Genomic DNA, 261,659 nt, shown 5'->3' on the forward strand with positions numbered 1-261,659 from the left:
TGTCGCTTTGGCATGCTGCTTCTCTCCTCATCAGATGACATCCCTTTTATAAAAAGAATGGTAGCTTGAGAAGTCTGAAGTTGACTGCATTTTTAAAAAAAAAAAGAAAAGGGGCTTTAAGGAGAAAGTGATAAGTAGGATTACAAAATTTCTGATTGCACATAAGGGGAAAATATTCCACAGTGAGAATGGTTATGAACGGGAACAGGCTGCACAGAAAGGCTGTGCAATCTGTCTGTCCTTGGAGACATTCAAAACACAACTGGAAAGGCCCTGAACAGCCTAATCTCGCTTGGAAGTTAGACCTGCTTGGAGCAGGGGGTTGGACCAAACGTCCTCCAGAGGTCCCTTCTGACCTAAATCTGTCCATGACTCTAATCTGTGACTCTATGGCCTCAATATTAATGGAAAAAGAATTGCCAAAAATCAGCTGGGCAAAAAGCCTGATGTAGTTAACAGCAATGTCTACATTCCCCCACACATTCTCTCTGTTCTCCTAATAGCTGCCACACTCACTACGACGTTTAAGCCAGTGACAACTCAGAACACAGACCCAGAGCAGAACTTGGCTGGTTTTGTGAGTAGCGAGTCTACTGTGGGTTGCACTTTTCTATAGTTTGTTACATTTATTATAGTAATCATAGCAGCTTGTCCTTTAAAGAGCTTTAGGAGAAGTGAAGCATGACCCCAGCTTCCACTACATTAAAAATGGCTTAATCATTCCCAACCACCACAGGAACAAATAATGGTTAAGGTCAAATGCAGTTTTGCATGCACTTTACTCTCTAAAGATCCTCAAGAGTTTGGAAGTTATAATAAATTTTACACCTGCATTACCTCCATCTTTTTATGTTTATGATCACAGGGCAAAAAGGAAAAAAAAGAAAAAGAAGAAGAAAGAAAAAGCCAGCTCAGCTCAAACTGTAAGGGCTCAAATTCCATCTGTTTTAGCTCATTTTTTCTCTGAGATGTCAGTATTTTTTAAAGACCAACTGTGATAAAACTTATCTTTGATCAACAATTCTGAAAACTCTGGCCCTTGGCCAGAACTCATCTGTTTCTCAGTTTGGGCTCAATTTAAAAGTCTCTACTTTTTCATGAACTCTGCCATGAAACTCCTAAAGAACTGCAAGGTCCAATGGGAGGGAATTATTCTGTTGGGATGACAGGCAAATCGTGCTGCCCTTGCTACCTGAGTAAGCCCTTTCCTAAAATCAGTCACTGACCCTCATCCTTCTGAGTATCCCAAATCTCACTCATCAGGATGAAGGAATACTGTATGTGATTAAAAATGAATTTTGGCCTTAGCGAAGAAGACATCCTTATTTCTTTTGGTTTTAAACCAGAAAAATTATGCCTGTAATATGGACGTTTTGTTCCTCAGCTGCAGAGAAAGACTGTAATAGCTGACGTTTAGCCAGCTAATGGGATCGTATTAGCAAGTTGGTGTTTCCAACGAAAAACCTGTGTACAGACATTTAGCTGCGAGGAATGCTGGTGGTCTGTGTGCTGTTTCAGGACTGAGAGTGGGCCATTGTCCAAAAACCTTGGAATCATTGGTTAAAACAACCACCATTACTACAAAGAGAAGGGAGTGTCCATTTAGCACCTCTTCTAAAGATCACATCATCTGACCAGGAGGCCCAACCATTAGTGTTTTACCACTGTAATACCGAGCATGAGCCTAACTCCTGTTCATTCAACCTCAAAGAAAGCAACAGAGCTACAAAAAAAGGAAAAAGACTCTATCCTTACGCACTCCTGCCCTACCAGGACATAAATATTAAGTATAATCTATACTACCATCAGTCACCTGCAAAAAAGACTGAGAGAAGGGCACTGGGCAAGCAGGGAAATTCCACACAGTATTGTACCAGGGCAGGGTAGTAGAATGGCTAGCTAGCGGTGAATATTCATTTAGGGAAAGGTTATTAAAGCTATTTAAGCACCTAACCTTTCATTAGAAATAAGCTGTGAGGCACCTGAATTGGTGCATTCAAACCTCAGGAAAACACTGAATGCTTTGATTTATGGCCAACCCCTTATAAACAGAATTGCAGAATTTAGTCTGCAAACATCATCATGAACCAAACCCTACAGAATTCTCACAGTTATTAGTATTAGGCCAAGTAATCGTCTCCAAAGGTAAGTGATGGAAGCACTGTTACTTGAGTTATTTAAAGCTAGATTGGACAATTCTCCAGGGAATATTTTTGGGGGAGAAAGTGGGGACTTTGTTAAGATTAAACTGAGGCTATAAATAGGAAGACATTAATGCAGTACAGCATTACTGAAACAGCAATACTGTTTTATGGGTTTTTTATAATCTGAAACTAGGGAAATTCTCACTTCCCACAGCAGTCTCCGCCATCCCAAATTGCTCCTATTACATTGACTAGTAATAACACCCTGTGGCTTTTCCTTCATTCTGCAATGCTGTAACTTCTACCTTTCTTCTCATCAGATGTTAGAAACAGGGAGATCTTGTGCCTTTCCCGTGAGCCTGTGTGTGGCTTCTGGCTCCAAGATTTACAACCCACAAGCATTTGGTTTATCATAGAATTATTCAGGTTGGAAATGACCTTTAAGATCATCAAGTCCAACCGTCAGCCTAGCGTTGCCAACTCCACCACCAAATCGTGTCTCTAAACACCACATCTATACGTCTTTTAAATACCCCCCAGGGATGATGACAAAACCACTTCCCTGGGCAGCCTGTTCCCGTGCTTGATAACCCTTCAGTGAAGAAATTGTTCCTAACATCTGATCTAAACCTCCCCTGGTGCAACTTGAGATCTTCTCTTCTTGTCCTGTTGCTTGTTACTTGAGAGAAGAGACTGACACCCACCTCACTACAACCTCCTTTCAGGTAGTTGTAGAGAGCGACCAGGTCTCCCTTCAGCCTCCTTTTTTCCAGGCTAAACAACCCCAGTTCCCTCAGCTTCTCCTCATAAGACTCATGCTCTAGACCCTTCACCAGCTTCATTGCTCTTCTTTGGACACATTCCAGCACCTCAATGTCTTTCTTGTAGTGAGGGGCCCAAAACTGAACGCAGTATTTGAGATGTGGCCTGCCCAGTGCTGAATACAAGGGAATGATCACTTCCCTAGTCCTCCTGGCCACACTATTTCTGATACCAGCCGGGATACTATTGGCCTTCTTGGCCACCTGGGCACACTGCTGGCTCTTATTCAGACAGCTGTAAATCCAGTAGGGCTTGGACCCTAAAAGCAGAAGTCTCAGAGCAATATGGTAAAAATAAGCTCAATTTGGCACCTCTGTGCTGTACCTCCAGAGTTAGGAAAGAAAAAGAGAATCTCTAGACCCTGCAATGAGGAGCAGGCAAAGATGTGTTACCCATCCGTTTAAAAACAGGCAGTATTTGAGTTCATACTTTAACAGCCTTTGGAAGTTGTCATATTTTCTTCTGGGTGGCAACATATATTTTGATTCAACTTGGGAGAACAAGTTCAAGGTCAACAAGATGGACATGTGGAAATAGCGGAGGGTCTCCTCAGCTTCCTGTCATTGTAAGGTTTTACATGTATGTAAGTGAAGGCAACGAAGAGATAGAAAATGTTTCTGGATCAGAAAAATCTGTGGTATGTTCCCCCTACCTGAATGTAAAGACATCCACTATGTACAAAGCACAGAAGAGCCAAGCTTTTCAGGCAATATATGCTCTCCACAAAGGTAGGATTTCAAGGAAACCTCTATCACCTCATTTGATGATTTGAGGAACCTGTTCATCTATTGTTTTCTGTCTTTTTTTTTTTTTTTTTTTAATTTAGGGTGACTAATTCCTTTGTCTGACTTTTACTTGTTTGTTTCAAGAAGAATTACTTTTGCCTTGTCAGTTCAATCCAGAGGCAGTGAAGATTGTGGAAGGTGCTGCATTGTCTGTTGGATTTCTAATTCTGACCCACAGCATCATTAGTGACACCAACATACAGTACAGTTTATCATTAAAACAAATCTTTTCTTCAAGTGCTTTCTTCAAATGGGGTTTACGAGCCTGTGAACATGAGCCAGAGTGGTGCGTATGTGCACTTCTGAGATCCATAAGCTCGATTCCAAATTCACCAAGAAAATGAGACGTGACACCCAGCACTATGGGATAGTCGATCATTTCTGATCCACCTGCACACTTGGCTTGTTAAGACCATGTGATTGTGTTCTCCACCAGCTTCTAACAGCCCCTCAAAAAGCACTTGGAGCACTTGCTTTTCTCCCCTTAGACTTTAGTGTGTAGATTTAAGATGAAGCTGAGGAAATTTTTCCATAGGCAAACGCACTAGAGCTGAGCAGATAGCTTCAATGGGCTGGGTGGCACGCACACATGCAAACAAACATACTTGAATGCACACAGGGAAACATTCAGCTGGCCTAATTCCCATCCTGCTCTCGCCCATCTTTCTAGCAATGTTGCTAACGCTCATCGCATTTTCCTGCGGGAATAGTGGGTAAGTTGTGTGGACAGGTATGTGGAATACCTACAGGAGTGCTATCAAGAAAATCACTGTTCACGAAAATAAATAATAGTAGCACTTCCGCTCTCCCCATGAATGCACAAAGGGATACATTGTGAAACATGTCAAACCGTTCCCTAGTTCTTGTCTCGGTTCTTGCCCTAAGTCCCTGCTGCTTCTTACTGAATACTGGTCCTTTCTAATGGTTAAAAAAATCCTTGGTACTGTGGCATTCCAGAAAGCACAAGCCATGATCAGACCCCTCTTCTAGCGCAGTCAATGTCTTTCTTCTTCTGCCTGAGCGACGGTGTTTTACTGCAGCTCACACAGAAGAAAAGCCCAGCACCCCCAGCACTGCGACAAGTAGACCTTCAGAGACCAAGGCCCACCCTTTCCCACCACTGCTGTGTGTGGCCTTCAGGCTTAAAAATGCTTTCCTTTTGCCGTAGTCACTGTTTGTTTTAAGCCAGAATTTTACACTAGACATTTGCAAAGAAAAATGTTCTTCTAAGTATTGTTTAAGCAGCCAGTGTGAGGTAGATCCAGTGCACACAATGCTATGGAAATTATCTTTGCCCTGTTTCAGCCACTTGCAGACACTGCACACAGGGCTGCTGGTGGCATTTCAGCAGAAGACAACGAGAAAGCCCAGGAATGACCAAAAGAGAAGAAATACAGACCTTTCTTTTTTCCCATTCTGAAAGAAAACTCAAAATGAAAAGACTTGCATTTCACTTCCCCTCAGTCTCATACATGGTCAAAATCCTTTCAGTAACAGTAACTTGATTTTAAGCATAAGAATGTGCAGAGCACTTCCTCGCCCTGACCTGCACATGCAGACATGCCACAAGACATTTTCCAAATCCCTCCTGCTGAACTTGGTTTAAAATCAACACGCAGACAAACAGCAGCACACAGGCTACGGTCGCTGTCCGCATTAACAGCTTCTTGTTGAAGACAGAATTAGCAGGAAGGCATTTCCCCGTTGAAAAGAGGTAGAAAAATCACTGTTGCGTCGTCTCTCACATAGACTCTGAAACACCACTGCATGCTTGTTCTGATCACTTTTATTTCAAGTGATTTATTTGAAGGATCTCTCAGTTCAGCCAAATACAGGTCCTCAGAAAAAAGCAAACTCAGCCTATTGTAACAGAGAGTCAGCGGTCCACTCTTATCACAGCTTAGTCTTGCCCAATGTATTCATTTTTCCATTTCCATTTAGCTTTATGGCCACATATTGATTATTTCCCATAGGTCTAATTACATACATTTGTAGTCTGGATATTTTCAGAGCTGTGACTTCTGCCAGGACAATAGTACAAGAAAAAAGAAATTCATGTGACTGTCAGGCTAAAAACATTTACATCTCACAAGAACTTGTTTAGCAGTGGATATTGGTGTCAGTGTTCAGTGTCAGTGTTATGCTAGGACTCTGAACAGAAAATTGTCTTACAGGAGGCTGCCTTTGTCAATATTATATGATCTGGCAAATTTTAAATGTGACCTTTGGAAGGCAAAGGTGGACTTCTGAAAGACCGTGTTAGGAAATTGAAGCTCTTCCTGGAGGCTGCCTAGCCTGGCTTTTATACTACTAACTCTCATCCCCCTCAGAGAGTTTTAATTTGACATTTCTCAGCTATTCAGCGCTCTTCATCCCACAATTCCTGCACAAACCTGGAATTATAAAGGAAAAAAAAAAATCCTGGGTTTATTTTGTAGCATTTTGGAGTTTAGAGTCTTTGTTGCTTTTTATGATGCAGTGAAAACTTGTGTGATGGGTGACTTCTGTGACAGAGCTTCATTTTTTCACAGCACTGAGCAGCCTAGAAACAAACATCAGAGACAAAGAAAGGTGCAATAATTAAGTCAGTCCCAAAAGATATTGGTCTTCAAAATAATGTGCTTTCTATATAAGCTGTGTAGCAGAAAGTAAACTAACCCACAGGTGACTGTCCCAACCAGAGCTGTAACAGCAAGGCGCTTCTGTCATTCAAGCATCTTTCTGTTAATTGCATTAAGTCTCTTTTCAATATGTTTTGGATAAAATAATGCAATGTTAAAGCTGCAACTGGGAAAGGTAAACATAAATATTAAAAGGGTGCAAAAAGTCTTTGTAATTACTTGCACTTTTATATTACAGTTATTCAATCTTTTTGTAGAGTATAAGGCAGAGGAAGGAGAGAGCTGAATATAGGAACGTCATTGCTTGTATTTATCCAAGAAGCCCAAAGTTCACACTAAATACTTATTCTTTAACTCTTTGAGAACTAAGTCATGAAATAAGCACAAGAGATAACACACTCACAACTCAGTTTAGGTTAAAAACAATAGGACATATTCAGTCTCTTTTTACACCAATTTGCTAGTATTTCCTTGGTGTGATGCTTATGTGTAACACAGTTGGTAAAAATGGACCTGATTCACCACTTTTTCCTCTCCTATAGACTCTAGTAGCCGAGAAAAGGCTCATCAGGTCAGAAAGACCACATACAAGTGCAAATAACTACCTGAGATGCCAGGCAGCATGAACGAGAGCTCAGGGAGAGATTCAGAGATGAATTACATCTAAGTAATTAGGAATCTTTATTTCTTGCAATTTTTTTTCTCTAGTGCTTGCCCAGAGCTGCGGACAATATTTTTGCCTTTCCAGGTTATAGGATTTAGGATGGAAAAAAAGTGAAACAGATCATTTTACTTTTTCCTGAAGTTCATTGAGCTCGGACTGTATCCAGCTAAGTAAGTCTAACAAACTGATAGTGCAAAGAACAAGTTCAATATTATAATGTATTGAAATGCAGATTTAGGTACTGTATCAGTAGATTATACTGTCATCTAGTGGCAACTACTTAACTTGCATCCCAAAATACTGGAGATAGTCTACAGACTGCGGTTATCTACCAAGGAATTTTCTCTTGACCGGCTTTCTAAAACAGTCAAAATATCAAGGACACTTTCAAGGACTATCACCATAATAATGGAAGACACAGACACACATTGTGGACTTGATCCTCCTGTGTACTTCAAAAAGGCCCCTAAAAAACTATCTCAGAAGATGCATACACCTAAACTTATCCTGCTTCCTGAATAGAGGAAGGTAAAACCACAAGCTGAAACATAGAGGAAAGCCAGAGCCCTCTGTCATGATAAAAAGGAAAACATGCAAGTCCCTAACACATCACGTTAGGGACTAGCTGGTGATATTTTACTCTTTTTTTACAGGAATGCATTTTACTAGGATGTCACTGACATAAGAATGCATAAAGCCAAATATTAACTTGGAATAGATTTAGCAATAAAGTCAAAGGGACTTCCAGATGTTCAGAGAACAGAAGCTGATGGAAGGAAAAGGACAAATTCATCACTAGATGAACATGAGAAGCGGTTTAAGCATGATTAAGAACTCTAAGTGTTCACCCAGTTCTAACATAAACCTGTCCATAAAATAATTGATTAAAGGAAGTGTTAGAGTCAATTCACTATTGACAGAGTCAGTCAGAAAGAGTACAGTGTCATTGAACAGTTTATCAGGATAAAGTACTGACCAATCTGCTCAGAGAAACAGCATATGTAAACATCAAAGCACAAAATTCTCCTCCTCAAAAAAAAAAAAAATCTGTATTGGATTTAAGATCATGATAAGAAACTAATTAATTCCTATAAATAACTAATTAAGTAGGTGTAAGAAACAGTGGCTTTCAACTTTCTCATGTCACCAACAGAGCATATAGGCTAGAGGACTGTGCTATCTCCTATTTTCCTGAAAGATGGTACAGATATGAAAGACAGCCAGAAAAGAAGTCCAAGGAGAATGAGATGGAAACCGGCAAAGAAACAGCAGACGTAGCCTGAGCGAATACTAAAGGATGGGACTGAGGGAAAGATGGAGGAGACTTACAGGCCAAATGCTGACTGAAAGCAAGGAGCGTGGACACAGATACTGTGTGTTGCTCTTTAGTTCATTCTGGTGTCCACACACAGGGATGGGTAAGACTTGGGGGAAGTGAGGATGAACAGACCTGGGGCTGTGACCTTGTCCTGCAACAGAGAACCCCTGCATCCTTCTCTGTGGATATAACTCTACCTGTCCAAGGAAACAGGCATTTGTGCACCCAGATTTGCACCCAGGGAGCAGCTGTATCCTGTGACACCACAGATCCAACGAACCCTTTTGGACCAGAAAAGGACTGTGACTCTTACAGTCACATTCTGTCTGCAGTGCTGTGCCAGTGTAACCATAGCTCACACATAAAGCGTCTGTATAAGAGAAAGTAGACATGAAAAAGTTCTTTCTAGTCCGCACCAAGAAGGCAATCTTTCAGAAATGCTGCTGCCGTTGGTTGTTTTTTTTTAAGGCAGGTGGTTACACTGTTTTTCCAAACTATTTTATATTCCGTTTCTTGCACATCCGGATTTTTTTTTTTTTTCTTTTGTGGATTGCTGTGGGAGAGATACTAATATTTGCTGGACTAGACCTTTGGGCTGGACTCATGCAGATGTCCTGGTTGTGAAATCCTGCGTACTCCATTACCATTTCCCAAGCCATCCAGTTCTCCAGTGAATTCTCTTTTTATAGCTGTTAACAAGTAAATTTTCTGGCTTTCACAACTCACGAGGAAAGACAGTGTTCCCTAATTTATTTATACTTATATTTTTGTAATTTGCACAAATGAAATGATCTACAGCAAGGGATTCTCAGTAGCATAAATACGTGTTATCACAAAGAACACATCTGTAACAGCATTAAAGAAACTTCAAAACTAAAAAGCATTTTGATTGCAGCAGGCCATTTAATACGCATACTCCTCACTGAAATTAAGCCACATTAGCTAATCAGTGAAGAAATAAGAGAAGCAATATCTTGGTGTGAATTAACAATGCTGGCTCTGAAAGACAGTTAACTGAGATCTGAAACACAGGGAATTACAAACAGGAGCCCAAAATATTCCGCATTAGCACATGTTCTGAAGCTTGACAGCATTTCCACTTACTGAAAAGTTTCTTATCTTTTAGGTAGAAAGACGACCAAAAAATCAAACACCAAGGGAATACAATTCATTCACCTAACTGTGGCCATAGCTCAGGTTTACAGAGGAGAAAAGCGAGGGCAAAAGGAGCGGCAATTTTTTAATTCTGTTGTTTTTAAACTTAAATTATCATACAGTTACTGCTTCCAGTACTCACTGCCACAAGAGCATCAGGCTTGAACAAGAAACTCCTGTGCTAGGCACTGCATAGGAAGAGACAGAACTTCCTCAAGACACTGCCCAGGAGGCAACAGATGGAGGGAGGCAGATCACCGATTGGAAGGACATAATGAGCGGGCAGGAGGGACCATGGTCCCAGAGCATAGGCAGCCCAGCACCTTTCTGTCCTTCAAGAAGAGCACGTAATCAAGCATCCTAAAACCTTCCACAATGGGATTATTAGACAGATTGTCTCCACTCATAGATGGTAAGACAATCTCTGCAAAATTATTCCCTGAATAAGCACATATTTTATATACGCAGATGACGATTATTGTTCTGCTTTTGGGGACCCATGTCAGGGAAGCCTGTGTCACCCTAGAAAGGTGCCTCACTGTCCAGATATAACGTTCAGAAACCAAACGCCCTTCAGCACAAGCAGCCACTTGCGCACATGTACATCTCTTCCACTTGCTGCACTCTGCCCAGCTTGTGACAGAGCAGAGGACTGACTCGAGTCTGCCCATTCTCAGCCCCTTCTTTTAATGAGTGAAGATGTTAGTTCTGCAACACATACTCCTTTTTGCTACAAGCTCATAGTTTAAGATACATTACTAGACAACTTCAGTTTTAACTGCCGTAATAGTACAAGCATTATATTTCTATGGACCAACATAATGTTCATTTTGTATGCTCTTATAATCCTGTATTGATTACATATTGCACTTTTTAATTATTTTTTAGATAACGAACTCTCAATTAGCCAGGGCAATGAAGGAGGGCTGGAGACAGAATAACTCAGATCAAGCAAGAACACAGGTAATACAAAACAGATGTAAATTAGGTTGTAGGAACAGAGTAAATATGTTTAACTTTGAAAAACAAAGTTGATACGAAGAACAAGGTAGTGAACATAAAGAAAATGAGGTGGCAGAGGGAAGTGGTTAATCCACAACTCAAATAATCTTCACACAGCTAATCAAAAGTTGATTGTCCATGTTTACACCTGCAGTAAGCTCTGTTGCTGCAATTCTGACCAAAAATTCCAGCCCCTGGCTTGTGTAGGCCTCGGGCTGTAGAAACTAGAGGGGAAAAATTGAAATCTGATCTGTCTTGGTGAGGGAGATCCAGTCTCTCATGGATATAGAGGTTCTCAAATTGTAATTAGTAAAGGTGGAAATCATGACTGGTACCTAATGCTTTGCAGGCCATAGATTTCTAGCAGACCACAGACCGCTGGAGGTGGAAACTAATGGAAAGCAGCTCCCGGGCTCCACGTGCATGCTGCACTTTCTTCAAAGCATCCTCAATGATTGCTGAACTGAGACAAATTTCAGCCTGGCTAAGCAGACATTTTTGGTGCACTTCTACAAAATCAAGATGTGCTTTAATCCCTCAGAACTTGTTAAGGAAAAAAAATCTTTAATTCTCTTGCCACAGCAAACAAGAAACTTTGCCCCAGCTCTTCACACTATAGGTATCAGTTCCTCTGTCCTACCAGTGCAGTAACAGACAGGTTTTTGTGCTCCGAGTTTTGTTCCAATAAAGAAGTAAAAGCAAGAAAACCAGAAAAGCTATGGAGATTTTATATTATTTATAGCAGTTTTGAAAGCTGCTCTGAAGATTTCCCATGCTAAACAGACATTATGTTCCATCCAAACTGCAGTCCCCAAGGCCATCCCCAGAAAACAAGGCCAATGAATAAATTACTTAAGAAGATAGTGCCTGTTTTCAATATTGACTGAGAAGGGCAGGGAAAAAGTGCCACGGGACCAGTGAGTCTACAAGATTCTAGAGTTGGAGGCTTCTGCTGCAACACAAAAACTTAATTCAAGAGCTCCTTCTAGTTTCTGACAAAAAAAATCTTGCTTATTTCAAGAGGCTTGGGGCATTCTTGAAGAATCAGAATTATTTATTTATTTGCACTGCTGCAAAGAACTTCAGAGGAAAATTGGAAATGTGCCTGGTGCTGGATAAAATCTCAAAGAATTTACAGCCAAAATGGATGGGACAAATGCATTCCAGTTTTATAAACATGAAACTGAAGCCTCAAATTACACTGAAAGCCCATGATAGAGTTGGACATCCAATTTACATTCCTGAACCAGATTTAATGCCTTACCTACAAATGTCTTTGTCTTTTAATTGTGCCAATTCACTCTATAATTTGCCTCATTGACAACAAAAAGTAAAAACTGATGCAGTTTAAAGAACGAAATAGCAGAAAAAGCAATGCAATCTTGTGTCCAGTGCAGAATCCTAGAGTCTAACTTCTACTGAAGTTCACCAGCTCAGGAATTCCTCTTGACTAGGTACCAGTGATGGCCTACAGTCAGCCAAGAAAGACTAAATAGCACTAAGTTGGCTGAGGCTGGTACTAAACTAACATGATCAGTATATCAAGACTTGTCCTCATTTAGACAACCTCTCTTATAAGAATGAATGATCTTGAACGGAAATATTGTAGTTATGAGAAATGTAGTAATGGCAAAGGTGAAGCAGAAACACAAATGACATTATTACTAGCCATACATATTAAAAATTTACTTCTTTAGTTTATGTGAATACATCATTTATATTAGGAGTCTCAAAATGAGATGTGATCAAGTCTTTTCAAGTTCTATCACTTTCAGGAAATGTAGAAACAAAGACCAGTTCACTTTGCAAATGACACTCATCAAATTGTTGCTTGTAGCTTGGCTCCTTCTGCACTTTTAACCTGAGTCTGCACTTGCATTGATTGCACTTAGATCATAAGGCAACATCCATATAGAGCTCCCATCACTCCAGTACCACGTGTCACACAGCAACATCAGGTCAAAAATCATCTGAGCTGCTCATTGCTAGAGGTTGCGAGAGAAAATTCCCCAGTATGTATGCTCCTCTCACACTTCTGCCCAGAGACCCGCCATTGACCTTGGACTCATCTGAGCTCCCTTTTTTCAGCAGTGGCTGTAACCAGATCTTAAAGGGAGAGTAAGAGTAGGCCAAGCACATGTGATGCTTCCCCCTCAGCTCTTCCAACCTCCAACTGTTTTCATTTCAGGGAATTTCAGCTCCGTCATTCTTTGCCAAGCTGCAATAGGCATCATTTTTGCCTCCTGCAGTACAAGAGCAGGAGCAATTTGGCAATATTGCTGGAGCTGAGACACTAGTCCAGGACAAAGGAAACATTCAAATTCTGCCTTAATCTTCCACATCTTTTGTCTCTCAGGAGAGTGCTCCAGCCACCCAGCAATAGATGATTCTGGTGGCAAAATCAGTCATTCTGTTGCTGCCCAGGCAGTGTGGCAGGGAGAACTCAAAAAAATTGACACCTGATAACGCAAGCAGCTGCTCTGGGCATTCCCCACTGGAGGGATGGGAAGACAGCACTCCAGACTCTCTTCCAAATGCTGCTGCTGCATTTCATGCTGAGGACCCTGGGCAAGTGCTCCCATCGCTAAAAATACCAAAGTCTTAGTCACGAGGGAGACATAGAGATGCAGACACATGCCAAGGTGGTTTCAGTTCTCGGCATTCACAGAAGTTCAGGTGTTCATTGTCCACCTGTAAACATCTAGTGCTACTTGAGATGTCCCAGGGTATCTGTCTCTCCAGAGTCTGCGAGTCTGCCTTAGGGCCTGAGACATGATTGCCAGGCTTGTGCAGACATTTCCATTATCCAGTGAAATGTTTCAAATGATATTCAATGCCTGGGTGTAGGCAACTGAGCTGAGTCCTCCTACCCCTCCCCCAAGTCAGTGGAACTTCGCAGCTGATATTGGACACCGTAAGATCAGGCAGAGGATTTGAGGTCTGCACATTGCCTAAATACATGAATTCTTCTTAAATGCTCCTTAGAAACCTGTATTCTTCCACAGAGCAAGACCTTTTTGGCTGTCACATCTCACATTGAGGGTGTAGGGTAGATGTCCTGCGCTGCTGATGAACTTTCCTTTTCTCTGCTATGTGGTGTCACTCTGCTAATGAAAGAAACACGGAAAGCACTTTCTACCTGATGTGACATACTACATTTGGAAGCCACAGGCTGGTATGGCCATGAATCTCATGGCACTGCTTCAATATTTCCCCTACTCTGATTGCAAGAAGTTTCTTACTGGACTCAGAAACTCTGTACCTTTAAAGCGACTGTTTGGAGTAGGTTTAGATCCTAATGGTTAGTGCTCAGCAGAAGAGCACTATTTTTCTCTAGGGGACACATTCAACAGAGAGACATGAAGTGACAACCTCATGGAAGTTTTGTTCTGATAAATTTCCAGACTTGGCTAAGTATATATAAAGGATGGATCTCAGCAGTTTGTTACTAGCTGGAGATTGATTCTGCCTGTGAAGGATATGAGCTTTCCTGTGGCTGAATTTGCTGTTCAAGATGTTCACAGGGATTTGTTCTTACTTCAGAGCTCATAGCTTGATCTGGTCTCTCTGAGGCATGAAGAAAATTTGAGCCAGGCCCTTCTAGTCAAATAACATTTTCCACACTATGTATGTTTTAATAGTCACAAAACCCAGATCTCCTTCAGAATAGATCATATGATCTGCAAGGAGCAGGAACTTGGACTCAATGATTTTTATGGGTCCCTTTCAACTTGAGATATTCTATGATTCTATGATTTTCATTGCAAATAAATGTAATAATAAAGCATCTGACACATTAAGCAGATTTCTTATTCCTGTTGATATCTTTGTTCTTCGTAAGTTGCTGCAAATAGCTTGGGCATACAGGAAGTGGTTTGCCTGGATAATTTAGTTTGACTATTTAACATTTTACACCGGGTGATCCTTACCTTGGATCAATACTCAGACGTTTCTCCTTGATTGGGTGATAAAATTTAATGAGAGGAAAAAAGGTACAAATAGATAATAAAGAATAGCAACGGTTTGCATTAATATTGTATTACATGTGTTACCCTCAAACCCAGACAACAGCAAATCCAGTGTCACTGACAAGCCACAAACAGTTTGAGAGGCACATGGATATTGTCAAATGCAAGCTGAGTATAACCAAATTTTTGTGAAGTCCTTATATTGCAGAATCCAGGCAGCTCTAGCCTATATTGCCATGGTGTCTTTAGAAAAATAAGGTTATTTGTATACACAATTGAGGTTCTTTGTAAGCCACAGGGACACAAAATTGTAAGAACATTTTTTTTCCTACCTCTTTTCCTTTCACCTAAAAATTACACTCATTCAGTATATTTCTGCAAAAAAATTACTTAAGATTTTGCTTAAGTACCTGTTTGAATAAGGGCCAAAGATCATAAAATTAAGAATTTAGGACTACAGAAATCAAATTAATAAGCTAGTGTGCCTGGGGGAGCCTATAAGAAACCACCATAAAATAACAACAGTAATGCTCACATATGTGTATAAGAATATGGGAGGGGCAGTGCACGCGTGTGTGTGTGTGTGTTTGTGTTTATATTTACAGCCTCTCTTGAAAAGGTGTATTACACAACATATGTCAGTAAGGCATCCATGAAAATTATTTCTCAAAGACACAATATAGACCATATAGAACATACTAATATAAATAGCTGTCAGTAATAATTCATGCATCAGGTATGCTCTCTCTCATGTTGTGCATCTAATGGCAACTGCTTGCAGGCTGAACACCTAGGGTGTGATGGGCTTTTTGGGAGATACTTGCTAATACAAAGGCACCACACCAAGGGGCCTTCACATTCCTGTGGAGCTATTTAGAAGCCACTTTTGGGGTCCTGATCCAGAGTCCACTGAAACAGTGAAAACATCCATTTTCTTTGATGAGTGTTGCATTGCGTCTCATTTGTTTTGCTAAGTTCATGCCCTAGCTGAAATCCAGCTCAGCCTTTCAATCATTTGATGGCAAACCCTAGCTTCATAAAATTTGTTCGTGGCTTCCAGAACTTAGTTTTCTAGCTAAAAATGGTAAGACCATCAAACAGTCATGGCATGGGATGCCTGCCTTCTGGATTTTAGAGAACCGATAGCACTTACATCCAAACTTACTTACATACTTATAGATCCAAATGCACTTACATCCCATTTTTAAGTTTTTCCTACATGCCTAAATTTAGTTTGCTTTTGTTAATGAGAACAGAGTCTCTTGCATAGACACTTGCTCCAAGGATCTAAGGCTTTAAGAAAGACATATTTAATGAAAGCACAAGGGTTAGCTTGTGTTGACTTGTGGTTAACTTGTGTTAACTAAGCTAAATAAGGCTGAGCCACAGATCTGGGGAAATAGTATCACTGAACTGTAAATTTGGCAAAAACTGATTTTCTAAAGAGTGAGGATATTTGCCAAGTCAAATCAACTCTTACAGACTGTTTCAGCCAAAAAAAAACCGAAGAAGAAATGTCAAAAATGTCAAAACACTTCTCAACATTTTTTGAGTGAAATGTTTTATTTCAGAAACATCGACACATTGTATCCTCATTTTCCAAATAAGACACTAAAATCTTGTATCTGGAAAGGAACTTTTTGCTTACAAATTGAACTGAGCTTCGGAAAGGAGCCGTTAGAAAGAGTTTAATAACCTGACAATTAAACACAAGGAATTGCCTCAAACCAGCTGGCCTTGGCATTGTTTTTTTAAAACCAAAATCTTCAAATCCATTGTAACTATTTGCGAGGAAACCCATAGCTTCTTAGCTGTGAGGAGACGGCTTAGTAGTTTGAAATTATTAGGAAGGACTTGTCTTCGTAAATTTGACTGCCAGCTTTGACGTTTCCTCAACATTCTGTGCTTCAGCTTACTCGTCTATCTACTTGGATTTTACTAGGATTGTATCGAAATCACCTTGTGTCAAGAATATTCATTTACCACTATGGATTGTCATTTACTTATCAGTTTATCTGTGACAAGGCTGTCCTGTAATGTCATTGTCGTCTTATTAACTGGGAAAGTAGAGCTTTAGCTTTACCTGTATTTTTATCCCACTATGGATTATAGGAATTTGGTTAGTGTGGTTATTTCCACTCCTGTAAGTAATCAAGTGATTTTTCTAGTGTGTTTGTATGCATTCTAAACTGTTTCACATTTGCCCCTCAGTAGTGTTTTCTTCAAAAATAATTGCATCGAACCGCAGAAAATAACAAAAAGAAACATCATTGTACGCCCCGTGCAGCACATGATTCCTTCCCTGGTGGGGGAAGGTTTCTCATGTGACCTACTCCATGCTCATGCTTTTTGCTTTCCTCACAAGGAAATTAAATGAGTTTCCACAACCAAGCTTTAACCACCAGTGAAATACCAACCCACTGGCACAGGTCATTACCAGCAAGGCAAAGTGGCTCACACAGAACCAGGTGTTTGTGACTAATCTATGCTCTGGGACCTCTCAGAAGTTTTGCAATATCAATCACTGGGACTAAGCTGTTGAGAAGGCATTTGCATGCAGCAAGTTTCCAAATTCTCTTTCTCTTTGTGTCCCATTTGGTAGCCCCTGGCAGCCTGTGATCTGCTGGGTGGCACCACCACCACCTCTGCTGGTGGCTCCCAGAGGACCCATGTGGGACGCGGAATTGCTGCAGGGTACAGCAGCAGCCCCAAGTATTGTGGTTTCTCAAGCATTTGCTGACCAAAACTGCCTCTCTCACAGCAATAAACAAGGAGCAAAAATATTAGACAATTCCTGGTACCCATCAGTTTAATTTTGTAGCAAATGCTCCTGGTTACTGCTATAAAAGACAATAAAAAATGTTTCTACAAATATATTAGCAACAAAAGGAGGACTAAGGAGAATCCCCATCCTTTATTCAATGCACGGGGAAACTTAGTGACAAAAGATGGGGAAAAGGATGAGGTACTAAATGCCTTTTTTTCCTCAGTCTTTCACACTAAGACCAGCTGTTCTCCAGGTACCCAGCTCCCTGAGTTGGAAGACAGAGACAGGGAGCAGAATGAAACCTCCATAATCCAAGGGGAAATGGTTAGAAACCTGCTACACCACTTAGACTCACACAAGTCTATGGGGCCAGATGGGATCCATCCAAGAGTACTGAGAGAGCTGGCGGAAGTGCTCACCAAGCCACTTTCCATCATTTATCAGCAGTCCTAGCTAACTGGGGAGGTCCCAGTTGACTGGAAGTTAGCAAATGTAACAGCCATCTACAAGGGCCAGGAAGAGGATCCAGGGAGCTGCAGGCCTGTCAGTCTGACCTCAGTGACAGGGAAGGTTACGGAGCAGATCATTTTGGGTGTCATCACGCAGCACCTACAGCACAACCAGCTGATCAGACCCAGTCAGCATGGGCTTAGGAAAGGCAGGTCCTACGTGACTAACTTGACCTCCTTCTATGACAAGGTGACTCTCTTAGTGGATGAGGGAAAGGCTGTGGTTGTTTTCCACCTAGAATTTAGTAAAGCCTTTGTCATCATTTATCACAGCATTCTCCTGAAGAAACTGGCTGCTCATGACTTGGATGGGCATGCCCTTTGCTAGGTAAAAAAACGGCTGAATGACCAGGCACAAAGAGTTGTGGTGAATGGAGTTAAATCCAATTGGCAGCCAGTCACAAGTGGTGTCCCCCAGGGCTCAGTATTGGTGTGAGTTCTGTTTAATATCTTTATCAATGATCTGGACGAGGGGATTGAGTGCACCCTCAGCAAGTTTGCAGACAACACCAAGTTGGGTGGGAGTGTTGATCTGCTTGAGGGTAGGAAGGCTCTACAGAGGGGTCTGGACAGGCTGGATCGATGGGCTGAGGCCAACTGTATGAGGTTCAACAAGGCTCAATGTTGAGTCCTGCACTTGAGTCACCATAATCCCATGCAACGCTACAGGCTTGGGGAAGAGAGGCTGGAAAGCTGCCTGGCGGAAAAGGGCCTTAGGATGTTAGTGAACAGCTGCTGAATATGAGCCAGCAGTCTGTACAGGTGGCCAAGAAGGCCAACAGCATCCTGGCTTGTATCAGAAATCACAAGGCCGGCAGGACTGGGAAACCGATTGTCCACTGAACTCGGCACTAGTGAGGCCACACCTCGAATACTGTGTTCAGTTTTGGGTCCCTCACTACAAGAAAGACATTGAGGTGCTGGAGCGTGTCCAAAGAAGGGCGGCAAAGTTGGTGAAGGGTCTAGAGCCCAAGTCTTATGAGGAGCAGCTGAGGGAACTGGGGTTGTTTAGCCTGGAGAAAAGGAGGCTGAAGGGAGACCTGGTCGCTCTCTACAACTACCTGAAAGGAGGTTGTAGTGAGGTGGTTGTCAGTCTCTTCTCCCAAGTAGCAAGTGATAAAACAAGAGGAAACGGCCTCAAGTTGCATCAGAGATTTAGATCAGATATTAGGAACAATTTCTTCCCTGAAGGGTTATCAAGCATGGGAACAGGCTGCCCAAGGAAATGGTTGATTCACCATCCTTGGGTGTATTTAAAAGATCTGTAGATGTGATGCTTAGGGAGGTAGTTTAGTGGGGACTTGGCAGTGTTAGGTTAACGGTTGGACTCAATCTACAAGGTTTCTTCCAACCTAAACAGTTCTATGATTCTGTAACCTATAACAACCTGAACAAATGTGTTTATCTAGCTTACACGTGGATTATTTTCCACAATGCAAAACACTTCTGGCCACATTTGCACTGTTCCTAGGGCCAGGAAAATCCTCCGGCTCAGTCCTGCCGGGCTCTGCCTCAACTCCTAAAGAAAACAGCCCAGGGACTATGCTCTCTCACATCTCCACCATTAAACTCTCCCCAAGCAGAGTGGCCAAGATCAAATGGCCTTATGGGAGCAGTCCAAGGCAGGCACTGGGCTGCCCGGCAGAGCACCTGGCTGCCCCGTCCAAAACCCGTGCCCGGCCCCTTGCTGAGGCTCCAGCCCCTGTACCGCTACTGGAGCGTCTTGGAGGCACCAATGAATTTATCTGGGAGGGAAAGGCAGAATAACCCTGCTACCATCTCGAGGATGGGACGCTGACAATAGCAGAGCTAAATTACATTCCCAAGGTTGCAGCAGCTGCCTGTGGGAGAGGCGAGCAGAGGGCCAGGGCACTGCCTGGCCACCTGAGACCTTTTATCACAAAACTGTCTTCTGAAAATGAAGAGCCTCAGGACACATCCTACAGCCTCTCTACACTACAAATGCTCACAGCAATGCTTCAAAAGCATGAAGAGGTAAATCTTCAGCTGGTGTGAATTCAATTAAGCTATGGCAGTGAGTATCAGGAGAGGGTATGAGCACAAGCGCACACGCACTCAAGGGAGAAACTAAAGGAAAACTCAGGTCTCCTAAGGGATCTAACTTCTGTTTATGGAAAGCAGAATGGCTACTAGAGGCTGAGTTTTAATAGCTGATTTCATAGCTCAAGGAAGATCTATTTCACAGTTTTCCAGTTTGTAATGGTGAGAAATAAATGGAAAAAAACTTCTTCCAAGCAGAAATATATATATGTTTTTTGGGATATTATTTGTTAAATACTTTAAATTAAATAATACTTTTGTAATGTTATATGTAGCTTCATGGTTTTCATTCAAAACCAGCAATGGCACCTCACAAATTCTTAACAGGACTCCAGTATAGGCTTAGCTGCTTTGCTGAACAGAATTGGGTTTCATTATCCATACAAAGATAAGCAAATGCTCTGTTCCTTGAAAAGTCTGGAGAAGAGATCAGAAAAAGCATGAACTTCCCTCTCAATCCTAATCCATATTTTTATTTTATTCATTTTTCTATTAGGACTAGTTCCAGATTTATCAGTTCCTTGCTGAAACATTCACAGAATATCTTCTATCATCTCGTCCTCTTACAGAAACAAAAAGTATACTTATCTCCATAAAAGATGTGTTTAGCATGAAAATCTGTAAATTTGACTAGTCTTTGTTGCGTTTGTTAATATCTCTTCCCATGCAGGGACCTGTTTCTGGACGAGGGAATATGCCCAAGTTTCCAAACTAGTAATGCATGTTTTTAACAGGGCATTGTGTTTTTTAATAAGGGCTTTGTTTTCTAAGGTGATACCCTCTGCAACAGTCATACAAGCTTGATTTTAAAGCTGCAAATTTGGTTCCTGGTGAAATCTATGGCAAAACTGCAGTTGAATTCTCTGCTAAATGTTCAGCACCTGCCCCCTTTCACTGCATGCTAGCGTGGACAGCTTTTCATTCAAATTCTTAAACTGTGTTTATAACCTCCCATATTTTTTCTGAAGATACCATAGAAGTCTGAGAATTAGTTTACGCACTACAGCTTTTTTTGGATCCCTATAGCCACACATTGGGTATTTGCAGGGTTCTTGTTTGTCACTGCTACGTACCACCAGGTCTGCACGTATGCTTGCTGGGTTCTGCCTGCTATTACGATATTCAGGTGGTTTTTTAACATAAAAAGACCTTGATTTAAAATAGATTAGAGGAAATAATTTTGATCAAAAGACTGAGTTTTGTATTGTACTTTCAAAGAACTAGATACAGACAGACCTTCTTAATTTGAAGCATGAAGTAGCCCTGATCTTCAGAGACTCCATTTCCTATGAAGAGACATCTCCCAGAAGCAAATCTTCCATCATTGTTTATGGTCTGTGCCAGGCCAAATTCCAAAGAAATCAGTGGAAGCTAATCTTCAGTGACTCTGAGGATTGCCCTCCACTGACTTGATGATGTGAATGAACAAACTATCATCGGAGACATCTAAGGAAACATATGCACAGTTGCTGCTGCAGAACAGCAAAAGCAAGACACACTAAAGCTCAAGTTGCCACTGCTGTGCACTACACAACCCAGCAGAGAAGATTCTTGAGCAAGATGGATTTTTCTTTGGATGTTTTATTTGCCTCAGGCTGGCTCAAAGAACGTTTTCTCAGAGTACCTGCATCATTTTTTTAAAAATGGTCATTATCAGAGCAGTACCTCTGCAAGAAAAAGATGTAGTAAGAAAAAAAGACACCTGAAAATTTGTTTTCTTCAGAAATTCTGTACTCCAGCACTGACTTTTGTTTTCTTATCGGCCTTGACGAAGAACTGCTACACGCATTTTGGCTGGTTAGGAAAACCAAGCAAGAATGACTGCCAGGTATTCAAAATGCCTGCACATCTTTTCCATTACACCAAGATGAATACTGCTGTCTGCTATAAATACAGGGTCTGGTTGCATTCCCATCAAAGTCAGAGGGAAATTCCCCATTGACTTTAAGAGTACAACACAAGGCCTTTACAAAACAGACAGGGCACCATTGTATTTCCTACTGAATATGAAAAAGAAAAAACTGAGTACCGAAGTCTTTGATCAAAAAGAAAACAAACACATTTTATGGGCTTTTTAATAACTTTTCCCCTAATAAATACAGTAAAGTTTGTCTGAAATTATTACACGTGTTTGAACAGAAAGCATATTTTCTTCCCAGCTAGGCCTTATATCATTCAATCTATGAACACAGAGATGTAATACAAAATAATAAAGAGGAAATAAAACATAAAGTAAGATTCAGACATATTAAATTGCTTAATGAAAACACGAGAAAAAAAGTGAGTAGAAAATATGGTTTCCTTTATTGAGAAAAATCTCTTTTCAAACGTTTAATCAATAATAAGGTTCATACTTCCTGACTTGAGATATTTTTTACATTTATTTTTTTAGAAAACTATTCAATATCTTTAATGAATATAGATTGTCATTTTTCTGCACCCTGGCCTGGCAGCATCCTGGATAGATTGTTCTCTGCTTACTCTGTTTCCCTTCTGCAGCTGACTGTTCCAAGCAGTGCATTTCATAATTTCATTTCAGATCATTCTTGTCATTGAATTCTATCCAGTAAATGTAAATACACATTTGCAAATCACCTGGGGAAAGGGAAATCCTGTAGGATCATGCTCCATCAATTTGGAGACGAGTCAAATTAACATAGAACATTTGTTATCACTTAACATTTTTATGCTCTTGTACTGCAGAGCAGATTGAGGCTGTAAAAGAGTATTGTAGTCAAAACACCAATATTCCCATGTCCATATTCTTTGACCCTAATTCACTGTCCATAGGCTGTTAAATATCTGGATTCTAGTGACTAGGACATAAGAATGTAAGACTTCCAGCAGTGCGTAAGGCCTTAAACCCACCCACTCCACTATTTTCTGCCTGAGTACCCATGGTACAATATGCTTCTGAACCATCTTACTCCGTGAGGTGGAGTATCAGAATTATCACTTAAAGTAGCTGTCACCTCTGGAAAGCCATGGAGCACTCATCTTCTCTCAAGACACAGTGGGAGCTTTACATTTTCTGCTCAGTATGGACAGCTTTCTCCCAGAACAGGACTGCAAGCACCTGGTGCCAGCACAGTGTATTTGGGTAAGACCTAAACCTCTGCATGCAGTTCCCAAAGAGGAGTGAGGAAAGGCAAGGCAGATCTATAAGAGGACCTTAACTGTGGTGTCAGCAGGTTTGGAGCCTCCATGGTGCTGGTGATCTTGTAGGATGCAGATTCTGTGGCATGATCTCCTACGGAGATCATGGAGAAGAAACAGAAAGTTCCCAATGCCTGGAGATGCTGGGATGGAGAAGGCGGCCTGAGGTATCTACAGCGATGGTGCAGGGAAACAAGTATGGTTTGAGGAGGCCTAAGAGGCAGGCGTGTAAACAGGCAGCAGTCAGGCATGCCAGAATACAAGAAGTACCAGCAGGAGCACCCTCTGGGGAAGGGGTGGTGGGCACAGAGGGGGAAAGGTGCAGGTGGCTCTCAGCCATATGAAGATGTCAAAAAGTTTGATCACTTCTTCTCTATTTGGTCTATGATCTGATGTCAAGACAGCAATCCAGTTCTTATACATATGTAAGAACTGCTGTTTTGGACAGCAGGCATCCAAAAAACAAGACCAGGGCCAGCAGACACAACAGGGAATTTATGGAAGATGGGGGTCCTTCTGGACTGGCACCTGATTGCCACCTGGGAGGCTTCCAGCATGGCATCTATGCTTAAGTTGTACTTATTATTTGGCAACCGGTCCCAAATTAAAAAAAAAAAAAAAGGCTTCTATGGATACAACAGCTTCTGCAGGGTGTGATCTGCAAATAGCCAGATCTCCACATTTCCCCACCCCAGATCGCCAGGGATATAAGCCCACCACTCTCCTTCCCTAAACAATACCCAGTCAGTGCCTCTTGAGAGATCACTAAAAATTAGTGAATATTGGCTGAGGTTCCTTAAACCGCACTTTATAAATAAGAGGTGGGAAAATAACAGTGCGCAGAGCGCAGTACTTGGTTTGAGCTGCACCCGTGGCCAAGGGGCAGGCAGGTCAGGGAGCTGGAGCCCCCCCACGTACCACATGTGCCATGCAGCACCAGCTGCAGGGGAGGAGCAGCTCCTGGAGATGCTTTGGACAGTCACACTGGGGTGAGGGAAGCCACAGAAGAGGGTCAGGCTGAAGAGTAATACACTCTAGTGTATTGAAGTAATCTTATTTACATAGCTGAGGTATATTTGGCTAGTTTCTAAGAAGTATCACTATAGGCAGTATGCACATATCACCTGGAGCATCATCTCCTTCCATTATAAACCTTTAATGATGGTTTATAAACAGAAATGCAGTCAAGCTAGAAATAAGCTGTCACACAAAATGCTGACATCTCTAAATACCAAGAGTATCCAAGAGATATTTTTTTCTCATTAAAAATAATGCATTTGTTTTCTCAGAGGAAGTAGAAGTCATAGCAAAATCAACATCACGTTATCAAATCTTTCTCATTTTCATTTTTAATTCCCCCAGCATGGGGCTGGGATAGCTCCGCTCCTTCGCACAGAGTGCCATGACAACCAACAGACCCATCAGGTATCCGCATAGCCATTCTGCTTGTTACCTGGGGAAAAACGTATGCACCAAATGCTCAAACTCTTTTTAAACCTATTAAATATAAATAACTAATATGATTTGACCTAGATAGCTGAGTGTAATGTATCATAACAGCGCAATATAAAAAAAAATCCTAAGTGTAAAATCATTTATATACTTTATGGAGACTAGGTAAAGTTGCTACAATGAGTTCATCAGTTTTATTATGTTTTAAGAGAAGCTCTACTTAAACAAAATGTTTTCAAAATGAGAAATGTGAATAAGGTATTCAAGACTTCAGGTACTAATTCTATGCTATAAATACAAATTTCCAGTAACAGCATAGTTAAGGCACTTAGAACATACATAGTTTTATAAATTATATACATTGCAAATCTGGATAATTAGCATCCCCAAAGAAAAATGTATTTTAAGCTGCCCTTAGAGCTCTAGCTTTTGCACCTTATTGAAACCCAAAGTGCAGAGGTAAAATATCATAGCTTTTCGCAGTATTCACCTACAAAACGAGCTGTAGTTACACACACATTCAAACACGAAAAAGCAAAATAAAGATAAATTAATTTCTTGTCACTAGTCATTACACAAACACCACTTAAGAATATAGGCATATCCAACTCAACTGCCAGTCTTATGTTTCTCTTTCACCTTGCAGTTAATCAATATATGCTAGAAATTTTATGTGATACCAACGTCCAGTTTGCATTTTGCGTTTGATGTGCAAACACCAACAATATGTTCAGCTTTACTTCTTGTCGTTATAAACCATGTTATCATTTTCACAGATAACCCATTTAAAAGTCCTAATTTTTTCCCTAAGAAGCACCACCATTCTGGCAGCTGGCCTTTGCAAGAGGATGTAAGATTCTCATCTGAAAAATGTCAAAGAGCTGTAAGACCAAGTCTCACACTCTTTCATTTAATTAGCACATCTTTATCTCAGCCGAATTTAAATTAATGCATTTTTTGGTAATACAGGAAAAATGCGTAGCACATGCACCCTATGACCTAGGTAAAGAAATTGCTTTAAAGATGAAGAGTTTGGGGTTCTCTGACTGATTTTAACTTTACTCAGTTTAATTCTCCTGTTCTCTAATCAGTATTATCCCATTCTACTGTAGCTTCCTCCTCATACATCTCTCCAGTCTTCTTCCGTCATATCACCGAATTCCCAAAGCCTTTATTTTGTATTTATTTTCTTCCTCTAAATGTCTCTCCAAAACTAATTGCTTTTTCAGTTTCCCAGATAACATCCAGAGATGTTCAAACATTAATGGCTTTGCTTCCAGCTACTGACCAGCCATATAAATCTGTTCACACACCACAACTCTCTTCATGAAAATTGGGTTCAACTTTGTCCCAAACTTCAGTACAAAATTTGTTTGAAATCCACTGATTTAAACCAGTGTGCCACTAAAAACACAGTGTCGATGCAAAACCACCACTTTAGTGATCCTAATGCTTTGACACATTTGAATCTGTCAGGAAGTACAAAACAAATGAAATTCATTTGTAGCTGGGAGACAAATAAAATTCATTTGTGTGGAGGTTTCCCCGTAAATTAATTCCATTAGACCCACCGCTGCCTTTCATCTGGTACCACGCTCATTCATCTTTTGCTGAGAAACAGGAAGAGGAGGCTGCTGCTTCTTCTGCTGTCCCTGATTCAGGCCACATGAGCTCCAGCGAAGATGCACAAGTTGACTTGAGGCTGGAATTTGGCCCACAGGAACTGCTGAAATCGCTTTTTCTCTGCTCGAGACCAAACTACGCTCACAGAAGTGCAGCAGAAAGAACAGCTGTAGGGAACTATAACTAAATTGCTTGTTCATGTTGTCCTCTGTGGAATGTTTTATAATCTATCAAGTTTTTATTCCTCAGCTTCATGACAGTCTAAGAGGAAAAAAGGAGACAAACATTTAACTAACGTGAGAATTCTTCTCAAGGTCACCCCAATTATTTATTATTAGGACTTTTTTGGTTTTGTTTGCAGCGAGAGAACTTCTTTCACCGAAGTATCCCCTGGCTGCAGTTTCCAATAGAAAATCTATTAACTGGAATTGAATATCAAGACTAGCAGGTATGCACAGCTGCACTGTAGAAATGTACGTTATCTGGTCATTTCTTGCATGTAATTCCATTTTTTAAAGTTTAAATGAGTGTTTGAAAGAGGAACATGGGGGTATAAGATTGAGAGAAAAAAATATATAAAAATGAAAGCATCAAATAATCCCCACTGACGATATTTCTAAAAAAGGGAACCAGAAAAACAAAGCCACCTATATGACCCAGGGTTAACTGTACTCAACTATCTATGAAATCTATGCACATTTCTATGAGGAGAAACAGAAGTGTGAGAAATATGTTTTCAGCAAATGAGGAAGGAAGACTGACTAAATTACGCACAAGCGCCATTAGCCAGAGCCCTTGGAGACCCAAACCAAACAGATCATTGCTCATATGAGAAGAAGCAGGCAAATAGGATATAAAATGTAGAAGCTTGATGAACAACAGGACTATGGTCTGAAATTGCAGGGGGTAATAAGCAAAAGCAAGCAAGGACAATAAATGATGTCAAGGGTAGCTGCATCACATGCACAGGCAGCAGTACTCAGTTCTAAGAATTCTGCATTTTGGGACTAACTGGGAACTATTTTTGCTGAACCAGTGGCTACCAGCCCTGGAATGGTGTTGCTTTACAGGCTGGCAATATTGCTGAAAAACAATTTTGGGTTTCAATTGGGGGCGTCAGCAAAAAACAATGGAAAAACTGACACATGAGTAACGTAGACAGTCCCCTTCTGGTCACCAGCTACCTGCAGCCAAAGTCTTGCCAGCCCACACAGCTCCAGCTCTGCGTACAGTAGTAACTGTGGTTATCTCTACAATACATTCCTTTCCAATACTTTGACACCCAGCAAAATACTTGCTTCTCCTTCATGTGCACAGTGCTAAAGTTACAAATAGAAGTTACTTCAATTTATTTAATATGCTGCTCCCTTTCCTGCATCGCTGTTGCACTGGATTGCACTAAGCCCAAGGTCACTCTGCATTTCTCAATTTGTCAGCCATCAGAGTTAGGCCATCCTCTGCACCCTGATTTATATCTGCTCCTTTAGATGAGACAACCATGCGGGGATCATGTGAAAATAATTAAATGAGAAACTCCTCACCCTCCTTTGGACACACAAAATTGGACTTGTTATCAGAACAATTCCAGGGAGATGATGCCTCATGGACTGCTTTAGAGTGCAAGAAGTCCTGTGTCAGGCTTTTGGGAGCACATGCCGGGACGTGTGCCAGCCAAGCTTCCCAAACCTTTCAGTCCCAGCTAGGAATTCAAAGCACTGTTGTGCCATGTTTGCATTTCAACACCAGTCTCATGTATCCCACCCCCTTCTTCAGTGAATGCAGCCCACAGGAAACCAAGGTATCGACAGAGCTGCACAGAGGGTCAGCATTAAAGCTTCTCTGTCTCTTACCTTCAGCGAGACATTCAGTCTACCAGCAAGAACCCTCATTTGGGGTTCGAATAAGGGGAAATGGAGGCTTGATATGGTATTTGCTATGTACATCGTATGTGTGAGAAAGAGAGAGATTCAATTTCTGCTGCATTTGAGGATACAGAGTTTGGCATCTGAATTTTCCTCCTCCCTCTGTCAGCCCAATGCTTCTTTTAAACATGTTATTTTCTGGCTGCCTTCACTTTCAGTGCGCTATTCCTCTGTCATTCTCCCTGTCACAAGAATCAATAGATACTAATAGCATTACATGGGTGGGGGTGTTAGCCTTGCAATAACTTCTGGAGACAGGGACATGTGGTTTATTAATTTATCATATATCTTTGACTGGCTCTTTTCCCCTTTGCCCTCTTACCTGCCTTCCAGGGCCTCATGCTAAGACGGCACAGCACTGAAAGGCTATAATGCACATCTTTGTTTTACTTAGATCAAGTGGTCAGTAAAAAGTTTTCTGTTCCTACAAGTATAAAATCAGCTTTGCTAAATATTGTTACACTAATTTGTACAAGGTCTATGAATGGCAAAACGTACTCTCTGGTTTGTGAGACAGATATATATGTAATAACATTCCCGCTCAAAATTCAACAACTAAAACCACTGCGACAATGAGTTTTGCCACACGGATAACGGAAGATTGCTGGTTTCTCAGTGAGCGTCAGTTCTTTCTCCTAGCCCTGGAAGAAGCCAACAAAAACGCTGAGAAACTATTTGTAGTCGCATTTACAGTATTTTATTCTGTCTTATAGTACAATGCAGTTAGAAGCTGGAGGGGACACACAACTCTATTACCTTCTTACATGCTAAACAGATGGACTGAGAAGGCAAAAATCAAAGAAGATACGTTACTTGAGTTTCACATCATAATATTTCACAAGCACACAAGCAACAATTTTTGACATTTAGAAGTATGGGCACACTTCTATTCCTACCACAAATGTCCATGTAAATGAAACCAGCTTACGCCAAGAACCACTGACCAGGAACACCTACTACTCCTAACACCAACTGCCTGAGTATATGCTGTTTACTGACCTATTCGATAAACTGTATTTATTTCTGTTTATCAGGGTTGTTTATGCGAAACTAATTAAAATCAAGATCATTGTTTCACAGTCACTAACACGCAGACAACAGAAATGTCATTTTAAAGATGTGTTAAATAAAACACTGGTTTGCTTTTTAAGTTCTGGCTGCCTAAATCCATGCTGTAAGGGTACATGATCAGGCAGACTTGTCAGTACTGCACACCAGTGGAAATGAACGCAGTCTACTTCTGGGCTGCCACCAGCAGCAATAAAGGACACTGAATGACTGCAATCCTTCCACATAACTATCGATTTTATTTTTGCTGAAATCTAGACTTCTTGTCTCATGGTATTTTTATAGATTATGCTTCACATGCATTACATTGTGGGAAGCAGTTATGCAAAAATATTGTTATACTCTTATAGTTATATTATGAAATAGTGTAAAATGAAAAGAAAAAAATTGTTTCAGTAGACCACAGCATTGCACTTCAGGAGAAAAAAATAGTCCAGACCTCTGTTTGTAGCATTCAAAAATCTTTCCTCTGCGCAATTGTGGGTTTTATTTAGATATTCAGAATAAGGAATATTCTGCTGTAAGAGACATAGACAGCATTTGTTACTGGGAAAAATGTCTTTTATGAATGCTAGTATAAGACAGCTTTATGTGTCTCTGACATATCATTTACCTGATTTGCCATAAATTTATTGCTTCTTCAACTACTACTTCAACTTCAAATGTATTGCTACCTCGAAAACAATAGCAAAAATCAGAGGTGCGGTCAGTCAGCCACAAGAGTACACACACGTTACTGCCTCACAAGTAGCTGGAAACCTGAAGTTTCTGTTAGAAGAGGAAATAATTAAAGCAATAGATTGCAAATACAAATTTTAACTCTGACTAGCCCATCCCAAATAACACAAAAATTCTCTCGTGATTCGGAAATTACTATACATTTTAAGTGAATGAAAAAAATGATGAAATGTTGCAAGGAGACAAAGAGGCATATGTCTCCTTATATGATAGGAGAGTATTTATATCATATCATTATCATTTGAGGGAGATGTCCATCTGATGCACTGTTTTTGATAGGAAGGAGAGAGGTGATTCTTCCTTCAATGAATAGATAATATGGATAGGCATATAATTCGCTTGATTTATAGGTACAAATATACTTGCACCTGTACATGTACAGATACGTCTTCTCCTGATACTTCATGATGCAATCTATAAGCTTCACTTCAGAAACAGCAAGTCTAACACACCCAGTAAATGTTCAGGAATTTTGTAGTGCTGATGATGTAACATATCATTAGAAATATGACCTAGAGTCACTGCAGTGGCACTATGGGAGATACAGTATATGCACAGCCTGTGGTATGAGAGGTGAAGCACAAAAATCCTTTCCCTTATTTTTTGCAGATTCAGATTGTTCCCATTTCCCAAAAGACAGGACGAGGCACATGCCAGTTACACCAGCTCCTACAGCATAAGGAAACAAAAAACGAGCCTTTTGCTGCAGCAGTAACAAGATAGCAAATACATTTTTCTTTACTTAGAGAAACATTTTGAAAGAGCTGTCTTGCAACTGAGGTCAAGGTTGTAATTGAGGTTAATACAAGTTTCCGCATGTGTTAAGAAGTGAAGACTCATGGGAAATGAAAAAGAGTTTTCTTACTCTCCTCTGAAATAAAATTCATCTTGGAGGCCTTTGGAGACTCTGGACAGGGAGTAGTGTTTCAGTCCCTTAACATGGCTAGAATTATCCCGTCTTGTTTCTACAGCATGACGAGGAACAGGTAATATGGTCAGATCTTTTACATCTTAAGTTATCTAGAGCAGACGAATTTGAAGCTTCCTTACTCATCCTCAGAGGAGTCATCTAAGGAGTTCAATATTCACAGTTATGTATTTTTAAGCAAAGCACTTAAAATTATATCAGTAGCATACCGGCTGATGGGTGTTTCATGCCCTGTTCATATAAAAGCCCATTCAACTAACTGTGTTCTAGCCTTTGGGGATGGTAGGAAGGGAGGCTTTAGTTGATAAACTGCGCAGAGTTACCACTGAGGAATTCCTGCACACATTCCTAGCAATATAATTTTCATGTTCTTTTTCCAGCAGACAGCAGCATGGTCATTAGAGAGTATAAGAGTTTCCCAAAGCTTAATAGGCTTCTCCTTTCTATATCTAGTAGCAACTCGTCTGCATTGAGCCTTTGTATTTGACTATGGACCCACCAGTATGGGTTTGGTCTACTTAGTTTAGATTTTCTAGTTTTCACCCTGGCTGTACTTTTTCTGTCCTAAGAGGATACTTTAGGACAGAGGATACTCTAGGACTTGTCATCCTACCCAACATCATTTTGAGTTCAAAACTCCAGAGTTTTCACCTGTTGCTTAATTTTTGCCTTCCACTTCCTCCAACCAGAATCTCCCTTCCCATCAAGCAAGGCTGGCAAGTCCATCATCAAGCTTACACATATATTCTTAGCTGAATGGTGTCTTTAGCCATCAGACAGGTGGTAAGTAAAAGGTATGGCCTAAAGAGGGTTCTGCTTTGGGTCTTGCCTGTGAAGAAGAGAATGAAAGGGATGTTTCTTCTCCCTTTTTAAGACCTAGTACTAAAAGAAATAAACAAACATGAAAATTCTATGTCTGTCAAACTGCTATCTTTTTTAGGAAAAACTATTCTATAACAAACTCATGTAATCCAATTACATGACTGGGTTTATCTTTTTACTTGTATTTCTTTCTTCCTGATTGCAACCTATTCATTGCACTCTGCACTTATGCAGAGCAACCACTTGGACAAATCTCACTGGAGAATTATACCAAATGATAGCTGTATTTTAACAAGCCCATGATCCAACAGACAACAAAGTAAATAAGAAAAGCTCTGCTGAAGCCAGACTCTCTGTGGGTTTCTAAGCTGTTTCTGTATATGAAGCGATTAGTACATGTGTACATATTCATGCACGGGGACGAAGAAGTTCGGATTTAACTATCAATATGCATATGTGCATACCAAATTTGTTGTTAATAGAAAAAACTAATAAACAAGGCTTTGGGAGTTTACTTTTTATTAGAAAAGCTCAATCAACACAAGTGCTGGCTTCCTGCTAATCTGCTCTCACCAAATAACCTCAACATAACTTATTCTACCTGCTGAAAATGTTCCCTGTTTATCAGTTTAAATTGATCATCCTTTTCTTGTTTACTGTTGCGGTAACAGCACTGCAGCTGAAAGAAAAGAGTTTTATTCTTGTAACTGAAAGGAACGCAGTCATATCCATGTTAAGACATTTGTAGAGGTTATTAAAATGGAGAAGGAAACTACTGGAGGGAGCGGGATGCTACTCTGCAAATTTCTATTATATGAAAGAAGGAATTCCAAGGACTACGGTTATGCAGCTCTGCAGTTTCTGTCTGCTTTTATTTCACTTACATTTTACTGAATAAAACTGTCTTCTACTACGCCTGCATCTCTATTTGTCCTACTAAAGCAGCATCCTGTTGGTTGCAACATTAAGTATTGCTGAGGTCATTGACAGCTCAAGGTGCTCAACACTTCACTTAGATTCTGATCCAAAATATACTGAGATAACTGATGTATTCCTCTTACCAGAGTACGTTTCACATCACAGTTCCCTGGGCAGGCCAGGCCCTTTTTCCACCAAGTGGTCTTGCACTCTACACTGTTTCCACACTTGGCTGTTCAGAAATTGTGTTGTTGACATGCGGATAGGAAATTCCCTTGTATCTGAGGTGTACTCAACTGCACACTGCTGCCTAAGGCCATGGTCCCTCAAAGTCAGAGATGAATCCTCCAGCAATATTGATGGGAGCTGGAATGGATCCTTCGGTCAGCGTACCATGGCCCACAACACCAACAGTGTTTGTAAGCTGCTAAAGTTGAAAACTTCAGAGGTAAAATTATGTATTATGTGTACTGGCATAGCCATAAAAAAATTGTCACCTACTCAAGTGAGCTCCTTTCAGGTGTCCATCTCCAAAAATGTATCTCCCACTCTTTGTAGACTTTTTCAAATATCTTGGTAAAATGGCAGCAAATTTAAGAACAGCATTAGAAAGGGCAGTCCCATACTGTTAAGCATTTAATGCTTATTTTCCATGAGGCCAGCAGAGGTCGTATGAGGGACAGTGACTTTTTCCGATGCTTTTTTCCCTTCCATTCCCTCACTTCTCCAGCGGCCGTACAGCCACAGAGGGACAAGGAGGGAGTTGGAATAGTTCCAAGGCACCTGGCTCATCTCCTGGGCTGCCGTCCATGATGCAGAGTCATAAAAAGTGCACTGTGCCTTCACCACCATACAAGCCTTGCTGCAATTTGGCTCTAATGGTGCCAGCCCGGGACCTCAGAGACATGCAATTCCACATGGCCATGTTGCTCTAGCAAAGTACCTCGTCTCCTGCTCCACCTGTGTAATATTTTCCCCACGGTGAAATACAATAGGGCTGAGCTTACTGCCTTACCCATTGGGAACTCCTGACTACTGAATGCTTGATGTCATAATCTTAACACTGTGTGAAAAAGGGCTTTGATATTTAAAAAGTCATCCCAAAAGTATTCGATTAAGTAGGTCAGTCTTTTACCTAGATGACATATTTCCTTCACTTTACTACAGAGCAGTCATTAGGCTGCACCTTCAAGCAGTGTTTTACCACTGAAGCGATTTGCCTGCATTAAGCTAACAAATACACGCGTGGCCTTAACTGTGCATCTCCGGCCTTCTATGTCATTGGTTCGGCCTTCCAAGTGCAAGCTGGTTCCCGGCCTCAACTCCCAGTGAGTTCATCCGAGCTGGGGATCTCCAGCATCACAAAAGAGACACACAGTGCAAATCATCCTCAGGCCTTTTGTATAACCCTTTTGCCCCTTTGTTGTCTACATCTTCTGGCCCCTCTGTTCTTAAAGTGATACCTCTGAAGGGAATTGAAGGTTTTCTGTTATATCTTGACACATTCACACCATATGTGTAGTTCTGCTTGACGCTTGTCTCTGACCAGCTGTTGTTTCACTGCGTAACCTCTATTTTGCTGCATTCTCCAGCAGTCCGCAGTTCACGGTCCATCAAAATTAGTTTAAAAAATTAAGTTTCTCTCTACAGTCCAAGTGGTTGACATTGGTTTTAATTTCCTTTCCTAGATCTTAGGACTTAATCATCAAATTTCTACAGAAGTTCTACCTCACAGAACTTTATTCGCAAACACTGAGGCTTAAGTTTGCTTTGAAACATCAAATGCATTTATTTTGTTTTACATTTATTTTGATATTATTTTGGGATAACTTCTTTTAATTCTAATTATCACTTGGTTTAATTTTCTGCACTGTATATATTTTCTTTTGTTCCCATCACCCAAGTAGTTGTTTAATGGTTAGCTATAAATTTGCATCTGTTTGATCTCAGGTGTCTTTCTGCCTAAAGAATTAATGGTGCTTTTGATAATATATACTCCAAAGGTATACTGTTTGGAACAACTCTTTTGACCTACTTGTTTCCATAATGTTTGAGGTTTCTGTCAATGTGATTTCTCTTATCATTTTTCTTACCTTCCCTTTACCAGAGGCTGATTTTCTTCTAACAACCTATTTCATTTCAATTCAGTAAAACTCCCTTTATTTTTTAATTTTCTTAGGTTATTGAAGTCCCCAGATTCCAAAAACATTAATTTTACATTTTGTCAAATAGAAGGAAGTTCAGTAGATTCAAATAGAACTAGACTGAATAATCTTACCTATGTAATGTCCTTTTTCTTTCACTTTGAAAAATTCAGCAACTGTGGATGAAATTCTTGTTCCTGTGATAGGTTGAAAAGAAAATTAAAGTAAGTCTTATTTCATTCGATCTGAAATATAAAACTCGTCATTTAAAAAAAAATTCAAATCTCTATATAAGTCACCAGCAATCACTCCTCATTCATCTAGTAGGAATTTTATTTTACAAAGATCCCAGTCTTGCAATCCAATCTGAAGAGAAGAGCCCTTTCACTTCCACTGAAAGCCAGTGAATCCATTAGGCACTGGGCTTACAGAGATGTTCTGGCACTTAAAAATACAGACAGGCACACAGTAAGATCTTAAAATATGTACAGAAAGTTAATTCCCACTGAAATAATTTAATTCCAGCTCATTTCAGTGTCTATAACACAACTCATTATACTTCAAATGAAACAAGCCAACAAAATCAAAACATAATTTTGTTTTACAAAAAAAAAAAATCCAAGAATTGAGATTTCTGTCCCATGGAACAATAAAAGGCTGCTTTGGGGAAGGTTCGGGCCATGCATTCTAAAAGACCTCTGGAATTGGAGGAAAATGATTCATCTCTAGGAACTCTGTCACACGTTCAGATATCTGCTGAATACCACATCATTGTTTCTGCTTCCTAACAATACCCAGTGCATGCGCTCATGAAGCAGCGAAAGGCCTAATTTCACATCTGCACATACAATCCTTGCACCAATAGAGAACGAAGGCTGTGACTGCTAATTTCAGTTTTTTAAAGAGACTATTTTGTTGAAAGGCAGAATAGCTTCGTAGTTAATATAACATGCTTTTAATAATTATACAGTATTACGAATAAACCAAAAAGGCAATGTTCAGATTCAGATTATTACACCAAGTTTTAAGATTTGCTTTCCAGGACTGCATTTGGCTTTTCAAATTACTTTTCATAGAATATGAGAAAAGTTTCACTAAGTTCTAGCTGATACTGATTGGATCCAACCCAAACTCAGAACTGGTACTTGCAGTATGAATGAAGTGTTTTAATTAAAATTAAAATTAGAATTAAAATATATTTGAAAGTTTGGTTACACATGGTACCATCTATTCTAGCTAGACAGAGAATAAACAGTTACATAATGATAAGCTATTAAAAACAATCACTTACCAAATATAGAAAGGTTTCTGTAAATACCACAGTGATTTCGTCTGGGAAAGAACAAATGTTTAGGAAACGACTGCAAACAAAACTGACAAGCACAGATACAGAATAAGAACCCTTGAGCTATCTCAAGCTAATTTTGTAAATCACTGTGTAATTTACACAGCAAGTTTCAGAAGCTGCTAAATGAGCATTCTAGGATAACTGGAAACCTTCTTTCCTCTAACATGAGCCTCAGCGTCAGCTCAGATGCCTTTAACAAGAGGAAACCTGTCCTGCAGACACAGATGTACTGGCAGCAGCGACACCAGTCAGGCAGCTGAGAACTGAGCAAGCGTAGCAGCTCTTTGCTAAATCACAGCCTGTATCTGTAATTGCTAACATTTCAGAGGTGGCCACACTGGACAGGGTCTGATTTATTTCGTAAGTTCTTGGTATCTACACCAAAATAGAGAGAAACACTAAGATAAATAAAGAGAAAAGCAAGCATTTTTAAGGCATAACATCACCATGCTTCTACAACTACGAATTAAGGAGGGAAAAGTGCAGAAATTGTTATCGCAAACTGTCTTAGAGGGAAAATTGATTATAAATATTTGAGACTTGTTCTTTCTTAATAAGACAATTTTATCCATATGAATTGTTGCAATTGGATATTCGTTATCTTTCCGGTACCAGAGATTAACAAGCTAAAACTAAAACAGTTAAGGCTATGAAGAATTGGACACTCCATGTTCACACGGACTTTTACTAACTCTTTATAACTGATTGAGAATGTTTTCTGATTTATATTTAAAAAAAAAAAAGTTTAAACTGCTTGACAAATATTTCATTGTCCTCATACAGCTCACTGCTGCCACTTGTTTGGAAAAATGAAAGGTAAGTTGAAAAATGCACTTTTTCCATTTTCATCTCTAATTGAATTCTCTCTTGACCGCCTTATTCCCTATGGCTGTATTTCAGGTTTTGATGATAAGAAAAAGAATTTTGTATTTGGATAATACAATTTTCTCACTTGCCTTCAGCGACCTTCAGCTCAATTTCCTCTCCCCAGAGACACTGTATACTATAGAATTGAATCAAATTCCTTATTCATAGGAAAAAAGTTCCAATTTAATCTGAATATTCAGCATTTTACACTGGTCAAGGTGATGGATGGCAAATTGAAATGCTTTTGGTTCAGGTAATCAAACGGTAGAATTCAGACTTGTATTGAAAAAAATAATGAAGTCTATTCAACATTCTCATAAGGTGCAAAAAATGCACATTACATGGTAGAACTGGGGCTTTTCTTATTACCTAACCAATAACATCTCCATTGCAAAAATTATAGTAAAACATTAAGAATTTATGTAGGTTAGAACATGGGAAAAGCAGTCACTGTTGAGGGAAAATGCAGGCATCTTCCTAAAAGTACAAATGAACGAGTACAAAACTGGGGGAAAACCAGATCGGTCCCCAGTATGTACCTGCAATGTTCCATGCTGGCTTACTGAAGCCTTTTAGTAAGTTTTTAAATGCTTTTAGAGAAAGAAACACAGCCTTTTTAATAACTTCAAGTCATTTCATATACTAAACTATCAAAAATGACTGTTTTGTCAAGTAACATTATTAGGTATCTCATTATTTCCAAAGGACTACGGCTTCATTTTGGAAAACTGTCCTGCTGCTTTTGAAGTTCAACCCCAAACCAACTGATTTGAACAACTTCAACTTGGCACTACTCTACCGATGCAGCACGCTTGGATAGTTGGACTTGGACAAGGTATCTCCAGGAAAACAAGAGGATAATGATGCTTCCTAATATATAGTTTAAAAACTCCATCAACCGTTCCTTTCCTTACTTCTAGAGGTGCATGGAGTTACGGAAACTGGTTTTTAAATACTGAATTAAAGTTATTTCGTTTCTACTTATTTGGAGTATTAAAGCAACAAGGAATGATTAACTGTAGGCACCACTAGCATTTAATTAAAATCAAAATGCAGCAACCTAAATGTTAAGGCACTGTGTTAAAAATGTAGTCCTAGGCTGCCTTTACTTGTGCAAACGGGGAAGCCTCCTCCACCTTTATGCTCTCACCTCACCTCTGGTGCACAGCCATTATCCAGGCCAGGCTGATGAGGGGAACGCCCCTTCAAAGTAACTTCTTCACAACTCGGGGAGAGCATTTTTCCTTCCTCCACATCCCAAACAGCTCACAGGGACAACGCTCAGACTCAAGCTTCCCACGTGGAAACACAGAGCTCCGCGTGATGCTGGGCATGCTCACTGGCATTTATTTTCTGTTAAGTAACCTGTCAGCAGAGTTCCCTTTGACAGCTTGTGCAGTTTCGCAGCCACGGGGTAAACATGGGGTGTGAGGCATCTGGAAGAAGCACGCACAGAAGTACTCTCAGGAACAGATTAAGTCTTCAGACTATCAAGGATAACGGCCCCATTAGAAACATTTATAAGCAGAAGCTCTGAATATTGAACTAACTCTTCCAAATTAAGAAACATTGGCAGGAAATGGTGAATGCCAGCAAGAACAGTAACTCATGATCCACCAGCAGTCATAGGAGAAGAGCTGAATCTAGAGAGACATACAAATATATTCATTTCAGTCAAGCCTCTGGAAAAAAAAAAAAAAAGATTGTATTTTTCCAACCTAGCCCTGCAAGAGCAATTTAGGAACCAAACACTACATGGCATCACTGTTTTGGTGTTGAGTCGCTCTGCAATGAAAGCTACTAACAGGTGCACTGACGAATAAGAAAAATAGAGCCCGATTACTGTTCCCAGATCCCTTACCTCTTCAGGACTAGCAGGAAAAGGAATCATTAAAACACCTTATTTTTACACTGAAATGAATAGATACCAAGTAGATTAACAAAGTATGGGGTGTTTTACATAATCAGAGACACAAAAATGAACTTTAAATGTCACAGTACAATATTTAAACATGTGATTTTGAAGCAATTCCAGTAGAAGCTCGCTCTGTCCTAAATAGGATGGGAAACAAGCGCATACTTCTGACTAACCTATTAGCTGCATTTCAAGGTCCAGAACGATACAGACATTTGCTGCATGCTCTTACTTCTGCTGACATTTATTTGGAACTTCTTTTGTGAACATCTCTGTGGGAATATAAAAAGCATATGACACACGTGCCAGAAATTTGTACAACATAGTGCAAAAGGAAATTAGAAAAAATGTTTTAATTTTGTTGAAAAGTTGCATTCAGATCTTGATCCTTCCAGAAAAGCTCTTAGTACCTTTTCCTGTAGAAGGGCTAGGTACAGAGTCAGGACAGTAAGGCATGTGAGGAGGTGCTTAAAAGTCAGGAAACGCCAGCATTAAAATACTAATACAATCTGGTTTCATGTTACCATGGAGACCATTCCCAAAGGCCACATTAGCCTGTGGACACTAAGCCCCATGGGAGAACTTTCACAGCCAAGGGATACCAACAGGCTCTTCTGGAGGGTGGTTCAAACCAGGAACCCAGCTCAAGCCCAGCGAAGTCTGCATCACCCAGATAAATTTAGCCCCTGCGAACGCTCCCCATACATTCAAATCATATTCTTTAGCCTCAATTATTTTCCCCAGGAGCATGTGGGACATTATGCAAGCTTTGTCTTCTTTTAGCTTGCACTTTTCTCATTTCCATAATAGCCCAGTATTCTTCTAATGACCCAGATCTTTTATGAGTTCAAATACTGGATCTGTATCTTGGCAGTTGCTGACTACTGTCACATTCACTTCTCTTTTCAGCTCATAGTATTAAAAGCTAAACACTAATTACAGGGACTATTTCTCTAACCTTGTCTCTGGGACAGAATATTTAGCTGGGAACAGCGCAGCCCATCACAGCTGCAGTCTATTTGATAAGCACTTCTTAAAAGCCAGACTACTTGTCTGCTGGGTACGTGGCAGCACTGATGACTGAGGAAGGCGGAGGCTCTTAAAAAGGAGTTATTTGGCTCAAGGTAGCCATTTGGCAGCGCGCCTCAAGTGCCTTCCTCAGAGAGAAGGACAAACAACGGTGTGACAGTGCGCAAAATACCCTGGCCCAGCATTCCAAAGGCTTTTATCCTTCCTTCGTACGCGAACCCCAGTGAAGGTGGAGGGGAGCCGAGGCTCCCGTGTTAGCTGGCGCACCACGCGCTAGCTGCTGATACGCCATGTCTTGTTCGCTGTGAATGTAAGCCAGCTTGGGTAGCAATTTAATAAAGCAGCTGAAGTTAATGCCATTTTTTGGCAAGACATAAGAGAGTTTGTTGTAGGGTCACATATATGCATATAAGGGGTCATGTACCAGCAAATTTTCAGGAAATAGTAGACATGCACGTTATTAGACCGAATTGCTGTCTGGCTCCAATATCTGAAATATGTAACTAACTCTTAACCCTAAGTCTCAGTGCTCCAGTGCATTTAAATCACAAAAACGTGTAGGTTTTTTGTGTCTTAAACTAAGTTTTCAGAGTAGGAAAAGAATATCAAGAATGTAGCACCAGATTCTATACAGAAATACTGGAAGAGCGCTACTGCTGGAATTAGTGCCATTACTGACACAATATTTAGATTAATAAACACTTTTCAAAATCTGAGATTGCTTCTAAAATTTTCATGTTAAAGTAGTTAATGTGGGGTTCTTACACTTTTTCTAATTAGAATTTTTGAGCCATTAACTGTGTATTTCAAAGACTTTCTTTGCAACTGCAAGGACTCTTTTTAACATGCACATTTAATGGAAGATAATATTATTTCATAATCATGGGACTCTGGAGCTGGAGCTTTATAGGAAAACCACTAAATCTTATTAAACTTGTGATAAAATTATTGGTGTTGGCAACCTTGCAGACATATGCCTAGAGCTGCACCGTGTTTTCCTCCTCTAACTACTGTAACTAAAAGGACTCTAATGAGAGCAAAAGAATGTGGCTCTGTCTGCCCAGAATCTTTTGGAATTTTCACTTTTCCGTAATGAAAATGAAAACAAATGCTTTTCTCTTTTTTTTTCCTGTAAGCTTTTATGGACATCTGAACTGACTTTTGTAATGAAGAAGGATTAAGCGAACTCAGGGAAATTATAAATGTGGTTTGTATTAGTGTACTAATTAGCTCATAAATTTAGAAATAGTTAATCTTTTAGTTTTGCTGAATGAAAATAGTGGTCAAATCACAGATCAGATCTTGGAACCGGAGTAATGCAGTGGTGAATTAAAACCCCCTGAGCATAGGTGTCTGATCCCATAGCATTATTAAAACTGGAAATTTCACTACTGGCTTTGAAAAGTACAAGGTGAATTTAACCAAAGTTGTAAAATATTACTCAAGTAGCCAGATACTTAACAGATAATAATAAAAAAATGTGATTTATTAGGTATGTTCTTCTCATTGTGTTGAAATACAATGATTAACTATGTTAATTATTTTTAGTTCAGTGAAGTAATTAGTGCATTGGTAGCTAGCATAATCCTGTGGTTTACTGCAGTTTCCATTTAATGCACATATGTATATACATAGCACATGTATAAGTCTATGAAAGACTAGAAATATACATGTTATTTCAGAAACAGTTCTGGGTGTCAGCTGATAAAAATATACTCGCCCATGACACAACTTACATTTCTTTAGCACTGTCAAAGCAGAAAAAGAGTACAGGCACTACCCGTTTTACACTGCCCCTTTGATAGTCTCAAGAAGACCGCTCCAATGAAACACAGAGAAACGGTGTGTTCTATCCCAAAACAACAAGTTTAGATCTCAGTTCTTCAGACTGGGTCCTACTCAGGGGATGGACATGCAGGAGTCAAGCACCCAGGCATAGTTTACAGTATGGTAGCAGATGAGTAGCTGGCAGACGTCGCAGGTTGCTGAATACAATAGCTCAGAGTCTTCTCTATGCCTTAATGGTTGCACCGGGACAAAGTCAGAAGAGAAGTGGGCTCAGTAACACTCAACGTGGAGAATGAATAGACTCCCATTCTCACACCCCATAAACATCATCATGCACACCTTGTTAAACACCACCCCAGAGACTGCATTTCAAGCAGTTTTCCATAAACTCCATGTGACCTGGATACAATGCTAGATAAAAACATCGGATAAAATACAGCACTAGAAATATGTGAACCTGGGATTAGAAGATCAGGGTGTCTTAATGAGGAACCAGCCTTCACATCCAGACTGCTGTAAACATCGCCCAACCCAAGGTCCCTGTGGAAAAAAACAACCCACCGATAGTAATTCAGTAAAACGTACAAGAAATGTTCATTGCTAGCCCTGCAGTGATATGCAGTAGGAATTAATCTAAAACCATGATGGCAAACAACTGCTGAACCAATTTTCTTCTTTGGCTTGTAATGCACCTGCGCTTACAGTATCTACATTTTATAGTCTCTTTTTTTCTTGCAGAAATGTAAATATTCCCACATTAAACCAACTGCTCATGTCAAGAGGTAGCCCGTGACAAGGCCTTAGCCTAACTACATGGTGCAATAAGGAGGACATAAAATGTGTCTGCAAGTACAGAAGTAATGCCTGTACTCAGTACACAAGTTACAAAGCAATTTGTAATTACACCTGTGACTTGGCTCTTAAGGAGTTGTGCATCGGCAAGCTATTAACCAGATTCTAGATTACCACAGTATTTCACCTCAAAATGGTAGGAGACAGAGAAGATTCAAGCCTCAAGTCTCAATATCAGGCTCTTCTGAGAGCATTGCTGGCTGCCAAACACATGCACCAAGTCAGCACTGCTGACATTTTTCGTCTGCATATGATGCTACTTCTGGAGGCCATATGACCTGTAGTTCACCATCCTAGCTCTATTTTTGGTACACTGCTACAAGAAAGGATAAAGTGGCATGGTTAGATGGTATGGGTGCATAGTTTAAGGGATTCCCAGTTATTACTGTTTTCTTAGCCTTTCCCTTCAGTTTAAGTGAGGCTGCATAAGGCACCCACAGTCCTTTCCATTTCTCCCCAAAACAGTAGCAGGACTGGCAATTTTTGTTTGAGTGACAGAATGCTAGACTTTATCTTTCACTAAGTGGAAAGCAACATTTATACTCTCCTGAAGTCTCTCTGACTGCATACCATAAGCAGGTTTACAAGGAACGTCACCTTGGCAGCACAACCTCAATGAGGCCTTCTGGCCAAAATTTTCAATTACAGCGACTTAAATAAAAGTGACTGGCTTGTCAGAGATATTCAGCACACTTGCTTCCGACTAAGTTAGCACATTAGGAAATCAGGACACAGTTATTTTAGTGCTTATATATAGGTTAGAACCGAACTTCAGATGCCTAAATTTGAAATTTGTGAAATGTGTCAGAAAAAGCATTATAAGAAGCCTGATCAAAATACAATATTCCTCTTAAAGCAACATCCTAAGGAGGTACTGTAGTCCTCTTCCCTATATGACAGGCATATTGAAAAGCTCTAGAATAAGGACTCATAATGATCCTCCAGTGAACTGCATTTTGATCTCAAGCATGTGTTCCACCTCAACCTCACGCTCGATGGAACAATGACGACTCTACTTTTGAGACCGGACGAGACTACATCTAACGCAGGCCTGTGCAACCAGGTAAACGTAATACTGCAAACACATTTATCCTACCTAACTTTAGACCTCTAAAATGTGGTTTTGTACACCTCAGATACTAATTGAGATTCTTATTAATTAGTGGAAAGGAACAGGCACCTTTAAGTGGCGATACATCTGACCTAGGTTAGATGCCTACCTCAGAATAACATTAATCAGGCCTTAGTAATGCTCCTTTACTCCCATCAAGTACAGAGGGAGTGGAGACACCTCTTTCATACCCATATGTCTAAGTTGTACATACCCAAAATTATCAGGGAAGAAGCCCAGCCCTTGTTGTGAAATGCTGATTGGGAACAGGAATATTCCCAATGAATGCCACTGCCCTGTGTCACCGTAACAGTGACAAATAAAGGCAAAGGAGAGCTTTGATATTTAGCCATTAGTGTACACTGGCAGTACTGATAATATCACCTCGTGTGTCAAGACCAGTAAAAAAAGGCCAGAAACAAGCTGTATGCAACAGATCCAACAAGAACTGGAAGCTAGAGTGTCTCTTCAGCTTCTGCACCGGGGTTAGTACCTCCACACGCTACATGGAGGGAGGCACTGTGCTACCTGGGCACACGAGCGTGGGAGTACTAACTCCACCGCACGGTGTAGTTAGGCTCAAGCACTCCTACTACTAATCAGTACGAATTACACCAACACACTACTCCCTTGCACTTATTAAACAGATCCCTGCCTTATCTAACGTGTAGTCTGCATCTTTTAGAACAATGCTAAGTGTGACCCCATCACTTTAACTTTCAGGTATCAGTTGGATATTGCACCCTTGGTACCTTTACATTTAATAATTATTCAATGGACTTTTAAAGGAGCCCATCCTCAAACCAGATAGACACATTTCACATAAATTGTAACACACTCAAACAGACTTCTGTTTTCCATACATTGAAAGCAACATAGAAAAGGTACAGCTTCTGTACTTACCATGCCACGAACAACATGGAAATAGCCGTCAAAAAGGGATTTCAAGTTTCAATTCCTGGTGGAAGATATGAACAAAGAGGTTCAATTTAGGTATTTTTTCCACTTTTGGCCAAGTTTGAGTTCCTTTGTTTCTACAAACACACATCCCTGGCAGTAGATACACTGCTGAGGAGACCTTATCCGTCCAGAGACACATTCAAAACATCCCTGTCAATTGCAAGTATCGGTACGACCTGGTGATGATGCCCAAAGCACTTTCTGTTTAACGGAAGACACATGGAATTGATTCCTCTCTCATACCAATGTTAATCATGACAAACTCTGACAAACATAATGTCAGAAGTAGAATTGCTTTGAATACACACTAGCATACACAAGAGAATACTGCGACTGTGTATATTGCTCAGAGGTTTTTTTTTCCCCATTTCTTTTTTCTTATTTCTCCTGTTCCTCTGGGAGATTTCATTGCCAGTTTCAACAAAGGGCGTCATCTCTGTGTAGATGATATCCAACTCTACAACTCTGTCAACTCACGCTCTGATCCCCTTCTTGCCACCTGTCTTCAGCATGTCAATCAACAGATGGCTACACCATCACTAAGGAATGTTTCAAAGGCATTCAAAATGTTTTTAAAGTCCTCTTTGTTCCGTGTCTGTGGCTCTGCTATCAGTCTTCTTAATTCAGCCCTTCAGTTCTCGGCCAAAAAGCTTGCTGCTATCCATAACACAGGGTTTTCATTTTCTTTTCCCTTGCTTTAAAGCTACTTCTATCATATTTACAGATTTATCCATGCTTTGACATCTGCTTACTCTGTTATGTTGAATGCTTTACTCCAGTTTAAAATAATGTCATTTTGTCCACCTCAGTTTTCTAAAAACATACTTTATAAACTTCACAGACCAACGGGCAGGAAACAGACTACTACTTGGTTTCAAAAAGTGGAGACTCCTTCAAGAACTTTCAACACTCTACAGGTTTTCTTGAATGCAGAATCTCATTTTAACACTTGGGAAAGCATATTCAGTGTCTACAGCTGTAAGTCAAAGCCCTCTGATATACTTACAAGAGTAACACTGCTTTTTGCCAGAAGATAATAATATTTTGAGTATTATCAGAATAGAAATATGTTGAACTGTAGCAGATCTCATTCTCATGACATCTAGTATTTTGCTTCTCCTCAGCGCTTTCTTATTTGTGTCCTCTCTCTAAGTCCCCACAAACAAGAAGGCAAGCCCATTCCCTCACTTACCCTATTATAATGTCGTCTGCGTTTTTAGGCCTTCCCTTCAAACCACTGTTACATGCAAATGGTACCATTTGTGGTACAGCCTCAGTTCCACGGTAGTTACATTCCAAGGATTTGTGATAACAACCTGTCATGTATCTGGAGAGTCTCTCGCAGTAAAGGAAGCGCAAAAACGTAAAATGAATAAACGAAAGTGAAGTGCAGGCACAAGAGGAAAATACAGTGTAGTGGAAGTACGGATCTGATGTAAAAACACAGATGATTCGCTGGTGTACAAAATACCAAAGAAAAGAACTGAATGGGGCAAGGCTCTGCTCTGTAACACTCCATTGACAGAAGCACCTAGAGAATCTCACAGGAGTGCCTGTGAAGGCTGGCAACCATGTGTTCTCAGTGTATGTCACCCAGTGCAAAAGGGTCCCCAAACAGATTGGCAGACACTGTTCCCTTAATAAGGAGATTATCTTTTTATTTGCTACTGCCTCCACTTCCCATTTCATCTTCATTTGTAATCCTGTGACGTCAATGGCAACTACAATTGTTCGCACAGAAACACAACAGAAAAAGTATTTTCTGCTCTCCTTTAATGGGATTTAGCAGCTGGAACATGCAAAGGTAAGCTCACGTGACTTCTCAGCTCCTCTTACAAAACCAGTCAGCGAGGAGCAGGCAGTGAGCCACAGGCCCAGAATCGAGCTCATCACAGACACCCTCCAAGTCCAGCACAGGTGACGGCACCGAGGCCCTGGGACCAGGGGGACACGGGCCGGCAGCACCGCGGCGCGTCAGCAGCCGTGCACATCCCGACCCGGAGAGCAGGGCGCCGGTCTGAACGGAACAAAACCCGCCGCTTTCGGGGTGGAAGGCCCCACCGACCAGCCCGAGAACTTCGCCCTCCTCTAGCAGCACGGCGCTGCCGCCTCAGCCCCGAGAGGGGCACACACGCGGAGGCAGAAGTCGACCAGCGGCAGGGGGAGAAGGGGGCTGTGCCCATTGCCCATCACGTCACCATACGGGTGCCCGCACCCAGGCCGAGGCCGAGGCCGAGGCCGAGGCCGAGGCCGGGGCCGGAGCCGGAGCCGGGGCCGGGGCCGGGGCCTGGCCCAGCACCCCCCGCTGAGGGAGGGGCGGCCGAGCCACCAGCAGCAGCCGCTGCCCCACGCCGACGCCGCAAAGGCTGCTGGGAAGGCAGAAGACGAGGCAAAAAGACCGCTGCGACGTCACGACGCACGGAGCGAACGCCGCGTGCCCCTCCCGCGCCCCGCCCCCTCTCGTTACCATAGTGACCGTCCGCCGCGTCTCCGGCGGGGGGCGGAGGGGGGAAGGAGCGAGCTCTCGCGAGACGTGAGCGGGCGGACGAGGCGGGCCGGAAGGAGGCGCGCGTTTGAAGGCAGCGGCGGGAGGGGCGGTGCGGGGTAGGTGGGCGATTGCCGTCGGTTTTTCTGAGGGGAACTTGTGCGGCGATGCCCGTCCTGCCCGTGCTCCTCGCTTGCCCCTCGGCGTCGCTGAGGCGGCGTGAAGCCGCGTCACCTCGGAGCCGCTTGCGGGGAGCGCTCGCCCCTCTGCTTGCTCCCGCCAGCCGTCCGCAGGGGGAGCGGGTGCCGGCAGGTGTGTGGCGGCGGTTCGCTTCCTCCTAGCTGTGCCAGGCTGGCCTTTCTCCAGAGCCGCTCGCTCCGCGGAGACGGGGGCGGCCCCGGTGTCCGGTACGGTGGCGGCCGCCGCCACCCTGCGCAGTGGACGCGCCTGGCTCTGTGCCCGCCGCTTTTTAAAGGCGGCAGGCCTTTCCCCCCCGGGCAGCCGCGGCAGGCGGGGTGGCCGCCCGCCTCTCCCGGCCTACCGCCCGCGGAGGGGCCTGCCGGTGCGGCACGGCACCGCTGTCCTTCCAGCCCGGGCAAAAGCGTTTATCTGAAAAACTAGGGAAAGAACGTGACCCTCAGTTTCAGCAACGGAATAACTTAACTGTGAAGTTATTGAATGTACAGGTTTAAATAATGTAACTGGTGCAGTGTTGTAAGGTTTATAGTTATGCTGTGGGATGAAGACTGAGCTTTGATTTTAATAGTGCGTTCATTTGCTGCGTGTTACTCGCTTCCAAATTGAAGTGCTTATTTTAAGGCTTCTTTAGCAAAGTATTTGCGTATCTTTGCTGCCTTCAGCGTGTGGATCAAATACTGAAAAAGGCTTAGAAAAGACAAATCAGGAGGTAGCACAGGGTTTAATTAAACTATACCAGATCACTAAGTAATTTGGATTGTGGAGATGAAGATGGAGTAAGTTGGGTTCTGTTCTCAGTATTTAGCTCTAGTCTTCTGGGTCTCTGAGAAAACATATATTCTTTTTGTTTCAGTTAAGCAACTGAACCTGAAATCGTACTATCCTAGTTTTTGAGTCATGTTGGATTTCACATTGGCTTTAAAAACCTGTAAAAGTGAACGTCAAATAGATCAGTTGTTAAAATATCAAACGACTGCGTGGTACCAAGTGGGCAGGCAAATCAAATCCTGAGGAAGGATCTTTGGGAATTCAGCTGGACATCACTCATATGGGAATGGATCTTGCACTGCAATAAGGAATGCAAAAATTTAAGTCAGAAGCACAGACTTCAGCATGAAAATTGAGCCTTCAGTCTTAACTCTAAATCTCTTGACTGAAAGGCTTGCTTCTTAAATCTTAATTGTACGACCACCAAGGCTTTGCATAAACTGCTTAGGCATTTAGATCTTAGCAGGTTCAATTATTAGTCTTTTCAAGGCTTTTTGTCATAATAAATATGGTTTTTAACACATGTTCTTGGAGAATCTTAGATAGCTCTCTGAGAAAGTCTAAGCGCAGTTTCTTTCTCTCCAGTCTCCATCATCTACACAGTATGCCATTAAAAGGAATTATCCTCTTGATTTGACTCTGATTAATGGCTTGGACTTGCAAAATGTTGTTGTAATCACATGTTAGTGTGTATCTCACAATACCTGTTGGTATCTTGAGGGAATAAATATCAACAATTCCTTAAAACTGCCAGATTAAATAACAGTATTTTATTTAACAGGAACTCTGGAGTATGTGAAACACTGAAAGTCAAGTGGAATAAGTAGATGATTGTCAAACCCCTCTTTTGAATTTGGTCCAACAAAGAGAGAAACTAGAAGAAAATGTCACCTGGAAAAGTTCTGCAACCTGTACTGAAAATGAAGGTGGATGAACTCTTTTTGTGCTGGTTGAGTCAGCCTGCAACTCAGCTGACACTGAAGGACTGCTTGAGAAGAATCAAGAATGAGGTGAAAACGGAGATTGGTAATGGAGATTCAGGAAATAGTAAAAATGAGAGACTCACTAATAAAAATTCCAATTCCAAGCAATGCATATTAGGAGATACCAGATTGCCTTTGATGTCTTTCAGTCCTCCTCAACTTTCTACTACTCTTCCATTGGCAACTCCAGCCAGCTCAAGGAACGCTTCTAGTGTTAGAGCAACACGTCGATCCTCAGGAACCAGAGTAGTAAGTTGTTTCTTACTTATTAGATCTATTTGTTTAAATGGAAGTAAACTTTGTCTCTGTGGTCTTGATGAATTATGCAAGTAATGAGCTTCCCCACAGAAGGTACCGGGAGTGGAGTGAAGTAGCAGCGCTGAATGTAAAATATCTGTGTTTCTGTGTCATTAGCACTAATGGCTAGGTGGCCTAAACTTTCTAAAGACTGTCTCGGCTCCTTGCAACTCTGTTACTTTTTATAAGTCATACGTGCCTGACACAAAATGAGAAAAGAATTGTTTTCTATTTCCAGTAATTTTTCTGTCGAGACCAATGTTGCCCTTGTTCTTTAAAACTGCAGTCGAAGACATCTCAAAAATTCTGTATCCAGTACAGCTGGTTAGATTTGATATATCTACCCGGGTTTTGAGCTGTAATTTCAAACATTATGCAATACTGATCTGTATTGCAACTAACTTACATGTTATGTTTGCTTCAGTGGGTGCAGCATAGGCAAGGAAAAGTCAAACCAGGTGATTCTTGTTTTCTGAAGTATTGCCTCTCCTATGCAATAAAGTTAGGGCTAGTATCTTGCGTTTCTTAACAGGCATGAACAAACTAAAAGTGATGGAAAAGCTAGAAATAGCCTTATAACAAAAAAGTAGTTTTCAATAATGTCTTTGTGTCCACTGAGCAGTGACCAGTATGGGGGAGGATCCATATTTAGAGCTGGAGAATGGAAGAGAAATAATTTTAAAACCCAAAACTTGGATAGATAGGTCAGATAACCATGACTAACCAAGTGTCATTCATGAAATACATCTCACATTTTATATAAAAGAAAAGTCTAGCATTCTATCAGACATGGTCATTTACAAAGGCTATTTAGTTTACTAAACAGATCACACTTACTGGATGCCTCTTGTTTAACTTACTTTTGCCAGAGGTAACTCAAGCCAGGGGCTGATGCTTCAGTTGCCACGCTTTCGATAACAGGCCCTTCCACTGTTAAATGCAAACCAGTTGTGGACAAATGTAAGTCCCTGTGTTTGTTTGTGGTGTTATTTTCATAACATACTGCCTTCACTGCAAATATTCCTTTGTCTGATGATACCAGGCACTATTGTTAGTACAAGACTCAAATTTGGCTCCACTGAATCTGCATGTTAACAAAGTAATTGTTTTGGTACTGCATGGTGCACTCAATGCTTCCTTTCTAAGGAGGTCTTGACTTATAATAGACAATGCCCTCTATGCAAGAATAACACCCCTGCCCCCAACCTGTGATTCTTTTTTTAAACTTGCAGTTCAGTTCCATCTAATGTCTAGATTAACAAAACTGGATAGAAAATGATGTGGTGCCTAACAAAACGAAGCATTGCATATATGATCTGCCTTATATCAAAGGTGGTGTTAAGAAGCATGCTATTTCTGCTATAGGACTATAAATTCATGTAATTTAATAATACTAGTAAGTTGTAAGTGGTCGTCAGTCCCAATCACTCTACATGCTTTAGTATCTAACTTAATACGCTGGCCAAACCTCCTGGTGTCCCAGGGAAGCTTTCTCAGGTCGATAAGAGTAGAAAGGTTAGAACTGAGGATGTTTATTAGTTATTTCTTGTCTGTTATCAGTGTGTATCGAATCTATCTACTTACCTTTCGACCCACAGGAGTAACAACGTGACTACTTTTTTGCGCTAAAACATTTAATCTGAAGTGTTGTCTTGATTTCATAAATATTAATTTTCAAATCTAGCTTGAAAACTTGGAGTCTCCACTTCTTAGTTACAAGACATCACACCTCTAGTGTAGAGATTGTCTAGACTGACTTTATAATAATAGGGACTTGTATTTCATGCATAATCACTAGTCAGACAGCAGGGCATGACAATTGATTTATTTTTTTTTTATGTTCACACCATTATGTTTCCTGTTCTAGTGAAACGTAGAAAGTTAGCAGATGCTCAATTTGTTCTTGTATCAGATAAAAGCGAGCAGAGGGAGAGTTTCCATTAAAAGCCACTGTTACTTGATGTACTTGATTGCTAACTTGTGTACTGTAATTTCTCTTCATGTGTCTTGGTTGATCACTTGAAGCAGATCTCATAAAGAAGAACTAGAAGAGATTAATGAAGAGTAATGTTCTTAATTGGAATTGTTTGTATAGTGCTGAGAGAGAACCCAGAGGGTTAGGTTGTTGGTTGTTTTTTTTTTTCCCAAGGAGTTGGTCATGGGGAAGTTGCCAAGCAATAAGAAATTTATTTATGGGTTTGTTATTCCACTGAATTCAAGCTTCATCCAAAAGTCTCCTAATCTAAGATGTGTAAATTACATTTGGAGTAGGCATCAGCTCTTAAAATACCACCAAGAGTTGCATAATTGCCTGTTCTGCCATGACAGTGTATTTTCTTACAGAAAGCAAGATATATCCCTTTTCCTTCTCATACATCCATCGACTACCTGCTACAGTGTCAAAAGTAATGCATCTGGTTTTGTGCACTTGATCATGGTTCACAAATTGAGCCACAATGGTTTTAGCTCCCTCATTTGACTTTAAGTAAGTTTGAGGTCTTCGTCTCGTTTCTATAAATGGAAGAAAAAGTTTCAGATAGCTTTTTAATGTAGGTAATGTAATGTAGGTCCAGTAATACAGATTGACATTCTAAATAGCAGTCCTAGAATATGGTGAAAGTTAATGTGCTTAACTCTGTGTGCCCGAGGGTGATATTAGGAAAGGGCTTTTATATCCAGCCATAAAGAGCTGGAGAATTATTTCTTTCAGGACTATGTAGGTCAACTTAGGCATCCTCTTATTAAACTTTTTCTTACTGTGTACAAGAACTCTAATAATATTGCATACAAGTAGTAAACTCATTTTGGCAGGGTGCGTTCTCAGTATCACTGAGCTGAATCGCTACGTTTGGTTATGGGTAAGGTTGCTGTACACCTTTTCCCATTTCTTAGAATGTTCCTGCAACTTTTTTGAAGGACATGGAACAATAAAGCTGGTAACAGAAAACAGTCATCCTCAGGTTATTACCAGGTAATAAGTGTGAATGTGTAGGAAATGACATTTTCATGCTACATGTTTCTGTACTTGTTAGAAAAACATGTTTTGCAGAATGGGAAGCATTCTTGGAAGACCAGTCTTGGAATTAATTAGATATTTAATCTTTAACACCTTAAATAGTAGCATATGAACAAAACAAGTTGGTGTTCTGACGGCAACTGTTAAACAGCATTAAAAGTATTGTAGCTGTCAGCTATTGTATTCGAGATCTTTTCTCTTTTTCAGAGATTAGCTTGTATATGAAGTTTAAGGGTTATATTTTTATCCAAAATTCTGAAGTTGCCACATGTTTTTGCTGAAACACTAATGTCTTGTCAGAGGAGAATTTGCTGTCTTTCAAGATAGTTGAAGGCCTCCACTCATTAGGAAGTACAAAGTACTTTCTCAGATAATGAAAGAACCTACATGCTCTTTATGGTTAAAGATGAACAAAAAACTGAGGTGATTCCAATGGGAATTTGTTCATCTGGACAGGGCACTTACAGCCAAGTTCTGGAAAAACACTAATTCAGGATAAACTGTTGGCTTAATCCACACACAAGTTTTGAAATCTAGACAGAACTCTACCGTGAAAATTAATCTTACAGAGTGTTTTGGTGCAAGTGAAAACAAAACAGTGTTTGTGTAGGTGGTGAGTTTTTTTTTCCTTTAGAGACGATACTTCCCTTCACTTCCATGGTGTCATTAGTAGTGAGGTCAGTATCTGACTGCATCCATTGTACAAACACTGTAATTGCAAAGTTCTGGTCGTCTTTGTGAAGTGCTTGCTAGCACTTAGTATTCTGCAAGTGGGCTTGTGATTTGTATGTACTAAATGAATTAAAATAACAGAAAATCAGAGGCATAGAAAAATCTCAACATTTAAATCTTGAATATTTTATGAGTATATTGTTGTAAAAATAGGAAATTCTGGACCTGTAACTTTCCAATTTGAAGAATAGCTGTCGTAGCTTTCTTCTAACCCTTATCACTACTGTACATGGATTTAACTGTGTTTCTGGCACTCTAGATTATCTTAAACATATGGGGTGTACACAATTGTGCACTGTTCATCACATTGTCAAAAATGCCAGGCCTCAAGACCTAAAAGAAGCCGCAGGCAAGATGTTTAATCCTAACCAGCTGGTGTGCAAGGCATCTGGGGAAACAATTCACAGAATTCCCTACGGGCATTTTGGGGGGGGAGTGGTGCAGAGAGAATGTGATATGATCTGAGGTACTTCAAAGTTATTTTCCGTTTCTCTGCGGGGTCAACCTTTATATCAAAGGTATTCCTTGGATTGGTTTCTGTATGTCTTTTGCTTGATAAGCATACTGTTCCTGCTTGTTATCCTGTGAAAACTATTAAAGCTCATTGCCCTGTATTTCTGTAATTTGTAATTTTTTACTACTTTACTGTATTGCTGCATAGATTTTTTTTCATTGCTATTGTTCTTGCCAAATTTTTGTTACCAGTTAGTTGATTCAAAAGGAGTGGTATTACTAGAATCCATTTTAGTTTAAAGAGAGAACTAGAATGAAACCTTTTAACATTGAGAAAAGTTTGAGCATAATAACACTTAACAGTTGCTTTTTAGAACAAATGAATTCTGATTACTGGAATGGAAGGGTAGCTAGGCTTAGACCTGCATCCTTTAGACCAGTGGTGAACTAACTCCATGTTTTGCAGGCGTGCTGTATGTTTTTTGGGAGACCACCTTCTACAGAGCAAACAGAGAAATGATGTTTATAAAACATCAGACAAGTAAGAGGAATGACGGTGTTTGAATCTTGCCAACTTTTAACTTAAGAAGTTATTAAGCTTTGATGTCGGCCTTGACTATTTGAGCGTCTAGTCTTACATGTCATCTGCATCTGAGTTGCTACCTAGTGTACCTTAACACTAGAAGCAATGCAAACTGGGAGTCTGGGTTACGTAAGCTGTATTAGCCCTGCACTGCGCACCAGATTACGCCGTGCAGGACTAAGTGTGGTCTAGCACACAGGCTCCCTAACTGTGTTATGCAAAGCTAGTGTTAACAGTGCCATGTCCCATCACTAAGTGGGGAGGATGGAAGACTTGGCTTCCAACTCAAGCCCGTGACTTAAAGGCAGACTGTAAATAACCTGGTATCAAACTGATGTACTTTTATGATGATAACAGGGTACTATGACAGATGTCAGCACTAATGTGTTCACAATAAAGGTCCTTCTATGGTGCCAACAAAGGAAGGACAGCCAGAAGTTCATGTTAAGGTCTGGAAGAGGGCAGCTGTAGGTGTTCCTAGAAAATCATTATTAGTTTCAAGTGTGGTGAAATAATAGTAGTTAGCATAAACAGCACTGATAATATGTTATGTTATTCTTCTTAAGCTTTGCTGTACTGAATAGCTTGGAATAGAAGAATCATTGTCCTGGTTAGAGAACCAACTATTAATTTTATGTATAAATGAGAAACCGGATGTTACTCAGTGCTATAGCTTTTTGTTCTAACTGTATCTTGTACCCTGGGACGTAAACGTTATGGCTTTCTTAGCAGTTGTATTAATTCTGTTTGCACATTGTGCTTTGTTAGAAGAGATAGTGATCTTTTGTCCTCTTTCAAAGTGGCAATTGCACTTGAAAGAAGATATTTCTGTCCTACTGGAAACTTATAAATATTTCTTATATGCTGCATCCATTCTTAAGACGTTTTGGCATTTCTAGTGCTGAAAAATGGAATTCAGAATTATATGTGGCTTTCTTCAAACTTAAAATTCACCTGAATCCTGACACAGGATGAATTCAAATATTTGGATGAAATTTATTAATCACAGGCACTGTCTCTTATGTGAGTAACTATCACTCAAAAGCAAGCAAACAAAAAAAGTTCATAGCTGTATGAGATTATTACTTACTTCCAGTTGTTTCTCTGCCCAGTCTTTCAAAACATTTAAGCGTAATTCTAGCTTTACATCAGTCATTTAAACTGTTCATTCTTTTAACAGGTGGTCAGTCTAGGAGGAAATTATATGTTGATATAGAGGAGATAGCTTTCTTTTTTTCCTTCTGTGATGTTTGAGAACCTGTCATATTTTCGAGAACCTCTCCATATGCCCTATGCTTACTCTGTCAGCAAGAAATAAACTTGAGGCCAAAAGTATGTATGGGCTTACTTCAGTACAAAACAATTAATGCAGTTCATCTGGTGAACTAGTTTGTCCACTGATAGACCTAGTCAGTGAGTGCACAGAATTTTCAGCAAGCGAAGTTATGAGAAAAATCTACAAGATACCAATGGTAATATCATATGGCTGAGTCTTGCAAGTTTACGTGCTTTACACACACAACTGCCTTGAATAATTCAATGAAAGTTAGGCAACTTAAGTAGCTGCATTGATTTGAGAAGATACTCGTTAAGCACTTTCATTGTTATCTGCAGTCCACTATAAATTGTTACTAAATTTAATGTTCTGACTGTTACATATGTGAATAACTCCTTTGTGTTGGATTGTATTAGTGTGGTGTTCTTGTCTTCAAGGTGACCAGATGGTACTAATGTCTTGGTAGATAAGATGAGCTTATATTCTGCAAATAGCAGATACAACTTAAAATGGGTCTGTAGAAAGCTAACCAGTGGTCGACAGATGTTTTTAGAAGCATGTTCTGGTACTTCATGATAGATATGCCTCTTCTGTGTAGCAATAACTATCTGATACACCAAAAAAAGCTAGAAACTATTGAGCCACCCATGTACCATTTCTTGACTGCAGGTACTTGTGCTCTTAGGGCTTTTGGGATATGTGCTTAAATAACCTTGCACATAATGTTTAGTTTCGCTTTATATGGAACTAGCCTTATGTATTTGTTCTATGCAGATCTTACTAGAAACTGGGTGATTTCAGGCAACAAATGAGATGAGTCAGAAGACTACAGGAGACCTTCACAACATTCGTAGAAACCTGTATGCAAGGAGAATGCAGGGAAAGACCTTATGAGTGGGTGACAAGGGAAACGTTGCAAAATATCTAGAAGTGGAGTTGTAAATGTGCCCACAATGAAGAAGGTTTGATTGGGCCTTCTTGATGTGATGTTGACAAAGCAAGGTTTGTAGAGCTTATGAAATGGCTTGACTTGATCTAGTTTTAGAATTCAGTGGAACAGTTCCTAAACAGTTTTATTCTGTTAGAAGCTTGAGTTGTATAAACTTGTATACAACTTGAGTTGTATAAACTCTGTCTGTATAAACAGTTAATATTCTAGATTTTGTAAACATTACTAGATATGAGCATCACTGATATATTGTAAATAATTCTTATCCTTGTAACATGCTTCACTGACTAAGAAACTATTTGAAATTAAGTAATGTTGAAAGCACTTGATGGGCTAGATTTTTCTTACTTCCATCTACTAATAGTCTTCATGAATAATCATTACAGCAAAGACTTCATAGAATCATAGAATCATAGAATCGTTAGGGCTGGAAGGGACCTTCAAAGGTCATCTAGTCCAACCCCCCTGCAAGGAACAGGGATATCTCCAACTAGATCAGGTTGCTCAGGGCCTCATCCAACCGGGCCTTGAACGTCTCCAGGGATGGAGCATCCACCACCTCTCTGGGCAACCTGTTCCAGTGTTCTACAACTCTCATGGTAAAAAATTTTTTCCTAATATCCAACCTGAATCTACCTCCCTCTATTTTAAAACCATTACTCCTTGTCCTATCACAACTGGCCCTCCTGAACAGCCTCTCCCCATCTTTCTTGTAGGCCCCCTTGAGGTACTGGAAGACCGCTATAAGGTCACCCCGGAGCCTCCTCTTCTCCAGGCTGAACAGCCCCAACTCTTTCAGCCTGTCCTCATAGGAAAGGTGCTCCAGCCCTCTTATCATCTTTGTGGCCCTCCTCTGGACCCTCTCCAACTGGTCCATGTCCTTCTTATGTTGGGGACTCCAGAACTGGACGCAATACTCCAAGTGAGGTCTCACGAGGGCAGAGTAGAGGGGAAGAATCACCTCCCTTGACCTGCTGGCCACGCTCCTCTTGATGCAGCCCAGGATGCGGTTGGCCTTCTGGGCCGCAAGAGCACATTGCCAGCTCATATTGAGCTTCTCGTCCACCAGTACTTCTTAAAAGTCTTCTCTTATAACTGAAGATTTTAAACAAAAAATCACCAATTTTGTTGTCTTACTTGCTGTTAACACACACTAAAGAATACCTCCTAAAATTTTGACTACTTGTTTATTTGTCAAGTAACAAATTTAAGCTTAGTATTTTAGAAAGGTCTTCTAGAGTGTTCAAAAAAATTCACGTCAAGACTTCCAGTGATCGATAATGGAGGAAATTGCTAGTCAAGAGTACTGTTGCTGTTCTGGTGATGTATTTGTGTTGTTATACCTCTACAAGCGGTCTTATTAAGTCTTATTTCTTCATGTGCAATGGTTGCCCCTTTAGTTATTATACTGGAAGCTAAAGTCTGGTTGGTTATCAGTGACCAGCTTCTGTGTTCTGCCTTCTTTCTTTGCTTTGTCCTTTACTGCTGTACCCTGCTTGGAATTTGGGAAGTGCACGACTTTTCGTTTAGCTCTGTAGAAATCAGTATAGTTTCTGTTGCCTTTCTGTCTCCTGTATCAGCAATGATTTCATACTGATTCATGATCAACACAGTAGTGTTAGTTCAAGAGTAAGTCTCTATAGGAGTTCTACCAGAAATCTCATTGTTAATTGGTAAATTACAATTTGCAATCTTACTGATTGGCCTGTAGAACAAGGTCTGTATCTTAAGCTGCTTGATCTGTTGACTTAGCTTTAAGAGGGAAATCTCAAGTGAAAGCATAAGCAAGAAGCTGTCCTGCAGCTGTTGCTGACTCAAAATTATTGTCTTGTGATTTCAGGGACTAAATTACATGTTGTGTTATGCTATGACGCTGGAATTAAAGTAGTGGTTGTACTTTCATACACCAATCATTCTAGTTTTGGAAATGATGAGATTTCAAGATATAAATGTGTTTTTGAAAGGATTATTTGAAAATTCAGTTCATGTCAAAATGATGAAGTACTGAACAGCTGGTGAAATGTTTAAATAAGTTGCTGGACAGTTATAAAACATTGTCATTCGTGTACTTTATACCAGATTACTCTGTCAACTTCTAAATTAAGGTGACACAAGGTAAATAATACAAATCCAGAAATGACTGAATATCCAGAATGGCCTGTGTGACTTTGAAAAGTTGCATAATGCATAATGTTAGACTCCTATAATTATAAAAGCTGCTGTCTCCTGTAGGAAAATCTCGGTGGCGTTCTGAATCAGCCTGAACTGATTCTTCATTTCAACCTATTGTGCTATTCAGAGGCTTCCCCTGGTAAAGTTAAAAATGTGTGTGTTGTAGACTGTAGCTTCATCTGTGGCTAGTCTCTGCAGCGTCATGCTTCATCTAAAATGCAAAACCCCAGCATTTGAGTAGAGCAAGTGTGACTTTAATCTGTATAATCCATACTAGATATTTTGCTTATGTCTTCCTCTGTTCAATAGCCACCTCAGCAGCATCAATTTGAGTGTACCTGGTTTTCATGATCTGATGAATAAGATCATCTGAAGATCATGAATAGTAAAGACGTTCTATCTGTAAAGCACTATTCCAACAGCCTATTTCCATTAAAACTCTGTTTATGCCGTGCACAAGTAAAATGTAAACTGATAATGTTTTCCCAAGATGGCAGAGAACATGAGAATTGTTCTGAAAGGAATAGAAACCATCCATTAACTGTCATGTGTCAGTTTTATAGTATGTAGTGTTGATGCCTGCTGAAGTTAGTCTGCCAGATGCAGTTAGCAATCTAAAAAGGCCCATGCTATGTCTTTGGAGTCCAGGCAGTGTAGTCATATCAAGGTGCCATGTATCTTATCTTGCTTATAATCTGATAACAGCTTATGGCATGGTGTACATACATGGCATTCTTTTGGTAATGCGCAGAGAATCTGATCAGCCCATCCTTCCTGGGCTACCAACATGACCATATATCTCACATCTAACTGGTGTCTTTTTATCCACTGTCTTGCTTCCTAAAAATTCTTGATCCTTTCAGCAACTGTGGAAAGAACCTTCAGACATTGCTCTGTCTAATCCAAGAGTACTGGAAAATTAAAATAATCTTTAGAGAAGGCACATGTATGCAAGACTTCCATGCTTTTTAATTGTCTGCGTGTTCTATGGGGGAGGCATTGCATCTTCCAAGAGAAAATATGCATCTAGACCTAGATTCACATTAACTTCCAAGGCCAAAAGATCGGTTTCTCCCTGTGAAGGTACATTTCTTAAGTACACAGTGACAACATCTAGCGGTTCATCGGTGTAGCACACCATACTCGACACTATCAGTAACTTTAAAACAATCAATTTGGGTAACTGAATATGAGCATAACAACTTGATTCCTGCTGTGATCTAGACGTTGTAGACTTTGTCTCCCTTAGGTTTTGCCAGTGTACTGCTCAAAAGGGGTGACTAATCCAAAGGGAAGTTAGAGATGGTAAGTAACAGTTTGTTACTCTGTTCAGCTCAAGTGCACTCTTCTCCTCTCTTTCCATACAGAGCAGTTAGAAATGGGAAGTTACTAGTGAGAAGCAAGTTAGACGACTGTCTGAAGAACTGGGAAAACTGATTATTTGGGATCCCATTAAATCTCTTTCCTTATCTATCAATATAAGGATGGTTAGGTTTCAACCTTGTGCGTCCTTATTTCAGGATAGAGTCAGGAATTTGGGGAAATTAAAATAATCAATATTTGTGAATGTTCTTGATTGCTTCAGCAGTTATATGGTTAAAAGCAGAATTTTCTTTGCTACTTCCCATTTATTCTTGCATTTTCCCATTCTCTAGACATTTCATATTTTACAGTACCTGTTCTACTAAAATCAAGGTCAGTAAATCTTGCTACATACTATAGCCTCCTGCAAAGGGAATGTTTTGTTTATTGCTCATAATAATGTAAAATAATGTTCTTGGACAACTAAGACTTTAGTCCATTACTATAAAGAGGTTTTCCTCTGCAAGGGCCTTTTTGAAGACTTGAGAGGGAGTTTAGCATTCTTGCCAAAGAGAAGTGCTATGATTCTTCGTTCATTTATTTAGACTGTGTCAACACTGGATGTTGCTACATATAGTGTTAAGCGGAAAGGTACTGCAGATGCTACCAAGCCTGCCTAAGTCGTGTTTTCTTACTTTGCAGGTCATAAAATCGAATCTGGCTGAGATGGATATTGCCTTCTAATCTTTCCCCTTAGTTTTTACTTAATGCCTTGAGAACAATGATCCACAGGCTACCACTGGTCTGCAGGATTAAAGATCTGCAGACTAGTGTAAATAATGCATATACTCAATGAGCATTATGTTTACTGAAGTGTGATGTTGTTTACATCTACTATTATGCAATGCGTTTTGCAGAAATTAGGTTAGATTTGTTAGAAGTTCACTCTGACTCTGGAGCTTTCACTCTGACTGTGGAGCTTTGATCTGAATTGGTAACCAAATAATTATAAATCAAATCTCTAATTATTATGAAAATAATGGGGCATATCTAGTTCCAGCATCTTTCAGTAGATCAAAGGCTGGATATGGACGATGTGGTCTAGAAACAACTCTTGATAATGGTGATAATCTAGTCACAATCTTTTGTGAAGACTGAGGAAAAAAATGAACCTTACATTTCAGGGTTTTTTGTATTGTTTGCTTCTTTTCCTGCTCTAGTAAAGAATTGCTTTAATTTGTCTGTCTTGTGGTGTATTTATGTAGTTTCTTCTTTGTCTTTCCTGTCTCCTAGTAGCTGTATTTTACTTAGCATTGTTAGCTGTTTGACTTCTTTTTGTATACATATCTTCCTGAACTATTTGCTTGTACTAATAGTGCCTTTTTTCCACTTTAAACATTTGAAAGAACTAACTTTAGTCATGCTGTTTCATCTTTTTTCTGTGTCAATAAAGATGCTACCTTGCCTTAGTTATCTTCTCTTAAATGCTCTTTTCTGCCCCTCACTAATTAGTTTCTTTTGAAAAGGGTTACTCTAGTTGCATAACCCTTTAGTTGACTGTTGTGGAGATAAGACAGTTCTCTTTCCACAGTAAACCCAGGGGCCACTCTGGCAGCATTTCTGCAGCATCGTAGGCTGAGGGATTCTTTTAGGTTGCACGCTGTTGCCATTGGGCTTGCTCATTCAGCCTTATTTAAACTGTCTCCGAAGGCCAAACAGGCTTTCTGTCATCTTGGTTCACATGTTACTGGGTTGGAGACTGGGCCCCAGCAACTAAACATTTTGTATGACTGAATACATCTTATTACGTATTTAACTTAATGCTTGGATGCTTTTTCCAAAGACTTGAGGTCAGTTCCCCATAGTCTCTTAAGACTTGAAATCTACTGTCAGTGTATGCTTCTGACAAGAAATTACATTTTTGTAGGCAAGTGCTTAAGGCTTTTAAGGTATTCTTCAGGTTTCTATTTGCTATATGTTACCCAAAATATTAGTGAGCCTCATCTTTGTCTCACTTGAATACTTTGTGTTAAAGCGACATACATATTACACTGCTATTGTGTATGTTCAGATTTCTGTTAAAGTGGTAAACTCTTTAGCCACAGTCCCTTGAGTCAGATCCATTCATAGTGTGTATCTTTAGCTTTGGAAGGAAGCTCTGAGCATGCATCTTCCCCTCTGTTTATGTAGCTAATAATAAGCTGCCAGGATACTTGAACAGCTTTGTGGCTGGCATCCAGCCCTTTACCCAGGAGAGGATTTTGCCATAGCTTTCACTGGAGAGAATTCAGATTTAGAATAAATGTAACACTATACCTGAACGCTCCTAGTTCAGTCTGGATGGAAGCAGACTTTCCCCTTCCCCTGTGGCTAATTCATGACTGAAAAGACTAAAACAGATATAAGGGGATTCTTGACCATATTGCTTTACAAAGGCTTGTATTTCCTTAAATGTGGCAATATAAACCCCTTTTCCGTTCAGATGGTGAAAAAGAGGTGATTGATAGCTGCCAGTATACTTACCTTTCGCAATGTATTGCAACTAAACGCAGGTTTGAAACCAGACTAGTTACAGTGGTGCTTTGCTAAAACAGTATTAGGCTTACAATGAGATTGACTTGACACCTACCTCAGGCATTGAAGTAATGTTATGACAAGAAAATACAGAATATTCAAAATACTGAACATAATATGCTGGTTAAATGGTGACAAACTGAGCTCCGTTTGAAAAAGAAGGGAAATCTGCAACTCTTTCCAAGATGGAGTTCAGAACATTGATTTCTTACTGAGGCTTCTTCAGCAGGTTCAGGTGAACTGGAGCTCCAGTCTTTTAGGTTAGCTCTCCATGTGGCATTCATCTTAATGACATACTAGAGCCACCTCAAACGTGACTGTGACTGTTGTAGTGAATGGGAGTGCATCACCTGGTGAAAAGGGGTGAAAATAGAAAGCAATTTAGGTAAGAAGATACCTTTCCTTGCTTTAAGTAAGGCCTATTTTGCCTAACCTGAAATGCAATCTGCCTTGCAATACAACCTTCCTGACCTTCCCCAGACATCTTGGTCTGGAATGGGTATCTGATGCCAGAGTAGGATTTTTTTCTCCTACTCTAACACCTCAGTCCTCCGTCTCAAGTTCCAGGCACACTGCTGTTGTGTGCTGTGTGCCCAGCTCCCCGCTGGCTTCCCTGTGGCCCAAGGGTTATCACAGGTTAGTTGATTCGATCTTCCTAAAAGACAGTGAGTGACAGCCAGTTTTGCTTGATGCAGTTTGATAGTCTGGTCATGCCAACCACAACATGTCTGACTCTTGCCTTGTCAATTCCTTTCTTGTTCTCCCACTTCCGAAAGAAATAAATCTCTTCGTAACAAGTTGCAATAAAGAAGCAGGTGGAGAAAACTGGGTACTAAAACCCAAGAAAACAGACTTTTTGTCATCATTTACTGTCTAACAGTGTGTGATAAACTAAAAAGGATCCAATTAAGACAACTCATGTTTCACTAGTACTTTTTCTTACTTTCCTTTTCTTCTCAATCTTACAAGGATATTTACTGTGGGATATTAATATATTGTTACTTGATAGCATGACTGAATGGACGAAAAAGGCTAAAGATGATAGATAACATAGCATGGGGATAAAATAATGCAGTCCCGTAAGTGAAATCTCAAACTTAGTGGTGAAAGAGTTGTTTTAGTGTTTCTTGGGCTGTGTACATCTTTGTATACTCAAGAAAGTGGCCTTATTTAAAGCATGAGAGACGAAAGCAGAGTAAGATTGGCCAGATCTTTCCCTTTATGCTGTTAGTAGTGTAACTTGTGCATTACAAGGTAGAGATAATAAATGGACAACATACCAACATCTTTGAGAATTTGACGGTACTAAGAGTGTTCGCAGCTTGAACTGGAATAGCAAGAGTTGCCATATCCTTTAGCTGTAATGATGTTCTTTGAAAAAAAAAAAAAAAAACTTCATCAAAATAGTAGCATTTCCTAAAGATTGCTATGGTAAAGGCATACACATTTAAAATGTGGAAACTTCACCAATTATCAATTAATGTACCTAAAACCATAAAGGAGGAAGGGCAGAAGGTCACTTTAATTTCCACAAAAGCTTATCAGATTTCCGTTTCTAGGAGGAAGATTTCTGTGGACTAACACATGGCCCTATCCACCACCCCCCTAAAACGTATTTAAGATTCAATAAAGTGAAAATAGAGTGGTAGCTGACTCTAACTGTAGTGCTACTGAAATGTGACAGGTATGCAATCTAGTATGTGGATATTAATGTTTATAAAACTCCTATTTAAGAAAAAAAAAGTGTCTTGTCAACTTTTTTCAGATTTTGTTGCGTCATTGATATTTCTAATGTAGCTCTTCTGTAAAACATGATTTAAAGCAGCATTTCATTGTGGTAACATTTGCCTCATTTCTGCTTCTGCTCTCTGCCTTAGCATTTGAATGCTTAGATTCTTGCAATACAGTAACTTAGATCTGGATGAATGTAAAAAAAAAAAAATCTATTTCATGAAACTGTGAGCCACTCTGAAAGTCTGTGTGCAGCTTTTTCTGTTGTTGCCTTAATTTTCCCAGTGTAATGCTGTTTCTGCTAAAGAGCGGAAGAGTTAAAAGGAATTTAATTGCCGCGTAATAAGCCTTATCCTTCGGTGAGGTACTTCATTGAAGCTAGACAGTGAGTGTTTTGTGACAGAAGGAAAAGCTGAGGGGGATGGGAGGAGGAGGAAGCTACAAAATGACCAGGGCTGGCCTCTCTGCATTCCTTTAAGGCTTGCTTTTTTAAAATTGGAAGCTACTTTTATAGCTGCTTCTCCAAACAGATTTGGTTTTTTCCATACTGTCCCATTTAGACTTTGGAATGCATGCACAAAAGGGCAGGCCCCCAAAGTGACTTTCCAATCTGTTTTTGCGATTCCAGCCAAGTTCCCTTTAATGTATGGAGCAGGCGAAGTTGAGCTGACTCTTATAATATCACAGAACTCGGACGCAGCTGCTGCTTCAAGTGGCACTGTGTGATAATACAACAACTCTGCTAGTTACTGGGACTCAAGTGCCTGGACTGGCACACAGAGACATTATATGAAATCCGAAAGCATGAGGATAAAGGAGATTTCTTTGCGGCAAGATCCTGATCTAAGGAAGGAGTTGGCATTGCTAGCTCGAGGATGCGATTTTGTTTTACCTTCTAGATTCAAGAAGAGACTGAAAGCTTTTCAGCAGGTCCAGGTTTGTCTTTCAGTTCTTATACAATTAAGTTGTTGTTGTCAGTTGTACCTTCACAACCATGCAAATTGCAGGAAATACATGTAAGTTCTTCCTCAGCTAACAGGATTTTGATAGTCTGTTCCATATATGACAATTTTCTGTGTTTTAGAAGACTGCAGGTAGTTTTCTGCAAACAAAAAAAGAGAGTTTACTGAAGCATGTAGCATAGATAAAGTATGATGTTTGCACAGAGGCGTATGCAGTGGAAAGTTGGTGCACTTAATGCTGTTAGACTTTTTAAAGACTGTTTTCCTTTATCTGCATAATCATAATTTGCACGCATTTCCCTGGGTGTTTTAATTTACTTTTTACTCAAACTGGACCTATAAAATACACTGAAATAAGCTGTAACTTTACTAACTCAAACATAATATGTTAAAAATGCTTTCATACTTCCACGATGATCCTGAATTTCTTTAGATTATGTTTATTTTGGACTTTGTATTTAGATGAGTTCAGTTGTTGCTACATGGTTTGCACATGGGCCTCTGCTGTTTTGCAGCAGTGAGTTCAATCCACCATGTTAAATTGAGAATAGAAGCATTTGGAATGTGTAATTAGTAGGAAAACTGCTTATAGAGTAAATGTTCAAAGATGCTATCTTTTAGGAGGAGGAGAAAGTCTACAACTGTTTTGTTGGAGAAACCAAAAGTTGGTATTTCCTTGAACGTACTTAACTTTAAGGCTTTTTTTGGTGGTATGTGAAAGCATTCACTTTGTCCTTACCTCACCCTCACTTCTAATTCATGTACTAAAGGTGTATCAGTGATGGTATGTGTGACTTTTTTTTTTCTCTTTTTCAATTAAGGAAAGTTTAGCAGTTGAATAAAAATTACATTATTTTAGGATTTCTAGCTTTTAAAATCATTCTAAATATAGCCTGCTACTTAATTTTGAACTCAGTGCGTTAGCGTCCCTTTCAGGTGACCTTCAGGAGAGGGCTATGGAGCCCAATGACCCTAAAAATGTGTTGGCCTTCTGTCTTTTATGTTATTTCAAATTTGTTTGAGCTAAACTACATAAGCAATGTTTATTCCTGTGTGCAGAACAGAATGCAAGTGCTGACCCTGCTGTTTTATGCTGTATAGCATAAACTTGTGAACAAAACGATTTTACAACTTGAATCTTTTGTGCTTAACTGGAGACAGAGAAGGAAACTTGTTGACTAGAAGGCAGCAGGGAAAGAAAATACTGTCTTAATTACCTAAAAGTAGCAGTATCAGTTAATATTTAGGCACCTCAGAGCATGAGGCTAGTTCAGTCTAGTTGTGGCATCCTGTTGTAAACAAACACACTGTTGCCTTGTGTGGTGCCCCTTAACTTGATCTGTCTTTCATCGAGTGATAGTTGGATCACTTGCACTTTTACAGGGCTTTTTTATGTTGCCCTAGAAAACATCTCAGTGTAGTATGGTAATACATATCTGCAAGCAACTAAGTGCTTTAGAAAACAGCTTGTCTAATCTGTAGGTTTTTTCTGTTTTAGCATACTGCTGGCTATAAACTACAATGCAGACAATGAACAAATATTTTTTTCATTTTTAACAAGACTTGCACTTCTTGGGTAAATGGCAATTGTAGAATAATGTATGTTGAACCATGTATTATATTACTGACAAAATTCTGTGAGCTAAACGGACTTAATAGGAGTATAAAACTAAAATCTGATGTCTGTCTTTGCTCAATTTGAAATAAAGTATTTTATTCAAGGTTCCTTTTTTAAATGGTAATTCACTTCAACATCATGATTTTAAGGACACCTTTTTGAACTGCCTTTTAAAAAACCCAAAATATCCATGCTGATAACTGTTCATGTAGGAGATGGACATTTTTTGCCTGACACTCCATGTTAATTTCAAGTTGTCCTCCTGGGTTAGATGCATTTCAAAGAATAGCTATTTGTCATTTACCTGTTCATTGAAGAAATTCCATGTTGAAATTAGAGTGCTTAGAGCTTTCGTAGAATAGCTTGAAAAATTTTTCTCATTTCAGTTGCTAAGCTTCATTGCCATTACGTTTTACAGCCCTATAGCACTGTAATACTGGCTTTCAGACAGAACAGTTCATGAATATTATGTAAAATTAGAATGCTAAAATCAAGCAGAAATAGAAGTCGATCTGATTTTCTATACTCTTAATACACTGTTATAATTTTTCATATCCATGCAGTTTCTATAACTTGTTAAACAAATGCTAGATGCTCCTTAAGAGGTTTAGTACTATTAAAGCTAGCCTCTTAAAATAAAAAATGAGTAATGGTGGTGGATGGTGAGAGAACATCTCAACATCTGCTCTGAAATGGGTTGGAGTAACTGGGTCTTCCACAGGTTCTAGGAATTCTAAGGCAGTGGCTTTTTGCATGGAGCCATGTAAGTAATCTGTGTAGGTAATCCCCTGTGTTGTGGAAGGAGTGGTCACTGGAGCATAGCAAATCAAGTTTCATGAAAATCTTTAAATAGACAACCAGTGGTGAAGTGGGTGGCTCTGGAAAGTGGTGGAACAGGCTGTTTCTCAGTGGTTGCATTTATTAATGAAAATTGATAAAACTGTGCCAAGTAGGGCTTTCTGGAAAGATCAGTTTCTCAAAAGGAAGATAAAATTATATACAACTGTTGAAACATTTTCTATTACTTTGGGGAACTCAGTTTTTGAATAAATAACTGCATAAAACTCAGATAGACCTTCAGTCTATCTTCTCCTGATGTTGGTTGTAAGACCAAGACCTTTCTTAGGTAATTTAGCACCTACAGAATATAGTGAACTGGAAATGCAGCACTTGAAGAGGCACGTTGTCCGTCTTGCTCATCAATTTCTCCGAGACTTTGGTGGGAAAAGAGACTATGGCCGTGTCAAACGTACTGGCAACTTAAAGATGTGAACTGAAAGGCTTATTACCTGCTGATGGCTGAGCAGAGTGTTTTAGCCAACAGCTGGTGACATCCCTACCTGTTACAGCTGGAATATAAGCAGCATCATTACCCAGGCTATGTGAGGAAAATGTGTCTGAAGTTGGAAACAAAATAATAACAGAATAAAATACATCTGTGCAGTGACACATGTATACCCATGTAACTCAGTATTAAGGGAGTGGAAGGAGGGAGTACTGGCCTAATTCTTGGATTAATCCTCTCAATGTTGGTGCCAGAACTGAGTGCTGGTGTATCTTCTGATACTTTTAATGCGTTGTGCCTTTATCTGCTGTTATTACTTCCTGTAATTCCTGTGATTCCTGTAGTTGCATGCATCACACCTCAGTGTGGAAATGGAGACCTGCTAGTTCCATGACCACCTGTTAATGATACTAAATGCTGCTTACACATGCTATTTATGTCAGCTCTATGAGAAATATTTCTTCAACTTCTGCAGTGCCTCACAAGATTGGCTTTCCTTCTGAGTGAAGTAAGTTTAGACTTTAGAGCCTCTTGATCACTTTTGCACTCCTCTGTCATCAAAATGCTTCATAAATGCTTGTGGCATGTTGAAAACAGCAACGAATACGGAGCCTGTAGGTGCCAATGCGTGCTGCGCTGGTGCGTGGTTGTGCTGTAGTGTGCTTATTCTTCCAGTCACGAAGATAACATTCCCATTTCTAAGGTAAAACGAATTTTAGAAAGTTTAAGTGAGGCAGTTGATTTTACAACTGTAGTCAGAGAAGTAGGTTGTATAACAATTAGAGGTCTCTAGTAGGCCAGCTTTCCTGTTAACATAAACTTTTGAATTTAACATAATTTAGAGACGTTTTAACACCACAGAGGGAGGACCCGATATCATTTTTACGTAATAGTTTTGTACCAGGCACACAAATGCTTTTTGTTAAAGAGCAAAACCCAAATGTTTGCTAGGAGTGGAAGAGAAATCTCATTCAGACTGTAGTTAATAATTGCACTTGATGCTAGTTTGCTGATATAATGCAAATTTTCTGGAGAAGATGCCAATATTTAAGATAGAATGAAAATATCTAAGCTGCTTGCTGAGGCTGGCTAGTTAAGATGAGGGGTTTTCCATAAATGGTCTCTTGCTAATGGATTGCTAGGTCTTAAGCTCTAGTCTCTTAAAGGAAGCTGTAAGCAAACTGGTAGTGTTTTACCACTTCTGAAATGGAGACTCCTGGTTTGAGCTTAAAATGTATTTGCTTCCTTGTGGTAGCAGCTTCTTTACCTGCTTGTGCCTGGTAATAAATTTACGTGAATGTGTACTATTTCTGTAGAAAAGCCAATATGGTGCGAGTTTGTTACAGCTTACTTTACTTCCATGCATGATTTAAGTGTCTAGATGTCAGTTCCTTCTGCAGCTATCTTTTTTGACCAACAATTCAGGTATTGAAGAGTTCTGATTTATTTATTTTTCCCTTGGAATAAAAGTTTCACTAGTCTTTTCTCCATTTTAACATACTTCCCATACCTTTATAATCACTAATGCTACTAATAGCAAATGTTCTATGACTGTTGGTGGTAGCACTTTGTGTGCTAGAAAGCCAGAAACAGTTTGGCACATCTTCATATAAAACATCCTTCAACTTTTGCAGGATCAGAGGGATATGAGATTGTTTTTGCAATTGTCCAAATCAGAATTCGTTGGGAGATCGCCAGACAAGAAGTTAACAGAATACTTGCTCCAGCTGTTGACTCTGTAGCTCAGTAACAAGGTTAAGCCTGTTAGTATTTTTCTTATTTGAGTGGATTTTTCCCCAGCTCAGTTGCATTGAGTGATTGAAACTTGTTTTGCTGTAAACATGGAAGAATGAGAAGCTATTGCAGAGTTTAAGAATGTCTTAGTCCTATTTGCTACTTCTGATGTTGAACTGATGGCCTGTCCTGATAAGGGCCGTTTTCCATAGACAAATGTTAGAATTGCCTCAGGTAACTGACTGTCAGTTTTTCCCCGTTAAAATGTTTAGACAGTCATGAATCCTTTGCAGGTAGTGAGTCCCAGTGTGGTCCATAGGCTGTGTGCAATCAAAATGATTATGTACGAGGAGGCTCTTACCAGCTTGTCTCTCGGGACAGCAGAATATACTGGTAAAGAATAGGAGTACTGATTTAGCCTAAGATTGGAGTATTTTCTGAGAAAACTACAACTACTGACAAACTGGATATATTAGTGACTGGGGTACTTGGTTTGACATAATTCATAAAATGGAGGCTGTTTGGAAACAACTTACAGCCAGCGACTAATATTTTTGCACCTCTTCTGTCTTAACACAAAATGTAGAAGTATTTGCCTTTCACAGGGTAGATTCTTTCTGAAGAATTTTGCTTTTTTTTTTTTTTCCATTTTATAACCTGTGTCTTTTTCCTTTGGTGGATTAGTAGGGGAGGCAGAGGAGGCAAAAAGTATTTTCACTGGTCAGCCACAACAAACTCTTAGAGGATGTTACCTCCAAAGCCTTTGGTAAAAGTTTTGTTAGCAAGTAAAGCAAGCTACTGATAGATATGCCTGTAATATGCAAAGGTCTCTTGTGTTCATGGCTTTTTGGGAGGAGGTGACTACTTCTTCCTTTTTCCATTCCACCCCCACCCCAGGGCATTTCAGAATAAATCACTACATTCTTTTTAACTGTGTAACTGCAACTTTTTTGATGCTGAAGCTCTACGTACCTGTACAAAAACCCAGACATATACAGCCCTGTTTGGAGATGTTCCTACAGCAGTAATGTTTGCAATAGCATCCTCCAGTTCCCAGCAGGACTGCATGATTTGTCTAGGTCCCCTGTACCAAACTGCAAATCAGGAGAATCCTGGTGTTTCCAAAATCAGAGTTCTGGAACTCACGTAAGAGATCTGCTATTACTGAAAGTGAGAAGATTGGCAAGTGTGTACTATAATGGTTAGGTATCATGCAGAAAAGTGATGTGTATCTCAGATGGAGAGATTAATCTTCACTGAAGTAATAAAAATCAGGTTTTGGTGATTTGAAAGCTTTTCTCATGCTTGCTTGTTTATTGCATGCTACTTTCGTATGTGTGCATATAATACGACTTGTCTGTGGTGACCGTGTACACCTGCTTTTAGTTGAATGTGGTTCTAATTTTAATGCACAAGGTGGTGTGCATGGAATGTATTTCACAGTTTTGGGTGGAAACTTTTCTGGGATCCCACTACTTTCTTTCTCCTCCTACATGAGAATTAATGCACTATCCCAAATAAGTTTGTGTAGATGGTGCAAAATTTGTATGCTCTGCTGAAATATTGAGGCTTGAACATAGAATTCTATTCAGTGGCTTTCTCTTAAGGCTCATTTTGAATGTTTAAATATGGCTTGGTTAAATTAAAGGAAAAAGAGTTACTGATAGTTGTGCCACTACCAAAAGTTTTTGAAAGAATTGTTTAAGCTTTAGTAAGACAGTTAAGGCTATCCAGTGATGGCCCTTACTACAGCAATTTCACTCAAGCTGGGTGGGGTGCTTCTTTCCCTAGTTATCATGCAATTAAGAGTAACTAGCTGAACTACATTTTACTCTGTTGTCTTGAGACTTAAGGGGAGAAACTTACTTCAGGTAGCAAACAAGTAACAAAATATTTTTTACCTCAAAATCAGAGGCTACCAGATGAACAGTATTTCAGTGACAAAATAGACCTGATTTCCAGTTATTAATGAATTGAATTTTCCAACATTAAATTGTAAAATAAATGTAGATTCTCATCCCTGCCACTTGGTAGTTAGAGAAAATCTAGAAGGACTGATATTTTGCTGTTAAACTTGATATTTTCTCTCAATGTGGACCACGTTAGTGGTGAGTTAATGCACTAAAGGTACAGTAGAATTTGATACCGAGTGATTAAACCAAAACTCATACAAATCCACTAACTCTTCTGAGCTTTCTATTTGTAGTTCAGCTGCCAGTTGCCAAACTGGGAAGGGTTTTGCCTGACTCAGGTTGTCAGTGGACAGAAGAGGGAACAGGTCAACTAGATTCGCCATTGGCTTTGTCTCAACATTGTCTGCACTATGAACTTCTGAACACAATGAGCTTGATGTAGTTAAACCAAATATACAAAAGGTTATCCATCCTTAATGCTTACAGCAGATAACAAATTGAATATACTTCTAGGTCATGGAACTCTAGTTCTAACTTCGTCTTGTTCCTCTGAGTTCTTCTGCAAGTGGTAGTGCAAGTCTTCCTTAGACTTCATTTTTACTGTTGTAGCATGAAGGATCCTGGACTCCTGACTGCTCTACACCTCACTGAATATCATTTGATTTGCTTGTGGAATTGCTACTTGCTGGAATATATCAAACCTAGAAACTCAAGGCGCTTTAATTCTGCCAAAATAGGACAGAGCAGTGTGTGGCTCAATCTCTAAAGTAAAGTTGTTTTGGCATTGAGGATTATAATTTGCATTGAATCACGAGGCCAGAGGACCATAGACTTTTGTACAGAAATAGACTTGAGAGTAAACTGCCAGGAACATGCATAAACGAGATGAGAATGATAACAGTCAATCTGTGTGAAACTGAGATGAGCACGCAACCTGGCGCGCAGGCAGGAGACTCCCAGCATGTTTGTCTGGTCGGAATTTGAAGGTGAACAGAATTGCTAACTGGAACGCAGACTATATTGGGAGGGTTGCTGAGCCCTGCTCCCTTGTGTTAATTTAGGTGACCAGTATGTATAAAATCAGAAACAATGTAGTTTGAAGTACTACTTTTTCTTCTGATGGTCTATGGCTAGAACTTTATGGAAAAGTGTATTAATTTTTCCACTTCCTTCCCCTTGTTGTGAAACAAATTTTAAGTGACTCCAGCTCAAACTGGATCAGAGAACTGATTGAGTTAAGGCTAACAGCAAATGTAAGCTAGTCTAAAACTGCATCAAGGTTAAAATTAATAGATGTTTATCTCTTACTGTGGAAAAAGGAGCATGTATGTTAAAATTAATCTCTATAGCACATCCAGAAACAGCTGCCAGACAGTGACTGAAGGACAGCAAACTGAAGTCTGGGTTAGGAAGAAGCAACTGGGGCTAAAATTTTTTGTTGCCAGAGGAAAGACTTTTGCATATGTACCCCAACGTCTGTTTTTAGCATAGGTTCATTCTCTGCAGGTGTGTCTCTGAGCTTGATTATTCATATACGTCTTAACTTTCTGACAAAGTTAAGCAAGATGATTCACGATCTTAGCATGGGTTTAAGCCTAATGTGAGCTTATTTCAAACAATACTGCCAAGTATTCCTCTAATCTTCCTTATGTTAGCATGAAAACCATGTTGCTTCTAAGTGGAATCAACTGTGTGAGATTGGATGAGGACAAAGTATTTTTAACTTTGCGTTTTACCTGTCTTTTGGTGACCTGAGGTAATTCTCCATACTGCTGTGCTGTCACTAGTACTGACACAAAGGTCAGTAAACCCTATATGCAGGAGTGGGAGAAGATGTACGTATACGGTTGTGTAGCTTGCCTTATGCTGGGCTGTGAAACTTCATTATTAAGCTTTCAGATTAATTTACTGTTTTCGAGCTATTTTTCAGGGCAATAGCTAGATTTTAGAGAAATCTAGCTTGGAAAAGAAGTTTTGAAAGCTTTCAATTGTAGAAAGATCATCTTTCATAGAGGAAAAAGTACTGTTAAGCATATCAAGATGAAGGGAAGTGATACAGTCAATGACGTTTTGCAGTAATAAATCTGTCTTTTTAGTTTGGCTAGAAAAAGGCTAATGAAGAGCATACAGAGAACAAGGGGAAAACATCACCTCTTTAACTTAGATAATTGGAAATCTGAATGTCTACCACAAGGTCAAGAGAGTTGGTGTTACAGAAGAAGTGTTTCTCTGGGTTTGTCCTGAGGGAAGTTCTGGTAGTAAGCTTACTTTACCTATCCTGAAACACGTTTTTGAAGGCACTTTAACATGATGAAATACTGGAGGTGTTGGAACAGATTTTTATAAATCAATCTCTCTTCCTTTCAAATGAGACTGAACCCTTTTCTAGACAATAGTAGCATAAATCTTTTACCTGGTGTTTTCAAGATTTAAATTCCATAAAACTACTGATCATGTCACTTGCTTACGTAGAGGGAAATGTTGAGTTTCACTGCCCAATCAAATAGATAGTAAGTTAAAAAAGAAATGTTCCTCTGACTTTATTGATCAGACTTGTAGATGGCTATAAAAACAGAGATGGGAAGGCTAGTCAGGTACTCTTTTTGAGCCTGCTTACTGATAACATTTTCTTACATTCACAGTTACCATTTAACTTTGATACACTGTAGGACACGTTGCATTGTTAAGAACTTGGTGGATTTAGAGAGACTTTTCATTTAAAAAAAGAAAAAGTGTGGTATAAGCTCAGAATTTTCAAGTTCATATGCTAAACAGCATTTGGGTCTCATCACTACCACTCTCTTGCCCTTTAGGTCTCTGACTTCTGTTTTCTATTGTGTATCAGGAAACTTCATGCAGTATCTGGTTTTGTTGTTGGGTAGTTTATTGGCATTGCACCTGAGCGGTTGCAGGGATATTGGGATTTAAAAGGCTGAATAGCATACCTCTGCAGAAAATTCACTTAGCTTATTATGCACTTTGTTTTACCCAGGTAACATTAGCATAAAGTGTGATCTATAAGAACAGAAGATCCAGTCTAGTGAAGAACAAGATTAACTTACACATTGCGCATTTGAAAAGTATTGCAACATTCCTTTTTTTCTTTTATTTTTTCATTAGTTAAAAATATTAAGGATTTCAACCAAACTTTTACTTATTTGGTAGGTGAAAATCTCTTTATAGTATTTTCAGTACTCACTGCCATTTTTTGTTTGGGCTTGTAGTGTATCACTACTTAGTAAAAACTTAATGTGAAGTTGGATGTAAATGTCAGAAGAATTTTTTTGAGTCCTATTGTCTTGACCCTGTTATGTATTCCATTGACTTTTTTCTAATATGGACGTTCTTATGGGAATTCATGTCAAATAATACAGCAAGAGCTGAATGCTAACTGTAAATGCTTTAAATATTTTTTTTTTTCAGAGAAACAGGCATAACAAATATTGGTATCTGTCAGATAATAGAAAGCATCAGTGTTTCTGAATGAATTTATCTTTTTCTGTTAGTCGTGTCAAGACAATGCAAATACCAAATCAGTTCAATGAGCTTGTGTCTTAATCAGTCAGCTGTCTATTTAAACATTACATTCATAAATGTATTTACCTTGTTTCCTTTTCCAGCAAGTCCTTTTTAAGTGAGATTTCACTCATGTGTGTTTCAATCCACATAATCAACCCCTTTGTGGGGTTCAGTACTTCTGAGTTGTAGTCTCAATGTACAGATTTAGATCAAGCCTTTACTGAGTATACAGTCTTAAAATATCTGGGAACAAGCACTCCCTTCTTTTATTTCAGAAATATATCCTGTTGTTGAATGACTCCATCATAGCATCAGCTCTTTTTCGGTTGAGAGAGAGCGAAAAAGGGCACCTTATCTGAAAATCCCTGCTGTCTTCGTTTTTGCTTAGAACCCAACTAACTGCCGAATGCAACTCATCTGCTAATAGATGTAAGACTAGCAAGAAGACTGAACCTCTCTTTGGAATGGGGTGTTATCCATGTGCTCTAATTATTATTTATTACTGTATTGTGATTATTATAATGGTTTTATACCATTTTTATGAACAACTGCTGGAAAACAGTTGGAAAAAGATCTGGAGAGTTGCAGAATAAAATGGGAAGTTTGCCCTTTCAGCAGTGACCCCAGTGAGATATAAATTTCTACTTCCTCCTTCATAAAAGTCAAAATAATTAAGTGTTGGATAGCTGTGGACAGTCCTTATGGTTGCATATGTCAGGAATGCAAGCTGGTTATGTTTTAAAGGGGTTTTTTTGAGTTCTCTTCTAGACAAATCTTACATAAGTTTGTTTATGTTATTACAAACAAGGAATTTTCAAGGAATGCTCACTTCCCATCTTTTATGTAAAACTTTAGCTGCAGTGGCAACTTCAGAATACGATTACAGATTCTGGACTTTACATATACCTATTGCACAGGTTAATGCACCATTCAGCCCTGACACTGCAGCACACATCTGCTTGTATGAGTTATTTACAAGCTTATACAGCTGTTATCCTTAACTCCAAGCATGTTGTTTTTTCTGCTATTTCTTGGCAAGTTGTGGTGAAAATCTTACTTGCCAAACCAGTCTCTTTTTTCAGTGTAGCTTACTGGTACCAGTATTAAAGTTTTAACTTAAAGCCACAAGAAAATGTCGGTCACTTTCTAAATCTTAAATTGACCATTGAAATGGAATAGTTGTGTAAAAAGAATAACAGTCTGTTGCTGCAGATTTTCCATTCAAATATTCAGTATTAGCAGACTTCTAGCAGTTCTTGTTAAGGAAGAAATTCCCTGGTTAAAGTTATAATTAATTTTAGAACAGCTTAATCTCACACAACCAGTGCATTTTGACTGCCCTGAAATAACAGAACTGACTCTTTCCATCAGCTGTGCAATATGTCCATCTACAGAAGTAACTGCCTGAAATTATAGACAGGAGTGGAGCTTTCAGAGCCCTTTTAGTATCACGTGTTCCTTCATTAGAGCACGTACAGCAGAGCAGTCCCAGTTGTACAAGGAGCCTTTTGGTTGTCGGATGGGATTCAGACTGAGAGGAGAGAAGAATCTCCGGCCCTTCTTGGGAAGGAGAGGAGAGAGACGAGTTGTAATACTCACTTTATAGTGCGTTAGTTGGAGCTGATAGCTTTGGATGACCTGTTTGTTTCTTTGGTACAGGCTCTCATCCCTGTGTTGACTGACATTAACAGTACAACTCAGTCATGCAATTGCAAGCTGCTAGTGGCATTTAAGGCGCATTACTGCGCTTAGAACATCCGCGCAGCAGATGTGGAGGTAGAGCTGTGCTCCTTGCTGGCTGCTGGATACCACGTGGAATACTCAAGGGCGTTTTGGGTTGTACCCTAGATGGTATTCTCACTAGATGCCTATATGTAGGCACCAAATAAATCTATCAGAAGTGACTGTGAAGTGTTCATACACTTCCTAATGCAAGTGAAGCATTTTTATAGTTTCTTCTTTCACCGGCTTTGAGAAACCAGCATGTAGAAATAAACATCTCTCAATATAGGAAGTTATTTTGTCTGGCAGAGAGGGGTTTGTAATCTATAATTGGTTTTAGAATTCAATAAATATACTGTTTTATAGATTAAATACTAGATACTTTTACACTAAACATGTCAAATTCAGTCAGGCTTAAACATGATGTTTTTATGTTAGAAAAATCAGTTTTCTTCACATATACGTCTAACGTCAGTTTTGAAGCTGTTGCTTAACTTCTTCCTCATAATAATGAGTATTTGAGACCTCACTTGGAGTATTGCATCCAGTTCTGGAGTCCCCAACATAAGAAGGACATGGACCAATTGGAGAGGGTCCAGAGGAGGGCCACGAAGATAAGAGGGCTGGAGCACCTTTCCTATGAGGACAGGCTGAAAGAGTTGGGGCTGTTCAGCCTGGAGAAGAGGAGGCTCCGGGGTGACCTTATAGCGGTCTTCCAGTACCTCAAGGGGGCCTACAAGAAAGATGGGGAGAGGCTGTTCAGGAGGACCAGTTGTGATAGGACAAGGGGTAATGGTTTTAAAATAGAGGGAGGTAGATTCAGGCTGGATATTAGGAAAAAATTTTTTACCATGAGAGTTGTAGAACACTGGAACAGGTTGCCCAGAGAGGTGGTGGATGCTCCATCCCTGGAGACGTTCAAGGCCAGGTTGGATGAGGCCCTGAGCAACCTGATCTAGTTGGAGATGTCCCTGTTCCTTGCAGGGGGGTTGGACTAGATGACCTTTGAAGGTCCCTTCCAGCCCTAACGATTCTATGATTCTATGAATCATGTCTGGAACATGTTTACAACAGACAAAAAGATGAAAACTAAGGAAAAAGCTTTTATTGTATAACTCTCTCTAAATAATATCCAAGGAAGTTACACATACTAGCATAGGTCTTACTACAAATCCTGAACTGATACCTCTGCATGCATTTAAGAAGAGCTTTTAACCTGGACTCATGGAAATAATGCATTGGGTATTCTGAGGTATCTGAAGTGAATGAGTAGTTTCTGAAAGAATATAAAGTTTCTGACGAACAAATATTTCTGTTAATAGCATTTCTTCTTCTTTTGGGACCTTTTTCCAGTGTAGTCTTCTCTCTGCCTCTACCTTTCCTTTTAAAATAATTTTTTTCTTTTTTGCAATCCAAGACTCTCAATTTTCTTAGCTGTGGATTTTAAAATGCCTTGTCTGTCTGTACTAGGTTTTCTTGAAATACCGATTTACCTCACGTTACCTGAAACATTCAGGGAAAGTTAGTAGTCTATAACTGACACTCTTTTCTCAGATGAGGCACAGCTCATCAGGCATCTCGGAAGAACTGCAACACCGACCGCTTCAGTGGCCATTAGGGTAACTCACGTGGGAATGGCTATCCAGGCAGATCTTGTAAATGGGAAAAAAGGAAAATAAAATAAAATAAGCTTGCTGTTGGGCACAAATATAACAATTGGATTCTGAGCAAAAGATTATTTGATTGCCAGTGCTCAAAAGCGCACTAGCTATCTCACTGTGTGGTACCAGTCCAAGGAATAGGGTTTTTGTATAGGGTAACTTCTAGGGCTCTACTACAGCGTTGGTGCTGGGTTTCTCAAATGAAACAAAGTGCTAATGCAATTATATACATTATTTGTAGTGCTGGTGGTAATGTTACTTAGAGAATAAAATGTTGCTATCTTTATTCTTCCCCAAAGTTTGAAAGTCTATGATTGGAAGGGATTTTTGATGCCCTGTGGCACTTTTGTTCTAAGATGATGCCTCATTAGCTGGACCACTAAACTAGTGATGACATATCAAAAGTTGTAATTTACAGGATTCTTAAAAATGACAGGCACTGATTCTAGGTGTCACAGATTCAAGGTAACTTTTTCCTCTATGAAATAAAACTTGTAACTCAGTTGAGGTAATTCTGCAGCTGTGAACAGGAATGCTGGCTCAAATCCAGAGGACAGGAAAGAAAGGTTAATTCAGGCTTTTTTTAGAATGCGTAGCATTCCAATGAAGGCTTCTGGGTTGGAACTCTGCAAATTAAAATCTGCTGTCTGAAAGCACCTAGCTCTTTTACCAATTGAAGGAAGGATTTTGATTGTGGTAGGAAAGCTGGGTATCTTTACAGACACATTGACAAAGAAGATAAGGAGTAAAATGAGGATTGGAGTTTTTGAGGGTTTTTGGTGTGTTTTTTTTTTTTCCCCCACTTCTGGTTGGAAATGAGATGGAATTCAGGATCTTGAACATTTTTAACAGTAGGATGAGCCACGTTATAGCATTAACCGTTGTTTATACATTTGAGCAGTGGCTTGGGATGAAAGATTTCATGTTTAATTGCTAGTTTTGAGTTGACACATAACTATTGTTACTTTGCTTGTTATCTTTGTTTCTCTGCCTCATTGAACTTTCTTTTGGAAACTAAGTATCAGGTAAATTCTTCTTTACTGAAGCTAGATGCATTTAAATAAGTAACTTCTCTTGTTGCTGGTCATCTTTCTTTTTTTTTAGGAGTACAATATAACACAAAGTCTTGAGAAACCGATTTCTAAGTTTTCAGGCCATAATTGTGTACAGTTTGCAAAAAAAAAAAAAAAAAATCCCTCTGCAGGAATCATCTACTACCTTTATAAAATCAAGCATTTTTTAGGGTCAAAAGAAAACCCCAAACAAACATCTTCACTGTAACTAAGTTAAACAGGTTGGTGCTTTGTGACAAAGTTATCATGCTTATTTCAAAAGTTTGAAGCTGTAAAACTAAAAATATTTCAAAAGCATATTCTTTCATGACCTGTCTGTTAAGCTAGAAGTTGAAGCTTTTTCATCTGAAACTGATAATATAACCTGAGTTATTTCAGATGTCTCCAAGAAGCTGTCTAGTGTATTAATCTTGAAACTTGATATGTTGAAGACTGAAGTTGTTTTTATAAATTTTTAACATCCCAGAAATCTTTCTAAACAATGGTTTCTGGAAATACTGATGAATTTTTCCGATGTGTTCTCATTCTTAAATAGCTTATTCAGCCTATCATCAGAAATCTTTTTGAAGGTGTGTTGTAACATATAATACCAAGAGATTAAGAGGATGACTGTTATATGTAATTTCATTGTACCTGGCTGTCAAATGTTTATTTATCTATTTAGTTTCAGACAAAGAAGGAAGAAACTTTGCCACCAGCACTTAGTCAAAACATTCCAACTTTTTATTTTCCTCGAGGATGTCCTAAGGAAAAAGTGAATATAGATGCTGTGATTGCGAAAATTGAGAGAACTTTCTCTGAGTTTCCAAATGAGAGGGCAACATTGGAAGACATGGGGAAGGTTGCAAAGGTGAGAACTTGCTGGCTGTCTGCTTTTAGTACTGTATATGCTTATGGAAAAGAGACATGAGTTCTGTGTGCTTTGTTTTCTTGCGTTATGTGCTTTCATCTCCTACAAGGTAGTACCAGTGAGCCATCATATTCAACGTTGTTGATAACACAGTTATGTGTGGAAATCTTTGCATTAACTGTCTCAAAGGCCCTACATTTTGCTTACAAAAAGAAACAAACATTAAAACAAATATTGAACTTTTTTTTTTTTCGGTTGCATAAGCAATCAAATACTGAAGGGCACATTGTATGATGTTCTGCATTCTGTATTGACCAAAAGACTTAAGGCAAAAGCACTGGTAATATGCATTTTGTTTTCAGGTGTCCATGCTGTTTTTTCTCATTTGGCAGTGTCATGAACCTCCATTGTAAAGATATTGAAAGACAGTGGTTTGGTAACTTGAGATCACAGTTACAATTGAAGAGCTAATTTAGAGTGACAAAATACTGAGCTTAGAAAGCAGCAAATATTTTTTAACTTTTAAACTTAAATCTCCATTTTGTTATATTGAATCAACACTTATAATATCACTGCAAGTCATGGTCTTGGTAATGAGTCTCAGGTTCTCATCCCTGTTCTTGTCACTTTGCATTTAAAGTCCAGGGTCTAGGAAACAGAAACAAAGACTTGTGACAAGAGCAGGATGGAGGGGTTCAGAAACTCCTTGTTTGCCTCACCAGAAGCATTTGACTGCTAAACTGAATGATCGGGTTCCTACCTTCCACAGCTCCTTTCCGCACAGAAGAGGGGAGAGGTGGAAGAGACCATTCCCTCTTAGCAAGAAAGGTGGAAGGGTCCAGTCACCTACAAACCAGTGATGAAAAGCACCCTACCCTCCTGAAGCAAAGGGAAAAGCCTCTCAGTCTGAGGACAGTATTTGTCAAACTCTCACTTTTTCTTGCTTTTTAAAGTACTGGTTAAACTATTGCATGAGAAGTAACTGTCCTTTTTGCTCCAGCAACCTTATACATCTTGCAGTATTCACAGTCTTATTTGAGATCCACATGAGATTCTCAGAGGTGCTGGCATGATTGACCACTCCAAGTTGTAGTCAGTTTTAGGCAAGAGATAGGTACTTAGCTGTTAGGACTGAGGAAGCTTGGAGCAGACACAGAAGCAGCACTGTAGATATATGTGGGAGCACTGAAGTTGTGAAGGTGCAACCGTTGGGTATTGTGAAGCAAGATACTGCTGCTCAGGGCAGGCTAGCCTACTGCTTGAAATTGGGTAGAAGATGTGCATGTGTATGCAAGGATGCAGACGAGTTGAGCCGTCCTCTGAGCCAAACAAATGTAAACTTGCTCCAGTTCAGAAGTTGTGTAACAGTTAGTGCTGTCTTTAGTGGAGCTTATTAGCACGGACTCTGTTCAGCTGCTTGCAGTGTGGACCGAGCAGGCATGTGACTGCATTCATCTATTAGGAATGCTGCAAGTCATCCTATGTTTTGCTTTTCACTTTTGGATTTCAGCCTAAACCAGTTGCTTAAAATTAATTATTTTGGAAAGTGCAGCTGGTTTCAGAAACAGTTTAAAAAAATCTGTGCCTTAATGTTTTCTTCTTAACACTTGTGAATTTAATTTTGAAAGATTTATAAATGAGGGAGTAACCCTCAGATAAGCACTCAGTGAACTGACTTGATGCATACTTTAATTCTAGGCCTGTGAATGCCCACTTTACTGGAAAGGTCCTTTGTTTTATTGTGCTGGAGGTGAACGAACAGGATACGTGTCAGTTCATAAATTTGTTGCAATGTGGCGGAAGTAAGTAGATTACTTTTTTAGAAGTACTGCATTTTTAATTGAAATGTGATATTTTAAGCTCTGAATGAGATCCAATCTGTAAAGGGGAATAAAATACTTTCCCATAATCAACCATTGACAGCGAACTTGTACCTGGGAAAATGTAAGTAAATCATCACTTTAACATAAACAAACAAATCTTTATTTATAGTGTTTATAGATTTTTAAAGTGTTCGGTAAATGACTGGCTGTTTATGGGAAAAGTGAAAACCATGGCCCTAACTTGTAAATGCCAGTTCTGGACAAAATGATTTTTCTTCTTTCTAGTTCTCCTTCCAGTTCTAACTGAAAAATGTCCTTTCATGTAATCAATAACATGGTGTACCTACCTCCTTTAACATAAATGTATGAGACAATACTGCTTTGATAAGTTCACTTGGAGTGTACTTTGACATTTATAATTAGCTTTTGAATTAATTATTGTGGTTGCAGTTTCGTAGGCCTTGCTCTAGGATGCCCGTACAAGGTAGCATGAGCAATGTTCTGTGTAGAATATTAAATGGAAATATTTACATTTCAGAATACTTCAGACCTGCTATGATGATGCTGCAAAGTTTGTTCATCTTCTAATGAACCCTGGATGCAACTACTTGGTGCAAGAAGACTTCATTCCTTTTTTACAAGTAAATTGCAACTGAAACTAGTCCTGGAAACACAACAAAATTATGAGCTGGCAAAGCTCTAAATTTTTTTTATGATCCTCGTTAAAGTTTATTGATAATGTTTAGTGTAACTCACTTTGTATGGCCCACTGAGATGCTGATGAGTGACTTATTTTGCAGTTAATCATTTTATATAAAGTGAGGTCTTTAAGAGCTACAGTAAGATGCATGGATTTAAAATTCCTTGCAGGAATAGCACATGTATCAGAGAATCCTTATGGTTTAGAAAAGCAGTTGAAGTTTGTGGTGAGTTGACTCTGGCTGAATGTCAGGTGCCTACTGAAGCTGTTCTGTTACTCCCCCTCCTCAGCTGGATGGGAGAGGAAAATCTAATGAAAGGCTTGTGGGTTGAGATAAGGACAGGGAGAGATCACTCACCAATTACCATTACAGGGAAAAACAGACTTGACTTGGGGAAAAAGAATTTAATTTTGTTACCAATCAAATCAGAGTAGGATAATGAGAAATAAAAACTTAAAACACCTTCTTCTCACCCTTCCCCTCGTCCTGGGCTCAACGTACTCCCAAATTCTCTATCTCCTCCCTGCAGTGGTGCAGGTGGACAGGGAATGGGGATTACATTCAATTCATCACACATTTCTGCTGCTCCTTCCTCCTCAGGGGGAGCACTCCTTACAGTGTTTCCCTACTCCAGTGTGGGGACCCTTCCCACAGGAAACAGTCCTCCACGGACTTCTCCAATGCAAGTCCTTCTCACAGCCTGCAGTTCTTCACTAACTGCTCCAGTATAGGTCCATGCTATGGGGTGCATTCTTCAGGAATAGATTACTCCAGCGTGGGTCCCCCATGAGGTCACAAGTCCTGCCAACAAATCTGCTTCAGCATGGGCTCCTCTCTCCGTAGGTCCACAGGTCCTGCCAGGAGCCTGCTCCAGCACGGGCCACAGCCTCTTTTGGTCATCCACCTGCTCCACTGTGGGGTCCTCAACAGGCTGCAGGTGGACCTCTGCTACACTGTTAACCTCCAAGGGCTGCAGGGGGACAGCCTGCCTCACCATGGTCTTTCTCACAGGCTGCAGGCAAATCTCTGCCCTGGTGCCTGGAGCACCTCCTCCTCCTCCTTTTTCACTGACCTTGATGTCTGCAGAGTTATTCCTCTCGCATATTCTTACTCCTCTCTTCAACTGCAGTTGCTCAATTGCACAGAAACTTTTTTCCTCTTCTTAAACATGTTATGCCAGAGGTGCTACCGCTGTCACTGATTGACTTGGCCAGCAGTGAGCCTGTCTTGGAGCCGGCTGGCACTGGCTCTATCAGACATAGGGGAAACTTCTAGCAGAAGCCACCCCTGAAGCACTCTCTGCTGCCAAAACCTTGCCACACAAACCCAATACAAAATTATTTAAGTCAGGGAGGCCCTTTGGCAGGCAAAGGAAAAGTGCTGTATGAATTCAAGACCTAATGTTTTCTCTTGAGTGGCAAACACCACCTTTGTTAATGAATTAATAAAACCTAAACTGGCTTTTACTGAATCACAGTCAGCACAGAATTGCAAGCTACAATGATCAGCAGTGTTCAAAAACTTCATCCCATCTAAAATACAGGAAAGCTTTCATTTATCTGGCTTCTTTGAAAGATAATTTTTTTTTTTTTTAAAGTCAGCAGTGTTATTCATGAAGCATGTTCTAAATGAAGTTATCATGAATGATTGTGGTAGTTAATTTGAACTGTTTTGGTTAAGGAAGCAGATGTGCTGTTCTGTACTAATTGTTTTATATAGTCACTAATGAACACGGTTTGAGATACTGTTATTCCTTTTTTTTTTGTAGGATGTGGTGAATAGTCATCCTGGCCTATCATTTTTAAAAGAAGCATCTGAATTTCATTCTCGATATATTACCACAGTAAGTGATTTTTATTTGGGAAAGCTATTTTTTGTTAACTAAGTAGGAAAATTAAAAACTTATTAAGATTAGTCAATACGTATAAGCATCTTTAGCTGTTGGGGAAAGTTGATTGTGCTCTGAGTCATCACGTCTACATAACTAGAAATCTTGTGAAGAAAGACTCAATTTCTTAAGCATCATAGTTTTTCTTAACATTTATAAGAAATTGCTGAACTTAATACTAAGTGTTAGAAACACTTAATTCAGTGTTTCTCTTATTAATACTAATAAGAGAAACACTGAATTGTAATAGCATAGGATAAGTTAATGAACATGAAAGAAAGAGCACACTTACCTTAAACAATTGATTGTGCCTATAGACCATACTCATTAGAATCCTGACCTTACTCTGGGTTTAATTAAATGGAATTTTTAATGGAAGTTCTATATTAATGTGATTATGTCTAGTATTAAGTAAAAATATTGTAATATTTAAGCTGCTTGCCACTTTTCTCTCTGGGGATTTTTCTTTCTAAGCAAGTTTTATATGTGAAAAGTTTGATTTCTCTCTTCCTAGGATTATGTGACAGAAGTATTCTTTCTGTACCCAAGGGAAAAAGCAGTGACATTACATTTTTCTCAACTGTAAACTAGACAGCCGATTCCACCGAAGCCTCAAAAGATTCTTCAAAGTGACATTCAGTTCACTTTCTTTGTGCGTGTGAAAAATAGCTTAACAAACATTCTCCAACAAAAAACATGGAGAGTTGGTCACCTTTTATCCAGCTTATAGTTTGACCCAGACCAAAACTGTGGAAGCTTTTTTGAAAGTGTTTAGTTTTGGTTCCTCATATCCTTCCTATAGAGCCTGCCAGCCTATCAAACATGTCCTGCCGCATTAGGTTTTGCTGCTTGTTATCATGATTACATGAGCTCCCGGAACTTTCTTGTCAGATGCGACTGAAGGAAATGTTCTGCCTGTGAGTAGCTTGCTTTCTTCATGGATTCTGGCTTGTATCAAAGCCTGCTCTACGTAAAATTGTGAAAGCTTGCTGCCTGTCCTGAAGGACTGTAGGAGGGAAAAGGTCCTGCCATTTCCAGTTACTTTTCTTTGGAGTAACAGCTTATTTAAGCAGGCCTGAGTCTAGCAATGTTGAATAAATCAGTGCTGGCAGTACTTCACTAAAAAAGTTTAGTGTAGTCTTCAACAGAAATCAGTGTTTAATCAAAAATCCCAAAAGTAAACTAGTATTGCTATGAATATAACAACAATATTTGAAATACTATTCTGCAGGTCAAGAAATGGTAGGAGGACTCTCTGCCCCTTCCTGTCTTATTTTAGTATGGAGTAGCTGTTGCCTGATACGGTCTTCTAAAATTCTGTCCTGCAAGTTATTGCTAATAATTATAGATTATTTTCTCTAAGATAAAATAAGGCATTTGATACCTGTATTCAACTAGCTTTACCTTGCTACATGAAGCTTTATCCAAAGGATTTTGTAAGCACTGCAGTTAAGATTTAATGTCTGTTCATGCTGGTTACAAGTTAAATGATCCATTTTTCTGCTCTGTTTGCTTGTATATACATACATACATACATTTCTTTAATGAAGTAGGTGTCCTGTAAGTGTTGTTCAACCTTGGAAGCAATCAGTGCTGTCTGCTAGGCTCTGGTATAGCTTGGTTGGTCAGTCTAGTGGTAAGGTTCGGTACATATGTCCAAGATAAAGCTGAAATCTATTTAAAACATTTGCCCTGACAAATGAGAAACTACATTTAATCTGCAAGGATGTTATGTATATATCTGAACTATGAATTCTTGAAATTGTAATCTCTGTATTGCACCATTTCCTCTCCCTGCTGACAAACCACTGTGCAGCAGAGTAAAGAAGGCAGTTCTCTGACAATTTGCTTATACTCTGCTTCGATTCACTTTAGAAAACCTTTTTTAAGTCTGTTCTTGGTTGTCTTTAGCAAACATTCAATTTTGGTTTTATTTTTAGACCAGCAAAATGTATAACAGATGAGATAATGACATGCAGATGGATTAAGTTGCAAAGCTGAGGCAAAACCTTTTTAGAAAAAATTGCTTTGTAGTATAAGCCGAAAATGGGCCTTCCCTAAACTCACAATTAGAATCGAACTAATTAAGTTTCAGAAGTAGGCTAGCCTATTCTCCTTCCTGGATTTATTGAACCAGCTGTTCTTGTTCAAAGTAAGAGCTGTAGAGCTTGCTGCATGCTACAGTTTAGGCTTTATTTTAAAACTTTATGAATAAATTACTCTTCTATTTGTAATTTAGAAATGATTGGTTTGTTTAAACTATTGGTTTATTGCAATTAAAGTCTGAAGTGATAAAAACTTTATTATTTAAGTCTTTAGTTGAGAAGAGATTTTATTTGAGGGAAGAGGATTCCTAAAGAGATGGGGTTTTTAGCTAGGAACTACTGTGTTGCAAATGAAATGCTATACATGCAATATTTAGTCTTGCTAATTAGTAGTTAAAAATCAATCTCTGTTTAAGCAGTTATAGTTCATAATATGTTTAGATTTTTTTGTCTGCTTTTGTTGGTGGTGAATGACTGATCTGAAATGTGTATCTGGTTGACTTAAGTAAAATTAATTGAGGTGAATACTGAATTCAGCTAAAAACTGGAAAAAACATATTTTTAAGTCTTATGTTTGTAAATTAAGACTAAGCCAATTATGCAGGGTACATGAGTTTACCGAAATAATGAATGTGTTAAACTGATTTAAACAAAAATGCTGAGTACTAAATTGAATGGATTTGTTTCTGGTTCCAATATCAGTCATGGCACAAGAAGTCTTTCTTGGGTAGATTTTTTTGTTGTTCTTCAGTTAGAAAATGTTTATGTACTTCTTTTAATACTATGAAAGGTTTTTTCCAAGTAACTTTAAGTAGAATAAAATTAAATGGAGAAAAACGTATTCTGTCAGCACCTGCAGAAACTATTTCTGTCCAATGTTGATTTGTTGTATTTGCAGACTTTAGAAGTAGCAGCATTCCCCTGTTCTGTGATGCTTAAACAGTCCCAATTCTATTTCTGTAACTTCATTTATTAAGTAAAATACTCTTCTAGTAAGTATAGGTCTTTAAATCTGAAGTAATGAGATACATGAATAGGTTAATTAGATGATATCCTGTAGATCTGAAAGACTGGGAGGTAGTGAAATTGCCAATAGAGATATTCTGGGTAGCATATAACTATTCTGCAACTTTACTCTGTGAGATATGGGTACTGCAGCATTGAAATAAGACTTACCAAGATGAGTTTAGACATAGATTTAGAAATGGTTTAGTAATATGACATAAGAGAAGCATCAGCCTGCTAAGTAATGAGAATAACAGAACTAGGGGAAAGATGGAGTTCTGTAATGCAGCTGAGCTAAGGCTTATCTTTGGCAAATGTTTGGGAAGGTATTTAGTTAGCATACCTAAGATCATCTTTCTATTTTGTTTCTTGCAGGTTATACAGAGAATATTTTATACAGTAAATAGGTCCTGGTCTGGGAAAATAACTTGTAACGAGCTCAGGAAAAGCAACTTTTTACAGGTATGTGATACCTAAATTTTGCAAGACAGATGTTTCTGCAATTTTAAAAACTGCATTAACTAAATGCTAAAGGGAGTAACATAAGTAGCATTTCTTCCTTTTCCAGAAATTAGTGAAGGCTCAATTGCATTAATTCTCATACACTAGAATATGTTTAAATGTCATTTCTTACGTAGAGCTGTATATATACATATGTGTTTAGCAGAAGTCCGGCTGTTCTCGTTCTTCTGTGGACGCATTAGTTTTCTACCTTGTGTGTTCAGTCTTTGCTGTCGTGCTGCATGGTGTGCACTGTCTCTGAAGATAAAAACTGTTCCACTGAAATAGCTTTAGATATTAACTTGGTGTCCTAGTTTCGGCTGGAATAGAGCTGATTTTCTTCTTAGCAGCTGGTATAGTGCTAAGAGAACAATACTGCTACTACACTGATGTTCTTAGTTGTTGCTGAACAGTCAAGGACTTTCAGCTTCCCGTGCTCTACCAGGTGCACAAGAAGATGGGAGTGAGCATAGCCAGGACAGCTGGCCCAAACTGCCCAACGGGGTATTCCATTCCATATGACGTCATGCTCAGTATATAAACTGGGGATGTTGGCTGCAGGCAGGCAATCACTGCTCGGGAACTGGCTGGGCATCAGTCAGTGGGTGGTGAGCAATTGTATTGGGCATCACTTGTTTTGTGTATTCTTTTATTATTGTTATTGTTGTTGTTGTTATTGCTATTACTATTTTTCATTTTCCCCTGTCCTATTAAACTGTCTTTATCTCAACCTACGAGTTGTTTTTTATCTGATTGTCCTCCCCATCCCATTGCAGGCCGAGGAAGCAAGCGAGTGGCTGCGTGGTGCTTAGTTTCAGCTGGGTTCTCATAACCGCAACACTTGGTGATAAGAACTCAGATCTTTCAACAAATGTCTTACAAATTCTTTAATGTGTTCTGTTTATCCTTCTGATAATAGAATGTGGCATTATTGGAAGAGGAAGCTGATATTAACCAGCTGACAGACTACTTCTCATATGAACATTTTTATGTTATCTATTGCAAATTTTGGGAGCTGGATACAGACCATGACCTCTATATTGATCGGAAGGATTTAGCTCGACATAACGATCATGGTATGACAAATGAAGCACCTTTATTTACATGTACTAAATGACCTGTAAACTTTCAACTGAGGAAGCAGTTAACTGCCAAGGCCAGTGTTCTTGAGTCTGTTGGTGTTGCTGATCCTGCTGACTCAGTGAAATAAAGGAGGACAAGTCATCTGTAATGCTGCTTTGCGTCTGCCAATTCCAAATTTGAGGAAAACTCTGAATTTGAATTTTGATCTTGGCAAAGAAGTAGAGGAACAAATCTTTGAAGTCTTGGTATACCATAAATGGCTGCATTTGGTGGTTTCAGGTAGTTAGTTATCTTGGAAACAACCAATTTTACTGATATTCAAGGAGCATGGCTCTTATGACAAGGTATGGAAAAAGTAGAAAAAAGCAAACCTACATTTAGGTACCCTGCTTATTTTAAAGTTTTGGTAGCTCAGTTGCAGTACATTTTGTTTTAATACTATTTGGCAGCTTTATGCTTTCTGCATTCACGATATACGACTGTGATTCTGTAGTCTTGCAGGCTTGTACCTATTTTAAATATTCTTGTAGCTCATATAGAACTGTTGGGGTGGTTTTGGATGCTTTGTGTCCATTGTCGTCTTAAAAATATTCCCTTCAGGACTGGAAAGCTTACTTAAGCACAAAGTTATTATGGAATATTATCTGATATTATAAAGAATAAACCCAATTCTGATAGATTGCACTTGAAAACTTGCCTGCTGAAGTGCGACTACACTTTAGGACACTAAGGAAGAAACGCTTCTTTCACTTGAGTGGTTGCTCTACGGAGTTAGAAAGGAAGCAGAACTGATACAATGCCACTTGCAGTTTAGTTTTGCATCCTTTAAACCATGGAATATTGGTTAAAGCTTAACAGCTGCTGCTTGATGAGAACTAGACTAAATAAGAGCATAAAAGGGATATGATAACCCAACCTTAGTCTTATATTTTTTGCATGTCAAAATTGGATAATCTGTTTTCAGCAGTCCCCTCCTATCATACTGTAACTGCTCTAAAATTAGGCTACATCAAACACTTATGTGTAGTAAGAAAAAAATTAAAGTATGTAGTTGTTGAGAAGGTTGAACGACTTCAGTGTTTCAAAAGTAGATAAGAAGAAGCAGCAGCATGTATGTCTGAAACAATTTGTTTATCGTACAGTTCTGGGGATAAATGTTAAGTAGGGACTAGTGTCCTTACTAGAATAATACAGTGATAGCATCACCGTAAGTACATAAAACAGTTAACCATTCAAATAGTTCATCTGCTTGCTTTAATTATCAGTATTTCTACAATGCTGAAAAAATCTTTCAGAGCTAGAATAGTGAGAAGTAATTCTCCTTCTGTGAGAATAGTATTCTGTGCTGCTTTGAGCACCGTCCACAAATTCTTCAGGATAAATTGAATATCATTTACAGAGGTAGTGCACAGTTAAGACATGTCTCTAAAATCCCCGAAATGGTTTCAAAATAGAAGCATGGATCAGAACCATGTCAGAAATAGACCCATGTCAGAATCAGTTTGGTATGCTCGTTATGTGTGAACGTGCCAATTCTATTTTGGCTCTTTGCCAAGGCCACGTAAAATATAATGGCACTTGAAAACATGATTTACTTGTCAAAGGACTGGTAAATGCTGTCTTACTGATCAGCCAATTTTATTAATTTTATTACACTAATATTTCTGTGTCAAGTCTGAATTCAGAGCTGGTTGGTTCTAGCTTTGCTTTGGAAACTTTGTGTTAAGTGATCCTCTCCAAGAGGACTCAGAGGAATTAATGAGCGCTACACTTGATCGCTCTCGCAGATGTGTATACATGAGGGTTCCAGTAAACTCTTCAGCGAGACAATACAAAGCAAAAATAACCTGTATATATTTGACACTATTTTAAACCTTTTTTCACAGCAATTTCAAATAGGATGATAGAGCGGATCTTCTCAGGAGCAGTAACAAGGTACTTATTTTATATGCTGATCTAAATCCAAATTAATATTAGCTTGTTAAATTGCGTGACATTCCCAGAAAAATTACTTTCCCCTTGAAATGGAGCAGCAAATTTCAAGATTCAATATTGTAGTTTAAACTCTAGCAATATTAGAGTGCTCTTTGGAACCTTTGACTCAGTCCAAGTTCTTTCCTTTCTTTACCTATATGAACACTTGCCATATGGTTTAGCAGGGATGGGAATGAGGAAGGGAAGAAAGGTTAGTATTGTTGGTTTTCCATCCCTTAAACCTGTAAAATTTTCAAAGAGAATTGGGCTTTCCAGTACTACTTGTAAAATCAACACTTGTTGCAAATCAGCAAATTTACAAAAATGCCTTCAGCTGAGTTAACTCACGTTTTTGACAATCCTTCTTTTTTTCCCCTTTGGATTGACTCCCTCTTGTGTATTTATGAAATTTTACTCATTTATAAAACATTTTGCTAGCACAATATCGGCAGCTAGAAAGCAACTGATAAACAGAAATAGCAAAAGCTGAAAGGAGTGAAATGACACTTGGCAGGCATATGTCTAGACCTTACTCCTTCATACTAGTTTTTTGGGCAAGACAATATACTGTATTTTTCTAGACATCTTGAGGATAGAACAGCAAAAAATGAATTTTAGGAATTAAATGTAATGTCTAAGAACTGCCTACCTGACTTTACTAGACAGGTTGGCCCTGTGTCTTCAGAATGTATTTGGATGCTGTGTTCTGTGGTATGAGTAGAAACAATTATGTTCTTGTCATGAACATTTACTTCCTCAATGCTTTTTATCTTCATATTTCCATTCCAACACTTTTAGCTAGCAGAGCTCTGTACAGCTTTAAGTTCTCATTGCTTCTACCTGAATAGAAATTCTAAAAAGCACATGTATTTGTATATAATGTATTTTTTTAAAATTAATTGAGATATCTCTTCTGTTAACAATTAAGCAGTGGTGTTGCTGCCAGGAAAGAAAGCTGTAAATCCTTCTGGACAGCATGCTACCTCCCTCTTCCAGCTGCTCCCTTCCTCTTTACCTATTGCAGTAGAAGCAGAACAGAACACAAGGTCCTTATCCCAAATGATCAAAGTAGTCTGTGACAAGTCACCTTATGAACACTGCATTGTTTAGGAGTAAATAAACAGTTAATAGCACAAAAGAAAATAACCCTTAATTTTGGTTAGCAAAAGCTAGGTGTTTTAAAATAAATTTTCTATCTTTTTCCTCTTTGGCCTTCAAGAGGTAGAAAAGCACAAAAAGATGGGAAAATTAGCTACGCTGATTTTGTCTGGTTTTTGATATCTGAAGAGGACAAGAAGACACCAACTAGGTAAGTATGAATTTATGTTTTAACAGAAATAAAGACTGATTTTATTGGTTTTCCAGCCCTTAAATGGGGACCACTGATGCTCAGCTGGAACTGATGGAAGAAGCTAAACTGCAAAAACATGAGTGGAAAACTGGCCCAGTTTGTTGCATCATTGTTATTTGTATTGCTGCTGTAGCAGTCTATTTTAATGACTTTTAAGAGGCTGGCTAAATGTTATTGTTCCATATGCTGTGTGTGGCCTACTTACAGACAGGGCCATAGATAAAGGAGATTGCAGTTATTTCATGATGCTAGTGACTTTGGGAAGCTACACAGCTAGCATTAGCTGTAGGCTAGTGATAAACATATCATGTGATATGTCACTGGCTTGTTCAATATGGAAAAAAAAGAACTTGGATTTCATTGCACAATTCAATTTTTCATTAGCTCCCTTGAGTTTTTATGTAAAACCACATGCTTTAGTCCTCTCCTCCGTCACCTACTCAATTAACAAGTATATTTTCAAATGCAGTAACACAGGGCACAGCAAATACCAGAAGCTCTTACCACAATAAGTGGTGTTTAATGACTTTCTATTGCATTATGGAATGAAGTCTTAAGTCTAGTTTTGCATCTGTAAGTAGCACAGCCTTTAAAGCAGGCAACGTAAATTCTTGAAATTCTGTAATAAGTTTGTGTAAACAGTTCTTTGCTATTGATTACTGAATTTCAGCATTGAATACTGGTTTCGCTGCATGGATCTTGATGGGGATGGTGCTTTGTCTATGTATGAATTGGAATATTTTTATGAAGAACAGTGCCAAAAATTAGATAACATGGCCATTGAACCTTTGCCGTTTGAAGACTGTTTGTGCCAGATGCTGGATCTTGTGAAGCCACAATATGAAGGTAGTAAAATCCTTTTCCATCTGTAACTTCTGTTTCTCTGGATTAGGAGTTAGTGCACTTAAGAGCGCGCAGTTGGTCATACAAAGAATATGCCTTCAGGTTGTCTTTTCTCTAAAGTATGTTAGAGCTTATTAATGAAATGGTCTTCCAACAGCAGGCAGGCATTAATTTTCATGCTAAAATTTAATATGGTGCTTTAAAATTCCTTGTAGCCTTTTATTTTGGGCTTGTAGCTGTGTTTAGTCTTAAATGAAATCTTATCACTATCTGGTTGAGGTGATGCTCTCAAAAGCTCTTGACTTACCTGTTCCAGTACTTGTTTAATTGAAATTTCTTCAGAGGGAACATTTTCTCAACAGTATTTGTCTCTGTAGATCAGTCATAACTTATTTTCAGTTAAAAGCCTATGCTGCCCTTAGGAAGTTCATGTCAAGGGTCTTAAAAATAACGGAATACTAAACTCTTCTTAGTTTTTGGCTATTTTCTACATGCATTTGAACATTCTCAGACCTGCATTCTACTCTCCTGCATTTAACATATATGATTTTTAGCTGATGAAATTTCAGTTTACATTTTACACCTGGAAAAAAACTTAGGAAGTAAGCATCCTGCTCACTTTGTATTTGCCCTTCTGTGCTGCTTAATACTAAAAGTGTTTTTGCGTGCCTTGGTAAACATTACTGTGGTGTCGAAGAGTGATATCTTGCATATTCATGCCCTCTACCTCTGTGCTGTTTCTGATATTTGTCTCACAAGTTGATAAAACTGTTGTAGCCATGACGGATTAGTCTTCAGGGATTTGTTGAACTTGACACAACTGAGGTCAACTTGTCTGTAAACTCAATGCCTCAACACTTGACCACAGTTAGCACTAATAACCCTTGTTATGGCTATACTTTTTAAAGTGAATTTCGGTGTATAAAGGCATTCAGTGTATAAAAGGACTAGCAATACAGTCTGGGTGCTGTTATTGTACAGACTCTTCATTGCAATAAACTTAGAACTTGCCTATTTGCTCTTGAAATGTTCGATAGGAGTAGCAACCTCTATCACATATACTAATGTTTGCTATTTTTTTAATAGTACAAGAAAATTATTGACCATCTTATATAATGCTTTTGTTTAGCAAATGTAATGTTGTACTAGTGTTTCACATTTAGACACTTTGATCTTATTGCAGCCTTCAAGTACCTAAAAGGGGCGTATAAGAAAGCTGGAGAGGGGCTTTTTACAAGAGCGTGTAGTGATAGGACAAGGGGCAATGGATTTAAACTGAAAGAGGGCAGATTTAGATTAGATATAAGGAAGAAATTTTTGCAATGAGGGTGGTGAGACATTGGAACAGGTTGCCCAGAGAAGTTATGGATGCCCCATCCCTGGAAATGTTCAAGGCCAGATTGGATGGGGCTTTGAGTGACCTGGTCTAGTGGAAGGTGTCCCTGCCCATGGCAGGGAGTTTGGAAGTAGATGATCTTTAAGGTCCCTTCCAAGCCAAACAATTCTATGATTCTATGAATATCAAGCATCACTTTTCAGTTGAATGTGTAAGAGGGTGGTTCTGTTGGCTGCCTATACAATTATGGTTACAGAATCAATTAATAATAGTCTTGCTTATTGTCCACCTTCTTTCTAGTATGAAGAATGTTTAAATTACAAGAAACTTGCTTTTATTTTAAAAAGACAGTTGTCTTTTATTGAGACATGATTTTTTGCATGCTAAGGGAATTGGAATAACTCAAAACTAGAACTTAAAGCTTCATATTCTTATTGAAACCAAGTTAAATGGATTTGCTAGGTGAAAAGGCATTTCTAAAGGCAGATAAAATTGTAAATGAAAAAGGAGCATTAAGTATGTTTTGGCTGAAAGCTCGATCCTAGATATGAGTGGAATGACGTCTTAGACTAACATTGTATAATGCACGGAGGTTGGAGAGCATTTAAATTCAAGTGAAGCAAGCTCTGAGGAACACATTTATGTTATATGCTTGTCTGCAGGAGCCTCTCAAACTCAGGGGTTCCCTTCCAGCCTTGTGCATTTTGCTTCTGAAAGGCAGACACTTTCCATAATGTTTCAGTTCTGCATTTCAAATGAAACAGGATTGATGTAGCTGTTCTGCATCAGGAAGATGATAAAAGGAGGCTGTGAAATGCAACTGAGAGTTATTTAGAGCAACAAAAATGAAGCAAATTGTGAAGGGTTGATGTTTTTTTATAAAAACTGGTTGATGTTTAAAAGGTGGATTAAGAAAAAATTACCCTGTTGTTTTCCTAATACAAAAACTAGCAGCATAAAATGACATTTCACTTGGTAGATTTGAAACAAAAGAAGGTACTTTCATACAGTTATGGCTAAACTGTGATACTGTTTGTTACAGGATGCTCTGTGTACTAAAAAGCAAATTTTTTAATTTATGGAGACTCAAATTCATTATCTCAATTTCATTCATTTTTCGTTGGTCTTTGAGAGACAGTGGTAAGCACGTACATGAGCGTTAGGTGTCTAAGCTCCCATGGCAATAAATGGAAACTGGAGAGCAAATCAAGGAACCAAATATAGGTGTCTAACTTAAATTGGGAGCTTATATAACTAGGACTCAAATCAGTTGCTTGGTTGTGGAGAGTTGCTGCCACTTGAGATGGCCCAATGCATCAGACATCTGTGTGGGTCTGACAGATATGACACAGGTGCCATGAGGGATTTGTGTCGTTCTGGAGCATAAGCTATAAGCCATGCAGAATACACTAAGGCACTTTGCGTGGCGACAGACACAAGTGTGGCACCCATTTCCAAATGGGATTCAGATTTTGCTTCCCTCTGATGTCCTTGAGTTATACTTGTTAGAGGCTGGGACAGTATGCTGAGCAAATACTGTTCTAAGTCTGGCTTTTATTGAACTCTTCCATAACATCTGCAGTTATCCCTTCTTTGGTTGACAACAGAAGATTGGCCATATTTCAGGTGAATCAATAAAGGGGAGTTTTAAGGACAGGCATCTGTCTTTCCCTGAATATCTGGTATTTTTCAGTCTCTCTGCAAAAGCTTAATATTCAGCTTTAAAATAAGGTAACGTTTCTGAGCAACCTGATAAACACTTAACATATCCATCGATTTGAGTCTGTAAAGTATCAATTTATGAAAAACAAACAAACAAGCAAAACACCTCTGAGCATTTAGCTTTCCCCTCAAACAGTAAATATTGATCAGGCTGGACAAGTGTGGCAAACTAGGCTCTATGAAAAATTCATCTGTATGAAGCATAGTCCCACACTGTCACCTCTGTCATACATTTTTCTTTTCAAGTCAGGGAAGAGAAAGGGCCACTGCCAGAGGAGATTCCTACCTGCTACCCAAGCATTTATTGGGAAGGAATGGCTAGCTCACTGGAGACTTCTGTCTCTTGAGGAAGCTTAGACAATTATCTTAAATTATTTTTAATAGCTAAGCGAGGTAGACTTCATCTCACTCCAACATACTGAAGGGCAGGAGGATGACAACTAAAGCAAGTAACATCTGAAACATTTAAAAGCTTTGTCCACTTTGAAGGACACATCTCTAGGTGTGTATTTCATCTATTCACTTATCTCTGTTGAGCACCAGTGGCAATTGTTCTGGAGCATAATGATGACTTAACTTTTGAATAACTGTCTTTGGAGAAAGAATAATTTCTACTTTAAACATCTTATCTTGTAATTTTCTTTACAGGAAAAATTACTCTGCATGATTTAAAGCGATGTAAGTTGACAAATGTGTTTTTTGATACTTTTTTCAACATTGAAAAATACCTTGACCATGAACAGAAGGATCAGTTTTCCATGTTGCGGGTGAGTATGAAGCTTTAAAAGTCTTTTTTAGCTATGTGCTTAACAACTAATATGTTTTTTAATAACTTGCTATGTGATTGTTTAGGATGGTGAAGGTGAAAGCCAAGAGGTCTCTGACTGGGAGAAGTATGCTGCTGAAGAGTACGACATCTTGGTAGCAGAAGAGGCAGCAAGTGACCAGTGGAATGAAGGGTAAGAACGTAGCGGAAGGCTTGGTACAAATCCTCTCTACTAATGTAGAGCCTCACCATCGCGATCATCCTTGATGCTATTTTTGTAGAACATTGCTGTTTGTCATGTTTAGCCATGTGCTCAGTGAAGGAGGAAGAACCTTTCTTGTATCTCAAATTAAATATTCCTTGACAGTTTGTGATCACATTGGTTTTGTCAAAGAAAAGGTTCTACTTTGAGTTTTGGGAGGAAATAAGATTTGAAAAAGCTTCAACTCTAAACAAAACACATTAATTTTTGTAGTTTCTTGTTAAATGAATGAAGGGCTTCATTAAGAACTTTGGGAGTGGTGGTGTGGAAATCTCACTTCTGAACACAATTGTATTGGCTCAGAAGTATTTTCTCACTGTTCTCTAAAAGTAAATAAGATAATAAATCTTGCTGTTTCAAAATCACTTCTTTTACTTTTGCTATGTAGCTTCCAGAAGCTCTTGAAATCCAAAGCCCTGAATTTGCCGTTCATTTTTTTCATTATTTAAAAAGATACAGAGAACAAGTACAAATTTAACTTGTTTTAGGCCTTAAGCTGATGACTCATCTAGAGAAAACACGTTTTCTTGTATTTCCTGCATCAATATTCCATTTTAAAATATCTCTGATTCTTGCCAAGCATTTAGAGAATGACTAGCTTGATATTAGAGAGTGCTTTAAAATCTGAGAAAGTAAAATCCTCGTAACACATTGATTTCAAGAAACTTTGTTAAAGCTTATCTGGGAAGAAAAAGGGGAGGGAAATTATTGTTATCATCACTCAGCCTCTTCAGCATTAAGGGGACATCACGCTCTTAACTCTTCATGGAATCTACTGCTAGAATTGATTAATATTACAGAATTAGCAAGCCAGAAAATAACGGAAGCTTTGTTGTTGCTGTGAGTTAGGCAATATTAAACCTTCAATGTTTTTTCTCTTGTTTAATCTCTCTTAAGGTCATAGACTAAGTTGGGGGAGGGTACAGAGTAAATACGTACATTTTGACAGTTGTTTGAGACACTGTAATGCCAAGTATAATAGCTTAAATTTGATGGATCAGAAGAAAGAACAGTTTCTACGGTCTTACTGGCTGTGAGATGTTATTTATTTATAAATCAGCTGACAAAACTAGTTGGATTCTTATAAACTGGTGAAGGATTCAGATTGTTGGCCCTCTGTTTTAGAACATCCTTATAAAATTAACGTGTTTAAACCATTAGAAGTCAAAATTTTAAAAAGTTGCCAGTAGACTTATCAGCAGGTCAACCTGAGAGCCCAGGCTTGGCAGGAAGGAATAGCATTCAGGAGACTTGAGGTACTGTTAAATCTGAACATCTTAAATCTTTACTAGAACAACTTCCTCAAATGTTTTAGACCTTTGTTGTTTTAGCCTTATTTTCTCTCTCCTCTGCTGCTCTGGTTGATTGCTTCTATCACAGTAGTTGTGTGTCTCCACCTTCTCACTTAAAAATTCTGCTGTTTGTGTGACTTTCTAGCATTAGAGTGGTAAGCCCATTTTGTCTGTTTTCAGATATGAAGTTGCAACATCCAGATGGCCTTTGACTAAATTTTTCTTAAGATCACCTGAGTGTTGATAGTTAAATGCAGATTTCCTGGATTCTGTTAAGATCCTATTATTCTGTCCTACAGCTCTTAAAGCCTCTTACAGCTTTGCTGTGGAGCGCCCTGAGAAACTAGTTCTCGTGTCCATTAGGATATGCTCAGGGTTCAGAAGAGATGCTACATGGTCTGTAAAAGCTAATCCTTAGCTAGATTGTCAAGGAAGGATTTCAACTCTTCCTCTAGCGTTCTGTCCCGAGATCACATGCAGTGTCACTGGCAACTGAAACTAATGAGAGGCAAAATATCCCTTTGAGATAGTAAGGGACCTGCATGTCAGGAAGTCAGGTTACTCTGCACCTCTGATTAAGGGCTTGAAATTGCTGGTCTGTTGCAGATAAGTGTAATTTTGTAAAGTTCTAAGATAATGTGGGTGAAATTGTGCCTAAAACAAGTGCAGATAGGATATAAAGTAAAAGTCTCAAGGTGCTTTTATTTTGATTTAGCTATGAGGTCGTTAACTGCAGATGTTCCTCTGAGCTAGCAGTATCTCTGTGATTATTGTTTAGATTAAATTATTTTATGTATTTCCCACTCTCTTCCAAGAGATCTGCTCTTGGCGAAGGTAAAAGTTGCAAAATTCATAGCCAGTATTCTTGGGGTCAGATCACTTCTGTTCTTTTCCATGAAAAATTTATTCGAAGTGTACCTGAAACCATGGTTCAATGGCTTTACACAGAAAGAGGACAAATAGAAACTAAAGTACAAATTGTTTCTCCAGTTAAATCTTCAGATTATGTTTAAAAACTTATCTTAAATTTTCACTCTCCAGTAAAATTCTAACACATCTCGCACACTTAGTTTTTTCAGGTATTTCCATGAAGTTTGTTCTCTCCACAGCGTAGGCAGAGTCGTCTTTACGTGTCCATGCAATTACAACTTAAATAATACAGAGAATATTGTGTAATTTATGATATGCAAAGCAGAATCCTAATAACCCTAAACCTTGAAAAAAATTGCACCTTCACTGTGTAAATACACTCCTAAAGGAAAACCTGTGTGCCATTCTAAGAATAATATAGTGCAGTTTGCTGGGATATGGAGAAGTTATATGATGCTAAAACATCCAGTTTCTCATTAATTTTGAGCCTGTTTGTGAAAACAAGCGACTCATGGGTTGTAGGTTGTCTCTGCTTCTGGCATTTGTCACAGATCGTGTATAAAAAACCCTGACAATTAAAGAAAAATGTCGTGTCCTACGGAAGCACAGCCCCAAAAAATCACGCGTTTTATTAATGTAGTTACTTCCTGTATCCCTAGTTGGGTTTGACACATAAGCCACAGCTTCACTGCTGGCCCTCCACAGAGATTGATAAAAGCTTTCATCCAAGAGTTTCTGAAGTTTGGGTGCTTGATGTTTCCTTGGGGCATAGACTGTAATTCTCATTGTCTCCACTCACTACCATGTCATCATTTGTCAAAGTGCTTCATGTATTGGATACACAACCACAGGTAAGATGTATTTGGATTGACTACGTAGAAACAAATATTAGGCTTCATCTTACTGATTTCTGCCTGCCCTTATATCAGAAGCTTGTGAAGAATGTTGCATTTAAACTGCTGAATTGAGGTTTATTTTTTTAATAAAGAGCAAAGTTAGGGTACTTTCCAAATTGTTCGTCAAATAAGTAAGCGAATCTAACTTGTGAGCAAATAAATGAAAATGTAGAGAGAATAAAAGTATTCTGATCTGGCTCAGGGAGGCATTGTCGAATCTGAATTAAAGCTTGAATGCTTTCTAAAAGGGAAGGTCAGTGAAAGTGTCTTCAAAACTTAATACTGAAGTAGGGCTGTCTGAATCTTTTTTCCTACAATTGTCCTGAAAAATGAAGCTTACTTTCTATGGCTGAAGCTGAGAAAAGCCTTAATGGACACAAGGCTGCTAAAGTTTTCCTTGCTGCTGTTAGGAGAGTTTAATGACCAAAAACATTAGCAAAAATTTATTATCAACATTTTAAGAACAAAAAGCTCCCTTAAAATCACTGTGCTTAAAGGGTTATTTATAATGCCTGCCCGAACTGAAGTGACTATTTGACAATCCAGCATGATTATTTTACTTGATTACCTCTGTGGTAAATATTTTCCTGACATTCCTATTAAAACAGTTGATCTGAAGCCTGGGAGTGGTATACAGAAATCTAGAAAACAGGCCAATTTCTGTACATTTACATGAGCTCTAGAAATGTGAGGAGGGGAAAAAGGACTTTTTAGAGGTGGTGTAGCTGTACGGTTGTTTTGGGATGGTGGTGGTTGTTTTGGGTTTGGTGTTTTTTTAGAAAAACCTGTGCTGGGAAGTAGCAATAGACTGTCTAATACTATGAGAAGTAACTCAAATAATCTCAGCGCCCAGATGTGTAAAACTGAGACAGCATTTCTAAATTTCCTTAACTTAAATATCTTGGAGAGGAGTAAAAAGTGATTATTCCATGAGTCCACCAAAGCTTTGGAAGTGAGTAGGATTTTCATTTGGTCCAATAATGTTTCAGTAACAGTCTTCTGAGTATGGGATAGATGGAATCTGCAAATAGTATCAGAGATAAGCTCATGCTGCCATTTTTAATGACTGGAAAAGCTGCTGTCACCTCTCTGTTATCGCTATGCAATAAACAAATCCAAAAGGTGCGTTCAAGATGTTTGTTTAAAAAAGAAAAAGTCCTTCTCAAAAAGATTTAATGATGGCATAGAAGGATATAAATTACACGTTTGTGAGCCAGAACTGTTGCTATAGAAGAATATGCATCTTTTTTCCAAATCCTTTTTTTTTTTTTTAAATGTGTTAACACAGTAAAGTAACTCTGAGGATGTCTTCTGTTTGCTGTTCAAATCAGTGGTGAACTTGTGAGAGAAATCCAAGGTATTCTGTTCACTGCCTAAGCACTGATTGATGCTTGCATAATCGAGGCTCTAATACCCATGGGAAGGATGAAACAACAAAGAAAAGAAAATCAGGAACTACTTTTACTCATTGTTTAATCTTTACCTGATGTTGTCAAAGCATCTTTATTTCGTTTGCTTCACCACCATCTTCAGTAAAAGAAATCTATCATGTTTATTTTATGTTTAATATGTTTATGTATGTTTGTTATTTGTTTATTATGTTATTACATTATCTATCTATATATCTATATCTAAGATATCTATGTTTCTTAGTATGTTTAATAGTTTATCTATGAAGTGTTTCAACAGAATTGCGTTCACAATTGGAAACATTGTTCTTCCTCTCATCTCTGCTACCAATGCTACTCTATGTTAGTGTTCACGGTGGATTATTTACCTCCTCTTTGCCCTATGTCTTCCTCTGGAAGAACACTTCTGATCACCATTATAAAGTGATTACATAATGCCATTATAAAGTCACAGTTGAAGAACAGTGCTGAGATGAGATTCAGTAGCACTTGAGAAGATGTGTGTGAACCTGAGTCAACCTAGCCCAGGAAGTGGTCGGTGCTTTGATCTGACACCATAAATATCCACGGAGAGACATGTTTATTTTTTTTAAACAGCTATCAATTATAGATTGGTCTCACCTAAACAGTGCTGAAGCTGATCTTTTTCAAATGTCAGCCTTCACTGACTTGAGTTAGTTAAACATTACCTTTCATCATCCATCTGTTGTTCATTTGCAGCAGCAGCAGGTGGTTATCGGTATCTTCTGGTTAAACAATTGGCTTTCACTTTTTAGCATCTGCTTTAAATACATGGTTGCCGTCACTTCCTTGTGCTCATGCACATTTTAACAAGACTTTCAGTATTCTTTCTCTTTGTTATCTACTGCAAGTGTCGTCTGTTCTTTCTAATTGAGCCCAATTTCAGCTTTCTTGAAGAGAACTCGAGGGGTTTCTGTCAAGTACTTAGCAATGGTCAAATGCAAGACTTGACTTACAAGTAGTCCCCCAGAGCAGTATGTGCTTTGAATCCTTTCAGTAAAGCTGTGTATCTCACCAGTAAGTTCTGCACCTGGTGGGAGAGTAAGCTAGCTTAAATTTAAGTAATTATTACAGCAACCTAGTGCTGCTTCTGGTTGCGTGTTTCTTACTGTAAAAGGCAAATATTGGAAACTATGGTCTTCCTGCAGGTGCCTTGTTTGTGTTCTAACTTGTAAATGTTTCCCGACATAGCTAGGCTCTCTCATGTTCTTTTTTTCACCTGCTCCCAGGTATGAAGCAGAACTGAATCCCGTAGACCATCAGAAGGCCAGTGTCCTCAAGTATCAAATGGAAAAAAGACCATTTTTTGAAATGCCTTCCCATCTGGCTGATGTAGACTTGGATGAATATGACTATGAAGAGGACTTTGAGTAGTGGTTACTTATGGTCAACACTTGCAGAAGAGAAGGGACACTCTGCAGCAGGTCTGCTACACACCTGTACGTTTCAGTGGGTTTCGTTTCCAGGAAGTCAGCTTAGTTTTGTGCTAAAAATATTTAATCACGCACTACCTTTTAAATGAAAGAAGTGCATTTGTATGGAATGATGAAACTTTTTGTATTTATTCAATAGTCTATAGTTTGTAAAATAGATTCAAATATTTATTTACAGATGTTGCATAATTCCTTTTTGGAAGAATAACAATATTTGACTTTACAGAAAAGTAATCTACTGTTTTTAAGAGAACTGTATAATTCTCTCTAAGTTGATGTGTGGCGCACTGACCATCTCCATCCCGTATGTGAACAGGAATTCCTGTCCTGGTATGGGAGGTAAGGAGACAATTTATACCTGGCCTGTGACACTTATGTGCTCACAAACAGCCGCAGGGCGTTTGTGCCTTGGCAAGGAAGAGATGTGACTGCGAGTGCGCGACTCAGCTCTCGCATACAAGCGGAGTTTCCTTTGACAAGCAGAGCGTAGTAGCGCACAAGGAAAGCGAGATGCCGGAGACAAGTTGCTTCTCTTCTCTGTGTAGTCCTTGTTTGCCCCAACTTTAATTTTGCTTGCCCCTTTAAACTTCAGTCTTTTCATTGATGTTCATTATAAAAAGATTATTTAATAATGAAGTCTGTTTTAGTGTTCATATTTGATCCAAAATGAGTGTGTTAATTCATGTAGAAGGAACCAATTTTTTTTTAAATCCTTTGTATAAATGTTACTTGATCAGTGATGTGCACTAATTTGTTGTGGGCATTCAGTGCTTTTGTCTGTCCTCCCCTTCAGTTGTTTGCTATTGACACATTCCATGGATATTTCATCAGTGTCACAGCAGCCTGAAATTGTTGCCTCACTCTTACTGTTAAACAGGTTTTGTTAGGGGAAAAAAGAAAAATGTACAAAAAGATGTAAGTTATTTTTTGGTTGCAGTGCAGATCTGTTAAAATGTTTAAAATCATGTTTGTATTTTCAAATAAAGATTTTCATACATGTAATTTAGCAGTTCTAATTATGATGTTATGTACTACATAAAATCAACTTCTTACTATTAAAGAACCATTTAAGATAAGGTATGGTGGGTTACAAGCACATGGGGGCTGGCTGGATAATTACACCAAGCTGTGTATTCAAAGCAATCGAGCTCCAGCAGATGGTCTTCATTCAGAAGACAGTGGTGCTGAGCAGCTGGAAGTGGTACCGAGAAATCTGTTCCCCTCAACTCATCACACCATCTTGTGTAGAGACTTACAAACCTGTGTGTCTCAAGGAATGAAACTCCTCACTAAGGTCTGTTAGTGAACCTTACCAAGGAAAACTCCAGTCCTTTTAATATCATTCAAAGGATTCTTAAATCTTAAAATAAACAAGGTTGTTTATTCCAGTTTTGATGGGAAGTCATCAATGTCAAATTCCTCTAGCGTTGGTCAGATACCTTTCACTACTTGCCCATGGTTTGGGCTTCTTAAACAGTGGAGATAGATACACAGAGCATTTGTGCTGAGCTCTGTTCCCTAAGGTGCTGTGGGAAGGGATGACCAACTGGCTTTCTAGAAGACAATCCTGAACTTCTAGTGCTGGTGTTCAAGAGGTGGTGGCCTGCTGCTTCTCCTGACCTGAAACCCTTCAGCTGGCACCTCCCTTCTTAAAAAGGGGGCTTGGAAATGAATGCCATACAGCCACAGGCTTCCTTATCACATGGTGACATTTCTCCATCAAACAGAGTGATGGTGCAGGGTAGCTCTGTAGCTGCTGTTGCCACTTTGTGTTTAACAAAGTGTCTGTTAAATCCTGCTTCCTGTTGTACCTGTGATAACCAAGTCCTGTTTTTTGTAAACAACTTGCACAGATCTAGTAGAGCAAATTATGGTGTTATTGTGGAAGTGCCTTTTCTTGCAATACATGAAGATTACTGCACCTTCCCCCAGAAGGGTAATTCCCAGCCCTAGTCCTTTGTTACACAAATTAAAGCATCTGTGTGTTCGACGTGGGCCCAGGTAGAACTGTTTTCTTAGTCCAACTGTATTCTGCTTATCTGCTAAGTGGTCAGGCCTGATCCACAAATCCAGATGGATGAAGGAAACACCACATGTTCGGGGGATTACTGACTGAGTCACAGCGGAACCAAGAACAAGTTGATCTGGGTGAGAAGCAGCATCAGCTGTGGAGTGCCACCTCTCCCTTTGCATTAGCCTACTGCACACTTAATCACGCAAAATGACACATCATGGTTTTACCATCGTCACTTCAGGCCACCCCATACCTGGGAGACGTTCATGGCTTTCACGTCTGTGCTCGTGGGAGCTCACTTCTCACTCCGCCCTGTCATTAAATAAACTAGAAGGCCAGTAGCGCTGCTGCTGTTAATTCTGCAGACTTGGCATGGGAATATCACTTCCACTTTCACTACTAATGGATAGCAATAGTTCTGTAGTTTATTTTACTCATTTACAATCAAAAATATATATATATTAAAAAAAGTCAAGCTGATGGTAGGATCAATGCAGTGTACAATTCCATGGAGCAGTGACAAAGGGTCAGCGAAAGCAGCCAGCACTCCCCAGCCTACTGCCTCTGGAACACTCCGGAGTGACAATCATTTGCAAATTCTTAATGGAAGAGCTACTTTTGAAGGGCCATATTTACAGTCTATTTACATTGTCTTTTCAGGCTTTATATATGCCAAATAAATACCACATGATCACTGCGTATGAAGGATTTCTTCCAGAGGAAAACACTGAGTCAATGGATCTGCTGTTTCTTTCTTCGTTACTTAGAAGCCTTGATGTGAGTCTCCTGTGAACATGCCCTGATCCCCACAGACCACTAACCACATCTCTGTAAGCCCTGGGATTTAGAAATACTTTCCAATGATTTGCTCCAGGTTTTCCATCTTTCAGGCAGAAAATGGCACTGCCAAGTGACCTGCCATCCCCCAGCAGGTCACAGTGTTCACAGCTGGGCCAGGCTCTGTTCTCCCTGGGGTCAGGTACAAGGAAACAAGGCGATATCCATCCTGGTTTTCATCTCCAATGGTAGAGAACACATCCAGCCGAACACTGCCCCGTGCTGATTTGAGCAAGCTTGTCTCATCTAGTTTACAGTCTCTGACTCGGTATTTGTCAATACCCTGATTCCAGTCCTTGGGCTGAGGATTCTTCCAAGACAGCATCAAAGACCGGGGTGCAGTTGAGTAATGCCGTTCGTCACGCCCACAACCTTAAAATCGCAACGGCCAAATCAGTAACGCCACAAACAGCAACGTGGAGAAATCAACTGCAGCACCGGCAACTGGTCCTGGGTGGATGCCCACAGACAGAGATTTGACTCGATACGTATCTCCTGCTGCCTTGGTTGATGCCATTACAACCCCCTTTTCAGTTAAACAATTTGCAGGGAAAAAAAATGGTAGCATGTTCTTCACTTCCATTTATCCTCTCAGCATCTTAACTGTCCTATACCAGAAGAAAAAAATATTAAGTCAGTCTCAGACTATGATGTAAGATCACCCACGGAATCAGAATTAGAGTGTAGCATCTAACTATCCAGCAGCTTGGCCACAGCTGGCTCTTGGAAAGCACCTTTTTTAGCTTCCACAAAAGGCAAGAAGCATTTCTGTACCACAAGGAGCCCAGAAAAGGCACTACAGGAAAAGGCCACATGCTAGATAAGTAAGTAGTGCATCTTCTGTATGGCTTTGGCCTTGGTCCATGAATTTAAATTCTTTTATTATCCATCTTCAGTAAGAGCTGCTCCAAGCACATGATCCAAACAAGTAGTCTACATTTTACCAGGAAGTCCCTTTTTCCTTCTAGTCCTCTTTAAAAAACAAACAAACAAACGAAACTCCAACAAAAGCCACCTCAGCACTCAAATATGAAAAGACACTGTTTGCTCAACTTTACAGAAAAAAAAAAAACTCATTTAAAAAGTCAAAAATCATACAAGGTCTTTGAACGTGGCTGTTAGATCCCAGATGCCCAGAGCCACTGGAAATCAAGCAGTTGCCTGAATCACTGCAAAAAAAAAACAGTCTGCCAAACACTGGGTTTACATTCTGTCAGAAATTCAGAGAGCAGGGGGAAACGCAGGAGAAAAACCTGAAGGAACCTCTCAAGCCCTTGCAATGGCTGGCACAGCAAACCCTTAAAGGACGAGAGGGCTGTGATTAGCTGCAGCACAGGAAACCTCACGGCCTGTTTTTTTGAGCCCTTTTCAGTATAGCCACTGCTGGAGGACCCCCGGTGTAGGACACCCTGTTTGAGTCCTTGCACTCCCCTGGCCCAGAGGGCTAGAAGTCCTGCCCTGCTGCAAGTATCCATGCCATGGCTGAGCTGAGACCCAGGCAGGCAACTGCAGCTTTGCCAAACATTGATCTGATCCCAGAGGCAATCAGTGCCCACAAGACAATCCCCAGGCTACGCTGGTTGCCACTCCAAGCCACAACATTTGCATGCTTCCCTTCAAATCCCTGGCTGGTTTGGGGACAATTTAATCTCCCCAACAGCCTTGAGTGGAAAAGGGCAAGAAACAAGGGACACTCCAGCGAGAGCCCTGGGCTGACCAATGATCAGATGCATCCCGAGTCTTTCAATCCAAAGAGCACAATGCCAACACCAGTTTTGAAGCAGACATTCCCTGCAGGCCACACAGTAGTGCCATCTCTGCAATGCGTCAGTAACATGAAGCAACTGCAGCAAACGGCTCTTCATCAAGAAGGTTCACAGTAGAGGAAAAAAGGAAAGTGGATCCTCCTCTTAATGCATCCTAGCTGGTGTTCGAGGCACCTAAGCCTGTCTAGATGCTACAGTAAGAATTGCCTTAAAAACAGACATCAAGCTGAAGAAGGAGACTACAGCTGCAACTGGAAAGGGAAGAGGGAAAACCCCTTTTCTCAGCCTGAAAGGGGCCACACAAGAGCAGCCTCTTTGCTGCTAGATGGGTACTCAGGAGATTCTGAACTCACAGTCACCCGCCTCAACTACAGCTGCCCTCAGAGCTGGAAAATCCGAGCTGGAATTACCTGGTCTGCACCAACCACATCAACATCGACATCTTCAATTGTGTCTTCTGCTTGACCATCCTCTGAGACATCTTCTGTCTTAATCTCATCTTTGCTGAGGAGAAAAAAAAAAAAAAAAAAAAAGCTAAGTCTTGAGAAACTTTTGACAGAGATTGCACAGTGCACAAGTGTGCTTAAGGCAGAGTAGTTCACATATTAAGATCTGCTGCTGAGATATCCACGTAAGGTAGCCCAAAGTTTCTGGCCCAGTATTTCCCAGGTATGAAAGGTTATGCTCTGAGGAATTTCCAATAAAGCAGTTCAGAAACAAAACATTCATTTTAAAAGGGGCTACCTTCATGTTTAATAAATTTTTGTTCTATTTTACTTGTATTCAACAGGTCCTTTTAAAGTGTCCCAAAACCTGGAAAAGCATGCGTCTTTCTGGGATTTGTGTTTCATCTTTTAACCTAACAGCATGGGAAACGGCACCTAACACCTCAATAAACGAACTGTATTAAAGGAAAACATCCCAACTGAGTATGTTGAGTGCTCTACGGAGCTCAAAAGCAGACTCCAGACTCCCTGTTTCTGCAGTGCCTCTCTTACATCCAAGTTCTGTGGGGTTTCATTGAGGCATGAAGAAAGCCACCAGTTACACAGTAGTGAACAGCAGGTCTGCAGAGACAAGAATCCTCTTTCATTTCCAGAGATGCAGAAAACACTCATCATCTGGCTGCTGCAAACAGCCAGGGAGCAACCAGTGCCGCAGCGCTCTAACCAGCACCAGAGACAAGAGAAGTGCGACAGGGAATCCTTCTCCTTCCTTGGCTTTTTCTTGGCACCTTTGATATTAGTCCAAGAAGGCACGGAAGCCCTGTGGCAGTGCGGGACAACCAGGCTAAAGCAGCGAATGTAGATACTGGACTGAGGAAACAAAAAACCCCAACCTGTCCTGGGGGGACAGCCCATAAGACAGACAGGAGGGGCACACACCCTTTGCTCATGGAAGTATTACAAAAACCAGAAGCAAAGGTGGACATAGAGACCCCAACTGCCAATACCAGGACAAGTGAAGAAGCTTGTAAGACACACAAATCTCACCAGTATCTTCTCCGCAGGTCTCCTGGACAAAGGAACGGCAAACGTTCCTGTAAGTGCATCTCTCGAGATTTCAGCCTCTTTCTGCTCTTCCCTGCTGCAGAGGCAGGCTGGGAAGCACACCGCAGGTCTGGAGCTTTGCTTGCTGCTTCGGTCTGGCTGGTTTCAGGCAAAGACCCTGTAACAGACAGTGAACAGACTCGTTCTTCAGGCTCAGCCTCAGACGTCTTCAGATGGACACTCCCAACATGTCCCCCACAGCAGTGAAGCAATGGGGCCAGGCTCAAAGGGAGATTTGGAGCAAAGCATTCATTTATTGACGGAGCCAGCTAAAAGCCACATTAAAAAAAAATCTATTTAACTTGCCCACTGGTCATTTTTTGCAATCTAGATTTATGATCTTGGCCCTGGTCCATAAGTGCTATCGGTACTGCTGAGTCTATATAACCCTCAAGAAAGGAGGGCCTTTGGGACACAAAGGAACAAGCCTTCTGAAGGCAAGCCACTGAAAAGAAAATTTCTGAGAAAGGATGAAAAAGAAACTAAAGGATGCTCTGGAAAAATTCCCTTTCCTCCACATACAAATGCACATGCCTTATGTACTTAGCATTTTTACTGGCAATTGCTTTCATAATGGCTTTGCTACATTTAACTAAGTCCCACCATCTCCATGCAGTGGATACTTTATTACAGATTGGAAGTCCATGACAGCTGCTAAAGCCTGGATGCAGTCCACCTAACTATAACTCTTTAAGTTAGTATTATAATCTTACAGGGTGCCTAGAAATTCAATAGAGAGAAAGACTCCAGAAGATGATCAGGCCCAGATCATCTGGGCTGAAGATCTGAATCAACTTCTGGAAATACCTCTCCTGTCTCAACCATCTACACGGCCTAAAGCAACAACAACCTTAACAACTGAAAGCAACAAACTAAGTCTCAATGGCACAGACAAATGCCAGAGCTCAGTACGGAGCGTAATTCAAGATTATCTCAATTCGGCTCACTTGAAGTCTCCAGACCAACCTTACTGCTACTGAGTGACGAAGAGATCTTTAAAAACAACAAAGCTGAAAGCAAAAACCACAGTTCAAACTGGAAAGTCCACAACACCCACCACACTGTGGTACTGCTAATGCAAAGCATGAAGTGCATTTAGCTTGGACATAGCAAATACAGCTGATCCAGAACAGGGAAGTTTTCATACCGTTAGACAATTTTCTTTTAAAAGAAGACGTCTTAGATGTGCTCACAGGGGACCACTCTCCTGAACTGCCGAGGACAGAGCTATCCTCATCTTCGTTTTCCAATAAAGAGTTTCTGTACCAAATCAAAGGCTGCCATTCGTCTCCTCTGCAAGGCAGTGGTTCTGCTACATACCTCTGTAAGTAAGTGTACCTGGAGAAAACCAAAAGCAAGCATAAGAAAACTCAGTATCTTTCCCCTCCGTATCTAGGGAAGGTGTTGTGAGAGAAGCATTTTCCCTTTACTCTCCAAAGGTGCATGCAGAGCTGTCAAAGAAACATCTGACATCTCTAAAATATCTGAATATTTAAAATGCAAATGCCTTCAAAGCTAAAAGAGTGTTTGAATTTTATCATTAGAAACAACACTGGATCCACAGGAATTACAGAATTACATCAGTCTATAGAAAGAATTTTTCATACAGGAAAAGTCACCACCAATTGCTGCTACCAGGAGCAGTTTGAACAGAGCAGAGCTCTGTGAGGATGCCCCACTTCTCCCGGTGGCCCTTTTCTGCCTCATAGACTGCAACACAAAGGAGATATCAGGCAAGAGATGCAACTTGTGATCCAATAGTACAGCCAGTCAGGAAATAAGGTATTTATGCCATGAGTGCATACTCATACCACTTTTCTATAACATCATTTCAAACTCAATCCAGTTCTCTCAGGTTCCAAATAAAACCTTGAGTGCCTGCAAGAAGCAGTAAACAGCTCTGTAGCTATGACGACACACTGGATGCGGGAAACACTGGCTCAAATCCCTGCCTGTTCCACCTGATTGATTCCAGAGACTTGACATTGGGCCTCCCTGAATCCCAGGTGAAGCTATCACCTTTTCTGGAGCAGAGAGGTCGCCTTCAAACATTCTTTTGGAAAAACAGGACATTTCCAACAAAGCCTTTCTGACCCGTTTCTCCTTCATAACAATAAGAAAAGAAAACGAGAGTCTGACTCAGGACTAGAAAGTGGATATTCGCTACATTTCAGCTACAGCTCATCACTTTAAAATCAAGCCCAGTGTTGTTAAAACAGACCCCACCTTAGCAAATACCAGAAGTGACAGTTTTAACGCCAGCCTGTACAGTATATTATTCTTTCTTTGATTAGGAGTGTGGCCTGGAAAATATCAGGCATTTCATTCGCATTGCAAAACAAGAAAAACGGTACTGGGAGGAGGTTAGGGTAGGCACCGACTCCGAAACAATTAAGAGTCCTGGACTCTGGGGCCCCAGGGATCAAGAAACCCTGGTAATGGAATTTGTTGGTTTCAAACAAGCATGCATTGTAACTACTGTTTTAGGGTCTAATCCAACTGCTATCAATGTCAATGGAAGAACTCCTACTGATCCAGGAATCAGGCCCTCCATGCTGCTTGTTATTCAATAATTCATTTCTTGTGTGCATTTTGTGGCACAGAGCAATTGACAAGTCAGATATTTTACTGCTACAGCCTGTGCAATTACAGGGGAGGAGGTTAAAATCCATATACTTTGATGGTGTTGAAACATACTCCTTTCTAACAAATGCCCATATTCTGTATCTCATCTGTTACAGGTACATTCACATATGTTAACATACAGACCTGGATATCAATCCTATGATTAATAATAAAAATGAAAATAACCAGATGTTTATTTCTAAAAGTTCATGTTGACTTAAAACATTCCATCCAGTAATTTATGATGGAGCTAAACCTAAATATTTCTAAGAGGAAATATAATCTCCAGCCCCTGCAAGGCATTTTAGGCCTCCCAGAATAGAAACTGTTACTTTAGAAACATAGTCTGAATGCAGTTGTGGATAAAATTGCCATTTCCCTCCTTGTGAATTTTATCATTTCCCATTTGTTTCCAGCCGCAGTGGGAAGGTCCAAAGCAGCAAGAACTAAAGTCAAAGTGCATTCCCTGCTAGGCTCTGTATTTCCCACAAAAGTTTTCAATGAATAAACGTACATGAATGTATCTGATACATTCAGGAATATACTTCTGGAATACATCCTCAGGTCAAGAAGTTAAATATAGCCTTAGGAAAAAAATTATCAGGATTTAGCTTTAAATCTGCCCACATGAATGATTAAATATTTTCCTCTTGTTTAATTAAAAATTACTCCTTAGAGGTAAATAAAATGACAAAGTTTTACAAGGATGGATTAACAGAAATCTACTTACTGCACAAGTGTCACCACACAGATGATAACAGCTCTTTAAAGTCCAGACAACATGGACAGAGCTGTATAGAAACTGTACAAAACAGAGGCTGGAGCACCTCTCCTACAAAGACGGGCTAAGAGAGTTGGGGTTGTTCAGTCTGGAGAAGAGAAGGCTCTGGGGACACCTTCTAGCAGCCTTCCAGTACTTAAAGGGGGCCTACAAGAAAGCTGGACAAGAACTTCCTACAAGGGCGTGTAGTGATAGGACAAGGGGCAATGGCTTTAATCTGAAATGGCTTTAATCTAGACTGTCTAGATCTAAGGAAGAAATTCTTCACTTTGAGGGTGGTGAAGCACTGGAACAGGTTGCCCAGAGAAGCTGTGGATGGCCCATCCCTGGAAGTGTTCCAGACCAGCTTGGATGGGGCTTTGAGAAACCTGGTCTAGTGGAAGGTGATCTTTAAGGTCCCTTCCAACCCAAACCATTCTACGATTCTATGAAAACCAATTCTAGTCATAGATCTCAAAGATTCTCTCTGAGAAAAATGCGAGAACAGAAAGTTATCATTACCTATAGGTTATCCACTTCAGATTTACCAGGGGTTGTAATCAGTATCTGTCCAAATATTTTTAATCTGTATTTTGAATTTTGGGTTTGAATTAATTTTTGAAAACACACTGTCTAAGTAGCTGGCAATTATTAATAAATTGTGTTTGTCACATAAAGGAAAGTAGACATTTTACCACTCTTGACTCTTATTATATAAAAACTGGTTGACGATCCCCGTGGAGGTTAACCTCCAATTTAAGACAATGTGACACAGCAGCAAACAAGTTACACAGCGCTCAGCAAGATGTGACGGTTGGGTTTTTTCTCCATTTCTGCTGACTTCTTCTGCAAAGTGGAACTTCTCTTGTCAGGTACTGGAGACATTTACTCAGAAATTCAAAAAGGCAGATGTGTCTTAATGTTTCGTCTTACATTCCCATGACTTCAAATATGCTCTCAGGAAAATGGAAATACCTGCTATATATTTTGCAATACTTTTTACAGTATCTGTAAATAGAAGACTGAAGTGCAGAGATCCAGTTCCAAAGTAAGAGCACTGACTAGGGAAGTAATGATAAAGGTTGAAGAGATGGAAGGACATTATTTCCTTCTCTAAAATGACTGGAGTTGAGACAGGTGAAGAAGGGAATAAGAGATACAATCATATATCTCTCTGTTCAGATGTATAATGCCTCATGATGCCAAAATAAAGCTATCATTCTTATATTATTAAATGTAAATATTTAAACCACTGTAAAACATGGGCCCTACTGGATCAAGGCATATTCCCCTGTGAATAGTAAATTCTTGAACTTAAATATCCACATTATGAATAGTGTAATGTATATTTCTATTCCAAATATATTTCATGGAACTCAACGTAATTGAGTCCTGAAGCTGTGGAATTAGATCATTACAAAAATAATGATGCAGGCACTCTCTCTTCCTCAATCATTTCTGCTCTACTTTTCTGTTCAGAAAAACATTCCTGCCGCTCCAGTAGCCAGTCAAGGTGCAAATCTCTTCCACCAAATTAACATTGTCTTTTATTTAGAAGAATTGCCATATGTGGCCACAACTACGTCTGAAAAAGATCTAGAATGCACACTGCACATACACTCTGAAATAACTACTACTACAAAATTTGACAAGTGTCTCCCAAACTAACAGCCTCAGGGGCAGATTGATTTCAAAGATTCTCTGAAAAGCCCTTGAGCAATTTCTGCAACACTGAAGGTCAAACGTCCTATGTACAGGGATACACAAAACACGAACTGTGTGTGACAGCGTACAAGAACTTAACTTACACTAGTCTTTTGTCTGGCTTCAGTAGCTTGTTGGAAAATTCACTGATGATTAACAGAAAGCTCAAGTTAGGAGGCAAGCATTTTCCATCTACTCCAGTAGCTCGCTGAAAAGCAAATTCAATCCCTTCCCTATTGGAAGAAAAAAAAAACCCACAAAAACAGAGTAATAAAACAGACAACTAACAAAACCAATGATCATGGAGAAAATAATGTTACATGGCACATACTTGTGTATCATGGCTACAGATTCTCTAGATTTCACTTGGTCCCACCCAAACGTTAGTGAAAAGCGACGAGCAAGTTCTTTCATGTTTGTGAAGGAAGCAGAGGAGAAGTCCACACCACTACTGCTGTCTTGGCTTTTTGCATGTGTCTGAAACAGCTGCAAAAGAAGTCTCAGATAAGCACCCATACGTAATCCTACAGGCAAACGAAGCACCAGGAGGACAGAGACACACGCACAGCAAGCAACAGTTGGCTTATGCAAACAGAAGCCTTACGAAAGAGCAGGTAAGCCATGTGCTCCAGAAGCACACAACTGGAACAACGACAAGGAACTGACACAAAGGACACTGTTGTGCTTAACCAATAGGCACAAATTAAAAATAAATTAATAAAAAATGATGTGCATACACAGAGAACTGATTCCTGAAGATGATGCCTCCACAGACCCCATCCCCTGTTGGGACTTCTGAATCAAGCTCGAGAGGCCTAATTTGCCTGAGAGGATTTCGGAATATCAGAATGCAGATATAAAGCAGCAAGTTTGGCAGAAGTATAGTACAATTTCTGAGAGTGAGACTGGGTCAAAAGCAAGTCTTGAGCCAAATCACTATGTTTTGTGTTTTTTTCCTAACAGAACATGGAGGTAGCTTGTTCCCTTCAACCTGTTAACTGTCAAGGTCAAGCAAAGGCCAAAAAGGGCTTGGTGTCTATGTGATACCTAAATACAAAGTCCTGACTATGTCAGCAGAATATATGTAGCCAAACGCTGCTTAGCCTCATCCAGGCTCAGGTTTCAGGGGCTAGTTCACAGATCTAAGCCCCTGGCAATGTGCATGCAACAAGCAAAGCTCATGTATCCATACCGCCCGGGAGGAGCCTGCTCTGTGGCTTACAGCACGACTCCGAGCTAGTAGCCAGCGGCTCTGGTCACAGGCAGCACCGGCAAAAGCAGCTGCTGAAATAGCTGACTGGCCCCATCAGTCAGCAGCTGCAAGCCTCAGCAACTGAGACCCTTCAGAAGAGCTGCGCTCCACTTTCTTCCAGAAGAAAATACTGAAAATACTGAGGATTAGAGCTGGCCAGCCAGAGACTCATCGGTGGTTCCTCGAATTCAATAGGAATTGAGGTAGTCCGTAAAACACAGAATAATATCCTTAACCTTTGTTAACATTAAGAGACACCTACCATGTCCCAAGAAGCACTCTGTAATCTCACATCAATCCTAACATGCTACGCCTTTGAAGGTTAAAAACAAGACAATAAAAATCATGCACAAAATTGCATGCATTTTAAAACAGATGTAACGATTTGAAAGGAGTTTTAATTATGACATGCAAAACCAACAAACACATAGAAAGTACAGTCAAGGAAACGATTTCTTCCACTAAGATTTTTCATTAATTTGAATAATTATGGTAAGTATTGTAGGTAAAAGATTTCAATATGAATACAGATGTCATAAGAGCCTCTAGTCTCTTGCTTTAATCTTAACCTTACCTGCTGCAGACAGAGGATCAGTGTCTTGGCACTCTGAATTTTGTTATTGTGCCTGGTCCTGCTTAACGTTTCTTTAATTATGTCTCCGAAATCGTTGTAGGTCTATTAAGAGCAACAGAACACATGAGAATTAGCATTCCTCTTCTTCAGTACTGGGAGTACACAAAACATATGACTCTGTTCATGTCGCACAAGAAGTTTGTAAAACACTCTCAACATCAGAACACTCAAGCTAGAAATGAAAACTGGACTTTTTATATTATGCTGTATATAAAGAAATGGTCTGCTCCTTTAAGAGTAATGTAAAGATTAAAGTTCCACTGAAATTGTGATGTATTTATTACAGTAAGAGAAAAAAGCCTACTCAGGAGACAAATAGAGAGCTTTCTGTATTTAACCAATGTTTGCCTTGGGCCCAGTGAAGTAAAGAAAGACTATATTCCAGTATTTCCAAAGTTCTATAGTCGACTCAAGGCAACTGCCCGCTCTATGCTGTTCTCGGCCTCCCCTGAAACCCACTTCAGAGTGGCTGAAGCTCTACCAGTTGTCTAAATACGGGGACCCATGTGAAATGGAGGCCATCTGCTTACGGACTGTGTGAGATGTACAAAGTAAGCTAACCACTTCAATGTGAGAATCTCTACAGTTAAAACACTCTCCCAGGCATAAACTGCTTCTCTACAATGGCCTCTCCGGAGAAGCCAAGGTGCAGATGTTCGGACAGGCATACGCTCTACTCAGTTTTCACTTTGTCTGCAGTGAGGTACCTTCGAAGAGCCAAGAGAAGAGATTAGTCCAACTCTTGCTTGATTTTATAGCCATTTTGGGACTATACAAGGATCCTGAGCTGTAAGACTATTAACCCCACATCCTTCACAAACACTTGAGTCACTTTCAAAAGCTAAAATGCACTGATAGGCAAAGCAACCTTATCTAAAACATTACCTTCACATAACGCTTATAGATCTCAGCAGCCGCAGACATCTCTACCACGTTATACACTATTAACTTGCAATATGCCGCAAGAAGACTCCGCTTTTTGTGCAAGTCGTCAAGTTTGCAACTTTCATCCTTTCTCTCCTCCTCTTCTGTCAGGTCTAGGGAAACAAAAGCATTGAAGCCTTGTTCTACTACTTTACTCAAGATATCTCAATTTTAATGACCAACTTTCATCCAAATAGCACAGACTCAGCTGTTCAGTCAACACGCCAAGCGACAGATGCTACCGTTCATTCCTGTGTATATCAGAAAACACAGGTTTATTTCCATTTCAAAGCTTGCAGCTGATAACAGTGAGAACGATTTACTTGCAATCTTCTACTCTGATCTTCATAGGGCTTTCACATTTCTACTAGTCAGAATCTCCTTGTACAACACTGCTCACAGCTACAGAGCAGATTCAGAGTGCAGAATAAAAGGCACAAACACACCAAATGGAAGAGATCAGACAAATTACACGTTTTTTTTCTTCCTCAGAGTAACACAGATGCTAGAAAACCAGCACATAACTCATCAGAAACCCTACAAAAGTTGCTGTACACAGTCAACAAGAGAAGAATTCAGGTGAAACTCTCCAAGTGGTTATCAACAAGAGTGAAAGAAAAAAGTCATTTCATATCATTAAGAACATATTAAGTCTCTGGAACTTGGGTTAACAACTAGCTGGATAACTTGTGGAAAACAAATACTCTTAAGAGTCTTCCAACACAGCTATGAAGGTGCTTGGGGAGAGCTTCTTGAAGCAGGAGAGCCGAGATACACTCTTTCCTGCTGTGAATGTAATTTATCAACTGCCAAAAGGCTTCAGTCTTTCACCTGTAATTTTGATGTGGACTGTCTGGGCTTCTAGCATGACTGTGGGCCTGGAAACAAACATAAGGCAAGTAACTGATCAGAAGAATCTGCAAATTAGAGTTAAAACTAAAATGGAGCAGCTGCGAGCTGTGCACACAGACAAGCACAACCACAGCATGACAGAATCGCTCATTCAGGAAGTAATCTGCAATGGGATGACAGGGATCCTTTGTAGGGGGGGCCGAGAAATTGAAAGCATCACACAAAACAAGTCTGAAAAAGATCTCAAGCCATCTAACCCAAAACAGGATCAACTTTATCAGTTTCAGATACATAACATATGCAACCTGAAACAAAATCTGCTTCAAAAATTCCCATGACTCAGATACTAAACCTACTTGACCAAACTTTTCTATTCTATCTCTAACTTTACCAATAAGGATTCTCTTCTACTATCTCCCTGTTGCAATTTAGGCCCATCACTTCTTGCATATACACTGTGACCTGGAGAAGTGTGGTGTCTCAAATTGAACATGTAACTCCATCTGAACAGCTGAAGGACAAGAGTTTGACACAATAATCTAGAACAATGCTTGATTTTTCAAAGCATGACACTTGAACTCAGCCTCAAAACCACAATGCACTAACAATCTATTTTCAAAACGCTCCCAAAAGAAATCAGCCTTCACAATAACCACCTCAATTTGGCATCTGAATGTGTTTGAAAAAGGCAACAGAGCAACAAGTACACAGATATTTCCCACTAAAGCTGCCCCACACCCCCCAAATGAAAATCCACTTGTCCTTTACTCTGATGGCTTGGAAGTGTCCACGCATTGACAGAGTCACACCGTAGCACTGCAAAGCCTTTCACAGAGGTGGTTAACACCACCATCTGTATCGCCAAAGTCAGTCTACCAATTAATTTTACATTCTCACTTATTCCTGCATTACATCAGCCCTTTCTACCTAGAAGTAAACTGGCAGCCATTTCCAGTGGTTGATCCACAGTGGACACAGTGAATAACAGGTGAACCTCTTTGTTTGTAAAGGGGCCCAATCCCCCCAAAAAAAAACAGAAAACCAACCAAAAAAAAACCCAGCCCCTTTTCTTGGTATGTTCAGTACAGATGACAAACAGCAGCAGAAGTGGTAGACTGCTTCTCCAGTGATGAAGATGTCTAACCTTTGCTTTCCTCTTCTTCCTCCAAGAAAACATGTTCCTGGATAAAAAAAAGCAGTTTTTCCTGAAGTGATGTGCTAGGAAGACAATCTAGAAGTCCAACTGCTTCTTCATTACTATTTGAATCCTGATGACTCAAAATCAGCAACCAGTCACAGAGTATCATGAAGGCCTGTATCAAGCAAACAAAGCCAAAGAAGGACTTAGAGACCATGCTACTTTTCATGCCAACTCCACTTTGCATCTCTATCAAACACCACAAGTCACAATCTAGCTTCTATCCCACTTCTTCCTTGCAAGCTATAGTTTTCTGTTCAGCCCAACCTGCAGTAAAAATGCCGCAGCTAAGCCCTTCCAGAACTTGTACCTTAGGATACATATATGCAAGTATCATGCATGAATATCACCTAAAGATTTTCACATTTCCATGGGAAAGAAGAAGAGCTCTATTATGCTAGAATATCTCTCTATTAACGCGTGTGAATCACTGGACAATTTCACCAAACTTTTCTTTTTTGAAGTAATATTCATAGCAGGGTATTAATAAAGCAATGATAGCAACTAGTACACTGATCAGTCTAATCAGAAAACACAATGATTACAGAAATTGAGTCCTTTGTAGCACTTAAACTAACATAACTTTAATTTTCCTTTAAAATAAACAGTTGAAGATTTTTTTAAAGAGTTATGCTGTCTCTCTGCTAAGAGACAAAAAAATAGAAAAAATCAGTAGAAGGAAATACTAGTATGAAAAGAAAGGCAGGCATTTAAAAGGAGGACTGAGCATGTATGCCAATTCACTGATATAGAAATACAAACCTTTTCTCTTACATCTTTTTCCTTATGGTGGAGGAAGCACATGCAAATCTGACTGAAACGCCTCAGCTCTCTTCTCAATGCAAAAAGAGTCTCCTAAAAACATATTTTGGGAAAGCAACAGGATAAAGATGTTAGAGACTGTGATTCAACAGAGAATTATAGAACAAACAACAGTTGCATCTTTCTTCCACTGATATTATTCATTTAAGATAGCACATCTGATGACATTATGAAAGAAGCTGACATCTCACAGTAGCAACAGCTTACTAGCTATGAACAACTTTAAAATCATGTCTTGTTTTCAGGCACAGTATCTGGGATAGAAAAGTAAATCCATAAAACTATATGCTTTTGGCCCCACTCTGGTGCAGAAATGTGACAAACACTAGTAGGACACGTGCATCTGTTATACTTGCGGAGGTTGGTGGTATTCAGCAAGTCACAAACTCCTTGTTTCTCCATCTGTAGGATGGGCAGCTCTAATAGCATGTATTCCCTAACATGTCCCTCAGGAAAATTGTGGTCCATCCCACCTAATTTTCAATGTAAATTGCCTCTTGGAGTTGCTCTTCTCTCTCCCTCTATTGACTGTAGAGGGAACACAGTTAAACCACACTGCTAACTTCAGCACTCAGAAACTTAGACACCTCTCTTTGTTAAGACACTATTTGATTTGCCCACAGCCACATAATAGACTTTGTGATCCTTCGCCAGGTCCCAGCTGTTGCATTGCACTGAGCTCTGAGCAGTCAACAGAAGAGGAATGCCCTTACCGGAGGGCTGGATTTCATGCTATGCAACCGTATCTCTATAAGAAAGGGGATCCATCCCAGGGCATGCTGAGAAGAAGCAGAGGGGGAGGTAAAACATTGCCTTAACACTACTGGAGGAGGAGCAGGGGGAAGAAACAGTCCTAGAGCTGCTGTCCAGGAAATGTTCTTTTTTGCTCTTGGAACTTCTCACTCTGCCAATATCCAGATTTGGCCCTGCACAGTGGGCCATAACATTTTGCTTCCAATCAAAATCTGCTCCCATATGAAAGGCCAAATTAAAAAATGTGCTGCCCCATTATCAGTCAAGCCAACCATGTCTGGACTGAAAGGCAGAACATATTAGAGCAGTGAGAGATGCGGACCTCTCCACAGGAATGGAATGGGACAGGAATAGATAGTGAATCAGTCACCAAATGGGTATCCTCCCAGCTAGCACTGCTCACACAAAACAAATGTCCATGTCAGCGTCCTGTTCTGTACGCACACGAGCACCAGGGGAAGGGGACAGAATGACAGAAGCAGCAGCACTCAGTGTAGTCAGAAATCACCACAAAGAGGAGCCGCACATATACGCATTCACACATGAACCAAAGCATAACAGAGTTTTCCTCTCTAGTGTCTTAAACCAGGCTGTCTTCTGAAACCCCTGCCAGAGCTGCCACTTTATGAAACCAATTAAGAAAGCAAACTGTTAGCTAATGAGAAGTTTAACACTTTCCTCAAACTTTCTGCCAGAAATATATAAGTAAAACAAGAAAATAAAAACGAAACAAAGCAACAGAACTTCTTGGGAGTTTTCATTGAATATTCCTTGTTGCTTAAAACAAGAAAACAACAGTTTGGCAGTGGAACAAGCTCCTTATCTCCACCAAGCCCCAGGAATTTGATGCACATGTTTTGCAGTAAAAATAGAGGTAAACCATTGTTCATTTATTCTCTTGCAGACTGAAAAAGCATAAACACTTTTTTTAAAAAAAGAGAGCAAGATAGAGAGAAAATGCCTCAACTCTATTTGGTTGCCTCAAGAAAACACACAAATTATCTTCTTAGAAAGCTTGTTTTTTCTGGCAATCTGAGAACAGAAAAGCAACCTAAACTTCTAGAAGCACAACTCTGGATTTCAAAATTACGTGCAGTGGCCAACCTTGGGAGAATTTTCCGAAACTGCAGCTAGTTGCCACAGGAGAGAAAAATACGTGCACTGAAGAGCTGGCAGGATCATCTGCAAATAAACACACATGTCCTTTATTTACATGAAAGACTCAACAGTAAAAAGCTTAGGACTAAACAAAGCATCCAAGCCTGACATTCTGCATACTGCTTGCATCACCATTTCAGCACTGTAAAGAATTTAGACCCTCAAAATAAACTTAAAAGGTTTACATACAAGTAAACGTTGCCTTCGAGAAACTACATTACTAAGGTGCTGCTTCTGCAGAACTCGTGATGTCTTGACGAGTTCACTGGGAAGTAACCATGCACTAAAAAGGGTGTCCACAGAGGCTAACTTCAGCTTAGCTTCTCAGGATTCCTCTGCAGTCTTTGATTAAAGGCAGTCTCCTCCAGAGGGCAATTCAGAGCAGAAGCCAAACCTTGGTGCTCCAATGCTGCATCTAAAGGAGTCTACCTCTATCCGCTGGCTGCAGGCTCTCTCTACTCAAATCAAATTTCAGCCCTTCCCAAGTATCCTCAAGCTCTCTCCTGAAAACGGGGGCTGATTAACATTCAAGACTGCTGAAGTACCTCACCTTGTAATCCCAGGATACACACCTCCACCTCAGCACAGCCAATGTTTGAGTTGAGGCAACCAGACAACCAAAAGGCTGCACTTGAGACAACTGGTAATTACAAACCATCTTCACCAAGAGTCAATCTGCAAGCAATGAGTCCAAAGTATTCCCATTTCTGGTTACATGCAGTGTATAAGGGGCTCCTCACAGTCCCAATAATTTCATATGTACCAAGAGCAAGACTGTGCAATCAATGGGAAGTACTAAGCACGACAAAGGATTGATCCAGATGTCAGATGATCACCATAGTTTTCAATAATCTCCAAAATATACTAATCCATGGCATGAATTTACTGATTACAATAATGTTATACCAAAGACAGCTTCATTTTCCCAGATCAAGAAATGGAAACAGTATCTTTCTGCCTCATGGGACACAGATATATTAATATTTCATAATTTTCCTTCTTTCAAAAAGAAAAACCTCTTTCAAGGTTAAATATTAACAACTCACCAGAACAGGCAAACTCCCATGTTTCATTTCAAACATCAGCAATCTTAAAGTCTTGTCATACAGATTCCACTTGGTGAGATCATGGGCACTGCAAGTGAAAAAAAAAAACAGTAATGATAAAATAAGCAAGACATGAAATCTCACTTGACCAAACAGGTTAAATGTATCCTATTTTTGCCTTCATCTGATGTACAGCAATAATGTTAAATAACTAATTATTAATTATAAAGAGGGGAAACGAAATTAAGTTTTTCATAATCTAATGCTGTAACCTTCAGTCCAGAGCTTTACAGTCTGCATTCCTACCACAAAACTGCAGTGCCGTGAGGAGAGGAAAAAGAAGCTTGAGCTCTGTACCTTCTTCTACATTCTATCCACACTCTCTAAGTGCCCAAAAAGGTCTAAAGAACAATAAAGAACAATTTCCCCACCCCACTTTAAAAATCTGTTTCTAATACTCTTGAGTGTTCGCAACTCAACATTAGATTTCTCTTTGCAAAAACAGAGCAGCCCCAGCACACGGGATAGGTAAAAGATACATTGAGAAGAAGGGTCATAGGGATCAGTTTCATTCCCTTGTGAAAAATTAAAAACAACAAATAAGAGCAATTCTCACTTTGCGCCTGTTAGGTTGACACTTAAGTATATGGGGAAGAAAACTGTGTAAATAAATATCTCACTTATGAAAAGTTGCTACTCTTCTCAAAGCGGAGTGCATCCGGGAAATTTCTCCTGCATCTTCATAAAATCCTTCTTCCTAAATTACGAAAGTTTAGGAAAGAGAAAGGTATTAGCTAGTGTGGGGCAAGTCAGCTACTATGTTCTCTTCACAACAAACCCATAAGCTTCAATTACTCTCCTCCAGCTCTCCCCAGTCCTTTCATCTTTAACCATGCTACTCATGTCTTCCTCCACCGTAAACAGAAAACACCACATTGAATGCACAGAAATTTTGTACAAGGAAATGTCTCTGTCATTAATAAACCCACGGCAGCCTCCCTAGGCCACGGTATTGCTAACACTGAGTAAGAACTAGCCATTAGGCTAACACAGAAGTGCGAACCCTCAGATTCAGAGGCCATTCATGGTCCCTCACACAGTTGTTAAGGATCTCTGGAAAGCTAACTGTTCACATGGTGCTGACTCTCCTTGCTTCCAGCTGCCAGATCACATTCAAAGATAGCTAAAAATATACTAAATACTTTCCCATAGATGCAATTGCTGCAGTTTCCACAAGTATACTACGTGATTATGGGAGACGGTATATACAACCAGGAATTAGAAGGGAGGGGTTCTAGAAGAAAATCGCTTTATTTAGATATGGATCACACTACGAAGGAGTCGAAGAATCCCTGCTCTAGCACTTATCTTGTTTCTCATAAGTACACATTCTTCCATATTGACAGAGATATCTATTTAAGACCAACAAAATAAATCCAATCTGAGGTTAGGGGATTTTTTCGGCTTGACACATTTTACAATATCCCGGTGTCCAATAAAAACTTGCTAGTGTTAACTCTCATACCATGGCATGACACCTGTTCATGACGGCACAGTTGATCAGATCAGCTGTGGGCTTCTGTTGTTCAGTTCAGCCAGCAAGCTATTCATATCATCACCAGCTGTTTCTGCTTTTTAGAACTAATAAAAAACTTTGAGGGAGACTCCACAGTCCTCCTTCAAGGGGAAAGTTGTCATTTCAAAGACCCCAAAGCTATACAATCTGCATTGCAGATTGCCGGCTTGTTCTTTTTCCTAGTACTATCTCTACAGCCAAAGCGGTAGCACAAAGGACATCTTGTGTACAGTCAAATATGGAGAAGTACTGACCTATACCTTCTTGGGAAGAGTGTCATCACCTAAGGCCAGGTTGGATGAGGCTTTGGGCAACCTGGTGTAGTGGAGGGTTTCCCTGCCCATGGCAGGGGGGTTGGAACTAGATGATCTTTGAGGTCACTTCCAACCCTAACCATTCTATGATTCTATAGATCTGCAGCACTTATTAGCTTATCTTGCATAGTATCTTTGGCACAGTAATGGTGCAACTATGGAGCCTGGGTCCAGAATATTCAGAAGACATAAAATGCCCTGTTGTTTGTGTGGACTACCTTGTTTATTATTTTCCCCACTCTATTCCTGCCAAAATACATCTGCTTCATTAGAATGTAAACAGTCAATCTTTACAGAGGTGCAAATCCACCTTTGAAAGCTCTACTCCACTCAAGCAGAAACAGCAGGCAAAGAACAGTGCTATATTCCCCTTAATTTTTTTGTCGTTTTATTTTTCATAGGGAAACAGTCTGTTTATCTCCACAATGAGTCACACTCACCTTTTGCCAGAAGCCATCTAGTAGCTGGTTAAGCTGTCCCATCAACTCATCTATCAGCTGAGTTCGGGCACGATCCACCTGGTTATAGATGGCAATTTCTTCACTGCAGAGGATATAATAAGTCCTGGAGGAAGCCTCAAGGACAGACACATCAGAGTGTTTGGCCACAATGTCTTTTACCTCTCTCAGCAAAGCATCCAAATGCTGCAGGTGATAAAAGGGGTATTATAGGTAAATTGCACAAAACTCCACTTATGCTTTAGATGCATGTCACTAGGCCCATGTATCTCTATCAGTCACACAACCAATGTGAAATAAATGCCAGTCTAAGGAGCAGAGGAGCAGGAACAGAAGACACAACACGAAACCACAAATCATTACCCACCAGTCACAGCATATCAGAATCAACAAGCGCTAAGGCTTTTCTTTGGCAGTCCCAAATCAAAAAGTAAAGCCTGAGTAAGACCACTTTCCTCTAGGTGTGAGACCATTTCTTTATATTTCAACAGTCCCCTACTTGTGCCAAGTCTCACTAAACTCTGTCCATTGTCACATAAATTTAGTACATTTCACAGGAACAGACTACCCCAATTCACATTCACCTTCTCTAGATGTCCCATACTGCAAACGTCTAAATCATAATACTGAGGAATCTGCAGAAGATTTGCCACTTTTTGTGCATCTGTTGAATACTGCAGAGAAAAAACAGGATATGAGTACACTGCAGGAATTTTAATGAAATATTTAACATGCATTCACAGAGCAGCTGTTAGTTACCTTTGCCAAGAGCTGAGGAAGCACCATAATAAAGTGTTCAGTAATTTTGGTACAATCTTCCAATTGTATTTTCTTTTCTTTTACTGACAGAATCTGCAGATAAAGCATTTTGTTTCAATATAAAATCTCTTACATTTGAGTGGAATTTTACATGTAACCCAAGGTTAACTCACAGGCCTTTGTCTAAAGCATATCAAGCTAAAGATAAATATACTTTACCACGGGGACAACCAAATGCTTTTTTATTTTTTGTTAACCTTAAATTAGATGCAGATCACTGAACAGCTATATCTTGTGGATAAAATGCTTCCCATTTGTCAATAAAATGCTTCAACTGGCTTTCCTCTAATGCTCATCTCCTTCAAAATCCACTAGTAATAAGATCTAGAGGTCAAAAGACACTGTGTCGTTTCATAAAAATAAGCCACTATTTCCTAAGATATACCTACCACTAGAAACATGCTGTCTGGCAAAGCACATAAGGCAAAGAGAATGTGATTACAGGACAATAAACAAGACTAAGATGCACTGACTTTTTTGGCTGCACCTCTGCCCGCTGGAGGATGACCTTCAGCTGCTTCTCTAACCGTTGCGAGGATAATTTCAATGAGAGTGCTTTCGTGGGCATCACTCAGTGCTGTAAGTAAATCAGGCTCCTTTCAGCATCACACAAAAGAAAAATGAAGATGCAGCAGTAGCTAATGTGAAGCCTACTCATTTATCTGAGCAACTGTGGAAGGACACTAGAGAAAGAAAGATGCGGTCTTGCTAAATAAACACCTAGAGAGCGTTTGATCTAATTTGAAGAAAATTATTTTCTACTTTTACTGAACACAAAAACAATTATTCCTTTTCATGGTCAAACTTTTCAGGGCAGTTTTAGCGAGGCCTACTTCTACTGACTACTATCTCATTTAGGACAAAGCTGCTTCTTTTAAGTACCAAAATGCTTTAACTCACTGGGTCTACAAACTTTGATTTCAATCACACAACCACATCCAGCTCTACGACAACAACTGTTCACAGAATCATGGAATGGTTTTGGTGTAGAAGGGGCCTTAAAGATTTATTTCAGTTCACTTTAAATAATTCTACTAAAAACTAATCCTCTAGAGCGCTAGATGTCAAAGAACTCAACACATTACTCATTTTCTTTTCAGGCATGAACAACGGCCCAACAATACTGCACGTCAATCAATTAATACCTTTAGATTCTTAAGTTCTGGACAAACAAACAAACAAAAAGTGAATGCTACATCAGCGTTATGGCTTAATTATACAAGTATTCTTGTAAAGTTTCTAAACTAACATTACATAAATACAGAATAAAACAAATATGTTGATAAAAATAACACATCAGCAGTGCATTGAGTTTCATCTGTTTTATGGCCCTTGGGGATCACAATTTGGGATTAAAGGGTACTGCAATATGAAATGATCCTAAACAGCAAGGTTCAAAAAGCAGTATCAGGAGATTGATTCAGATAAAATTATCTCTTTGCTTACCCACCTTCTCCACCTTCTTCAGCATTTTTTAATAGAAGAGTAGTCATGCACTCCCAGTCCTTCAGGAATTTGCCTGCCCAGTCCCACAAGCTGTCTATGAGGTATGCAACATGTTTGTGTAGCTAGAGATTAAACACACAGGTTTATGGAAGCAAACATGTCATTAAAAGAAATACAGTTTTATATGTTCCTCTTCCTTTTTCCAATTACAAAGCTGTGTCATTCACACATATATTCAGACATAGTATTCCAACGTATATTTGGTTTGAAGCTAATCAACATTTAAACACCATGTCTTCAACCTGATACAAAGCAGGAAAGTGGGGAAAAAAGCAGGAAGAGCAAGAAAAAAAGCTTTCTTTTTCTCTTTTTAGGATAACTTTCCTTTGCAATTTAAGTAATCTCTTTAAAACTAGCTTCTGTATTGCTTTTATATTGCTGATCATAATAACTAAAAATCCAACCTTGGGACTAGAAATGAGTCAACATTTTAAGCAATGTCTGTGAAATTCTTTGCAGAAAGGTTAAAAACTGCTGTGCCTGAGACACTTTGGCCGGACATAGGTCTGTACCACTGCAAAAGCCAAACAGTGAAGTATAGCACTTAAGCTGATAAAATCCTCAGTAAAACTACGCAGTTCTTAGTCAGCATAGAGCCATGGTACAGCAATCCACATCTGCCTACAGAAAGGTACACATACCAAAAACCCCTCAGTTAGGAGCATTAGCCTTTCAGGCTGTTTTCAGAAGCTGCTTCAGCACTGATTCTCTCCATTAGCATAGTTGTAAATTAGTTTTAATACAACAGAACAGAAATGTCTTCATTAAAAACTCATCCTAGAGAGCGGAAACATCCTAAACACCAAAGATTTCAGAGCTCATCACCAGAAATAGTTTTCAAAAGGAAGCCAATACTTGATTTAACATGCAATGCTGGATTTAAAAGGCTTACTGCAGGGACTCTTCTCCTCACCTCACTCTCCAGGAAAAAACATATTAATCTTTTCAACTGGTCAGTACTCGCCCCAAACTTCCCTCCTCCTTTGGGCTGAACTTCTTCATCTCCCTCATGACTAAGCAGCCTGCCAACAGAAAAGGAAGTCAGTCCAGTTCTGCCACATTCTCCTTATACTCATTTGCCAATGTAACACTAATTCTGCCAAGATCCCAAGGACTGCATTTCTTCTAAACGTCTACTTATTTACTCCAAATCACATTAGACTTTTTTATCAGATGAAAGGAAAAGAGATTAGATTGTTTTCCATTATGAGAGATCTGCTATCCCTGTGAGAGACTAGTTCTGACAGTTTCATCGGTACCCTGCCAGATTTCTGGACAACAGATGCAGATTCCACAGCACTGAATGTATAATGAGGTAGGCATTTGCTCATGCGTGAAAAGGGGTTTTCACTAGACTGAATTTAAACCTTAACAACTGAGTAGAAATATCACATCATGGTTCATCTTTGAACTGAAGCTTCTCAAAGAAAGCACAGTATATTGTGTTTGTAAGAGGCAATTTACTCAACTTCACAAATACAGTAGAAAAACTTCCTCTTCTGTCTCAAGTATGAAGCACATGACACTTTGATTTCCATTTCCCTCTTTATCCAAAATGAGTGTGACTGTACTGCTCACAAAAGGTGCTAATCCCAAGACAAATACAGGAAGGCCATCCTCACAGACTAATGCAGGGCCCAAATGGCTTGGATTTAAGAGCAGGACCACACTACTCAATGTCAGTAAAAGCTTATACTTTCAGAAAGTGTTTTTACTGGTGTAACTTATGCTGAGTAACCTAAGTTAAAAATGCAGACATTGAGGAGATTTCACTAAACCAAGAAGAAGGAGGCGGGGGGGAGCATAAGCACTTGCACTAGAACTTTTACCAGTATGACCAGGGAAAGGAGGGTGTCACTAACATTTCTATCACGCTACAACAAACATTTCTATACGGGCAGAAATGCTGCAGAGAAGAACTGTGCAAACAGGAACAACTATGAGGTTTACAGGGTCAACACTGCACTGGGAAGTGGGGTAGAAAAAGTTATCAGGGCAATCAATTCAGTAGCAAAAAGCAAAAGTGTTCTGAGTGGAAAAAAAACTGATTTATGATAGAATATTAGGATCAACACAAAAGACTAAGTAAGACTAGCAGATGTGATAGAAGACTCATCAAAACAGAAATTTATCTTCATTTGTCTTTCTGTTGGACTTGGCTCCACAAACCCCAGAATATCAGCAATTCAACTAGATAGGAAGAGACAACTAGGAGAAGATTCTGCGTGTATGAAAAGACAAATCATTATTATTTCTGAATTTTTCCCCACTAAAGTCTTGCCAAAATATTTTTATTTTCATTCCTCTTTCTAAGGCAAAATTATTTCTCTCAGCCATAGAGACAGAATATTTATTTCTTCTCTTTTTAGCACGCCAACTCTATTCACTTCATGCAACCATTGTTATAAAAATCCCATTTGTAAGAGTTACTCCTGGGGAAGATAAACCCTGTACTTCATTAACCTGACAGAAAATTGGGAGGGCTTTTTAATCTGCTGCATCTCTCATTATTCTAAGCCTTTACAATGTATAAGGCAACTTCCAAAGGGAGAAGAGGAGGCCATTTTTGTGATTAATCACCAAAGCTATGGAAATCCAGCAGATGCCAGGTGACGAATTAACTTGCAAGAAGCAAAGCAACAGGAAAAGAAAGTAGAAAGAAAGGAGGTATGCTCTCAACATAGCATGGCATCTGTGGATCAGTTGTTTCATATTCTCCGTGTTAGTCTTGCAACTCTTCTTATGCCTGTTGTGCCAGGGCTGTGCAGGGGCACAAACGATTACTCCCAGACAGCACTTCTCTTCTGATTCAGCCAAAGAAAGCACATCTAGTAGCCTCATGGTACACACTTCCAGCAGAAAAATAAATGCTTAATGCCTCTCTTAAAGAAATCCACCTTCGTTATGAAATAAATGAGAATATGCAAGAAGTAGGCAGGCAGGCAGAGATACCTTTTATAAAGGAATTCCCCAGCTGCTACTGCAAGCGGACGGTGTGTGGTATAAACAAACCGGTATAACGTTTCACAGTCTTCAGTTGATAACACATCCTCACAGTTCCTAGGCAAAAATAACAACGGAAGTTATAGTTCAGGTTTATCTGCAAAGAATATTATGAAGGCTATGTCCAGCTTTTACTAGACCTGATTCTCCACAGCCACGGAACTTGTTTACACAGCTACATTTTTGTAGGACATCTAAAAATGCTATCAAACAAAACAGGCAGCATTCTTTTACTAACTGTGTAGAGAAACAGAGGTCTGTGCAAGCCATGATGAATCAGGCTCACTGCATGGACATGAACATTAATTTAAAGTATAATTAAGGCTGATTAGTGGTCATAGTAAAAAGAGTAATATTAATAAAACAGGAAAATAGTGCCTCTACTTTATGTTTAGATGTTCACCATAGAAGATAAAAAGCAAGAAGCAGCCTTCATTTTGCAGTACAAATTATTTTTACATTATTTATTACAGTATTTTAAAACCTATATTTTATTACACTAGGCTTACACGGTCACATGTAAAAAAGAAATCAAAACGCGTTCTGCATAGCATACTCATAACTGTGACCTTTCTGTGCAAACACACTCAAAGTCACAATTTTTTTCATTCAGTTACACATCTTGAGAATACCACATGCCAACTAATAAAGCTAGAACACTCTATGAGAGATAGAAATTGTATTAATATCAATCTTTCACAAAAAAGAAATTGAAGCATCAAGGTTGTATAATCCAAAGAGATACTAGAGGAGTGAAGCCCGAAGCAAGGATTACAGTTTCAAAATGCCTGCTTCCCACTGCTATAGCAATGTCACTGGACCAAGCAATTTCAGAGAATGAAAGAGCAACATATGAGAACCTCACACTTACTACAGCCAGGTGAGGTGAAAGGGTTTTTATTTATTACTGCACTCGATCCTCAGGTAGTAACAGTTTAAAACCACCTACAGCTGTCGTCCAATAACGTCTCTAAAACTGAGGATTAATGCTTTTCATTTGTTGGGAGTGATGTCTTACGAAAATTAGCAGCCCTTCCTGCACTTGCCCATTTGCCTGCAAACCCATCACATCCTGTAGCATCCTCACAAGTCATAAAGCCCCAAAACATCCTCCAACCTGAGGTGAGCTCACATTAGGTGAGAGTATCACTGGAATGTCCATTGCAAATATTTTTTAGCACTGTCTGGGATTTAAAAATCAGTAGAGAGGGAAGACAGCACTCATTTCTCAAAGCCAATAGCTTCTCATTTAGAGAAGTTGATACTCCATGAATTTGAGCTTTACAACGTACATATCACTTGATTTTTTCACATTTTTTCCATGGTTGCTTACAGTGGTCACTGGAACAGTAAAAGGGTCTTTAAATAGAAGTGCTGATGATATGTTTCCAAAAGGTCAAATAGGTCAATCTCACAAGATAAGGCTTGCCCTCAACCAAAAAGAAAAGTTGCCTTATATATTTCAGGCAGGTTTTGGTGGTCTCTTTTAACATGCAATTCCATTTGCAGAAATAGGACATGCAGAAAGTGCTCTGAGTGTATATATCATGAAATCAGTATAAAGGACAATATTTATGCAACTCTTATTCAGCCACCTACAGAACTGGGGAAACAGAGTAAAAATGTGTTTACTAAGATTAAACAGAAGTTGAAAGAGGTAACATAGTGCATTGCAGTATATGAATACACATTGGTGTGTTCTTTGAAGCCATGAATGAAGTATCAAATTTATTAAACTTCTACAAGTTTAACAAGTGAGAGTAAAACAAAGACTGACAACAAATTGTGCTTACAGGAGTAAAAATACATGATATAGCAGAGGAATTTACTGAAATAAACTAGCAGTCTGACAAGGTTTCTTTCATTCTCTTTCATGTCAATCTGTTATCTAGCTCTTCTAAAGCACTAGTTTCTATGAAGTTGCCCTTGACATTTTTTCTCTGTATATCTGTAAAAATCTCTATATATCTTGAAAAAAAAAAAAAGAAATTTCTGTACAAACATACTGTTATCTAGAGTGGGCCAATACAGAATCACAGCACAGCTGAGAATGGACAGCACCTCTGGAGATCATCTAGTTCAACCTCCTACTCAGAGGAGGATCAGCTAGAGCAGGTTGCTGAGCGTTGTGTCCAATCAGGTTTTAAATATCTGCAAAGTCAGAGACTCCACAACTTCTCTGGCAATCTGTTCCAGTATTGGACCACCACCACAGTAGAAAAATTTTTTTTCTTATGCTTAAATGGAATTTCCTGTATGAACATGCCAGTCAAATGTACACTTTTTTTTTATATTTGAAATTTTTATTTTTTATATTTCAGGTTTGCTCTTCTTAGCACATTTATGGAAGCAGTGAATGCAACACCTGTGTGTCTATTTTTTAAAAAATTCCTTGCCTAAAGAGCTCAGCAACATGCCTGCCCAAAAAGATGGCAGAAGTTAAGGACTCTGCCTTTCCAATATAAATGAAACTGCTTTTCCTTAGCAAAGGACCCAAGGGTCCTGGTGGACACCAAGTTGAACATGAGCCACCAACGTGTCCTTGCAGCAAAGAAAGCTAACGGTATCCTGGCCTGCATTAGGAGGAGTGTTGCCAGCAGGTCGAGGGAGGTGATCCTTCTCTGCTGCTCAGCACTGGTGAGGCCACAGTTGGAGCAGAGTCCATTACTGGGCTCCGCAGTATGACAGACATGGACATACTGGAGAGAGTCCAACAAAGGGCCGCAAAGATTATTAAGGGACTGGAGCATCTCTCCTGTGAAGGAAGGCTGAGAGAGCTGGGACTGTTCAGCCTGGAGAAGAGATGGCTCAGAGGGGAACTTATCAATGTGTGTAAGTATCTGAAGGGAGGGTGCAACAATGGAGCCAGGCTCTGCTCAGTGACAGAAACGGAAGCAATGGGCACAAACTGAAACACAGGAGGTCCCCTCTGAACATCAGAAAACACGTTTTTACTGTAAGGGTGATAGAGCACTGTCATAGGCTGCCCAGAGAAGTTGTGGAGTCTCCATCACTAGAGATATTCAAAAGCCATCTGGAAGCAGTCTTGAGCAACCAGCCTAAGTGGCCCTGCTTGAGCAGAGGCGTTGGACTAGATGACCTCCAGAGGTCCCTTCTAACCTCAGCCATTCTGTGATTCTGAAATCCCAGCCTCCCTGGTTTTAATTTTGTGTTCAAAGAGGCTAGGAATTTGTCCGTTACACTAATCTACAGCAGCATTATTTCCTCCCTCCTGAAGAAAACAGTAGGTCAGATACAACAGCTCCAGCTGTGTATGAAGCAATCCCTAATAGCACAGAAGCAAAGAGGGAAAAAACAACCCAGTTTCTTTGCGGCACAGGCTGACAGACACTCATGACACTACTTGAATATCTGTGGGTTTTTTTTTTTTTTCATTCTTGAATGGGAGGAAATACCTGTATGTACTACTACTACTTTTCACATACTGCTCAACCACTGCTCTCTGTGATACAGTGAGGTTCACACCTGTACCTCCCTCTCAAATGAGTGCTTAGGGGTTTTACTTGCCTCTGGAAGTAGCAGCCCTTGACTACACCTGCTACCACTAATACTACCACAGTAAACAGGTACCTTTCTTTTTCACACGCACAAGCCAATCATCAAACATTCAAAGAATACTTGAAATACAGCAATAATACTGCTGCAAGTTTACAGCCCTCAGAATGCCAAGCAACAGATAAAGGTTAAGCCAGAAGTGCCTGCCAGTGTTTAGAGTGCCTAAAAATAAACAGGCATGGCCTTCCACATACCAATGTCATGACATACCATTTTCTCTGCACTTCAGCGTGAACATGTCATGAAGAAGTTGGGATATTCTAGGGGGAGATCACGGACTCATTTTGTTCTGTGTATGGCACCAGCTGAAAGATATTGTATTGTGCTTTTTCTTCCATTTTACTGTACAGAAGACACGACTGCTGCAGTCACTTCTCTTGGTCTGTGCTGTTGCTTATATCAAGAATAACCATCAAAATCACAACAGTAAAATAAAAACATGCTTGATGGACTTTTCAAAGTTTCACCACCTTATTCTTTTTGGTTTAAATGGCTGTGCAGTGAAAGATACAGCACATGCCATGGGAACATTGGTATAGCATCCCAAACAAAAAAATCTGTTAATTTTGCATTGAAAATTAATTCAAGTTAAACATCCCAATCTGCAAACACATTGTAAAACATTCTTTGTGCACCGAGCACTATCAACCAAAAAATAATATGTTGAAAGTATTCTAATGTCTGAGATAAAAAATTTAAGCAGAAAAATCAGATAATCTTTTTTGTTATCTCCCTCTTTCTACCCTGCTGTCATTGCAGGTATTGCAAGACGATACTTTGGTGATCAGAGAGATGGTAACATGATTGCGGCTACAATATAACAAGAATTCTTTCCCACCCACTCTAAAATAGGATTAGCATGTTGCAATACACTGTGATTCTATGGCTAGGCTGTGACAGAAAGGAGGAAGATGCACATTAGGCAGAAGCTGTATGGTATGCTGTTTTGGTTAAGAAACGTAATCCTAGGAGACATGGAATTCTTAGTTTTTCTTGTTAACTCTTCAGACAGGAAAGAAAAGATTTCAGAACAGATCGCTAGGTTCATGAATGGAGGTGCATGGTAGCAGAAAATTGCTGAAGGTAATTTCCAAGAAAGCATCAGCCTGACAGGACGGAAAAGAGAAGACAGAGACAAAGCACGTGCCTTTGTTCCATTTTGGTCTTTCCCTTTCGTTCTGTTTGGAATAGGCTTGACAAAGCACTACCATAACTGCACCTGAATAGCGGTGTGGTGGACCTGAAGGAATCACAGAGGAGCTGTGAGGAGTTCCGTACCATCCCCTTTTGGTAGTACCTAATCTGCTACAAACAAGTTACCAATGTAAGAAATCAGACCTGTGCAGTGTAATTTGCTTCACTGCATACACCGCTCCTGTCAGCTTCAAGATAATGCTTCTTTGTCTTTCCTAAAAGCCACTAAACAAGGCGAAGGTGGAAAATTTCCTTATTTGTATGCAAAGCATGTCTCTCTCCATCTTACTTCTTACAATCACATGAAAACACTTTTCATAATAGCATTTAAGCCTTCAATAACCTTAACTGGTTTTCTACACAATGGCTTGTCTGAATAACCTTGCTAGACACACTGCATTTGCCTAACAAGTGTCAATTTCTCCTCTAAAGACCACGACTTAGCTATGAAATAACACTATAGAAACACAAGAGTTCAACTACCTGATGACACCAAATTACTTGCCATGGGACATCTACCGCTACAACTAGTAACATATATTATATTATTTGTCATAACATTCTTTGCCAAATCCAGTTTTCAAGTTTTTCCTACAGTGTAGCCCCTCCCTTTCCAAACTAAAGCATCCTTCCCAGTCTAGTTGAGAATCAGAAGGGAAACTAAGATTTTTTTTAAGAACAACAGTAATGTACCCCTACTTGACTTGGGCTTCCCATGCTAAACAGGACACTGGGAACTTACAAGCCTCAGTTTCTTGACTTTTAAGTTGGATTAACTTTACTGACCACTGCCAAAGCACTGTGGCAAGAATTAATGTACGTATCAATTCCATTAAGTAGTTTTTCAACTATTTATGTGAAGTTCTCAATGAGTGAAATATACCTAGAGTACTCACTAAGGCAGCTCTTCCAGATTTCAAATTTGAGATTTTTGTGTTTAAAACTCAGTTTAATTTCTAGTTACATTTGACTAATTGTGCTGGCTTTACGTGGTGGGGTTTTGGTAGCAGAGGAGGGGCTGCAGAGATAGCGCCTGTAAGGAGATGCGAAAAGCTTCCCTGGCTCCAAAATTGGTCGGACCAGTCTCTGGCCAGATTGGACCCGTCTCTGTTCAGGGCTGAGTCAATCAGTGCCTCTGTGAATGCCATATTCATTACGAAGGGGACAAAAGAACCCGCACCAGGTGGAACCTACAGTGAAGAGAGGGGAGAGGCGGGGGGACTGCACACACCCTCATCCTCCGCCTTCCACATAAGCACCACCACTCAGCTGGAGATGTCCACAACGGCACAGCATGGAGAGCTCCAAAGCACCCCACTTTCGATACGCCCGCTGGGCAGAGTTCATCTTGCCAAGACTGCCGAAGTTTGTTGGGCCAGTCGGGCCCAGCGCGGCTGCAGCGGAGAGAGGACTGAGATCTGGGAGAAATGGTCACGCAGACACCAGAGTTCGCAAAGATGCAGAGGGAGGAGGTGTGCCGGAGCCGAGAATCCCCAGCAGCCCGTGGTGAGACAGCAGCCATGAGAGAAACTGTGGAGCAGAGATTCACCCGCAGCCCGTAGAGAACCCCATGCTGGAGCAGAGATGCCTGTGCCCAAAGGAGTTCTTAGAGGATTCTCTCCCTGGGAAAGGACCCCTCATGCTATTGGAGACCCAACAGTGGAGCAGAGACGCATCTGCAGTCCGTGGGAGGGGAACTCCACATCAAAGCAGGTGGCTGCATCCTAAAGAAGCCATGACTCTGTGGGAAAAGCCCGTGCTGGAACAGTCTGATGTGTAAGGATTGCATTCTGTGGGAAGGACTCATGTCGGAGAAGCTCGTGGAGAGCTGTCTCCTGTAAGAACAGGCCCCACATTGGAGCAGGGGAAGAATGTGAGGAGTCCTCCCCCTGAAGAGGAAGGAGCAGCAGAAACAACGTGTGACAAACTGACCTGCAACCTCCATTCCCTGTCCCCCTGCACCGCTGGGGGAAGGAGGTTGAGGCAGGAAGAAGGGAAGGGTGGAGGAAGGGGTTTTTAAGGTCTGGCTTTGCTTCTTGTTATCCTCTCTGAAGTAACTGATAATGCATTAAATTGATTTGTCCCCAAGAGCCTGTTTTGCCCAGAGCCATGGTCAGTGGGTGCTCCCTCCCTGCTCTTATCTCGACCCTCAGGCCTTTTATTTTATTTTTCTCCTCCTCATCTCATCAGGCAGGGGGTGGGGAGTGAGAGAATGTCCATGTGAGACCTTAGCTGCTGGCTGGGCTAAACCACTACACTCATGTGATACAAAGCAATTTTCTCCTTTGCTATTTACATATTCAAGCTATTTGTAAATTTGTGCCCCTACCAGCACCACTTGTAACCTTTCCTCATTCATCTACTACAGTTACCTAATTACTTTTGCTGCTCTTTTCCAAAATCCCTCTTCTCTTTTAGGCAGTTAAGCACACAAAAATGAACAGAGTTGTCTGGCAGCGGGCACACTAAACTCATTCGCCTTCTAAAGGGCAGCATCTTCACTAAGATTCCTTGGTCTCTCAATGTCACTCATGTTTTCTCCACCTTTTTCCTCCCTAGTTCTACTCCCTCTCAGATCCTCTGCAACATTAATGCTAACAATTATGTATAATTCAGTAGCATTAATAATTTCCATTATGCTAAACCTCATGGGCTCATTTCAGTTTCGGGATCACATCATACTGTGTAAAAATAGAAATCTACTAGCCCAAAGACCTTGGCATTTGATTGAGACAACATGCAGCAAACATGAAGAAAAAATCTCAGCTCACAAAGATAGACAAGATGAAGATACAAATATGGATTTGGAAAAAAACAGGTTTATGCATAGCAAGAAGGTTTTGGATCAGCACTGGAATATTTTTTTTTTTAAATAATGCAACACATTTAAGTGAATTGAAAAGATCAGTGTTTTCACTGCCTCTCTAGCTAGCAAGAGAGAGAATGCAAAGGCCAACATATCAGTTTTATGGGCCAGTAGTCACGGAGTAGTGAATGCATATTCCACAGGACTGGAAAGCAGTGACAGTTAAGAGATGGTCAGAGCTGTTACTAACATCCATGGAGCACAGCTCCACTGCAACTGTAAAACATCACAAAAATAATCAATTGGCAATGAGGTCTTCCTACCACACTCACCCAAAAGACAATTATGGAAGCCAGTAACAGAGAGTTACTGATATAGTAAACTTTCCTCAAGAAAGTCACAGAGTACCCAATGGATTAACTGGAGGGAAAAAGTTACTCCTGGCCTTGCTTCTTGCCAACACATGTCATGAAACAACAAAAGATTTATTCCAAGATTAGAAACATGTTCTAAAGGTCCGTACCTGACCAGTTAAGATTGTATCTTATTATTTGTTAAAAATAATCCATGATTCCAAACCAAATATAAGGAGTTCATGAGACAGGGGTTCTTGCCAATAGCTTTAAAAATAGGAACTTGATCTGAAAGGTCTTTCATGTCTCACTAAAATTGCAAGTTGAGAAACCAGAATTCGGTAGCCAAATTTGCAGATGACAAAAACGAGCCATCCATAGAGAAGCCAATACAGCATGATGAAAGCAGCAAAAAAAATTGATTACATCATTGCATACAAGTAGAAGTGCCATTTATACATGCTGTCATTTATTATTCTTTAAAGGCAGGGGAGTTGCTGTCCCCAACCCCATTTCATGCTTTACTGCACATATCAAGCAGCATTACTGCTCAACATCCAGATACTGGATTTGAGCTATGAGACACACCTGTTTGAGACACAATAGCCCTGAAATTTCTTTGCTTCTGCAATGCCAGTAGCGAGTCCTTTCTGACACTATTGTAGGTACTGAGGTACATGCTGCCAGAAAAACACATTGATGCAGGCTCTTATAAGGAAGTCTGTACATGTGACTATCATCTGCATTCTCTTCATACAAGTTTTATAGGCTGGTCAGTACTAGTCTTATAAAAGAGAAGAGCTGTCATTGAATTTGCTTATTGAGCCACCAATTCCCACTTTCATCACTCCCAATAATTAAGCCAAATCAGCTGGGCTCAGAGCAGCTGGGTGGCAATGGGGGACAGAAAGGAGGATGGCTACACAACAGATGAGCAAAAAGAAAGAGAAGCACGTATTTGCTAGGCCTCCATGCAGCCTAATTAAAAACAATTTCAAAACGTATTCATTTTACTTATGAAAACTACATTTTATGATGGAAAAAAGTAATTCAGAAAACTTTAGAAGGCATTTATTCACACTGGAAATCATATTTAAGAAAAAATAGGAAAAAAATTGCTTCAGGGAAAAAGAAACATTGATCAAACTTTTATAGTTGCAGCTTGCATTAATGAGAACATGATCCCGTAAAATAAAGGCAGAGATGATGAACAGCTGCAGTGCCAATATAGCACTTGTTAGTTCAGATATAGAACAATGGCAGCCATAACTGGTGTATAGTGTCTTTGTACTTGAACAATGGTGTGCTGCTCCTCCTAGCACAGGGACACGTTATACACACAGACACAGCATTGTCCATTGTTCCAATAGCCACACGACATGGCAAACCAAGTGATGTAGAAACGGACATTGTAAACACAGAAACAATACAACCCTAGCTACTACTAGTGAGGCTCATACAATTGTACTCCCTTCCGAAAAGCATACTATGTTCACAACATCATACACTGTTCTGATGTGTATGTTGGAGCAGGCCTAGAGAAATGTCTCTCAAATCAATGCAGTGTGAAGCGAGACAGGAGACCAGGCTATAAAGCAGCACCTCAATATACAAACATACTCGAAACTTAATATAAATACCTGTAACACCATACTATTTGGTCCATTAAGGTCTACGTCCTCATCCAGCAATGACCAATACTTCTGGCTTGAACAGAAAAGCAAATCCCACACAGCTATTGGACAATACGCCATGCTGTGCTTGGAAGTAAGCATCTGCATCAGCAGACTTCAACTTACACTCTGAGACGGAAGAGACACTATTGAGTCCTGACATGTCAACTGTATCAACAATGAAATGCAGTGGGGTTTTTATTCTCATTTTGAATTGAGTAAGAGGGACAGAGAATTTATTCTTCACATATTTTGCAAATAAAGCCATTTCTAAAATAAACATGCTGCTCCAGGATGTATCAGAACAAGATTCATACACTTCTGTAACATCAGTCTAGTTTTTCCCCACACTTCCAGCTTGCCATTATCCTACCAAATCTATGTCTGGTGGGTAATTTCCCAAGAAAACAACTCTTCTGTTAGCTTTCTGCTTCAGCAAAACCAAGATATCATACGCTTGCTCATTCCTGTCAGCTTAAGGCTTCCTGCATCAGGTGGGGAGACAGGGAAGATGGCAGAGTTTCCTGAGCTCCTGGTCAAGGCCTGGCAACTCTGGGACAGAAGATGAGGTGCAGACCCTATCTTCACTGGGGACTTTCCCTGAGACAGGCAGATGCTCTATTCGAGAAAAGCCAAAATGAAAATGTGGAATTTCCTTTCAGAGGGAAGTATAAAGATATAAAAATGTAGTTTTCACACTGAATCTCAGCACAAGCATTTTCGTAATATTGGTATTTCCCACAGAAAGAAATGCCATGTCTTGAGCAGCTTTAACTGTAGCTTATATCCTGCCAGGAGCAACTGTTTCCCAGCAAGTGACTGATTACAGGAAGACCCATCAGAATAGTATCTGGATTTTGTTGCCATTAAAACAATACAGTAAATTAAAAAAGAAATTATTTACTGTGACATAAGCATCAAGAGTTTCATGGCTTGAACTGCTACTTCATGGTCCTTGTCCAGAGGCATGGACACAATTCGATCCTAATGGATGTAAAATGACAATAAAAAGATGTAACATGGTTTGTTCTCAATAAACACATATTTTTGCTACAGCTAGATCATCTACACTAGTAGAGCAGAGATTTATTTTTATTTCAGCAGCTATTTCCTAAGAGACATAAGGCAACTTGATTACTACCAAGTAGTTCCCCAGCCCATGAAAACTAACGGCATGTTAATTTTTTAACTGAATTAATCATGCAGTAATATGGTATTTTTTATAGATGTAATGCATGCGTTCACAAGAAATCAACTACAGTCTACAAATTAAAAGTGACTGACAACTTGTTTCTAAGATGTTACTACTGGCACTTCAGTATGTTAAATGAAGGTAAGCCTCAAATTACAAGCATTATATAATCAGTTTCTCCCATTAACAGTAACGTGCGTGTACATACAAGTTACAGAAGCCAGTGCCTTGCTGGAAAGACAATTAGGACTCAAGTCATAAAGGTACTTCATGGAATAGCAGCAATATTCCTGACCTCCAGAAGTCACATTATTGTAACTTGGTATGCATGCAAATACCTCAGAAAACAGCAGAAATTTTCCTGTCCCATGTACCCAAGAACCCACTCCTCAGTGTGGTCTACATCTTCAAGGTATATTAAACCTTTAGACTTGCTTGTTCTGGGACTAACAGCTTCCTCACTTAGCATATCATTTCTAAATCTCTAAATTCATTTTACTTTGCACTTTCTTTTTTCTCACAACCCAGCTGCAAGGTTCAGAAGTTCATGAATCCCGAGTTTGAAAGCTCAAGGGTAATAGAAGGAGCATGCAAAACTCCCGCTTGTGGGAAATGGATTAATGGTTATATGATTACATTTCCCATCGCCAAGAAAGCATGATTTAAACTTTGAAAGATTCCAGATCAGTCTGTATTGTGTGTGTAGCTGTTTGGGTTTCTTCTGTTTAGAGGAGAAGGAGTTGTGTTTGGGTTGGGTTTTTTTTTGATTGAGGGATGGAGTTTGCAATAATCCATTTACACAGCATCTTCCACACAGAGGGAGACTGCAATACTAACACACTGGAGCTAGTTCATCGGTCTTTGAATACCAATCCTGCAGCTGGTCACGCAGCTTACAGCAACTTTCTTTTAGACAGAAAGATAAGGGACTACAACATAACTTTAAAACAGGGGCTAATCTTAGATAGCCAAGTTTCAGTCTGAAGAATTTATTAAGATATCAATATTAATCGATTTATTGTTCTTTGAGAATGTGCTATAGGTGTTTTTTACTATTAGCAACCGCTTTGACACAGAGGTAAGCCCTGCATCTTTTGCAAAAAGAATATGAATTACTACCACATGCAGGCACTGATTATGTACTGATTCAGAACGACTGAGATATCAATCACAGCATCTTGAGCTTTCTTGTTCAAATACTGAAAAGGCACAACCCCATTGGGATAAGACTAGCTGATGAAATCATTATCAAGGGCAGGATCAAAAAAAGTAAAGGGCTTGCTTCTTAAATGAGTCAGGATGTTGGAACATGATAAAGGCAGTGTACAGGGTCAGTGCGGTCACAGAACAAGCTTTCAAAACTACAGCGTATCACCCAACTTGTTCAGAAAGGAGATGAGGGATCCTTCTTCAAGATTCATACTGACATGGTGGATCAACAGAGAGCCATTCACACATCAGTGTGATACATGGTCAGCCAATCCAGTATCTACAAGGTTAAGCCATTAGCAGGAGCAGCGAAAAAAGGGACCCTTAGAGTACGAAATTCTTTGTCATCTGCCAAAGATCCTGCAAAAAAATCTGGGCCATTCTGGATGAATGGTGGAGATAACTGACCACCATGTATGCTAACACCATTTTGTGCATGAACTAAAGCAAAACAGAGAATTCCACAGAAACAGAGGGAAACATCTCTGCAAAACTCCTTCATCCACTCAGGCAAGCAGGCTGTTTCTGCAGTACTCTAAACTCCTGACAGTCAAGAAAGTGAGGAGATCAGCTCTGATTAAAACATCAGACCCTGTATATAAACCCAACTCAGGCTTAAAAAACAGCAAACAGTAACCTATTTACCTTGAATCTGCTAGTAAATAGATCCATCCTCGAAACAAGTTCTTTTCTGCTATAAATCCCCTGCAGTCCCAGAAGACACTTCAACCGTACTTCAGCTTGCTACAAGACAAAGAGAAATCGGCTAGTAGTAAAAAAAACATGCATCTTTAATGTTATTCACTATTGGCATTTATATTATGTTAGTAAGAGCTCTGTGGGTGCCTACAGCAGACTACCCAAATAATGTTTCATCTTCTTTATTAGTGATATCAATATCATTCGGTTTGTGTGCGCACACACACCTCTCTCTCTCTCACATACACACGTGAAGCCTGCAGTGAGTCAAACTTAAAGGTGACATCAAAGTTTGTGTTAGGCCCCCTAAGAGTCAAAGAAACTCTCACAGATCTTACAGTTAATAAAAGCAACAGAATGCAAAAGATGCAGAAATTGTGCTATTCACCTGTTAAAGATATAAAAACAAGAGACGACCTAGTTAATACAACCAGCATTCTGTCGCACATCAGACTTCACTTGCTTCCTTTCAATACTTGACTCAGACAATTGTTAAATATAGACAAGGACTGTAAGAAATTCTGGAAGATGCCCAGAGGGAGAGTTACACCTTAGAATCATAGAATCATAGAATGGTTAGGGCTGGAAGGGACCTTCAAAGGTCATCTAGTCCAACCCCCCTGCAAGGAACAGGGATATCTCCAACTAGATCAGGTTGCTCAGGGCCTCGTCCAACCTGGCCTTGAACGTCTCCAGGGATGGAGCATCCACCACCTCTCTGGGCAACCTGTTCCAGTGTTCTACCACTCTCATGGTAAAAAATTTTTTCCTAATACCCAATCTGAATCTACCTCCCTCTATTTTAAAACCATTACCCCTTGTCCTATCACAACAGGCCCTCCTGAACAGCCTCTCCCCATCTTTCTTGTAGGCCCCCTTGAGGTACTGGAAGACCGCTATAAGGTCACCCCAGAGCCTCCTCTTCTCCAGGCTGAACAGCCCCAACTCTTCCAGCCTGTCCTCATAGGAAAGGTGCTCCAGCCCTCTTATCTTCGTGGCCCTCCTCTGGACCCTCTCCAACTGGTCCATGTCCTTCTTGTGTTGGGGGCTCCAGAACTGGACGCAGTACTCCAGGTGAGGTCTCACGAGGGCAGAATAGAGGGGGAGAATCACCTCTCTCGACCTGCTGGCCACGCTCCTCTTGATGCAGCCCAAGATGCGGTTGGCCTTCTGGGCCACAAGAGCACATTGCCGGCTCATATCGAGCTTCTCATCCACCAGTACTCCCAAAGTACTCCAAAGAAATGCACTAGCTTATCATTGTGGGTTCTTACAGATACAAAGTTAAACGTTATGCCTTCTCGCTATTTCTGTTTTACACTAGAACACTGGATTTTAACATCCTAAGCAGTAAAGGGTTGCTTTGAATTGGGCCTAATTAGTTAATTTAGGCAAAACATTTATCCCTGCAAGGTGTTATTTCACACTGTTAATACTGCTGCTTCATAGATGCCTCAAAAAGAAGTCCATTCCTTATCCAGCTTTTAAATTATTTCATGCACATTGCTAAACCTTTCAAATAACAAAGCTTTAAATGCCATCAGGAAAGTCATTCTGAGGGTCTAACATAGAGAAATCACTGTGTTCTATAAACTTACAGCACTAACGATATCAGCAGACACACTTAAAAGGACTGCAGGCCTTGAATCAGTCTCTTCATATTTCTTCCTTAATTCCTCTTGCTAACAATAGCGGTCAGAATAATCAAGGAAACCCAAGAAAGGAGACCACCTACACACAGGCTATCTATTACTACAAGTTCCTGTTCACCTGCTCAGATGGAAAGCAAAGGACGATACCCAGCAGCAGGCTTTGACCAACCACGTGGCATAAGGCAGCTTTTTGCTAGACATACAAAATGAAAGATCAGCAGCTAACAATGCCCTCTAATCTGCCCGTGACACACCAGCAGTATATATTCTATATTGTACTTTAAAACTAAAGGCCTTGTCTGAGAAAGAAACTGTTGCCCACACCTGCTGCTTCCTACAGTCACAAGGGCTCCACAGCACAGAACTTACTCAAAAACAGTCCCAACTTGGTACCCATCGCTGCACACTGGCACAAACTCAGCTCAGCCAAGGTACTGCAATCCGGGCTTCAGCTGCCCTCAGTATTTTATCACAAGGTTTTGCTTGTGAATAGGCTCTACATTCATGCTTGGGGGAAAGGAAAAAATAAAAAGGAAAAAAGTTTGTGATGGTTTGTTGGATGGTCATATAGCCCTTGGCATGCAGCTAGTAATGTCATTTGCATTTGTCAGTCAGGTGGCATTCAAGCGTAGGTCTCCAGAGATAAAGTTTAACACATTAAACTATACCACCTGCCTTCTAAGGTATCCTGTTCCCACCCGAAAGTGCTCAGTCATAACCCTATATGTGTATGTTTCTTTTAAGTATTGAGGAAATTAACTCTAGTAACTATGAACAAATAACTACTTCTACTATGACTAGTTCTGCTCTTTTTCTATGTTTTCAGCTGCGTTCTCTCCTTCTCAGCCATCTCTCCTTTTCTAGATTCATTTCTCCTCATAGCTTCTTGATCATTTAAAATTACTTCACATCCTTCTAAAACTATCTCACTGCTTACCTTCAGCTCCTTTCGGCAGCAATGCAAGTACAAACACCCAGCCACCTACTTCCCTCACCAGAACTACCATTCTAATCTTGACGAAATACCTGCCTGTTTGGTCTTTCAAAGCTGTGACAGAGTGAAGGGGAATTATGTAAGCACACTTTCAGGATTCTCTGAACACACACTGTCCCTCAGCTGTATCACAGTACATTTCAATCCTGACCTGCAAACAGACTGGCAAAAAACATCAGTAAGACAATGGGCAGCTATAGTGACCTCAAAGAGCTCTGCATGAGCTCCAGCACTGCCTAGACACATTCAGTTACAAGATTCCAGCCTCACCACTATCACAGAGATGTGGTCATTCAAAAAGCCTTGCGAATACTGGCTGGGACCTGGATGATCTGATGGGGTCATTGGGTCATTTTTTTTTCTCCTCAACACTCTCCAAATAATAAACTGAGAAAACTAGGTCTACATATGAACTACCCCTGAATAGCGAAGACAATACAGCTTACCTGTCTTGTCGAGGTAAAACAATTTTTAAAACTGCCCTCCCCCCTCAAAAAAAACCCACTCAGTACCTACGCAAAGAGATTACCTGTGGAGCAAAAAACCACTATGTTAACACAACCTTTTGAAGAAAGAAGTACTTCAGAAGAAGGCATAGCCATGTTGAATGGAAGGCAAAACTAAAAATCCTTTCAATTTCCTGAAATTTGCCAGGAGGATCACATAGTCAGGACGCAGAAGTTCAACAGCAAGTTCCTGTTTCAACAGGATTTCTTTGGGCTATTCTCACAGTCTGACGAGAAAGCCTCAACAGCTTGCCCTGAAGTTCCAGACAAAGCTAGTCTAACACAGTAGGAGGTCCAAAGTGTGCATCTCCACTGTCTACGCCTTCCTGTCTGCTAGCTCTGCCTTCCACTTTCCCCATCCTTATTCTTCATTGTCTTGATTTTTCTGGTCTTTAATTCTGAACTTCTTACACAGCACTTCCCTTCAACCCCTGCTGCTCAGATCAGCACTGGTTTGAGTGGACCTGGATGTTGATTTAGTAGCTGTATATTCCCTTGGAAGAGCATTAGTGCCTTTGAACACAAGTTAGATGCCTGGGTTTCACAAATGCACTGACAGGTGACTGGGCTTACATATAACATTGTTGAACAGCACACAGCTGCCAGATTTAGTATCAACTGTTGCTTAGTCTTCAAAAATAAAAAGTTATATTATTTCTAGCAGATGAACATAAACTACTGGAAAACATATCTTTATATCACTGTTCCACAACACTTATTTGGCCAAAGAGAGATCCTCATATGCAATTTTGAGCATATTACCACTGAATATGGAGCAGCTTCTTGTACCTAGGAAACAACTTTTCACATAAGATATGATGTTTCACATCAGGGTATAATGGCAAAATGGTATCTCATGGGGAAGAAAGAATGATTATATTCAAATAAAAGACTTTGAAGACAAAATATTAATTTTATACTTCCCCTCCCCTCTCCGCTTTAGAGCCTCCCAAATGACTAAACTTAATCTCTGTTTACAGCACTGTAGATGATCCTGGCCAGGTTTTCCCCCCACCATTAGAATACTTTTGTGGTTGTTCCACTCTGGGGCCTAAATTATTTGGCAAACTTCTCTACATTATATTCTAAAAGAAAATTTGCTCTGGGAGATAGCAGTTTCTTGCTGCCCACCCCCAAGAAGATGAGATGGAAATGCTTATTAAGGAGGAGTAGTGGGAAATAACATTCAGATGTATATAAAAGCAGTGCTGCCCCTGTTGCTGCCAAAAATGCCCTGCTCTCATTTTGGAATCGGGCAATTTAACAGTGGCTGCAAATCACAAAGCACAGCCGGGACTGCAACCACCAGTAGCGGCACACTACCAGATCTCAGCCAAATGTGGAATAGGGAAGAATTCTCGCTTTATCTCACTCTGCTTGCATCTGCATTGCTTTCGGGCAATAAGCTTTAGAAAAACAACCATTTCCAGTTCCAAATAAATGACACTGGATGAGCTATGTGCATTAATCAGAGACACCAGCTGTTAATTCTCACCGTACAGCACTGGGAATGAAGACACATCATATTCAAAAATGATTTTTTCTTTTGAGAATTCCCCCAATTGAACATATACTAAAAAGATATTCTGAACAGATAAAATTTATGCAGGAAAAGACAACAGTTCTCGATAGATATGTTCTGAAAATCTAAACACTAACTCCCTTAAGAGTACCGGCACAACGCAGGATAGTAAGAGGCTTTGTGCTCCCTCTCCTGGCTTTGTAGTAAACTACAATTTTATTCACAGAACATAAACATCACCCAAAGCTGACCCAAAACTGAGGATGTTTCAGAATCTATACAGAAGCTATATAACTTTAAAAGTTGGCCTGCAGAAGTATAGTGTGCCAATTTCGGTAATTAGCCATTCACAATAAATATTCCTACTCCCTTAAAAGCATATTTTTGCATTACCGTTTTCTTTTGGTTCGTTTTTTTAAGGGGTTGGTGCAGGTTTTTGGGGGTTTTTTTAAATGTGCCTCTCCTCAAGAGGAAAAACAAACTTACTATAAGGAAAAGAAGAAAACTCTCTCAGAAATGACTGGACTTTCTCTAAATATTTTCTATATTCATTTAATTCCAAATGAGAAACGCAATGTTGAAGACTATTTTACTATAGGCAATATTTATTTGTTCATTTTGATAAAATAAAACAAAGTTTTAAACGTAGACATCAAACCTAAAAGCAGAATTTTACTCAGCATTTAACACTGGAGGTGCTCACAGGATATAGGCCATTTTGCAATTCAGTAATAGCTCCCCATTTGGTAACATATAAAAACAACTGCACACACAGGGACACACACTGCTACAGAACTGGAAAAAGTGTTCTCTGTTATTTAGTGCTACAACAGCTTCAAAAATAAGACCTGAAGTGGGGAAGAAAGTAAATTCTTTTTTGTACCACCATAGTCTTAAATGTCTACTCTCAAGAATTTAAGCGTTAGGATTCTTTAAAAAAAAAAAAATTAAAAAAATCCCATCTACTGCCCCCAGTAAGAAAAATTAAAACTTTACCTTATCATACAGCATCCACCCCATGTATTTTAAATAGCTATCATTTAAAAAAGCATCTGGGTATGTTTTAATCCAGCTGCCAATTTCTTCAGCGCAAGTTGCTCTGATCTCAGGGATCACATCACTGAAATTATAAAATTGTAATATTAATATATTCAAAATGCCTAGTACATATTGATTATATTATTGACGATATTTTTTTTTTTTAATTGCAAAAGCATGTATAATCCAAAGTATTACAAGTGTCTTCATATTAATGTTCAAAGATAGTCTTCAATCGACAATTAGGCCACTTTTACCTACAAATGTTTTATGCAATAATTATTTCGTAATTCTCGATCTCTCCACAATCACAAATGCACTGCTCTATAGCCAGCAGGAAGAACTTAAGAAACATACTTAAGCGAGGTCCTTTCATAAGCCCAAATTCTTTAAAATAATTTAATGGCTACACTTTCCTTGACACTATCAGTGCCTCTAGGATGTTTAACTTGATTCTGGTATCCAGACAATCCGAGTAAGAGTTTCTTGGGAACAGAGATACACATCACAGCTTTATTTTTATTCTTACCAGTAACGGTTTAGAAATGTCCCTTTGAAAATAGCATTCATCATGTTCTGTATCTCTAGAAGCTTTTGCTCATACTGAAATACGAAAGAGAACTGAGTGTTAATACCAGTCCCACAATTCACTACACATGAAAAATTTGCATCGATGCACTTACAATACTACTGTGGTGCAAATTGCTAGCGTTTACACATGGTACCAACATAAAACGAGTGGTCTGTATCTACACTAGCAATTGGCCTTTTTGTAGCTAAGTCCTGATGAAAGGTTTATCCGATACCAACTGCTAGCCTGGATAACAAGGTAATTGTTTGATATAAAGAGTCTTGATCTATCAATACACAGAAAGATAACGCACAACTATTAATAGGTCTTTACATATAGGTCCGAATTCTCTTTTTATGCACTTAAACAGAGATGGAAGAAAGGCAGACAAGGGAATTTTCAAAACACACCTATTCCACAATGAGCTTGTATTTTAACCGAGCCCTGAAAATTTAATTATTAGCCTTTGGAAACCTAAGTTACTTTATAAAAACATTCTCTCATCAACAGCATCGGGAAAGGTGACAAGTTTAGGATTTCCCCCCAACACACGCATTTTCTGTTTTTCCCATAAGATCAGACTTACAATGATACTGAAAACCCCTGTCTCACCCAAACACTTCTTTCCCCCCAAAAAAAGCGTTGTTTCTATAACAGAAAAGTCCATGGACATCCAAAACTCAGAACAGAGGTAACTGATTCTAAGGTCAGGAGAGAAGGAACTATGCTTGATGTTCATACATCAAGTCATCTCCACCCTCAAGCCAGAATGATTTCTTACAGTTATAGGCCCATCTCTGGGAGTTGATAAGGAGCTGTCTGGCTGAGTAGGGAAAAAAATGACAGAAACTGAACAGCAAGAAAGGTACAGGTCACACTTGAAGTTACGACCATTTTTACAACACGTTACTTACACAGAGATGACAGCTATCCTGTGTCCTTTTTCATTCATTGAAATTCAGTTCAAGAACTAACATTTTGGCTTGTAACTTGTACAAGCATATGCAAAACTGCACTCCCACAACGCTAGAGCTACTGATGCAATTACATGTGTGTGTAAATCCATATTTGCATAGAGATGAAGGGCTAATGATGTCAATTTGGAGAAAAAGTAGGATAGACATCACAAGTTAACAGTACATAGGGCAGTTATTATGTTAGTCATTTTTGTAACACAATCGAGCCAGTAACAACGGCTCTGCACCATGCATTAGATAAACATATGAACCTCAAAAAACTGCAGCGACCCAAAAGCAAGCTGTCAGCAATCCCCCTTTTTACATCCTCATGCATATCCCATACAAGACACCTGCCTGACCTCTTTCCTTTTTCTCTCTAGCTGGTCAAGTCTGTAACTGGTCCTCTTGCCACTTATCCTCTTCTTCTCCACCTCATATAACCTCTGAGCATTGTGCTTGCTGACATCAAGGTTCAGATGTACACTTACAACTGCTGTCATAAGTTTCATTGCTAAAAAGGAAACAAACCCAACATATTTAGCTTAGTTCAGAGATACGTAGCATAAATATATTCATCACTTTACCACAAAAAGGATATGGTTAGCCAAATTCAGTTTTTTATCCAAAATACAAACACTACTAGATTATAGTAATTTGTTTTAAAATATAGTGCTTATTTTAAAAGCAGACAATGACCCAAAAAAAAGAAAAATTTTGTGATATTACGGGTGATTTACAACTTTTGACCAGAGTTCTAGTCAGAGTTCTAACCAGAGTAGTAATTTACCAGGCAACTCTCTTAGTTTATGGAATTTTGATTTTTCTGCAAAAGAATCTAGAGTTGCAGAACAGTTGATTCTCATTAACAAAAAAACCCAACAGTGAAGCTGGCCCATAAAAGGCTGAGAATCTTTATATTTCACTTGAATTGACAAAAATTCACAATCTTCTAAAGATCACTAGGTGATTCACATAGATTTCAAGTGGGTTTTTTGAGCCTTCAAAGCAAGGCGTGTACTTTAGAACAAATTACACTTCAAGTGCTCTTTGCATGGCAAAGAGAGAATTTACTGGCTTTAGGGAGGAAAAAAAAGTAGTAGCTTCAGTAACATCATGCTGCGTGAAACAAAAATGCGTAACAAGCAATGTTCTTTTTAGCACAGGTACCACAAGGATAGTAGCTCTCCAAAGGAAGCTTTTTAGGTGAGGCATTTAATGCAACCTCTTCACATTAAGCAGTGGAGGAAGGAAAATAACAAAATAGAAAACTGACTGTGAAAAATCAGTTCCTAAAAAAAAAAATAATCAGAACATAGCATAATTCTAAAGTTAGTCAAGTCCAGCATTGAAGAAAATTTCTTTAGAAAAAAAATTGCTCTAGATCCATCATATCTAAAGCATGCAAATTCCATTCAGATACACATGGGAACAGTTGTATTACAGTAACATACATTAGGAGGAAGGCACTGGCAATGCATAAGAGAACAACTGTTTCAGTAAAGAGACCTTTTCAATTTTGAGTAGTTTTGTTTGTACACAAGTCAACAAAACTCACGATCTACAGCAACTCAGTGAGTTGTTTTACCTGCCAAAGTGCTCGTGTGTCTAAATGCTCTGACCATGGAGTCCGCTAAGCCTGTAAGCAGCGAGATGATAGTGTCCATCAAGTAGCTATCATACAGGATGCTACGTTGGCACTGCTGGACAAGCACTGCAATAAATTCACAGAAATTGGCCTTGAACTTCTTCCAGTAGGGTCCTGTTCTGATCAGTGGGTAGTCTTCATTGTCCTGCACGAGAAAAAAACAGTCAAGAGAAAACACACTAATTAGTTTTGTTTGTGCACACCATTTACAACTCTCCCACTGAATATCAGAGAGTTTTGCAGACAGTCAGCTTCACCTCTGCCCCCTCATAACTTTTTTCAAGGTTGTTATTCCAAAGTACGGACATGCAACTAGGTTACAAGCACAGAGACAAACTACCCTTCATTAGAGCTACACTGTCATGATATCCCACATCTGAAAGCAACATATGTGAGTGAGGTAACCCAGGACAGGTGGGAGAAGGCATAAATAACTTTCACTGGCATAAACCATGAGCACTCCTGGTCTCTTCTACTTCCTCACAGGTAGTAGTGCTTCCCCATTTCCCCATCCATCCTGTTCCTGCAAGTGCATGGTAAAACCCAGGAGGAAACTGAAGTGACTGAAAAGTGAAGACAGACAACTGTGGTGTGAGCAGGATGAGACTGTTTTCAGCAGCAGTACTGCCGACTTAAGGAGTTTATCAGACTTCAGCTTAATGACAAATACCGAGTCGTTCACCTATACCACCAGCACCTAAGTCTCTGCAAACCTCCACAGAAACAGTAGCAGGCAGTACCTTTGACATTATGCAAAAAATCAAGTTACAGTAAAAGCCACAAGAGCATTCACAGCACAGTTGATGCTGCCAGGAAGAGACAGACGGCAGTTCAAATGGCTTCTCACACAAAATGGTGCACCTCATGTGAAGAGCACACTAGAAAGACTTTGTAGATGGCAATCTCAGGCAGTGTGAACACTTAGTTCATCTGCACAGATCCCAGGAATGACTCTGAATATGAATTCCCATCTTGATAGTTTACAGGTGTGAATGGAGGCAAGGATCGCTATGGAAAACTTCACCCTGAATGCAAGACACTACACAGCTGGTCCTTCACTAGTTGGTCAAACACTTTCCCAGATATACTCTAACAGACAGCTTCATACCTAGAATAACCTCGTGTACTTAGAAAGTGAACTTCATGCTCTCCTCTTGTAACTTTGTTTCCAAAGCACAGGACCCACTGCATTCTTGAAAAATAAACACACACACAGACTGATCTCATGGATGCCCGCAACCCAAAGCACATCGGGAATTCGGAATCTGTGATGCACTCCTGATCGGGTTATGAGGGTCAGTTCAGAGCCTAATAGAACCAGCAAGTGCCAAGACAGAAAGGGAAGTCTCCAGCAGGCCCCATTTAATGCTCCTTGATCATGACAGACAGTAGAAAGACGACTTACAACTTCAGGAAATACCTGCTTTATCACTGTAGTTTACTCCTCAATCTGAAAAGCAGTAGATATATGGGAAGACATCTCACTTTTTAAGAGCATTTCTACTGCCCATGTTTATCACATTGGGATACTGTTTAATGGTAAAATATATACCGTAAATATACAGACAGCACAACGGGCACACCACCTAAATTTAGGCACATAAGCTGGGATTCCCTTAGATTCCCTCCATAACCAGTAGAGAGAAGCAACTCTACTTCCAGAAACCACTAACACAATTTCTTCAGAGAACTATTCAAATGACTCAATTGAGGCTCCTGCTCTGACTCACCCTGGAAATGTTTCTTTCTTTCATACGAAGTATATGGAAAGAGAGGAAAGCCAAAATGAAGTGCCAACAAGGAGTTAAGATGAATTCCCCACAATGCTGCAAGTATTGTATGGGAAGAGATATTACAGAAAGGCTGTTTCTGTTCTCAAAATATTCTTCCAGTCAAACATTTATGTTTGCAAGAGAATGTTCTGATGAAACAAGGCTTTGAACAAATCTGTCTGCCAAAACCTCTGTGTGTATACATGTGCGTGCACGTATGCACGCACGCACATGTGTGTGTAGAGGTTGCTGGAAGGGATGGGGAACACCCTTGAGCACCACTGCAACTTGACATGCACCAGTCTGTTCAAAATGCTGATGTCTGACATCAATAGCAAGAAACGGGCACTTTGAAAGCATGAGTGTGTTCATCCAAATCAGAGGTCTAAAACAGACCTGGTGAAGCAGAGCTCAGAAGTGCCGGATTACCTCCATTCACTAACACACAGTTTCAGATGGCTACTTCCGATGCATTCGCCTACACTGGAAACGGGAAACAACCACTGAAAACACCACACTGCAGTTGCAGAGAATTACAAGAGTCCTACCATGTCCACCGGCCAAGTAACTGTCAGGATCCAAGGATAGGCCATGAATTTCTTGTACTGCAATCCAGTTTCCTGTAATACATGAAACAAAATTTTAAAAGGTTTTTGATGAAACAGCACAGTTGATTCATAAAGACAAAAGCATCACAAACCATACATCACGTTTAAAAGGCTATTAAAACGTAAGACAATTTGTATTACAGGTGGTTCATACAATACAATGCATTAAACAAAATCTAATTCCTTCTCATCTCAGTATTTTTTATTTATAACCAATGACAGAAAAAAAAAATCACTCTTTTATATAAAAACTGATTTTTCTTGCTACGAGTAATAGACAATTTGTTTTTAAAATTTATGAGCAAACATACACAAGGTATAATCCTCATTATTAATTCTAGGATATGGCTCCTCAGCAAGTCTAAGTATATATTCCTTTCCAACACCTACTAACTAGGTATTGTACATCATCTAAACTCTAGAAAACCATTCTGAGTTTTTCAAATTATACAGAAAGATTTTCAGCACTACTGTGACTTGATTCAGAGATGTTTCCTCAACTCTGCAGTTAAGCTCAGTGAAGCGCAAGTATTTCTATCCTCATCTGGCTGTACAGTTATGCATCAAACTTAAGAGAGAAGGAAACCTATAAAAGAACAAAGAACTGCAAGAAATAAAACACCATATACAGGAAGAAAAGCAAAAGAGAGAAAGAGAGTAGTTTAAGACAGAGGGAAAACAAAAAGCAGTGGTCCTGAAGACAAGCCTATCTCTCCACTGAGAAATACTGTGGACCACAAAGAAGAAATAAATGCCTCGATGACCATAATAAAGCCATTCTCTGCTTCCAACGCCAGTACAAGTTCTCACAGAATAACAGGAAGTCTGAAATTGAGAGGGACTCTCAGATCATCTAATCCAACCCCATCAGCTCAAGCAGGTTCAGCCAGAACAGGCTGCCCAGTGCCATGTGTGACTGATAACCTCTGCTCCTAACTCCTGGTAATGTGGTTAGCACAAATAATGACGTTTTATGAGGCAAGAAGCCATTATCTGTGACCAAGTTCCCCTTCTCTCATTATCAGGCCCTGAAGGTCCTGTGAACCCAGCTGACAAAAAAAAACAGATTTCTTCTTCCCCTCCTGCCTGGTCTCAAGGTTCCTGGGCACCAGGACAATTACTCCTGTCTTTAATGGCCTTGAAGGTCCCAGGCACCCAGCCAGCTGGGTGGTGGTGATGACCCCATCAGAGAAGTGGGAAGTGTCTGTCCGTAAAATCAAGTGGTTGCAAGGCCTAAGTAGGGATCTTGGTATTGGACCTGCTGCTGGACAGTGAGACCTGTGACACCTCCACCGTCATCTGTTTCCTCTGAGGAGTGAGTAACTCATATTCTTTTCTGTGATTTTCAAATCTAGATTATAATTTTTATATTGATACAGAAAACCATGTATTAGGATTTGACCCAATCTGCAGATGGTCCAGGTGATGAGAAATTATAAGGTAAATTATATCACGAATTCTGTATTACTTAGGTGATTAGAAATCCTAAGTTGAGTTGTATTATGCTACTATATCAATTCTGCTTGTGGAAATCCTGTCCCATTCTCATCACAAATTCTGCGCTATACTAATCATAATATCCCGCTTTAATCCTAACTACAACTAGTGCTGTCATCAATCTGCCAAGGATCCCTAAAAGAACCTCACGTCCCCTCAGTGTTGGGTGATACCGCACGCAGTCAGCTTTGTAATATCTTCACAGATGGAGACTCCATAACCTCTTCAGGCAACCTGTTCCACTATTTGGCCACTCTCACAATAAAAGTGTTTTCTTGTTCAGGTGAAGATTTTACACATTTCAGGCTGTGCCCATTGCCCATCTTGGCTTGCCTTTGTGATCACAGTCTCACTGGGCACCACTGAGTAGAGTCTGGCTTCCTCTTCTTCTTTCTGTCTCATCGGGTATTCTTACATGTGGATGAGATCCCTCTGAGCCACCTTCTTTCCAGACTGAATAGGCTCAACTCTCTCAGTCTCTCCTTGTGAAAGATAATTAGTCATCTTTATGGCCCTTCACTGGACTCACTCCAGTAAATTAATCTCTCTCTTGTACTGGAAAGTCCAGAACTTGACTCAGCCCAGGAGGTTGTTGGTCTTCTTTGCTGTGAGGGTGCACTGCAGGCTCATGTTCATCTTGTCACCAACAAGGACATTAAGATTCCACTCTGCAGAGTTGCTTTCCAGACAGTCAGCCCCCACTGTGCAGTGGTGCACGGGGTTATTACTCCCCAGGTTCATGAAGTTTCCTATTGTAGAACCTCATGAGGTTCCCCTCTGCCTGACTCTCCAGCCTGTTGAGGTCTCTCTGAACAGCAGAGGTTTTTGTATCATTTGCAAACTTGCTAAGAGTACACTCTACCCTGTTCTCCAGGTTGTTATTAAAGATGTTAAAGAGTATTGGCCCAAATATCAAATGCCAGTCACCACTAGTGACTAGCCTCCAACTGGACTTTGTGCCACTGATCACTACCCTGTAGGCCTGGTTGTTCAGTCAGTTTCCAGTCCACATCACTGTCCACTTAACTAACTCACACTTCATCAGCTTATCTGTAAGGATGTTACAGGAGACCGTGTTAAATCTTACTGATGATAAACAATATCTGCTATTCCTTCCTCATCCACCAAGCTAGTCACTTCATTATAGTAGGCTATCAGGTCAATTAAGCACAACTTCCCCTTTATAAATCCATGCTGACTACTCCTGGTCACCTTCTTGTCCTTCGTGTATTTGGACATTACTTCCAGAATTAGTTGCTTCATCACCTTCTCAGGGACCAAGTCGAGGCTGATCAGTCTGAGTTCCTCTGATCTTCCTTCTTGCCCTTCTTGAAATCAGGAGTGACATTTGCTTTCTTTGAGTCTTCAGGAATCTCTCCCAAACGCCACAACCTTTCAAAGACAATCAAAAGGGGCCTCGCAATGACATCAGCCAGTTCTCGCACTACTCCTGGGTACATTCTGTCAGACCACATGGTCTATGTATGTTCAGTCTGTTTAAGTGTTCCCTAACCTGATCCTCCTCCACAGAGGGTAAGTAGTCTTTGCTCCAGACTTTCCCTCTGTTTTCAGGGACCTGGTATTTCTGAAAGCCAGTCTTATCAGTACAGACAGAGGCAAAGAAGGCATTGAGTACCTCGGGCTCTTCTGTGTCCTTTGTCACTGAGGCTCCTGCCTCATTTAGCAGGAAGCCCTTATTTTCCTTGGTCTTCCTTTTGCTGTTGATAGATTTGCAGAATTTTTTCTTGTTGCCCTTCACATTTCCTGCCAGACCCAACTCCATTAACATTTCCCACCAACACTAGCGAGGATTTTGGGAGGAAACTTCAATACACAGATATAGTGTTGCAATTAATTCATTGAACAGTAACAATAACACAATGGTTAAATCACTGGAATGATCAAGAATTAAGAACTACATAAAAAACTTCATTTTTCCAATCCTCTGAATGCTAGAAACAAACAATATAAATCAAAAGGCAAAATGAAGTACTCAGGCCTACTATTACCATAGTTTTCAAAAAATATTTTTGAAATCACAGTAGCCCTATACGATACTACTTCTCAACTAACTTAATCACTAAGTTACATGTCCATCTTATTTATTAAAAAGATGAGAACTACATGCAAAAAAGTAACACAAATGCAAAGAGGAATCAACTCACTTTAACAAATTACTTTGCTCTTGCTCTTATCATAGTTCTGTTTTAAAAGAAATTGGTTTAATCTTCAAGCATTTTTTCAATCACTTAATAACCGTGGCTAACAAAAACAGCTGCTTCAGACATTTTTTTCTATATTAATGCTGGCTTAATACTAGTTGTAACACATCAAAATTAAACAAGCTGACAGAAACTGTCCTTAAAAATACTTAACTCTATAAATAATCTTAGGAGGTTTTTTAGAGCCAGTTTATCTAAAAACAGACAAAGAAAATTTCAGAATTCACCAGATTTAGAATTAAAGAAAAAAGAAAAAAAACCCAGACACAGTATCTAACACATGGACTAACACTTGGTATTTTCATAGCATCAGAGAATCATAGAATATCTTGAGTTGGAAGTGATCTTTAAAAGTCATCTAGTCCAACCCCACTGCAACTAGATCAGGTTGCTCAACCTTGAATGTTTCCAGGGATGGGTCATCTACCACCTCTCTGGATGATCTGTTCCAGGATTTCACCATCCTCATTGTAAAAACTTTCTTCCTTATATCTAGTCTAAATCTATCCTCTTTTAGTTTAAAACCATAACTTCTTGTCCTATCACAACAGGCCCTACTAAAAAGTTTGTCCCCATCTTTCTTATGAGCCCCCTTTAAGTACTGGAATGCTGCAATAAGGTGTCCCCAGAGCCTTCTCTTCTCCAGGCTGAACAACCCCAATTCTCTCAGAGTGTCATCACAGGAGAAGTGTTCCAGCCCTCAGATCGTCTTCATGGCCCTCCTCTGGACCCACTCCAGCAGCTCTATGTCTTTCTTGTGTTGGGGACTCCAGAGCTGAATGCAGTATTCCAGGTGGAGTCTCAAGAGACCAGAGTAGAGGGGTAGAATCACCTCCCTTGACCTGCTGGCCAGGCTTCTTTTGATGCAGCCCAGGATATGGCTGGCTTTCTGGGCTGCCAGCATACATCACTAGCTCACATCCAGCTTTTCATCCACCAACACCCCCAAGTCCTTCTTTGCAGGCCTGCTCTCAATCCCTTCATCCCCCAGCCTGTATTGATACTGGGGATTGCCCCGACCATCAACCAGAACCAATTCCTCATTCACCGAACAGTTTGCCAATCAAATCCATATCTCTCCAATTTAGAGAAAAGGACGTTGTGGGAGATTGTGTCAAAGGCCTTATAGAAGCCTAGAAAGACAACACCCGTAGCTTCTTCCTTGTCCATTGATGTAGTCACTCTGTCATAGAAGGCCACTAGGTCGCTCAGGTAAGACTTGCCCTTGGTGAAGCCATGTTGGCTGTCTTGAATCACCTCCCTGTCTTCTGTGTGCTTTAACATAGCTTCTAGGAGGGTCTGTTCCATGATCTTCCCAGGCATAGAGGTGAGGCTGACAGGTCAGTAGTTCTCAGGGTCCTCCTTTCTACCCTTTTTAAAAATAGGTGCAATGTTTCCCTTTTTTCCAGTCACCAGGGACTTCACCTGACTGCCATGACTTTTCAAATATCATGGAGAATGGCTTGACAATTACATCAGCCAGTTTGCTCAGGACTCTGCAATGCATCTTGTCACGTCTCACAGACTTACGCATATTCAGCTTCCTCAGGTGATCATGAACCTGATCTTCTCTTATAATGGGATGGACTTTACTCCTCTAGTCCCTGCCTTGTGGTCCAGCCACTCAAGAGGTGTGAGAAGAGAGGTCGCCAGTGAAGACTGAGGCAAAAAAGTTGTTGAGTACCTCAGCCTTCTCATCCATTGTTATCCATTTGCCAGTTGTGTTCATTGGGGGGGGGTACACTTTCTTTGACCTTCCTTTTCTGGCTGACATACCTGTAGAAGCCCTTCTTGTTATTCTTTGCATCCCATTTTTCCATCAGCAAAAAGTTTCACTATACTCTAGTGAAAAATGTCAAAATACTGCCCCAAAAACAAAGTTACTTAGTTTTTAAGCATGCAAAATGCAGCTTCTAAGGCAATCGTAGAACCTTCCTTTCTGTCCACCAGCACAGGTGAAAAGGTTACAGAGCTGTAACACATCCAGGCTGATGATAACAATAATCACATCTTTGTACCTTCCAGAGTGCCTACCTTATCAAGTGCTAGTCAGGACTAATTTAGTTGGGAAAGAAGTGCCAGATTACTAATTCATATGGTCAGACACATATCGGATCATTTCTGTCAAAAACAAGCCCAAGTGCTACTATGCTTCTAAAATGAAGAACACCATGTTGGCAAATTCATCCTCTGTGGGAATTTCTACAGCAGCTGGTCTTTGAGAGATGCTCAATTAAAGCAAGGCTGATGGCTGCTGCTTGACAAATCAATTCAGAGGTGGCAAACACATTAAAAAAGCACAGAAGCAACTGTGAGAGTACTGCAGAAGATTTGATGTTGGCATAATTAGTCAAGGAGCAGTCAAACAGAGAAACACTATTGTAAAGCTATGCATTTTTCTTAACAATCCTCAAGAAATAAGATATTCACTATTGTTTTGACCATTATTTAAAAATCAGATATGCATTTTTCTTCTCTCATACAACATAATACAGTTATGAAGATTCATATTGTCAGTAAAACAGAAGGAAAACATTAAAATAAAAATATCAGCTAAAAATACCTTTGAACTAGCTCACCAGTAATCCACAATAGTATTTTTAAAAGGACTTATCAATCAAATACCAAAGGAACTGTCTACCCGCTGCAATGCCAGGTATATTTACCTCTATAAAGTCACTATCAAAACAACTCCTAAGAGAAAGACAGATTCAGGAAGACTGTAATTAAATAGCTCTAATAAAACTCTGAAAATAAAAGCGACTTACGAAAAAAAAAAATCCTGCTACTGCTAAAATACGTCATTACAACACCAAATTTCTCTTGTGAAAAAACAATATTATTTTCCTAAATTAAAGAAATGAGACACAGGTCCTGATAAGCAGCAGGAACTCTGTCTAGGTTGGCTATTAAAGTAGAGTCTATTGTTTACAGAAAAAAGACATGCAAAGTCAAAGCTGTGCCTACCTCATCAAACGTCTCCGTCATTTTTCGCATGACATCCTTCTTGTGCAAACTTTGAAACATCTCTGCTGTTACCATGCCTAGAAAAGTAATGTTTCAAAAAGAAATAACAACTGTATTACATTAATCAAGTCCAAACCATGGTAAGGACTTTATTTTAAATTTAGAAATACCAAGAAAGGCAGACTCTGTTTACAGTGGGTACGGGCAACATATATATAAGGAGACAAATGAATTCACTTACAGTGGAAAATACTGATGAACCAAAAGGGAAATTCATATTAGACAAATCTGCCCTGTGCTGTCTAGCAAGGCTATTTTCTCTGTTCATTCATCTACTTCAAGGATTTACTAAAACATTACCCACTGCTACTCAAAGACCTCAAAACATTTCCCATAATATAAGGCATATTAGTCAAAGACTTGGAAAAAAAATTGAAGTGTAAAAGGCACACTTCCAGCTGCTTAAATACACTCTAAAGTTTCAAACTAACAGAACAGTCTTAAAACTCTTACTTGCCATCTGAAGCATTTCACTAGCAGACAGTCCCCAGAAGTCACTGTCTCTCAATGTTTGTTATGAAACAGACAGCTTCACAACCCTCTGGTAAAAGTAATCCCAATGAGGCAAGAGATTGCTTTTCTAGCCACCAAAGCAGGAAGCTCAATTTGTTAGTCATTTGTTTTCAAACAGAGATACTAGCAAAACAAAAGATACTAGGAAACGACAAAACAAATGGCAACAGAAACACTGGATTTTAATTAGAATGGTCATCTAATCCATCTTCCCCATGTGGGGATTCTGCAAAGCAATGCAATGTGCCATTTGAGAAACCTGACCTTGTGTGCTGGTTTTGGCTGGTATAGAGTTAATTTTCTTCACAGAGCTAGGATGGGGCTGTGTTTTGGATTTGTGCCGAAAATAGTGTTGATAATGTAGAGATGTTTAGTTACTGCTGCGCAGTGCTTACACAGAGTCAAGGTCTTTTCTGCTTCTCACACCAACCCACCAGTGAGCAGGCTGGGGGTGCACAAGGAGTTTGGAGGGGACGCAGCCAGGACAGCTGACCCCAACTGACCAAAGGGATACTCCACACCATATGTCATCATGCTCAGCACTAAAAGCTGGGGGAAGAAGGAGGAAGGGGCAGATGTTTCGAGTGATGGCATTTGTCTTCCCAAGTATCTGCTAGGCATGATGGAGCCCTGCTTTTCTGGAGATGGCTGAATACCTGCCTGCCCATGGGAAGTAGTGAATGGATTCCTTATTTTGCTTTGCTTGCATCCACATCTTTTGCTTTCCCCTGTTAAACTGTCTTTACCTCAACCCATGAGTTTTCTCACTTCAATTCTTCTGATTCTCTCCCTCATCCCACTGAGGGGGAGTAAGCGAGCGGCTGAGTGGGGCTTAGCTGCCAGCTGGGGTTAAACCACACCACCTTGCAAACCATGTTCAGATACAACTCAGAGTTGGTGTGCTGTAAACACAGAGTTAAAGAATTTAACCAGCAACATTCCTTATTATTAGCCCTGCCCACCTGGAGTTCGTCTTAACAAACAGTACAGATTATAAAGACAGAATTTACTGGAGAGAAAAATTCCATTTTAGGTAGCACACTTCAGACTACTCTCACCCACAGACAATGGAAAGGGCTACTAAGAGGGTAAATTACCTTGGCAGCCTGAGCACTGAATGAAGAAGTTGATCAGATCTAGAAGTGCCACATTTCTGTCTTGTTTATAAGCTTCGACCCAGTCATCTACTACAGACTAGAACAGATTTAAAAAACTAATTAGTCAGGAGCTGAACACAGCATGCTGCACTCCACTAAGGACATGCATAATAAAAATACAAACTAACATTTTTCCATCTCCATTAAATTATAAACATGAGAAGAAACTCCACACCATTTTGTTCCATTTCTAACAGTACATTGAAAAGACTCCTTCTGGGGCAAAATGAAGTCTTGAACTGCTCATTCACAAGTTCTGCTCCAGGCAATGTTGCCATTCACAGATGCTTTGCTCCCTGTTAACAGGGAAAATAACCACAGCTTTAATTAATTTAATATAGAAAAAACAAAACGTCAGTCCTCCTGACTTCTTGTCAGCACTGAGATAACAGTTTCATTAAAACAAACAAACAAAAAAACCCCACATTTAACCTCTGCACTATCTAATAATATTAAATTAATACTAGCAATTGTCCCTGGGAGTTCTCTTCTTCTCTAGCACCTGGTTTATGCAGTAGGCTGAAAGAGTTCATGTACTATGCTTAAGCTAAATCATAGAATCAATCATAGAACTAAAAAACAAACAAAAAAAATCCTAAAACATAGCTCCAAACTTAATTTCTAGGGCAGTACAGTGTACAGCCTGTATGTGACACAGGTTTGCTGGGACAAGCCATCCAGGCTTCAACTCACCTCTAGTGCCACACAGGTCTAATGAATTCTAGCAGCAGCAGCCTGAACTCAAGCTGCGGCCTTTCCGAGCCCTTCACATCATGCTCTGCATAGCAGAAGCTGAGCTCTTCAGGGAGCTCCACTGAAGTTAACATAGCTGTAGCATGGCAAAAATCCATCCACACAAACATCCTGGAAAAACTAAGGTCTCATGTCCAAAATATAAATGTACTTTTCATGTATGCACACACACCCTTTGCTTACAGACACTACATACTGGAGACATATGTATAGCCCTGTATAAAAACATTTGGGGCTCCAGATTTTAATCCTTCACACACATATAAAAATATAACATACACATATGCTCAGAGAGTACGGGGAGGTGGGCTTCCTCACAGTGAAGAAAGTTGCTAACTATATAGATGCACAGGGAACCTGACTATAACACAAACTGCATTGGAATGGACATAAAAGAAAAATACCAAAAAGTAAGCTCCCAGAAAAAAAAAATAGCCTGATTTTCAGAGTCTTGAACAACCAAAATTTTCTACTGATGAACCTTTTCTGTGTTGTTTTAAATAATTCTCTTTTTGTATGTTCAGACATTGCTTTAGAAGCCTTGTTTATGTACATATTTCCTTCCTCTTTAAATATCTGACAGCTACTTTTTCAACAATTTCTTGAAGACGCATTCTTTTCAAGAGCCATGCTCATAAGTTTTCCAGTCAAACATGTTTCTTCCCCATCTACATCAAAATAGAACAAAATTTCAATGCTCCAGAGGATAAATAAGTGAAATGACCACTGTTTATCCATTTTCCCTCCCCCAATTTCTCTCAGAATTCAGAGCTAGAAATACCTGCATGGCCTGCTTCCCCATGCTAACTACTTCAAACAACGTAACTGCCTCGACCACTTCGCCATTCTGCAGCTGTCTCACTCTTCTGCTACTGGAAGAATTTCTCCTTATGTTTTCACACTGTTCTCGGACCTTCCGTTTCTCTCTCTGAAATGAGTCAAGCAAAGAAGGTCTGTGAGAAAACACAACACGCAACAGCCATTCACAGATACATGAATTATCCTCTAATAACAAGCTTATTTTACTCCCATTGTAATGATTTCTCCAGAGTGCTAGCTTTTAAGCTTCGAGGACACTGATAAAGCCTTCTCAAGCATGACCATACTAGAAGGGGATGAAAGAAAGGATTTACCAGCTTGAATTTTTCCTCAAGAACGAGTCATAAGCATAGGAAGGTATAGCAGGAAAGAAGCTTCTGAACAGTTGTGTACTACCCAGAAGGCATTCTACAGTGGCAGCTGTAATTTCTGAGGAACAGATAGCAAGCACAGAAGCTCTTCTACCTCTTTTCACTCCCCAGGTAAAAACACAATCTGCAAATTAACATCAATTGCACACGATGCACAGCTAAGGAAGAACGCTTGCCAAAACGAACCGACTGTTCAAAAGGCAGTATTGAGGCTCTGACGCCAATGGAATTTAGGGGCCAAGCTGAATCCAGTGACTACATTTTAGATGCACTGTATTGTGATTGTTTCATGTAGCACTCAATTTTGTAAGAACTGAATGAGATAGAAAATAAATTCCATAATAAAAAAAAAAAATAAAGAAAACAACGTACTGGTGTTTTCAGATTGCCATTTCTCACGCAGCTGCCGTTCTGCACAGCAGACTCGGGCACAGTCTCATCCCGGACAGCATTCTCTCTGAAGTGTAACAAACATGTTGAAGGGGTTAGCAGTGAGAACACAGACCTACACACATCAGTACAAGCAACAAAAGAAAATAAAAGCATATATATGTATTTTAATATTTTTAATGAATCATTTGGAAGTTATGCCATTTTGTTACTAAAAGTCCAAACAGCTAACTTTAAAAGTTACAGGCTTTCCTGTAAGAGATACAGATAATTAGAAAAGTAACAAAATTATCAAAGACAACAAGGAAGTAGGAAGTAAGTAAATGGAACAGAAAGCTGATATTGGCTTAAGTCAGCCTTTGTTGACTTCAGAGCTTTGCACTGTGAATCAGTCACACAAGTATGCATTCACTTCATGGGTGCTCTACACAAGACAAGGCAATAACATTTGATGGGTCTACAATTTAAACTGAGAGGAAGAAACTGCTTTACTTTATCTATAAAACATGCTGAAAAGAAAAGATATAAGAAATTTCATTTGCAAGTCATTGACAAGATGACGGAGGAATAACTTTATAAATGAAGATGCACCTTCTGGGAGATCTGAAGCCATACATTTATCTGCAATGAAATCATGCCACTTTTCATCATTCCCCAATGCTAACAATACACTTTGCCAAAGGTCATGTTTGAGCAGGCGAGCTGGATCCCACTTGTGCAGCAGGTCCAGTACTGGTAGCTGGCTGCTATGGCCTCCTTTTAAACTATGATGGCCAGGACATGAAGCCAGTTGACTTGTACTATAAGAAGGCACAAAACTAAAGTAATATGAGAGTGTACAGTTACTTTCATTTTCATGATACTGCTGCAACAAGAGAGTGTACTAACCCAAGTGACCACTTTACAAAGAAAAAGCAGTGCATTACACTGTCAGACATAGTCTACTCTCCAATATCCAGTGTTGACCAACTCAGATGGAGAATTAACTGTGCTACAGATGCAGAGCCAACTTGAATTCAGCTAGGTTCATCAACACCAGATAAGCACTGTTGTTGTTCTTCCCAAGATTGTTTCTGTTAGACATTGTCTCTGCAAAGCAAATCCTGAGGCTGAACAGCATCAACTGCAGGACCAAGGTCCTGATATTATTTCGTTAGTGAGAGCAGACAGAAGTTTTTATTTAAACACATCTCTGTTTACTTTTTGAATCTATTGGGACATTTCACCGTAAGCGATGTAGAATCAGGCTTCCAAAGACTCCTATAAAAATTATACATAAATATAAAATTCTATAAAAAATATCAAATTTCTAACTATAATTACGCAAATTCTTAACTTCCCTATAGAGAAAAATCCCATGAAAGTTAAATTTTATGAACATCCTGTCATTGAAAAGTTCAAAACGTGCCACAGTGTTTGACAGATGGAAGCCAAGAAAATAGTTCAGGATGAAATAATCCTTACATTGGTTATCTAGATTTCTGCATGTTCTAGAAAAAAGAGGGATGAACTATAGATCTCAACTGAGTCAGCACGCTGTAAGCAATAGTTTGCAAAAGTTTTCAAACATTGTCTTTGATTTGTAATTGTGAGCCGCAGAGATTGTCTTAAGTACCACCAGAGACTTCCCAACTGAAAAGAACAAGCAGCAAAAGAGCCATATGTATTGCTTTTCTGATGCCAGTTAGCTCTTCCCAGATTCTTCTACTGACCACAAACACACAAAAACAATCCAAACGTGTTTGTCAAGGAGCATCTTCTGCTATGTGATTAAATCTTTTCACTCTTGATTTCAAAGCAGAATGCAGCATTATGGGGCTGGACTAACATGTTCTTACTTGCACTGTTTCACTAGAACAGCAACTCAGATGCCAGCCAACATCATTGTAACACGTGTAACCTGTTTCTGCATTATACCTCAATATAGCAGTTAATGCACTCTCAAACAATTTTCCTGAATTGTTTGCATGTACTATTTAGCAACTTATTCCATTCCATAATGAAAACAAATGTATTTCATTTGATTACAGCAAGTATATTTGAGTCCAAGTTGAATTAAAACATTTAAATAACGAAAACATCAGAACTGCTGCAGGACAGTTCAGTCAAGTACTTGTCTTGTCATGTACTGCTTTTAATATCTCTGTTTAGAATATACTTCTCTGAAGGTCTAACTCATACACCTCTTTCCCAAGAACATCCTGAAGGATGGCACTATAGATGGTATATAATGGCCCTGTGCTACTTACTTTCTCAGCTTATGCCAGGCAAAACATACCTGTATGAAAAGGGGTCACACAAAGTAAGTGAATGCTTGGTATACGGAGCAGCACGCTTACCAAAGCTCAGTACACCCTGCAAGAATGAGAAGACCGTTGATCTACAGCTTCCTCATGCTGGCTGCTGGCCTAGCAACGCCAAGTAAAACAACATCTCTGTGATGAAACCAGTTAGAGTAACTTTCACACATGCCCTAAGCATCTGTCTTAAACGCTCAACAAACGTAACTAAATACTAAAACTAAGAAGCCATTTAGTTTCTGAATTGTTTTGGTCCTCAGTGCACCACAGCACACAGCAATGCCACAGGAAGCGCCATGCTACAACAGACAACCTACACAAAAGTAGAGGGTTTTTCAAAATCCAGATACTGTCAATACTCATGTTTCTCCTTTCTCTTCTTTTTTTTTTTTTTCCTTTTAATACTGATGATTCCAGTAAGGCTATTCATAAGGCATGTATTTAAACATTTGCAGGAACTAGACCAGAGCCTGGAAACTGAACCCCATGAAACCACTCAGAAATTAAATGAGATATTTTAATGGAGTTTTTATTTGCACAACTAAGTTTCTGTTGAAGAAACTCTAAAAAGAATTAAGACATCCTCTTACCTTCTTGAGCAAAATAGGAACCACTGTATCTACTTGAGGATGACATGTGACCACTTCTGCAGAGAGCCTTACACATAACTCCATTTAACATCTTTTTCGACTACATGAATGCAACAGTAGGTTTGACAAATTTTCAGCTAGTTTTTTTTTTGCTCCCCTCTGTTAGTCTACACCATTTACTTTGTTTCCATCAGCAATCAGTAAGACAGCATAGGCAGGATTTCTCCATTCCTACCTCATCCTAATTTTCACCTTTATATCCCATTAGGTATGGCTCACAGGCTCATTTTTACCTTGCATTCCTGCCACAATACAGTCCTTTCACTAGCACTTGAAGTATTACTGATGAGATAAGAACAGCTGAAGTAAGACGGAAGCAAAGCCCTTCACCTAGTACTCAAACACGATATTATTGTGAGAATTTCTGAGTTCAGCTTTCTCATCTTAATAAACATTTGGAACAGATTTAGTGACTCCCACTGAAAAAAAAAGCTATCTCTTCAAAAGAGAGACAACATATTCCTTTAGCTGCGTAAAAGGAATAATTAATCTATGTTACTGGAACAATCCTACCTCTAGATTTTTAAAATTATAAATTTCAATACAACTGCTTCATTTTTTAGAAGCAACATAAGAAGCTCAGCTAAAGAACTGCCAAGTGCCTTCCTGGCACTGCTGAAATTAAGAGATTGGCTTCAGATGAAACATACTGGAAAGGACATATATGAAGCTATATTAATTGTCATCATGGACTATGAGGAATATATCTCTCAGCTTTCATTAGAGCTTAATCATAGAATCATTTAGGATGGAAAAGACCCTTAAGATCATTGAGTACAACCATATGAAGCAAAAGAATGAAGCAGACTTGCTCAGAGGTGACAAGATCAGCAAAGACTGGGCTGCAATGAGTCCAAAGCATGCAACACTGGACACCTAAAAAGCTTCACTCTTTAAAACTGAACAAGATATACTCAAATGCTTTAACTTTACCACTTATTTCTATCTGCTCTTTCTACTTCCAAATACCATTCTGTAAACAAGAAATGAATACATTTGGCTCATAGATCATCTCAACTGATGACTGAAAAATACATTACGGAAAGGAGAAGACTTGATGTATCCCTGACAAAAACAGGTATAGATGCTGCCCTCAGTGCCAACAGGGAGATTACAGATTACTTAGCACTCTTTCCCTTCAGCACCCTAAATTCACCACTGAAGCAAATGCACATGTTGACTATGAATCTGTCAATTTTTATTTTTTTTCAAAGTAGGTCCATTTGCACTGTAGTGAATTAAGGCACGGAAAAGCTTACAAGGCCAAGGTCCCTGTCAATCAGCACAAAACACTACACTGAGAAGATGTTAAACAATACACAAAAAAGAATAAAACTGAGACACTAGTAACAACACATAATACATAGCAAATCCCTTTTTTCTCCCCTCTCACCCAAAACAACGCATTGTAGACTGCCCTGCTATCCACAGGGCACAAATTCAAGGCACAGCACCCTAATTTACCATCAAACTTTACAGACAACCCGCGCCAGGTCTTACTTTTGGCTGGGAAGGTTACTGGCTCCGTTGGGCTCGGCTATCATTTCCACTACATTATTTCAGCGGCACAGACAGCAAGCTAACCATCAGCACCGCTGCCGAGCTGATGGTTTTAACATCGGTAGCGTTAAAAACTCAGCAAAGCTCTGGCTCTGGCAGGGGAAACAGCAGCCAAAAACTGTCAAGGAAAGAAAACAGAAAGAGTTAATTCGAGGCTATTTCCCCTGAAATCAAGCCAGAAAGTCCTCCTCAAAACCAAGCCGCCGAAGGCGTTGCAAATTCGAGGAAGAATTTAATTCACAGAGAAGAATTCGGAGGTGGGACCCCTGCACCGGGCAAGAGCCCAGACGAGGCCGCGCGTACAAAGCCGCCGGCTGCCACAGAGCCGCCCGGGGCCGTGCGGCCCGCTGACCCTCCTCCCCTCGGGCAGACACCGGCCGGGGCCGGCGACACCGCGCCCCGCTCTCCCCGGCGGCCCACGCTCCGCACGGGCGGCCTCGGGGGTATCGCCGCCGCCGCCACCGCGAGGATACGAAACGGGCAGCGGCGGCGGGCTGGCCCAGGACCCGCGGCACCGGCGCCCACCCGCACACACGCAGACGTGCAGCCGCGGGCTGGCGGCGGGTGCGCCGGCTGCCCCGCCGCGGGGGGCAGCGGGGCGGGAGCGGGGCGGGGGCACGGCGGGGCGCGGCAGCGGTCGCGGCCCGGGAGGTGGCTGCGGCGGGAGGCAGGAACCGTGACGGAGAGCGCGCCCTGCCCGCCGCTCACCTGCCTCGGGACGCGCCCTTTGCGCCCGGGGGAGCGCCGACACCGGCTCCTGAGATGCCGTCCCCGGGCTCCCCTCTCCCTCCCGGGCGCGCTCCTGCCGCCCACTGCGGCCGCTCGGGCCGCCGCTCCAGCGCAACGTCAATCACGGCCGTCCCTGGGCGCCACTCGGCCTATCAGAGGCGGGGGTCTCCGTCACGTGACCCAGCACCGCAGGTGGGCGGGGCGAGCGGAGCCGGCTGGCGGGGCGCTGGTGCCTCGGGGCTTCCGTAGCGGAGCGGCCGGGGCCGGGGCCGGGCCGGAAGGAGGCGCCTCGTTCTGGTCCGTCCCCGCTGCCCTCCCCGGCGGCCGGGGCGGCGAGGCGCTGCCCGCGGCCACGCCATGGGGCCCGGTCGCCTCTCGCAGTCGCTGCTGATACGCTGGCGGCGGGCGGCGGCGGCTCTCGGCGCAGCTGGGCCGTTGTCCGCCCGGCCGCTCAGCGGCGCCGTTCGCCTGCGGGCTCCTCAGAGGCCGCCGGGCAGGGGCGAGCCGCCGCGGGCGGGCGGCGGAGGGCGGTGGGAAGGGATGGCGGGCGTCGGCGGCGGTGAAGAAGAGGAGGAGGAGGAGGATGATGAGGAGGAGGATGAGGCGGAGCTGGAGGAGCTGCTGGGTCCCTCTCCGCTGGCGCTCGGCGCGCAGCGCGTCGCCGTGGTGCAGCCGGCGGTCAAGTGGGGCCCGAAGAAGTCGCCGCTCACCACGGGTGCGTGGCGGGGCGGGGGCGGGCTCCGGCGGCCGGGGAAGGGCCGGTTGGCCCCCGCGGGTCCCGCCAGGCAGCCCTGCCGCTTCCCGTCTCTCCTTTCCTCGCGTTCTAGAGCTCTGTGATCTGCAGGAACGCGTTCAGGGAATTGGTGCCGGTAGTGTGAAGTAGGCTAGTTATTACCGTGGTAAAACTGCGAAATACAAGTTCAGAGCAGATAAAAGTCTGGGTCGGTGTTTTTTTCTTTGACGCCTTTTCAAGGAGAAGGCGCTCTCGGTGGCAGTTGGCAGGTCGGTGCTTTGACTTGTGAATCGCGCTGACCCGGGGTCTTAGACAGCGAAGTCTAAGTGCAGAGAGTGTTCAGCTTGCTTAAGGAGGCAGCCGGATTTCCCCCTCATTAGCCGAATGTTAATATCCTTCAGCCCTCGTCCGTGCTGCCTGGCCAGGGAGGCAGGAGTCCTTCAGCCTTAGGCTTACCCAGAAGTTGGCTGAAGAACAGGAATACTCTCCCGTCCATAGAAGATGAGGTCTTGTGTAATTAAGTCCTGTCATAGACTTAAAGGAGTGCCTTTGTGTAGTTACTTAGGGATGCAGTCGCCAATAATTCCTTTATAAGGACCTTAATTAGCATTGTGGTTCTTAGAAATCCTAGTAGCTAGCTAATACATACACATCAGTCATGCGCGGTTAAGATGTATGATGAACTTGGCTTGATCTTGTTTCTTCAAACACTTCTCTAGTTAACAGTTGTAACAGAATGGATTAAGCATTTTATAAGTTAGCTTTATATATATGTATGTCAATTTATATATGATACTCCTCCTTGTATTCAAGTTTATTATGTGATGAACCTAAATATTATTTAGTTTTATTAGTGCTATTAATTATAGCAAATTGTCACTTCGCAGAATAAATTTGTAACCTTTTCAGAATTTACTTAATCGTTCCGATTTTACAACTGCGAAAATAAAAATATACAAAGGCATCTTTCTGTCCAGACATACAGAAGAATAGCAGTGATCCCTTTCCGTTTATTTAGGCCCTGCAGATAAAGAACCTGAAGTCTGAACAAATGTTTCGGAATGATCGTTTGTAGAATGTAGAAACACCTACAGGTACAACAGGAAATCTGTGCATTATACAGGAAACACTAACAATAGGAGGAGAAAGAGGATCATGGTTATCTTTAAAAATGTGTTACCTTTTGGACCAAGGCAACCTATTTAATATATCAATTACGTTTTGCTATCTGGGGAAAGCTGACAAATCTGTTATGAAAAGAGGATCTTATTCCTGTTTGGCAACGGAAAACTGGATCTGCTGATCTGATATGCCCATGTATAGTCTTTGTGACTTCACGAAGTCCTCAAAAATCAGTTCTTTGACCTGTAGATATTTAAAAAAAAAAAAAAGTGACCCCTGAACCAGAATGCAGGATTGGAATCTGCAGGTTTTAGCAAGTCACAGGTCAGTGCAGGTCCTTTGCAAATAAGTACCAGTGAAGTGAGCAGCAGGATATGCCTTGTTAGTAGTGCTTTAAATATTGTCACAAAACACCAAGGCATTAATCACGTGGTTTTGTGCTCATCTGAAATAACAATTTATTTTCCAACTAGTTTTGCATTTTACTTGTTGAGGCAAAAAGATTGGTAATTTCTTTGCTGACAGTATGATTAAAAATTCTTCTAAATCAGCAGCCACGAAACTAAATTGTACTGGCAGAAAGATACTTTGTGTGGTAAAATTTCATCAGACTACAAGTTTAATTGTTCTGATTACAAGTAAGACATTTTGTTCCTTGCACTGCTGATTAAGCTACCAAAATTCTACTAGAGTATTTGTCTTTCCTTGTTCATGCATGTACTGTGGTTATTGGAAATCTGAGCAAAGTTATGTTGGTATATTATAATTATTTTTGTGTGTGTGTTCCTAAAGCTGAATTACAGGTTGCTGAAGCTGTTGCTCTTGTAGATACTCTTCAGAACTGGACAGTTTTAGATAAAATAATTATTCCTACAAAAAATCCTGACAAGAAGTTTATTTTTGGCAAAGGAAACTTCCAGGTTTTGACAGGTAAGGACTGAGATGTTTCAGAACTGCATCATTCTAAATGGAAGACTTCTGCAGCTGAACTGCTTAAGGATAGGTATGAAAGCTGAGGAGACAGAGAATTTTGTTTATCCGTCATGCAGGCTAAACAACCTTGAAAGAATATTTTTTTAAGGTTGCAAAGGCAACACAGAATAGAAATAATCCATGCTCACTGAAAATGCGTGAGACAACTTAATCCTTATGTTTATGTGATTGACATAAGTGAAACTGGCAACTGTTTTGTGTAGGACTAAATTAGTGCAAATACAACTATTCTGTGAACAAACAATATGATATCATTTGATATTTTATGAGCATTCGGCTCAGTGCAAAATGGGTTTATATTCTGTATGTTTTAGAAAAAGAATTGACATTAAACACTGTATTTTGTAATGGTCATCCATCTTTTAGAAAAGATTAAAAAATTGCCCCATGTGACAGCTGTCTTCTTGAACATGGAAAGAGTATCTTCACTAACAAAGGTAATTAAATATGATATTAAATCATATTCTTTACATCAGTATTGTTCAGAAACTATTGATGTTATGAGAAGTTGGGTCGATTATGACTCTGAATTTGCAAATGGTAATGTGTGAAGCCGCGCGGACTGAGTTTTGTTGAAAGGAAGCTTAATTCCTATTTGATTTGTCCAGTTGATATAAGTGTTTCCGGCTCTCATGCATGAAATTTTCCAGCAGCCTAATAGCCATTTAGTATAGACCCCACTCCTGCATTTGCCACTGGCTCTACTTAAAATGTTGGAAAAGTTACTCGAACTCTTTTTCATAAATTGGAGGTGATAACACAGCTTTTGTTATGAAGAATGCCAACAGTTTGGATTAGCTATGTGCACAAGCTTCTATACTAATATGGATAGTGTATTTATTTTCCTATAGTTCTGTGGATGCTATGTTGCATTTTAAATATGAGGTGTAAATTCAGAGCAAGCTTATCTTTTAATGTTTCAAATATTTAAATTTTCATTTTTAATCCTTAAAAAGAAACTGTATTTTAAATGGATGGATTATGTTGAGGAGAGAAGCATGCTTCACTTTTTTTTTTTTAACACTGGCAGTAAAACAACTGGTGCATGAACTATAGATGCCCTTGGAAATGCTTAGATAAACTGAAATAAATACTTTTCAGTTTTTCGCATGTACAGCGCTATGCAGGGTATAAAGTGCATGCAAACTCCACAAGCAAACATTAATGCTTTGCTAGTAGTTTTGAATTATTTCCCAGATTATAAAATGAAGAGAGTTGGTAAATCATCTCTCTAATAGATAATTGTCTCAAGCACTTCCATTTATTGATGAAATGGAAGTTGAAAGTGTTTCATTTCAATTTCCTAGTTTTTATTCCCTGACTTATAGCATGAGTACTTTTAATACCAAATTTAAAAAAAAAAAAAAATCTTTTTGCAAATCTAGATCTCAAGAGCAATTTAACAGGGTTGATTCAATAAAGTGTTTGAGAACATGTATAAACCGCAAACATTCCGGATTTTAGAGATGGCAGAGGGGAACTACTGCATACTTTAAGTGTCTTTTGCTGAATTGGAGCAAGAATGGGTTTTTTTGTTTGATCTTCGGTTGGTTGGTTGGGGTTTTTTAAGTATTTTGTGAAAAGCTTGTTACGAAATAATTTTCCTGCCTTCCTCTCTTTCTAATTATTTTTTTTTTAATTTCAGTAATCTTTTTCTTTTCCTATGTTATCCCTATCCTTTCCCATACCAGCATTTCCTAATTATTTTTTACAAGGACTTAACCACTCAGATTCCTGATTCTGAGATATGCTGTAAGAGCTGTTGTCAGAATCCACTAAAGGCAACGGAAGGATTCCCGCTGAATTTGATGGGCCTAGACATAAAGTTCTACCTTCTAAACTCTCTTTTTCACCTTGCCTCGTGGTCAACCAAATTTTGCCGTTGCCTGCTTATAGCCGTTACCCATCTGTTGAAATGCAATCCTGAGATCCTCTGATTCAAGCGCCCATCAACTAACAGCAACTGTAGTGCTGTGTAGGAATTGATCCACTGATACTCTGGAGGACGGAAAACATCCAGGATCTTTTGTTTTACATGGCTAAAGAAAGAACTAGAAGATGCCTGGGGTGTGAAAGTCTTTGACAGATACACAGTTGTACTTCACATTTTTCGTTGTAATGCCCGGACCAAAGAAGCAAAACTTCAGATAGCGTTGGCCGAAATTCCGCTTCTCAGGTACCTCGAGCCGTGCAAACCACATACTGGTAGTTCCGTGATTTAGTGCCTGTTTCTTTACAGTAACGAAATTGGTAATACTGTCCTGTGAAGAAAAATGACACTTTCAGTCAGTGCTTGCGTGGTATGCTCAACGCTCGATTAGAGCATAGAAATACTTGCTCGAATGTCAGTGTTTTAAGCTTCTGCAGTGCTGACAGGCAAAACCAGAAAGTGTTCCATAGACAATCTTACACAGTACGTTTCTCACAAAAAGGCCCCGGTTCTTGCTCATGTGGAAGATGGATTGCAAGAACGCGTAGGAATTGGATATGTGTATCCCGTATGTTATATTGATGGGTTTAATAAGGAAAGCTATAAACAAGGCAGATTAAAGGCATTAATTTATATCTGAATTTTTCGCATTTCTACATTACATGGCATCAAAATATTTGTACGTGGAAGTTGGCGTGAGTTGCGTGGATGTGTCAGAGGCATCTTTGGCTCTCCGAAGTTTGCCAAGAGAGAAGCAGGATTTTTCAAAACACAGTTGAGGAGCCAGAAAAATCTGGATTTTTTTTGCTAGGCTTCTCACCATAAGCAGATTTTATTTAGAGCTCTGTCATTTAGTGGTTTTATTTGTACTATTAGAATATCACCACTGCTTCACATTTGTTAGGCATTTTAGGCTAGCTTGATTAAAGAAGATTGCTTCTAATTAACTGTTATTTCACTGCCAGGTCAAATCTGAAAAATGAGGTGTCTCAGCTAGCTCAGCAGAGAGGTGGATCGAGATACATCATGGGCTCAGGTAAAGTCTAAATATTCTCATGAATTAGAGGATTTTTTCCTCCATAGCCTTTAAACAAATTCAGTGGCATCTTATTTTATTTGGAGGAGGCTGGGAGGAAAAACTGTGTTCTACATCTAATTAAGTGAACATATAGGAATTTTTTGAAAAGTAACTTTAAAGTTTTGGTCGGCACTGGCTCAGTAAGTGGCCATGGACAGAGTATTAACTGCCACAGAGGTTTATCATAAGTGTATATGGTTATTCTAGAGTGCTTAGCATATGTTTTAATAATTATTATGTATCACTCTGACTCTATCTTAGGCAAGAATACGTAGTTTTAGTTGCCTATTTATAACTTCATATGCCCTAGTGCTAACTCACTTGATTTCCAAATGCACATCATCACTTGGTTTACTGTTTCACTTGTAGACTATTCTGCCAATTATTCATTTGTATTTTTCAGGTGAAACATTCATGGAGACACAGAATCGTATCTTGAAAGAAAAAGAACTTAAAATTAGGAATGCACTGGAGAAACTAAGAAGAAAAAGGTCTTTACTTAGAACTCAGCGCAGAAAACGCGAGTTTCCGATTATCTCAGTAATGGGCTATACTAATTGTGGTAAGCAAAAACTTGGGAAATTTTAACCTGAAAGAGCTTACATTGCCTGATTTTTAATTAGAAACTTGAGCCAGAATCTCATTTCAGTGTGAATAGGCTTCATATTTTAATTAGTTTTTAAATTGTGTGATGAATATATGTCAATTAGGATATAGTTAGGAAAGCAAATGATGCTTCTTGTAGTTAGGGAGGTTTTTTTTGTTTTCTGCAGTCTTGAAGACATGTTTTGGAGAAATGCCTGGCACCTATTGTGCCAAGAAGATTTTATATATAGTGCTGAAGACTGTACTGTTAGTGTCCCTTTATATGAATCTTTCTTACTTGATCAGAATGGGTAGAGAAAAGTACATGGGGTTTTAGATCACTGGGAAGGCTTGAGGCATAGGAGGAAAATTCAGGAGAGTTGGCAGTTGATCTGAGAAACGTGCTTAAGAAGCGCCGAAGCTTTTCACTGATTGATGTATAGTGTTCTGTTACATTATTTTAAGACCACTTCACTTTCTTATTCAAGAGCATTATAAAAACAGACTTACCTTGCACTAATTTTGTTACTAGATATATGCACAAAGATTTGGATTACACTGTATGTTTTTCTTAAATGTCATGCTTCCATACTTTTAAAACTGAAGATTCAACTATATATATATATATATGTAAGAATTTTGTACTTAGCTTTTTGTACTGAGCACTTTAGTTTAATGGCTAAATTCTGTGAAATATTAATTGAGTTAAATAAATGTCGCCAGTAGTATGTTCATGAGGAAATGCCCAATAAAAGCATAAACCTAATAAGCTACACATTATTAGTGCTTCTTTTCATTGTTGGATTTAACAAGTGAATATTGACTTGTTTTATTTGATAACAGAAGCACTGTGGCGTACATAAGTAATGCTTCCTGTTGCTGTCATGGCAGTGCTCTTCAGGTAGCCTTAGAGGTGAGAGATGTGGGTAGGTCGCTTTGCAGGTCAGTTCAGTCTTTGATCATCCTGTGATTTCGCAGCATAGCTTCCAGACGTGGCCTTAAATCCAATTCCAAGTTACAAAAGTTAAGACTGTCTTTGGATTTCCTAACATCATATAGATAACTTATCATAGGCTTGATTTAAATTAGTGAAATCGATACGGGTATGTTACATTGCACAACTCACCTGAGCCTTGCAAATTAAATTTCTACTGGAAACAAGCCATTAAAATCCTGTTCTTTTTTTCTTTTATTAGGAAAAACTACCTTGATCAAAGCCTTGACTGGTGAAGCAGGACTTCAACCCAGAGACCAGCTGTTTGCCACTCTTGATATTACAGCCCATGCTGGCTATCTGCCCTCACGTATGGCAGTTATTTATGTTGACACCATTGGGTTTCTGACTGATCTTCCACATAATCTGGTTGAGTCCTTTTCAGCTACATTAGAAGAAGTGGCTTACTCAGTAAGTAGTTGACTGTAAAAATTGAGAAATCAAATTAATTTCCTTTTAGATAATCCTTACCCCTTCAAAAAAGAGGAAGTTAATTGGCACGGTGTTCTTAGTGAAGTATCTGGCTGACTATAGTAGTCTCCTAAGATAATGAGGTAAATATCTTACCATAAGCCAATTTTCTGACACTTGAAATTATGCAGAACATATAGATGTGAAGAGATTTCAGAAAGGATTTATCTGGAGCATATGTGTCCTTCTCCATGATACGTAAACCAGATAAACTAGATTTTGCTGATTAAATATTTGAAAAGCTAAACAGTGCACCCGAATAAGTTGAGACTAGCTTTCTTGAGAGTTAAAAATTAAATAAAGCCTGTGGAATGATCTGGGTTTAACTTAAGGTTTCCTATAACACTAAAAGTGGGTGATTGTGATGTGACGCAGACAGCATGTAATAAACATAAATATACTTTTCCAATCATTTTCTGATTAAAGTTAGTTTCCTGTGTTATAGCAAAGTGTAAAGCTGCGTATACACAGACGTTGAAGAAAAAACCCTGTATCATCAAAGGCAATGAAATTTGGTGGTAGCTAGATGCCAGAATGCTTCTGAGGATTAGACTTCACCGTGCAATAACAGGACTTTCAAAAGCCGGCTGCAACTATCCTGTTTGTCTCTCATTCTGAAGTATTAAATGAAAGGCAAGAAATTTACTTCTTGCTAATTTTCAGAAGTTTGAAGCAGTATCTCGAGCAAAAATAATGAAATGTTCTGAATGCGATACTGAATTCGGTTGCTTGGGTTTTATCATGGCAAATATGGTAGTGTATGTACTTGAAACAGATAACTTTTGTATAAAGCTTTCTAAGTGAAGCACCAGTCATAGTATCTCGGAAGCTAAGGATAAGGAGAATCTTCTGCATTTTGAATGTAAAAATAGAATTACAAGTTAGATGGGGCGGAGGGGAGTTTCCCATTTTTGAAGCAGTTTTTTCAGCTATTACTCTTCTAAAGCCTTTTTAGAGTTCACTCTTTTTCCCCTCTAGTATTTTTGAAGCCTTGTGGTCACACAGCCTTGGCTTTGAAAAACTGGATCAGTTATTATTTGAAATCTGAATTCTGTAACTAGCTTATTGACAGGGTTTGTTTCAGGGTTGTTGGAGGCGGTTCATATTCACTGTGAAATGAAAGACTAAGCTGCTACCGATTTTCTTCCATCATGGTGCAAAAAAATAGTATTGGTTTAATACTGGTCTAGTAGTTCATTTTACAGTGTTAACCTGCCAGTGTATTATCTAATGGATAGGAAAGTATCTTATATGCATTAGCAATGCAAAAATAGTATAAAATCTCTACAACCTGGAAACTGGTGTATTTCATTAAGTAACTTGTCTTGTATATTGATGCTTGCTAGGATCTGATAGTTCATGTGAGGGATATTACTCATCCAGAAACCATTCTCCAGAAAGCAACTGTTCTGTCAGTTCTCAAGAATCTTAATGTTCCCAGCCATTTACTGGATTCAATGATAGAAGTTCATAACAAAGTGGATTTGATAGAAAGGTAAGCAGGAGATGCTAAGTGTACTTAAACATTTGTAATGTTCTGGAAGCTTTTTAATTCTTCGTCTAGAAAAGTGCTCCCACACTTCTGAATGCATTTACTGGTGTTTTTCAATCTCTTACATATGTAACTATGGTCTTAAAAAGAATTAGTTATCTTTTCATTGCAAAAGAAATCACTTGAGTTGTACAAAAAGTAGCCTCTGTAGGAAGGTGCCAGTATAAAGTAAGACAATTAAATTGTCTACGCATGGAATGTTTTTACAACCTAATTTTCATGAGCAAGCTTGCTAGCAGTTGTTACCTTTCAGGTATAAACCCACTGAAGAAAATGCTTTAGCCATTTCTGCTCTATGTGGACATGGTTTAGAAGAGTTGAAAGAAGAAATAGAGAAGAAAATTTTGGCAGCAACAGGGAAGAAGATTCTGACAGTTAATGTCAACTTAGAGGGACCTCAGCTAAGGTAAATAATTTTGAATTGTAAGAAGGATTTGGAGAAATATGAAACTCTGTCTTACATGTCTTAAAATTTCCAAATATCATACTGATTTTAATCTTCATTAAGAATTACAGGGATAATTATCAAAGTGTTCTGACCTATTGAGAAAAAATATCCCGATTAGATACCCTGAAGTTTGCTTCCAAAAATGTCCTTTACAGAGTTCTGTGTGTTAATACAATAAAACATACTTCCTGAAAGACCACACTGGTCCTGGTGCCAGATTTCTGATAAAACCACAAATCTGAAAGATTTATGAAAACACTATACTCTTACTTCCAAACAGCAAGTACCAAATGAAAAGTTAAGTGAAACACTTAATGTTTTAAAGTGTTAAATTACCTAGATTGGAACATGCTTACCTAGACCAAAGATCACATTTTATGCAGTGTGTCCTATTTTTAAGATGCTAATATGCTTTTACTTCTACAGTTGGCTCTACAAAGAAGCAACAGTTCAGGAAGTCGAAGTCATGCCTGAAGATGGCACAGCCAGGGTGAAGGTGATAATCGGCAGTTCCGCTTTTGGCAGATACAAAAACCTCTTCCCTAACAGTAAGATTTCTATGCCATGAAACTGCATCCTCTTCTAGAAAGGACACTTATTAAGAGGATGTGAAATGAAGTTAATGACCCATTGGCCTGCGTGTTGAAGAGTGTATTTCGTTCCCAGTTGATGTTTTTGACACACTCGAGAAATGGATGCTGTTTCAGAAAACTTCTGTTCAGAAACAATAAAAGAGCTTTGAGCTGCATTCTGTCAGCGAGTGCAAGGATGGCACTAGATTTTTAGTGTTAAAAGAGTTGTGGGCTATAAGCTATGGACCTCAAACACATGGAAATCACTGGATGGTATCTGAATTAACCTTCAGAAAAGTACCAAGTTTCTTATGTCATATAAATAAAGCTTTTTACCCCGTTTTTGAGAATAAAATAATATTTAATATAGTCAAGGTCTCTCAGATAGTCTTTGGAAAATGAAAGTTAGAGAACAAGATGGTTTTGGCTATACATAAGTAATACAGATAGGTTCATGCATTCTGCTTGAATACATATGTAAGTAAAATAACTGCCATGTCTTAGCGAAGCAAAAAACCCCATAGATTGGTATATTTAAGCAATAAATAAAGTTAGCTGTGAAAATCTTTTACATACATCTTTAGCTGTGAGTATCTTTTCTTGCATAAAGTAATTTGTCCACAATACCTATCACTGCATCCGTTCTTAAAGAGAAAACATTTTAAGGTACAGCAAACCATGGATTTTGTGTGAAATTATTTCACAAAGAAAAAGAAACAAAACCTGATCCATTACTTAAGTTATGAATTCCTACTGGGAACCAATAAAACAATCAGTATCACAGAAAGGAGAAGCAAAACTATTTCAGTCCATATTACACAAAGAGATCAAGTTTTATTAGATAAGAGTAACAAGCCACTAAGGGGTACAAAAGATGACAGGCACAAAAACAGTCTGTGTATGAATAACATTACACTTGATGCACTCTAAAAAAAGAAACAAATCAAAACTAAATGACTGCTCAGTAGAAAGCAAATAGAAGTAAGAACAGGATAAAAAGCATTTAGAAAGTCATCTTTATAAATGGAATGTTTGGGTTTTTTACTCCGATGTATTCTGCAATTATTAGAGATTGCATGAGGAGGTAGCATTTTAGCCTTTCACGCTGAGTTTGATCTGATGTCAAGAAGCAGTTGATTTCAAACTTCTGCAAACATGAACATCGTGCCAGGCATTTGAACTCAGCTTTTGCAAGTAAAGTGCATTTAAAAAGTGAGGTATATTGATGAAGCTGCATAGTGAACTTTATACAATGCCCATTTTTGTTTTAGTCCTAATGCTTCCCCTTTTCTATCTTCATGATCATCTGTTATTGCACAGTTCATTTAAAACAAATAGGATTAATATGCAATGGCAAACAGCATAAAACTCTTAGTTTTTACATAAGCAAAGAATAGTTATTGAGAGGAAAAATAACTATGGAGCTACTAAAAGAATGCTACAGAAGCCAAGAATGGGTATTTTTAAAGCAGTCTGAGTTTCGATAAGGAATTTTTTTCATATATGTTTATTTTCAGTGTATGGCTTATTTTGGCAACACCTAATAAAACATATTTCATTACCACAGACAAAGCTGTCTGGGGGCCTAGTTTTGATATCTTTATCACTGCAGAATTGCAATGAATGATAAAAAGAGTAAGTGTTCAAATACACATACCTCTTACAAATCATAAAGAATTTTGTGACTACCCTGTTGGTGAAGTGGCTCACAACTGATACTCGGCACACAACAGTACAGCCCCTTCTAGATCTCTAATGTTATTGATGTATCAGTGTATTTATAAAGATCACGTCAGTATCTTTAATGTATAAAAAATATTTTTAAACTGTTCCTTTTGTATATTTAACACAAACTGTGAAAACAGACAAGTCAGTTTCACACTGATATAAAATACTGAGAATCAGGGTTGCAAGTAGTGCAGAATATCTTTACAATTATAAGAAAGATAAACTCTTACCACAAAATAATTCATGCAGCTGACATATTTTTCCTTCTTGTTCAGAAGTAAAACAAAATAGGATTAAGTTCTTGAGACTCTGAACATTGCCAACTGCTACAGAATCTAAGCACCTCCAAGTAAATGATACCTACACCATAGTTCTCTAGAGACTTCAGCAAGGTCTGCCTGCTCTCTTCTCCTGTGAAAAGGCCTTGAAACCCTGATGATTTGGAGAGTGCTTTTCTTACTGAGTCTTTAAACCATCCCTAGTTTAGGTTAACTGGACCTTTATGGGATCCAGGATGTTTAAACCAAGACGCATTAAATGCAGATAGAGCCTTTTCAGCTCTTCCCAGATTAAGCAGCTGAGAATGAAACACTATTTGTTCCTGCCCCTTTACTTTGACAGTGTAATGGAGAATTGATTTTTGTGTTAAGTTCTATCACATCTTTGACAAAATCATTGTTTCCTATGAAGTCTCCAGCAATTATGTTAATACAATCTTTTTTTCGTCCTGGATACTGCTGCTTTATCCAGATTTTCAAGCAGGGAAGACTCTGGAGTGTCATTTTCTTCAATGATCCAAATGGGTGTACGAGAATATACCTTAAATTTTCAGTAAGGTTAATCCCCGCTACAAAGAATTTTTCTGAAATAAAAATCAGAAGGTGAGACATGGAACATTCCTTCGAGAACAGAAACTGCTCAACGTTATATGAACTCCAGATCTCATTTCTCTGGGAATCAGTAAAATACTAACTTTAAAATCTCTCTGTATTGTTTCATATCCCTAGAACTGTTTCAGTAGACGTCAGACTGTCTCCCCTTCTTGTACCTGCATGCCATAGCAAACAGTTTCTGAAACGCAGCTCAGCTATTGAACCATTCCAGTTTAGTTCAATTTATCTAAATTGTGCATTGCAGACTAAAGGTTCTCCACTCACTAGTCCTCCTTTGTAAATTATGTTTGTTTCTGTAAGCATTGCTTCCAAATGCTTAGCCTTCCCCCATGAGGGACGAGAACACAGGGTGCACCTACACGAGCGTTTCCCTTTGGCTGGGGAGTATGCTTCTGGAGCGGTTCTCCCCTTTGGCACCCCGAGCGTGCACATCACAGGGGTTATGAACTGAACCTCTTTCGGCTCAGACTACACCAGCATGCTTGAGCGCTGCTGTTTCCTGAGGCACCTGCAGCCTTTATGCACCATTCTTGTAGGGGCTTCTTTTCACAGCAAGGCTAGTGGAATGCATTTCCCTCATCAGTGCTGCCTGAAGCAGCAAGCACTGGATTGAGGCAGCAGTCTCCTCCCTGTGAGATGGGGCAGGCAGCACCAGGGAGCTGGCCTGTGCTGAGGGCTTCTTTTCCATAGGATCATGCAAGTGAAGCAGCTGCCACAATTTATACAGTCTACGCACGTACGCACACTGATGCACGCATTTGCGCCACCAAAGATGAACGTTGCCCTCACCCATGGGTGGGCAACACTCAGCAACACGGGCACATCTCGTGCACACAGCATGCGCAAAGCAGTTATATCCCATAATGCTACAAACACACACCTTCCTATTTGTTTTGTGCTGCTGTACGTGCCTCTTACTTCCTCCAAGCGACTCCCTGTGCCTACCTGGACGGCCCATCTGCTTCATGCGCTCCAAGTACTGGATAAGAGCGCGAGTGGCAGTTTTGTTTCCCCACCAGTATGGGATGGCAGGCCACAGCTCACAGTGCTGCTCCACTTCCACGTCCTCTTCATAGGAGACTATCACCTGATGGCCGCACTGCCACATGGTCCGCAGCGTCGGCACCACCTAAGGGAAAGCGTGCCCGGGTTGAAGTCAACAAGACAGCAGTGTTCCCAAAGTTCAAATACTGAGGTGTGAAGCTGCCTTGGGTAGAGAGGCACAGGTTCAGTTCAAATAAAGCTCTTACATGTACACCCAAAAAGGTCGTTGGCTGGATTACACGCTGCAGTGGCAACAGGAGCCTGGGAACTTCAGCAGATTGCTCCTTTCCTCAAACAATTCAACTATGGTAAAGTACATGACTCAAGGTCTTGCACCTGCGCAAGAAGAACCTTGCCCCACGTCAGCCCTCATGCACATACTGCTGCTGGAAATTTGTTGGGAGAGGAAGACACAGCCCATTTGGTGAAAGGAGGTAGAAGAGGGGTAAAGCCCCACACCCAGCTATAGAATACAGACATAAAGAAACAGGAATAATTTTGGCCAGTGGCCCACACTGATCCAAATTTGTCACTGTAGCTATTAATGAAAATTTAACTGCTTAAGATTCGGTAAGACTAAATAAATGTAAGTCTTCAAGAGATACGTTAATTCTGCTTTCTCTAAGTGTAAAGTTTCTGAAATTGGGATGCTCCAGACATTTTGAATTGAGAGAAGGGAAGACTTGAGTCAGAAACCACCCCTGACAGACAGATGGGCTGAAACAGGTCTGTTAAATGTAAGTGTTTCAATATGAAATGACATATTCCAATCCTCAAAAGTTACCATCAGACAGAACTGAGGCCCTCTGAATAGTTTTATTTGTAAAAGCAACATATTTAAAAGGTACTGTTTTTTTTTTAAGAACTTCAGCTTTTAACAGCTGGTTAAAAGCTGTCTCTGTTGCTTGTGAAAAGTAAATGGTGGCTTTTTGAGGTTCTGATTAACTTATTAATTAAAAAAACAGGCAGTTGAAAAATTTTTATGTAAATCTTTGAAGAGAGTTAAGGGTTGGATGAATATGGGAATCCCTCTTGCTTCATCCAAGAAAGAGAGTGCAAGCCTCAATTAGGTCAGAAAACACTGCAAAACTAAGACACAAGCTACTCACAAACTACGAAAATATGTGGTTAACAGAAGCCTTTGCTTTACTCTAGCTGCCCTTCTAAAGCTGGAACCCTTTTTAAAAGGGAAAAAAAGGAGATGGGATAAGAGCCCACAAAAAAAAAAAAAGCTACCAGAAATGTGTACATGAGCACAGGTGCTTATTTTGCAAACAAAGCAGAAGTGACACTGAAGATGTCTAACAAGGGATTTTTAAACCCTAGTAACCCAGATCAAAGCAAGACACCTTGAATAGTAAAGGCAATTAAAATTTTAAACACAATGTAACATTGTCACACTGTGGCCTGTGCCAGTACTACATACAGACTCTACTGGGAGCAGTTGCTTTAGAAATACTTTGACACTTTCTTTTGTACAATAGCAGAGTTGCAGTCTTGAAAGTAGATAACAGATTTTTTTAAAATAAGTGAGGAAGCACTTGGTTATTTGATCTAACATCTGAATTTGAGATTCTGAAAAACCCCTCAGCTACCTAACCTGCAATGGTATCACTTGCAAAACTGGTGAGATCTGTTGTGCTGGCCACAGACCTCATAGAAATAGTCTTCCTGCTTGAGGTAAGTATTTGGCTTCTCTTTTCACCAGTGCCTGCCCTTCCTTCCTCCCCCTGGACACAACTCAGAAATGCTCTTCTTTCTTCAGTCAGGTGATCTCAAACCATTCGTTCATTACCTTCATTAAACTATCAGCAGCAGCTTGCCCCTTTTCCAATTAATAACTTTTTTTTTTTTTTTTTAAGAGCTGGCCATGTGTCTGAAAGCAAATTTGACCATCTTCCCTAGTATTGCTCTGTTCATCCACGCACGCTCAAGTTATTTGGGGAAACAATAAAACAGTGTCACTCAGGTCTTCAGTTATTCAGCTGAGGCTTGAGTATTCAGAATCCCCTAGTTTTGCTGAGAATTGTTCTATTTTAACTCTGCTGTACAAAATGCTTTGAAATGGTAATACTCACCGTTACTGATAAACCAGCTTCAAAGGCTGAATTCAGATTGCAAACAGGGTCATCATTATCCTATACCCCTCACATCTCCAGAGAAAACCCTCTGTTCCTGTTTATCTTTGAAATGTTAATCGTTTAACTGCTAAAAGCTTCCACACCTTGTAAAAAAAAAGAGGAAGCTAAAAATCTCAACTTGTAAAATTTAGCAATCAAATAATTTCTGATTATTTAAATAAAGGCTGTTCTGGAGGTCTGGGTGACAGGCCGGCTGGAAGGTCGGCTCCAGTTCACATCTGGGAAAGAAAGTCAATGTCACCAGAAATGCACTGGGGACAGAGATGCTATTAAGAGGGACCTCGACAGGCTGGAGACATGGGCTGACAGCAACGTCATGAAGCTCAACAAAGGCAAATGCAAAGTCCTGCATCTGAATGGACTATCCCTACGCACCAGGATGGACTGGGGGCAGGTGGGTAGAAAGCCGCTTTGCAGAAAAGGACCTGGAGGTCCTAGCAGACACCAAGCTGAACACCAGCCAGCAGTGTGCCCACGTGCAAAGGTCAATTGCAAACTGGGCTGTGTTAGTAAAGGCACAGAAAGCAGGTCAGTAGTAGTTGTTCCCTTACATTCAGCACTTCTGGGACTGTATCTTGAGTACTGTATCCAGCGGAGGTTTCCTCAGTACAAAAAAAGGTCATTAACATGCTGGAGCGAGTCCAGCAGCATGCGATCATGGTGAGCAGAGACTGGAGTACGGACAGGCTAAGAGAGCTGTTCAGAATGAAGAAGAGAAGACTATGGACAGGTCTTACTGCTGCCTACAAACACCCAATGAGCAGACGTAGAGAAGACTCCTCAGAGATGCACAGCAAAAAGAATGAAAGTCAGCAGACAGCATGAAAAATTCTGATCAGACAGAAGGAAAACACATTTACTGTGAGAGTGGTCAAATGCTGGACCAAGCTGCCCAGAAAGGCTGCAGAATCTCCAGCCTCGGAGATATTCAAGAACAGACGGCACATGGCCCAACATAACTTTGAAGTTGGTCCTGCTTTGCATGGTGGGGTTGGACCAGATGACCTCCAGAGGTCACTTCCAACCTAAGCTATTATAAATAGCATAAAAATTCCTTTATAATTACTGCTGTGAAAAGACAGAAAATCGGATTCTCTAAATTCTATAAATATAATATGGACTATGTTTATAACACATACACTTTAAAAAAAAAAAAAAAAAAAAACAACAAAACCAAAACTCAGACAGGACAGCGGATGGCAGTTGTGTCCCTACTATCATCCCACAGCTAAACAGACATGACGGTCAAATTTAATTCCCTCCTCCACACTGTGAGATGCAAGTTTGCTTTCTCTCCTCAATTTTCTTAGGTAAAGACCTATCTCTGATGCAGCAAATGTTACTCTTCCTAGGCTAAAAATACAGTGAAAGTAGAATATATCTAAAAATTTGGAATCAAAGATCTCACTGTAACACATCATTCTTAAAAAAGGAGGAAAAAGGATCTCCTACTTACATTTCTGGGACACAATTTACACTGGAAAATCTCTTTTATATAGGCAATAAGATGACAATGAAGTTTCTTGGTTAATCCATCAAAATTCCTGCAGGCTAAGACAACAACTTCCTGAGGATGAGCTTCCAACCACCTTAACACTTCCCACAGAATATCCTACAAGAGAGACAGGGCAACTTAAAAAATCATCTATGCTCTGCAGGGGAAAGGACATAAAACCAAGAGAGCATTGATGGTGAGGCAGACTCACAATCACAGTAATAAAAATCAGCGTAGGTTTCCATCTGACAGCTCACAAGGTGGTCTAGAGAGATGCATCCCAGAAAAACTTCTAACAGTTTACACGAGCATGCCTGTCGCCATGAAATCTCAAGGCATGAAGGGTTCAGACTCACGAGCATGAAACTGAAGTTTAACCAAGTTAGTCTACAAACAAATCACAGAACGGTTTGGGAAAAGACCTTAAAGATCATCTAGCTCCAACCCCCCTGCCACGGGCAGAGACACTTTTCAATAGATAAAGTTGCTCAAAGCCTCACCCAACCTGGCCTTGGACACTTTAAGGGACGGGGCATCCACAACTCCTCTGGGCAACCTGTTCCAGTGCCTCACCACCCTCAGGAGTGAAGATTTTCTTCCTTACAAGCCAATCGAAATCTACCCTCCTTCAGTCTCAAGCCATTACCCTTTGTCCTATCACTACAAAGTCTCTCTCCAGCCATCTTGTAGGCCTCTTTTAAGTAATGAAAGGCTGCTAGAAGTCTCCTCAGAGCCTTTTCTTCTTCAGGCTGAACAACCCCAACTCTCTCAGCCTGTCTTCATAGGAGACGTGAGCCCTCGGATCATTTTCATGGCCCTCCTCTGGACCCACTCCAACAGGTCCATGTCCTTCTTCTGTTGGGGACTCCAGAGCTGAATGCAGTGCTCCAGGTGGGTTCTCACAAGAGCAGAGTAAAGGGGCAGAATCACCTCCCTCAACCTGCTGGCCACGCTTCTTTTGATGCAGCCCAGGATACGGTTGACTTTCGGGGCTGCCAGCACACATTGCCGGCTCATGTTGAGCTTCTCATCAACCAACACCCCCAAGTCCTCCTTCTCCAAGCTGCTCTCAATCCATTCTCCACTCAGCCTGTACTTGTGCTTGGGATTGTCCTGACCCATGTGCAGGACCTTACACTTGACCTTGTTGAACTTCATGAGGTTCTCACAGGCCCACCTCTCCAGCCTGTCAAGGTCCCTCTGGATGGCATCCCTTCCCTCCAGCGTGTCCACCACACCACACAGCTTGGTGTCGTCAGCAAACTTGCTGAGGGTGCACTCGATCCCACTGTCCATGTCACCAACAAAGATGTTAAACAGCACAGGCCCCAACACCGACCCCTGAGGAACACCACTCATCACTGGCTGTACAGATCCCAGCATTTGGAAAGATATAAGCTACTCTGCAGTGTCAGAGCAGATGCAAAGAGCAACTCATAGTAGTTTCTTCACAGCAGCTGAGAGCAATTTGACCATGGGATACAGACTTGAGTCTCTCTGTTTTTCAGCGAAATACTTTTTCCTCAAAAAAAAGGTGCTTCTGTTATTTTATTAGGCTTTTATCATCTTCTTCTTTTTAATAACTTCTCTCCTTTCTGGGGAAATGGGATTGCCCTGGGTAGCATCCTGGGACAACACAAGATAAACCCCAGAAACATGAGGCACTTGGTAGGGGGTGGGTAGTGGAGAACAAAGCACAGCAACTCCAGCTGGAAGACAAGTAATTGACTGATGCTCCAATTTTACTTGCAGCTGCTGAAACTAACTTCCAGCCTCGCTGATTTTCTGTAGTTTGAAGTCCTCACATTAGGAAAACAAATAACTATGTTCAGGTTTATGTGGTGGGGTTTCGGTAGTGAGGGAGGGGCTACGGGGATGGCCTCTGTAAGGAGCTGTGAGAAACTTCCCCGGCTCCAAGGAGGACCTGCCTCTGGACAGGGCCGAGCCAATCGCTGCCTCAATGAATGCCGTATTTAAGAGTGGATGTACCAGGCGGCATCCACAGGGAAGAGCAGGGGCAGGCAGGAGGCCCGGCACTGCCTGCCAGGTGGGCGGCTGCTGCACTGTGTTGCCACCGCTCGACTGATGGCATGTGTGGCGGCACAGCTTAGAGCACTCCGAAGCACCCGCTCCTGAGGCGCCCGTTCGGCAGAGCTGGTCCTGTCGGGACTGCCGAGGTTTGTTGGGATGGTTGGGCCAGCGCAGCTGCAGCAGAGAGAGGACTGAGATCTGAGAGAAATGGCCACGCAGACACCAGGGTCAGCAAAGATGGAATGGGAGGAGCTGTGCTGGAGCTGAGGTTCCCCTGCAACCCGTGGTGAGACGGCAGCAGCCCCCCTGCTGCCCGTGGAGATTAATGGTGGAGCAGACATCCACCCGCAGCCCATGGGAGAGGATCTCACACTGGAGCAGAGATGCCCAAATGAGTTCATAGAGGACCATCTCCTTTGGGAAAGGACCCCTCGCTGCTGGATATAAATGGTGGAGCAGAAATGCATCTGCAGTCCATGAAAGACCTCACGCCAGCGTGGGTGGCTGCACCCTAAGAAGCCATGACTCCATGGCGAAAGCCCTCACTGAAGCAGTCTGGTAGGTAAGGACTCGATTCCATGGGAAGGACTCTCATCAGAGAAGGTCGTGGAGAACTGTCTCCTGTGGGAAGGGACTCCACGTTTGAGCAGGAGAAGAGTGTGAGGAGTCCTCCCCTGAAGAGGAAGGAGCAGCAGAAACAATGGGTGACAGACTGACCACGACCCCCATTCTCTGTCCCCCTGCACCACTGCAGGGAGGAGGCAGAGCCAGGAAGAAGGGAGGGGTGGGGGATGGTGTTTGGTTTGTTTTTTTTTTTAAAAAAGATCTGGCTTTGTTCCTCACTATTCTCTCTTAATGTGACTGGTAACAGATTAAATCGATTTGTCCCTAAGTCCACTCTGGTTTTGCCCGTGACCATAACTAGTGGGTGATCCCTTCCTGTTCTTATCTCAGCCCTCGAGCCTTTTGTTTTATTTTCTCCTCTCCATCCCACTGGGAGATGGAGGGGTGAGTGAGCAGCTGCATGGTGCTTAGTTGCCGTCTGGGCTTAAACCATGACAGTAACCTACGCAAAAAACCTTGTGCCAGCATTTTCAGATTATGATGGCTCTTAAATAAAAGAAACAGCACTGGTTTTATAGTCATCCCAAAGGTAAGGACGATACCTGTACAGTAACAGTTGTATAAACCATATGCACGAAGAACAAATTCATAGATGGATCGTTAGCTTTGTGGGCAATCCTGAAATCCAGATATCTAACTCCGGCCTCAAGTTGCTCCGTCACAGTCAGTACCTGAAAGGTGAAACAGAAGACAAAGGTCCTGAGAGCTTGGAAGGGATTTGTTTCTTTAGTTTAGAAAGCTGAAAGAGGTCTACAAAGTTAGCCCTATGACATTTTTCAAAGATCTTTCATCTTTAAAATGGCACTATATGGCAGTAAGTCACAATTTTGAAGCATTTTACTCTCTGACAAGAGGGAGCTCGACTTCCCTGTGACATATACTGCAGGTACAGATTAGACTAGTTTCAAACTCTGCTCTTGTTACATTCTGAAAGTTAGAGATCCATTAACCTGTGCGTAAATACACCATCGCTCTTCACAAGACTATTCGTACGAACAAGAACAAGAATTGCAGGATCAGCACCTTAGAAATGCTGTATTTATTTTATTAGATCAAAGACTTTATCATGGTTGTCTCTGCGGAGCTCACTCATCCCCAACAGAAGTAAAAACAAAAATAGAAAAAAGGACTGGCTATTGTTCTTTTTCAGGATAAAGTCTCTTTAAAAGTTTGAATTAACCTGTAAAAGTCCTTCAAAACAGAGGTCTTCCTCTATTTCCACTTCCTTTGGACCTCTACCACTGGATTTGAGGGCTGAATGGAACAGGTGATAAAGTTGAGTTTCTGGGGCAAAAAGTCCCAAATGATACATCTCTTATCCATATCAAGGCTCTCTTTGCGTAAGAGAACAGAATCAATTTAATTAAATATGTTTAAACACTAATTTGTCTCAGTTCAACCTGCTATGGGCAACACTTTTAGGTTTCAGAAAACATACACAGTACCGATTTAAGTCAGACAGGATTCAACAAAAGCTAGATCAATACAAGGCATTGTGCCTGAATAACCACGTTCATAGCTTCAGTGCTGAGACAGAGCTTAGACACATGGCAGGATGCTCACCCTGCCTAGCTCTAACTTTCTATTCTTACGATGGGAATTTAAACCTCTAGGCTGTGCCTGAGCTGCAGGGCTAGCGAACAGCCCAGCCCCACATGCCCCAGGGTACGGGTGGTGCAGTGGCTCAGGTCAGCAGCTCCCTCTGTGCCTGCTTGGTCTCCACCAGGCTGAAGCAGTTGAAGGAGTGATCCATGTTCAAGTCTCACCTTTGGATGGAGCACACTGGAGATGGTGCACATACATTTGTGAGGAACAAAGAGGTAACTACCAGGTTAATATTTAGTCATTTAAAAAAAATTAACTAAACCTTACGTGAGGTACCACACCTTCATTCTCTTAATCTTTATGGAAGAAAAATTCCCTTCAACAACATTTTTGTCTGTGCTGCAAGGTGAAATACTTACACAATAGAGATGGGGAAAACAACTGACATCTCACACAACTGTGACAGTAAAAACGACAAGTATTACCTTCTGAACAAAGTACAAGAGAAAAACCTCTTTTCATTATAGTAATCACAGAATCATAGAATGGCATAGGCTGGAAGGGACCTTAGAGATCATCTAATCCAACCTCCCTGTCATGGGCAGGGACGCCTCTCAACTAGACCAGGCTACTCAAGGCTCCGTCCAACCTGGCCTTGAACACCTCCAGGGAAGGGGCATCCACAATTTCTCTAGGCAATTTATTCCAAAGTCTTACCACCCTCGTACCGAAGAATTTCTTCCTAATTTTTCTCCTTCAACTTAAACCCATTTCCCCTTGTCCTATCAGTGGACACTTGTAAAAAGTCCTTCCCCAGCCTTCCTGTAGGTTCCCTTCAGGTATTGGAAGGCAGCTATTAGGTCCCCCCAAAGTCTTAATATTAATGTTAAATGTCTTAATATTAGTCTTAATATTAAATTAAATCAATGTCTTAATATTAGTCTTAATATTAAATGTTATTTAAAGCAATAAACATGTGAAAAAGAAGATGAGTTTCGAGTACCAAGTGGTCAGTTCTGAGCAACTTCTTTGTCTGTGTATCATCCCTGCCTCACCTAAACGCTTCTTCCGCACAAAAGAAGATCTGGTACATACAGCACCTCTCTCATACCCCAAGCATGGTGACTCATGAGAGTGCAGATCTTTGGGCAGCGGGCTATTCTTTCATTGTGCACGGAGAGCACGACCACTCTCAGCACTGCAGCACAAGCTTCAGCTTTGCCCAGGCCTGATGAGAACACTAGACAAGTTACCTGTGTTGTAGACCACTTCATGATAATGGGGTGCACAATGCAGGGCATACATTTGTTTAAAAACTTCACCAGCTTGGAATTGTTGCCACTAACAGCAGAGTTTTTATCCAAGCAGTAGGTCATAGTGTCGTGACTTCCTGTAGAATATAAAAACTAACGTAAAGGACATGTCATTTCTTAACTGGTCAAGCACCATGATACATAGCAATATTGCAGGCACACCTCTGACATGCCACCTAATTCCCACATCACATACCTATGTTGCGCGACAGCTACGTAGCTTGGCAAAAAGGTGGGCTCCTCTACAGAGATTGCTCACCTGACATTAATAAGCTTAGTGTGAAAATCTCATGAAGAGAAGGTATTGAGACTTTGATATTTTTCAACAAAGCAGTTCCCATGTAAACCACACATTGTTGTTGTTTGTCTCAAACCATAATAAATGGCCTGTCTCAGCTAGCATCCTCTACTGAAATAGCTACCTTTATGTGAAAATTCACTTTTTTTTCAGGGAATAAATAGCTGAAGGCTGAATTTATCTAGACTTTGTCCTGATTTCAGAGTTGTCCAAATGCAAGATTTCATACTCCAATCCCGTCATCTATGCACAGGAAAATATGACTGAAAACAGAAATTCATCTTCTTACACATTTGACTGGACCAACTCCTAACTTGGCACTTTAAACATGTGTATCTTAAATATCCAGTAAAAATGCTTTCCTGAAGTAAACACCCACATCCCCTACAAAAACCAATGTAAGAGGTAGGTGCTTGAAGGTTTCAGAGACAAATCCAAGTCTAAGTTTACATGTGATAGACGGACAAGATCCACCTTTTATGGACTTCAAAAATTACCTGACTCTTTCCAGCACATAGAATTACATAGGGGCAGCCCAAGCATCAGAGCCAAGTACAGCCTGCTCAAATATTTCACTTCTTTGAAGACTTAATAAATTTGGCACATATCTTGCATCATGGTTAGATGAGGTAACTCACTATTTAGTAGCAGAGTTACTACTCTACTGTAACTCACTATTTCTTCAGCACAGGCAGCAGTGACTTTGCTAGCTTTTTCTGTTCCATTATTTCTTCTGATTTTATAAAGCGTCAGTAAGAAAAGCTAACAACTCAGTGAAGTGACCTGCTCGGATCTTTAGAGAGTATCTGCAAGGGATTTGCACATAATTTTGTTTTCTAAGTCTTCTGCCAAACAAATTGTCCACTGGTGCTAGGAACTGCCTTCTTGAATGGTCAGTCTTACTGGTGCCAATGGCAATATTCCTAGTAGCCAAAGAAAAAGAACAAGATTGTATCTGAAACAAAGAAAAGTCTTCTAAACTGTCGATTATAGTTTAATGTCACACACTATTTTTTCACCTTTTAAAATCGGGTTTCTGTCTATTTTCCTGCTTGGAAAATCCAGATGGAAGATCAATAACGAGGGCATGCAATCAGAGGAGTTTGTCTTACAAAACATAAGTCAAGCCATCAAATACCCACGGACCAAATCCAAGTCTGAGAGAAGTGAACAGGATTCCATTGTGGGTGTTTGCATCTACTGATGCCAATCAGCAAACGGATAGTAACCTTTCATTTAGGAGTCGTCTTGTGTTATCAGTGAGTTACAGTAATGGAATGAAGATAAGTATATCCATGACACAACAAATATGAAGCAAAGATAGTGAGCTAACACCAAACGAGGTAGCTTCAGAGTTTGAAGCAACATCTCCCCGGCAGCACTGTGCTGAACCTGGTGCAAACGCAACACTAATTAACTGAGACTTGCCTCTGTCTCCTTGTCATGCTTTCAGAATGCACTCTCACGTTTCTTGCATGCCTTGCTGTCTTCTCTATCTGAGATAAGCTTCTGTTTCCAAACTGGGTTTCCCCCGGTCATTGCTCCCTCTGAAAACCTGCCAGAGCTGTCTTGACCTGGTTGGTCTTGATCTGCTTTTCTTCTGATCTGGGCTAGACCAGTTTTGTAGGTCAGCTGGACAGCCACCAAAATCTTCCAAGCTAATAGCCTACAACACACTGTAAAAGTCCTCCAATGTTTGCTGAAATGGGCTTGTCTTCAACTATACTTTTCTTCATGCTTGTTCTCCATGCAGGCATATACATGAGAACAACAAACATTCACAAGAATAACAAGGTCATCGTTATGGGAAGAACCAGGAAGTCAAAGGCACACACCAGCAGGTTCTCAGCTTTCTACAATGTCCAAGAAACGCCACTGTGATAGCTTTTTAGAAACAACATGGTTCCTTTTCCACCAAAGAAACAATTTCTGGGTTTCAATTTTAATCAAAGCTCCACACTACATTAGTTCACAAAGGGCAGGAAAAAAAAATCACCACAGTTCTTGAGTCCTCCCAGGGCTCCACTCACTGCAGACAAGATTTGATTTTCCCACTATCTTTAAATATATGTCTGCTAAAGTTAACCTACAATCCTGTGGCCTGCAAAAAACATTCACCTACACACTGTGCTACTTTCCATCCAAACTACCTGCCACATCTACAGGTGTGAGAGAAAACATGGGCTAGACTGATCTTTAGTACCATTTTCATTGTGGAGGCAGAGCAAATCACTCAAGAGCTGACAGTCTTCCAGTGCCTCCCCACTGGGTTCTCCCATAGCTTCTTTGGACAGAATGAGAAAAAAAAAAATCTACAAAAATCATCTATTCAAGGAAGCAGAGAGAGCAATAATATGTCCAAAGAAAGCCTAATGATACACAGGTCTGGATGTAGCACCAATGAGGACCTAATAGGATAAATTTATCCATAATAGGATAAATCCAGTTTTCATAAGCAGGGTCATACAGAAAAGTCACGCTCTACATAAATAAAAACACATGTTAATTAAAAGTCTCTATCTTCCTTTTTTCTTACCTTCACACTCTGTTTGAAACAGTAGAAACATATAATACGGTAAAATGTTATTTCTCTCCTTTTGGAACCATTTTATTGCGTAGGAAGTGGCAAGAACAGATTAGGAAAATCTCATCATTGCCCAGGTAAGTAAATGCTCAGATTATTAACACTGATCTGACAAGATGATGCACAGAGACTGCAAGAGAGTCCCTCTTTCTTCCCTCAAAAAGAAAAAAAATCCTTTTTTCCCCCTCACCTCCAAGAAATCTCAAACATTACAGACTAAAAGTATTCACATGCACACACACATCCCACAAACCCTCCCTGAAGCCCTTCTCCCACACACTGACCCAAATAATAAAGGTAGCCATCCTGAAATGGGACAAACAGGATGTTCCAATGCTTAAATTACACGTTAACAAAACAGCGGAGAACAAAAGTTAGTCTTTACCTGGAAGAGCTAAGTTATAGAGGGGAATATCCCAGAGCTTTTCCGGTAGTTGTGACATCCATTGACCATTTTCATTGCACACATGAACGGAGGTTTGCAAAGGGCCTTCCATTAGTGCCTGATCTAGGACTTCAAAGGATGTTCTGTCAGGAAAAAATAAAAGAGAAAGGATAAATCATTGCATATACTGTGCACCTGTGCAGAACGGATTTACACATGCTAGAAAACGTCAACCCTTCTTTCAAGTAGTTGCAGCAAAATGTCAAGAGCTTCTCAGGCACAACACACACTGCTTTTGATAACATTGCCTCCCAGCACAATGCCAAGGGAGGGCTCCAGCTTTATGCTTGTAAACTGACCAACTGAAAGAAAAAGAGAGCCAAGACAAACATGTGCAGCTTCGTTGGTATGGAGAAATTACCATCTACATTGCCTATTGCAACATCATGAGGAATAACCTGCCTGTAGTGTGAAATGACGTCTGTTCCCTGACCCTCCACAGCCCCAGGAGCATGGCAGCGGGATCGATGGCAGGGCTAGGACAGGGGCCGAGTCTGCAACCCTCAGGCCCCCAGAGAACACTTACCTTGAAGCATCAATTCAGCTGCAACAACAATATCTCTAATAAAAGGCTTGACATAGATGTCAGGACATTAGATTTACAGATCGTGCTGGCTTCTGGGGTCAAAGAGGAAAACTTCTTTCGTATTATTCCCTGTTTTGAGAAGATCTCTTGATGTCTGTTCTTATCACCCCTACCGAGCCCATGACCACAAGTACTTCAGTCTCGTCAGACCTTCCTGAAAACTACTCTGGAACTGTTGTTTTTTGGATACAAACTCCTCTGGGATCTTCTGCAAAATTTGCAATGGTCATCCAGGAGTGACAGCGGGTGAAACCCAATTGAGAAATCATGGTCATCACCAGGGTCTATTGCAGTTATCCTGTTCATTTTTCATTTTATGTTCTCCTGGATGATGCAGAACATGGAGATGAGCTCTCCATGCCTTTTCCCCCCTCATCCCCCAGGATGTTCCTGAAGTTCAGGTAGTGTTTTTGAAGATGAAAGTCTTCCTCTTTTTCACTGTTTTCAAGGCTTTAGCTATTTTTTCCACAGTTACATAGTGGGACACTTTCTTTTAGATCATGACACAGCAACTACCTATATTAATATCATACCTCCTTTTTAATCCTTTTTTAAAAGATGTCACTGTGAATGATCCCTTCTTGTCTGCTACAGCAAGGGCAATCAGACATGTATTTGTGCAGGTTTTGTGCTCTGCCAAACTTCCTCACTGGTCCCTGGTCCCTTTTGCTTCATCTCAGCGTGTTCATTCCTAAGATTGCTTCTCCCCAAAGTATTCTTTGGGTTATTTTTGGGAGGTGGTTGGTTCTTCTGGATTTACAAGTGAGCCATGCTGTTTACATGAAGAACATTTCCTTAAAGATGGTGCAATAGACTTTTTTTTATTTTTCGGCAGCCACATAGGGTCATCTGAAAGGCAACTTAAGAAATTGCATTCCTAAGTTTTCTGTACACACCACACAAAACAGATACAATCTGCTTTTATATCTACCAATGCACATAGCATCACTCACCCGACCTGCCTTGCTGCACCTTTGAACAGGTCTCTCTGAGTATGGCCACCCCAGTTAAGGTAAGAATGGGACCATGCTGGCTGAGGGAAATGCCCAGCCACCCCTGGCACAGTGACACAGGATGCATGTATCCAGTGTGTAATCTGAGGCTTTCTTCCTGAGGAAGAGCAGCTACCTCTGAAGTTATCCATATGCACAAGGCCATTGCACAAGCAGGACAGTAGTGGTTTAAACCCTCTCTTGCTCTCTTTATCTCCTTATTTAAAAAAAGATTTCAGATTATTTGATGGGCCTAGTGCAAAGCTCAGTGGAAAAATTCCCATGGCTTTATTTAAGAAAAAATAAAGGTGCAGACCTTTTTGTCCTGCGTAAGCAAATGGTCTCTACATGCCACATCTGGTATTCTTTTTCTTGGAAAGAAGTTCAGATCTCAGGCAGATCAACTCATCCATCCTTTGGCTCTGCAATTTAACATGCCAAGCTTCTGTCTCTTGCAGACCCCTTGCTTTGACAACGGAGGTCTGCAGCTAATCTTGTCCCCTTTCGCTGTGTTCCATGCTTCCTCAGACCCTGCTCACCCAGGACCACTCTGCTCTAGTCTATGTACCATGTCGCATCAGCGTGGACAGGGGCTGCATACGCTTAAAACAACATCGCTATTCAGTAGTTGCACAAGACTGGACAGTCCTTCTCCTTGCCCAGCTCTGAAGCTCACAGGAGCTGCGGGGACGCAACACTCCAGCATATGGCAGCACTTAACACAGGTCCTGTACACAGACTGGAAACCTAACTATAAGCACTGCTTTTCCTCTTTTCCTTGGGATCCGCAGCTCCCTTTCCAGAGCCTTTGGGGCTGCCTAATTCCTTTGTTCCCCAAAGTCACCCACGCCCACCCTGAACAGGCACGCGGCCTCCCAGCGAGCAGCAGGGACCCTGTAAGCCCCGTCTGCCAGCAACACCTCAGCCCAGCACAAGCTCCTTTACACCGACAGCACTCCCGGGATGCATCCGAGGGTGCAGGTTTACCTGCTGCCACCCTCTTCTCCCGCCACGTGCTCTCTCCACCTCGCTTGGGCCAACACAGGCACAGTCCCACAGCTACACACTGAGGAAGCCCCTGCAGAGGCAGCAAGCCCTGCCATCAGCTTTGCCAGACTGTACAACAGACCCCTCGGTACTGCCCAGCCAAAACGCACAGACAAGAGGTTCTCAACCTGGCACGATCTCTCAACCCTGCGGGACCAGGGCGCTTCACAGGAGCGTCCTACTGGGCCTGGGGAAAGCCAGCAGAGAGCAGAAACAGCAAAACCAAGCCATGCTGCAGTCCTGCAAACGCAGACAGGTGAGAGATTCACATCTCCTCCTCCTCCTGCTCTTCTTCCCACCTCCCTCCACAGCACCCTGGGGCTGGGAGCCACTGCTGGTGCACAGAAGGAGCAGCAAGGCCACAACTGCCTGCTGATCAAGTCTCACACAGAAGCACATGGACCAGATTTTGGCCTGATCCCCCGCACAACACAAGCCCTAGATGCCCACGCCGCCTTCTCCAAACTCAGCTGCTACCTTGTGTTTGGGATGTGGTGTATCCTTTTAGGGAGAAACCGAGGCTTGCCTGGAGAAATGAAACTACGACCGTTTCCCACCACCTCTCACGACTAAATCCCGAACTCCACGAAGGAGAACTGTGTCTTAATTCCCCCTTCCAGGCGGGCAAGTCCACCCTACCCACGCCGTCGCCACGATGCCTTACCCTCGCTCCCCCTGCCCGCACCAGCTTTGCTGACCTGACCGTGGGCGCAGGCAGCAATTACATTTTGAGGACTTTACCGGGACACAAGCAATAAACAAACCATAAAACGCGCCAACGCGCAAAGCCACGAGAGATCAACGTCCTCGAACCTCAGGACGCCGAGAGCACCGGGTGGGATCGCACCCGGGCTGCGCCCGGAGCCTGCCTGGCACGCGCCGCCCCGCCAGCCCCGGGCGCTGGGTGACGGCCAAACATCACGCAGCGCCGGGAAGAAGATGTAATTAATGAGCGTTTGGCGATGGCACAATTAAAACGTTTGCTGCAGCCGACCCAGAAGCTAACGAACGCCACGGGAACTACAGGAAACGCTTTGACGAGAAACACGCCAACTACCGCCGCCAGGAGCGAGCTGCCAGCCCGCAGCCCGCGGGGGCGATAGCACGGGAGGGTGGGCAACACCACGGGAGAAGGGCTCAGCGTCCCCCCCACACCCCGCTGTCGTACCCTCCGGGGAGACGGATTCCTCCCTCCCCCCTTCATTTAATTGTGTTACTTACTCCGACGAAGGATTTCGCTTCCATCTCAGCTCCTCGGGGAGACTCGCACATCCCACGCTCCCCCCGCGCTCCCGCAGGGGGAACACCGGCCCCGCGCGCTGCCGGCGCTCCGCCGGGGCGGGGCTGCCGTGCCGCGTCCTGCCCTGCCCGCCCCGTCCGGGTCTGGTGACCGCGGGTTTGGGGAAGGGGAGGGAGGGGCCAGGAACGAGAGGGGAGTGGTGCTGGGGCAGTGGCGCTGCCCGGAACGCGCAGGTGGGGCGCTGAGGGAAGTGAAGATGTAGGCGCGGGGCGGGCAGAGAGATGCCAGTGGGGGGGTCGACTAGTAGCACGTAGCCATCATTCATAGAATCATAGAATGGTTTGGGTTGGAAGTGTGATAAATGAGTGAGTCCCACTTAGAACTCCAATTAAAGTTTACAATTTATTAGGCGAATAAAAGCAAGCAAACAGCGCTGGGTGCGCCGGGAGTCTCTGCTCCACCAAGACGCACCCCGTATAGTTCCTATTTCTGGTTTATATTTCTTTTACTAATACATATTCTTAATTATTTCCGAGAAAAGGTGGTCTTATTACAATGAGCTCAGAGAAGTCATCTCCACACTCTCCACCCCTAACCCCCCCCCAGTTGTGCGTGCACAGTGTCTCCTGGTGGTCGTGAGTAGGGGTCTCAGGGATGAAGGCTGTATGTCTTCCTCGTGATGACTTTTTCACCGTCCCAGAAAACTAGCGAAGTCATCATGACTCTGCTCTGCGAAGTCATCAGGACCATCCGCGTTCGCCATCTTGGCTCCTGCTTATCTTACACAAGGGTTATGCAACTTACAGATATATGGCTTGAGCAAGCTAACTTAAAAATGGTTAAGTGAGATTAGAGGTTAAGCGCATACAGGCTCCTAGGCCCCTCTTGTCTAACACCTTGCAATTGGCAGCAAAGCAAAAACGTTAGGTGGCTTTTGCAAGAAGCGAGAACTATATACATACCATTCTGCTTCCTCTAGGGCTACGGTTATATAAGAACAAACAGAATGGTTAAAGGTTATATATACAGAGAAGGTCATATTTCACAATTGGGGCTCGTGGTTAGCAGCATCATGAGGCATTTCGCAGGTTTACATTTTTGCATTTCACAGAGATCTTAAACTAAGATAATCACTTATCTTGAATAGGCATACCCTACTCCTCACCACCTATTTGCACATCCATACATTGTCCCATATTGACACAAATCAAATGAACACATTTCTCAGAAGGGACCTCAAAGATCATCTAGTTCCAACCCCCCTGCCAGGGGCAGGGACACCTTCCACTACACCAGGTTGCTCAACGCCTCGTCCAACCTGGCCTTGAACACTTCCAGGGATGGGACATTTACAACTTCTTTGGGCAACCTGTTCCAATGCCTCACCACCCTCGGAGAGGACTGATTCGAATTGCAATAGACTGCATTCAAAATCTATTCATACAAAAAAGCTTTTTATATATATATATGTGTTTTAGTACCTTAATTGCCTGCTGTGTCCAACAGAGTTTCTGTTTGCAGAAATCACTAATCACTAATTCACTAATTCACACAATTCACTAATTCTTTCCCTCCTCGTTAGCCTGTACAGCTCCTCATTCATGGTGAAATTCTCTCGTAATTATTGCGGCACCTTGCAGAAATCTAGGCAAACTCCTCCAAAAGCTCTGCTGTGTAAGAAGGCAAGAGGTACGTAAGTGAGTGAATGTCATGTAGAGGTAAACATGTGCATCCTCAGTGTGCTTTTGGAAGCAGGGTGCCTTCTCAGCCTTCCCAGAGGCTTTCTGGTGGGGTGGAGGAAGCTCCCCTACTTCCTCTCCCTGTTCCCAAAGCACATTAAAATACACTGTTCCCTAAATAAAGAATGATGAGCTGAAACTGAGATGGAAAGAATGGAGAGAGAAAGATTAACTTCCCTTTCTCCTCTGCAGGGCAGCGTTGCTAGATGGGATCTGACTCCTCTGAGGTCATACCGCAGCCAGGACTAGGGAAAATTCAGGCTGCTGCAGTGTTGTGCTTGTTAATGCAAGGATGTATTTTCCAGATTCTCCTTTTCCCTATCTTGTTTTTGCATGAGGCAAAGTCAAAGGAGGAACAGTGTTCTCGTACAGAGCAAAGCTTGATGTGCCAACAGCAGCAGCTAACATTCAGCTGACCAAGTCGTTCCCATTGATGAGTCCCAGGTCAGCGGAGCTACCTGAGCTTCAGAGTTACACCGCAGTTCAGGCTGCTGTTGATATATCAACTCTTATAGAGCATCACAAAATTTGCTGGAGGTAGATGCAGAATAGACGTGCAGCAGGTTGAAAAGCTGGGCATGAAAAGGACAAAATGCCAAAAGGGGTGAAGTAGAGCAGAGGAGAAGGTAAGAAAGAAAAGACGCTATTTAAAGGCTGCATGGTTTTGCACTGCCATGATAGAAAGTAGCTGAGAACAGTTAGAGGAGAAATATTACTGTGCTCTTTGTGGAATGAAATAAATGGGAAAGTATTTCAAACAGGAAAAATTAGGAGGAAAAAAATCAAACAAAGGCAACTTGAAATCTTAATTTACTTAGAAAGTTAAGACTATGGAGGTGTGAAAAAACAGTAGTCAAGTGGCCTCTGGATACTACCATGATGAATACAGCACAGCCAGACGTGGTTCTGGTCTTGTAAAGCAAACCTGTGCGAAGTTGTTGGTACTAGTGGGGAAAACGTGACTGTGGAAAGGAAAATTTAAAAGCTATTTTTGTGTTGATTTGAAATTAATAACAGAGAACTCAGAAAGAACTATGAAACTAAAACATTTTATTCTAGAGGCATTACAGCAGGACTTTACACCATGGTAATGTGAAGTATCTGCTGACTGATGTGGAAACGATCTTGCAGGTCTTACCTCAATGGAAATACTCTACCAGCAGATGTCAAGCCCTCTCTAAACCCTCCTAATTCCCACCCACCCTTTCAAGCCTGAGTTTGCATCTCAGTTTTCTTCATTTGCACTGGAATTACTAGAGATGTCAAGAGTTGCTCCTGCTTTAGTCCTGAGATCACAATCTTTCTACAGGGATTTAGGAAGCCCATAAAATGAGGAATGACAGGAAATTAATCAACAAGCGATTGAGCCCTGAATAAGCATGTCTCCTGAGCAGGGGTCAAGGCAAGAATAACTTTTAGCAATATTTGCAGAAGAAATGACAAGCAGATTTCAAGATGAGGAAGCAGGGAAATGCAAAAGCCCAAGATTTCTCAACCTTCCTCAGAAAATAGATGTCTGCATTAAAAAGACTGATAGTGGAATTCAAAAGTATTGGACACAGAAGAACTTACCCAGAAGGAGCTTATCAGATTTTGAGGCATTCAGTAGTGAAAAGGGTTGAGGCTGGCAGCATCTGAGAGAGTCGAAACAAGCAGATACAAAAGTTGCAGCATGGGCATTGATGGAAATGCAGGTCTGATTTATAGCTGTGGATCAGAGTGAAGTATTTCTGGTTTGTTGGTCACAGTGGCACCAGTCATAGAACCTTGACTGGACTTCATACATTTAAACAGCTTTGTCTTCCTGAAACATGCTGCACTCAGTCTGAGGGAAATTAATTGATTTTTCAGAGGACTTAGAGGTTTATGAGGTTTTTTGAATGGTGACAATGTTTTGGATGTTTCATGAGACTTTATTCTTCCATCTCAGTTTTATATTGTGAGACATGGCACATCTTTTCTCTACACTATAACATACAGAAATGCCACTAAGTATTTAAACAACCTTAACTGAATCCCCTGGATTTGGGGATGTTTGTTCTGGGGACGTTTTGCAACAACCTGGCAATGTGTGTGTTTGCTCCTGCCCTGACTTATTGATAAATCCTCTCAACCCTCACCTAATTTCTGTCTTCAGGAACAAACAGGCAGCTCAGTATTTCTGAAAGGAGGTTGTATCTCTATCAGCAGCAGCCACAATGGCTTCTGGGAGTGGGGACATCTTGAGGAGGCAGCCTGCAGCACCAGGGAGGTCACTCTGGGCCATAAAAATACCTGGGAAGAAAAATGCAGCCCAGACCTGCTGGGAGCTGTTTTCTGGTTCCCTGTGTTTGCTCCTGGGGTTACCAGACCATGATGGCTACTCTAAGCTTGCAGTGCTGTGAGCAGGACCACAATGAGGCTCGAGGACACAATCTGGAGTTCTCTTTTGCACCCGATCCCCATGCTCGGGGCTGCCTGTCAACGAGGTGCCTCTGGCGACCTGGCACCAGCCAGCAGGAAACCTCAGGCAGAAGGATCTGGGTGGGATTTAGGTTGCCCGAACACATTGCAGCATGCCAATGCCATCATGAAGAAACAGCCCTGGTTTATTTGCAACAGGCAAATTCAGTAATCAAATTCAATGGCTGGTAAAAATGGTACTGTGATGGTTAGACAACAGGTTACAATACTGCTTCCCTTCACTCAAGAGCCAGGGCTACATGAGAAGGTTTTTTTTTCCTCATCAGAGTTTTGCAAGATGAGGGAAATGTTTTGGCTTACTATAAAATAACAGAAAGGAGAAGAAATACTAGAGTTAAATTTTATTAGCTAAATTTTAATTGACATTTTTGAAAAAGAAAAAAATTGAAAAAGAAATTTCTCAAATTCTTCCAGTTTGATACAGTCCCACCAATGTCAACTGAGGCTTCAGTGGGCTTGGGGCAAGGTCCAGGCAAAACAATTTTCCTTTCAAACAGAACAGCTGAGGTTTTAATTTCAACTTAACTACACCAGTGTCAAGCAGAAGGGTTAAAATGCCCTAAAAAACATTTAGTAAAGGCAGTTTACTCCATGTCTGGCACTAGCAGTTTTTAAAACAAGACACTAAAAGCCCTTCCAAGAGGTCAAATACAAAATGAGTTGAGCACTGGAGGTGTGTGGTGCCAGGAGGGGAAGGGCTGGAGAAAAGACTCTGGTTTCCTCACCCCATGGGACAGACTCTTGAAACCTTCTCCTTGAAAGGGCTGTTTTCTTGTGGCACATCCTCTTAGGATCTTGGAGTCCTTCACAAATGCTCATTCATCTTTTGACACCCCACTGATGAGCAAAAGTACCACCTGTGTTTTTAGAGCTGAGGGGACACACAAGAGGAGGAAGGGAAGAACGAGCATAAGGAGAAGGCTGACACTGCACTGCCCCATGGACACACCAGCTGAGCAAAGCTACCGCCCTTGAGACTGGGATTTGGAGTAGTAATGTAAGGAGAAAAAAAAAATTGCGCTTCAGGGAAAAAGGGCAAGAAACTCCTGCAACAAACTGCCTGTTCACAGTCAAGAAATTCAGCTACAGAGGTAAATGTTAGAGAATTAGAGGGAAAGGGATTTAGATGGCCCCATTAGGTCTGCAGGGCTAGCCTTTAGGGCTGATTATCTGATGGTTACTTTGTGATAGCAATGTCTGTGAGTCCTGCAGCTGAAGGCCAGCTCTGCTAGTTAGGGAGAGATAGGAACTATGAGGAGGTACCAGTTCTTCTTGTTATCTTGCAAATAGATAATCAACTTTGTCCACTCAGTCATTGGATCAGCAGAACACAAAGGGAGAGCTGGCATGGGAGACCTGCTCGTAATGTCCTGCTAAAAAGAGAAGCTTAAGGGAGAGATAAACAAACCTCTCTCCTCAGACCCAGTGTCTGATAAGATATGAGCAAAAAGAGAACCAGGCTTTGTTGCCAGAACCCGTTCTGACAGAGAGAGAAACTGGGCAGGAAGAAAAAATAAATGCATTCCTGTCCACTAGAATGGATTTCCAGTTACTGGAAGAAAGGAAATCTCCTCCTCTCATTCCTCCCTTTGCTCTGTTAATTTGTTATCTAGTCCTTCAGAATTGCGAGATGGGGTAAATTCCTGAGCTGTTTCTCAACCATACTCCCCATTCTGCTTTAATCTTTCTTTTCTTTTTTTTTTTTTTTTGGTAGCTAGGACAGGTCAGAAACAAAACCCTCCTCTCTGATGTCCTGATCCTTGGAGAAACTGAAGCAACAATGTGGACGAACACCTTTCATCTAAGAAGGCAGTCCTCAGAGCGGCACGAAAGGCAGTAGCCTGGGCAGGAGTGGGGCTGCAGCATTACCCTAGAAAGGGCAAGACTACCAAGACACAACACCATGCCCTGCCCGTGTCTTTCCTGTGTGCAGCTCCTGACTTGGTGGCAGACTACAAGGAGGAGGAGGAAGGACCTTTTTTTTTTCTTAAATTCATCACTATGGTGAAGCTGAGGAAGCAAGTCATGTCCTTCAGCAGCCATGAGCAACATTGGACCTTCTGCCTGTGATCAGTTGTGAAAACTACATGTCTGTGTCTTCAGGGACAAATTTCCAGTACCTTTGACACTGGACAAAGGTTGAAGCTTAGAGTGTCTGGATCTTTAAGCCACCCAAACCTTAAACTCCTGTGGTTCTCATGTAGGTTAAGCCTTGATGGCTCTGAGCTCTTAACGGATCATTGGGGAATAACTGTGAATATTATTCTGGAGTTGGTGGGTTCTTTCACCCTGATGCATTGCTGATTTGTACTGCGAACCATAACCATAGCCTGCCATGGAGCAAGACCTTTTAAGGGCCACAATTCAGCACAGAGATGACTCACGCTGGTACAGGTCAAATAAACTGGATCCTGAGCGCAGAACCAGCCCTGTTCCATGCGCTGCAAAGCTATACCTGTTGCAATTTCACACTTGGTGCTTCTGTTTGGTCTCTGTGTGGGTTTCATATGTATTGGGGCACATGAGGAAAAGCATGCAAGGATGGATATCTTGGGCAGTGCAGGCATAATCTGTGGTGCCCTGCAGTAGAGGTTCATTTTCCAACAGGACTTCACACTACAAACAGTAAAAGTCATCCAAGGCAGAGAATTTAGGTTCAGGGATGGTAGCAGCTGAGCTCAGGATGTCAGTCTGGATCAAACGTTGATAATACTAAAGGCTAAGATCTACAACAGAAAAATGACTTAAGTTTCCAAATGGGCTAGATAACCTAGGAAAGTACTTCATCTTTTATTACATTTATTTATTCTATTACAGAGTAACAAAGCACCATTGTGACCTCCTATGCTGCCACAGGTCAGTAATTTATAGCACAGCCATTTATAAACTACCAGATATATATTACTAGGCCTTTTTTTTCCTACCAACATGGCCTAAAAACCACCATCCATTGGTGGATTGTTTTGCACTGGTTCTTGTATCAGGAATGTGGAGCTGAAAATTTGCACAAGATACACAAGGGCTGCAGCTACTGGTGCAGTCCCACTCTTGCACACTTAGATTAGCAGCTCTGCTGGAAGTGTATGCGAAAACATTCCAGTTAACATTTCCCACCTACAGACCAAGTCTGTGTAATGTTTTATTTTGCCTGAGCTAATTCATCGATATCCAAATATACACTCAGTACGGCCCATCTTCCCCAAACTTTGTAAAAATAACGTTGTAAGTACCCTTCAAGCTGTTATACAGCATTCCTAGTTAGGGAATGTTGCTTGCACAGGTGTGCACCATGTACAGACTGCAATGTTGTCTGGCTACAAAAGCAGCTTTGCCAAGCCTCAAAATACAGTGTTAACAAACCACCTTCTGTAAAAAGCAACGGTAAGAAGCCACCCCAATGCACTGGAAGCTCAGCAGCTGTCTGAATGAATGTCACTGTTTGTGTTTGATGAAGGAGACACAAGCAGATGGAAAGGAGCTGCTTTAGAGTGACCAAACCCTATCTGACTGTCATTTGTTTCCTCCCATGAGTTAATTTTCCACAGCAGTTTTCTTGTAGTTGCACTCAAGATTCACTAAAGCTTTTCTAACCATGCCTTGCCCTATCAGAAAAAAAATCCACCGCCTCTTCTAAACAAATCAAATCCTACACAAGATTTAAGTCTGAAGGCTATCTTGTTTGACGAATGGCTTTCCCATGGATTAGGATGTTCCTAACCGTTGGGTTTTGCTGTAAAAACAAAGTTGGTGTTTTTTTACAGTTATATACCTCCATATCTATTTTATCTGCAGGGATCATGGCAATGGCACTAATCAATTCATAGTAATAAAGCACAGTAATAAATCTTATTACGGGAGCAGATGACCACTTTTATTTCAGCACGTGTTTAGAAGCTGCAGGGAGCAAGGACATTTGTGGTAAGTTGAAATGCAAGTTTTTCCTGTTCCCTGGTAACAAATAAATAACATGATGGTGTACCCACTGTGCACTATTGCACTTATTAACTTTTTTTATATGAATAGCTGTGTTATTGAGATGAGAGAAGTTCCTTCAGTTTGTGGGCGTGATGAGAACCATCAGCTACAGATTCAGACATTGCTATAAATATACTTGAAATATTTCTGATCCTGAAATGGCCCTTAGGTTCTCTGATGTAGACAAAAATTTGTATCAAGCTACAGGGATAGACCCTTATTTTTCAGTCTCTGCTCCATACTGAAAGGAAGCTCACGTAAAGCAGGTACAATGATCTAAGTAACCTGGTAATTTAGTTGGATCTGAGTAACCTGGGGAAAGGAGGTTAACACAAACCCACCCAATTGGCGATTTATAGAAAATAGAACTTGTCAGCTAGGGGTTTTGTTTATTTTTGATTTTGGGAAGTTTTTTTAAGGAAATTAGATATATGCAGTTGCCTTATCGTGTACTGTCTTTCTTCCTATTTTCTTACCCTCAGCACTTTTTAAACCACAAGCTGAGCTCAAACCACAATTACATCAGCTATAGCACAAGGTTCTTGAAAAAAAGTCTTTCTTTAATGTTCTGATAATTTGATTAACAGGCCCTTGGATTTTGGGCCAAACGCAGAGGAGCGGACATTGCTGGTCTCCCATGGAGGTCACATGATAGGACCAAGAAGGCAGAAAGTTTGAGAAAGTTTATTTTGTGTTTCATCCTTCTGCCATAGCTGGAGGGGACTAATCACCTTGCAGACAGCTGCACACTGTAGGGTGTGCTTGCTGCTGGGACCCTGTCTAGAAAGAGGTCCCAGTGATACAGCTTTAAACATCTGCCTTACAGGCCTTTACATCTGAGATCCTGCAGTCATTTCCTTATGTAGGTGTGCTGCAGACCAACTGACCAAGCAGACCAAGCCCTGAGCAGCCTGTCCCACCCCAGAGCTTCCCAGCTTTGGCAGGAGGTTGGGCTGGAGACACCCTCAAGGGCCCTTCCAGCCCAAGCTGTGCTGTGAGCCTGCGGCCACATCTCAGGGAACTGAGGAGGAGCAAGGAGCAAGCTTACATGTATGAGGCAGATCTTTTTGCATCCTTTGGTCGATTGAACTAAGGAAAGCAGGTATTTTGAAGGATGACATGGTTATCCTTCAAAATTAGAAGGAGGCATGCATAAAGCCAAACAGTCCTAGCCTTGTAAGACATAGACCTTGCCAGACTAACTTGATTTTTAGATTGGGTTTCTTTGTAGCAGATGTAGTACATGCAGCCACACTGTTGTATGCCTGCCTCTCCTCCCTTTCATATCTTCTCTTTCCTCCCAGCAGTTTCTGAATGCAAGCTAACTTCCCTCTAAAGTCAACAGAGAGAAAAGAGCACATCTAGCACGCCATTCATCTAACCTATTTCAGATCAACTCAAACAAACACGTACTGCTACCAAAGTTTTCCAACTGGTTTCCACCCCGTGGAAGCCCTTCCTGAGGGCACCACTTTACTAAAGACTCACGTTACAGGTGCTCTTACTTTTTGAGTGGAATAACCATGTTCTCCAACCTCACTTTTCTTTCTGCTGCTTGTCCCTTTCCTTTACATTGCCGATCATCTCAGCAATCAAACTCAGTCATCCTTCAAAATACCTGCTTTCCTTTGTGCAATCGATCAAGGGATGCAAGAAGATCTGCCTCATACATGTAAGCTTGCTCCTTTCCAAACTTGTTTTTCACCCACTGGATCGTGTGATTTGCAAGGACTATGCCTACAGCTTGGACATAAAGGTAATTTCTCAGCTCTGGGGTTGAAGAGCACAACAAACCCACATCAAGGTGAGATCTAGCCATGCACATGATTCTCTGTGCTCCTCATTTCTGTACAAGAAGCTTGAGCAGGTCCGTTAAGTTGTACAACCAGGAGACAAAAGCCTGTACTTCAGGACAGAAGCAGCCAAAGACACTGAGTTTTTCCCCATTATGGGAAGTAATCCCCATTATGGGAAGTGCTCACAGTGGCACTGTAAGGCAAGTAGGAAAACAAGCCAGCAAGATATCACCATGCTAGGGCGGAACAGAGACAAGAGTCAGCGGTTGGAGGACAAGCAGACAGCTAAAAATGAAACACAGTTCTACTGACTCTGCATCTCCATTTTACCCATCAAGTGGACTACTGGGAAAGGAAAGCAGTGCTGTCATGTTCCTACCACTGCTGAGTGAAAGCAGATTGTGAGATTCATTAGTTAAAGCTATACCATCACTGCAGGGCTGGGAAAATGAGAAAACAATGATCCTAAAAGGATAAAAAAATTTCTAAGAACATATCAGTAAGGCATCAAAATATGTGAAGCTTGCTCACTCTTCACCCAGCAATCCTGAGCTTCCTCATTTTTAAAGCGAAAGTGAGCAGAAAATCCCCCAAATTATTTCATGTTAGCGTGAGGTTGAGAAATGCAAGTTCCTTTGCTCTTACATTCTCAGCTCCTTTTGCTGTCACAGAGCTTAGGAGAGGGAAATCCTAGAGGAAATTTAGGATATGGCCGGACAAGCACATTCATGCAGCGGTCTGTGTTCCCTTTTGTTGTCTTGCTTACCAGAGCATGACTGCCTGGAGAACGAAGACCAGTGACACGCTTGTGTCAAAATGCTTGTGTACAACAAGAGAGTAGTGAACTTGCAGCTTACTTTTGCTTGGATGTTAGTTATGGGCTCTGCATAGCACCCAGATTTGCCCAGATAGCAAGCATTGGAGGTCAGGATGTATGTTTCTTCCCTCAGTTCCTCCCATGTGCGCTTTCTACCCGAGCTTCCAAAAAATAGCCAACCAACGGTGGTGCAAACAGACAGATGGAGCTGCTATCTTAATGGCATACTTTAGTGGAACCACCCCAACAGCAGAAGTCTCCAGCTTGTGCAAGGCCTTGGCATGATAATCATGGCTAAGCAGAAGTATTTGCACAATCTCCAGTTATTATTTAATCCAACACCTAGGGAAAAATGTCAGGCTGTTGTCTTGCAAAAGTGCAGAGTGATGTTAAGGGCTGTAAAATGTCTTACATAAGCTTTCTCAATTCAGGCTCAGAAAAACACAAATTAAAACGTGACTCATATTCTGACAGAGCAGCTGAGTCTCAGCCTCCATTTCCAGCAGCACATGCATGAGCAGGCATGTCCCTGCGTATTACTGTCCCTCTTGTCTTGATTAGGCAGGTTTCCTTCCAAAACAAAAGCTAACTTTTGCTCACTACATGAGAAACAAGGGCAGGAGAGCCTGTTTCTTACTCTGCTCTTCTTTGAGACTCATCTCCAAGGGCTAGACCATGGGCAACAGGCACAGCTTCTCTTTGGAACACAGATTGATAGAAGTCCAGATGAAATACAGATTCGTGTTTTCCCACAGTTACTTAGCAAGCCTAGAAGTGTCTGGTGAGTTTCTTAAATCCACACAAGTTGTGCATGCAGGTCTCCCCAGGGGAACAGAGGGGAATACAGATATCTCCTAAACAGAAAATTCCCAAGTATTTAGTCTTTGTAGGGGCAGACAGCAAAGGAAAACTCCTCGCACTAGAACAGCTGAAGTTCACATAGCTATCTCCCACTGTCATCACTCCCTACGCACACCGAGTCTTCATTTTCCTGAGGGTTTTATGCTCCTAAGCAGCATTTTGATTGCTTCACCCATCAGATCTTGGCATCACCTGGAGTTTCATCTGAGGCAAACCTGGCATGTACCTGAAAGTCCTTTCTGCCAGAGGATTGGAGCCTCACAGAAGACGCTGTTGTAGCGAGTAACCTCTATAGAGCAATACCATCCCAAACTAAAATCAAACAAATTGCAGCCTAGAAATTCCCATTTCTCTCCACCAGGCTCCTTTAATGCTTACAGAAGCTAGCTCCTCTGACAAGCCATCTCCAAGCAGAGATGGAGCTCTAATTGGAGCTAATTAGTCAAAGTTGCTTTAGAGAGTTGCAGAGATGTTTGACGACAGCAGGCCAATGCTGCATGAACAGGCGTGACTGACGGTTCATATTGGATCAACGTACTACAAGATGACATGGCAGCTCAAAATAGGCTGGAGTCAGGCATGGGCACGCAGTTTGCCATTAGCCAGAGCATCTGACAGAGATGTTGTGCATGCTTTTTCTTTACAGTCTGGCTTTATGCCAGTTGCAGAAGGACAGACAGCCAATACCTGGTCCATCACAGAGCCTGCTGACTCAAGAGAAACCACCTAGCTTTTTTGGCATATTGATTGAGGGTTGGTATTTTTTTAGGAAACCAACACTGTGTCATTATGCCCAAGAACTGTGAATTGGTTGAAGAGTCCCAGTGTTAGATTTACTGTGGCACCAGAACATGGCTTCGTCATGAACCGATTTTGCCTCAGGTCTTGTCTCAGATGTATCATCTGCTTTCTAGAGTATCAAATTCAGCATTTAAAAGGAGTTTCAGTAAGAACAGATGACGCCAACAGAGGTCAGTGCATCACCGTAACTCAGTCTCTCCTAATCTTAACTGGTAAAAACAGGCCACCTCGTAGATGATGTTTTTTTTTTTAAATGGAGGAAGTGATTTAAAATATATTTGTAAGCAACATCTTTCAAGAGGAATCATCCTAGCCACTAGCTCATCCTAAGAATAACAATAGAAGAAGAATGAACAACAAAGCTCCCTATTTTTAAAGTAAAAGAAAGAACTTTAGTGAACCTACAGTTTTCTGACGTTGATTCCTCCTCCAGCCCTCAACCACACACAAACATTTAAAGCAGATGCTGAAAAGAAATGAGAAGTTTATAAAATTACCTTATGCGGTTTTAATTATTAGAAAGATCACTAACACAGCAGGAAATGTACCTTATGAACTATGGCTCACCTTAGGACATTGTCTTTGCACCAACAAGGAACTGTACATGGAAATGTGCAGGTGAAATGGATAAAGCCATATGTTAAAGTAAACGAGAGGTTTACTTTCTGCTCTATTGAGAAATCCCTACTGACAGGCTGTAGAAAATAGCAACTCCTTCTCAGTGGCCTGCCTCTTAAGGAAAACCAAGAGCAAATTCCTAGGATAGCCACCTCAAAATCACCCCTGGCAGCTTCAGTGCCTGCATGTTGAGCAAAGATCACCTACACTGGAGAAATGGTAAGGACATACACAGAGCTGACTCACGTTGCTCCCACTCACCCTTGTGAAAGTAGGAGCAAACAGACCTCGTTGGCATTGGCAGCGAGTGGGAGGAAGATGGAGCAACAGCAGCAGCAGTCAGAAGAGGAAAGATGGAGTCTGCAAGGTTTGCTATCAGCTTTCCTGGGCATTAATTTTTGCATTCCCTTCTCTCAGTAGTTCCTCCCACTAGTTCCCATTACCAACCCCTACTGCAGTCCCCACTTTGCCAAAACCCACCAGTTGTTAGTGTAGTAGGAGGCAGCAGATGGGGCTCTGCTGAGGCTCTCCAAATCTGCTAAAGATTCTTTAAGCAATCCTGTTTGTGCCTCAGTTAACCAAGAGCAGAGGTGATAGCACTGATCTCTCTGCAGCTTGTCCAGGCAGATGGTCCTTGTGTATCTGTAGCAAGTTTTCCCTAGCAGGGTATCAACTGTCCTTGGTGTCCTTTACAGCTCGCTTTCACATACAAGCAGTATAATGAACATCACATTCTGCAAAGAGGGTTATTAATCAGAAAAAGCAAAGCTCCTGTCAAATGAAGGGAAACAAATTGAGCAATGCCAAGCTCCAGCATCCCTTAACTGAGAGGATTCCTGTGCCAGACAACATAAACCTGCCCTTGGGAACAGAGCTTTGAGAAGACCTCTAAGCACTGGGAAGGTAGAAACACTGGTGAGGCTGCATCTCGAATACTGTGTTCAGTTTTGGGCCCCTCAGTGCAAGAAAGACTTTGAGGTCCTGGAGCGTGTCCACAGAAGGGCAATGAAGCTGGTGAAGGGTCTAGAGCACAAGTGTTATGAGGAGCAGCTGAGGCAACTGGGGTTGTTTAGCCTGGAGAAAAGGAGGCTCAAGGTAGATCCTATTGCTCTCTACAACTACCTGTAAGGAGGTTGTAGTGAAGTGGGTGTTGGTCTCTTCTCCCAAGTAACAAGTGATAGGACAAGAGGAAATCGCGTCAGGTTGCACCAGAGGAGGTTTAGATTGGATATTAGGAAGAATTTATTCACTGAAAAGGTTGTCAAGCATTGGAACAGGCTTCCCAGGGAAGTGGTTGTGTCACCATCCCTGGAGATATTTAAAAGACGTGTATATGTGGTGCTTAGGGACATGGTTTAGTGGTGGAGTTGGCAGTGCTAGGTTAACGGTTGGACTCGATGATCTTAAAGGTCTTTTCCAACTGCTATCATTCTATGATTCTATGAACACTGTAACTACTCAGCCTCACTGTGCAAAGGCACAAGCCAACACTATCACTCAGTGATCTCCCAGGTAATTTTAATTTTATAACCAATGCCACCTATATTTGAGACAGGAGTCCAGGTCACCAGATCGTCAAGGTGGGATTCAGCTCGTTCAACTCCATAGATACCTGCAGTGTAGATGTATATTGATGTCTGTGCTACCTAGCTAAGACTTCTTTTGCAATCAAAGGGAGTAAATAATTAAAAGCTGCAATTCACCAGCCTTGAGTAGACATCTAAAATCAGCTTGCTGATTTGCACCCTAGAGCTGCCTGTTTCCATCCTCCATATAGTGAAGAATTTGTTGGTTTCAAAGCACTAAACTTTTGTTAAAGAGCACAAATGAGCTGTCTGAAGAAGGGGAGAGAGCCTTGGCCCAGGCAGGAGTCTGGCAGAGGGGACAAGAGCACACAGCCCTGGCCAGGCACCCCAGGAGCACTGGCTGCAGGGTATTCAGTGATCCCACAATGGAAGACACAATTCCAGATCTCAAATTGTTCCACAACATCAAAAGTACAATCTTTCCGAAGAGAGGACAGACAAGTTTGTCCATAGTACTCTTTTTTTTTTTTTTGACAGAAGTAGTGATTTATGCTGAATCACTTGAAAAAACCCAATTGTCCCTGAAAACATTCATGCTACAGTATCACCTCATGTTTTTCACTCCTTTTCTCCACAGCAATATTCCAGGTCATCCAGAGCTTCCATCCTTGGTTTGTAGTGCCTAAGAGAAAGCAAACACCTGCTTGAGCATTTCTGTACATGAATTGGAAAGATAATTTCATGCCATATTTACAGTGATTGTGGCTATACTGGCTTTCCTGTGCTCCCATCACATGAGCAAGTCCAAGGTGCTCCAAAGAAGCATGCGCAAGTGCTGGGGCAGAGGAGGGTAGAATGAAGGCTGAAGGGGGATCCAGGTACAGGTGCAAAGTGTGGCATAAGGCAGGACTGGCCGAAGTCAGTTGCCCTTTCCCTGCCACACAGCATAGAATCATAGAATGATTTGAGTTGGAAAGGACCTTAAAGATCATCTAGTTCCAATCCCCCTGCCACAGGCAGGGACACCCTCCACTAGGTCAGGTTGCTCAAAGCCTCATCCAACCCGGCCTTGAACACCTCCAGGAATGGGGCAGTCACAAATTCTCTGGGCAATCTGTTCCAGTGTTCCACCACTCTCAGAGTGAAGAATTTCTTCCTTGTTTCCTTATAGCTAATCTAAATCTCCCCTCTTTCAGTTTAAATCCATTGCCCCTTGTCCTATCACTACACATTCTTGTCAAAAGTCCCTCTCCAGCTTACCTATAGGCCGCCCTTTAAGTACTGGAAGGCTGCTAGAAGGTCTCCCAGGAGCCTTCTCTTCTGCAGGCTGAACAACCCCTGCTCTCTCAGCCTGTCTTCACAGGAGAGGTGCTCCAGCCCTCGGATCATCTTCATGGCACTCTTCTGAACTTACTCCAACAACTGCATGTCCTGGTTCTTTAAGGATATGACTTAAAGAAGACAGCAGCTGATGAGGATGAGGGTGTTACACCTCGTCAGAGGTTATCACTGCTAGCATTTACAGCTCATATGAGTCTTATTTTGGTGCAGGAGGAGAACCTGGCATCCACAACAACTGTTTCTTTGACCTTTGGGTTCTCAATGCTGCAACACGCAGCACAAACAAACTCAATAAACCAGTACTTTAAGCAGCTCAAGCAACCTACAATCTTAGACAAAATAAATTAATCTACATCTATTTCCGCCCTTCAGCTGTTCTTTTGCAGACACCCAATTCACGCTTATACACCTCCCAAGGAGCTGCCTTTTTCTCCTGCAGCCATTTTCCCAGTCAGGCCCATCTGCTGACCAAAGTCACCCCGCAGGTCATCCTCTAGTCCTTTTAGCAGTTCATAGGGCAAGTGGCTTCTCATTTTCCAAGAGTATTTTCAACTGAATAGCAGTTCAAAGTTCAATGTCTCTCCTTTGTAGGCCGTGCATTATTACCCTCTGAAATCTCAGTCTGCTTTGACACAGAGAGATAACAGCAAGAAGGTGGCAAAGATCCGGATTCAAAGTTATGTTTGCAAGTTGCCACTGACATGAGTATGGAGCATGATAGGGTCAAGGCAAAATAAACAAACTTTGCAACGCTAGGTAATTTCAGCCAGGCAGGTACCTCTTTGTTCTGCCAGGGACCTATTTATCCACAGTAGGTAGCACTTAGTGAACTATTTGTTTAAAGCCAGTTACTTTGTGTCTGTGGTATCTCTCATTAGCAAAAAGACCATCTTTAGCATTTCTCTTTAAGATGAGGTAGATAATCTGAACAATAAACAGACAAGCAAAGGTTGCTAGAAAAATTATTGTGTCTCCTTATTGAGAATAAAGAAATGCTTTTACATCTTCTTTCCTGCCCAGAGTCCCAGGCACAACAGTAAAAGCTGGTGGAGCAAATCCTACGTCCCTGTATTTGCCAATTCCAGGCCTGTGACAACACATAGGTGCAGCAGCAATGCCAGCGCAGCTGTGATGTTTAACCAGCTTCATTCACGTCCTGCCTGCACTGATGAATATTTGGAAACCCTCAGTTTAGATGTAATGGGTTGTCTCAAAGACATGACTTTTCAGGAAGGCAAGAAAAGGCAGTCACGTTTTCCCATAAGGGCTAGGAAACACAAGAACTAGAATCTTCCCGGTTGGCAGCCTATTCCCAACACACAAAAGCATACAAGAGAAGTAAGATTTATCCAGCCTGGTTAAATATAGTAGTTTACATTAAACATAGTGAGTACTTTGGAAAGCTTATAAAAGGCAGGAGGTACAGAGCAATCCCTCATAAGGGAAGCCAGTTCCCATCAGTCACTGCTATCTTGTTGACAAATTCTTTTATGTTCTGCCTATGTTCCGTGCTGGGGAGATACCTCGTCAGCAGCTTACCGCTGGGCAGGCAGCAGCCTCCCTGCTGTGCTTCTCACTATGTGGGGCTGACCTACAGCAACCCACATACCCAGTCACCCAGTAACCACCTCGGAATGTATCCTCACCAAGGACTATAAACACCATACTGATCCCTACACGCACAAAGAGAACGAACCCAGTCCCATACCTCCTTCCTTCATGCCTTTGTCCTGCTCAGGGCAAAGGGCCTTTGCCTTACTTTGGTTAACAAGGCTGGAGAATAGTCCCACCATAGTTTTCAGCCAATGCTTTTTTTTTTGAGGAAGCAAAATAATGAAACAGTAAGTTCTGAAATCTGAAGAGAAGCGAAGTAGTGGGCTATTGGCAACAAATACAAATTAATCTTCAAACCTTTATTAGTTTAGGAAGCCATGCTACAACGAGAGAGATCCCAAAGCGCTCAGACCTTGGAGTCTGAGAGCAGCACACACAGTACCGCCCTTTAGAGATAGGGGAAGGAGTGACTGGAGAATTACAAACCAGTGAGCCTGGCTTGCCTGGCTGAGGAAGCTCTAGAAAAAAAAAAAAAAAAAGAATATTAAGAATTTCTCAAGAGCAAATTGTTTCAAAATGATCTACTTCCCTTTTCTGGCAGAGCAAATAGCCTAGTGGATAGGCAATTTTGCAAATAATTTGGTAATTTTTATTAAACAAAGTATCTGCACACACTTCCTATCTGTTTTTTTAATTAAAGGTTAGGATACTTGACTTGCATCCAGATGTCTTGTTTTCACATTCCTATCCAGACTGGGTAAACAGGAAATCTTGCATAATTTTCAATGATGTTCCTTATACCAGTTTGGCATTGACATGGTGCCAGGGGGGCATTTAACACCTTTGTTCTTCAGAACCTCCAGCAGCTTAATTACTATTGGAATTATGACTAGGGAAAAAAACAACTGCCTGGTTGTTGAGCAAACATTAGAATGAGCTGATCATTTTCTTTCTCAATCAAGGTGTCTTTGTGCAGCTGTATGGACTCACGTCCCTTCCAGGGCAGGTAGGAACAAAGCAGAGCGATGGGCCAAGAGCCTTTATCCTGTTTTACCAATTATCTGGTCAAGTAGTGCAGAAGCAAAGTGCTTGCTAATGACTGAAATTAATAATCTAGAATAAGTGTCCAAATAATGCGGGTTTTACAGTAGACTTCAGGTAACCGTGCTGAAATACTGCAGTTTGGAAAATCTTGTTCAATGGCCAAGTATATTAAATAGTGCTTAGTGAATAAAGCTGCCTTCTTGGCCCTCTGGATCTCCAATTTCTTTCCGGACTGCAGCCCAGTTTGACTGAAGGGGCCAAATATACAACCTACCTCACCCACGTCACATCGCTCTTCAAAATGGGTGGGACGTTGCCCTGGGACACATGAATTGACCTGCCCTCTGCTTGATCGGAGTGCAGAACCAGATCTCTTGCTTGTCAGCAGGCCAGAAGGCTACCATGTAAATAAGTTGAGCATTAGGGATATTTTAAAAGAAAGAAATTAACACAGCTTGGTTCTTTCAAAAGTGCTAGGAGGGACCCCTTGCCAGGAGAGGGATGCTGGTTCTGAAGAAAATGGCTAATTCTAGGAGCAATCTGCATACAGCCCAATGGAAAATGTGCTTAACACTTCTGAATGGCTAATCACAATTTCTCTGCTCCTCCATATATGGGTTATTGTGGGAGATTATCCTTATGACGCATTGAGTACTTACTCCTTGCTCATAGTGTCTGAGGGCTAACTCAAGGCTTTGAACAGCAGTGGTCAAAAGGCCAAATACTTCAGAGAAAGATGCTGAAACATTTGGTCTGGTAAATGATGAGTATTATTGACTTTGTAACATCACAAAGTGTCAGCATTAAGGATCTGAAGATGTATTACGTGCTGTGTATCTTTCCAGGCAGTAAAAAGATAGCAAATTCAATGCAAAGGCTAGATTTCACTGGATATCTACAAGTTTTATGCATTCACAAATAATTAAAGTCAACCTTTCCCTAGAAAGTAAATAGAGAAATACAAACAAAAGACAGATTTAAAACAGTTGATTCAATGAAGAGCTGTTGCACGTGCACTAGTCTTTTCCTAAAAACAGCTTCTGGAGCTCCTCCTGAGCTCAAGTAGATCCTCAGAGAGCTGTATCCTCCACTGGGACAGAAACTGCTGCTCTGGCTTGGACCAAAAGGATCACAATGTTTCAGCAAATCCAGCATAGTGTTGGGTCATTATTTAAACAGTCTCTAAAAATACACCTTGACATAGCACCTTCTGTACCACTGTGGTATAATCAGCTCCTGTTCACTGGGAAATGAACTGAAGGTCAGGGGGCTTTCAAGTCAAGGACAGGCTTGTACAAAGTCAGGAAACACTGAGAGACACCCTCCACAGCACTCTGGTTTTACACAGGCTCATCTGTCTGCATTTTCCAGAGTGTGTTTCACTTACTCACATGCAAGATGCTATTTCTGCCCTGTCTGCAGACCATGCAGGAGAAGCAGCGGGAAGAGGTGAGCAACTTCTCCACTTCCATTGCTTGCCCGCTTAGTCTGGCCAGGTTTTGGACAGGACCTGGCTCGCTGCAGGTGTGCTGAGGCCTTTGGGGAAACCTCAAATTCAAGAGTCAGCTTTCATGTAGTCATTGGTGTGGGAGAAAACTCTGCACAGGTTGGAGAAAGGGAGAAATGTCAATAGGCCAAATTTGCCCTCCCACAGAGGAAAGAGGAGCTGAGGATAATGCAGCAAGAAACCTGAGCAGATATATACATCATTGAATGCAGGGACAAGGACTTCAAACTCAATACTGAGCAATATGGACCACAAAGAGACAGAAGAAAGCTGACAAGTGAGATTATTCTAATGGTTTTAAGCTGAAAGAGGGTAGATTTAGCTTAGATATATGGAAGAAATTTTTCACTCTGAGGGTGGTGAGGCACTGGAACAGGTTGCCCAGAGAAGTTATAGATGCCCCATCCCTGGAAGTGTTCAAGGCCAGGTTGGATGAGGCTTTGGGGAACCTGGTGTAGTAGAAGGTTTCCCTGTCCGTGGCAGGGGGGTTGGAACTAGATGATCTTTGAGGTCGCTTCCAACCCTAACCATCCTATGATTCTATGATTCTAAGTTCAGAGAGTAAACTACGGGGAAAGAGAAGAGAAGAAAAAGGAAACGTAAAGAGAAAAGGGAAAAAGGAGAAAAAGCTTTGAAACAGGAAAGGGAGACTGAAGTCATGGATGCAATAAGAAGATATGAAAAGCAAAGGGAAGTTCATGTGTCTATGTGCAAATATGACCCCTGGTAGGACAACTCTATGGACTGTCGGTTTTCAGTATCACAGACCATCCTGGTAACTCGCAGCCTGTTTGTACCCTGACTGTGTGTGGTCACTCAGCACTTTCATGGTAATATCTGAATGCAGAAAAAAAATAATCCATAAGCATATTTTAAATATGGTTGCATAGGTTATTTTCAATGGCATAAACGATGTCCTAAAAACAAGACAAAAGAATTCATGACAAGGCAAGCGGAAACAGGCTAGCAAGGATGTAAAAATGGAGTGTGGGATACTACAAATAAGTCTGATCACCAAGAAAACACTTCAGGGGAAGTCCCACAGCAGAGGAGCAGTCCAGTTCAAGTCATCACTCTTGAAATATTTATTAAAATCTGCCATATCATTGCTGGTACATCACTGTAACACCAAAAGACAAACCAGGAGTCAGATTCTGCTTTGAGATCCACAGACTTGAAAATCCAAAGCTGGTCATCAGAAAGTTTAACAAAACTAAGCTCGGGCTCGAAGAGGTTTATGGAAAGTCACAAAAGCTATTAAGGATTAACTTTACCTCCTAACCTGTTGCATCGTGCCACAGGCCCACAGAACAAGGAATATCTTCAATTCCTAACAAGCACACTCTTAAATGTGGATTTAGAAATCCTCACACAGATAAATTCTGCAGCTCATTAGACTTCTTCTTGTCAGAATTACTACAAGACACAAGCATTTCTTCTTTGTTATTTAGTGTCAATGCTCAAGCAGCATAGAAATTCTGTGGGATCCCTTTCACACCAAGGCCTGTTATCTGTTTAGAAAAATAAAAAATAAAAGAAAGGAAAAAGATAAATCTCCAACTGAGTACAGCATTCAAATGTTGCAGAACAAATATAACAACCTACCCCTACTTCAAGAGGAGCCCAAAAAAAGTGACTACCTGGAGTTCTTTAAAACGCTTTAAGATCTTCAAGGTTATCAAGCACCTCTCAATAATTTTGCTAATTTACACATTATTTGTGGCCCTCACTTGTGGTCCTTATCTCTGTATTCACCAAACAAGTCATTGCAACTTTTAATGCGCTTTGCCCATGCAAGACAAATGGAAGTTTGGAAAATATCAATTCCCTTTTAGAACTAGAGAACAGAGGCAGAGAGATAAAAAAGGCAAGGCTCAAATCTATCTTTTGGTATTTGACTCTCCTGTAGGCTCCTAAACTCTGCTGCTTGAGAAATCCATCATTTCTCAGCCATGGGAAATCTGTTCCAAGCACTGCTTTCAACTAGAAGGTCTCAGATCCCAGATTAGATCCCCATGCCTCCTGGAGCATGTCTTCATCCTACTGCCAAACTGGTAATACAGTTCAGTTTATTCCATTTCTCCTCATTTACAACCCTTCCCTTTCATGCTATGGTCAACTTTCAGAGAGTGATGGCAATTGCTGTTTCAGAACTGCATTTTGTTTTCCTGGTGTAGTTTTTACTCATGGACTGAAAAATGAAGAGAGAAACGAGTTTTGGATTCAAGAACCCTGAACAAAAAAGTGGATCATAAATTACTAAAAACATAGCACCCACTTTTAACAGACTAAAAAAAAAAATCTCCAAAGATTTGGGATTGGAATGCAAAGCTTTGCCTCAGTGAATTTAAGCATTGAATTTTTAAAAGAACAATCTGTGTTGTAAATATTTAGATACTCTGGTACAATTAAACAAGAATTAAGGGAGTGAAATTTCCAAAACCGATGAAAGTTTAGTGATACATAGGAGCAAGACCCAATTCCTTACAGTGTGTTATAGAATATGCTACACAGGGCAGACCCAGATCCACCGGCTGCCTTCAAATCCCGGCCAGATACTGACTTTGGCTAATCAACACATCAACACTATTAATAGAAATTTCTCCACATCTTCCTTCCAAATGCACGAGCAGCTGTGCAAAGCAGCTGTGCCTGTCCAGGGGACAAGCAATGTATCTGGACCAGCATGTCAGGTGAGTGGGATGAGCGAGGGCAGCCGGGGGACATCTCACTCTCTGAGTGCAAGGCTTGGCAGGTCTGACATATAGAATGAAAGAAAATTCACTTGCCTTGAAAATGTCTCCCGCGTGAGGCTCCTTAGCTAAGGTGGCCTCATCCAGTCCATCGTATGCAGAAGTCACGTACATTTCTGAGTAGTCTTTTCCACCAAAGCAGCAAGAGGTGATCCTCGGAGTAGGCAGCTTCACAGTCTGGATTCTTTTTCCTGGGAAAAAAATGTGTGATTGCTTCCTAATGCCTATTTTCTAGGAAGCATGTAAATGTGAGTGTACTATTAGTACACATGGTACAGATGTAACATTTACTCAGAAGGCCCTTTCAGAGAGGCCATATCCTAAAGGAGAGTTTGTGAGGAAATGAAATTTCCTGATCTGCCTCATCTCTAACTATATTTCAGCCTCTCCCCTATATCTGTGAGGCTTTGTTTCCTTTTCTCAAAATGAAACAATAAAATATTTGAAGCCAGGAAGAGCAGAGACACCTGGGCCTGGGATGGCTGTCACTCCTTAACAGCGTTTTCCAGTTAAACATTCCAACACTGAGAAATTTTTCTTTTTTAATTGCAGGTTTATAATGTTTCTCGCAATAGGTATGCAGTATTTCTTTTTTTTTCTTTAAGTGGCATTATTAAGAAGTGGGTGTGCTGCATCAGCAGACCATGGGAGCAAGGGTACTCGATGCTGGGAGGCAGCACAGGAAGCAGCGCTTTCCACGTGATTGGGGCCTGGACCAGTGATGCTCATGGCAACCATGGGGTAGAGACAAGCAATAAATGACACCTTCCTATCTCACCTTCAAAACATTCCTCCTGGCTGTCTTTCCTCTCGCGTTTGTGGCACGTAGGTGATGCTCAATATGCACGTGCTGGCGGAGGCCTTACCTGTCTCTGGGTCTATACGAATTACTCTCCCGCCATCAATACAGGCCACCCAGAGCTTCCCTTCTGCATCAATGCACATTCCATCGGGCATTTGCTCCTCCTTTTCTAGATGGTACAAAAGTTTGGGGCAGGCTGCAGGGAGAGTTACGAAGCCAGTGTTACATGGGTTGGTACCAGTTCTGTATCAGATCCCAGTCTAACATCTTCCAAGATCTTGGAAACAGATAAGTTCATTTTCTGTGACAAAGACGTGCTGCAAAATTTATATCACACATGCATTTAGCAGATGTGTTAAAAGCCTATCTTAGCCTGGCAGAAACAAGCCCCGAGTAGAGCCACTGCGCTTTGTGATTGTACTGAATTGAGCTTCTATTATCTTACCAAGGAAGAGAACAAAATGCCTGTGTCCCTCTTGTTAACCCACTGGCTGACTATCATACCATGACTGCCACAAGCATGGTAACTTTTTCTGGACTTTCATTGCTCATGGCAGCCCAGACATCTTTTTACAAGCAATAGATCACATAAGTAATGACTTGAATTTAAATGTTGGTAATAAACAATTTTTCATGGGTAGGCATCAAGAACTTTGCTTATTTTAATGGCCAATCGAGCTACCAGTTTTAAGTAAGCTGGCCTAGGCTGCAGCACAGACAGGTCGGTGGACACATGCAGAGACTATGGAGCGGTGCCCATGGGCAGCAGTCTGCCTGCTCTGACCCAGCGCCTTATGGCCATTACACCACCCAAAAATAGACAGTCCCCAGCATAAAGCCAAGGCCAGGAAACTCAAACTCATTACATTTTTGTATTTGGGGAAGAAAAAGTAGCGTTCATTCTTCTTTAGAAATCTTATCTCCTGAAATCTGTAGAAATAGATTTTCTCAGCAAAATGAAACCTGAGTAATCGTAGTTATTTGTACGATTTTCACCCATGATTACACAAAGTCAACTCTGATTAGACTACAAAGGCAGTTCAGCCATTTAAATTCCCATGGAGTAAAATGGGTTGATACAGCACAAAAATATTTCAGAGAAATTTGAAATGATGTTACATCTGTTTTGCTCGCACTTAGATTTCCTTTTTTGCAGATATTATAATAAAAATGTTTGTCTAGAAAATTAATTTAAGTGAAATTTGGCAAACGTCGTAAGGCAATTTTAATTTCAGAATTGGGAAACTTCAGTCACAATGATAACTTGATTCTTTAAATACATTTCTGTGATACACATGCGTGCACGTTCTGTATTTGTATTTATGGAGCTAGTACAATCGAAGCATTCCAGCAGATGGCACTCAAGAATAAATAGCATCCTATAAGCTAATTCTCACTCTGCAGTATAAATGGCTTCTTCCCTGCAACTCCTTGAACAGGTCTGACTGTAAGCCATCTATCCAGATGAAAGGAAGTTGAAGGATTGTCAAAAGTTTGTCCACCAAATACACCTGGTTTGTTACTAAGCTTGAAAAAAAATCAGTCAGCCTGCTGACAGGCTGTAACCAGAAGATATGAGATCTGTCAAATAAATCACTGCATATTACACGCCCAGGTCTTGCTGCAGAAAGAGTTATAGCCCTACTTGTCATCGAATTTAGAAAAGCACGTGTACCGATCTTTCCAGTGTGCACATCATAGCTGAAGGCATGCACAGCGTATGCCAGGCTGTCGATGTGAAAGAAGGTCCTGTGGTCCAGGGACCAATCCAGACCATTGGAGATGTCCACCTGGTCTAATTGTTTTATTACCGAATGGTCGGGGAAAAGGGTATAGAGAGCGCCTTGGTGCCTTGCTCGGACCCCTGGTGCAGTCTCTTCAGCCATCGTACCTGAAATGAAAATGGGAACACTGGTTACAAAGTAGAAGCTTGTTCCTCAGGCTTGATCAAAAACTCCTCCAAGTGTTACTAAGAGGTCCTAGGAAGAAAGGGACTAATCAGGTCCTGTCAGATTGATGAGAAGGAGAAAAAGGAGCAGGTCAGGAGCAGCTGCCTCCCACAGAGGTGATGCTGACCAACAAAAGGACAAGTCTCTGCATTGCTATGAGGTTTATGTTGCAGACACCAAAGACCCAAAGGAGCACAACATGACAGGGACTGAAGTTTTGCTCATGGCAAAAGCCGAGATGCAGGCAAGCATGACTTGCTTTTTTGTTGTTGCTCTTTGTAGTCTGCTTTTGTCATTTAAATAGGCTGTGACCTCAAAATACAGGTGCTGTAAATCGCGGTTATCTCAGAAGTGAGTGGAGAATACCACAAAAGTGAGATTTTTTTCTTAATGAATTTATGCCTCAGTGTTAACCCTTGTTATTTAGTTTCTGATTCTTTCTTCTCCAAAAAGGAGAGCTCTGCAGCAACAGAATGGGAAGCACTCATGGTGGGTATTTACACCTTCTTTTAACTGTGACAGCCTGTCTCTGTTGGCCTCTCCTTTTAGAAGACCTCATGAGCTTGTTTTACAATGCTTGGCCAAAATCCCTGCTGAAAGCATTAATCCACCATGCACAGCTAAGAACGGGTGTGCAAAGCAGGTCTTCCTCTCTTATTCTTGCCTTTAGCTCTAGCGACATGTCAGACCCCTAGTGCAACCATGAGTCAAAAGAATGTCCTGATTTTTGGCAAATTTGAAATGAGAAGAAAAGGCTGGCTGGCAAAACAAATAGAGAGTAATTTTCTCTCCCATCAGTCATTCTCCACTTCCAGCGTGGATTGCTGTGCTTGGCTCATCGTTTATATGGGAGGAGAAAAAGCACAGGTGGATCCTGGCTGAATTGCAACCGGTGGCTTCAGGAAGCCGAAGATTTCTGCCCACATCCCTGTTTCCCAGGGGCTGACCAGGGAAAGCTGTATGTGAAGGGTGCAAGCTGCAGTTCACCTTCTGCTCTAGGACGTGTATCCTCCTCTACACCTCCAGAAACCTTCCCACCTGTGTGAGCCCTTCACCGGCTTTTCATCTGCCATGTAGACAGATGTTTGAAAAACACTGTCTGCCGGGTGGAAGAGGAGTCTTCCTGCCAGATAGCCCTTGTCAACATCCTCTGTTCCATTTAGGTCAGAGGATGCAGGGTCCTTTGTCCTCTTCCGTCGAGTAGTAAGCAAGCAGAGAATTCACAAGACAGCTCATGCTCGCCACGGTGGTTTTTGTGGGGAATTCAACAGAGGAATCAAAAACACAGAACAAAATGCACTCTACAAAATACCCTGTGATGGGTTCCTGTTTGCTCCAGGGAAAATTTCTGCAAGGAACTTACCAGCAAAAAACCTCCCCTTTGGATCCACTTTCCCATCATTGAACCTGTTGTTGGGTTTATCCTGCTCGAGCTCAAGGATGGTGGTGACCGCCTGAGTGTCCCAGTCCAGAAAGGCAAACCTGGTCCCCAGGGCGATGACGTAGCCCCCGCACTGCCGCAATGCCACCGAGCCAACGCGGGCATCTGTGGGCGAGAGGGAGTGGGAGATGGTGGGCAGCTCTGGGGCCATCAGTCAGCCCTACCCCTCCCCACCTCACTTCCAGCATCTGGGCTTGACTAGGACATTCCTGACCCCAGAAAGACTGAGTTGATGCTAAGATCCTTCTCCCCTGGGATTGTCAGCACATCCTGCTGGCTCTATGTTCTCCAGATCTTTTCACCTTCTGGGAAGACACAGCCATTAGGACTGTACCTTTTCCTCTTCAGGTCCGAAATGAAACACAGCTGTCCTTTGGGGCCTGGCAAGGGCAATGTGTGCACAGCCCTCCATACTTGAGCACAGTCCCCTCTGCTCACCTGGCTCAGGCCACACCATGCTCAGCAAAACATCATGGGAGGACAGAGCGTGTGGCCCCATGGGAAGTAAGGGAGACCACCATGCTGTGGAAACTCCTACCCGGAGGGATGGATGAGAGGACAGAGAAGACTCCCAGGATGAAGTGGTGAGTATGGACTCTTACCCACGGACACGCTCTGCACCTTGTTGGTGAGTGAGCTCCAGCGGCAAACTTTCTGTGAGTTAATGTCTACATAGACAAGTGAGCTCTCCCTTTCTTCCCAGACCGGGCACTCTCCCATCCTGTTCTTCTCCTTCACGACAGCTTCGATTTTGATGGAGGAGGACATGGTCTGAGGGGAAGAGGGTCAATAACGGATTTAATGAAAAGCTCTCGTGTGAATTTTTCATGCCTACGATACTTAAAAGTGGAGTTTGTAAATGTCAAAGCCCTCCAAATCCCACATGATAGAGTAATTTAGGAGGTTCCTGTGATGTCTCCATGGACTCATGGCTCGAACTGAGCTCAAGGTGCTAAGGCTTCTACTTAGCAAACCTTTCCTAGATGAGAGACTTTAAACCAGAGCTGCTGATAAGGCACCTGCCTCCAGGCAAGGGAGTGCTGGGGGCATGGCCCTGAGCTGGGACCAAGTGTCCCAAGGGTCCCCCAGAGCATGGGGAGGGACCAGTGGGCAGCAGCACCAATGGGTCAGAAGCCTTTTGGGGAAAAATAAGGCTCTGCCTCACTAATGCAGATGCATTGACTTGCTCCACAGGACAATGTATATGCACCCATAGCATCAACCACAGTTTGCCACTGAGGCCATTGCGAACCGAGTGCCTGTTCCCACACCGAGTCAGTGTGAATATGCAAACGCCAGTGAAGGCTCCTGCCTTTGAAATCCTGCTGCTTTGTTTTCCCTCCAAGCGTTTCACCTGCGTCAGCCCCCTTACCGCCCCTGCCACAGACTCCAAATCTCACCCTGCACCAGGTGGGGTGTAATTACCCCAGCTGCTGCTTCGGGGGCAAAGCCATCTGTGAAGCTCCCATCCCCGGCACCTGCTCCTGCCAAGGAGTGCTCATGCCCTGCCTGCCTGTCCGCCCATCCCCATGGATGGTGCCCCATTCTTCCCGTTTGCGTTCGGAGCCCGCTGATGCACTCCACCACAGGTAGCTCGGTCCCTGAGCCTGCCCTGCCCCTGCTGTGCTGTGGGGTGTGAGCAATAACCACCATCGTTCAGCTCATACAGCAGACAGGGTCCTACTCGCTGCCTCAGTCACCACTCACGGAAATGCCGGTGCTGCTACACTTGCCGGCCTCCGCACATTCACAGATCGGAGAGGTGTTTCCTGGGAGGCAGCCAGTCCCTGACATAACGCTATTCCTAGGGATTGCCCTGTCTTCAAGCAGGTGTTGTGTCCCAGTAGGTGAGCTAGTGATAAGGTTTACAGATAATTAATTAGCACTAATGTGCTTCAAAATATGGGGAAAGAGCCAGTAATCACTGTGAGTGGAAATGCCAGGGCTGGGCACTGGGGATCTTCCCTGCTCTCTGGTCCCAGGCATGCATAGCAAGGAGTCACGAGGTCCAAACAACCCATTTATCAAATATATCCTTCTCCCTTCCACCAAAAATGGCCATGAGAAGCTGGTCAGCAACCTGCTCCGGCACAGAAAGGCACAAGCAAACAGCGTCAGTCTAAAGTGTAAATGAGGATACACAGCAAGATGCCAGTAAAACCTAAAACCTGTTAAGCTGTGCTCGAGCTGGAGCAGTGAGTTTCTCCCAAGTTAAAATTTTGCGTCATGTGGCTGCCGTGTTTGGGACCCAAGGCTTGGAGACACAACGCTGACTTCATTGTAACATGGTCTGGAAAACACTGAGCTGCTCTCGCCCCGTAGGAAGATGGGGTTCGGCAGCAGCCTGGCATCCACGTGGCTCCCACGGAGGCAGAAAGTCACCAGATGTGCGGCAGTCGGTGTGTATTTGTCTCGTCGGTTGTTTCATTGACCCCACCAAGACTTACCAAACCTTCAGCTTCTGCAGCAACGAAACAGCGGCCTGGTAGATAAGCCGTGGTGAAATACTGATTCACAGACCTGTCCCACACGCTGTGTGAGGAGTGCGCAATCACGCCATTGCCAGCTGTTTCATAAGGCACAGGGAGGGGAGAAACCAACCTGCCTGCACCCACCACCTGCTTGCCCCTCTCGCATCCCCCTCTGATGCTGCAGAGACCTGCCCTGTCCCATGGAGCCTCAGCACACGTCCCCAGCTCCACGTCCAGCCTCAGCGTCTCTCTCCACCAGAGAAATAACTCCCATGTGTCCCTCCAGCTGTGGGGTTGCTGGCTGAGGTTTCTCTAATTTTTACAAGCAGCTGAAAATTTTTAACAGACAGGGTCATCCAATCCTAAGAGGCAGCGCTGCCCTCCAAAAGAGTCCCCACAAGCTGGCAGGGATGCAGCCCCCTCGTCCCCTCCGTGCCCAGTGGTCCACCTCCTGCCTCACTCTCCTTGCCAGCACCCCGTGGCGCTGCATAGCAGCAGCGTTACACAGAATACAGCATCTCAGGGGGAAAACAAGGAACTGATCCCCAAAGCCGCGTTCAAAACATCCCAGCTTCATCACTCCCCAGGCGTGCTGCTGCCTCTCACTTTTCTGTGCAGCACCTTGCACCCTGCTTGCCGCAGCACTGACCCATCAGAGATGAGCGTGCAGGGAAAAAAAGAGCAATTCCAAACAGAAAGCCCCAAATCCTGCTATATTCTCCCCAGACAAAATCCCTGTGGATAGAAACATCATATTCATCCTGCCTATGCCCTCTCTGCAACATTTTGTTGGTGTTTTAGCCTCCTGGACTCGTGCCTAGATCTCTCATGGAGAGTAAGGGGCTGATGGGTGTCACTGGAACATTGTGAGAAAAATATCCTGGTAGGAATGAAAAACTAATGTGAAAACATCCAATCTGCTATAAAAACTAAAATATCCCTCTGGTAGCTATTTGAAAATCGGCTTTCTAATCCTCAGTCCCCATCCCTTTTCAAATGATGTTGACAAAAATTTGTCATTTCGGTACCTCTAAGGCACAGGTAAAATACAAACAAATGACTGGCCTCGAAAGGTTTCTTTCCTGTTTCTCTCCCTCTCTCCCCCGCGCAAGCACAGATGATTTCATTTTTAATTTCAAGCTGAAGCTTTGAATAAGCAGGCAGATAGCTAAAGCTTTTAATGTGCATATGGTGAAACAACCGTCTGCGTAAACCAAGGAATTTTAAGAACCATTTTCCCCTCGGTCGGACAGCTGAATATTACACCAAGCTGGAGGACACCTGTGCGAAACTCTGCCGTTCACCACACCACCGTACCTGCTGAGGAAAATATTGCAAGACTTGAGTTGGTGTCTCTTTTCCAGCGCTGGTCCAATGAAACCGGCTGCTGTTTTCGGCGATGATTGAAAATGTGCAATAGTTGATGTTATCTGCACGGAGCAGTTAACCTTTTATATTTCATATTCAGGCAGCAGTCACGTGACTGATGAGGCACGGACCTAAGCCCTTCCCAATGGACTGGTTTGCAATGCCAGCAGCAGAACACGTGATACTAAAAAACCTGCTCAGTATTTTTCTCATGTCATGGGGGCGGGAGAGGGAAACTCAGATGTCACACCATTTGGTCAGTCCGAGGGGCAGCCCAGTCTTCCCACATTCAGGAGCAAATTAACATCTTGGGTGATAAAAAGGGGAGGTTATTAAAAGATGCAGTGAAGGGTTTTGTAGTACAAGTCACTTTAAATGATAAGGAAAAAAGTATTCTTGTGATTAAGGTATATTAGCATCATTAAGACTTGGCTCCTATGTGCAGCTGTGCCACAACCCTCTTGTGTGCAGTCACCTGCTCCTCGCAGAGCTCCTCACTTCAAATGTGCAAAGTCTGATCCCTGCCTTGGCAGAGAGCTGTGAACTGCTGCCAGAGGAACATCCAGGGAAGGGCTTTAGCCAGGGAGCCTCAGCGCTTGCCACAGATGCTGCAGGATAGCAACATCTAGCTTGGCTTTTAAGACTTTCATTTTTTTCCTTCTTTGGCATCTGCCATTTTTTTGTCTGTGGAAGGCGAAGGCAAAAGATGCCAAGTGCTTCCTCCCACTCAGCCCCGCTCAGCAGAGGTAGGGGATGGCGGGTCTCCACCCGGCAGCTAGTCCAGCAAGGCAGGGACAAGGGCAGCCTTGCCATGGGGACAGAGTCCAACAAGCTGGGCAGCGAGCCAGAGCCACCACCAGTGTTTTGGTGACAGGGCATCTCTCCAGGTCCTGCCTGCCACAGCAAAAGGCAGAGATGGGGGGCAGGTTGCTGCCGGCGGTCACTGCCCCCATCACACTCAGCAAGGGCAGAAGCCACCCAGGAGGAACCAGCCCCAAACCAGCATGCAAGAGCAATGCACTTCTTTACTCGTGCAAGACTTCAATGAACATTTTCATTTGATGTTCCAATGATTCACACAATGAACGTTGTTTTCCCAGATAAGCAAACAGCCAAGATAGACCTGTCGTAGTCATGATCAATTCAAATCCAGAGATTAAAAATTACAGCCCTAAGCCGGAGACAAATTCAAACATTTCTAGTGAAAAAGCCAGTAACATTTCCAAGTCAAAGTCCTGCCAAGGTCACTGTATTACAAGCAAAGTGGTTGTGGGCGCCTTGAGGACCCTTCTCAGCCTTCCTTGGGCTCCCAGCCTGAGCCATCAGCTTTGTCTCATTTCAGCACAAACTCTCTGTCTCTGCTTGCTCTCACAACGTTTTTCACGTTACTCTGCTTTCCTTCTTTTAACCTAAATGATAACTTTGAAGGGAGGTTCATGTAGAACTATATGCTTTTTTTTTTTTTTTTCACGGCATTTTCAGCTGGAAGACATACTCAAAATGAAAATTCAGGTTTCAGATAATTTTAACTGCTTTCATTTGAAAAGAAAAAGGACTGGTTCCTAGGTGCAGGAAAAAAAAAAAAACAAACATCTTTTTTTCTGCAAAATATTTTCCAAAGCATTTTTTCTAGAGGAATTTCTATAGAGAAAACCACATTTCTCATTCAGCTCTTTTCTCCTTGTGACTTGACTGACCTCCCCACCACAGGCTGTGGCAAAGTAAAATCAAGTCATGCAGAGAGATGAAACATTTGCCTCGTCACGACTTAAAAAAGCTGCATACACTGCTTTCCTGGTGAACAGCTCTGATGCTGGATCATCAGCAGCACTAGGCAGGACAGCAGCTGGGAATACGCTCCCAGAGCAGCACATCTCTTGGATTTACTCAGCTGGCTGGAAATGCTCTGGGGATGCCCCCACCACATTTTGAATCGTCTCTTATTCCTGCTCAGTCAACTTCTGGACTACTGGTACAAGTACCACATCTCCCACCCTCAGCACGCCATTTCAACATCCCCTGTGCCCGTCTTTCCAGAGGTCGGTCACTTGAGGAAGAGACACATCTCAAAGGCTTTGTGGATGCTGTCAATGAGTGGTGCAACCCCACAGTAGCAGGTGCACACGCTTGTTCCTAGCCAGCCAGCTGTTCTTTTAGCTATTTTGACAACATAAAGAGCCTGCCCCGCCATACACGTAGTTTATTTCTAATGTTGCTGAGTTGCAAAGCAGAAGTTTATAGTAAAGTTGGCCAAAGTTGGCCACGTGCCTCTGCACCTCCAGCCGATGTCCCACTGAAGTATCTCCTTCTGGGGTGGTTTTCTCTCTCCTTTCCCACACCGCTTTGGTGTCCTCTGATGCAACTCTTACCACTTCTTTTTATAGTCCATAGTTTTTATCGACATAGTGTAGCTGGGAGAGTGTACCAAGGCACTAGCGCACCACATATATTAATGTGATATTTAAATAATTGTATTTATCTTCTGTTACCTACAGGCATGAGCTCAGACAATAGCTCTGAGTTAGTTACTGTAGCTTTGCAAATATTCAGTAAATGCATCGCTGCCCTCTTTTTTCACAACTGCTCAAATTACACTTGTGTTACATATTCCCTTGAGGGTCCACCCCAGCTTTCCTTGCTCTAGAAACTCAACTTTGCATGTAATTTGATTGTCCTGATCTCTTAAAAGTCATTCTTTCCCTAGACAGAGTTACCTTCTGTGGCTGTCTCCCTCTTGGAGATGACAATAGACATGGTTACAGATAATGAAGACACAGTTATTAAAATCTCCAGACAAGCACAGGTGTAGCTACTCACCTGTGATATCCCACTCGACAGCGTTGTCCGAAAGTGAAGCCAAGGCTTATCTTCTCATGGCTTCGCCCTTTTGTAGGAAGGGCCTGGTCCCTCCCTGGTGCTTAAAATGGGAAGAAGGGGAGCTCCCGGGGCAGTCAGTGCCGCCTGCTTTTATTTCGCCAGAGCTATTTTGCCAGCAAAGGATTACTCGAGCTTTCTCCAGCTTGGGAATAAATACGCTTCACCTATGACTATAGATTTCGGTCACGAGGGAGAAGAAACCCTTCAGGGCACAGCAGCTGCTCTTCCTGATACAGCCTTTCCTGTCGCTGGTTTCTTACTCAACCCTAATTGAAATCAGTGCACGTCTTTGATCAAAGAGGTGAGCACCATTAATGAGCAAGGGATTAAACAAAAGTCAGGAAGCCTTCCTAATTGAGGGAACTGGCAACTGCTCAGCTCCAGTTTGCCAGATCTGGCCCTCCATCATGGGACTCCAGTCAAAATACACTGGCAGTGCCTGTTTGGGCTCCTCGGGGCAGGGGCGCGGGAAGCAGCTACAGCTTCTGCACTGGAGGCTGCGGTGAGGCGTGCTGCCAGGACATTTCGGCAATGTTAAAAATATAACTCTCCTGGCAGAGTTGGCTCTTCCTGCTCATGCAATGCCCGTGAAACCAGTGTGACAAAGCCCAGCAAGTGATCTTACAGAAGGGGGAGGTGGCATTCATACGCAAAATCTTTACAGCAGCTTATTTTACCTGCTCCTGCTCCCACTCTCACAAAGACATGCATGCCCCAGACTTCTGCCCAGGGCCACCCACGCACGGCATGGAGGATGAGGGGCTCCACGGCCACTCACACACAGCGTGGAGGGATGACGGGCTCCAGGCCCGTGTCTCCCGTATGCCTCTTGGCTCAGCGGTGACAAAATAATCTTTGACCCAATCTTTCGTGCCCATATGAGCTCTTGCTGTCAACTTTCTAGCACAGCAACAACAACAAAAAAAGTAGGATGGGCAGGTGCCCTATATCACAGAATCATAGAATCGTAGAATGGTATAGGCTGGAAGGGACCTGAGAGGTCATCTAATCCAACCTCCCTGTCATGGGCAGGGACAACTCTCAACTAGACCAGGCTACTCAAGGCACCGTCCAACCTGGCCTTGAACACCTCCAGAGAGGGGGCATCCACAACTTTTCTGGGCAATTTATTCCAAAGTCTTACCACCCTTGTACTGAAGAATTTCTTCCTAAGATCTAATCTAAATCTGTTCTCCTTCAACTTAAACCCATTTCCCCTGGTCCTATCAGTGGACACTCTTGTAAAAAGTCCCTCCCCAGCCTTCCTGTAGGTTCCCTTCAGGTATTGGAAGGCAGCTATTAGGTCCCCCCGAAGTCTTCTCTTTTCAAGGCTGAACAATCCCAGCTCCTGCAACCTGTCCTCGTAGCAGAGGTGCTCCAGCCCCTGGATCATCTTTGTGGCCCTCCTCTGAACACGCTCCAACAAATCTGTGTTTCTCTTATGGTGGGGACACCAGAACTGGATGCAGTATTCGAGGTGGGGGTCTCACAAGAGCAGAGTAGAGGGGGAGAATCACCTCTCTTGACCTGCTGACCACGCTTCACTTGATACATCCCAGGATGCGGTTGGCCTTCTGGGCCGCAAATAGTGCCTGGACTGCTATCGTGCCGGCAGTCATCCTACTGCTTTTTCAGTGGGGTGAAGGTGAGCACAGGTACAACACTTCATGGTGCAGGAACCTCTGCAACACAATAGTGATGGCAGAGGGAGCTTATTTGTGGTTATGCCTACTTATTTTCTGCTGCATCTCTGAATGTCCATTAGTGACCAACCACAGCAGCCCTACAGCACGGTTCCTGAGCTGCAGTTATCACCAGGTTCATGACTTGGTCACTAAGATTAGAGCCCTAAATTTGCCATATTCACCATTTCCTTCAACTCATAAACTTTCCTTCTACCATGCTTTGAGATTACTTTGTAGCACATAAAGCAAATGAAGGACAGTGGACACTCAAAGAACAAGCCTCAGCTTCCTTCACTGCCTCACGCTCATCTTCTGCTCTGAACTGGGGCTGCTTAAAACTTCCCTTTCCTGCACGTTCGTAGAAGCAGCGGCCACTGGGGCACATGGGCCCCTCTTGCCTCTCTGGGGGGACTTTGGTTCAGCAGCTGGTGTCTTCTTTTAAACACTAATGGCCAAGAACACCTGATGCTTTCCTGTCACCACAGATCTCCCCAGAACAGGCTGAGATCTTCAGAGGATGGACAAAAATACGGTTTAACAAAATGAGCAACATAATGACATGTAGTGGGGAGAGACGACCATCAGCTCCAGCTGATCAGAGTTAATTTAAGCACAACCACAGCTGAGGCCTTAAAAACGCAATGTAAAAGGGAGGCTGCAGATGCACAGTAATAGGTATTAATGTTCCAGATGTTGAGAACATCAGTTAAAGCAGCGGTAAGACCACAAATGGATATTTTACGAGGGACTTTAAAAATATGTAAAAGAGATGCTACAAGTAGTTTAATCAATAAATCAATACAGCATAGATTGCAAATGAGACAGGAGAACAAAAATTAAAAGAGAAGAAATTAAAACATTATTTAATCATAACATAAAGTTACAATATTCAGTAGTTTATTAGGGTGAGAATCTTCAGCACAACAGAAAAAGCATCAGATACTTAAAGTAATAGAGTTTAAAGGGAAAAAAAAACAATCAGTTTTAAAATATTCCATTTCAGTAGTTTTTCATCCTTCCCTGATGAGATCTTATAATTGTGTTATGGTTTCAAAGCAAAATATGCTAAGCAGCAGAATAAGACCTTCTGACTTGTCTTGCTTACATCAGTACTCTCTAATCCATTCTGAAGAGTGTACATTTAACCTGCAAATGGATACGGTGGGATTCCTTTCACCCCTAGCCCAGTTATCTATTAAAAAAGAGAAGGAAGAAAAGAAAATAGGTAAGTGCAATAATTCATCACTATCAGACATTTTCTTTTTTTTCGCAACCAGACATGCTTTGCTTTAGAAAATGACTGTGTCCTCCAACTTGACATCCCACTATATTTTGTATACAGCAGCTCATCACAGCCAGGAACTTCAACCTATGCACTTTCTCTAAAGCTCAGTAATTGTAGGCCAAAGTCCATTCTCAAAAATTCTCTTCTCAGATACTACTAAGCCTTAATTCCACAGTTCACAATGTAACCTTTGGTATGCACCTATATAGAAGCGCAAGGCTTTAAAAAAATCCCAAGGTTATAAATTTTTTAAGAGATAATTTAGTTATAATTAACTAGAAAGCAAACAAAAGCAGATGTTTTTATCTGCCATTGATTAGGGCACAGAGGTATTTACCTGTTCTTTCCATAATAAATAGAAAACTCAAACTGTGTTGGGAGGAGGAGCAGCAGAAAGAGCTGATGGCCTAGAAAATTTGCAGTATCAGCCCTGTTACAAATCTTAAAGCCAAAAGTGTTTTCAAATCTTTAAGTACATTTAACTTTCACGTCCTGCAACAGGAACCAAAAATATGAAAAATAGCTTAACATATATGACTGTTATTCTAACAACTACTCTTTTCCTGCTTCCCACCACTCCAGCTGTTTTGCTATCTAAACGCAGAAGGGAAAAAACAGCCCTCTGAAATGAAAGGAAAATAAAGCGTTCACCTTGAAAACCCCACCAGCCTGTGGTTGCCGTGAAAGCCACTCTTTATCCATCCCATCACTGGCAGAAGTCACATACATTTCTGAATAATCCTTTCCTCCAAAACAGCAGGAAGTTGTTTTGTCAACAGGGAGTTTCACAGTCTGGAGTCTTTTTCCTGGAGAAAAACACGCGTGCTGTTTCCTGGTCGTCTACTTACGACAAGAAATTTAAACAAATTATCGAGAAAAACCGGTGTGGAGCCAGGTGCTCCGCAAAAGTGGGTCCCAGGGCGGGGGGAGGTCCCATGCTGAGTTTCAGCATACTGATGAGCATCGTGACAGGGAGAAACCAGGCTTCTATAAACCGCGTTGTTGATGATGTATCATTTGACAAGTTTCAGGAGTCTCGGTTATCGCAAACAAATCCCACTTCCAGACCCAGCCTGTCGTCTAATTAAACGCTAACATCCACACCACAGACATCTGTATCTGAGCTTACCATCTAGGCTGCCCATGTAGTCAGTGGGAATGGGATATAATTCCTCCCTAAAATAGGTCACACGAATCACGCCCTAGACCTGCTGACTTCCCTACTTTTAACTACAAAGGAAGCCTCGAGCGAGCAGACCTTATACAGCTCTACTGAGGCGTACCTCATGCTACACCTCTACTGCCTGCAGTTAAGGAAGATTAATTCCTAGAAGTCTTTCCTGAGGTTTCAATAGCCTTTCAAATCGAGCTTGCTTAAAATAGGGCTCATGGGACATGTCTGAAGTTTACAAGAAACTCAGAGCTACCACAAACAATATTACACATTTATTAAACCAACAAATAGCTACCGTCCTAATGACAGCAGTAAACAGATTGCCTCCAGCCTTAACCAGAAGGCTGTTGAGACACCTTAGAGCAGATTTTAATAAAAGTCTTCCTAATTCTGGGCAATAAGTGCTTATAGCCACCATGCCTATTTTATTTAGCAACAATTGAATTTTTCTGGAAATACGCTAAAGCACATGAATCTCCTTACAACATATGTAATTTCCCTGGCCTCTCAACTGCATGTATGAACAGCTTGGTTCCCTTACAGTTAACTAACTGTTTAACAATGTGTTGAAATAGCAGGAGAGTAACTTGGATGTTGGAAACCCTACAAGGAGAAAGAAAAAATGGAAAGTCTGGCCCACTTAACACCTATGAGAAGATTTTGGTCAACTTCAGAGTGGGGCACCATTTCCCAGCAGGTGCTTAACAAAGCAAGCACCTGTCTTCCCTTTTATGTGCTCTGAGACCTTTTTCCTCACTCAAAAATGGTGCCCCAGTCCCTCGCAGCACTGCAATGAACTGACAAAAGCACTGACCAAACGGCTTCACCTGCACCGCAACACCAAGCAGGGCACAGGCACAGGCACAAGCAAAAACAGAGCCACATTATGGAGCCGTTGGTGCAGTCCTGGCACAATTTTCACCCACCTGGTTGAGTATGCTGCTCCCCAGAGACACTTTGGGCTCTGTTTTGGTGTGGGAAGACAGCCGGGCTGTGCAAAATAAACTACGATATGCTGTATGGTGCCAGACTAAAGGACGTTTCCTGATCTATTTTACTTGCTAGTACGGATGTAACCAGTACATCCAGAATACAGGACTGAAGGAATTGCCTTTGTGTCATAGCTTAACCTGGCCAGCAACTAAACACTGTGCAGCTGCTCACTCACCCTCCCCAACCTCCTGGGGAATGGGGAGAGAATTGAAGAGGAAAAGGGAAGGAGACTCGTGGGTTGAGATAAGAACAACTTAATAATATAAAATTAAAATTAATAATGATATAATAATAACAATAAATTATACAAATATATATAATGCTAATAATATATATTGCATCACAAACAAGTGATGCACAGTGTAATTGCTCGCCACTCGGTGACAAACTCCCTTCCCATCCCAGCAAATGATCCTGAAACAGATAAGTCCCGACATCACAATCCCAGACAAGTGAGACGCCCGAAAAAGGAGTAAGAGAGAGAGAGAGAGAGAGAACTCTGAGAGTCCAAGACAGCCTTCAGAAGAGAAACAGGGCTTCCTCCCGGTCAATCCTCATCTATATACTGGGCATGATGTTGAATGGTATGGAATACTCAATTGGCCAGTCTGGCCCTCAATCCAAAGTCTAAGTTCAAATCACAAGGGCAGTTGTGGGTCCGTTGTCCCGGCCATGCTCCCCCCCCAGCCTGCCGTGCTCCTGCACACTGGCAAGAACATGGCAAGTGGAAAGGTCCTTGACGTCTCAGTATCAGCTACAAAGATCAGTGTGCTACCATTCTTCTCATAACAAATCCCGTACTAAATCCAAAACACAGAGCTCTTCTAGCTGCTAAAAAGAAAAACTGTGTCCCAGCCGAAACCAGGACACTTTGTTTCACCAAAAACCCTGACAGGAAGGCTGGATACTTTTAAACTGTCTTTTAATCCCAAAATAAATGACAGAAAAACAAGTGAGTAGTAGTGAAAGCGACTCTTGCATGCAATAGCCAAGAAGTTTCAGCACTCTGGGATTTCTCTAGCTGTATAAGCAGCTTACTTGACGCACACTTTGACTCACAATGGGCAAGGTAAAAATCAAAATTAAAGTGGAAAAAAAAAATCAAAATCAGTGTAATGGCATTTAGATTGTCAGAGATTATTTGCACATCTGGTTATCTGTTACTTTCCTGAGACGAGCAGATTTTTCAAAATATGTAGAAAACTGGGGGAGAAGAATTCCTGTCTGTTGCCTGCGAGTGACAAGGACCAATATTGAGTCCCAAGACAACGCCCCTGTGAACTGGCTCTAGCAGCACTTTGTGGTTATCCAGTCAGCTGGCAGTGGCAGGATTACATGGCGGCTTATAAAACGCTCCAGAGGCCACCCCAGAAATTGGCTGACACCAAGTCTGCGAGAAAATGAGTGGGAAGGCCGTTCAAAGGGAAAAAATACGCACTGTAGGAGAAGAGGCACGAGCTCCAGAGACAAGGCAAGAGACTCTCACTGTACTTGTAGAGCAGTCTCAGCAGATAACAGCCTGGAAGATACTATTTACAAAGCTCTAAGATGAGCAATGTCTTCCTGGAGATGTAAGAAAATCTGGATGCTTTGAAATCCACCTGAAATATTCATCTATGTTTGGTATCGGCAGAAGAGAGAAACCTAGCAGGTCTTTTAGACCCTGTACAATCAAAGGATATAAAATATGCTCACTAGGAAGAACTGTAAAATATTTAAATCCTAATTAAAGAACACGGTTGCATAAAACTAGCAGGTCACTAAGTGACCAGAAGGCAAGACAAGACTTGGCAACATATAAGTTAGACATCCCTTTCGAGCCCTTTGCAAACCCAGTGGGATAAGAGATCACAGCCCTTCCCTGTAGCACATCCTGAATGTGAAGCCAGCAGCAGGCAACAGCTACCTAAGCTAAAGAAGCCTAAACCTAAAAAGCCACTTCACTCTAAACCTCAAAACCTTCACTTAGAAAACATACCAGACATGTTTCTTCATCCATTCTCCAAAAAACATAACCCAAGCTTTGCTATCGGTGAAATCTGAAAATCCCTCATGTGCTTTAGATGAGCTCCTTTATCAGCAGATGTATCTGCAACTGGCTGACAGTCATTCAAGCCACACTTAGTAGCTATTGTGCATTAAAAGAGAGTCTTTCCTGGAGTTCTCCTCAAACCTGTCTGGATTATCTCCCTAAATAGTTACGATTCACTCAGAATTCAGCAAACTAACACATTTTAGATACTACTTTAAAATGATAGTGCAGAGAGGGCAGACAAGCATGAGAGATTCACAAAGGCGGCTCTTCTTGACATGCACAGTTAACCTGTGAAACTTCCTGCTATTGTTTGCTGTGGGTGCTGGAAGTTTTAAAGGGTGAGGGGAGACAGAACAAGTTCACAGAAACTTGAAAATCCACTGGCAGTTACCGATACATTGAAATCACATCCAGCTCTGAAAGACTTTGAGCTGAGCATAGTTGAAAGCTGGGAATGCACTTGGGATACGTACCCTCTCTCCCTGTTCTTACACTCTCCCTATCCACTTGCTTACGGATGCTATTCCCATTAGTTTTCCCTTAAGAAAACACCTCCAAAAGGGAGGAGGAAAGGGAAAACAAGAGAAAAAAGGAAGAAGGTGAAGACCAAGGAGGAAAAAGATAGAAACAGTGAACCTGAGAGGAAAAATGGTAGAGTCCACTGCTCCAGGAGGGTATTCAAAGGGCTGGCAGAGCTCACCAAGGAGTACTCTGCCCACCAAAAGGGGAGGATGTGGGAACAGAAACAGGTCCCAGAGCTGCTGGGATGTCCCAGCTGGAGTTTTGGTCCTCCAAGGGTTGGGGTGCAGACTCTGCAGGACAGGAGGAAGTCCCGCAGGTTGGCAACATCTTGGATAGGTACGCATCAAAAGGTGAGGGGAAAAGCACAGTCCACACCTCAAGTAAGAGGTTCCAGTGGAGTCAGAAGGTGCACCTGTGTGCCAGGGCCTGCTGTGCACTGCGAAGGAGGCACGCGTCAAGGGATGCTGGCATCCCTGAATCTGCAGCCCCACAAAACCCCAAGACTTCTGTTAAAGAAGTGGGTTCAAGAGACCCCAGATGAAACCCAGTGCAGTTGCTCCTATGCTGCAAACCTCTGCTGTCTGGGATCTGTCAAATACACACTCTCATTCTCACCCACTGGCCCCTTGCAGACAGTGTGGTTCAGTCTCCCTGAAGTGTTTTTTACCCAGACCAAATCATGCCTGGCAGACGACCAAAGTCCAAATGACAGCAAAAACAAACAACAGGCTAAGACAATGGGCACACCCAAGACGTTACTGTGGGAATGATAAAATGCTGTGGAATCTATTAAATATTTTTTATTATTTCAATTGCAGAATTTATCATGTAAATAATTTTCAACAATAAAAAAAGTGTTGCTGGCATCAGTGTCATGTGGGACTTGTAGTAACCTCAGTAGGCTGGCCAAAATAATACACTGTGCTGAAGAAACAAGACAAAGGCTTAAGTCATCTTTGCTGTTTCACGGCGTATTCATTTTCTTCCACATCATTTATCAATGAGGTAAACACTAATCTTAAGTTTGGAGGATGCAAGAGGATGCTAACTCAAACAATTTACAAGTATGATGGTAATCTCCTCAGCAACTTCACCTTTTCCAACACAACAGAGACTGGGAACAAAGAAGACTTATTTACAAAGCTAACTTTTGAGAGCAGGGACACGTAACTGTTTAAAAAAAAAAAAAGTAGCATTTTAAAAAGAACAGATATACTATTTCTGTGAGGGGGAAAAAAACCCACCTCTCATTCTTTGCTCCTGTTTCTTCCTTTTTTTTTTTTAAACACAGAATTCCAGTCACCCTTTGCAAGAACTTACCTGTCTCAGGGTCCAGACGAATTACTCTCCCACCATTGTAACAAGCTACCCAGAGTTTGCCTTCTGTATCAATGCACATCCCATCAGGAATATTCTCCTCTTTTTCCAGTTTGTATATACTTCTACGGTTGCCTGCAGGGTAAAAACCAACAAAACTGCGTGACACAGTTGTTAAAATTTTTATCCGTCACAGCCTAGCAGAGTTATTTGTACTATTATTTTCAACAGTTGTGCTGAGGTTCTGATTTTTTTTCATATGAAAGAAATAGATCGTGTCTGCTGTCATGTTTGTTTCCCAAGTCAGTTGTTTCTCAGCGGGAAAGCCTGTGGATCAATTTCTATCCATTGAAAGTATAAGCCTTTTTTCTGGTGTCCTTTTCTAGTGCACCACTTATGCTCCCTACTTACAATATTAAATGAATAACTGAATAAATTAATGTTATATGTATTCAGAAAGTTAATTAGTTGTTCTAAAAGCACTTTGGATCGTTTCATGTATGGGTCGCTTCCAGTCAGAGAACTGGAGACTTTTCAAACAGATTGCTGGAACGTGCCAATAATCACTGTTTCAACACAAAACTGACCTTCAGATATATAAACTCAGAGTTTATATAAACACAGAGTTTGGAAAAGCATCAACTTCAAAGGCATACTGTCAACCTAAAAACAAACAACTCTATCTGAACTTTTATCCACTGTTATTAAAGAAAATTAAAACCAACTTTCCAACATTGTTTATTTTATGCTCTGACAACTTCAATGTTTCTCGTATGTAGCAATATTTTTAATGAGTTTCCTTTGTGCTCCTGGGGATTGTCAGATTGCCCACAGAAAGAGCAAGCAGGCACGGGTGAGAACGAAAGAAGAACCACTCTATTTCCTAAAGAAAAATTCAATTGCAAGCCATAGCAGAGACATAGCAGGACATGATGCTACACTTAAAAAGACTTTATATTCATCGTTTTAAAACTAAATACCAATCGACTGGGTTCTTTTAAAGCAGAATACTGCAGTCCATGTACTCAAAAGCAAAATATTAGTCCAAGTAACTGGAATTTTTCTTTTGCCCAAGCTTGTGGAAGCCCTTAAGGGGTTGTTTCGTTTTGTTTTGGTTTAAATAAATGAAGGAAGAAGAGTTTTGAGCTACTGCTTTCCAGTTGTTGTTTAATTCTGTCTGCAGAATCTTCATCTAAGAGGTTCTATTTTAGAAAACTAAACGGTGACAAATCTAGAGAAGCTAGCAGAGGTTTTGTGCAAGACTCCAAGCTTTTCTGTTACTTTGCCTATGCTGTCAGGAACAAGAAACGGAGCCACAGAAATCTAGACCTATAAGAAACACTCTGTCCTTTTTACACAGAGAAATTAGATATGTGTTGTGTTTAGTAACAATAGTCCAGATTACTACTCTGCCACACAATTTAAATACTTTATAATACTACAAAGAGCCCCTGACTAGTTCGAGCTAGGAGTCTATGCAAGTGCAGATGAATGTTAATACGGCTTCTGTTGTTTTGTTCTGAAGAGGTTTCTGAAGAAGTGCTCCCAAACCTCTGATCATCTCTGCACAATAACCAGAACGAAAACAAACATCACAATCTTTAGCCACAAATTATTAGTTTAGAATACAACAATTTATACCAATTTTTCCAGTTTGGAGGTCATAATCAAAAGCATCCACCGAGTAGGACAAACTGTCAATGTAAAAGAAGGTTTTGTGATCCAGCGACCAGTCCAGCCCATTAGAAATGTCCACCTGATCAAAGTGCTTCACCACTGAGAGGTCGGAGAAGAGCGTATACAGAGAGCCCTGGTGTCTTTCCAGCACGGCAGGTCGAATCTCCTCAGCCATCGTACCTGTGCAGAGCCAAAGGGGAGAAGGTGGTTTCAGAGCGAACAGGCTCTCCTCTAGGTTTGGTGGCAGCCCATCCCTATGATGATCATCACACTGTCAACATAGAATGGAGCAGTGTGGGGGCTTCAGAAATTTGGGGAAGAAACTCAGTTAAAAGCAAAACAGAAAGGTAGATTTCAAAAGTGCTTGCTTTTAGCAGATGACGATAAAACACAGCCTTTGGATTTTTGTCAGACTGTGGCAGAAATGGTGTGCAGCGTCATTTCTGCAAAATGTTTTATTCAGTCATTCAAATATTAAGAAAGGTGTCATCAGCATTTAACTTCCCACGAATTCTAACGTTTCATATAGAAGAGAGGCTGGAAAAAAATTTCCTCCTCCCTTAGAACGAGTCTTACTAAAGCCTCTTCAAAAACAAATCTCAACTTTGTGGCTTGACGTTGGCAGCTGAGACTGGCTCTTGAGAGGCTGGGTAAAAGCAAGTTAAGGTAAGCTTGGGAACCCAGCTACAGGGCAGATGCACAGAATGGTGTTTTAAAATCCAGGAGGACAGGATCACAGGACAGCTGAGGCTGGAGGGCATCTCTGGAGATCATCCAGGCCCACCACCTGCTCAAGTCAGGGTCAGCCACTGCAGGCTGCCCAGGGCAGTGTTATGTCTTGAGTATCTCCACAGATGGAGACTCCACAACCTCTCTGGACAACCTGTTCCACTGTTTGATCATCCTCAGTAAAAGAGTCTTCTTACGTTTAAACTAGGTTTCCTGAACTTCAGTTTGTGCCCATTACCTCTGGTCCTGCCACTGGGCACCATGGAGCAGAGCCTGGCTCTCTCTTCTTTGCCCTCCCCCCCTCAGGTACTTATTACACACATGGATAAGATCCCCCTGAGACTTCTCTTCTCCAGGCTGAACAGTCACATAGTTTTTAGAAATACCATCAATAAATTCTGATTTATGAAGAACGAAACCCACGAAATCATAAATTTCTTGCTGGAAAAATATATTCTATTGGCACTCTGCCAGTATTCAAAACAAGCATGTCAACAGGGAGGCGGCAAGGGCAGCGTCTTAAACTCGGCAGGCTCTGAATAGTGGCCCTCTTTTTAAGAGATAAAAGCAGACAAGATGCAGATAAGATGGTGTCCAGGTGATACAAACAGACTTGTAAATGGGATCGGACTCTGCCTGAAGACAACGACAACAACAAAAAAATCGCCGCTATTTAACTGTGAATGAACACTGGCTGCAACAACGATCTGCAGCGGATCGCTGCATCTTGCCACCAAAACCTAACGGAGCAGCAGAAGAAAGGAACCAGCCACAGCATACCTGCGAAATACCTCCCTGCAGGATCTACTTTCCCATCATTGAATCGGTTGTTCAGTTTGTCCTTGTCCACGTGAGCAATGGTGGTTACTAGCTGCTCTTTCCATTTCAAAGTAGCAAACCTGGCTCCCAGGGTGATGACGTAATCCCCAGACTTCCGGAGAGCCACGGAGCTGACGGGAGCATCTAGAGACAGGGTGAAATGGAAAAGAGGAATGTGCTATGAAGAGAAGTTTCTTTTCTACCCACTTTAGACATGCAGGCAGTCACGCCAAACTCAGTGAGACCACAGGCAAGAGAAACAACTTATTTTCTACCAACAAAACTGACTTTTAAATACACAGAAATAGGTCCTTTGATGCAAAAAGGACATACTTAATGAACACAGAAAGTAGCTACGAAAAGAATCACATGTTTGGGACATATAAACTCAGGGAACTTGATGGTTACCACTGCTCCCCAGAGTGATAATCATTACCAGCACTTGGTTCTGTGAGGTGCTTTAAAAAACCATAAAAAGGAGGACAGATACAGGCACGTACACTTTTCACAACAGGTTACTGTGTGAGATCCCCCCTCCCAGAGGAAAAACTTATTGTCATGAGAGCTCTGGAGCAACTGTGTGTGCTTAGCACAGCTCCTGGGTAAATCAGCTCTGCACGGCCATTCAGGGGCAACTCACAGAGACAGAGAGCTTCTCTGCACTGGGACAGGTTGCGCTGGGCAGGAGAGCCGCACTCTGCACCACACCCTGCCGTGCAGTTCAGAAATGCCTCCAGCAGCACCAAAATCACATCAAGGAGAGGCAGAGCTTTCCAAAAGTTGAAGCAAAGCATAAAATTAGTAAACGCTCCATGGTAAGTTTACACTCATTTGAGCTATGATGCTGCAAAACCTCAACTGCAGGTTATTATAAAGGAATTAGAAAAAAAAAATAGAGAAACAACTGTGAAGGTAACACTTCTGTAAAAGCCAGGCACAGTATCAGGAATAGTAGCTTTAAACAGGGTAACAAAATCCGGGATAGTATTTAACAGACAAGACTCAGGAATATACACGGGACTAAACATCAACTTTCTAATTAAAAAATAAAACATTTCTTGTATTTATAGCTTTGCAAAAGTATAATTAGGTAATAGTTTCACAAACACTTTTAATCGTCACCAGCCACTACTGTTGCCAAAAGGAGCTGCTCCTTTCTGCCTGCTTGCACTTGGGTCAGGGCACTCCTTCCCTTTGCAGCCCCAGCAGTGGTACCACCGTGCTAGAAATACAAATGCTATTTGGCCCCAACACTCCAGATGCACATCCGATTGCAAGCTCAACTCGAGCAACTCCTTCACCTAGAGACGTGTGACCACGCTGCTGAGGCTGCTGGTGGTCTGGGCTCATATATGCTTAGCCACCAGGTGCCACTTTTTCCCGTGCCAGCACGGACAGCTTGGCAGAGTCCCCTCAGCTGTGCGTGGCACCCACCAAAGGAAGTCATTTCGCTGCTCTCCTGATTGCCGGTAACCACACCAACAAAAGCACTTTTTTGCCCACACCAGTGGCAGGGGCTTCGCCAGCAGAGTGTGGGAATGCAACTCTCCATTTGCTCTCCCAGCAAAACACCTGGGGCCATGGCCCACAGGAGCCTTTACACATGGGCAGCACCCAGGGCCTCCCTCCCACCCTGGGGGGGGAGCAGCCCCCAAACACAGCAGCCTGTATACCCCTGCCTGCCTGTCCCTGGAGGTATCAGCCCCTTGGATGCCCCTACAGCCACAAGAATAGCCCCACGCCTTCCCGACAAGGAAAGCTGTGTATCAGGCTGGTGAGACGGACACAGCCACCCTACTGTTCCCTGCACAAATATGGCAGGAGTGAGCGTATCAGCCCTGGCAGCCGGCTCAGTCCACAGCCAGCCCAGAAGGCTCTGTTAAGCAGCATCCACAAGAATTGATTTATTTGGAACACCATTTTAGACCAAACAGAAAGCCGACCATAAGGTCTCCCTGCTGGGCGCAGTTATGTGCGTACTGGTGTTTTCCCCTGTGGAGTTGGAAAGGGCATTTGAAGTTGTTGATAAAAGTGATGTTGTTGTAATTCTCCGTAAGCTTCAGTAACGAGTAATTTCTCTCTCGATTTCCACTTTGGACATCAACCCGCTATTTTAATGACATGGCACTCTTTGGGTGTTTGGGCTTATTTTGGCCTTTAAATCACGGTATTCCCAAAGGCACAGTTATTAATTCCAACCATTTTATTACTAAAGAGAGGAAGCAGAAGGAAGTTAAAAGAAAAAAAAAACACTTCAGCTACTATCCCTTCTACATCTCCAGAGAGGCCACATGCAAAAGATTACACCTTTGACAGTAGGTCCAAGTTGCTGGGGAGACAGGGAAAAGCATGCGTTTGGGAAGCAATGTTTCCAAAATTAGTATCAGGCCTCCTCTCATCTTAAAACTGGTAACTACAGTAATCTGAAGGGCAGATAGGGCCAGATCAATTTATTGTGAATCATGTGAACAGCTTATGGGTGAGCAAAAGTGAGTGATTTTCACTGTTACTGAACATGAGAAAGTAATAAACATGAGTACTTCAACCACTTCAGGAGCTGTCTTCAGATAGACAAACATTTACATTATCATATCCAGAAGTAAATCTGCAACTCTTTCTTTATGAGAGTTAGCACATTTTCTTTCTTTCTGAAATAAACACTTAACTATTGGCACTCTAGCTGGTGACACTGTTACCTTAAAAAAAAAAATCTTCTTAAATCAGTATGGGAAATTTTCTTCCAATAAAGAAAGTGTTACGGGCATTGTTCATTCAACTCAGTAACGAAACTCCCACAGATATCAACAGCAGAACTTTACTTCTGGGACAATGACCGAACAAATTGTGAACAACTTACAGGAAAGAGCAGTAGATCAAACATAACCCAATAGCACAAAATCATAAGAAAACCCTAAACCTAAGAAAAGTCCTCAGGACTAAGTCTGGCCACATCTAGTGTTTGTGCACAGCACAAGCCCCAGTGTCCTCCTGGGCCTAGGAAAGTCAGGTTTAAGGGAAAGGTCTCCAGAAGATGAGCACTGTGCAGCTGTTGAGGGACACAGCCGTTACACCTCCTCGAGTCCTGCCCGCGTTGGGCAGGGATGCAGCACCAAGGCACAATGCCCAACTCCTGCGTTCAGCGGAGCCTTTTTCCAGCTGTTCCTTACCCACAGAGACGGCCTGCGCTTGCTTGGTGACCGAGCTCCAGCGGCACACCTTTCTGCCCGTGATGTCCACGTAGACGAGCGTGCTTTCCCTCTCGTCCCAGACGGGCGACTCCCCGAGCCTGTAGCCATCGTTGGCAACGCACTCGATCTTAACGGAGGACATGCCTGTGGAGACAATCATGCTGGTTTTACGCACGCCTGTCGCGAGCAAAGCCAGCCGCCGCGGCCGAGCGCCGCAGACCCGCGTTTGTGCCCGCGGCCGGCTCCCAGCCGCGTTCCCAATCCGGAGGGTTTTACCTGCACAGAGCACTGAGCAACGGGGCTTATTTCAGCCGCCTGCACCGATCGCCCGCTCCGGGATAGTTAACGACTCCCACACGTCCAACAACGCGTGTGTGTCTGTCTGTCTGTCCGTGTACCCGCGCGGCCGCCCCTCCTCCGCCGCCGGAGCTGCGGAGAGCGCGGCGCAGCTTATCCCGCCGCGGAGGCGGGAGGGCGCCCGGGAAAGGCCCGGAGCCTCGCCGGGAGCCCCGCGCGTCGGCGAGGAGCCCGGCCTGCCGCCACGCCGGGCGACATTTTTTTAATTTTTTTTTGTAAAAACAAAAGAAGAGGGAGGAAGTAATAGAAGAAAGGAAAAAAAATAAATCCGGGGGTGCGGGCAGGCTGTGCGTGGGACGGTATAATTTAAACACATACCCATATATAAATACATATGAGAGAACAGAGTGATAATAAAACAACACCCTCACATGCACACACCCCCACGCCGGCCCTACCTGTTTCCAGCAGCGCCGCCGCCACTCTTACAGCGGCGAGGGGAGAAAGGAGGCGGCCACGCTCCGCCGGGCCTTGGGTGCCCTCGCCAGGGGCGGGACCCCGGCCCCGCCGGGCCTGAGGCTGGACCCGAGCCCGTCCTGCCCCGCAAGGGGTGGGGGGTGGGAGTGGCGGCCATCCCGGCCGAGGCCCGGCGGGTCCGGGACCGTCTCCATGTGGTGCTGCGAGGGCAGCGCAGAGAACGGACAACAGCGGTGGCTGGAGCTGGGGCGGATCGGCTCCCCCCTCCAAAGGCTGCGGGGAGGAAGAAGGAGGAGAATAGATTTCTCCCCGCGGTGGCCAAGTTTCTCTGCTCCCTGGAGAGGCGGATGCCTGGTTTCCATGTGCCTTCTCCTTGCTGTGCTTTAGGCATCCACTGGGCCTTAGCCCCCACTTCCAGCGCCAGGGATCTTTCTCCACAGCTCCTGCAGTGGTGCCCTGGTTATCCAGAAACGTAGGGCCTTCAGCGTGCTGTGCCCTCCTTCGCTCCCTTTGCCTCAAAAACTTCTGAAGATACAAGGCAAACAGCTAGCATTGGAATTTCCACGTGCAGCTCCCCATTGTGCCTGCCTGCCTCCAAGCTACTGCCGCTGCAGCTCCCAGGCCTCCAGTTGTAAAGCAAAAGGCACTTTGTAAATGCCAGCTCTCCTCTTCAGCATCCCATAACAAACTGCCTTTTGACTTGGCTTTGGTCATCCCTGTGCAGGGATGCATGAACTGCAGTCTCACTGCTCAGCGTCTCGCGTGTCTTCTTCCCGGCGACCGGAGGCACACCAGGTTGGTGCAGGCTGACTCGCCACGGTGGCCCCACGAACCCACATTGACTTGGCTCCTCCAAAACCCACCGCTGCCCCAGCCAGACTCTTGCTTCCAGCTGGCACTTGGAGCAGCCCCTTTACTGGAGCGGCACGGCACAGTGCAGCACGCCAGTGATGGCACAGCACCCACTGGGGTCTTCTACTGGCAGCCCCCTCACAGCTCCTGTTGCAGATTTTACCTGTTCCTTATCAATCACATATCTTCCCATTGGCAATTATCTCCTGTCAAGCATTTTTAGTGGGTTATCACTATACATACAGCTGATGCTCCCACTCCAGACTTCATTTGGTCACGTTTTTTCCTTTTAGTGGTATGTTTGGAAAGTTTGTGGGCTACATGTCCTTACCAACGCGTTTCATCCAGGCTTCCTTCAATGGACTACTAGCATGATATTTATTAAATTACTCTCAGCTTACCGGAACAGTTCAGCTTTTATTTTACAGGCTTGCATAGCATTACTTCAGTGCTTCGCACTGAATTTTCTCTTTCTGTCCCCACTGCGGCATCATACAACAAATAGCAGGATTTAATCTCAGATCTGAGGCAAGCAAACTATAGCGACTGCCAACACAGAAAACAAACACCCAGAAAAGAAGTGCCACAGCTCTCTGTCTTTCATATATTTTACAACAAGGAAAGAAGATCCAGAGGTTTTAAAAAAAGAACGTATGCAAAGAATTCGTCAAGTACGCACAGTGAAGTAAAACTACTGCTTTTTACAAAGCTCAGCCATGTTTGCTGCTCTCCCGCTGTCCTTGCGCACTACGAGGCTGTCTGGGATACGTGGCCAATGCAACGGCTTACTGAATTCAGCAGCAGGAGACACTCACGCCCTCAGCCCACCTGGCCAGCCTCTCTGTTCCTTGCTGACTTAGGCATTTGCCAGCATGGTTTGGAGGCATCAAAACAAGCTGTGTGTTGGCACACACCTTGGGAGAAAATTAACAACTTCTGTGAGCACCGGTTACTACGCAAACTCTGGTCTTCTTCCTAAGTGCCAAATATCTTGAACTTCGATCTCTATTACACAATGGGACAGTACTCCTGCTTTGTAACTCCTGTTCTGTAACAGCTAATCCTGGCTTGCCGAAAGGGAGAGTAGGGAGGAATTCATGGGGGTTGCCTTCACAGAGAGTGTCAGCTGAGGTCTTCTGCTAGTACAAGTTCACCACAGGAGAGAAGAGCACAGCAGAGAGCTCTCAAAGGTGGTGCTGCACTGCGGCTTCCCCGCTGGGAATTTCCTGCTGTTGCACCACAGCCACGATGTCTACTCTGTGGCCTCCAAATCTGAACGACAGAGAGCACACGCAGCACCTCTGTGGCTTCTAAAGGAAGTGGCTGGTGGCTCAGCATTTATTCCACGCGGTAGGGCACATTGCACGTTTACTCATCCTGCTTTGCAGAGAGCAGGAGAAGGGGAGTCTCACTATCACAACCATGAAGAGCAGGAGGAGTAGATCTGTGATGCAGGAGGTCCTGTAGGGTGAAGTCACAGGCTTCACCTAGCCTGCAGGTTCCTTGAGCCTGCCACAAGCCACTACCCTTCTCACCAGTGCTCAGCAGTTTTGGAGAACGGCCCAGTGTGCCACAGAGCTGGAAAAACGCCCCACTTCTAAGGACTGCAGGCAAGAAGAGGTGCTGGATGATTTCAGGGGTTATAAAAAGAAACCAGTTTTTGCTTATGCTAGTTCCTGGAAGGTTGCAGTTGCTCTTTCCTTTTATGAGCCTGATCCTTCATTTCTTCATCATCAAAGATGATTTAGAGTCATCTTTGTCTTTTTCTTTTCACATTTAGTCTTCTTGTTTTACTTCTACGTTAGTCCTCCTCCCTGCTTGAAGGTGGGAGGGCTGTAGGCCTTAACCATGCCTGGTACAAAGTGCAAATGCCGTATATCAGATGTCCGTATCTTACAGCTGCTTCCGAGCACTGCACTGCACGAAGGGAGTCTGAGACATCTCTCTCCTCCACAGCCGGGCAAGGTGCAGCTGAGAGTGGGGACTGCGCCAAGGGCACTGGAGCCCAAAGAGTCACTACCTCAGTGTAAGCCTCCCCTGCTGCTACATCCATTAGGGCAATCACAGCAAGCACATGGGAATTTACTAGTAGGATATAATACTGAATTTGGTGGGGGTGGGGGGGTGGGGCACAAACCAAACCAAAAAACCCAATGCCAAGCAAGAGCAGAGGTAGAAATATATGATCAGTCACTGCAATCAGTTGGCTGGAAAGCAAGAGTTGGAACTGCCATGCACTTCTTTTCAGCCAAGTACGGTTCTTAAAATTGACTCGTGCGTCCGGATCGAGCTTTTATTTGTTAGTAAGCAACAAGCAGGTCCAGGAGAGATCAAACTGCTGGGAAGTCTCAACTGCCTACTAGTCTGGATGATCACAGTCGTGTATTTAAATACTCACAGAATTTGAACATTTGCCAAAGTGCACCGTTCTCCTGCTTTGCAAGTATCTCCTTGGGAGAAGGTGGCACGAGGGTGTTAAACAGCAGGCTGTGCCCATTTATTAATTTATATGTTACATCAAGTCTAACACCCATTGCTGTCACAGTGACACAGAATTTAGTGCAGAATAGATTAGGAATCTCAAACAGGGAATCTTTTCTGAAAAGGATTGCACCAAATTACCATGAAGTCATATTGAAGCATTTAGCCTTAAAAGTCCGCTTTCTCTCACAGAACTGGTATCAGTACCATCTATTTATTGCAGTTAATTACACAGACTTCTTTCAGTATCATTTCTTATAACTGGCCATGGTCTCATGACGAAGAATCTCACACCTAAGGACGTAGTGATATAAGCAAACCTGTGACTCTTCCCAGTGCGGTCGGCTTCTCAAGTGCTTCACGAACACCCCTCACACGGTCACACGTGCACCTCCAACTTCTTAGTCACAGGGACACCTGTAAGTGCTGGTTCCTGCCACGTTAAGCTGCCTCACAAAGCTCGAGTGCCCAGCTGAGCCTTTCCAGCCCTCCGCTCCGTGCTCAGAGCAGCTGGGAAACAGAGCGCTTCGGAAAGCGTTCTTCAGCTGAGCGCAGCCAAGACTTTTTTCATTAAAAGCCTTACTTTTCTGCTCTTTGTACCCCACATGACTCAGATTTGCATTTTGCTTGCCTCAGGATAAAACGAAAGAGCATTGATACGTGCTACAGCAGCTGCAAAATTATATCCACAACAGAGGCTGTGCAAGGAGGGAGCCAGGACTTCAGGGAAAGGCCGCATCTTTCATGCAAGTAGCTGATTTAGCAACAGCGCTTTCCGTGTTAGCGGCTTTCAGGCATGCAATCCCTTCTTCAGGCCCAAATCAGAAGCAAACTTCAAATTAACTGCAGGTTTGGGGCAGTTGGACTGCTTTGAGCTTCATTTAGCACGTTGAACCAGACAACATGAAAGAAGTCTGCTTTCTGCATTAGCCGTTCATAACAAGTGTGAACTATGACTTGCTTATGGATATACCGTGTCGCTTGGCTCAGCTAGCTTTTGGCCTCTGTGCTTCCTTAAGCCAGGAGAGACGCTGGTATGTTGTAGAAGGAATAAGTGGAAGAGGGTAAGGCAATGCCCCTACTCCATTTTAAAGGAGATAACAGAACAATAGCCGAGCCATTAGTTTTGAAGGAGGAGAAGTACTGCTCCATTCAACCAGATGCAAATGGAGCCTAAAGTGCCAGTGCTGCCTGGACAGGGGTTCCCAAACTACTCAGCACCACCCTTTGGAGATAAGAGAGATGAGACAAACTACAAAGGAATGCGTGCTGGTTTTGTCTGGGATGCAGTTAATCTTCTTCACAGTAGCTCCTATGGGGCTGTGTTTTGGATTTGTGCTGAAAACAGCGTTGATAACACAGGGATGTTTTGGTTACTGCTGAGCAGTGCTTGCACAACTTCAAGGTCTTTTCTGCTTCTCACACCATCCCACCAGCAAGTAGGCTGGGGGTGCTCAAGAAGTTGGGAGGGGAGACAGCTGGGATACCTGACCCCAATTGACCAAAGGGATATTCCATACAATATGATGTCAAAGTATTTGACAAAGTCTCACACAACGTCCTTGTCCCTAAATTGGAGAGACATGGATTTGACGGATGGATCACTCAGTGGATAAGGAATTGTCTGGATGGTTGCACTCAAAGAGTTGCAGTCAACGGTTCCATGTCCAAGTGGAGGCCAGTGGTGCTCCTCAGGGGTCGGTACCGGGGCTGGTGCTGTTTAACATCTTTGTTGGCAACACAGACACTGGGATCAAGTGCACCCTCAGCAAGTTTGCTGACAACACCAAGTTATGTGGTGTTGTTGACACGCTGGAGGGAAGGGATGCCATCCAGAGGGACCTTGACAGGCTGGAGAGGTGGGCCTGTGAGAATCTAATGAAGTTCAACAAGGCCAAGTACAAGGTCCTGCACATGGGTCGGGACAATCCAAAGCACAAGTACAGGCTGGGCGGAGAATGGTTTGAGAACAGCCAGAAGGAGGAGGACTTGGGGGTGCTGGTTAATGAGAAGCTCAACATGAGCCAGCAATGTGCACTGGCAGCCCAGAAAGCCAACCGTATCCTGGGCTGCATCCAAAGAGGTGTGGCCAGCGGGTCGAGGGAGGTGGAAGCCCCTCCTCTATTCTGCTCTTGTGAGACCCCACCTGGAATACTGCGTTCAGCTCTGGAGTTCCCAGCACAAGGACATGAAGCTGTTGGAGCGAGTCCAAAGGAGGACCACAAAGATGATCCGAGGGCATGCTCAGCCTGGAGAAGAGAAGGCTCTGAGGACACTTTCTGGCAGCCTTCCAGTACCTAAAGGGGGCCTATAAGAAAGCTGGAGAGAAGACTTTTTACAAGGGTGTGTAGTGTTAGGACAAGGGGCAATGGCTTTAAACTGAAAGAGGGCAGATTTAGATTAGATCTAAGTAAGAAATTTTTACAATGAGGGTGGTAAAACACTGGCACAGGTTGCCCAGAGAAGTTATGGATGCCTCATCCTTGGAGGTGTTCAAGGCCAGGTTGGATGAGGCTTTAAGCAACCTGATCTAGGGGAAAGTGTTCCTCTCTGTGGCAGGGAGGTTGGAACTAGATGATCTTTAAGGTCCCTTCCAACCCAAACCATTCCATGAATCTCTGTATCATGCTCAGCATATAAAGCTGGGGAAAGAAGAAGGGGGGGGACATTCGGAGTGATCGTGTTTGTCTTTCCAAGCAACCATTATGTGTGACAGAGCCCTGCTTTCCTTGAAATGGCTGAACACCTGCCTGCCCATGGGAAGCAGTAAATTAATTCCTTGGTTTGCTTTGCTTGCTTGCACAGCTTTGCTTTACCTCTTAAACTGTCTTCATCTAAATCCACAAGTTTTTTCATTTTTACCCTTTCGATACTCTCCCTTATCCCACTGGGAGGGAGGTATCGAGCAGCTTAGTGCTGCTGAGTTGCTGGCTGGGGTTAAACCATGACAGAATCCACACACTGTGATTTCAGGTGAAGTGGATGGGCTAGTTTAGTGATTCCCTCTCCCCATCCCCCTCAGATATCTCATTCCCTCACTAGGGCCTGCACTTCCAAAGGTATAACCAGAGCCATTTTCCCAAATGGCATGTAATGCATTTTCCTTTTTATAGGTACTACCCCAGTGGACTCCTTGAGACCACAGAAAATAAGAGTGGCATATCTGAGTGCCTGTCACAAGCTCCAAGGCTTTCAGATGACCAGGAGGTTTCTAGAATGCATCTTTCTTTATACGTTGCTGTTGTGTTGGGTTTGAAATTCTTCCTCAGGACACCAGCCCACCAATTTGACCCACAGAACACCTGTTACGGCACTGTCAAAATACGCCTTGTGACCTTGCCTTGCCCAGTACTCTTCCCAGGAGAGAGGGTGGGTGGAGCAGCACCTGGGGAAAAACAACAGAAACTGGAAAAAATGTCTTGAGGAGGGTTAAGTCAAAAGAAACCATAAAGGTGTCATTACAGAGCCTAACCAGAGATTTAAAACAATGTCTCAGATAAGGCAGCCTAGGTGAGGCAGATACCCAGCTTCAGGGCTGCTGAGAAAGCAACGGAAGGCGGGGAGGGTCTGCCCAGCCTTCAAGGCAGGGCAAGGTGGATCCAGGAGGTTGTCCCAGCCAAAAGAAGCCTACTGGAGAAAGGGAAAGATTATCTGGAAGCTGTACTCACAGAGGCAGTGAAACTAATGGGCAAGTATCCGAGGCTGCTTCTCCTCATACAACACCACGGTCACGCAAACGCAATCCAAGCCATCTGCAGATGAGAGGTTAACTTGACCAGAAACAGGCATGCACAGCTGCTATTTTCCAACAACTGATCCAATCGCTATGTAACATTTTGTTTCAGAAAGGTGTGTTTGCAGTCACTTTAATCCACTTCTGTCACATCACTCCAGAAGTGTCCAGTGGTTGTCAGATGCACTGACCTGCTTAGGGGTGGAGCCCAGGAGCAGTTACACCAGCATGGTCTCCGCAAGAGGAATATGTTGCAGAATTGCATCCCAGGAGAGGCAAAAGCCTGTTCAGCCATGAGGTTGGCATGAAGGAAGATTTGGAAGCAGCAGCAGACAGGCCTCTCTCACGAAATCAGAACCCAGGAGTCTGTGAGTCTTCACTTCTTCCTAAAGAAGCCACATTGAGGCACTCCATTGTTTTCTATCTCTGCCCTTCCCCAATATTTTTCCCTCTCACACCAAGCTCCCAGGTTGCGCAAGCAGCTTCCTTTTGCTCATTAATTCACATCAAAAGCGCGTTTTCCCAATAGATGTGTCAATTCCCTGCAGTGCTAAACCTTCACAAGTACTGGGATCATGAAAAATCACAGTGATCAGAATGACTGGTTTCACTGGATTATCTTTGCAGCTCAGAGAGGCAGGCTTTGAACACTTGGTAACGCTCCGTCCCTCCCAGGTATCAGATACACACCGCATGTCTGCAGGACAGCCTGCGTGCCTGGGCCTAGTCCTCACTGAGGTACCACATCAAAACCAAGGTTTCAGGCTTATTTTTAATAGTTAAAACATTTGGAATTCCTCCTTCTGTGGCTTAGGATTCATGGTGCAAAGAAAACCGTCTACAAATGGCATACGCAAGTTACAGCTGAGAAACATTTCTCTTGGGACAAAGGCATCAACGCAGAAATGACGGTGCTGGGAATCACTGCGCAGATCCTATTAGTGCTTGGGAGAGCTCGGCCCTAAGTTACTGTCAACAAGGAACCACACTTACTTATTTGATTTGAATTCTATGATTCTATGATTTGTAAAGTCTCTACAAACCAATAGCAGCTGCTTCCAAAGTAACAAGGATATGAGTTTCCTTTCTTGGCCCTGTCTTTCCCACATCCCAGCCACAAGCAGACTGTACTTGCAAAGGGAATGGGAGGCTGCCTGTCAGAAAGTCACAAAAAGGAAATCTGTTGCTGGAACCTGTTGCAAGAATGCCTTTGGGGAGGAGAAATCCTGGTCCTGAAAAACACCTGACAATCCATCACCTACTGCTTCTTCTAGGGCTGATTTTTCCTCTCTTCTGTATGCACCTTCACTGCCTCCTTCCTTTTTGTCCTCCCGTTTTCTTTTCAGACGAGGGACTTATTCCTCCCATTTCACCCACTCCACCTCCAGCTCCGCTCCCGGCCTGCCTTGGGCCACCTGCTCAGCCACTCCTGCCGGAACGGTACGCCAGCCCGCGAGCACGCTGGCACCTCAGCTCACAGCTCACTCTGCCACTGCCTGACTCACCGCAGGCAGGAGGGTCACTGCTGTGGCCAACACGTGGATTGCCAATCCCCTGTTCCTCTTGAATGCTGCCAGCTATCAAGCCAATCCAAGCAGGAGTGATGCTATGGAATCGGTTGTGCAGCTACACCCACTCCTTTCTCTCCATCTTCCTCCTCTTGTTTGCCTTCTTCCCTGCTCTGGCACAGGGAGCAGCTCCTGTCTGCCAGCAAGGTACATCACAGCACCGGCCCGTGGGAGCAGGGGGAACTACAGCAACGGGTAATGCAAAACCAACATAAAACATCAGCCGGGGAATTTGCTTTGTCCTGATTGTCCTTTGACTGATTTGTTCCTTGCACACACACGGCAATATCTGGCTGTTAAGTGTTCGTTTGCGTGCGTGTGCGAGTGTAGAAGAAGAGGGATGAGACAGAAGGCCTGGCTATGGCTCTTCCTCTGTAATGTAATTTGTCCAAGCAGGGAAAAACAGTCATACTAAGGCATAAGCAAATACATTAAACAGTGAGGTCAGGGCAGCAAATGGTCTGTTACGATTGCTCTGCTAGGCAAAAACAAAAGCCAGGCTTGGACTATTTGCTATTCACAGCAAATTAGTGTCCAGCGACTTTTTTTTGGGAGGCTGAAGGAGAAAGGTTTTTCTTGATACTTAACTCGTTAAAGTATTGCCAACTCTGCAGAAATAATTGACTCCTGATAGACATGGTACTGCTGTTAGGCTGATGAGCTTAACGACCTGCCAGACACAGAGGGTAAAGCCCTGAATAAATCACAACAAATGAAAATACTGTTAGCAGTTTCATAATTTAATGAAAAAGTACTTGTAAAAAGGGGACATCTGAAAAAGACCGAGTCCTTCTTGGAAAATTGAATATATATATATATATTTATATATATAAAACAAAATGCAAAAACACAAAAAAAAATTGACAAATAAGGTTAAGAGGTAATACTTCAAACAGTTAGCCACCGAACACACAATAAAAACTAGCAAATGCACTTTGGGGACAATACTTGAGAACTACATAACCAAGGGCTCCTTCATATATCTATTAAAATCATGTAAAAATTAGCAAAACCATTGCCCAGACTGGAAGCAACTGAATTAATAACCCCAGAAGAGCAGAAACGCTGAGTTTTGCTGAAGCACCATTTCCCCCCACTTCTGTCATACGCTTCTGGCCACAAAAAGACACAAACACTTCGGTGACCTCCCAGGTAAGTGTTCCCAATACAAGTGTCAAAGTTTCATGACCAGCAAGAGAGGATTACTAATAAATATCGAAGGAGAACTAAGAGAATCAGAACTGGAATACAAATGAACAGACATTTGTTTACTTATTCTGAATGACCCATGGCTTAGAACACAAAGCATTTCCTGTTAAAATAAAATATGTGGAAACCTAAAATGCTACTGCATATTTACACCAAAAGAAATAATTTTGAAGATACAGCTCTAGAAAGATCAATTACACAAATATACATAAAAATCAAGAAGTGAAAAGAAAAAAATTGAAGATGCATGAAGCAAACAGAGCAGAATTGCCAAGTATACTTTTTTTAAAATTCACTACTGAAAAGTCCTCCAGCCCCTGACCTGCTAGTCCTATTGCAACGAGGGAGATTTCGGAGTTTAAAACAAAT

At 41.4% G+C, this 261,659-nt stretch overlaps 6 protein-coding genes across 8 annotated transcripts; 2 read left to right on the forward strand and 4 right to left on the reverse strand.

Annotated features, from left to right (window-relative positions):
• The first annotated feature begins 48,694 nt into the window (after window positions 1-48,694).
• PPP2R3B (protein phosphatase 2 regulatory subunit B''beta) lies at window positions 48,695-104,486 on the forward strand. Its single transcript, XM_009983667.2, has 13 exons — window positions 48,695-49,140; window positions 80,128-80,313; window positions 82,012-82,115; window positions 82,675-82,777; window positions 84,606-84,680; window positions 88,151-88,237; window positions 89,196-89,352; window positions 91,246-91,294; window positions 92,553-92,642; window positions 93,355-93,530; window positions 97,234-97,352; window positions 97,438-97,544; window positions 103,331-104,486. The coding sequence occupies exons 1-13, from the start codon at window positions 48,793-48,795 to the stop codon at window positions 103,473-103,475; spliced, it is 1,746 nt and encodes a 581-aa protein (XP_009981969.1). The 5' UTR covers window positions 48,695-48,792; the 3' UTR covers window positions 103,476-104,486.
• A 1,549-nt stretch (window positions 104,487-106,035) lies between these two features.
• Window positions 106,036-170,370, reverse strand: LOC104376980 (cohesin subunit SA-2). Its single transcript, XM_086609705.1, has 32 exons — window positions 170,274-170,370; window positions 165,806-165,890; window positions 165,025-165,171; window positions 163,431-163,527; window positions 161,761-161,837; window positions 155,015-155,086; window positions 152,635-152,839; window positions 151,409-151,560; window positions 150,049-150,122; window positions 149,478-149,601; window positions 143,754-143,852; window positions 141,612-141,691; window positions 131,055-131,162; window positions 129,016-129,124; window positions 128,047-128,164; window positions 127,070-127,173; window positions 126,537-126,629; window positions 126,362-126,451; window positions 125,760-125,963; window positions 124,110-124,186; window positions 123,430-123,517; window positions 122,330-122,407; window positions 120,413-120,505; window positions 119,597-119,765; window positions 117,562-117,713; window positions 116,617-116,718; window positions 115,122-115,276; window positions 114,895-115,023; window positions 110,849-111,039; window positions 109,645-109,819; window positions 108,562-108,655; window positions 106,036-106,993 (listed from the first exon to the last, which is right to left on the reverse strand). Exons 1-32 carry the CDS (start codon window positions 170,315-170,317, stop codon window positions 106,985-106,987), a joined length of 3,594 nt encoding a protein of 1,197 aa, XP_086465831.1. The 5' UTR covers window positions 170,318-170,370; the 3' UTR covers window positions 106,036-106,984.
• A 1,049-nt stretch (window positions 170,371-171,419) lies between these two features.
• GTPBP6 (GTP binding protein 6) lies at window positions 171,420-182,970 on the forward strand. Its single transcript, XM_086619145.1, has 10 exons — window positions 171,420-171,777; window positions 173,710-173,847; window positions 174,277-174,347; window positions 175,956-176,086; window positions 176,806-176,876; window positions 177,322-177,480; window positions 178,700-178,908; window positions 180,315-180,463; window positions 180,774-180,926; window positions 181,395-182,970. The coding sequence occupies exons 1-10, from the start codon at window positions 171,420-171,422 to the stop codon at window positions 181,534-181,536; spliced, it is 1,581 nt and encodes a 526-aa protein (XP_086475271.1). The 3' UTR covers window positions 181,537-182,970.
• Window positions 182,971-183,806: 836 nt separating this feature from the next.
• Window positions 183,807-201,628, reverse strand: PLCXD1 (phosphatidylinositol specific phospholipase C X domain containing 1). Of its 2 annotated transcripts, XM_009980645.2 has the most exons (7): window positions 201,528-201,628; window positions 197,622-197,764; window positions 194,295-194,431; window positions 192,039-192,167; window positions 188,803-188,958; window positions 185,107-185,290; window positions 183,807-184,130 (listed from the first exon to the last, which is right to left on the reverse strand). In XM_009980645.2, the coding sequence occupies exons 2-7, from the start codon at window positions 197,731-197,733 to the stop codon at window positions 183,838-183,840; spliced, it is 1,011 nt and encodes a 336-aa protein (XP_009978947.1). In that variant the 5' UTR covers window positions 197,734-197,764; window positions 201,528-201,628; the 3' UTR covers window positions 183,807-183,837. The 2 variants fall into 2 exon arrangements, with proteins under 2 accessions (XP_009978947.1, XP_086475283.1); XM_086619157.1 differs by lacking the exon at window positions 188,803-188,958.
• Window positions 201,629-223,048: 21,420 nt separating this feature from the next.
• On the reverse strand, window positions 223,049-229,301 carry LOC104378566 (regucalcin). Its single transcript, XM_009985607.2, has 6 exons — window positions 229,136-229,301; window positions 228,456-228,638; window positions 226,819-227,034; window positions 225,208-225,339; window positions 224,378-224,532; window positions 223,049-223,099 (listed from the first exon to the last, which is right to left on the reverse strand). Exons 1-6 carry the CDS (start codon window positions 229,299-229,301, stop codon window positions 223,049-223,051), a joined length of 903 nt encoding a protein of 300 aa, XP_009983909.2.
• An 8,774-nt stretch (window positions 229,302-238,075) lies between these two features.
• On the reverse strand, window positions 238,076-250,833 carry LOC104369702 (regucalcin). Of its 2 annotated transcripts, XM_086609729.1 has the most exons (6): window positions 250,653-250,833; window positions 247,447-247,629; window positions 245,902-246,117; window positions 244,264-244,395; window positions 238,871-239,025; window positions 238,076-238,126 (listed from the first exon to the last, which is right to left on the reverse strand). In XM_086609729.1, the coding sequence occupies exons 1-6, from the start codon at window positions 250,831-250,833 to the stop codon at window positions 238,076-238,078; spliced, it is 918 nt and encodes a 305-aa protein (XP_086465855.1). The 2 variants fall into 2 exon arrangements, with proteins under 2 accessions (XP_086465855.1, XP_086465866.1); XM_086609740.1 differs by lacking the exon at window positions 245,902-246,117 and having other exon boundaries at window positions 250,653-250,815.
• Between the last annotated feature and the right edge of the window lie 10,826 nt (window positions 250,834-261,659).

Source organism: Tauraco erythrolophus, chromosome 1 (genome assembly GCF_009769465.1).
Source record: "Tauraco erythrolophus isolate bTauEry1 chromosome 1, bTauEry1.pri, whole genome shotgun sequence".
NCBI classification, from domain to species: Eukaryota; Metazoa; Chordata; class Aves; order Musophagiformes; family Musophagidae; genus Tauraco; species Tauraco erythrolophus.

Excerpts from the sequence above, each read along its gene's own strand:
- LOC104369702 (XM_086609729.1), bottom strand. The coding sequence starts at position 250,833 with ATGATTGTCTCCACAGGCATGTCCTCCGTTAAGATCGAGTGCGTTGCC. Across the intron at positions 247,630-250,652 it reads AGCGCAGGCCGTCTCTGTGG|ATGCTCCCGTCAGCTCCGTG; the intron begins GTAAGGAACAGC and ends CCCTGTCTCTAG. Across the intron at positions 246,118-247,446 it reads TGCAGGGAGGTATTTCGCAG|GTACGATGGCTGAGGAGATT; the intron begins GTATGCTGTGGC and ends GGCTCTGCACAG.
- LOC104378566 (XM_009985607.2), bottom strand. The coding sequence starts at position 229,301 with ATGTCCTCCTCCATCAAAATCGAAGCTGTCGTGAAGGAGAAGAACAGG. Across the intron at positions 225,340-226,818 it reads TGTGCACACTGGAAAGATCG|CCTGCCCCAAACTTTTGTAC; the intron begins GTACACGTGCTT and ends CTCTCCCTGCAG. Across the intron at positions 223,100-224,377 it reads ACGCGGGAGACATTTTCAAG|ATAACAGGCCTTGGTGTGAA; the intron begins GCAAGTGAATTT and ends TTTTCTAAACAG.
- PLCXD1 (XM_009980645.2), bottom strand. The coding sequence starts at position 197,733 with ATGGAAGGCCCTTTGCAAACCTCCGTTCATGTGTGCAATGAAAATGGT. Across the intron at positions 194,432-197,621 it reads CTATAACTTAGCTCTTCCAG|GAAGTCACGACACTATGACC; the intron begins GTAAAGACTAAC and ends TATATTCTACAG. Across the intron at positions 188,959-192,038 it reads ATACAACTGTTACTGTACAG|GATATTCTGTGGGAAGTGTT; the intron begins GTATCGTCCTTA and ends TCTCTCTTGTAG.
- LOC104376980 (XM_086609705.1), bottom strand. The coding sequence starts at position 170,317 with ATGATAGCCGAGCCCAACGGAGCCAGTAACCTTCCCAGCCAAAA. Across the intron at positions 163,528-165,024 it reads TGGGGAAGCAGGCCATGCAG|TCTGTAGTAGATGACTGGGT; the intron begins GTATTTCTAGCT and ends AATCTGTTCTAG. Across the intron at positions 123,518-124,109 it reads AGAGTAGCAACTTTTCATAA|TGCCCATGATCTCACCAAGT; the intron begins GTGAGATATTTA and ends TTTCACTTGCAG.
- PPP2R3B (XM_009983667.2), top strand. The coding sequence starts at position 48,793 with ATGTCACCTGGAAAAGTTCTGCAACCTGTACTGAAAATGAAGGTGGAT. Across the intron at positions 82,778-84,605 it reads ACTTCATTCCTTTTTTACAA|GATGTGGTGAATAGTCATCC; the intron begins GTAAATTGCAAC and ends TTTTTTTTGTAG. Across the intron at positions 93,531-97,233 it reads TGTGAAGCCACAATATGAAG|GAAAAATTACTCTGCATGAT; the intron begins GTAGTAAAATCC and ends TTTTCTTTACAG.
- GTPBP6 (XM_086619145.1), top strand. The coding sequence starts at position 171,420 with ATGGGGCCCGGTCGCCTCTCGCAGTCGCTGCTGATACGCTGGCGGCGG. Across the intron at positions 171,778-173,709 it reads GAAGTCGCCGCTCACCACGG|CTGAATTACAGGTTGCTGAA; the intron begins GTGCGTGGCGGG and ends GTGTTCCTAAAG. Across the intron at positions 180,927-181,394 it reads TTAGAGGGACCTCAGCTAAG|TTGGCTCTACAAAGAAGCAA; the intron begins GTAAATAATTTT and ends TTACTTCTACAG.